The sequence below is a fragment of the Eschrichtius robustus genome, chromosome 20 (assembly GCF_028021215.1).
Source record: "Eschrichtius robustus isolate mEscRob2 chromosome 20, mEscRob2.pri, whole genome shotgun sequence".
Classification (NCBI taxonomy): Eukaryota; Metazoa; Chordata; class Mammalia; order Artiodactyla; family Eschrichtiidae; genus Eschrichtius; species Eschrichtius robustus.
This window is the reverse complement of record NC_090843.1, coordinates 58,547,071-58,790,863: the sequence shown is the minus strand read 5'-3', so window position 1 is coordinate 58,790,863 and position 243,793 is coordinate 58,547,071. Positions and strand designations below refer to the sequence as shown.

The 243,793-nt window shown below is 44.6% G+C and overlaps 4 protein-coding genes, 1 long non-coding RNA gene and 2 pseudogenes across 8 annotated transcripts; 6 read left to right on the top strand and 1 right to left on the bottom strand.

Annotated features, from left to right (window-relative positions):
- The first annotated feature begins 3,359 nt into the window (after positions 1–3,359).
- Positions 3,360–140,767, top strand: MYH10 (myosin heavy chain 10). Of its 2 annotated transcripts, XM_068531572.1 has the most exons (42): positions 3,360–3,718; positions 10,360–10,735; positions 24,337–24,493; positions 37,864–37,891; positions 53,253–53,355; positions 60,026–60,118; positions 76,276–76,339; positions 78,064–78,162; positions 79,947–80,090; positions 80,347–80,442; positions 84,648–84,766; positions 85,396–85,548; positions 89,571–89,744; positions 92,190–92,363; positions 92,868–92,982; positions 97,384–97,446; positions 106,462–106,655; positions 106,748–106,869; positions 108,777–108,846; positions 108,935–109,095; positions 110,107–110,215; positions 110,296–110,427; positions 111,314–111,520; positions 115,653–115,790; positions 116,592–116,715; positions 118,016–118,187; positions 119,263–119,475; positions 121,941–122,085; positions 122,685–122,891; positions 124,033–124,137; positions 125,227–125,379; positions 125,722–125,970; positions 126,253–126,465; positions 128,051–128,263; positions 129,323–129,484; positions 133,431–133,559; positions 133,923–134,011; positions 134,934–135,057; positions 135,128–135,336; positions 136,651–136,759; positions 138,143–138,315; positions 139,116–140,767. In XM_068531572.1, exons 1-42 carry the CDS (start codon positions 3,660–3,662, stop codon positions 139,258–139,260), a joined length of 6,084 nt encoding a protein of 2,027 aa, XP_068387673.1. In that variant the 5' UTR covers positions 3,360–3,659; the 3' UTR covers positions 139,261–140,767. The 2 variants fall into 2 exon arrangements, with proteins under 2 accessions (XP_068387673.1, XP_068387674.1); XM_068531573.1 differs by lacking the exon at positions 97,384–97,446 and having other exon boundaries at positions 3,362–3,718.
- A 7,100-nt stretch (positions 140,768–147,867) lies between these two features.
- NDEL1 (nudE neurodevelopment protein 1 like 1) lies at positions 147,868–180,899 on the bottom strand. 3 transcript variants are annotated; one of them, XM_068530480.1, is made up of 10 exons: positions 180,756–180,841; positions 172,700–172,797; positions 171,130–171,283; positions 170,071–170,219; positions 167,989–168,125; positions 164,923–165,096; positions 160,787–160,878; positions 155,903–156,054; positions 152,501–152,535; positions 147,868–149,100 (listed from the first exon to the last, which is right to left on the bottom strand). In XM_068530480.1, the coding sequence occupies exons 2-10, from the start codon at positions 172,783–172,785 to the stop codon at positions 149,093–149,095; spliced, it is 987 nt and encodes a 328-aa protein (XP_068386581.1). In that variant the 5' UTR covers positions 172,786–172,797; positions 180,756–180,841; the 3' UTR covers positions 147,868–149,092. The 3 variants fall into 3 exon arrangements, with proteins under 3 accessions (XP_068386581.1, XP_068386583.1, XP_068386582.1); XM_068530481.1 differs by having other exon boundaries at positions 149,022–149,100; positions 152,459–152,535; XM_068530482.1 differs by lacking the exon at positions 152,501–152,535 and having other exon boundaries at positions 180,756–180,899.
- Positions 180,900–191,981: 11,082 nt separating this feature from the next.
- On the top strand, positions 191,982–192,467 carry LOC137754651 (large ribosomal subunit protein uL23 pseudogene; annotated as a pseudogene).
- A 5,740-nt stretch (positions 192,468–198,207) lies between these two features.
- LOC137754652 (ubiquitin-conjugating enzyme E2 B pseudogene) lies at positions 198,208–198,723 on the top strand (annotated as a pseudogene).
- Positions 198,724–215,842: 17,119 nt separating this feature from the next.
- On the top strand, positions 215,843–216,487 carry RNF222 (ring finger protein 222). The gene has a single exon (XM_068529599.1). The coding sequence runs from the start codon at positions 215,843–215,845 to the stop codon at positions 216,485–216,487; it is 645 nt and encodes a 214-aa protein (XP_068385700.1).
- A 7,554-nt stretch (positions 216,488–224,041) lies between these two features.
- Positions 224,042–229,605, top strand: RPL26 (ribosomal protein L26). The gene is made up of 4 exons (XM_068531220.1): positions 224,042–224,125; positions 224,944–225,116; positions 226,257–226,397; positions 229,434–229,605. The coding sequence occupies exons 2-4, from the start codon at positions 224,949–224,951 to the stop codon at positions 229,560–229,562; spliced, it is 438 nt and encodes a 145-aa protein (XP_068387321.1). The 5' UTR covers positions 224,042–224,125; positions 224,944–224,948; the 3' UTR covers positions 229,563–229,605.
- Positions 229,606–230,817: 1,212 nt separating this feature from the next.
- On the top strand, positions 230,818–238,654 carry LOC137755419 (uncharacterized). Its single transcript, XR_011072013.1, has 3 exons — positions 230,818–231,570; positions 233,083–233,898; positions 234,881–238,654. It is a non-coding gene; the product is annotated as an uncharacterized lncRNA (long non-coding RNA).
- The last annotated feature ends 5,139 nt before the right edge of the window (positions 238,655–243,793 follow it).

Below are 243,793 nucleotides of genomic sequence, written 5' to 3'. Positions count from 1 at the left end.
CTTACTATTTTTGTTGTTTTTTGGTAGATACTGAAGGATAGAATTGTGAGTTACATGGTACATTCATGTTTAACTTTTAAGAAACTGGCAAACTATTTTCCAGAGTGACTACACCATTTTCCTGCCAGAAATGACTGAGGGTTCCTGTTTCTCTACATCCTCGCCAACATTTGTTATTGTCTGCCTTTTTGATTATAGTCATCTTAGTGGGTGTGAAGTGGTATCTCATTATGGTTTCGATTTGCATTTCCCTAATGGCTAATGATGTTGGATAGCTCTTGACTTTTAAATGTTGGAATTCACTCAAATTTATTAAAAAAAAATGCTTCATATCAGCTCTGTACAGACGGAACAAAACAGCTTAGAACAAAACAGGTTCATGGGCTGGAACTGCCCTGAGGGAATGAGTTTGGACTTGTGAACTAGACTCTGCAAAACAGTGGTCTGTGACCTTTTTCTTCTGGGGGTAAAAGCAGCCTAGACTGCCAGCAAAAATTACTATGGAGAGAGGACAAAGATTTCTCACTCTTTTGTAATGAAATTGTAGATTAGGAAAAAAAGGACAATTTTCAATCTGTATATTCATAATGCCATTTTTTCCCCCAGTAAATCATCCTGTTACATATTTGTTGAATGAGTCCTTCAGGTGTATATTTGTATCCTCTTTTTTTTTTTTAATTTATTTAATTTTGGCTGCCTTTGGTCTTCCTTGCTGTGGGCGGGCTTGCTCTAGTTGCGGCGAGGGGGGCTGCTCTTTGTTGCGGTGCGCAGGCTTCTCACTGCAGTGGCTTCTCTTGTTGCGGAGCATGGACTCTAGGTGCGCGGGTTTCAGTAGTTGTGGCATGCGGGCTCAGTAGTTGTGGCACACGGGCTTAGTTGCTCTGCGGCACGTGGGATCTTCCTGGAGCAGGGATTGAACCTGTGTCCCCTGCATTGGCAGGTGGATTCTTAACCACTGAGCCACCAGGGAAGTCCTGTATCCTCTTTTTAGAGATGAGGTTAAGGAATCTGTCAAAGATTAAAGCTCTAGTAAGTGGCAGAGATGGATTCAAAGCCAGGTCTATGTGGTCCTAAATCCTGCGTTTTCCTGATCAAAATGGCAAGAGGTTCAGGGATGGAGCTACATGGGGTGAGACTGGAGTCAGAATTCTGAGCCTGGCTGGCTAGATGACTGAGGTGGAGGGGGACATGATGTGGGAGCAAGGGAGAGGAAGGAATCAAAGAGGTTTCAAGGCTGGTTTCATTAACAGACAAAGGGAAGTTGGGAAGGAAGAGTTTGGGTGGAGGGATTAAGTGGAAGTGGGAAGAAAATAGGTTTGGGACTTCCTGCCTTTGCAGTTGTCCTCCCATCCAGGTTGGAACCTCTAGCAGACAGTTGAAAATGTAGGGCCCAAGGGCTGCAGAGATGCCATGGCTAGAGATGCATTTGGGGACAGTTTCTCTATTTCTGGGGCCACGCCACACAGCTTGCGGGATCTAAGTTACCCGGACCAGGGATCGAACCTGGGCCTCCGCAGTGAAAGCGCCAGAGTCCTAACCACTGGACTGCCAGGGAATTCCTGGGGACAGTCTCTTTATTATTGATTTCTCTTCAGGACTGACATCTTTGTGATGTGGAATTCTGGTGAGCTTCCTGCCCTCCTCTTCTGATGGTCCACTGAGTTTGTTTTAAAATTATGGGAAACCACAGACTTGGTGGCTGATGGGGCTGTTAGTGCGTGAATGCGCTAAGCATTCAGAAATGACTTCAGTGGCTGGCAAAGCTGAGACTCAGGCGTTAGAGATGGAGTGTTTGGTGTTCTCTAAGAAGTTTTGTTTTTGTTTTTGTTTTTTTTTAATTCAGAAGAGGAATACTGTTCACATGCTATGTACAGTTTAACTTGTACTCCATGTGCAGGCTGCATTAAGAAGGACAGACTTCATGGAGCCAAGTCACGAGACACCTGGACAAGGGGCAGCTTACTCCAGGAGGCTGGTGGGGGTGGGGGGCAAGATGCACTAGGACAAAGGACAGTACAGGACCTGATTCGGACTTCCCCAGGAGGGACTCTGCACTCAGCTGCCTTGAAATCTTCTCTGAATTGCACCACCCCCTCCTTATCATTTCCTGCCTTGTTTTGTTTTCTGCTTTATTCACATTTTACCAGACCAGAAGTTTCCTAGGCCTAGCCACTTACATCATAAATAATAAAATGCACCCATATTCAACATGAAATAACTACATCTTGCTGTAAAATTTTTTTGAAAAGATTTGGATAAACTTCAGTTTTTGTAAGAATAAATCATTTTATTCTTGTGACTTAAACTTTATTATATTTATATATAATTAATTAGGGGTCATGTTGCAGTTGACTAGATATTGCAGACGTTTCATTAAATACTGATTAACTTTGATTTTTTGGTTCCCTTTCCTTACTTTGGAGCTTTTTTTTTCTTCTTCTTCTTCTTCAGGTCTCAAACGTTTTCTAAGGCCTTTGAAAAGTTCATAGGCCCTGGGGGATAAGACAGCTCTACAGGGCTTCCCTGGTGGTGCAGTGGATGAGAATCTGCCTGCCAATGCAAGGGACACGGGTTCGAGCCCTGGTCTGGGAAGATCCCACATGCCGCGGAGCAACTATGCCCGTGAGCCACAATTACTGAGCCTGCGCGTCTGGAGCCTGTGCTCCGCAACAAGAGAGGCCGCGATAGTGAGAGGCCCGCGCACCGCGATGAAGAGTGGCCCCCACTTGCCGCAACTAGAGAAAGCCCTCGCACAGAATCGAAGACCCAACACAGCCATAAATAAATAAATAAATAATAATAATAATAAAAAGATGTCCACTAAAAAAAAAAAAAAAAAAAGCTCTACAGAAACTCCTCAGAGCCCCTCTCAAGTAGGGAGCTCTATTGAATGAATTAATGAATGAACGAACGAATGAATGAGGTTAAGTCCTCTTCCCAAGTCTTCTCTCCAAGGGGGGTTCGCTTCTCAATCTTCTGGAATCTCAGCCCAGCCAGGAGTCTGGGTAGGGAGGCGTCTCCCCTTTCAAACATCAAAACCGCAGCAGCGGAGGAAGCTGTCCGGCGGCCGCCGGTCAGCGGGCCTGGGCAGGGTCAGCCCGGAGCCGGGAGTCGCGACAGTGGCGGGAGCGCGGACCGCCAACTGAAGCCGGGGCCCCAGCTGCAGGGCCGGAGCGCATGGGAAGAGCAGCAGCCCGAGACTTGCCTCCCCTCCCCCACTGCAGGTGAGCCGCCGAGCCGCGGCCCCCACCCCCACAGCTGCCCCGGGAGTGACGTAAGGCCTCTGGACCGCGCTCCGGCCCCGCCCCTGCAGGCAGCGCCCGCGGCCCGAGGCCCGCGACTCCGCGGTGGAAGCCGGTCCCGCTGCGGGACACGCCGGCTGCGACAGGCAGAGGAGGCGGCGAGGCACTTGACTGGGCTGACCCTGCAGCCCGACGCCAGGGCGAGGCGCGTCCAGGCGGAGCTCGGGGTTCCGGCCGTGGCACACCTGGCCCGCGGTCCGCACGGCCGAGGCCGCTGCGGGGTTCGCACCCTCTGCCCCGCGGAATCGCGGGTCGCCCAGCCAGCCGCAGCTGTCCATCTCCGCCCGAGCCAGCCAATCGCCCGCGACTGCCCCGGCCGCACCTCCCGGAATCTCTGACGGGCGTGCGGCTCAGCCTATGAGATGGGGGCCTCGGCGGCCTGGGCTGGGAGCGGGAGCCAATGAGCATCATTTCAGGTGGGTGGAGAGAGCGGACCTCGGGAAGGTAGCTTCTTTCGGGTTGCTAACGTTTTCCCTTGGAGATGGGCGCGCAAACGGACCAGTGGGTCTGGGGGCGGTGGTGACGGGCGTGGAGCTGGCCCAATGAGGGTGGGAGGGGGTGGGGCAGCCCGGAGTAGCAGTGCTAAAGGAGCCCGGCGGAGGCAGCGGTGGGTTTTGGACTGAGGCGCCGGATCTGTGGTCGGGGCTGGGGACGTGCGCCGGCGCCACCATCTTCGGCTGAAGGTGAGAGGTGCGGCTTCCCGGGTCCGAGTGCGGCGGCCGGGGACCGGGGGACGGTTTGTGGGGGAGGAGAGGATCCCCGGCTGGGGGCCCGGGCGGCTCTGTAGGGTAGGAACGGAGCCGAAGCGGGAGCTGGGGAAGACAGAAGGGGTTCCGGGCGGAGGGTTTGTGCTGCAGGGGCCGTAGATTCGTGCAAGGAAGGACCTTAGGGGTGGGTAACGGGACCCCGGTGGGTGGAGAGACCCCTGGAGGGGCGGGGAATGAGGTCCTTGAGAGTGAGACCCCTGCAGGGATTAGGGCCTGGGTGTGCGGGAGGACGACCCCTGGGGGGTTGGGGATGGAGATCTGCGGGTGGGCATGTGCTGACCTGGTACTAGGCGTGCGGGGTCTGTGGGGCGCGGGGTTGGGGGGGCCTCGTGCCCTGGTGGGTGTCCCCGGGGGTCCCGCGAGCCTGTGCTTGCCTCCCGGGAGGGGAGGGAGTCCTGGGGCGGGCTGGAAAGCGCCATCCGGGTTGGGGGTGGGGGAGCGCTGGACGGGAAGGGCCACTGGGTGGGTTAGGCCGGGTCCGGCATCCCGAGTGCGGTGAGGGGTTCGCCGAGGGCTCGGAAGGCGGGCGGCGCGCCGGGACCTGCGGGGTGAAGGGACCGGAGGGCAGGGCTGCGCACGGCCCGGGAGGCGCGCGGCGGCGGGTGAGGGTCTCTGCAGCCGGCCGCCGGCTTGGGGAGGGTCGGGCTCCGCTGGTCCCGGGGGAGCTGGGCGGGAGAGCGGGGGGGGGGGGCGTCTTCCCAGGCGCTCTGGGGACGGCGGGGGCCGGGGGTGGACGCCCGGCCAGGCCCGGGAGGTTTGGGGGGGCGAGGCGGGAAATGTGGCGGGGGCGCGCTGCAGCAGGGCGGTCGCGGGGGGGAGGGTCAGCCCTCGCCTCGGGATCCCTTTATTGTGTAAGTGATCTGGGCACGGCTCGGCGCGGAGTCTCTTCCTGGCCTTCTGCAGTGGGGGTCACACCCTGATCCCATAAAATCGGCCTGGAATGGGGTCGGAGGGAAGTTGAAGGCGCGGAGTCCCGTCGTCCGCGGGGGCTTTGTGGGCCTGCGGTGGGCGGATGCGGCCCGGGGACCGGTGAGGCCCCCAGCCTGGCCTGCCTGGGAACTAGGGCCTTGGGAAGGAGGTTGGCGACTCTGGTCTGAGCTCGGCTGGTGAGTTTTGGGTAACGTGGCCTCTGCCTATGACCGTTATCTCTGTTCCTTGGGGCCTCTGCAGTTCCCTTCGAGATCACTGCGGTGGATGGAAGGGGGTGGGGTGGGGTGGGGTAGGGGAAAGCAGGCAGGGTAGATCCCGACTGCAAATGAAACAAAGACTGCTGTTTTCGCTGAATAATATAATACCAAATATAATACTTCGGCTTTGCTGAGATTTTTGTTTTTTAACGTTGAAGCTGAGGATTCTTTGAGTCAGGTTTAATTATTCTTGATAGTATCTCACTCTGGAAAACTTTAATGTATTTATTGTTTCATTTCCTTCATCAATCCATCTTTAATTACTCTTTCAGTTCCATGCTTTTGATGTTTAAGTATGCCCTGTCTGTCACGGACTCTGGAAAAGTGGCCATTTTATGCAGCTCCTTACTTCTGCATCTTAAATTCAGTTCTTCCTCGTCCTTATCTGGAGAAAGCATATGGTGTAATTGTGTGATATAGCATTAGCTTTTGCTGCAAAGGGATGTGACCCGAGAGGTTGGCTTTTTATTTGGGCTGCTTAGGGTAATCATTTCAATGAAGACAGGCTGGATGGAAGGTGAGATGGAGAAAATTTTTAAGGGCACGTTGTATGGTGAAAGACTATAGGCTTCAGCGGATGATGTACTTACTTGTCATATAGGAAGAATAAAAATTCCTGGTGTCGTCTCCACGTTTCAGAAACATTTAACACGGTGTAAAGATATTCACAGAGGTGGCTTGGGCCATGAATAGCGATAGTGTCCTTTTGCACTTAGTTTGTATTTCTGCTCATTTGGTTAAACAGAATTCTGATAAATGAACAGACTTGCAGGGCTCTGTAATGTAAGTGACCTCTGTGGTAGCGTTACACAAATTGCGACAATTCTGTTTTAGCTTATCCGTCTTAGAGAGATGCGCTATCATATGGATCCCTTAGCCATCATTTTTGTTTGGCTTTTTATATGCAAGATATTCATAAAACTGTTTTCCTGTGCCTGTACCTATAGTAGGTGCTGGGAGGCAGTCGAGAAGTTTCCTGGGTGATATTTCATTGAGAGTCTAAAATGGTCTTGGAGATGGAGCGCAGGGGTGTGTGTGTCTAAAAGCAAATGAAGGGGATGGGGCTTTGACTCTGTAGGGAGCTAATTTGTGCACAGATAAATGATTCAGCTGTAATTAGGCAGTTATTTCGGTTGACACCAAGAACCTTCAGATTCTGTCTGTTGCAAAGATGTTCCTATTTATTCCTTTTTTTCCCCAATATAGGTATTTTTTTTATATAAAATACAAAGCCTTTGCTAGATTGTGCTAGTGCGTTCATTGGCTGAGCCTGTCTTCTTTTTTTTTTTTTTTCTGGCGGCTTGTGGGATCTTAGTTCCCAGACCAGGGATCGAACCCCGGCCCCCGGCAGTGGAAGCGCAGAGTCCTGACCACTGGACCGCCAGGGAATTCCCTGAGCCTGTACTCTTGAAGCCATGATTGATAATTGATCGAGAGGCAGCATGTAGTGTACTACATGCCCTTCAAAGTTTTCTCCTTCTCCCCTTCCATCCTTGTAGCATGTGCTCTGGAGCTGAACTGAGTTTACTCCCAGCTCTGCTCCTCGTTAGCTCTGTGACCTTCAGCCAGTTATTGGCTTTCTCTGAACCTTGGGTTCCTCATCTGTAAAATGGAGATATTAATAGTACCTACCACGTAGGGCTGTTGTGAGGATTAAGAGTTAATACATACATAAACTGCTTAGAATAGTGCCTGGCCGTGATTAGTGGTATATAACAACAGTATCTGCTGTTTTCCAAATTCTAGTATTATCCTTTCCGAAAGGCAAAGCATTTGGGAGAGGGTTCCCTATTAAATACCAGCATTATCAAGATTAGGTACCAAATGTACGATGGAATGAAAAAAATACAACATATTTGGCAACCACAAGTGAAGAGTTAAGATGAACAAAACATCTTCACTGGCCTCAGGGACTCTGTCAACTAAACAAGGATTTGAGCACCTACTACCTGAGTCCTCTGGTACAAAGGCAAGGGAGGGAAGAAGAATGCCAGGAGAGCGGTACAAAATGTTAGGAGAAGGAGAAGGATTAAATTGCCAGGTTGACCTGAAGAGAACTTCTGAAAGGGTGGCGTTGGGTTAGGATCTGAAGGAATGGTTAGCCTTTGGTGGTGGAGGAGAAGCTGAAACTTACAGTGAGGGTTGGGACCATTCATGTAGTATTGATCAATAGGTATACAGAGGCCCTCCCGTGGACCAGGGGGTAAGCTCACCGTACGGCAAAGACAGGAAACCATCCTCATAGTGTTTAGTTAGTTGTAGAAAACTCTGGAAAAGTACAAATTAAAAGTAGTTTGTGATCCCACTACCCAGTGAGAAGACCCAATGACTATTTGTTTCTTTTAAAACAAAAAGAAAAAAAAGTGTTTATGTAATTTCCCCCCCCACACGCAAAATCGGAAGCATATTGTAATCACACTATTGTGATCTATTGTGGTTTTTTTCCCTTATATGAAATTATAGGTGGTTCCCCACCTAGAAAAAGTACATACTGATAAATTTAAAATGTGTTGATTTGATCGAATAATTTTTAAATCCATGATTTACTTTAAAAAAAAGAAAAAGACCTGCCCTAGAAATGATGTGTTAAGTTACTGTGATTTATAGTCATTTGCTAAATCTAAGCATATAATTACATGTCCAGTGTAAAAGTAAAGAAATGTGTGTATACATACAGGCAGCAAGGCAGTTTCTGAAGTGTTGTATGGGGTATACAGTTTATACCTAATAAGAATAAGAGTAACTTGTTATCGTGTTTTGTTCTAGTTGGATATTTTCTCTTTTAAGAGACTGTCCTTCCTAAGGCAGAGTGTGTGTCCTATTGTCTGTATCCACAGTCATCCAGGCTGATTCCCATTTCAGAGCCATCCTCTTCCTAGCAGTGGGTAGTGAGTGTACAAGTTGGGAAGACAGAAAACTTGTTAATAATCTTATTAGTGCAGTCCGGAGAGGTGATGGGTTTTTGAAACCGTTCTTCAGAATGTACATGTGTGCATGAATATTTTCTCTATTGCCCTCTCCCACATGGATGCCTAAGAAGGCAACTGCAAGTATAGTTAGAGAGCATATTAGCAATTCTATCGGTAGAAGTCTTAATGTTACATGTTTTGTGATTTTTTGTTTGTTTTAGTCTGTTTTGTGATTTTTGTTTTATCCAAGTGTATACTCCTTAAAACGTTAGCATATCCTTTAAATCAGGTTATGAATTAGTCTAAAACATTGGTTTTCAACCTTTTTTTCTACTCCAACATACCTGGTAGTAACAGTGGTTCACCATGGCAACCAGAGAACTGTGCAGGAATGGTTCTTAAAGTGTGGTCCAGCATTATCAGCAGCATCTGGGAGTTTTTGTTAGAAATGCAAATTATCAGGCCCTCCACCCCAGACCTACTGAATCAGAAATTCTGGGAATAGGGCCCAACTATCTGTATTTTAATAAGCCCTTTAGTTGTTGCTGATGCCCTTGCCAAAGTTTGAGAACCATGACCCAGGGCATGAGTGTTTGTAATCCTTTACATTGTAACAACCAGTTTCTGAAGAATCTTAGCTATTTGATTCTAGTACCTTCTTACTGGGACTGAAAGGGCTAGTATCTTGTACCCACTATCAGTGTTTAATCTTTTAGGACAAAGATAAATAGATCCCTTTAAGAATCTCAAGAAAGTTATACGTGTTCTCCTCAGAAAAGCACAGATATACAAAAAAGTTGTACAACGTTTTTAGACCATTTCAGTGATTTCATGGAGCTTGAACTTTGTCTACAGACTCGAGGTTAAGAACCTCTTAACAACTTTGGATGACTTTATGATTTCCCTTGCAGCCTTCCGTTCTCTTGCCTACCAAGAATCCCCATCATTTTGGGGAGAGGGAAAAGTTGGGAGGGTTTGATGGTTACTCACTTGTCTTCTTGCATTGATTTGGTTGAGATCTGTAATAACCTGGAATTCGGAGTAATAACATTAGTATTTAATGATGGTGTTGGATTCCAGAAAGATACTGTCAGGCAGGAATGATGAGTCACATCAGAAAGGTCAGTGATGAATGTAAAATCCTGTCCTTTGATCCAAAAAGTCAATCCCACAAATGTAAGAGGAGAAGTAGCTTCAAGGACCATGAGTGGAGCTTTCGCTGACAGCTCCTTGTGAACCAACCGTAAATGAGCGCTCAATAAACCACTTAGGTCTTGAGATACTGTTCGTTGTAAAAGTCACAGAAGCAGTGCTTTCCCCAGTGTGGCCTGAGGCTGTGAACAGTTCCTTTTCTTCTGCACTGGTCAGACTGTGTCTGGAATATTCTGTTTGCTTCCAGTCTCCACACTCGAAAGGGGCATGGAGTCTGGGTAGAGGCGAGAGACCAGAGTGGAAGAGTGAGTCCTGATGAAGGACGGGGATGCAGTAGAGGAACCGGCGGGGAGCAGCTGCAGGCCTGGGAGTGGAGACCTGAACAGCCCCCATCACATACCTGAAAGGCTGGGTGTGATGCCAACTTACGCTCATCCCCTGTGGTCTCGTGATCACCCTGAGGCCACATGGGCCATAGCGAAGCTGCAGGGGGCTGGCTTGGGGTAATTGTAAGGAAGAACGTTGAGTCTGTTGTCTGAAGGTAGGATGGGAGGCACATTCTGGACCTGAGGGTTGGTCTGCTGGCAGCCATCCTGCGTTTCTGTAGCCATCCATACATCCTGGTGGTCCAGCAGCACTCCATGGGCCTTTTGCCATGAAACTTTGCTTTCTTTTTCTTCCTTTTCCTTTCCCTTCTTAAGTCCCTGTTTAATTTGTGGTGAGGGTGAAATAGGAGATGGAGAGGGAAAAAGGGGTGAAACTGGAACTTTGCTTTTCCCTCCTGCTTGTTTTCCAGCCGTCAGTGACAGGCTACATCTTGAGTGGTCCTCAGAGGACCCGAGTCATCATTTGTGGTCACCCCTGAAATTTACCTTGGAAACCCAGTTAGTACGGCCATGGAGAGGGCTACCCCAGCTCCTTCACTCAAAGTTCACGCTTTCTGTTTACCAAAGCGTTTGTTTTAAATTTCTTAGAAGAGTAAAATTTGTGAACCATAGTATATGTTGAAATATCTGACTTTGTCCTCCTCCTCTTCTCGCAGAGGCGATCGCTCTTGGATCCTCCTGTTCACAATGGCACAGAGAACTGGACTTGAAGATCCAGAGAGGTATCTCTTTGTGGACAGGGCAGTCATCTACAACCCTGCCACTCAGGCTGATTGGACGGCTAAAAAGCTAGTGTGGATTCCATCAGAACGCCATGGTTTCGAGGCAGCTAGTATCAAAGAAGAGCGGGGAGATGAAGTTATGGTGGAGTTGGCGGAGAATGGAAAGAAAGCAATGGTCAACAAAGATGATATTCAGAAGATGAACCCACCTAAGTTTTCCAAGGTGGAGGATATGGCAGAATTGACGTGCTTAAATGAAGCTTCTGTTTTGCATAATCTGAAGGATCGTTACTATTCAGGACTCATCTATGTAAGTATGCCCTCTAAATAATCATGTGAAGTGGTGACTGGGAATTAATGGAAATTATACATACTGTCCTAATCAATGTGGAATACTCACACAATCTCTGTTTCACATGTCTATTTCTATTAAAGGTAGAAAGATTGTCCCTTGCTTACCCAAGTCTTGCTTTGCTTTAAATCTTAACACATAATTTTAAATAATCCAATCTGCAATTAAATATACTAAAATGGTATTTGAGACTTGTGTAGTGGTGCTCTGGAGCCTAATAAGATGGGGGAGAGCGTGTGGCAGAAAGATAAGGGAACTTAATATGGTAATAAGAGTTGCATTAGTGGTAGGATACAGACGGCAGATTGGTAGGAAATCCAGTGTATATCCAGGGGGTATAACGTGGCGGGGCTGCAAGCTTAGAGGTTTCAGTGAGAAGCAAGACCAAGGTCATTGGGTACAGGGAAGTGGGAAAGCTGAATGCTGAGGTTTTTAAGAGGAAACCGTTCAGGGTGAGATTGAGGCTGGGGTTGTCCTGTGGTTAGCAGTTGACACATATGTCACAGTCACTGATGGTGTTGTGACCATATAGAAGTTCCTGAAAGCAATAAGGGATCGGGTTGAGAGGAAAATGCAAGCCAGATACTGAAGGAATCTCGAATGCCAAAAGAGGCTTGAAGGGATGGTAGACACGGGTGGCAATGATTTAAAGAAGGCAGGGTAATTAGCAGCAACATGGATGGACCTAGAGATTATCATACTGAGTGAAGCAGGTCAGAAAGAGAAAGACAAATACCATATGATATCGCTTATATGTGGAATCCTAAATATGACACAAATGAATTTATCTACAAAACAGAAACAGACTCCCATACGTAGAGAACAGACTTGTGGTTGCCAGGGGAAGTGGGGGGGAGGGATGGATTGGGAGTTTGGGATTAGTAGATGCAAACTATTATATATAAAATGGATAAACAACAGGGTGCTACTGTATAGCACAGGGAACTATATTCAATGTCCTGTGATAAACCGTAATGAAAAAGAATATGAAAAAGAATGTGTGTGTGTGTGTGTGTGTGTGTGTATAACTGAATCACTTTGCTATACAGTAGAAATTAACACAACATTGTAAATCAACTATACTTCAATAAAATAAATTTTAAAAAATAAAGAAGGCAGGGTAGATAGAATGTAGATTTAGAATGAAGAGAAGTAGAGGGAAAGGTTGACATTGTAATGGTCTGAATTCGGAAAAGAGAAGTTGAATTTTATGCAGAGTGTGGTACTAACGTCCATGTATAATTCAGAACTTCAGCAAAGCAGAAGTCGTTTTCCCATAGAATTAGTTTATTTAGTGGCTGTTTACTGAGCACCTGCTATGTTCTAGGTGCTGGAGAGAGTGTGGTGAACAGGCCAGGCCAAATCCCTGCCTTTGTGGTACATCCTGTACGGAAATAAAACAGGACTATGGGATGGCTTTCCCCAGCGGGTCAGGGAAGGGCTCTTTGAGAAGGTAGCATCTGAGCTGGAATCTGCCTGATAGCAGGGAGCTAGCCATGGGAACATCTGAGAATGAGTAGTTCATTCATGACCTTTGCCAGAGTAGTCTGAATCAAGCCTGGTGGCCTCTTTTATTTTATTTTTTCTCTATGAGTTAGGATGCAAAGGAAGGGTAAGAGGCACCAGGGTCGGGAAGGTGGCTTGAGGAGAATGAGTAAGGTTTGGAAAGGGGAGGAAGCCAAGGATAAGAAAACAATTGGAGAGCAGCATTGGGAATCCAGCTGAGACTGAAAAACAGAATGTGTAAGGTGGCCACATTTTTGTCTGGAGAGGAAGGAGTGGAGAGAGGGAGTGAGAAAACTGGGAAATTAAGAGATTGTGGTCAGATCATTATGTTGACATCTGAGATTTGAGAGGTGGATCAATTTTGGATGATACCTGGTGCGGTGAATTGCGAAGGGCTGGAAATGCAGGGACTAACCAAAAAGCTGTGGAGTGCTGTGCTGTGGAAAGGAGCCTGTCTGCCCCCTGACCCCACCCTGCCCTCGAAGGCTGCTTCAGGGAGGAGAGAGGAGGGAAAGAGAAAGGGGAAGGAAGTTGTGGGTAAAAGGGAAGGAGGAAGGCAAAAGACAATTTAGTTTATTTGTAGCCAATCCTCATGATAATTCTCAGACTTTGCAAGTATCTTTTATTGAGTTTGATTTTTTTCTGGCTTAATTCAGGGACAACAGGAGTGAATTTCTGGGTTTCTTTTCAAAGCATGGCCCCCTGGGCTTTACAGAAGGAGAATCTGAGTTTTTTCTTTTTCTTTTTTTTTAAATTTATTTATTTTAGGCTGCGTTGGGTCTTCGTTGTTGCGCGCAGGCTTTCTCTAGTTGCAAAGAGCGGGGGCTACTCTTCATTGCAGTGCGCGGGCCTCTCATTGCAGTGGCTTCTCTCGTTGCAGAGCACGGGCTCTAGCCGCATGGCCTTCAGTAGCTGCAGCACGCGGGCTCAGTAGTTGTGGCTCGGGGGCTCTGGAGCGCAGGCTCAGTAGTTGTGACTCATGGGCTTAGTTGCTCTGCGGCATGTGGGATCTTTCTGGACCAGGGCTTGAACCTGTGTCCCCTGCATTGACAGGCGGATTCTTAACCACTGCACCACCAGGGAAATCCCTGAGTTTTGTCTTCAAGTACTAAGGTCACAGCAGAGGTGAGGGTTTGGGAGGATCATGCCTTCAATTAGTGGGGTGGAGAAAGGGTTCCTATGGAAGATTCACGTTGGAGCGCTTGACTCTAAAGAAACCTACTAAGAGAATGGGGCTGTGGGCGGCTGTGGCTGCTGAACATTGAGTGAAGGGTGTAGTATTGGGCTTTGGAATTTACCCAGCACTTGAAATTGATCAATTGAGGTACCATGGTATAGACACTATAATAATTTGGATAGGACCTTTGGGACATATTTCTTTTTTTTTTTTTTTTTTAAATAAATCTATTTATTTTTATTTATTTATTTTTGGCTGTGTTGGGTCTTTGTTGCTGCACATGGGCTTTCTCTAGTTGCGGCAACCAGGGGCTACTCTTCGTCGCGGTGCACCGGCTTCTCATTGTGGTGGCTTGTCTTGTTGTGGCTCGCGGGCTCTACAGCGCAGGCTCAGTAGTTGTGGCTCACAGGCTTCAGAGCGCAGGCTCAGTAGTTGTGGCTCACGGGCCCAGTTGCTCCACGGCATGTGGGATCTTCCTGGACCAGGGCTCGAACCTGTGTCCCTTGCATTGGCAGGCGGATTCTTAACCACTGTGCCACCAGGGAAGTCCATTGGGACATATTTCTGTAGATAAGACATAACATATGTTCATTTAGGTAAGTTACTAACAGGTTTGGTTATGTTATTTCCTTATATTTTCTTTGGATTTATTCTCCCCAACTTCCATCTTCTCAGGTCATTAATTTTCATCTTCTTTCTTAATAAAACTACTTAAAAACTCCAGATGTCTTCTCTACTACGTTTTAGCTTACTTCACACATTTTGACATGTAGTATTTTTAGTGTTCAGTTCTAAATATTTTCTAACTTCTATTATTTCTTATTTAACCTATGAACCATTTAAAAATATACTTTTAAAATTCCTAAATGTTGTTTTTTAAGTTATCTTTGTGTTATTGATTTTTAAATTAATTGCATTAATATAGTCCATATAATAACACTCCTTGTTTTTGTGAGACTTGCTTCGTGTAGCATATTGTCAGTTTTTATGAGTGTTCTGTATGTTTGTTAAGAATGTGTTTTCTGTTATTGTTGGGTGTGGAGTTCTATATGTGGCCATTAGACTAAGTTTTTTAATTGTGTTTAAACTTTACTAATTTTTGTCTTCTTGGTCTGTTGATTATTGAGAAGTGTCTTAAAATCTCCCAGTGTGTTTTCTCAAACTAAGTATGCATTCCTTAAAAATATAGTTTAGTTTTGCCTGTTGATGAATTTTTATATGAATGCATCTCTTAATACATACCTTTTTGTGTCAGTATTTTTGCTCAGCATTACAATTTTTTTTTTTTTAATTTATTTATTTATCTATCTATTTATTTATTTATTTATGGCTGTGTTGGGTCTTCGTTTCTGTGCGAGGGCCTTCTCCAGTTGCGGCAAGTTGGGGCCATTCTTCATCGCGGTGCGCGGGCCTCTCACTATCGCGGCCTCTCTTGTTGCGGAGCTCAGGCTCCAGACGCGCAGGCTCAGTAATTGTGGCTCACGGGCCTAGTTGCTCCGCAGCACGTGGGATCTTCCCAGACCAGGGCTCGAACCCGTGTCTCCTGCATTGGCAGGCAGACTCTCAACCACTGCGCCACCAGGGAAGCCCCAGCATTACAATTTTAAGATTCACCCATATTACTTTGTGCTGATGTAATTCAGTTGTTCTCAGAGGGTGCTCTACAGACTCCTAGGGTTTCTTTAAGACCCTTTCATGGGATCCTTGAGGTCAAAACTATTTTCATGATTATCGAAGACTTTATTTGCCCTTTTATTGTTGACATTGGTACTGATGGTGTAAAAGCAATGGTGAGGAAAACTGCTGACACCTTATCGTGGGTAAAAGCAGTGACCCCAAACTGTACTGGTGGTCATACTAATCCAGTTTCACTCCAGAATGTCCTTGGTAAAGCAGGAGGAATGATTGAATTTATTTCAGCTCTTGAGAACACATCTTTTAATATTCTGTGTGATGAAATGATAAGTATGCATAAAGCGCTTCTGCTGCATATTGAACTAGGATGGTTGCTTTGAAAAAAAGCACGTGTGTAGCTATTTGAGTTGCACACTAAACTTGCTACTTTTTTTTATAGAATACCATTTTTATTTGATAGAATGGCTGATAGATAAGCTATGATTAATTCACACTGGGGTATCTGGCAGACATTTTCTTGAAAATGAACAAAGTGAGCCTGTCATTTTAAAGGAAACAATTGAATGTATTTGTTGACAATGATAAAATTTGAGTTTTCACATGAAAATTAGAATTTGTATCTGCCGCTGTGAACTTGACAGCTTGTCAACACTTAAAACCTTCCTGATGAGATAGATGGCGATATTAATGAATGTGATTTTTTTTTTAATGTCATACAGTGTGAAATGTCATCATTTGGAAGACTTGCACAATTCATTGAACCAGAGTTTTCCAAATGATGTGTACATGATGTTACAAAATCATGCCTGGGTAAAAGATTCATTCACCTGTGCAAGCTTAGCCAATGGATTTGGTGTATGTAACAGGGTATGAAAAGTTCATTGACAGGGTGTCAGATGCTGCATTGCATCTAATCTTTAAGAAATTCTTACTTGTCGAGTTTTGGTGTAGTATCAAAGAGGAATATCTATAATTACATGAAAATGCTGTTAAACTACTCCTCCCTTTTCCAGTTAAATATCAGTGTAAGGCTAATTTCATGTGTTTCAGTCAAAACAACAATAGACTGAATGCTGAAACAGAGTGTTGAGTGTTTTCTATTAAGAAAATTGAGTGTTTTCTATTAAGCCAGACAATAAAAGATTTGCAAATATAAAACTGTACCACTCTTCTCACTTGTATTTTGGAAAACAGAAGGTTATTTTTCATAAGAAATGTTATTTATTGTTATTTTTAAATGAATAAATACACATTTAAAAACTATGTATGTACGTATATTTGTATAAAAACATATAAAACAAAAGATCTTTAGGATCTTTAACAATTTCTAAGAGTGGTAAAGGGCCCTGAACTGTAAAAGTTTGAGTATTTTGTTCCTTTTTGTGGAATGTAATGTTCCATTGTGAGATTTTTGACCCAATTTATTTATCCTCTCACCTGTCTTTGGACATTTTTTTTTTCCAGTTTGTGGCTATTATTGTACAAACAGTGCTTCAGTGAACAGTTTCGGACATGTCCTGGGGCACGTAAGCATGGCTTTCTGTAAGGTATATAACTAGGAGTGGTTTCTGGGTGATATAGGACATGCATATCTTTAACTCATATCTTCAGCTTTTCTAGATGATGCCTAGGTTAGTCCGATTCCAGCAGGAAACAGAAGGCCCTCTAACTAGGTATTCTGTGAATTTAATAAGGGGACGATTTACAAACATGTGAATAGAGTTTAGAAAACAGATGCAGAAATGCTGCAGTATCCCAGCACTAGTGATGGCCGAGAGCCCCGGACCCATCTTCATCTTTAAAGGAACAAAGAGCTGTTACCTCAGCTGGGAGAGCATGCTGTGTGCAGAGGGCTTTCCTGGTAGGAATTGTGGCCGCCTGTAGAGGGAAGCGGACAACTAGCAGGGAGGGGCCTGGGGGATAAACATCCTGACTTCATTCTCCCCCCACCCTCAATCTCCTGCTGCCTGACTCAGTTTGAAGGCAGAGGAGAAGGGAATTTGGTGATATATTTCTTAGGGTCAGCCTCAGTTCCATTTGGAATTTAATTTTGTGTATGGCATAAGGTAGGGGCAAGGTTAATTTTGTTTTCCCCAACTTGCTCTTCAGTTGACCCAGTGCCATTTACTGAAACATAGCCCTCTCTCCACTGCTCTGAAGTGCCACCTTTGTTGTAAATCAGATGCTCATAAATGTGTGCTTGACTACCTGTTCTGTTTCATGGGTCTTTGTGCCTATCCTTTGGCTGATACCACATTGTCTTGATTATTACAGCCTTATACTATGGCTTGGTATCCAGTATGTGTTCTCTCATTTGTGTTCTTTAGGATTGTTCTGGTTGTTAGGTCCTTTGCATTTCAGTATAATTTTAGAACCCACTTGTCAGTTTTTCATACACACACACACACACACACAACCTTATTGGAATTTTTATTGGGTTTTTGCTGACTCTATAGATCATTTTGGAGGAGAGATGAGATCTTTACAATATCTGTTCATCTAGTTCATTTATTTAGTTCTTAATTTTTCTCAATATGTTTCAGGGTTTTTTTTGTAGAGGCCATGTATATCCTTTGTTGGATTTATTTTTAGGTGTTTGATTTTTTTAATGCTATGTAAGTGGTTTAAGTGGTGTTTTAATTTTTATTTTTTTAATAAATTTATTTATTTATTTATTTTTGGCTGTGTTGGGTCTTCGTTGCTGTGCTCGGGCTTTCTCTAGTTGTGTCAAGCAGGGGCTACTCTTCACTGCGGTGCGCGGGCTTCTCATTGCGGTGGCTTCTCTTGTTGTGGAGCACGGGCTCTAGGCTCGCAGGCTCAGTAGTTGTGGCTCGCGGGCTCTAGAGCGCAGGCTCAGTAGTTGTGGCGCACGGGCTTAGTTGCTGCACGGCATGTAGCATCTTCCGGGACCAGGGCTGGAACCTGTGTCCCCTGCATTGGCAGGCGGATTCTCTACCACTGTGCCACCAGGGGAGCCCTAAGTGTTGTTTTTAAATTGTTACCATTAGGTAGAAATACAGTTGCCATGTTTTTTTACAGTTAAATTTTGTATATTGACTTTATATTCACCAACCTTACTAAGTTTATTTATTGATTATAATAGTTTAGCTGAAGATTCTTTCGGATGTTGTGTGGAACACACTCATGTTGTCTGCAGATAATGACAGTTTTATTGTTTCCTTTCTAATTCTTGTACATTGCTTTATTGCATTGTCTAAGCAGTTTGGTAAATGTTTGGTGAATAGTAGTGGTTATTGGAGGCATCTTTGTATCATTCCTGATGTCAGAGGGAAAGTTTTCAATATTTCACTATTAAGAATGACTTGTTTTGTTTTGAATATTTTTTTATTAGATTCAGGGAAGTTTCCTTCTGTTCCTAGTTTTTATCCTGCATGGATGAATTTTTAAAAATACTGATTGGTTGTTAATTTATCACATGTTTTTCCAGTTTCTGATCAGATGATAGTGTGATTTTCTGGTTATTTTGTTATTGTGGTGAATTATATACTATAGTTTTTAGTGTTAAGACTAAACTGGCAAGGACCAAGTATTCTTTTTATGTATTACTGGATTCCTAGATTTTGTTTGCTGATATTTTGTTTAGAGTTTTTGCATCTATATTCATAAATGAGATTGACTTAAAAATTTCCTTTCTTATGATGTCCTTGTCATATTTTGCTATCAGGATTATGCTGGCTTTATAAAATGAATCATGGAATATTTTATCTTTGTATTTTCTCTGGGAGAGTTTGGATAAGATTGATATTATTTCATTTTACAATAATGATATAGTTTCCTTTGTGGGGAAGTTTTTCTTTAATAGATATAGAATTTTTCAGATTAAAAATTTTGGGTATCAGTTTTGATATTGAGTTTTTCTGGAAATTTGTCTATTTCGTGTAAATTTTCAAATTTATTGGCATAGTGTTGTTCATAATACCCTCTTTTTTCCTGTAGGATTTGTAGTGATGTTCTCTCTCACCCCTGATACTGATAATCTGCTCTACCCTTTTTAAAATGAACCTCACCAGAGGTTTATCAATTTTACTAATCTCAATCATGTCTTTTAATTACTTGAGCATATTATTGTCCAAGATAACAATACAAGGCAATAAAAGTAGACTCACAGGGAACCCACATATTATCTTGGATTTTAGTCACAACTGTTGCCTTACGTGCCACTTACTGTATATAAGAAATTGTGAAGTTAATTTGAGGCTCTGCATGACATCAAGCTAGTTCTAGAGTTTTGCTCTGGGCAGGCAGTTAGATGAAGGGGATGGAGCACGTGTAGATCAGTCAGGGATTTACATCCTTCCCAACTGGGCTTTGGGCTGGTCTATTTCTGGTATACTCTAAACTCTCAGGGTGTAGCAGTTAGGGTCCTAGCTGAATGCCTGGGGTATTTACCCTCCTCCGGAGTGGCTTTTTTTTTTTTTTTTTTTTTTTTTTAAATACCAAGATCTTTTGTGCTGTTGAATTTCCCATAGTCTGGATTTTGTTGATTGCGTACCTGTGGTGCCTTCTGTAAACTGGTAGTTGGATGCAGCGGCTTGATCTGATTCAGATTCAGGACGCACAGGATGCCAGCTGTCTCTCAGTTTACAATGTTGAGATGGATCAGTGACTCAGTTTGGGCTTCGTCAGCCTGATTTGTGCTTTAGGAGTGCCTGCCTTCACCTAAGGGGTTTTTTTTTTTTTTTTAATCAGTCATCAGTTTTATACACATCAGTGTATACATGTCAATCCCAATTGCCCAATTCAGCACACCACCATCTCCACCCCACCGCGGTTTTCCCCCCTTGGTGTCCATACGTTTGTTCTCTACATCTGTGTCTCAACCTCTGCTCACCTAAGGGTTTTAGTGCCGGTGGTGGGCACTGTCCTGATACATCATTTCATTAGGAAGCAAAATGGTGATAGTCTAATGTCATCATTCCTTCTGTTATTATTAGCTTGATGAATTTTTTTTTAACTCAATGTGTATTACAGCACCTCCCCGCCCCAACCAGGCACAGACTGTTTTCTTCAAGTTTATTTTTGATTACTGTTCTTTTTAGAGATTTTTGACCTTTTTTCCTCCCTAAGGAGCAATGATTAATATTTTAGTTATCCTTTCTTTGCTCTCCATGTTCATCTTTCCTCTGTGTATTTTTTAAATTGGTTTTATCTTTGTACCTTCTTTTTCTTTTATTATTTACCTTTGTTTTGTCTTTCTTTAAGAGTCCATGTTGTATTACATTCTGTTGCAGCCATAAATCTGTTCCCTAAAATTTTCTTTTAGCTTATTTTGTGGAGAATGTCCAGAGGTCATTTCTCTCTCTGAATATTCTGGAAGATGATCTTTTCCTTATTACATAGGGTTGTTGTTGTTTTTTTAAATACACATGTGAATTTTATCTAGTTGTGGTGTTTGCAAATGGTGTGAGCGACCTATTCTTTCTTCTCTTCCTTTCCTTTTTGGGCGGAGGTCTGATTTCTTCTGAGAGCTGCGGTCGGGGTGTAGGTTGGGGTGATGCTCCCAGTTCAATCCCCTGTTCCTAATAAGAGGCTGTTGTGTCTGCTCTGTTGCACTGATATCTGTACCTGCCTCTGTTTCCTGGTTCTCTAATCCTTCAAAGCTATGAAGTAATAATGTATATGCATATCCCTGTTTTCTTAGACTGGGGCCTGACCCTAAAGGATGAGTAACATTTCCCAATACTGGATAGGAGATGGGCATTCCGGGCAGAGTGATCAGCGTGTGTAGAAGCCTGGAGGCATAAAGCAGCACAGACTGTTGGGAAAATGTCAAGGTGGTTTTGGTGCTAGTATTTTTGTATAATAACTGTTACTTGGTGTCTTAAAGCCTTTGCAGACTTCTTCAAGGCTTTGCAGTTCTTCAGAATGTTCTCATGGCTTTAGGATTCCAGTGTTTCCAACTGTTCAGTAGGCATTCATTCTCCTGGGCTCCCTTATTGTAATGAATTTCCTTTTAACGTGCCACAATCTCAATATGTTAAAAGGGGATTCAGTATCTTTCCCCACAAACAATTCCAATGATTTTTCCCGTCCACTCATTACTTTTCCATCTCTAAAGCTTGACAACCTTGGAGTCATCTTTACCTTGAGTCTTGAATGGTTTTCTCTATTCAGAGTCCTGACTGCTGTTGAATCTCCAGCCCGCTTTCTTCATGACTCATCCCTGCTCCGTTTTTGTCTTGTTTTTCTCTCCTGCAGGCCTGTTACTGTGCCTGGAGAGGTCTCCACCTCCTGCTTCCCACCTCTTGCCCCTTCAGTCTCTTTTCCATATGGCTGCCAGGTTTATGCTGTTTCAGGAATGCCTCTTTCCTTCCAACACTCTTCTCTCCTGAACCTCTGATACCTGATCACCTAGAGTGGACAAAATCTGCCTGTCTGGGCTCTTTTCTCTCACCTTCCACAGAGCAAACTATTGTCAGCTAGACTGCGCTTCACTCTGCCATGGATATACCCTGCCACCAAGTTTTACGTTCTTACTATTTTATTTTATTTTTTAAAATTTTAAAATATTTATTGATTTGGCTGCTCCAGGTCTTAGTTGCGGCATGCAGGACCTTCGTTGTGGCCTGCGGGCTCTAGTTCCCTGACCAGGGATCGAACCTGGGCCCCCTGCATTGGGAGCACTTAACCGCTGGAGCACCAGGGAAGCCCCACATTCTTACTATTTTAATAGGAATTCCTTTATCCCTCCTTTTGACCTAAGAGTCTTTAAAAAGAACATCAAAGGCCCTCTAGGTCTGGACTTAGTACCTAGTTGTACGGTTTCTGACAAGATGGCCATGACCTTCAGTGGGGTTTGTCGTGTGTTCCACTCCAGAGTTTCTCTGTTTAAAAGGCTTGTTCATCTTTCTTTTTTTTGTACCACTCTCTTTTTAGTGCCTTATATTATGTCTTGTTTGCTTAGTGTATCTTTATTGTCTTCATCCCCTAGAGAGTATAAGAAGTTGCTTAGTATCTTCTGCATGTATTCAAATGCTTAATAATGACATTTACTTTGAACTTAAGGCCTCCAGAGAAATTAACAACACATCGCCCTCCTTCCATGTGACTTGGGGAGGACAAAAGTGGTACAGTACTGGTTCAGTGCAGGAGCCCAACATTTGAGCTAATTTTCAAGATAGAAGCTTAGCTTTTTAAGCACTTCAATTTAGTATTTCCACTTAAACCTCTATTACTGCTCCTCTTTGGCAAGCATAGGACACTGATGATTATTCAACCTTGTTTTTTGATGACTTACTCATATTTGTGAGATTTACTCATCTCTGTAATCTTAGTCCTCAGAAAAGTCCCCAACACATGATAGACACACATGTTGGAATGATTTCTGATTACAAATGTCATCATTAGGATCTGTTACCATGCCGTACATGCTATGGGGTGTTAAACTGCATTGGCGTATTTTAACTTCCTTGGAGGTTTTGGGGTTTTTTGTTTTGTTTTGTTTTGGCAGTCTGTAATTATTTTTCTCTTACAAAAGAAAGTGAAATGCAGAATTTGTAGCTTCATGATAGACTATTATCTCATTTTTGAAGAAAAAGTGGAGGTTGTATATATAACAATTCATTGAGATGTGTAGTTATGATTTGTCAAATTTCCTGTGTATAAATTAAACTCAATAAAAAATTAAAATGTTGAGATTGCCTCTCCTTAGTTTTCTCACCCTTAATAAAATCTCTGTTTTTATTGTCTCTCGTTGCCTTTCTCTCCTGTGGGTGGCAGAGAGAGGCTGGCCTACTTAGACTAGAGACTCGGTAGAAGGTGCCAGGCTGCTGGGTGGGTGGCCTGAGAGCCAGCCCGGGTTCTTGGAGGTGTGATGCCGGACATGAGAAAGCCAACGGCTTCAGGCCCAGCAGTCACCCAGGGAGGGGCAAGTAATTACTGTGGCCTCAGGGAAACAGGGACGCTCAGTGCAGAAATCAGGCAAACAGCCCAAATCAGTGAGCTCAGGGCAGGGCCCTTGCTTGCCTTTGTCTTATTCCCAAGCGCTGATCTAGGTAGGAAGTGCATTCCACATCCGAGCCTCCGGTTGGGAGGGAAGCAAAGATAAAGGAGAACAGCTACTGAGGTGGTTCTGATCACTTAAACTTTTTTTGGCCACCTTTCTTCTTCCAGCATCATTAACTGCAGCGCTCAGAATAGAGTGGGCTGGACAGTGCCTCCTGGTGGCCACTGCCAGGGGTTTCAGCCTTTCTGAACACAGCTTGTTGGTTAGAAGCCCCTCAGTACTTCCTGGGGGGAGCTGAGCACCACTGGTCCTCGGCCTTTTCTAGGATCCTCTTGCCTTTAGATTTAGAATCACCCGAAGTAAAGGGTCTGCTTCCCGGTGCAGCTGAGGTGCCTTCAGCCCCGCCAGGACCAGAGCATCTGGCAGCAATCCTAACCGCTCTTGATTTTCCATAATTCCCAGAGTCAGTTCTCAGAAATCATTCCATGTGAATTAAAAAAACCCCAAAGGCAAAAGTGCTCCTAGTATTAATTCTGAGTAATGATTACCCTACTGATGAGGAAGGTTTTTATCTTCTAGACTAGTGGCTCTTAAAAATTTTTGAGGGCCCCCAAAGAGCTTTTGTTTATATTTCATGATATTTACTGTGTTTAGAAAGTAAAACAAAAATTTTAAATATTTATCAACTCATTTAAAAATAAACCTATAACAAGTCGACATAAATTATTTTTATGAAAAAAACCCCTATATTTTCCAAAGCAAAAAAAATTAGAAGAGTAAAAATGTTTTACACTTAAAAAAAAAAAAACTCTTTAATAATAACCTTTCCAGATAATTGTGGATATTCTCCTTTGATACTGTACCCAAACTTGGCCACCGGTATCTCCTTAAAGATGAGTTGCAACGTGGAATCTGAAACTACCTTAATGAACTTTTCATACCTCGTACACTCATGAGAGAATGAGTGTGAAAAAGCAAATGACATGTTTGAATAATGACCCTGTGAAGCCATGAAGCATATATTATTGTTTCCATTTGACAGATGAGGGAATTGAATCTAGGAAGTACCACTTAATAGGCTCTCTGTGGGAGAACTACTTGTGGTTTAGAATTGCCCATTATAGGCGAGATTTAATTTTAGGGATAGATTAATTGTGCAAATGATAAAGGTCCTCTGTTCAAATTACTGTGTGGTTTGTCTCCTGATTGGATCCTGTGGATATATGCAGTTTGTTTGTTTTTTTTAACACTGTATTTTATTTTTATCTATTCTAGACCTATTCTGGACTCTTCTGTGTAGTCATAAATCCTTACAAGAACCTTCCCATTTACTCTGAGAATATTATTGAAATGTACAGAGGGAAGAAACGTCACGAGATGCCTCCACACATCTATGCCATATCTGAATCTGCTTACAGATGCATGCTTCAAGGTAACTGGAAATGTTAGAATACTACTCAGAATTTCTTAAATGTAATTCGGTTTTTTTTAGAATGTCTTCAATCTTTTCTACAGAGGGCTTTACTTTTTTTTTTTTTAAGATTAAAAAGAAAAGTGATAGATGTTTATTGTAGAAAAATTATGAATTCTTAAGATTAGACTAGGCAATATGGCCATTTTCTATAGGCATCCGGTAAGTATGCTTGGTGCTTCATAAATACTTCATGTTAATTTTTCTGTTAAGAAGCATCTAGTTTTTATATATATTTGATCTCTCCACCACAAGCCAGTATAATCAAAGCTGTACTGCATTAGTTTTTAAAACCAACAGGAAGAATAAAAGAAAAGGTGGATGCATCATTGGGGAAAGAAAGATTACAAAATATTTTTTATTTAAATGCATGAAAAAGGACACACCAAAAGTTAAACAGCATGTGTGGAGTTGGTGGATTTCGATTGTTTTCTTTTTGGATCTTGAATGAAATATAAATTTGAAGAGTCCTTAATTGGAATTATGGCTTCAGACGCAATGATTTATGGAGGAATTTTTTTTGAAAACTAGAATGGAGCAGTTTTTAATGCATTTAACATTATTGTGTAACAAGACTACATTTATTTTTTTTTCCTTTTAAATTTTTTAAAATTTTGATTTTCTTGAAGTATAGTTTGATTTACAACGTTGTGTTAATTTCTGGTGTACAACAAAGTGATTCAGTTTTACATATACGTGTTCTTTTTCTTTTTTTTTTTTTCTTTTGGTCACGCCACGTGGCTTGTGGAATCTCAGTTCCCTGACCAGGGATTGAACCTGGGCCCCGGCAGTGACCCCGGTGGCCCCTAGCTACTAGACCACCAGGGAACTCCCTTATATATTCTTTTTCCTATTCTTTTCCCTTATGGTTTATCACAGGATATTGAATATAGTTCTCTGTGTTATACAGTAGGACCTGTCAACAAGACTGCATTTAAACGTGGGACTTCCTAGCACTATGTGAAATCTTCTATAGTAACTCTCCCTCTCTCTCCTTTTATTTTTTTAAAAATGAATTCTGTAAAGTAAAATAAAATCTACGAGGTCTTCAGGAAGCAGAGTATGCTGCATCCACCTGTCATCAAATCTCAGGTCCTGGAAAGGCTGCCTGGGTGCTGGGTCTAAAGGGTAGTTTGAGGGAGTTAATACCCATTTCCTACTCAGGTATCATTTGGATGCTTCTTCCATACCAGGTCCTCAGAGGCAAACAGGAAGTGCTTTAGGACTAGAATAGTGGCATAGATGGGTAAGAAGAGGTTCAGAATCCAAAATGAGCTTAGGCTTAAAAAAGATTCAATTTAATAACCCTTTCTTAGGTTCAGAGCCAAGAATGTTAAGAAATGGCCATGACTGTGATAAATTGCAGTCAGGTGATGGAGAAGGAAAATCTTCAGCTTTTCGTTTTGTGTCTCATTCTGTGTCTCCCTTAAGAAGAATGATCTTTACGTGCAGAAAAGTATTTGTATGAATGAGCAAACTGCCTTATATGGGAGAAGAAATTGGCCAAAGTACACTCTGCCTCTGATTGAATCCATATTTTCTCTTCTAAACAAATACATTCTCACAACTGAGATTACCAAACCCCTGTTCTTTGAAGTGTTATATAGAACAGGAGTTTCCAGAAGGCTGGGATGGTCTCACATTATATAATTCTAATTTTTAAAAAGAGGAAGAACCTCCCCTTTATATTAAGCTCAGGAGCTCCCACTCTTGAGCTTACTATACCTGCCAGGAAAGATTCTAGAATCTACTGTTAATAGTCTAGAAACAGCATGAAAATATTCCTCACATTACTTTACACTGAGTAGGAAGGGAAATATAGCAGACAGTGTTATCAGAGAATTAGGACTTCTCCATGGCGTTCCATGGTCCCTGTGATCTCCTCGTGGTTGGATGCTGCAAAGTTGTGCCTGAGATGCTGATTAATGATAGAGGTTGGCCAGGCGTCAGGATGTGCACCAAGGGGTTTGTGCCCTTTCCAACATTCTAATCAATATACTTGAAGACGTAGGATGCATGCCTGTAAAATTTATAGATGACATGAAACTGGGAGGAAAAAGAAATAACATTTGATGAAAAGAAACAGAGTTTTTAAAAGCTCTTGACAGGTTGAATGGTGACTTGACTCTAGTTAAGAGGGATAAATGTTAATGCCCCACTACTGGGTTTCCAAACCAACTATATGAATACAGAGTGAAGAAGATGTGGCTTACCAGTATATGGTATTATTAATATCATCACTAATGCTAGAATGAACCTGTATTGAATATTATTATGTGCCAGGCACTGGGCTAACTGCTTTATGTGTATCATTTAATCCACAACAATCCTATAAAGTAAATAGAATTACTGTCCCTATTTTCCTGAGGCACAAAAAGTTAAATAACTTGACCAAGAAAATGTAAATAGAAGAGGTATAAACGAGGATTCAAAACCAAGGCAACGTGACACATTATTATCCACAATCATAAACTGCCACGTGAAAGGTAAAAGAATTAGTTGATAGTTTTGATTATGTAATAATTTAAAACAGACAATAAAAAACAAAAAAACCTCACTCTAACCAATTCCACTATTTTTTTCTATAAGTAGGGGGCTACCTGTGGATATAGGATACAACACAGTCGGGTGGGACGTCTGCTAGAGCAGTCAGACAAGAGCCAACAACTTGCAACTGCTCATGAAGCTCAGACCAGCTACCAATGCTCATCCATCTAGGTGTTCAATTACAAACGTGAGCAAATAGCTAGACGTCAGTGGGCCTACGAAGAGGACCTGTAGCTTGACAGGGGACCATGTGGAGGATTCAGAGCAGATGGTCCTACTGAACAGAGTTTGTTTTTTTAACACAAAAAACAGAAGAGAGCTTAATTTTTTCTCTTAACTTTAGATTCTAGGGGATATTGCGTCAATAAAATGCAGAGGGACTTCCCTGGTGGTCCAGTGGTTAAGACTCCGTGTTCCCAATGCAGGGAGCATACGTTCGATCCCTGGTTAGGGAATGAAGATCACAACATGCCGCATGGCGCGGCCCCCCAAAAAAAACAACCAGTGGGACTTAAAAAAAAAAAAAAAATGCAGAGTGTGCCTGGCACATAGTAGTTGTTCAAGAAATATGCTTTGACTGCATGAATGAAAGTAGAGTTCTTGGACATAAACTTGCTCGCAAAAATCACAAACTCTGAAAGCATGGGATAGCAGAATTGACATAATTGGACTAAAGCAATGAATTAGAAGACCGACTCAAGGAGTTCTTCCAGAATACACAACAAAAAGAAACTGATGGAAATTATGACAGAAAGAGTAGGAAACATGGTGTACACTCCGCATATCTGTAGACATGGTATAGACTCTCAGGAGCCATGAGAGAAGTGATATTTTTGAAAAAGTTCACCAGAGCTGAAGAAGGACTTGAGTCTTGAAACTGAGAGGGTTCACTAAGTGCCAGGCAGGAATCTTGAAAGGAGACACATGCCTGGTCTAACACAGCGTGGTGTGGATAGGGCAAGATCAGGTGATCTCGGTGGAGAGGGCGTCAGTGGGCTCAGACTTCTCATTTGCAGTCCTGCGCGTTAGAAACTGAACGCAGCACACTGAGACCTGTGCCCGGTAGGTAATCATGCGAGGGGACCTAAGACTATTAATATTCCAGGCTCCCCCAGCACCCCGTGTGCTCCTCCTCCTCTGCCCCTCCCTGTGGCCGTCCACCCCAGCCAGCTTCCACTCAGTAGCAGCCAACACTGCCACCCACCTTCTGTTGACCTAGACAGAGGTAAAGGCAAATTTTGCTGTTAACAGTAGTTCCAGGGGCCCCCATGCATATCTAAGACCTGAGAGTCTACCTTCTTCCTGGAGTCTTAGAATGAAATCCACATCTCCTTGTTCTTTTGTTTCCCGGTCACATCTTCATTTCCGTAATGCTCTCTTTTCATTTCTGCCTTAGGTTAACTCCCACTCTGTGATGTGCAAACTTCCCTATGTGTTCAGTGTCTTTGTCAAGTGTTTTCTTTTCCTCCAGGCTTTAACTGAAACTTGGCTTTCCCCTGAGTGTGGGCCCTCCACTCCGATCCTGTGCGCTAGGAGATGGGGTCAGTGTCCTTACTCTCAGTGCATCTGCTGGGCTATTAATACTCTTTACCCCTTGAAAACACTGCCCCTCCTCTGCCTGCCCCTCATCGCTTGTAGCAGCTTTCTTCTGGGTTCCCCTCCTCCCTCCTCCTCCCCTCCCTCCTTAGTGGGTCTGGCCCCCAACACGGCGTCGTTTCCTCCCTGCCTCAAGCCCTGCCATAACCCTGTGTTACTTCCTAGTTTTTCGTGAACAGCCAGCCCCCGGTCTCTTAATCATCTCTTAATCTTCTTCTCTTCTGACTTATGCTGCTGACACCCTAGACTGTGCCACCTTCTGAAATGATCTTATTTTTCAAATATTTCAGAAATTCTATTGTAAAATCCTTCCGTCCTGGCAGTTCAGTCAGCAAGTCTCCTGACCGTGTTCTTTGACTCCGTTTAGATCTCGGGTCCAGACGCTGTTCTCCTTTTCCCCTGCGTATTATCAGTACTGCCTTGACTTTCTTCCTTGTGTAGTTTAGATTTTATAGTCTGTCATTTCAGCGTCTTCTGTCAGTATCCTACGCCCCCTGTCCCTTTGTTCTTTTGTTATACTTATTTGGCAAAATTCTCACCCTGGGTCAATCAAGATATTTGTCTTTTTTTTTTTTTTTTTTTAATTTTATTTATTTATTTATTTATGGCTGTGTTGGGTCTTCGTTTCTGTGCGAGGGCTTTCTCCAGTTGTGGCAAGCAGGGGCCACTCTTCATCGCGGTGCGCAGGCCTCTCACTATCACAGCCTCTCTTGTTGCGGAGCACAGGCTCCAGATGCGCAGGCTCAGCAATTGTGGCTCATGGGCCCAGCTGCACCGCGGCATGTGGGATCTTCCCAGACCAGGGCTCGAACCCGTGTCCCCTGCATTGGCAGGCAGATTCTCAACCACTGCGCCACCAGGGAAGCGCCTGTCTTTTTTTAAGGCTCTTACTTGGGTTGCTGATGTCTCTGGAGTCTTCTCTTCATACAGCTGAACAGATCAATGCTCCTGTTAATTTCGTGACCACAAGCCCAGATTCCACGCAGAACACTGCTTGCTAATCCTTCCTTGATTGTCTATTAAGATTATAACCTCACTCTCCCTAATGATTGTCTCAAGCCCCTGCCCACTTCAGCTCCCTAGGTCCCTGCGTCCCCTTCTCCTCCCCAGCTGGTGGCTTCTTCCCCTGATCCACGGAGAAATTAGAAGCCACCAGAGAGGAGCTGCCGCAGCTTCCTGAGCCACATTTACAAACCATCCCGTCCTGCGCGCACTCCTGTGAAGGCAGTCTTCCCAGCTCCTTCACCTCTGATGCCTGTCCCACCTCTCCTAGGAATCCGTCTCAGGAAGCTCACGGTGTTGACTGTCTTCTGCTTCCCTTTTTAGAGGCTCCTAATGTTAGCATTAAATTTGCTGAAGTTTTCCCCGTTACTTTAAAAAAGAAAATTCTCTCTTCCATCCTCTCCTTCCCTTCACGGCCAGGTTTCTTGAAAGCATCTGCCGGTTGGTGGGTAGATATGGTTGGTGGTAGGAACTTGTGAAAAACGCTCCTGTTTTCTCAGGGAAAGGCGAAGCAGGGTATCAGCTGAGAGTGAGGAGGAGGGAGCAGAGATGGGAGATTTAAGAGAGGAACAGTGTGACATAATTCTCTAGAAGACTCAGATAATACTTACATTTATACCATTCACATTGCATCACATATTTAAAACAACAGCTATTGGAAATACAGGGGAAATGTGACCCACAATTATAGAGGGAGCTTTAATGTGTTTCTCTCAGAATTTGAGATAAGTAGGGAAAAGAAAACATAAAGAATGTGATCACAATTTAGCAAGCTTGAATTGGAAAGTGTATATACAATACTACTGCCCGTATATACAATACTACTGCCCATCAAGCAGAAAGAACATTTACAACCTTGGCTTGTAATTTTAATGCTAAGTCACCAATAAAAATCTCAGATCAGGCCACATTCTCTGACCACAGTGCCGTTAAGACAAGGTATTAACAGATTTCCACCTGGGTTTGTTTTGTGGGAGTGTTGTTTAATGAGTTCTTCTTACTGTTTTTGCTGTTAGCCATTCATCTATATGGCTTTTTTGGTAAAAGAAGAAATCAAAACTGCTATTACAGATTCTTTAGAAGTTAACCACAACAAAATATCACATGTAAAAAATTGATGGCTTAAGGCAAAAACTGCTTTAAGAAAGAATTCATAGCTATAAATACTTTTATTAGTAAATAAAAATTTACATACAAGCCTTTTACTCACAAGGTACATAAAAGACAACTTTATGATAATTTATTAAGCTGTATTGTCTCATGAGCTTTTCTGTGTGTCATTTCACACACACAAAAGAAGTTCTTTAAAAGTACAGCCTGGATGGTAACTTAAGACTTCTTGTGGTGATCATTTCGCAGTATATACAAATATTGAATGATTGTGTTGTACACCTGAAACTAATATAACGTTACATGTCAGGTATACCTCAATTTTTTAAAAAGTACAACATGAAATGAACCTAAACTAGAGGAAAAACATAAAATTGTTAAGTAAAACTTGAACTGGTTCCACGAAAAGACCGTAAAATAGACAAACATTTGGCAAGTGTGACTAAGAGAGAACCACCGGAAAGAATAAATGTTTTATAACACTATAAACAGAGACAAAATTGACTCAAAATAAGGTGGAAAACTTAGAACAATGCCAGTGGGAGAAATGGTAAAGATTGTCAGAGATTTTACCTTTATGTCTCAAAGACACAAGGCCCAGACAATTTTAGTGGTGAAGTCTATCAGATCTCAAGGACTAGATAATTCCTGTGTTATCTAAATGGTTTTAGACCATTAAACAATGCAGAATAGTCTGGATAACATCAAGATCAGAAATTGTCAAAGAACTTTGAATGCTTAAATTACTTTTTACTTTTTGTTAAAAAGTAATACGTGAAGATAGTTGAAACAAGCAAACACACTGTACAGCAAGGCTTACATTATTGAAAAAGAAACAAGAGATACCTGTCCTACCCCTGCCCGTTCTGGATTTCCTCTTTAGAGGAAATCATATTTTAATCTGTTTCTTCTTGTGTATGTATATATTTCTAAGTAACAGGCTTGTGATAGTCTTTCTTTTTTTTTTTTTTTTAACTTCCGGTGTTTTCTATAGACTTCCTATTATGAAAGAAGAGTTTTTAACTGCCCGCCCCCATCTTCCTGATAGAAGTCAAATCAACATTTTTTGGCATTTTAGTATTCAACATTTAAACTATTTCTCCTATGATCACATTTCCTTTCTTACACAATTTGCTGTTTTCCCTGGGGTTAGTAATTTTCCTGTTTTGGGGGAACAGAGTAGTTCTGCAATTACTGCATTGATTTGACAGAACTACAAGTCTTCTTTCAATACGTAGACATATATCACGTAATTTATCAGTGTCTTTCCTCCCTTGGAGACATACCTCCGGGGACCCTTTATCCTCCAGTCTGTACTTAGTGGTCTTCAGACTTGCCTTCTTCGCCTGCACTCTGGAAATTCCTTGCTTCTTTCTGTGGACTGCTGGATCAAAGGGTATGTGTGTTTTAAGGGTATGTGTGTTTTGTGTGTGTGCGTGGGTTTTATTTTTGGCCTCGCCTTGCGGCACTTGGGAGCTTAGTTCCCCGACCAGGGATCGAACCCGTGCCCCCTGCAGTGGAAGCACGGGGTCCTAACCACTGGACCACCAGGGAATTCCTCCTTGTTTCTTTCCGTGGTTGTATTTCTTAATTTATGGATCCCATATGCTGTTATTTTGGATGGAGAATAACCTCCAGTAGCTTCCTGAGAAACACTGGAAATAACCAATTGTTCTACGAGTAAGTAATTACTTAAAAAGATGGCTCACTTATATAGTGGAATCCTGAGCAGCAGTCTTAAAATGACGTCTGACACACCAAGGGATGTCCTAGTATAATAAGCACATATACTACCCCTCTCTTGTTTTAAGAATAAGTCTTTTAAGACTAGGATTGATATACATCAAAATGTGAACCTTTAAAATGTAGGTTAAAGGATTCTTTTTGAAAAATGTTGAAACTGGATACAAGTTTCTTACATCAGGAGAAAGAAAAGCAAGGAAAACAAACCATCTTTTAAAAGGAACATCAAGGAAGGCTTCAAAAGGTCAGAAAACAGGTAACACCAAATACAGCAGTAAATAGAAATACTTTTAACCCCCTATAAATAACAGAGCCTAATATAATCATATGCCCCTTACAAGAGAGACATCTCAAAGTAGAAAAATAATAGCAGTACAACGATGGACATTTCCTCGGCCAAATGGGTACAAAAAGGGAGCACCAATTAAAGTCATCTCAAGTCTAAAGTAGACGTCACAGCAGAAACAGGGACAAAGGGCATTATTTTATGCCAGGAAAAGGAATGTTTTATAATGAATTACAGTTGCCTTGAATCTATGTATTGAATCTTATAATGTGGGAATACAGACAGTGGGAGACAGTAACACTCCTTACCCTGAGAAGCTGTCAAATGTAGGAAAACCCTTCTAGTGATTGTGTTAGAGAACTGTTACCTCATTGAGGATACAGGAAAATAAATAAAGACAATATCATAGTGATAAGTGCTATGAAGAAAACTAAGAGGGTACAGGCATCACAGTGAAAGGGTTAGTGAGGGGATGAAACAGTGATTTCACTGGGTGATAAGTTTAAAGATGTACTTATTCTTTAGCCAAAAATATATATGGTAGCAGTAAACAAAAATAGGCAGAACCTGAATAAGAAATTGCAGAACTTTTTTAAAGTCTTAAATGTAGAGGCACAGCATGTTGCTGGATGGGAAAACTAAATATATACAATTTTAGTAAGGTATCATTTGCATACAGTAATATTCAGCCTTTTTAGTGCATAGTTTTTTGACTTTTGACAAATGCATATAGTTGTGTAACTACAATCAAGATATAGAACAGCTCTATCTTCCCCCAAATTTCTACACTCTCCTTATAGTCATTCCCTCCCCTCTAGACCATGGCAACCACTGATTTTTTTTTTTTCTTTGTCACTATAGTTTTGGCTTTTCCAGAACATCATGTAATCATACACAAGTTAGCCTTTTGAGGGTGGCTTCTTTCACTAACATAGTGCATTTGAGCGTCATCCACCAATAGTTCACTCCTTTTTAGTTCTGAGTAGTATTCCATTGGATGCATGTTCCACAGTTTATTTATTCACTTACCATTCGAAGGGCATTTAGATAGTTTCCAGTTGTTGGCAGTAAAGACACTAGAAACATTTGTATACAGGTTTTTTGAGTGTAAGTTTTAATTTCATTTGGCTCAATACCTAGGAGTAGGATTGCTCGGTCACATGGTAGGAGTATGTTTAACTTTATAAGAAATTACCAAGCTTTTTCCAAATGGCTATGCCATTTTTCAACCTTACTAGCAATGGATGAGAGTTCCAGTTCTGCATCCTGTCAGCACTTGGTATTGTCAGTTTTTTATTAAATTGTAGTCTCTCTGATAAGTGTGTAGTGATATTTCATTGTGGTCTTAAATTGCATTTCCCTAGTGACTAATGATATTAAGCATCTTTTGATGTGCTTATGCCACCTGTATGCCTTCTTTGGTGAAGTGTCCAAATCTTTTGACCATTTAAAAAAATTGGGTGGTTTGTTTTCTTATTACTCATTTTTGAGAATTCTTTGTCCTTTTTAGTAACAAGTCCTTTATTGGGTAAGTGATTTGCAGTTTTTTCCCACTCAATGTGTGATCCATCTTGAGTTAATTTTCATGTATGGTGCAAGGTATGGATTGAAGATCATCGTTTTGCATGTGGATATCCAGTTGATCTTGGCACCATTTGTTGAGAAGACAATTTTTTTCTCCAGTGAATTGCCTTTGTCAGGATTCTCAATTCCTTTGATCTGTATGTCTGTCCTTTTGCAGATATCGTACGTCTTGGTTACAATAGCCATACAGTAAATCTTGAAATCAAATAGTGTATTTTCCACCATCATTCTTTAAAAATTATTTTCTCTATTCTAGTTGCTTTGTCTTTCAACATAAATTATAGAAATTAGCTTGTCATTTTCTAAAAAAGGTCCCACTCTTCACATTTTGATTGGATTGCATTGACTCTATAGAACAATTAGAGCAGAATTGACAATAGTTTTGAGTCTTCCAATCCGTGAACATGGTTTATCTCTCTATTTATGTAGGTCTTTAATTTATTTCATCAGTATTTTATAGTCTTTAGTATATAGGTCTTGCACGATACTTTGTTAGATTTATATCTAAGTGTAACATATCCCTTAGTATAACTAAGCATTTCCTGTTTTTAGTAGTGTTAAATGGAACTTTAAAATTTTTAATTTCCAATTGTTCACTATTAATATATAGAAATATTATTTTTAAAATATATATTGACATTTTGCAACCTTGCAAAAGTCACTTATTCTGAAAGGTTTTTTGGTAGATTCTTTGGGATTATCTCTATAGACAATTATGTCCTCTACAAATAGAAATATTGTTATTTCTTCCTTTTCAAGTCTTTGCTTTTAATTATTTTTCTTCTTTGTGATGTTGAATAGGTGTGAGAACAGACATCCTTGTCTTATGCCTGGTCTCAGGGGGACAGCATTCAGTTTTTCACCATTAAGGATGATGTTAACTGTCTGTAGGTGTTTTGTAGATGCCCTTTATCAAGTTGTTGAAGTTCCCTTGTATTCCTAGTTTGCTGAGTTTTTTGTTTTTGTTTTTACTCATGAATGGATGTTGTTTTATTGTATGTCTTTTCTACATCTATTTAGGTTATTGTTTCTTTTTGAGTGAACTTTAGTAGTTTATGTCTTTTAAAGAAATTATCCCATTCATCCTAATTGTCAAATTTTTTGGCAGAAAGTGGTTCCTAATATTTCCTTATTATCCTTTCAGTATTTCTGGGATCTATAGTGGTTTTCCCTTTCTTATTCCAGATATTGGTAATTTGTGTCTTATACCTGATCATTTTGTCTAGAGATTTATCAATTTCATTGATCTCAAAGAACCAGCATTTGGTCACTTGTTTTTTATTTATTTATTTTTCCTGTTTCCCATTTCATTGATTTCTGTTCCTTATCATTTTTTCTTCTACTTATTTTGCGTTTAATTTGTGCTTTTCTAGTTTTTTATGGTAGGAGCTGAGGTGACTGATTTGAAACCTTTTTCACTGTTGAAATATAATTTAATTCAACATGGATTTATTGAGTACCTCCGTATGTGTTTTTCGAAAGGTGCTTTGGAAAATAACTGAGCTATCAAATGAGTCTCTACTCTTTAGAAGGCTAGTTGCATTTTTGAACATGAAGTTATTTCCCTTAAATGTCACTATAAGGCTGTGTCTGGTTATATTTATAGGTTTTTAGCATATAAAGTTCATTGTAAACTATGAAGTGGAGTTCTATAGACGTTGCTCAGACCAGGAGAATTTGGGGTGTGAGGGTTCATGTTTAGAGTGAATAATACGCAAAAACTTGGTAAAATCCTAGTTTTATAGGTGAAGAACCCGAGACCAGCAAGGAATCAATGCCTCATTTATAGATCTGTGGGCAGTTTATGGTGGGGCTGGAACTAGGACAGAAGATTCCAGTTCCCAGTGTCTTGCCAGTGCCTGGCCTGGCTCCTTGTACTGGGTTGTCTCAGTGGACGGAAGGCTGACTGTTAATTCTGGGAATAAAGGAGCAAGACAGTCTGTGATCTCAGGCAGCACATGCTGGTGGGGCAGGCAGTTGGCGGTATCGTTTGTCTAACTCCAGAATACTGTGGTCAAAAGAAGGAAACAGGGAGAAGCCTGAGGAAGAGGGTCTGGGGAGGCTCCTCAGAGGAGATACAGCTGAGCTGAGCACGAAGGGCAGGTGGAGGTAATCCAAGTGGTCATGGATCCGGGAAGGACATGCCACAGAAAGGAGATGGCACATCCCTGGGAAAGTGAACCAATAAAGGGGCAGACATCAACTATGTTGCCCATGGCGGCCAGAAAGAAGGAGAAAACAGTGGTTAGGAGCTATTATTAGGAATTAAAATTAGACTCAAGGGGCCGGGCAGTAATATGGTCTTGCTATAAATCAGTTTATACACAGAGTATATGAATGGATTTGTTTCTTTTAATAATATTATATGAAAAGAGTATGACGTAGTGAAGGAACTCTTCATTTCTCTTTGATGGAGGTTATCTGTGCCTGAACTACTGTGAGACCTTCATTGGGCACGTGATGGCTCTTCTGATGGGAAAGCAAGCACAGAGTAGGGAGCGACGGAAATGCTACCTGGGCCGGGCCCTCGTGACCGCAGTTGCTTTTGAGGCAGTGACAGTCTTGGTCGGGAGTGTTGAGGACACAGGCACTGGAGGCAGACAGACCTGGGTTCTCACCTGCATCCTTGTCCCCCAGTAGCTATGTGACTGGAGGATTAACTTCCTCAAAGAACATTCTCGTCTGTAAAATAGAGATAATGATGCTCATAAGTGATTGGAAGTCATACATCCTACACAGGTGGTTTTGTCCTTGGACTACACGTGGGTTTGCATTTCACCTTTTCAGTTGAAAAATTGAGCTGAATATGAATACTTAAATCATTCATCACTTTAAAATCATGTTAGATATTTTTCATCATACGTCCTTTCGTTATTTTTGGTGTATCTAACATTCTGACTTGAGACAGTGGTTAAACCTCATATAGATGTTTATCCTCCTTCAATCTTCTCTTCCACTCAGTGTTTGATACTTTTTGGGGTTTTTTCTCCTTTAAGGTCAAATTAATAATGATTCCTCTCTGGTGGTGGGTTTTCTTGAAAGGCAGTGGTTTCCAAACCTGGCCCTGCATCAGAATCACCTGGGGAACCTACTTAAAAAGGGGTTTTCAATCCCTGCCCCTGAAGGTGGAGGTGGAGCTCTGCGGAGTTCATTTTTATAAAACTTCCCAGTTGACTCTGATGGGCAGCCGGGCTGGAGAGTCCAGGTTGATTAGACATGTACAGTCATCTGAGCCTGGGTTGTTATCTACCCCAGAGAATCTGGCAGTAGAATGATGAACTTGACTGGATTTAGGACTGTATAATATATAATAGGGTTGGGAAGAGTTAACTTGACCTGAGAGCAGCAGAGTTACTAGTATTTTAGAGGCTATCACTGCAACTTTATTATTATATCAAATTTTTTAAAAACCAGGCAAATGGTCACTTTCTTTTTTTTTTGTTTGTTTTGTTTTGTTTTGTAGATCGTGAGGACCAGTCAATTCTTTGCACGTAAGTAAATGTTGAACATTCAGACTTCTTTTCGATTCTGTTGGAAAGTAAAAGCCATTATTTTTTTGTATGGGGGGAGGGGGAAGGGAGAGCAGTCACTTAAGAGTTTGATGTAAACCTTGCAGTTGTTGTTTTAAGACTACAGTATATAAGTTGCTTAAATTTGGTGTTACTCTTTGGTTGTCAAACTGGGCTTTTCACACATTTCATAACGTTAATCTGTGAAACTTACATCTTTAGTTTGTTTGTCCAAGTGTTGACCTCTTAGACATTTTGGGAATTTACCCATACCACCCAGGAAGCATTATTATGCGCCTGTGTGCTGTGTGTGAAGTGCTGGAGAGTCAGGATAGAACAGAACCCGTGGCAGGAAGCGGTCAGATTTGCACGTTAGGAAGGTCACGCTGGCTACGGTGGGGAGGGTGCACGGGGAAGCGTGAACACGCGAAGACCAGGTGGGAGGCTGTTGAGTTAGCTCCGCGAGGGAGGGAAGTGACTTCAGGTGGAGAGGTGGTGGTGGAGCCAGAGGAAAGTGGGTGGATCTCGGGTGGAGTTTAGTTTAGGAGACAGGCCCAGCGGGACTCGGTGATTTACACGCCCGAGAAAGGGGAGCTCGGAGAGGCTGGAGTTGTGCCAGTTTCAGGATGTAAGGAGTTCGGTGGAGGAACAGGCTCGGGGTGGAAGGCAAGGAGTTTGGGAGGACACTGACTTTGAGGTGCCTGTGGCTCTCCAGAGTGGGGCTGTCACTAGGCCGCTGGCCCCGTGAACGTGGAGTCGGAGCTGTGCCCGGAATGCAGAGCCGGCGGCCTGGGTGACGGCAGCCACGCGGTGAGTGAGGTCGCCTCTGAGTGTGGGATCCCCGGGAGGGGCGACCTTCAAGGGTGGGGGAAGAGGGTGAGACGCCGCAGAGACGCCCAGAGACGCCCAAACCGTGGGTCACAGAATGCGTCAGACGCCCTTGAGATTGAGTGAAATATACAGAACCACGGGCGTGGGATTTAGCGCTAGAGCAGGAGGCTGGCGGTGGTCGACTGAGGTGCACTGGGGGTGGGGAGGGAGGTCGAAGCCAGATGGCAGCTGAGGAATGACGGGGGCGGGGTGTGTGTGTGTGAAAACGTTTAAAAAAGAATCAAAAAGCCAAGTGTAGGCCTGCTACTTCCCCAGGGCTTGAGAAAGTGAAAATTGCAGCAGTGGATTAGTGGTGAGAAATCGACTTTTGTTGTTTTTGATGGTGAGTTTAATGTGGGAGAGGTTAAATGCTGTAGAGGGAGATGGGGGCAGGGCAGAGAGAACTGAGGGGCGCGGAGGGCACGGGGTGGGCGTCGGGCCGGGACCTGGGGGGGACGTGAGGCCTCTAGAGTGACAGGGAGGCTGGGAATTGAGAAAGTTCCCATCTCGTGGCTTCTCCTTCCCATGAAGAGAGACTTTGGTGTTAATAAGGAGGAGGGGAGAAGCAGAAATAGCTGACACTAGTCTCTCTGTTGTGTAAATTTTCTTCCAGCATTGTTTAGCCTCTGAGTTATACGAATCAATATAAATTTATTTATTTTTTTAATAAATTTATTTATTTTATTTATTTTTGGCTGCGTTGGGTCTTCGTTGCTGCACATGGGCTTTCTCTAGTTGCGGCGAGCGGGGGCTACTCTTCGTTGAGGTGCGTGGGCTTCTCATTGCGGTGGCTTCTCTTGTTGAGGAGCACGGGCTCTGGGCGCGCAGGCTCAGTAGTTGTGGCACATGGGCTTAGTTGCTCCGCGGCATGTGGGATCTTCCTGGACCAGGTCTCGAACCCGTGTCCCCTGCATTGGCAGTCGGATTCTCAACCACTGTGCCACCAGGGAAGCCCCTGAATTAGCTTTTCTTAAAAAACAAACCACCCTGACACTTAATGACTTAAAGCAGTTTTCCCAGCAATTGGGTTGGGCTCAGCTGGGCCTTTCTGCTGAGCGGGGCCAGGCTGACCTGTCTCACCTGGGACGGGGGGTGGGGAAGGGGGGAGTTGCTGGCTGGCTGGCTGGCTGGCTGTTGGCCGGGGTGCCTTGCCTGTAGGCCCTTTAATTCTCTAGCAGGCCAGCCCTGGTTTTAACATGGTGACAGGTGCCAAGAGCAGCAGGAGAGCGAGCTCCAGTGCATAAGGGTTGTGCACACTTGCTGCACTTGCTGCCGCCCCATTCCCAAGCCAGATGTGTGGCCAAGGCCAAGGTCACTGTGTGATACACTAGCCAAGGGGGTAGGTACAGCAGGATGTGAAACAGTTGGGGCCGTTGCTGTGGACCTTGCCCCACGAGGGTGTTGGAATGGAACCAGATTCAGTCCAACAGAAGCTGGGACAGTTTTTGTAAGTGGGTGCAGATGGGCGGTCACTGAAATGAGAGAACTAAGGACATTGGCCAGAGAAACTGTCATGATGGACCCTGCCTGGGATATGGGCAAACGAGGGGGGATTGATAGGGAGGAAGGAGTTGGGTCAGAGAACTAGAGGACAGGTCCTCCTGGGGACACCGGCGCAGAAGGAGCAGGAAGAGTAGGCACTGTGGCCGCAGGTGATGAGATGGGAACACCTCGGTGTGGCCACAGGAGTGGGCAGCCGAAGCAGAGAGAGAGCAGGGGGTCATCGGGGTTGAAGGTATCAAGGAGCCAAGGGGCCTGGGTTGGGGGTGTGTCACTCACATGAGGAGAGGAGAGGCTTGACCACACACACACACACACACACACACACACACACACACACGAGTGATAGTGTGAGGATGGTGGCCTCTAGTGAGCCCTTCAAAAAGCTAAACTATTTCACTTAGAGGAATGTCCTTTATTCCAAGGTAAGACACTTCCCTTTTTTGGGGGGGATAAAAAGTGCTTTCTTTTTTGAAACGGGAATGGAGGTTTTTGTTTGTGTTTAATGATCTTACTAGACAAAATAAATCCAAGTGTCAGAACAACCGTTATGGCTGTATGTGACCTCAGAGAGGCGGGGGTGAGGGGTCGAGGCTTTGTAACACGAGGGTCTGGAAGTGACATGAGGGAGAGGGAGAAGGATGCCCCTTTCTTCCTGATCATGTGTGTGTGCAGGTGTGTGACGTGGAGCGGGGCCAGCGGAGGAGGGAGTGTTCAGTGAGGACACTGAGAACGTGGGTGCCTTTGCACACTGTGGAATGGGGGGCCCAGAGAGTACGGAGGAAAAGAGGGGGGCAGGAGCAGGAAATAATGGGGTTTGGGATCAGGAGAAAGAAAACACAATATGAGAGCAGAGGAGCGACATTTGAGGCAGTGAACAAGGCTGGCAGGGGTGTGAGTCTGAAGGCTCCCCTACAGAGTTCATCTCTGCGCCCTGGTGCGTTGGGGAAGGGCGTGGGGCGGGGGGACGGACTTGGGCCTTTGGGAGGCAGCAGCCTTGGCTGGTCCTTACTGGCTTCTAGGGGGTTTCTAGCTCAGATGGGCAGCCGTGCAGCCAGGTGAGTTTCTAGACCCTCATCCTTGTCACAATCCCTCGGGACTTCTTAAAGAATCAGTGAACCTTCCGGGCACAGGGGACAGCGTGTGAGAAATGATGTCAGGCAATTCCAGGTAATTTGGTCTTGCGTGGAGCCCAGGGTGTGAAGTAGGGAATAAATGCCAGTTTAAACTCAACATGCCTAAAAATTAACCTTTATTCCTACACAGACAAGATGTGTCTCCCATTATCCTTCTTTCCGACATCAACACTGTGTGTTTCCAAACTCAAGGTTTAAATCTTGCCCTGTGTTTGGACTCCCCGCTCTCTTTCATATCCCTCTTTCTGGTTGTCACCTCGTTTCATATTTCTCCTGTCTTTCCTAGCCCTGCCCAGCACCTACTATCTGGCCCATCTTGGTGGATCCTGGCTGACTTCCTTGCCTTTTAGCCTCTTTCTCCCCCCAGGGAGGAAATATGCCCATCGATACAGCCAGTTCCAGCCCACACTGATTTCCCCTTATCAGCCCTTTTTTTTTTTTTTTAATAGACAGCAGTTCATTACCTATTTAGGTCGTGTGGGTCTTGTCTTATAACTAGACAGTAAGGTAGGAACTGTGACTTACCTTCATTGCTTTTTAATTATCCCCTGAGAACCTAGCACACTGTTCTGAACATACTTAGGAAATGGATAAAAATGCAAACAAAAGAATGCATCTCTTAATTAAGTAGGAACCAAGGAAACAGGCTTAAGTACAGATTAGGAAGTTTAGAAACTAGTGAATACTGTATGTGTCTTCAAAGGGTAGAACCTTTCTGATAGCATTTTATAAAGGCATTTTATTTTGAAACTTCAAACCTACACAAAAATAGAATAGTTGGTGACCCCCATATACCCATCCCCTACTTCAGTGATTTTTAAATTTTTACGTTTTCTTTACTTCATTTTTTTCCTTTTTTTAACCTTTGCTTGTGCATTTCCCCAAGTTTTTATTTTAAAAAATTCAAACCTGAATTTTACTGAAAAGTTGAAAGAATGGTACTTTGTGCCCGTATACCCTTCACTTAAATGTCAGTTCTCTTTGTACACACACAGCACTTTTTTTTTTTTTAAACCATTTGCAAGTTTGCAGGCATCCTGACACTTTACCCCTAGATACACAGCAGGCGTTTTCTAAGAGCAAGGCATTCCCACATAACCACAGACCATTGTCACACTTGAGAAGATTGACAGTGATTCAGTAATGTCATCTCATGTACAACCCATATTCTGTAACAGTCCTCACCATGTTTCTAATAACTTTTAAATCCTGTCAGGCTCTCACTCCTTGTATTCCTTACATCTCTTCATTTTAATTCTATATTCTAGAATAGTCTGTTTACTTTTTTGCTTTACTTACTTACTTATTTATTTAATTCCATTGGCTGTATTCTTCCAAAAAGTCAGTTATTTAGAACGTGATCTGCAGATGTCTTTTTAAAAGTATCTGTTTCAAAGCACTTCTGACCCTGACTTCCCGGGCACGCTCCTCTACGTGGGCCTGCTTGGCAGACACCAGCCACCAGCTCTGGGGTTCCCAGGCCACCTGTGCTCCTGACTAAATAAATAGCTACACGTTTGGGGGTTGCCACTACCCGCTCAGGTTCAATACTTTGCTAGAATGACAAGTCAGAGCCAGGCAAAAGAAGAGACACAGAGGGTGAGGTCTGGGGATTCCCAAAGGCACAGATGCCATAGCCTCTGGTCACTTCCCTTCCCAGTGCATCAGTGTATGTTACCAACCAAGAAACTTATCTAAGCTTCAAAGTCCAGAGTTTTTATTGGGCTTTGTTATGTAGGCGTGATTGATTGAGTCAATGTCCACCCCCTCTCCCCTCCCAAGAGGTGAGGCTCATGTCACATGGTTTAAAGCCCAAACCTCTAATCACCCGTTTGGGCTCTCAGCTTGGCCAGTCCCCATCCTGAAGCTTTTGAAGTGCCCACCATGAATAACAAAGACATTCCAGGTACTTAGAGGCTCCCTCCCAGGAATCAGAAACAAAGACCAGCAATTCTTTATTATACAGCACTGGTTAATATAAAGTCGCCACAAGAATCTAGTCACTGAAGCGTCATGAAATGAGCGTAATAAGTGAGCTACCTTCTTCTGCTCAGGAGCGAGAGAGGACTAGAACTTGTGTGTCACCTGTCTGCAGTGTCACAGTAACAGTGACCCTGCACACAATACGCAGGGGACCAGGTGCAGGACATGGAGCTCTCCTCTTTGGGTGGTTTGGGAGCTTGGGTGACCATTTTGGATAAGGACTGTTTGCAATGTCTGGAAGCAGGAAACACTTGGGGGAGGGGATGACTGCTGTTTGACAGAACCAAAGGTTAGTGAGCACTGATTTACTCTTGTCACCAAAAGTGCCCATCACAGGCATGCAATTAGATGGTCATTGTCATTTTAGACTGACATTTGCATCCATGGATAGGCTTGAATTTATGAGGTAAGTCTCCTAGCAGCTGGTTATCTCTTTGTGGACACAAAGTAGCAGTCATCAAGTACCATGTTTGTTTTCTTTTCTTTCTTTTTTTTAAAATTGAATTTTCTGAACATTTTATTATAAATATTTTCAAACATAAAGCAAAGTTGAAAGAATTTTGCAGTCAGGACCCATATATCTACCACCTAGATTTTACCATTAATATTTTACTATACTTGCTTTATTATATATTGATCTGTTCATCGCTCTATCCATCTATCAATGCATTTTATTGTTTGTGTTGGGAGGAGAACTTTTCCAGCTTGGGTCATGTGGTTGGGTGTCTGCAAATCGACAACAGACCGACTAACAGGAGAAAAGACAAGGTGTATTCATGCATGCGTGTGGGAGTGCTCATGAGTAACTTGCTGAAAACCAGAAATAAAAGGCTTAAATACTAAATTTAACAAAAGGAGGAGTGCTGTAGGAGAATTAGGACTTCTGGGGGAAAGTATGGAGGGTTCTATCGGGCTTTATGATGCCAGTGGACAGCTGAATTTGCACTTCCTGGTACTAAGGGTCAGACTTCTCCCAATCCAGAAACTCCCTGGGATGGGGGTCCGTGGCAGCTGTATTTTCAGGAGGCTCTGCTTAAGGTTAGATGGCATTCCTTTCTGTGGCCGCTGATTGTTTAGATTGTTTTCAGTTTAAACTGAAAACCACTTTGATGGACTATTAATCCCTTCATCTGATGCATTTGTAAACGTCAGCACACTTCCCCCTAAATACTTCATACATAACGTTAACTAAAGTCCAATATTTACATCTTTATCTTTTGAGATAAATTTTACATATAATGAAATGCACAGATCTTAAGTATATATGTGCTGAGTTATTTGTGTAACGTAAACCGCAAAAAGTTCCCTCCTGTATCCAGCCAATTCCTACCCTTACTTCTTTTAGCCTCACCATATTTTAATTCTTAGTAATTCTATAATAATCTACCGGTTATGATATTTAATAACAAATAGCTTTTCATGCTTATATCTATTACACGCTACATTGTGACTTGAGAAATATGAAAATGTTAAACAAGGTATCCCAGACTTAAGAAAATATGATATGTTCCCTGGTACCTTTGAGGATCCACCAAATAAAGAACTCCAGGGGTATGTAACTGGGGTCTTCTTAAGTTTAGTACACAGCTGAGCTAATTAAGATTTCTGTATGAGAATAACTAGTCAGTTTTATTTAGTAGTTATTTTATATTAAGTACCTATGTTTGCAAAGGTATCACAAAGAGAAAATACAGTTGGAAGCACCATTTTTTTAAAAAATCGATACTTAAGTAGTTTGACAGCTCCTGTTTAAGCTCTGCTTTTTTAGTCATTTACTCTCTAATTTACTTTTCCCCCAAAAGGATGAACTTGTAAATTACCCTCTGGCCTCATCTGCGTACAGCTCCCCAACTAGCCTTTATTTCTGCAGACTCAGGCCAGGCAGTGTGAGCCCTCCCATTTATGACCAAGCAGGTGGCTTGGATCCTTTATTCCAGTATCCCGGCAAGGACTTCCTTGATCATGGGAGAGCACCCAATGTAATTGGAAGTGAAATCCTGTTAAGAGTGTAATCCTCATGTTGACTTTCCTTCTCATTATAATTAAAATTCACAGTCACCCTTGGTGAAGAAGTTACTCTGTTCTCTAAGCCCCCTTTTAAAGAATACTCTGCTTACATTTTATGACTCTAACTGCTGGTTAACTCTAGTTTTTCTCCTTTTAAGTGCGTTTGTATATAATGTAACAATTGTATTATAAAACAATGGTTGCTCCATATCAGTCTTCTATCAGGATGTGACAATAGATTTTTGTTGTTGTTAAGGAATTTTATGTCCTATACAAATATTGCATTAAGTGATAATGATAAGCCATCCTGGATTTCAAACAGTTAGTTGATTCTTGCTATAAGTAACATACCTTAAAAGTTTTAAGTTAACCAAATTGATAGAATTGATTAAATAGCTAAGGCAACCTTGAAATAGACCCCATAAATGTAGTCATCTGATCTTGACAAAGGATCAAAGGCAATACAATGGAGCAAAGATTGTCTCTTTAACAAATGGTGCTGGAACAACTGGACATCCACATGCAAAAAGAAAAAAAAGAACCTAGACACAGATCTTACACCCTTCACAAAAATGAACTCAAAATGGATCAGAGGCCTAAGTGTAAAATGAAAAACCATAAAACTTCTAGAAGATAACATAAGAGAAAACCTAGATGACCTTGGGTATGGTAATGCCTTTTGTGGTACAAAACCAAAGACATCCATGAAGGAAATAATTGATAAGCTAGACTTCATTAAAATTAAAAACATCTGCTCTGCAAAAGACAACGTCAAGAGATCAAGAAGATAAGCCACAGACTGGGAGAAAATATTTACGACAGACACGACTGATAAAGGACTGTTATCCAAAATATGCAGAGAACTCTTAAAAGACTCAACTGTAGGAAAACAACCCAATTAAAAAATGGTCCAAAGACCATTTTAGCAGACACCAAAGACACCAAAGAAGATACACAGATGGCAAAGGAGCACCTGAAGAGATGTTCCACATCATGTCACCACTACACACCTGCTAGACTGGCCAAAATCTGGAACACTGTCAACATCAAATGCTGCTGAAGATGTGAAGCAACAGGAACTCTCACTAGCTGCTGGTGGGAATGCAGAATGGTGCAGCCACTTTTGAAGACAGTTTGGCGGTTTCTTACAAAACTGAACATACTCTTACAATATGATCCAGCAATCAGACTCCTTGGTATTTTCCCAAAGGATTAAAAACTTGTATCTACACCAAAACCTGCACTTGAAAGTTTTTTTTTTTTTTTAATTTATTTTATTTATTTATTTTTGGCTGCATTGGGTCTTTGTTGCTGTGCATGGGCTTTCTCTAGTTGCAGCGAGCGGGGGCTACTCTTCATTGTGGTGCACGGGCTTCTCGTTGTGGTGGCCTCTCTTGTTGCCGAGCGCGGGCTCTAGGTGCGCGGGCTTCAGTAGTTGTGGCTCATGGGCTCTAGAGCGCAGGCTCAGCAGTTGTGGCACACGGGCTTAGTTGCTCTGCGGCATGTGGGATCTTCCCAGACCAGGGCTCGAACCCGTGTCCCCTGCATTGGCAGGCAGATTCTTAACCACTGCACCACCAGGGAAGCCCTGCACTTGAAAGTTTATAGCAGCTTCGTTCATAATTGTCAAAACTCGGAAGCAACCAGGATGTCCTTCAGTAGGTGAATGGATAAATAAACTGTGGTACATCCAGACAATGGAGTATTATTCAGTGCTAAAAAGAAATGAGCTATCAAGCTATGAAAAGACATGGAGGAGCCTTAAGTGCACATTACTAAGTGAAAGAAGCCAATCTGAGAAGGCTACATACTGTATGATTCCAGCTAGATGACATTCTTCTGGAAAAGGCAAAACTATGAAGGTAATAAGTATCAATAGATCGGTGGTTGCCAGGGGAGTGGGGGGCGGAGGGGAGTTGAATAGGCAGAGCACAGAAGATTTTTAGGGAAGTGAAAATATTCTGTGTGATACTATAATAGTGGATACAAGGCATTATACATTTGTCCAGACCCCATAGAACACCCAGAGTGAACCCTAATGTAAACTATGAACTCAGGGCTCATCCTGTGTAAAAAATGTACCATTCTGGTGACTGATGTTGATCACAGAGGAGGCTGTGTGTGTCAGTGCAGGGGTTACAAGGGAAATCTCTGTACCTTCCTCTCAATTGTGCTGTAAACCTAAAATTGCTCTAAAAAAATAGTCTTAAAAAAAAATAGTGAAGGCAACAAAAAGTGTGTTGTAGTTAAAAAACCATTGTGTTGTTGGATAGGTTTTTTTGTTTTGTTTTTTGTTTTTGTCCCAGCTCTACCATGACCCTAGGTCAGACAGTGAGCTTCTCTAGACCTCAGTTTGCTTTTCTAATGACTCTTTGCTTTATGTGTCCTCAAGTCTTAAAACGTGGGGATTTTTAGATTACTGTGTCTGCATCTCAGTGATAGCTATATTATGGGGAACGAGTATGCAAATCAACTTGTAAATAGGAGTTTAAAATGTTCCAGGCAAATCTTCCAGAAAAAGGAACTAACATCTTTGCAAATGTTATCTCCATGAATCTTTGCAATACCCCTGTTATCTCCATTTACATACCACGGCTGACACTAGCTGGTATTAGTGTTTAATAGAAGACTTGAACCCAAGTCTATCTTGATCTTCCTAGTAAGCTGCTTTCTAATAGAACAGAGTTTTGAAACTGTAGGAAGTCATTGAGTAATGCTATTTATATATATTTGTATATTTATATGTTTTATGTAAAATATATGTGTTGTTTTTCAAATTGAGGTTATCGAAAGCAAGAACTTCAGGCAAAGGGTGGTTTTGAAGCTAGACTGAATTTGATGTTACAAATATCCAGAGAGAATAAAAACAAAACCAATTAAGATCTGGGAAAGGAGGGTTCTCTTTGGGGAAATACCCACAGTCCAGAAGGGATTCGGAGAAAGATCTCGGAACTGATCATGCATTAATTATCTGCATCACTGCTTCTCACCACTGTTGTTTTTTATGTTATTGTTTGGATTGCGCATTGCTTTGAGAAGCCAGTGAAAGCCACAGATCTCTCTAGAAAACACAAATACCTTCAGGTTAGAAACTCCTGATCTTTTACATCCATATGTGCTGCAACAGACACAGGGCACCCCACCCAGCAGGCTGCTTGCTCTGTTCTCCCGTTAACCTTGCACTTGTGCCCCAGAGACCAGCAATGAAACAAGCAGTCCTTTACAGTATAGAACTACTGCATTGGTAGATCTTGTCTCGCTGGTGGAAATGAGGTCAGATTCCCTTTGTCTTCTTCACTCTTTGAGGGCTTGGCCTGTTGTTACCTTTGAGGATTCTCCTAATTTTCTTCGAGAGGAGTCTGCTGAGCTTTCTTTGTGGTTCCCTTGCCCATTTACTTTTTTTTGGTATTATTAATTAATTAATTAATTTATTTATTTATGGCTGCGTTGGGTCTTCGTTGCCACGCACGGGCTTTCTCTAGTTGCGGTGAGCGGGGGCTACTCTTCATTGCGGTGCACGGGCTTCTCATGGCGGTGGCTTCTCTTGTTGCGGAGCATGGGCTCTAGGTGCGTGGGCTTCGGTAGTTGTGGCGCACGGGCTTAGTTGCTCCGTGGCACGTGGGATCTTCCTGGACCAGGGATCGAACCCGTGTCCCCTGCATTGGCAGGCGGATTCTTAACCACTGCGCCACCAGGGAAGCTCTGCCCATTTACTTTTGTTCAAGCTGCTTTATTTCCCCCTTTTCCATCTGGGACAGATGTGCCATTTCCCCTTAAAAAAACTTTTTTCTAAGAATTATATTCCTTTGATCCTGCCACGTCTTTCATAGTCAAATAAGAGGTTATCACCTTTTTACTTCTGTCAATTTCTTTATCATCACTGTTGACCATTGTCATAGTTGTTACCGCTACTGACATTTGTGGAGAAACTTCTGGCTGGGTGCCATGCTGTGCTGTTTGCATGCATTATCTCAGTCCTTTGAAGTAACCGGATCTCATTTTAAAGGAGTATAAACCGAGGCTCAGAGAGCCCACTAACTTGCCCAAAGGCCCATAAGCTAGGAAGTGGTAGATGGGACTTGAATCTAAGTAGGTCACCAGGACACCATGGCCCACTTCTTAACCACTTTACTAACACTATAGAGAGTTTAGTAATTCAAATTCCCTCCTATATGGTGTCATCCAGCTGACACCAGCTGAGTGGACAATAATGGGTAATGTTTACTGACTACTAATTATAAGCTGTAGACGGACTATATTTTTTTCCTTCACAATAACCTTACGTGTCAGAAGCTATTATCCCCATTTTGAGGTGAGAGTATAAAGCTGTCTCCCCTCTTGGGACCTCAACCGTAAGGTACTGGAATACATCTGTCTTTGAAGCAATATTTTCTATTAGCAGAGGTACCTTAGACCTGAAATATGGAAAATGTAGCAGAGTTCATAGGTGGTTGTCAAGTACAGCCAAGTAAGTGTGACAGATGGGGGCAAAAAATGCTTTCAGGACACACTGAAGCATGTCCAGTTGAGAGGGGTTAGCTGAGAAACCTCAGAGGCAAACCAAGCTGACGAGTACCAATCACAACTGTTTTCAAGACAAGTCATCACCAGGCTATATGAGGCTCATTTCTTAACGTAATGAAAAATTATCTGTTTGAAACCAACAACCAACATCACGCTTAGCTTGAAACACTAGGTGTTTTGAATAAAGTTAAGAACAAAACAAAGAAAACCGAAATCATAGCTCTTAACGAAATTACACATAAATAAAATCCAGATTCTTTCCCGTGGCTCCAGGGTACGTCACATCCACCCCTTCCCACCTCGGCAGTACCTCCTGCCGCTGTCTGCCTTGCTAGTTATTTATATCAAATCCTGCACTCCGGCCGCCAGTTCCTGGGATATACCGAGCTTTTTTCTGCTTTGAGGCCTTTGCATTTGTCTTTCCATCCCACTGGATGCTCTGCCCCAGGCCCTCTCTTGCCTGGTCCTGCTCACCTTTCAGGAGGCTTCTCCCCGCCATGGCATCTCCAGGGAGTTGTCCTTTGCTTTTCTGCCTTTTCCCTTTCAGCCGCCTCCTTGTTTCCTTCGTCGCCTCCCTCACATGTAATTATCCCATTTGTCTTTCTTGTTTACTTTAAGTCTCTGCTGATCTTGAGCTGCACAAGGACCCTGTCCACAGCTCTACCTCTAGCACTTAAAAGGATGCCCGACACATAGAAGATGATTTGCAAATATGTGTTGAATAAATAAATGAACGAAAATCATTATCTGTGTACCAGTGGTAGCCAGGTAGAAAATATAATGGTGGTGAAATTAATAACAGGAACAAAAAATTATCAAATAGAGCCTAGAAATAAATTTGTGTATGACGTATATTCATTTATTCAACAGAATTCAGCAAGTACCTGCTATGCTAGGCACTGTGATTTAAAAGATGAATAAGACAAACATGGTCCTTGCCTGTTTTGAACTTAGAGAAATACAGAATTTAACTGAGACAGAGATGAAGCCATCATTTCTCTTAAAAATAGCAGGTGTATTATTTAACTCAAAATTCTGTCTGACTATTTTTATGGGGGTGGCGGGTGGGAGGAGATGGGAGAGGGATATAGCAGAACAAAATTATTTGAAGTTTATCTGAAAATAATTAACCTCAGAGACTACTTGATTTATTTTTTAAAGACAGTGATGGGTGCTCTGGTTAGTCATACTTCCGAACTACTGCAGTGTGGCACTGGCTTTGGAATAAGTCATAAGTGTAAGGTAAAGATAACATTTCAGATTGCTGGGTAATCAATGTCTTGGTCAGCCATTGATGTTGGGATGTGGACTGAATCATTTGAGGGGAAAATGAGATTCAATCTTGACCTCAGACCATACTTTTTTTTTTTTTTTTCAAATTACTTAAAGACTTAGTTGTAAAAAGTGAAACCATCAAAGTCTTGGAAGAAAACATAGATGGTTTTAATAATAGATGATATAGAAATGAAAATATAGATGGATATAATGTTAGTGCAGGAAAGGCCTTTTTTTTTTTAATTTTTATTTATTTATTTATGGCTGTGTTGGGTCTTCGTCTCTGTGCGAGGGCTTTCTCTAGTTGCGGTGAGCGGGGGCCACTCTTCATCGCAGTGCGCGGGCCTCTCACTATCGCGGCCTCTCTTGTTGCAGAGCACAGGCTCCAGATGCGCAGGCTCAGTAATTGTGGCTCACGGGCCTAGTTGCTCCGCGGCATGTGGGATCTTCCCAGACCAGGGCTCGAACCCGTGTCCCCTGCATTCGCAGGCAGATTCTCAACCACTGCGCCACCAGGGAAGCCAGGAAAGGCCTTTTTAAGCCTGAATAGCAGGCAGAAACATTAATAGAAGGTTTGGTGGATTGGAGTACGTGAGACTAGACTTAGATGGCAAAACAAAGAAGGGGGCAGTTTTTAATACAACAGTAGATGGTGGTTAATAAGCTTAATATGTAAAATATTCTTAGACACCAGTAAGTGGGTTGTATCTAGAATCATGAAATCTTGGAGCTGGAAAGGGTCTAATCCTATTCCTACATTTTACCAATGATGATGTCCATTTCCAGAGAAGTTAATTTCCTTACTCAAAGCCATACCACTAGGTGATCAATAGGACCCTTTTGCCCAACCCCTCGGTGGTGTTTGGGTGCAGAGAGTTAGGGAGGTAATGCAACCAGGAAACCTAAAGAACTCATGTTGGGGACAGTTCAGATAGTACAATTCCAAGTACAATTTCAAGAAAGGGTCAGAGTTCGAAAAAATAGATTTTCACGCCTTAAATAGAAGAGGCGTAGAGGATCACTAGTTGGCCGTGTGTATAATAACATTTTTGAGTTCCTGGGGTGTTTTTGTTGTTGTTTTTTAGAAAATTAATTATATATTACAGTTTTTTATTTTAATCCAAATTGAGATTTTATTCATTTTGCTTTGCCTGGGTCTTGGGGAACCTCAAGTATTTGATCAGAGAGGCCATAATTCAAGTATCACACTGTATGCTAGCAGCTTGCCTGAATTTCAAGCTTAGTACTGAGTAGAAATAAAAAGCAACCTTTGAAATGTGCCAGCCTCGTTTGAAAATAGAAATCATAGGAAGTGATAGCATTTGTCCCAGTTCATAACAAAATTCGTAGTATCCCTTCATTCTCTCTACAAATTACGTCCTGGCTGTGTGTCGACACTGCACAAGGTTACGTGGATTAAAAAGAAACTACACAAACATACAAATCAGCAAACGCATGGGGCCTTATCCTTCCTCGGGTGAGGCTGGTGATCAGTGTGAAGGTTTGTGTACGAGGCATGTACAAGGTGCCACGTGGGTCTAGGGGAGAGAACCACCGTCAGCCTGGTCTGAGGGATGAGCCGAGAAGGCGTCTAGTGTCCTTGAAGATGCTGTCGGTAATCAGCGGACATCCCAGAGTTCATTCAGCTCCTTCAGATTAAATTACCTTAATTTAACTGTTTTAGGAATTCTCTTTCCAGTGCTAGATATGTTTCTGGTGCTGAGGCATTGCTTTACAAACATTCTAATAAACTCCACTTCTCTGGCAGAGCCCCCAATTCCAAGGGGGGAAAAAAATCGTTGTGAACATTTTCCTCTGTCCTCTTAGCGGCATCTACCAAAAAAATATTTGGGTTAATTTATGCCATTTAAAAATAATAATTTTCCAACTACTGGTGATAGTTTTTTTTTTTTCTTTTTCTTCCCTACTTATTCTCTTTTTACTTCCTACTAATTCTTGTTCCAACTCAGTTTAATTGTGTCGATTATAGTTTGGGAATGTGTATGCTGTGCTTTTTGTGAAGCAGCCTATGTTAATATTTCTTCCAGGGGTGAATCGGGTGCCGGGAAGACAGAAAATACTAAGAAAGTCATTCAGTACCTTGCTCATGTCGCTTCTTCACACAAAGGACGAAAGGACCATAATATTCCTGTAAGTGTTTGTTCTGCTGTTGTTTTTTTAAAACCCTTAGATTTATTCTTTTGTAATTTCAGAAACAAGAATAAGGAAGCAAGCGGACTCAGTGTGCTGCTGTAATTGACAGCTCCCTGTCTCCGCCACTCCCCACCCAGCAAGGAGGGAGCTAGGGCATCAGGAAAATGTTAGTAACTAGCGATTCCACCAGGGCAAACTGGAATTACGGTTGTAACTCGAAGCCTAATTTCTTACAAGGCTGTGGTGGGGATTGTTAAACATCCATGAGCAGTGCTTAGGAAGACTTCTTCGTTTCCACCAAGAGAAGATCCTCAGATATTTTCAGCACTTCTTCCTGAACTTACAGAGCTACCACCCACAGCAGCCTGAGGGGAGGATAGAAATTTGGGGAGAATTGGTGATAGAAAAGGGGTGAGAATATAAACATCAGTTATCCTTAATCTGTAGATACGAGAAGTAGTAGTTAATACTCCCTGAGAGATGCCAGGCAAACCAGCTTTCACGGTTCTAAACCGCACACTGACTTGGTGCTTTGGATGTGGCTTACCGCTAGGAAAAGACCCAGACTTGCTAACGTTTGCATTTATCTGTTTGTAACGAGCAGCAGGAATCACCTAAACCAGTGAAACACCAGGCAAGTGCTTTTCTTTATGCTTCTTAGTCTTGAGTGTTTGCACTAATTTCTGTCTTTGGATTGAATCTCTACTAGAAACAAATACCATTAGTTCTGAGCAAAATCTACTATGAACAAAATATTTAGTTTTGAAATTATGTTGCTTTGAGGCTTATTCTTTCCGGAGAAGCAGCATGCCATTTTGCTTTACCTTTGTTTTGTAGAGGAATTTTAATATTTATTTACCCGTTCATCATGACATTGAATCATATGTTTATGAAGCCTGTAAACTTAGGGTTTCACGTGTCAATTACCAGGTGGAACTACTTTAATACTTCTTAAATAGGTGGAAACCTGACTTTATGCCATACATTAAATTTTGAATTTGGGGCTGCAGCTTTAAAAGCTGCAACTTAAAAAAAAAAAAAAAAAAAAAAAAAAAAAAAAAAAAAAATAAAAAAAAAAAAAAAAAGCTGCAACTTAAAAAATTTCTAATCTGTTAACATTGTAGGGCCTGGTAAGTGTTTTAACCCAAAAGCTTCATTGTATTTAATACATAAATTTAGAATTTCCTTTATCCAGGGCAAGTAGCAGAGGAATGTTATTCTCCCTAATTATCAGATGCCCGCCTTTAACTCCACAGAGCATAGCAATGAACAAACCATGGACCGGAGCATTTCCTGCTACTTGGCAAGAGAGGGAGGGCAGAGCTGAGCCAGATGCCTTGGATAGAATGGGACGTCTGTACTTGGACATCCCATTCCCTCGCACTGGAACCGTTTTGGTTTGTCTGTCTTCCACAAGCATAGTGGTGCAAAGCTAGCATAAAGCAAGAAATGATAGTGTTATGAAAACAATCTCTTAATATAAAGAAACGATCAGAAACATCTAAAGGAATAGTCCCAGATACTGAGATTTTCAGATATCTTTTTTAGAATTCTTAAGAAATTCTCAGACACTAAAGCTGTACTATACCTATGAAGGCCCAGGATGTCCTTTTGCTTTTAGCTGTAGACCAGACCAGTGATACGCATTGGGAGGATGAATGAAATAATCATTATCCTATATGATATTTAAAGGCTTCTTTGCCAGTTAAAGAAGGAATCTCTAGACCAGCAACCAGCTTTTCTTTGTGTTTTAGAGTACATGCTAAATGACCTTTTAATATGTACTTAGATCACTAGCAAAATAGTGTTAAATAGTTAACGTACAGATTTGGGTTTTCCAAATCCTCTGTGGATTACATAAATCATTAGTGTTAACATTTTGTTTCGATGTCATCTTAAACTACAGAGTGGATCCCTGTTGTGTGTGAGTAGCATGCCTACCCCTAGATTTTACTTTGGGTCAAATCAAGCCCTGTAAGCAGGTATCCTCCAGGAAGGCGAGGCGACAGCTTCTCTGGGCCGTGCTGCACTGTCATTACTGATTTGCATGTCTTGTTGCATGTTTGCACTCCGCACAGAATCTTCCATGCTGCTTTCCCCAAGGTTATGTTAATACTAGTCAAGTAGTAGCTATGCCGTGTTTTTAGAAACATGAGAAGACTCCTGGTTCTCAATTAATTTTTCTTCCCCAGCACACCTGAGGAATATGAGATACTCCTGAGCATAGGGACTGGTCACACCCTGGGGAGGGTTGAATCAAGAACTTACTTCTCTCCCCACCACCCCCTCCCCTTCCCGGGCACCCCTAGGCATGACTTCCTCACCCCATTTTGAGGATGACTACCGTAAAGTAATGGTTATACTTTGCAAAGGCAGTGTTTCTCTTGGTTTAATATCACTGGTTTCCAAATTTATGTTGAACTTTATTGGCAAAACTTAGATTCCCAGGAACCATTTGTGTCAGTTGCTAGCATTTTATCACTAAACAGCAGTATAAATTGTAAAAACAAAGTGGAAGGCATTTGTAGGCTCCGGATTTTGTGAGTCTTTGTCTCTTTGCTCATTCTTCTTTTTAAATAACTTTATTAAGGTTTAAATTCATGTCCCATAAAATTCACTCCTTTAAAGTGTACAGGTCAGTGGTTTTTTTTTTTTTTTTTTTTCGGTATATTCCCAGAGTTATGCAATTATTAATACAGTCAATTTTAGAACATTTTCATCACCCCAAAAAGAAACCTTATACCTATTATGAATCACCTTCCATGTTCTCCCGGCCCCTGGAAATCACTCATCTACTTCCTGTCTCTCTGACTCTGCCTATTCTGGGTATTTTATATGAACAGAATCATATAATATGTGGTTCTCACTGTGCATAGTGTTTTCAAGGTTCATCCATGCTGGAGCATGTGTAAGTGCTCCATTCCTTTTTATGGCCAAATAATAACCTGTTATATTAAATTTGTCACGTTCTGTTTATCCCTTCACCAGTTGATGGCCATTTGGATTGTTTCCACTTTGGCACCAATATGAATAATGCTGCAATATATAAGTTTTCACGTAGGCACACATTTTCAGTTCTCTTGGGTGTATACCTAGGAGTGGAATTGCTGGATTGTGGTAATTTTCTGTTTAACATTTTGAGGAACTGCCACACTTTTCCATAGAGGCTGCACCACTTTACATTCCCCGCAATGTTTGAGGGTGCTAGTTTCTCCATATCCTGGGCAACACTTGTCTTTTTATTAAGGCCACCCTAGCGGTGTGAAGTGATCGATATTTTTATGTTTACCTTATAACTTCATCTTCATTATAGAAATATGAACAAATGTAAGAAATAAATTTTCAAAATTAAGGTCACAAAATATTTAAGAAGTAAAACATTTACCTGTCAACTCTTACTTACTATAACAAAAGAGTCCTCGTTTGGCTTAATGCCCCGGCCAACAGCAAGTACAGCTCCAGTGCCCATATTCCCTCATCGCAGGTCACTGTTACAGACCCTCGATGTCTGGCACAGTGTTCAGGGCCGCTCCAAAGCCTGGACATGGTACGATTTCAGAGCAGATTTGAGGATGACTAATTTCTTAAACTGGACCATCCCCTGGGAATGACCCCTTCAAGCCAGCCCACCTCCCCACTGACTCCTGAGTCATCCACCTCTAGATGGCAGCTTCCGGGTGATTCTGTACCTACTGATCTAAACTGCCTTGAACTAAGACAAAAAGGTGATAGATAGCAAGTAACAAGCACAGAAATTAGAGCCTGCCACTCGAGATTAGAGTCTGGTTCTAAGCATGACGATTGATTGCTGCTGCCAGCTTCCAACCCTACTCTGTGGTCAGTGGGACACCTGCAGCTTTGCCCCTCAGGCCTACAAGGGGCAGCAAGAGTCCAGCCCGAGTCCCCTTGCTGGCTGAACTGGAGTTTTGAAAGGGGTGTATGTATACATATATATATAATTTTTTTTAACCACTTTAAAACTCATCCTATATCTATCATATAGCAAGTATATATAATACATTATGTAATAAACACAAGGGTATAGTTTTCATCACGATTGGTAAACCTTTAAAGCATCATATAATTCTAAATACTTAGAACTTTAAAAATAAATAGCTAATGCTGATTTCTTTTCCCCACATTCCCAAGTGACATTTCTCGTTACTATATAGAATAGAAAAGGGACATTGCCCATCCAAGTTCCAGCAGAAAGGTTAGCACTTAGCCACTGTCCCCTGATGGTTTGAAATGGCTTCATAATTTGGTTGAGAGCTGTTAGCCCGGTTTAGCTAAATGTGAAATTATTCAATGCAGAAATGGTCAAATTTTAGTGGTAATTTCTTAAAGATCATTTTTGTGTGTTTTATAATATTAGCCCTGTGTCAAGCTCTTTGTGATTCATTTATGAGTTTTTGAGATCTTTACTTGGTCTCAGCGATGTCAAAAATCCATTGGAAGGAAGTACCACCACATTCCTGTTAATGTAGTGGCCTCCAAAGCAGGGACCCAAGCCTGCGGTTACCACAGTGATTATGAGGACCCTTAACCCAAAACTTCCTGCCACCTCTGGCTCACCACCATCCCCTCCCCAGATACTACTAGAGTGTCTTCGGACCGCTGATTACCCATCCATTCAGCAAACATTCACAGAGCATCGTTTCGGCGTGATACTCACTAACCTCATGCAGGGGATACAGCCGGTGCCTTTAAGCCAAGAGAAAACAGAATGGAATCAGGATCAGTGGATCACATGCACACATGTGCGTGTACACACACACACACACACGCATACACACGCGAAGGAGAAAAGAAAAGAATCTGTAAACTTGGCCCAAAGAATTCTTGAAGCCATGTCTAGGGAATATTAAAATGAGGTATACAATATTTGTTTTACCTCCAAGTTAGGAAAATATTTTAAGGATAGATTATTATTGAAAGTATTTTTATTATGATTTGGTAGGATAGTGTGTAATTTTAAGGAATCTGTATTCTAACTCCTTGATCTAACCGTAGGAGTGTCAGGTAAAGGCAGTGCCCCACTTATCAAGTCCGGGTTTTTCTGACAGTTTCTACGCCCTGATCACACAGATTGAGTGAGGTTAAGGGATTCTAGAGCCGAAATCATTATTGCGGTGCCAGCGTACCGAGAGCTTTGCGAGATGTTGGCACAGACTCAGTGATGGCTGTGGCCGCTAACCTCCAGGGGAAAGGCACTTGTGCATCACAGCACGATGGCTGCTATTCTTAGTGATGACTCTCAGCCATTAACATTGGTTCAGGACACCATGTTTAAGAAACTTTGATAGCATGTAGTGTTTAGAAAGATTTACATCAGAAGTAGTCTGGTGTCTTGAAGTCCAGAAACGGGAAGATCCCCTGTACAGGGAGCATATTATCTAAAGCCAGGAATGTGAGTTGATGCCGTGTCACGACATTCACATGGCAGGACTGGTTCCTGACTGGTTTCAGTTGAACACAATAGTAGACTATAGATGAAACCTGGGAAGATAATCCAGACAATCAGACAATCCGGATAAATGCTCTAGCGTAGACGTGTAACACTGCAGCGCCTCACTGTGTCACGTGCTTCAGGAGCATTTCCTACCCTTTCATTGGAGGGAACCACACCACCTAAACATCCAACCACACGTGGGTTAGATGCCGAGACTGCGTGTATGGCATAGATTTGTTCCTGATTTTGGAGTCGATGATAGCGTAATACATCACAGAGCAAGTGGCCATTAATTTTAAAATCTTATGTGAGCTTCCTTGTACTCTTTTTTTGCTTAGAGAATCACAGTAGCTAGCAGTTTTTATTCTTTCTTGAGGTCTAGTATACTGTGGGTATTTTAAAATATAGGGGTAAGATTTGTATTTGGAAAGAGCAGATTTATTTAAGTCCTACAGTATAATTCTGAAATTACATTCCAGGGATACAGAAATGCCTCATGCTTCCCCATACAGCCTTCTGTTGTGTTTCATGATTAAAGCATATATTAATATACTTACATATTTTGTTCGTAAAATCTGTTTTAAAGCTTAATTTGCATAGAAGTAATGACCATTATATCAAATACAGTATACTTTTTAAATATGTGCAAGAATTCAGTAGTATTGCCATCTTTGTCATCTCTGAAACTGGAGATGAGGACATTGCCCTGTCTACATCGTTAAGATATTATGCGAAACCCTTGGAAAAATGGCAAGTCTTATTACCAGTACAGTGGAAGTTATTAGAATTTGCTGCCTGAAATCTTTGGAACAAGGCAAAGTAGAAATAAGCAGAAGTATAAGTATTAATATGTTCTTAATTGAAGTATCATGCTAAATTTCGTTTCATGAAAACCAGTTTGCTTTATTTTAAAAATTCTCCACTTAATTTATGTGCCCGTCCTTAAATTTACCATCACTGTTCAATGTGACGTTTTCTTCTCCTTGTGAGCACATGATAGATGCTAATTTTTTCCTTTAGCAGAGCCCATAAGACCGAGATATGAAGCCAACAGCAAAGTTTGCTGGATGGCAAATAAGATGAAAACACTGAGCAAAAGACGCAGTGTTTGGTTTTGCTTTGTTTTTTTTCCCTGAGGACTGGAGTAGACGTGTTAGATTAACATATATTTGCTTTTATTTGTGTGTGTGTGTGTGTGTGTGTAATGTCTTTTAGGGGGAACTTGAACGGCAGCTTTTGCAAGCAAATCCAATCCTGGAATCATTTGGAAACGCAAAGACTGTGAAAAATGATAACTCATCTCGTTTTGTAAGTTTAAAAGCACCAGAAACTTTTCATTCCTCAGACTTCTAGTTGAATGTCTACTATGATTAAGCAAATCAAGTACCTTCCTTCCTAACAGATGTAGTACGGAACAGGGCTGTCCAATAGACATACAATGCAAGTCACGTGTAATGAAAATTTTCCTAGTAGTCACGTTTTAAAAAGCAAAACAAATGGGAAAAAACAAATGGGAAAGTAATTTTAATCATGTTTATTATATATAGTTATGTATATAGATAGTTATGTATTATTCTATGGGTGTATAATTATATAACCTCTGTGAACTTATTTCTTCGTTTTTGATTGGGGATGATATATAATTATGAGGTTGGCGTGGAGATAAAATGAGATGCGTGCTGAGTACTTAACACGGAACCAGGCACAGTAAACACTCAACAAGCAAAGTTGGAATTTGATGTGGTAAATTGTTCTTTTCATACATTACCATTTCTATGGGATGTGGACCTCAGAAGAATTTGTCCCTCACATTTTGTCTCCTCAAAAATTTCCTCCTCAGCTGTTCGACTCTCTTAATTCGCTGAAAGCTTTACTTTCTTCCTCAGCCCAGCCGGCTTGCACACCTAGTCTGGGGACATTATCCTGAGTGACAGCCAGATCAGTGTGACTTACAGGACACAGCCCTCCCCTTTCCAGCTGCTCAGAGTCGACACTTTCTTAGCAAATCATTCAACTTCTGTTATTTCTCCTTAAGTCATTCGAGTTAATTCTATGGTTTTCCTCCCTCCTCTGACATTAGACATCTTAGTTAAAGTTAAGAAGGCCAGAATCAGAGACTTCAATTCTAACAATCCCTTGATGGGCAGTTTCTGGAAATCGGGTTCACTGTGACATTCTTTACTCTGGGTCCGCACGTTAATCTCCTGATGATGTGGTCTCTGTGATCAGGAGAAGAAGCCACCAGATCACAGAGGCCCCAGGAAATACAAAGGTAGCTAGATAACCCTCTCTATGCCTTTGCCCGGGCTGCCAAAACAGAGCACCACAGACTGGGTGGCTTAAGCAATAGGCATGTATTTTCTCACATTTGGAGGAAGTCTGGGATCAAGGTGTTGGCAGGGTTGGTTTCTTCCGAGGCCTCTCTCCTTGGCTTGTTAATGGCTGTCTGCTGTGAATTCACGTGGTCCTCTCTGCATGTCTGTGTCTGTTCTTCTCTCATAAGACCCCAGTCATATTGGATCCGGCCCACCCTAGTGACCTCATTTTAGCTTAATTACGTCTGTGAAGACCCTTTCGTTAAACATAGTCATGCTCTGAGCTACTAGAGATTAGGACTTCAACGTATGAATTTGGGGGTGGGGGACGATTCAGCCCATAACACCCTCGGGTAGTTTAAGTGCAAGAGACTTTCCAAGTTACGTAAGAAGTATGGGACTATTTGCTTGGAATATTGTTTATTCCCAGTAAGATAAAATCTGAAGATTTGCTTAATCCAAGTTCATTTAGTAATTATTTTAGCTTTTTCTGTACAAAGTGGGATAACAAATGTGCCTGTGCCGGTGGGAAGCATGGCTGTGACTTTTGGATCTGGGGAAACTGAGCTGCTTTTTGAGTTTCTGTCATTCTGTGGGTCATCAGCACTGAGCTGGAGCCACAATTAAATCTGAAATTCTTCCTCCTGAAAGCCCTGTGTTTAGTGGCTGTGTCGTGGGCTGGGGGAGACAGTGAGCTACCAGCTTTGGCATGTGAATCTCCGTGAAGATTTTCAAGGACTTCGTAGTGGAAAATGTTTTATTTTACCACATAAATCAAGTTACCAGTCTATTCTGATTTCTACCCTCCCCCCAAACCACACTCTAAATTCAAGAAAAACACTTTTGTACCCATTTGTCTCATTTTTGCCTAGAAAAGATAAATTGCTACTAACCAGTCATGTATGTCCGTTGGTAAAGAATGTAGTGATTCCGTTACTAAGTGGTAAAGAGTCATCTACTGAGGTTTTTGTGTTTGGGACAGATAGACGTGTTGCTATGTAACAAATTCCCCTAAGACCTAGTGACATAAAACGTTTATCGTCTCAGCGTTTCTGAGTGCTGCTTCTGGCCTGTGGTCTCCCACGAGGTTGTCATTACTGTGTGATTGGCTAATGCCGAGGCATCTGAAGGCCTGCTGAGGCTGGAGGAGCTTTACTTGGGTAGCTTTTGGCAAGAAGCCTCAGTTGCACACCTCAGTGGCCTCTCTGCAGGGACGCTTGCTCACGGCATGGCAGCCGGCATCCCCCAGAGCAGGTGACCCGAGTACCAGAAGGTGGGAGGGTTATTGAGGCCATCTTGGAAGTTGGCTACCAGAGATCATTAGATTTCCATATTGACGTATGTAGGTTATAATCCATAATTTGCGTTACTCTAGATCAGTGGTTCTCAATTTGGGGTCCCCTGGGGATCCCACATGTGACGTCTCGTGGGTGGAGGCCAGGGTGTTGCTAAACATCCTACAATGTACGGGACAGGCCCCACAACAGAAGTATCCCCAAATGTCAGTTATATGGAGGTTGAGAAGCTCTGTTCTAGTTTGTTCCTTTAAATTGTAGTCTAAATTAAGCTGATCACTTTTTGAAATTCATTTGCAGAGCAATTACTATACTTAAGTCTCCTTAATGCTTGTTATTGACGCCTCCTGTTCCAAAGGTTGATAAAATAATTCTGGTGGGAACTTCTTTTACATTCTACTGGTGGGAAGAATTTCTTAGATTGTTTCCTAGCAAGATTGATTCTAGCAAGAATCACCCATTCAGTGTGAATTCTCAACAAACCCTGATTCAGCTGAGGTTCCACCTTCCAAAGTGCTTGTACTACTGAATAATCATCATTAAGTATGCTCAATCTAATATAGTAAGAGCTGGTCTTTTTTTTGGACTATAATTGCTTCACAATGCTGTGTTAGTTCCTGCTGCACGACGAAGTGAATCAGCCATAGGCATACATATATCCCATCCCTCTTGGACCTCCCTCCCACCTCCACCCCCACCCCACCCATCTAGGTCATTGCAGAGCACTGAGCTGAGCTCCCTGTGCTATACAGCAGGTTCCCACTAGCTATCTATTTTACACATGGGTAGTGTATATATGTCAGTCCTAATCTCCCAATTCGTCCCACCCTCCCCTTACGCCCCTGTGTCCACATGTCTGTTCTCTACATCTGTGTCTCTATTCCTGCCCTGCAAATAGGTACATCTGTACCATTTTTCTAGATTCCACATATATGCGTTAATATACGATATTTGCTTTTCTCTTTCTGACTTACTTCACTCTGTATGACAGACTCTAGGACCATCCACATCTCTACAAATGACCCAATTTCGTTCCTTTTTATGGCTGAGTAATATTCCATTGTATATATGTACCACATCTTCTTTATCCATTCCTCTGTCGATGGACATTTAGGTTGTTTCAATGTCCTAGCTATTGTAAATACTGCTGCAATGAACATTGGGGTGCATGTGTCTTTTTGAATTATGGTTTTCTCAGGGTATATGCCCAGTAGTGGGATTGCTGGGTCATATAGTAGTTCTATTTTTAGTCTTTTAAGGAACCTCCATACTGTTCTCCACAGTGGCTGTATCAATTTACATTCCCACCAACAGTGCAAGAGGGTTCCCTTTTCTCCACACCCTCGCCAGCATTTATCGTTTGTGGATTTTTTGATGATGGCCATTTTGACAGGTGTGAGGTGATACCTCACTGTAGTTTTGATTTGCATTTCTCTAGTAATTAGTGATGTTGAGCATCTTTTCATGTGCCTCTTGGCCATGTGTATGTCTTCTTTGGAGAAATGTCTGTTTAGGTCTTCTGCCCATTTTTGGATTGGGTTTTTTGTTTTTTGGATATTGAGCTGCATGAGCTGTTTGTATATTTTGGGGATCAATCCTTTGTCAGTTGCTTCGTTTGTGAAATTTTCTCCCATTCTGAATGTTGTCTTTTTGTCTTGTTTATGTTTTCCTTTGCCATGCAAAAGCTTTTAAGTTTAATTAGGTCCCACTTGTTTATTTTTTTTTTTTATTTTCATTACTCTAGGAAGTGGGTCAAAAAAGATCTTGCTGTGATTTATGTCAAAGAGTATTTTTCCTATGTTTTCCTGTAAGAGTTTTATAGTATCCGGTGTTACATTTAAGTCTTTAATCCATTTCGAGTTTATTTTTGTGTATGGTGTTAGGGAGTGTTCTAATTTCATTCTTTTACATGTAGCTGTTCAGTTTTCCACTGCACTGCTTATTGAAGAGACTGTCTTTTCTCCATTGTATATTCTTGCCTCCTTTGTCATAGATTAGGTGACCATAGGTGCATGGGTTTATCTCTGGCCTTTCTATCCTGTACCATTGATCTATATTTCTGTTTTTGTGCCAGTACCATACTGTCTTGATTACTGTAGCTTTGTAGTATAAAAGCTAATCTTTTTAGAAAAGATTTTTGATTAAGGCAGTGTTCTTAGCTATTCATTCAACCAAGAAACAAGTATCTTTAATATTGACTTTGGGCTTTAATTCTTAGAAAGTCAACTTTATATTGATACGTACAGTATTTTTTTAAAGAGTTTAGTAGCTAGCTACTATTATAAGGCTTTAACTGCACAATACAACAAGAAGTTGATTTTAGCAGGTCCATAAAAAATAGCGAAGTAATTAGTTCCATTGACTGACTCACGTTCAGTTAAAACACCCTTTAGCAGTTTCCTGTGGGTGTTGCCGACACTGGTTCTCAGGGGGTTAGAGAGTAGCCAGTGTAGACTCATTTTTAAATTAAATTTTATTAATTTAGATTTTTTGTTGTGCATTTCAGTTAACTGTTAAGCACCTATTCTTTGCCAGGCACTGTGCTGCTTACGTGTTATCTCCATTGGATGTCTAATGGATTTCTTGAATTAACAAATGGAACTTTTTTTTTTTCGTTCAAAATTTCTTTTTTTAAGTCTGATGTCAATAAATGGTACCATCAAGTCACCCGGTTGCTTAAACTTAAAATAAAAACAACGAAACCTAGAAAAACAAAATGCCTAGGAATCATCCTTGCTTGAGCCTTTTTCTCATGGCCCATGTCCAAGCCAGGAGTGAATTTTGTGGTTCTGCCTCCAGAACGTGTTTCACATCTGTCCACGTTTCTCCTTCTCCCTTCCCTAAACTCCTTGTTCGTCTCAAACCTGGTCTGAGGAGGTTTCCTCTATATCCTCTCTCCCAGTGTCCTGCTGATTTCCCTTGTAGCACTTACCACAGTCTGTAGTCGGCGCTCTGCTTATCTGTGATCTCTCCCCTGCTAGCACGTAAGATCTCTGGTGGTAGGGACCCCATCCACCTTGCTCTCTGGATCCTTAGTTGCCTCTGCCTCCCACGTGTAAGTACATAGTAGGTGTATGTATTTATGGAATCCATTGTTACAGTGTGGTTGCCTACTAAGCGCTTGACACTCTTCTATGCCCTGGGAATATATCAGTGCACAAAACAAAGGTCTGCAGCCTCACAGAGCTCACCTTCAGTTGGGTTTTACCTTTAACGTGTTTTTGATGACTTGCCGTCGTGTACAGTTGAGCTCAGGGAGTGTTGCACGTGCCAGGCTCTCTGAGAATATGCATGCCCCAGTTTTTTGGGTTTTTTTTTTTAATTGAAGCATAGTTGATTTACAATATCGTGTTAGTTTCAGGTGTACAGCAAAGTGATTCAGTTATACATTTTTTTTCATATTCTTTTCCATTATAGGTTATTACAAGATATTGAATATCGTTCCCTGTGCTATACAGTAAATCCTTGTTGCTTATCTGTTTTATGTGTAGTAGTGTGTATCTGTTAGTCCCATACTCCTAATTTATCCCTCCCCACCCTTCCCCTTTGGTAACCGTAAGTTTGTTTTCTATGTCTGTGAGTCTGTTTCTGTTTTGTAAATAAATTCATTTGTATTATTTTTTACATTCTGCATATAAGCAACATCGTGTAATGTGTCTTTCTCTGTCTGACTTACTTCACTCAGTATGATAATCTCTAGGTCCATCCATGTTGCTGCAAATGGCAATGTTTCATTCTTTTTTATGGATGAGTAGTATTCTGTTGTATAAATATGTACCACATCTTTTTATCCATTCATCTGTTGCTGGACACTTAGGTTGCTTCCATGTCTTGGCTATTGTAAATAGTGTTGCTATGAACATTGGGGTGCACGTATCTTTTCAAACTAGAGTTTTCGTCTTTCCCGGATATATGCCCAGGAGTGGGATTGCTGGATCATATGGTAACTATTTTTACCTTTTTGAGGAATATCCACCCTGTTTTCCATAGTGTGTATGCCCCAGTTTTAGAAGTGTGGGCAGAAGGTACGTGGGAGTTGCTGGCCCCACAGCCAGGCCAGCCTGGGGTTGGGGCTGGGATTGGGGTTGGACATCAGACGGAAAGAGTGACGTGACGTTAAAAGATGAGTTGTGCGTACAGTGGAATTCCGTGTAGTCATTATTTACAAGCCACATGCCTGCAGTGAAAATATTAGAAACTATAAACTCCGTAAATTTTAGAATCCACTTGTTTCCATTTCTTTGATCTGATATAGACAAGTAATTTCCTGAAGAATATCTTTTCTTTCAAAGGTGAGTAGCGCATGGTTTGTATTGAAGGGGATTCTTTAGGAGAGCATTGCCCTTATGAAAATAATCGTTCACAGTTAGTCCAGCTCTCTGTTTATGGACAAGTGAAATGCGTTCCAGATGGAGGAGATTTATGTAAAATGAATGTCTTGTAATGAAACTGTAGAAACAGGGAGTTCAATTTCAAAATGATTGTATCAGCAGATAAGTCTCCTCTTAGAAAGTTTTAGTAGGGATCACTTTCCATATCTGCACAAATCTTTTCCTTTTTTTCTTCTTCTTTTTTTTTTCTCCTTTGCAAAGATTTAAGCCAATTTGGCAATTCCGTTTTATGTACCTTGTGGTAGCTAATTAGCTTCTAATCATTGAAGCTAGATAAAGCCTCCAGGTGCCTCCTTACCCCTCGGCCACCAGGTTACAATGAAAGTGAGTCAGAATTCTGCACCCTCACGTGTATTATCGAGCAGGCACCAAAATCAATTTTGTGGGTAAATTGAACACAGTTGCTGCTCTGTCTTGTTTCATCTCACCGAGCCTTTCTGTAAAGATTTACCGAGGCAAATGTGACAGTATTAGAGACAGAACGTGGTCTGCACCACACAACCCCCATCCTCCAAACCCGCAGCTGCCCTCCCAACCCTGCAGCCCCTGGGGCTCGCTGCAGCCTTGACACCTGGCCCGCACCAGACTGGCTGGTGGACGTCTGAGTATTTCCAATCAGTCCATGGCTATTAATGTCACTCATTTTTCCCCAGGAATTTCTAACATCCTTTACACTAAGTAACAGGGCCACTTAGTTCACAAGAAAACTTATTTTACTAATTAACAAAGCTTCTGGTGTAATCTGGAGATTAAGATAGCTGAAGCATTTAAAATAGCCATCTGGCCTTGGGATTAAATCCTAACTAATTACTTCCCGAATGGGTTTTCCCATTTAGGGCAAATAGCTGCCTCCAGAATGGAGATTTTTCCTGGAGCAAACTAATACACATCCATAGCACGCTATCTATACTAACATGTTTTCAGGTAAATTACAGATCTTATAACAACTTTAAATTCCAAATTAGGAAGGGGGAAAGTATTTTCAGAGCATGAAACAAACCTGCATTGTCCCTGTAGTAAGTTACTAACAATCTAGGTTTAATAACTATGGATATGTCATAACCACCCACCGAAAAAGTTCCAGGAAGTCAATGTTGATTCAGAAAGAATAAAATTCTTTAAGTAAGATAATTTTCTTCTTATTTTCTTGATAGTATCAAAATATCCAAGTTGTCCTATTGCACCTTTTGAGTGAAATTCTTTACAGTTTCTGTTTTACATAAGAGAGAGGATTCTAGCCATCTTTGCTGTTCAGACTCTTGCAGTAACGTGCTGTCTTACTTGTCCTTGGATTGGGAAGCAATGTGCATGGCATCAAAATGCATCCTCTATCATTAACACATAATGTACTTGTCCTGTTATTTGCTTTTCCTTTGTTTTTGTTTTTATTGGCGAAATCCTGGTTGAATATTCTGAGTACCATAATCTGACCTATATAGGAATCAAATACAGTGTGGGCATCTTCACAAGTTTCTTCACATCATGTCTAAAAGATGAGAGGACCCAACCCATTTAAAAGTAAAACTCTGCTTGTTTTCCACTTTAGATTTGTATGTTAATAAAAATGTTAATTCTGAAAGAGTATTTATTATGTATGTGATGGAAAAGCTTTTCAACCTATATATTTTATTTTCTCCCCTGACCCCACCCCAAGACTAACACTGAAGTGAGTTCACATCCCCTGGCCTGCCTCTTACCTAATTTGCCAGGATGTTCAACATTAAGGGGAATATTTAAATCCTAGACCATTTGGAGGATATTCAGTAAAGTATTTCTTTTTGGTTCAGAAATTTTGCTTTTTTCTGTTGTCAAAGTATCGATACTTGGGTAGATTTCGTAAAATAGCTGAACATGAGTTATCACTTAGCATAGAGAGTTGATAATTTTCAACTTTATAAGGTTTTTTTGTTAAAGGGTTTTAAAAATAGAACCAAGATTTATTAGTTACTAAGTAGGTTGTTTTCAGAGTTACTGGTTTCTTTTGGGGTCAGGACAGGGCCAGAGGGACACCCCCAGTCCACTCTGCCTTCTTCCACGTGTAGGCTTTCTCATTCCATCCTCTTTTTTCATTCGTTTTTTTGCCTGGCCCTTTTCCTTTAGCCAAAAGATATTTCTCTGGCACTAGCTGTAATGGTTAGAGCAACTACGGATGCCAGTTATAAAAAGGAAAGGGAACCGATTTGGCTAGGGAACTGATGAGCAAATTAGATGTTGTATGTTGGTGACTTTGTTTATCCAGGTAAGTGGTCACATGTCTAAATTATTTGGGGACATTTCTTTTTAGGTTACCTGTTCAGAAGCCCGTGTTTTTAGTTCAGAAGAACTAAAAAACTTTGTTTTGTTTTGTTTTCTCCTTTGAATCTAACTTCTTTTTAGTTTATATTTTCTCATGAAGTAAAGGAAAAATAAGTTCACCAAATATAAAATGGACAGTGTTCAATTTAAAATTTTAAAGTTATTACAGTTCAACATTACCAGTGTGATAACTTTGTCCTTTTGCCCAAATAAAGAATTTCTTTTGTTTAATGAATTTTGAACTTCTAATGTAGAGTGGTAAAGAAAAGGGGATAGGAAATAGTATAAGAAGTTGAAAGCTTAAACAGCATGTAGATAAATACATAATAAATTAGACAAGTTATTGAAAGCTGAACGTTTGTATTACTGTATAATGAATTTTTAAGTGAAATACTCAGTAAGAATTAGGTGATATATGATTTTGATTAACATTTCTGCAGGGTTAAAATGAGAAGTTTGAAAAAGTATCTATTTGAGCAGTTGTGTTGGCAGTGTAATCTTTGCAGCTTTGAAGTAATAACATTGTCTTGACTACTGTCTTAAAATAGTAATTTTTTTATTAACTCAATGAAGTAGTGTATAGATGATACAGCTGTTTAAAATTTGTAAAGAATTTTACTCCTCATTATAACATCAGGACCTGATTTTAGTTTTTGAGTTTCTTTTTTGAGCAGTTCTAACGATTTGTAAGGACTGATAGTTTTTGAACTTTATTGTTTCTTAAGGGTCTTCCACAAAACAAGAACAGAAATGATTTATTTTAAAAATAGCATAAAACTCATATTCTCTCATAATTACCATATGAGTCCTTTGGGCCATTTTATAAATCTAAGAAAAATTAAGGGTTTTAGTGATCTTATTTTTTTCTGTATTTTGTAACATTTTGCTATTTCATCATCCTTGGAATTGATTCATCATTACTCATCAGTTATTCCCAACAATGTTTAAAAAGACTAAAATAGGGGCTTCCCTGGTGGCACAGTGGTTAAGAATCCGCCTACCAATGCAGGGGGCACGGGTTCGAGCCCTGGTCTGGGAGGATCCCACATGCCGCGGAGCAGCTAAGCCTGTGTGCCACAGCTACTGAGCCTGTGCTGTAGAGCCCGCACACCACAACTACTGAGCCCACGTGCCACAACTCCTGAGCCCATGGGCGCACCTAGAGCCCATGCTCCGCAGCAAGAGAAGCCACCGCAATGAGAAGCCCATGCACTGCAACAAAGAGTAACCCCCACTCGCTGCAACCAGAGAAAGCCCATGCGCAGCAATGAAGACCCAACGCAGCCAATAAATAAATAAATTTATTTATTTATTTATTTATTTAAAAAAGACTAAAATAATAAGACTAATGGAATTGCCTAGAAGGATGCTGTAACAGTGACTGTTGCATCATCCTTTCGTTTGCTTATTGTATTGCCCAAAGAATTGCATTATCTTTCAAGAAGGTATGAAAGAATGCTACAGACAGCATTTTTGTAGTCTGCTTTTAGATTTCAGTGAACATAGTTGAAAAAATCAGAAGTTTTCACCTTAATGACAAAGAGAAGTAAAGTGACGGAGGAACACATTTCACAAATATTAGATGAATCAGAAGATGAATGCAAAGAGACAGGCAGCGTTGTAGACTCTGATGATGGTGAAATTGGTTCTGTAAGTCTCAGGTTGAGTCTTCAAATGCGGTAGCCTAGAATTTTCTCAAACTCAAGAACAATCTATTCCTAAAGACAAAAAGGAGGTACGTCATTGGCATCCAGTTAGTCATTCAGCAGGAAGGATTTCCTAACTCAGAATTTTGTAATAAGAATCTGGACCGCTGGTTTTACTAAACGGCCGTGTGACAGTGTTCTTTCATCTTGTGTAATGTTTGTGGACCAGCATTTATGCAGTATGGTTTGTAAGGGGACAAGTGCTGAAGGCAGAATTGTATATGAAAGTGATTGGAAGGAAGTAGACGGTGTAGAAATGAAGAGATTCATTGGATTGACCATTCTCATCGGTGCTTGTAAATCTAAAAATGAAAATGTTTTACAATTACAGAGCCAAAAAGGACTTCCTCTCATAAACAAAATTATGGGCTGTCAGAGGCTTTAGGTATTCTTCCAGTATTGCATTCTGACAATGCAAGGGCAATGATAAGTGAGAACCTGTTGGTGGAAGGGAATAAAGGTGTTGATAGTTGCCACTCTGAACAGCTGTTACCCCAGGATGTTGTATCTCTTGAAGATAAGGGAGTAGTTTTGCTTACAACTTAGAGGTTGAAATCAGATTGCAGTGTATCGTGGACTACTGCTCTCTGTAGTAGTTTTATTTTACGAGAACGTAAACACAGATCCTCCCTTTAAATTACCGTTTAGCTTGAAGCTAACGGATCTACTTGATAAACTGTAAGACTACTCAGCTCCACTGGGCTGTTTCTGGGAATCCTTCTGTTCCCATAGCACCGACTCTCAGTCCTTTGGATGTGCCCGGACCACGTTCTTCAAGTTCTGAAAAAACACCGCCTTGGTTCTCCTGAAGTTGGGGGCCACTGGTCAACATCTCTCAATGCCACAACCATATTATTTGTGTAAACTGGTTGTTTGTATAAAAGTAATACTTATATCACAAGAGCCCGTCTGAAAAGGAGGAGAAGTTTTTTCTCACGTTAAAAAAACAAAACAAAACTTTCTCTCCCGCCATAAAATAAAACTAACCAAACAAGCAAATTGTGATTTTTATTTTGTGACGCTTAAGTAATTAACAAGTTCTCTATGGAAGAAATTGTTCAATGCTCACCAGCAGCCTCTTAAAAGATTTGCTTGGTAGTCTGATGGAATTTAAATTGTTACCTCATTAAGTTCGGTGATACAAGATCAGCTTTTAAGCTAGAGGGCGTCGCTGGTATTTGTGTCACCATCCTCATTTCCAATTTCATGTTCTACTCTGTTGTCTGCATATACTCAGTTACAAATGTTAGACCCGTGTCCAGAGTTGTTTTGGTTTAGCCAGTGTTTTGATAATTTATAAATGTGGTGAGTGACTTTATACATGACTGTGTGAGGGGTGCTAAGAGGCTGTTTTTCACAGAATGCCTTTGCTTCCTCCAGGACTCATGTTTTTCACCTCCCTCTTGAACCCTTTGGGGTTTAGTGGCATCTGAGGCAGACCCTTAATGGAATGCATATCTGTTATGACGCCACGATACCTTAGCCATACCAAACTAGCCATGCATTTCCTGTGCAGAGCAAGGCTTTTAGAAAATATGAGATAGCATATTTACATTTTGGTGGCCGGGTTGGGGGGGTGTTTGAAGGACACTTTGGAAATGGTGAAGGGGAGAACTGGGGTGGGGAGGCAGCTCCTCGGTGTGTACATGAGGGAGACTTCACTGCCGGAAATCAGCATTAGGAACTTTCTCCCCAGCTTCCCCACGTGCGACCTCTTTTCACCTTGTTTTCCTAGTTTAGTTTGAGTTTATTAAAATTGGAAAACTGGGTGAGTTCTTACTGAGTGCTCATAATATTGAGCAAAAAATACGAGTTCTTTTTTAAAATTTAATTTATTTTTGGCTGTGTTGGGTCTTTGTTGCTGCGCAGGGCTTTCTCTAAGTTGTGGCGAGCGGGGGCTACTCTTCATTGTGGTGCGCGGGCTTCTCATTGCGGTGGCTTGTTGTGGAGCACAGGCTCTGGGTGCACAGGCTTCAGTGATTCTGGTTTGCAGGCTCAGTAGTTGTGGCACACGGGCTTAGTTGCTCTGTGGCATGTGGGATCTTCCCGGACCAGGGCTCAAACCCCTGTGCACTGCACTGGCAGGCAGATTCTCAGCCACTGCGCCACCAGGGAAGCCCCAAAATATGAGTTCTTGATTTTAGTAAGTTACCCCTTTTTTCAGTTTTGAAAATCAACATTATTAAGATATAATTTACCTGCAATAAATCACAGTTCAAAAACTCTGTGGTAGCATCCGAATACTGACTACTCATTTTTTTCTACTTAAAGTAAATATTTATACACTGAAAAAAATAACATTGGAAAGGTGAGAAGAGTCCTGAAGTCATGGGTAAAAGAATGGGCAAGTGAAGAGTGTAAATCAGCATTTCATGAGGAAGTAACGTTTAATTTAACATGTTTATTGTAAATCTAAGGAATAGATGTTTAATTATATTTTTTTAAATGATGTTTATCTAAGGAGGCCTAAGATATCTCCCTTGTTTGTTTGTTTTTTTGTTTTTTAAATAACAATTTTATTTATTTTTATTTTTGGCTGTGTTGGGTCTTCGTTTCTATGCGTGGGCTTTCTCTAGTTGCGGCGAGCGGGGGCCGCTCTTCATTGCGGTGCACGGGCCTCTCACTGTCGCGGCCTCTCTTGTTGTGGAGCACAAGCTCCAGAAGCGCAGGCTCAGTAGTTGTGGCTCACGGGCCTAGTTGCTCCGCGGCATGTGGGATCTTCCCAGACCAGGGCTCGAACCCGTGTCCCCTGCATTGGCAGGCAGATTCTCAACCACTGCGCCACCAGGGAAGCCCTCCCTTGATTTTTTTTTTTTTTTTAAAGGTTTTTTTGTTTTGTTTTTAATTTTTTTTTTTTTAATTTATTTTTGGCTGTGTTGGGTCTTCGTTCTGTGCGAGGGCTTTCTCTAGTTGCGGCAAGCAGGGGCCACTCTTCATCGCGGTGCGCGGGCCTCTCACTATCGCGGCCTCTCTTGTTGCGGAGCACAGGCTCCAGACGCGCAGGCTCAGTAGTTGTGGCTCACGGGCCTAGTTGCTCCACGGCATGTGGGATCTTCCCAGACCAGGGCTTGGACTCGTGTCCCCTGCATTGGCAGGCAGACTCTCAACCACTGCGCCACCAAGGAAGCCCCCTTGGTTATTTTTTAAAATTAGTTTATTTAGTTACATTTTGCGTACAGTAAAATTCACCCCTTTCAAGTGTACAGTTCGATGGATTTAGACGAATGTAAATAGTAGTGTAACTGGCACCGTGATCCAGAGATAGAATATTCCCATCCTCCAAAAAGTTTCCCTCCTGCCTTGACATCGTCAGTCCCCTCCTCCTAACTGTAGCTCTGATAACCACTGGTCTATTTCGTCTCTATAGTTTTGTTTTCTTTAGAATGTCAAGTAAATGGAATCATGGCGTAAGTGTAGTGTTCTCCGTGCAGCTTCTTTCACACAACATAAAGCTTCTTTAGATCCATCCGTGTTGTTGGGTGTATCACTGGCTTGTTCATTTTTATTGCTCCGCGGTGTTCCATTGTGTGAATATACCACTATTTTTTTATCCATTCACTCTTGACGGACATTTGGATTGTTTCTTTTGGGGGACTATCAAGAAGAAAGTGGCTGTGGACGTTCACGTGCAACACTTCGTGTCATGTGGTAACTTATGTTTAACTTTATAAGAAACTGGCAAACTGTTTTCCAAAGTGGCTGTACCAGTTTGCATTCGATCCAGGGTTGTATGAGAGCCCTAATGGTTCTATATCCTTGCTGGTCTTTCTTAAAAATTCTACAGAGTGGATATGTAGTTCTATCTCATTGTGCCAGTTTTAGTTTGCGTTTCCCTAATAACTAATGATATTGAGTATCTTTTCATATACTTACTGACCATTTATATATCTTCTTTGATGAAGTATCTGTTTAAATCTTGTGTCCAATTTTTTTTTATTGGATTGTTTGTCTTGTTACTGGTTGTAAGAGTTCTTTATATATTCTGGGAACAAAATCCTTTATCAGATACATGTTTTGCAAATTTTTTCTGCCAGTCTGGTTTCTCTCTCTCTTTTATTTTTTTTTAAATCTTCTCTACAGCGTTTTTTCAGTATATGTGCTTCCGAAACGAGTACTGCAGTGTCTTTTAAAGAACAGAAGTTTTAAATTTTGATGAAATCCATTTATCAGTTTTTTATTGTATGGTTTATGCTTTTTGCATTCTATCTAAGAAATCTTTGTCATAAAGATTTTCTCCTGTTTTCTTTAGCAAGTTCTTTTAGAAAGTTTTCTTTTATAGCTTTAGCCCATGTGTTTAGGTCTATGGTCTATTTTGAGTTAATTTTTGTATATGGTGTGGGGTAAGGGTCTAGGTTCTTTTTGTTTCACTTTGCATATTTTTCAAGCGCCCCTTGTTGAAAAGAGTGGTCCTTTCCCTGTTAAATTACCTCGGCACCTTTGTCAAAGATGAACTGACCGAATGTGCGTGCTCTATTTCTGGACTCTACTCTGCTCCGTTGATCTGTATCTCTGTCCTTTAATCAATACCACACTGTCTTCATCATTTTATAGCTTCTTGAAATCCGGTAGTGCAAGTCCTCAAGCTCTGGTCCTCTTTCTCAGAATTGTTGTGACTTTTCTGGATCTTTTTCATTTCCCTTAAATTTTAGAATCTGCCTGTCCACTTCTATAAAGAAAGCCTTCCAATCCCATGCCTTTTCATTTGCTGAATAATAGTAGTGTGTTTACCAGTATCAGTCCTTAGCAGTCCTGGAATTCTTGATCATTATTATGTTCCTTTATTTTGCAAAGGATTTAATTTGGCCTTTTATATCAGTATTTATAAGTAAGATATTTGCTTTTATTTTGCTTTCCCTTTTTTATGATATCTTTACCGGTTTGGGTATTCAGTGTTATGATAACTTTATAAAATGAATTATGAAAGAATCACTGTTTTCTGTTTCCCTGAAACAGTTATGTAGTGAAGCAATCAAATATTCCCTAGGAATTTGCAAAACTATTTAAGACCAATCCATCATTTTTAAAGGAGTAATTATATTTTATTATTTTCTATGATTATGGTCTGTTCAAGTTTTCTCTTGTTGTTTTCCTGAATGGATTTCTGTTTTCTTAGGAAGTCATCTATATTATTTACTTTTTTCAAGTCTAGCATTATAGGGCTGGGCGTAGTGTTCCTTTAAAGCTATTAAAATCTTTCAGATTATTTAGAAGAGCTTTTAAAAAGTTCTAAATGGTTAGGATTTCATTTTTATTATGCCAAGGAAAGTAACCTATCCTAGCCCTACATTTAAAAAAAAATTTATTGAGGCCTTTTCTTTTTATTTGGGGCAATATATAAGATCCGCTTTTGTAAGCAATTCATGGATACATGATAGGGTACTTTGGCTTATTGTTTTATTATAGTGTTCAGATCTCCTATGTCCTTAATTTATTTTCAATTTTCTCTTTGTGATTTATTTTCAGGGCAAGTTTATTCGGATCAACTTTGACGTAACTGGGTATATCGTTGGGGCCAACATTGAAACATGTATCCTTTTTCATAATCGCATTTTTCAAAATAGAGAATGATTTAATCTTCCTATGGCCTCGTGGCAACCCTCTGTGGTACCTCTTCCATTATCCAGATGATAAAACTTTAGCCCAGAGAGATTGTGACTTGTTCAAATACCTTCAACTTCGGAATATGAACTCCAAAGTGGTATTTTGTTGTTGTTCGTTTTTAACACCAGGTCATGATCTGGTCACATGGCTGGGGAAGTGGAGGGTCCCACTGAGGTGAGGGTACCTGTACATCGACCCAGGAAGTGTCTGTGTGCTGTAAGGACGTTTAGGTGAATACCGATATGTTGAAAACATCTTCAGTTACTGCTGTGTTAGCCCATTTTTTACCATCTACTTCTGATACTAGTGGGGTGAACATGTCCCGTCAAAACAAACCTTATTAATGTACAGAGCTGAAGTAGTTTCAGTTAGTGTTAAGCAGAATAAAACTAGAGGCAAAAAAAGTCAAATACATAGACTAGTCTTAAGAAATGTCACATGCATAGAATGGCCTTAAAGAATGATAGGTATATAAAGAATTAATTTGATTTAAGAGATAATAAATTAGAAATGATTCTGAATGATAATGTGCCAGTTAGCAAAGACACAGGTGACAATCCTCTGATACTTGTTAAATACTCTTCAGTGATAGAAATACACTGCTTCTATCCCTCAGGTGAGGGATAAATCAAACTTTTCCTGTTAATTCAGAACTGTGTTTTATGTCTCTAAATATGCTCAGAGCCAGAAAACACAAGAAGCACTTGAAAATGACAGGTGAATGGAGCTAGAGTTTCTTCATACTGGGGAGCATCGTTCATGTGAGTGTACTTTTTGCCGAATGTGGAGGATGTGTTTGGGATAGTCTGATTTAAAATCAGGCTGTATGGCACACACATAAAATTCACTTTGGTGGCCCCTGGGAAGGTTTACTTCAGAGGAGGCAATCCTCTCCCAAAGCAGTGAAACTGAGACTCTGAGAGCCCAGTGTGGCTGTCGACCCAGAGACACGCCGGGAGCATCAAGGCCCCGTGGACAGAGAACCCAAACAGGCCCCAGATGTGCGTCCTGATGCCCAGGCGGAGGCGCGGTGTTATGACGTGCAGGCGCTGAGTGGGGACTCGCAGGGGTAGGACAGGAGGTACACACATGTATTCTGGAGTTCAACAAAGTTTTGATTTGTACCTCTACCACTTATTAGCTGTTTTTTTTTTTTTTAATCTTTTCTACATACAATGCTTTGCATTTTTATTATTTATTTATTTGTTTATTTATTTATTTATTTTGGGCTGCGTTGGGTCTTCGTTGCTGCACGCGGGCGTTCTCTAGTTGTGGCGAGCGGGGGCTGCTCTTTGTTGCGGTGCGCGGGCTTCTCATTGCGGTGGCTTCTCTTGCTGCGGAGCACGGGCTCTAGGCACGCGGGCTTCAGTAGTTGTGGCACGTGGGCTCTAGAGCACAGGCTCAGTAGTTGTGGCACATGGGCTTAGCTACTCTGCGGCATGTGGAATCTTCCTGGACCAGGGCTTGAACCTGTGTCCCCTGCACTGGCAGGCGGATTCTTAACCACTGCGCCACCAGGGAAGTCCCAGCTGTGTTATTTTGAGTAATTTCTTTGTGCCTTGGTTTCCTTATTTGTGAAGTTGCGATAGTAATTCTGATGTCAAAAGGTTTTTCCTGCCTTCAGTGTCACCCTTAACCTCCTTTGCTCAGACCTTCTGGAAAAATCTCGTGCTGTTCGTCAAGCAAAAGATGAACGTACTTTTCATATCTTTTACCAATTGTTATCTGGAGCAGGAGAACATCTGAAGTGTAAGTTACAAAGTTTTTTACTATTTTATATTCAGTTGAGTATCTTTTTTAATATTAAAAAAATTTTTTGAGAAAGAGAACAGTTTTGGGGAAACAGATTTATACACATACACCAGAATTCTAGCTGGTTAAATTACGAAAATGATATTGAACTTCCAAGCCATGGGATCAGTACTTTAAGTGGCAAGCATATGGGTGGTGTTATATTACCTTTTGTACTTTTGTTTCTTTTCTTTTAAAATAATTTTAAATTAGAAGACAAATGATGTGTTTTTATACACATTCCATTTCAAAGTTTATAAATACAAAAGTAAGAAAAAATAAATTTATTTAATAAAGTTAACTTGAATAAATATGTGTATTCCTAGATTTACAACTGAATATGTGTTATGCTTCCAGTAGTACTAGAAAGAGCCTGTGTGGATTTTTATTTATTTATTTTGTGAATCACAAGTTTAGGGTTGGACAGGGTAAAAAGTAAATTCTGTTCTTGGTCAGAGTTTTGCTGGGTCAGGAGGGAGAGGAGAAGGTACACAACTTTCCAGTTTCTTCTGAGTTTCAAAGTCCATGCTGCTTCTCTAGAATTAGTATGTATATTATTTAGATATCAAAACAGACATATAAAACCCAGTAATACTTTTCTCATCTGGGGTCTAGGCTTTTGTTAACCATAGGTCATCTCTGGAAGCATTAAACCCAGAAATCAGTTAAAGAAAGACCTGCAAGGAAAAAAATAATAATAATAAGCAGCAAGTAAATAGAGTAATTGCCAGTGAGAGACTAAAAATTCAAGATTACACATTAGGTAACGCTGAAGGGAAGAAAACCCTCAGGCTTTCAGACTGGCAGGCCTTCTGAAGTAGTAATGAATCAAAAAAAAAAAAAAGACAAAACTGTTAAAAGAAGGAGATTTTTTTAAAAAAAGAAAGAAAAGCAAGCAATACCCAGTAGAAGCTAAATGTGATGTAAATAAGAATTAAGGGATGGGGGTGATCGGGAGAAATTCTCTGCAGCAGAGCCAGTTACACAGAAAACTAGGAGCACGTGATAACATCTCCTAAAGGGATAACTATCTGTTTTACTATTTTGAGCGCTCCTGAGAACGTTCTTCTGCTCTTAAGAACACGTTTCTTGAAGGAGTCATTTAAGTTCTCTCTAACTCCTGGCCCCTGAAGTATAGAGTCAGTGGGAGTGTCTGTTATAATACCCCGTCAGACTATTACTATGTCAGACATCACTCTCAGAGGCAATGTACCACTAAACAGACTGACTCGGAGAAAGAGTTTCAAGGCATTGTCTGGGCTCAGGATTTACCTGGTCCATATTCTACACCTTCCATATCCAAGTCTTTATCTAAGCCCATGCAGTCTTCACATTGACCTCATAGTGTTTGCTATAAACTCCTTGCTAATATAGGAACGTAGAATATGGGTTTGAAAGCTTTCCCTCAAAAGATGCCTAAAATATTTAAATCTGAAAGTAAAGTTTAGTTATCTGGAAGATTATCATACCCCAGCTTTCTGATTTCAAATATATTATACAAACCGCTGTTCCCAAAAGCCCCTGTTTAGATGTTGTTTACATCATCGTTTTCCTTCATTGTACAGATAATGGAAAACTGTCTTATGTTTGTGTATTTAACATGAGCATATAAAGAAAGAAGTGTACGTGGTGGTGATGGGTTAGGTGTTCTTCTGCCATGTGGGTGCAGCTTGAAGGTGGGGATGTGCTTTAGTCTGTTGTTGACTATTTATTATGTTGTATTCTATTATGTTTTCTTTCAGCTGATTTGCTCCTTGAAGGATTTAATAACTACAGATTTCTCTCCAATGGCTATATTCCTATTCCGGGACAGCAAGACAAAGATAACTTTCAGGAGACAATGGAAGCAATGCATATAATGGGCTTCTCCCACGAAGAGATTCTGTGTATGTGTGATTTCTCTAATAAGATTCTGATGCTCAATTTTCATAAGACTTACAAATTGGGGGTAAATAACCTAAACTAGAAAATGATTGAGAAACTAATGGGAACTGCCTGTAATTTTACGAAATTTTTTTTTACGAAATTTGTCTTACTGAAAAATTTTGTGTAGCTAATTTTTAGCACAAAATAAGTTAGAATATGTCTCTGCTACATTTTGATGCAGTATCTTAATTTTTTTCTTTTTATATCAACGTAAAGCAATGCTTAAAGTGGTATCTTCAGTGCTACAGTTCGGAAATATTTCTTTCAAAAAGGAGCGAAACACTGATCAAGCTTCCATGCCGGAGAATACAGGTAAATTGATGACTACTGATTTTATTTCTATTTCCATGGTCTGTTGTTGTGTTCTCCAAAAACATGTTACAACGCAAGCATAAAAGCCCTCCTGAAGTGTTTCCTATGAGACTCCACGTGCCTAGGAGTAAGGGTCACTCTGATTCCATAAAGGAGGCAAGAGAATGGGGTGCAGGGTGAGACGCGGCAGTGGAGACTCTGCCTTAGCCATGGGGCGTTAGGACTAGGGGGTGGGAGGGGGCACAGGCTGCAGAGACCACAGCGTTCATCTGAAAGGAAGCTGCAGCTGCCGGGTTCTATAGCCAGTTTTCTCCTTGCCAGAAACATAGGCCCAGGGCTGCCAGCTAGAATTGATTTTTCAAAGAAAGGTGGAAACCTAGATTTTAATATGAAATCTTCAAGCTTTTAAATATCGAAAATGGATTGAAATTCACACCGGTCGAGGACAGAAGTTTGTGAACCATGAAGTGTGTTTGCAAGCCTTGTGAGGTCTGCTTCCGAAGGTCTGGAGACAAAAAGAAAACTGAGGAATCAGTGTATTGACTCCAGTGCTTGATCACCCAAGGCCGTTATCCTGCCTCACAGGATCCACCGTGGCCAGTGAAGGCTGACATACACCACAGTCTCTGACCTGGAAGTCAGCCTTCTTTGTTGTAACCAATATTAATTTAATTCTGTGTAACCCTTTTAAGGGACCTGTCCGTCTCCTGATACCTCATCATCACCTTTTCCTGACAAAGCCTTTGCACCTCATCTTAAATCTTTAGAGTTCCAGGATCATGAAATGTATCATTCAGTCAAAGTATTTTGATTGACCTTTGGGCCAACTTCTTCCATATAGCTTTCACGTGGTTAAGTAAGACTTAAAATCGAGCAATTTAAGATTTAGAGCGAGAAATGTATTAGTGTAACTTTGCTTGGAAATCTTGACCTAGAGATAGAAGACAATCAGGTCACCCTTCCGAAAGACAAGGCAGCCAAGTGTGTTTCTACTTTTTAAAATATAATGTGATAGGTTTTCTACTTGTTATTTTTTTTTACCTTTAAAAAATATTTGTTTATTTATTTGTTTATTTGGCTGCGTTGGGTCTTCGTTGCTGCACGCAGGCTTTCTCGAGTTGCAGTGAGCAGGGGCTACTCTTCGTTGTGGTGCATGGGCTTCTCCTTGCAGTGGCTTCTCTTGTTGTGGAGCATGGGCTCTAGGCGCACAGGCTTCAGTAGTTGTGGCACGTGGGCTCAGTAGTTGTGGCTCACGGGCTCTAGAGTGCAGGCTCCATAGTTGTGGCACACAGGCTTAGTTGCTTCACAGCGTGTGGGATCTTCCCGGACTAGGGCTCGAACCCGTGTCCCCCGCATTGGCAGGCAGATTCTTAACCAATGCGCCACCAGGGAAGTCCTCTACTTGTTATTTTAAGATAACTTCTGGTTTATAATGGTTGGTTTTGTTTTTCTTCTTTTTTTAATGCCCTTGATTTGTTACTTTTTCATACGATTTTATAGACTATGGCATTTGAAAATTTCCCTGAAAATCTGGAAATGTCTCATAATGGCAAGGCTTTCCCCGTCTTTTTGTTCTTTCTCTATTCTTTTCCTTCTTTCTTTTCTTCCTTTCTTCTCTCCTTTATCTCTTTCTAACTTTATTTTTCTTTCTTTCCATCTTTCCCTACTTTTTTCTTTTTTCCTGCTTCATTTACAGAACAACTGTTTTTTTTAAAAAAAAAAAACAACTAAAATGCCTCCAGTGTCATTGCTTCATTGCTGTTCACTACATCACCAGTAATGAAAGTAAAATAAATCTCTTTCTAATCGTATGAGAAGCTTTAAAAAATTACAACTCTATAAATAATTTTTCTCAAATTATTACCTATATTAGGTAGTGGTGGTTAATTAACACTTGCTCTGTTGCAGTGTGTAAGAGTTTGTACTTTTTAATTACAGTAAAATGTAAACATGTAAGAGGAGAGAGAAGAGTGTAAGGAACTCCCCACATTCTCGTCACCTGGCGTAGACAGTCACCAACTCATGGCCTGTCATGTTTCATTCATACCGCCTCTCACTTCCCCTTTTCTGGATTATTTCAAAGCAAATCCCAGTTATTTCATTTGTAAATATTTCAGTCTGATGCTTGACTCAGGATCAAAAAATAAGGGCCTGAAGTGAGCATATACACTTGGACTTCTTTTAGTATTGGTGATATTTCTACTTTCTCTTACTGGAGTTTTTCAGGTTATCAGTATTTTTAAAATTTTTAATTGTGATAAAATTGCACATAACAAAATTTATTTTGACCATTTTTAAAGTGTACAGTTCAGTAATGTATATTCACATCATTATGCGATCAGTCTCCAGAATTCATCTTGCAAACTTAAACTCTAAAACAACTCCCCATTTCCCCCTCCCCCAGGCCCTGACAACCACCATTCTAGTTTGTTTCTATGAATTTGACTAGTCTAGGTACCTCATAGAAGTGGAATCATTCAGTATTTGTCTTTTGTGACTGGCTTAGTTCATCAGGTTATTAATATGTTATTATACATTAATTTCCCATGGCATTTTTACATGTTGGTAGCAAAGTGGCATTTCTTTAAAAAGACTTATTCCCTACTGTTGTCTATAGTACTAAAAGTAAAATTATCTTTATTAACATACCAATCTCTACAGCCCATTCCTCCTTATCCACTCCCCGCCCCATGCATAAGGTAAATATAGCAAATAGCTGTTAACCAGTAGTACCAGAGCACCACAAATTCGAAAGAAAAAAATACATTTAGTCACAGAAATTTATCACAAACATAATAATGAACCAAAAGGAAGAGGACGTTTTGATTATTGGGCTTTGGATATAAGGCAGTTTGAAACTAGATAAAATCTGAAAAAACAATCACAAACAGACCAAGCGAGAGCTGGGAAATTAGGGTCATTATTGCTGCTTCAAAAACAAAAACGAAAACCAATAAAAGACTGCCAGATCTAACCACCTATCTGCAGGAGAACAGAGGCTGGAGGCACGTGTTAAATGACCACGGGCTACAATCAGGATGAATGGTTCCGTTTCCAGTGATACTGAAACATTTACAGGCGCCTCCCTGGAGTTGCCTTCAGAGAGATATTGGCAAATTATTAGCTTTTAGATTGAATATGACTCTTTTAAAAAAGCATAAATGGCAAATAAGAGGATAGTAAGGCTTAGAAGTAGAAAATGTGATGCAGTTGTAAGGGAACTTGTTTTCCTGGTAGAGGAAAGTAAGCCAAGATATAACCACACTATAAAGTCTATTTTTTCGCTGCTAAAATGATGTTTATCGTGATAAAGCAAGAGAGTGTAGGCAATTTGCTTTTGCTTCTTTGTATTTTTCAACTTCCCATACAATACGTACACACAAGCATACCTATGTAGGTTAACTAAAAGGAGCCAGGACGTAGGGGTTGAGGAGGGCAGTTGGTAAAAGCTGGTGAGAAGAGTCACAAACCAAAGGAAGTGCTCCCTGAGGCACGGCCTGCCCTGCCCACCCAGGGTGCTGCTAGGTTGCCAACGATTCACCTGGATCAGAGGGGGGTAGGATGCAGTGCATCTTTGAGAAAGAACTTGGTTATGCTTCTAACGTGATTCAAAATGTACTTACCCTTATAGAATTTTATTGTTGTTTTAACACTTAATCAGACACTTATTGTAATAATTGGAACACTTGTTGGACCTTAGTGACATTAGACAGTGAACTTCTGCTGAGGTAGGTGCCCTAATGCTGGTGAGAATCAACAGTAACAAAATTAGCAGCTTTTTATGTGAGCCGAGAAATCAAATAATTTTAATAACCTTTAGGTTTCTTGCCTACTAAAATATTATTAGGATCGCTATATGGGCATGATAAGTTGTCTTGGTAACATGATGATTTAAACTATTTTAAGCACCATTTTTCTCATTCTGTGCATTATCCATGGGTTCTAAGACTTAGTAACTTGCATTAAATTACCCAGAATAAGTAATTGCTGACTAATCTTCTCTTATGTAGCCTAAGGATGAGTATTATTAATTTGAAAGGATGAAGGTAGTTTTCATCAGCCCTAAAACTTGCCCAACCTTATGCCTTATATTTAATTTCTTAATACAATCTGATAACTACTAAGGTGTTTCAAGTGTTTACTAAATATATTGTGACTAGATCGTAAGTAGAAACCTAGTATTGAGGAGACCTTTTACCCTCTAGTTGCCCAGAAACTCTGCCATCTTCTTGGCATGAATGTGATGGAGTTCACTCGGGCTATTCTCACCCCCCGGATCAAGGTCGGCCGAGACTACGTGCAGAAAGCGCAGACCAAAGAACAAGTAAGTTTAACATCAGTTGCTATCACACATTTGTTTGAATGATAACCGTGGCCGTTAGACCTTCTGATGGGCATGTAACAAACTGAATCAACAGAAGCCCTATTATATGGATGTTTCTTGGTACGAATTGAGTACTTTCTCTCAGAACAGTTTTAGAGGTGACTTGCAAAAAAGGAGATCTGAACTATCACCTTGAGTTTTCCCCAGGTAGATGGATCGTCCATGTTCCCCAGGACATGTACCTCGGGATCCCGCCCAACAGGGGGGTGCCCTGCTTGCTCCCTTGTCCCTGCTGGGGGGAGGGGAGACAGCGCCAAGAATGCAGGAGTCGGATTCACCCGTTTCCTGGTGGACTCTGGGCAGATTCGCTGCCTAGAACCCCAGGGGCAGAGGGAAGAGTTTATTTTTACTGGGCACCTTCACCCATTTCCTACATTGATTATCTCCAGTTTACATGTAATTGTACTAATACCCTCTGCTGATGTATAAAATTCAGAGAGGATTGAGCAGTGAGTGCTCTTTTAGGGTTCTGGGGGCGCTGTAGATCATTAAACTCCCTCCACCAAGCAGCTGTTAGTGTTTTGTTGCGATTATTTCCGGAATAAAAGGTTGATGTTGTCTAATTGCAGGCAGATTTTGCAGTAGAAGCTTTGGCAAAAGCTACCTATGAGCGGCTCTTCCGCTGGCTCGTTCACCGCATCAACAAAGCTCTGGATAGGACCAAACGGCAAGGGGCATCTTTCATCGGAATCCTGGATATCGCTGGATTTGAGATTTTTGAGGTATATCTTTCTCCCTCCTGCCCTTCCTTCCTTCTGTTTATTCTTTTAACAAATAACACTTAAGGCTCCCTCGGTACCAGCTGCAGTACCAGCCACCAGGGATATGATGGTAGATAAGTAGGTACAGTCCCTGCCATTCTGTTGATAGTAGAGAGTCAAACATTAAGTGACAGAAACCCAAAATTCTCAGAATTTTGGATAATGAAGTGAGGGGGGGGCTGTGATAGAAGGAATTGGGGGGGGGCCCACTGTGGAAGATGTGTCTGCAGCAGTAAGAGTGGAGCACGAGAAGCCCCCGGCCTCAGGAAGAAGCCCCAGCATAATGAGAGTAGGTCCAGTGGTCCTGTATGGGAGAGAATTTGTCAGATGTGAGAAACTGCTAGAAAGCCAGTGGGACTAGATGTAGCTGACCAGAGGGGCAGAGGAGCTGGAGACATGGAGTGTGAGATGGAAAAGCAGAAGCGGGGAGACCGTGGAGGATGGCGTTGCCGTAGCCTGGCGGCCAGATGACACTGGCTTGGGCGGGAGTCAGGAGCAGCTGTGTGAGATCAAGAGATGAGGAAACATAGTGGACTCCGTTCTGAAGATACACCCACAGGATTTGGTGATGCACCTCAGTATATTTCATTACTAATCTGACTAGATTTCTCCAAACACTCACCATCAATCCATCAAAGCTTTGTAGTCACATACCTGCTGTGGTTTTGCTAAACGTTGATAAAATTTTGGTCTCCTAAAAATGTGTATCTTTCTCTCTCCTTTGATAGACACTATATAGCAAGGCACAAATACTAAATTAAATACTTCTTGGGATCAGTGGGCTGCTTTGACCAGTTGGGTACTGAATTGTCCTGTTTTATTTTTATTTATTTTATTTTATTTATTTATTTATTTATTTATTTTTTGTTGTGTTAGGTCTTCGTTTCTGTGCGAGGGCTTTCTCTACTTGCTGCAAGCGGGGGCCACTCTTCATCGCGGTGCGTGGGCCTCTCACTATCGCGGCCTCTCTTGTTGCGGAGCACAGGCTCCAGACGCGCAGGCTCAGTAGTTGTGGCTCACGGGCCTAGTTGCTCCGCGGCATGTGGGATCTTCCCAGACCGGGGCTGGAACCTGTGTCCCCTGCATTGGCAGGCAGATTCTCAACCACTGCGCCACCAGGGAAGCCCAAATTGTCCTGTTTCAAAATGAACCCCTTTGGACTATAAGTCTGTGCTCATAAAATCTGAACTGTTACTGGTATAAGCAGTTTTATCCCCCAAACTGCCACTGCCACTATAAAAGATTGCTTTAATACGTTTTTTGTTTTTTAATTTATTTTTGGCTGCGTCGGTTCTTCGTTGCTGCACTCCGGCGCTCTCTAGTTGCGGTGAGCAGGGGCCCCTCTTTGTTGTGGTGCACAGGCTTCTCATTGCGGTGGCTTCTCTTGTTGTGGAGCACAGGCTCTAGGTGAGCGGGCTTCAGTAGTGGCTCGAGGGCTCTAGCGCTCAGGCTCAGTAGTTGTGGCGCACGGGCTTAGTTGCTCCGCGGCATGTGGGATCTTCCTGGACCAGGGCTCGAACCCGTGTCCCCTGCATTGGCAGGCAGATTCTTAAGCACTAGCACCACCAGGGAAGCCCCAAGATTGCTTTAATATGTACTGATTTGTGAATAACTGAAAAACCATGAAAGGTGGCTGCCTGCAAATTGCATGTCTGTTGCCTTCCTGTATGTAAACAATCAGAAGATACAGTGAAAGAAAAGACCCCCACTTCCAGCTGCCAACAAGAACAGATGAAATACCTAAGAAGAAATGGGCAAGATTTAGTTGAAGACAACTTTACAGTGCGACTGTGAAAAAATGAAAGACTTAAAGAAATTTAAAAATATAGCTTGTCCTTGGATGAGAAAATTCAGCATTGTAAAGGTGTAAATCTTCCCCAAATTTATCTTTTTTTTTTTTTAAATATGTTTTTAACATCAAGAAAGAAGAACATAGATTTTATTTTATTTACTTATCTTTATTTTTGGCTGCGTTGGGTCTTTGTTGCTGTGCTTGGGCTTTCTCTAGTTGCAGCGAGCGGGGGCTACTCTTCGTTGTGGTTCATGGGCTTCCCATTGCGGTGGCTTCTCTTGTTGTGGAGCACGGACTCTAGGTGCACGGTCTTCAGTAGTTGTGGCACGCGGGCTCTAGAGCACAGGCTCAGTAGTTGTGGTGCATGGGCTCGGTAGTTGTGGCGCACGGGCTTAGTTGCTCTGCAGCACGTGGGATCTTCCCGGACCAGGGCTTGAACCTGTTTCCCCTGAATTGGCAGGCCGATTCTTAACCACTGTGCCACCAGGGAAGTCCCCCAAATGTATCTTTAAAGTGATCATACTTGTTTAAAACCTATTTCAAGGGGTAGAGGAGGACTAGGCAACCTGCTTCTAAAACTAATTTGAAAAATAAGTTAATTAAAGTATAGATAGTAAAATTCTGAAAAAGAAATGAAAAGAGGATATTAAGAGATAAAACATTATAAAGCTGTAGAACTTTAGAAGTATGGTTTTGACATACGAATATACACAGACAGTAAAAAAATAAAAATGTTTTAGATGCTAAAAATGCAGGATTGTTTAGTGAGTGTTATTTGTCACGGAAAAGAATGGAAAATGTCCACTGTTAGGAGATTTATGCTCACCGTAGGAGATTGGTTTGATTAATTATGATATATATTCATGTAGTAGAGAACTATGCACCCATTATAAAGAATGAGGTGGCTTTATATTGCAGACTCCCAGATGCGTTGTTAAGTTTTTTTAAAAATCAGGGTAAGTAACACACATTTATGAGTGCACAGACTATTTCTGGAAGGGTCACAAGAAATAGGTGACAGTGGTTGCTTATAGGAGAGCGAGTGGGTGACTGGAGTGAGACTTCTCAGTGCAACTCTCTGTACACTTTTAATTTTATACCTTGTGTTATCAATTTAAAAATCGATTATTTTAAAATACAGTTGGTAGCTTAAATACGAAGACAAGTAGAAATCCATTAAAGAAAAATACCATCACATGTAGTAGCTCAGGCTAAATAGAGCACTAAGATCTCATGATCTTAAGGCAGAGCAAAATCCATTCACATAAACATAACCAAGCACCATCGGGCAGTCTGCAGGTGTTGATGTGGGTCACGAGAAATACGGCGTTGAACAAGGCAGACTCTGCCCTGGCCCTCCTAGCGTGACCTCGTTCTAAGACGCTGAGTGTGACACCTCCCAGGGAAGATTGGAGTGGCTTTTTCAGACTATAAATCTATTCCTTGGGGCTTGATTTAAACCTTCCCTAGTTACAGATCACTTTATAATGAAAGAGGTTGTTTATGGGCCCATGGTACTTGTGTGGACAGCATGGAAGCAGAAGGAAAGGCTGAGTACTTCTCATATAAGGCGACTGCTTTAAGAAAACTATCCCTGTTACTTCATCCATCCGTGTTTCATCCCATCAGCAGCACAATAGAGAAATGGGCAGATTTCACAGAGAGGGAAAAAGAAATGTCTGTAACAGATGAAAAGGTTATTATTATTTTTTATTATTGTTTGCCTTAACTCACTCTGGAGCCGGTGGCCTAAGTAAGGAGCAGAGGAGACAGCCGCCCATCTGTCCTCTGGACCCTCAAAACTCACAGAGACGCGCTTGCCTCCTTGGCCTCTGGCCTCCCCAAGTCTCTTTGTTTCTCTTCTTTTTCTCACTTTCTTTCTCATTTATTCATTTCTCTTCATTAACCGTTCGCTAATCAAAATGGTTTTATTTGTAGATACTCAGCACACTAAGTTTATCATTTTCTCATTTTAGCTTCGCAGTAATGTGATCTGGGGGGGGGGGCTGTGTGTGTGAGACAGAGATTAAGAGAGACCCCCCTCGCTTTAGTCACTGTCATCTGATGGACTCAGTAGGGTAGTCAAGACCTGATGAATAACTCTTCGAGAACTTTCTGGGAACTAGCTGACTCATTATCCCTCCCCCATCCCCACCCCACGTTTGGAACATGGCTCTCCTGGCACCCGCAGCTGAACTCCTTCGAGCAGCTGTGCATCAACTACACCAACGAGAAGCTGCAGCAGCTCTTCAACCACACCATGTTCATCCTGGAGCAGGAGGAGTACCAGCGCGAGGGCATCGAGTGGAACTTCATCGACTTCGGGCTGGACCTGCAGCCGTGCATCGACCTCATCGAGAGACCCGTAAGATCCTCTCCCCGCCGTCTGGCTCTCGGCCCCTGCTCAGGCGGGGCCTTCAGTTTTTGCTTGCCATCAGCTGAGACGGGAATTATCATGTCTCATGAGTGCTAAGATAATTTTCTAGTCTAAATTTCCTAGGAAAGTGATGCCCATTTGAAATATCCATTTGAAAAGTGAGTAGCGTGCCAGTAAGACCCTCCTTGAGCTGTCCTTTCTCACGGCCGTGTCCTGTCCTTGCGTGGGTCCGTGTGCTGGCCGATGTGGTCCTTGGCTGCCCGCAGGTGCCACGGTGGTGGCGGCAGCTGCCCTCACTCCAGCCCTCGACACGTGTCAAGGGTGTGGGGCTCTCCTGAGCACACGTCCGAGGTGATAAAGGGGCGTCGTGTCTAGCTGGGAATAAGACAGGTCGTGCAAATCCATTTTGGGGGGTAACTAAAGCTTATCCTCATAAGTACAAAGATGCTTTTTTATAAGGTTTTTCAAAACCTTGTAAGAGTTTATAATCATAGGGAATTTAACTATAGCATGTAGAATGATATGGCATCATGATTCCATTGTGGGTCCTTTCAAAATGGAGAGTGAGGACAACTTTTTCCAGAAGGAAAATACCTAAAACGACTCTGTCGGGGCACCTGCCTGTCCCGGGCGTCTGTCCTCATCTCTCACAAACCCAGGCCCCGCCTGCCTTCTTACGGTACTCTGACTACGAGACAAAACATGGTCTCCCAAACTTAAAGCTCTTTAGAAATCCCCAGTGAAAAGGAAAAGGGATGAGAGATCTTGACATTGAAAGATGAAGTAGGAAAAATAAAAAGGAGACAAAATTATGGATCTTGTGAATCATGCTGTCACTTAGTCCTTTAGAAAAGATTAAATTATATTTGGGCTCCTCTTTCAGAATTTAGAAATATTTTCGTTGAAACAGATTAAAAATGTGAAAATTATGGCAGAAAGATGGGTGTTTCACTTATCTTAATCTAGAACTTCATTTCTCAAAGTTGTCAGATGAGTGGGGTAAATTGGGTTAAATGCCATCCTGGACCCTAGGATCACCGAAGCCTAGTTGCCTTTGATTATAGTGTTCTTTTAGCAGCTCTGAACCCTGCAAATCCTTTCAGGTAGAGGGGCCACAAACTAGACAGCCAGGGAGTAAGGGTCTCAGAGACGTCCTGGGCTCCTGGAGGGGGGGATTCCCTCAGCTGCTTCTACCTGCTCTGTTCTGTTAACCTCTGCCTTCCTGTGACCACATGATTACACTGTTTCATTCATGTTTAACTAGAACCTCCAGTTACTTTTTAAGCAATATTTGCACAGAGCCAGCTCTTCTGCAGTAAACGTAAAGGCCTTGTGCGTTGAGGGAAAACTGGTCTTAAGAGATTTATTCCAAAAGCTGATTTCATCGTTGTGCCCTAGAATTGGTACGCTCAGTCTTGTATCAGAAACTTGCCATATTTGCAGTATGGCAATAAACGATGACCCCCGAAGCACTATAAAATAGGCCATCATTGTTTGAATATTTCATTTAGCTTTCATGTGTACCCCACTTTCCTCCAAAAAAGAAGTCGTTCCATTGATTTCCGAGCTCCCAGAGAATGTCAAGCTCTGGGCATTTTTTTTTAAATTTGAGACATAATTCACTATCCTAATATTCACCCTTTGAAAGTATGTAATTCCGTGAATTTCAGCATATTCACAGAGTTGTACAACCATTACCACTGTCTAATTCCAGAACATTTTCATCATCCCAGAGGGAAACTTCCTGCCCTTGGCAGTCACTCCTGTTCCCCTCCCCCAGCCCCTGGGCCACTAATCTATCTTGTGTCTCTGTGTCTTTAAGTCTCTAAGGCTTTTTTCAGTGAACTAGTTGAGTGAAATAAAGGCTCTATTTTATTTGTTGATAAAACAAACCAATGAAGTAATTGATAAATTACTTCATCACCTTCCATATAGTCTACTTAACAATAGTTTTAAATATTTCACCAAGTGTGAAGTGCTTGTTTTATTTAATCAAACTTAAATAATAGAAACTTAAATTGACTAGGGTATAAAATGTCTGAAGCATTCCCGCTAGTTGAGGGTTTATAACAATTTATCCAGCCAGTCATTGAATATAAAGATTCAGTTTTGTCTCTACACCTTTCAGTTCCTTTCTGGTGTCTTTTATTTGCTACTTTTGGGGGAGTTATCTACTTGGAATTAGTTTTTTATAAGTTTGTGAGATACAGTACTCATCCATTTTCTTACCAGTACTTCTTGAGCAGTTTGAGATCTCAGCGTTTGCATGATAGTTACGATTTGGCATTGCCTGCTACCCTAGCAGTTTGATTTGCATAGATCTTCACGAAGCTCTAACTGTTTTGGAAGTTAAACTGCCAAACCCAGTGGAAAACATCCTTGTATGTACAGTGACGTGCAAAACGTGTCAGTTCTTCTTGCCTCTGTTATCAGGCTAACCCTCCTGGCGTGCTGGCCCTTTTGGATGAAGAGTGCTGGTTCCCTAAAGCCACAGATAAGACCTTTGTTGAAAAACTAGTTCAAGAGCAAGGGTCCCACTCCAAGTTTCAGAAACCTCGTCAACTGAAAGACAAAGCTGACTTTTGCATTATACATTATGCAGGGAAGGTAAGAGTGAAAGAACTCCATTAAAAGTGCTGTGTTTGAGATTTTGCTGCATTTGATGAAGGTTGTAACAAATGTGCTGATATACACTTATAAACCCTTAAATATAGTACATACTACAAATGCACTTCCTTCGGGACAACCCATTTTTTGGGTGGTTCTGTGAACTTATTTGGGGGGTGGAACGGGGGAAGTATAGAGAAAGGTTTGTTGCAGGGCCAAGCGAGGAGCACAGGTGGCTCATGCGCAAAACCCCTGAGCCCCCGATAGTTTGGGGGGAAGGTTTTCACAGGTAAAACTTGGGGTGAGGGCTGCAGGGTGTATGACTTTCTTCTGATTGGCTGTTGGGGAGGGAACAGGGCGGGGCTCCGGGAGTCTTGGGTTCAGCCTGCAGTTGCCATCCTCCAACTGGGTGGGGGGGTCCTGTGAACGTTTTCGGTTAAGGCTGGAAATGTTTCTTGGTTTTTTTTTTTTTTCCCTCTTGCGCACCCGGCTCTGGCCCGGCAGGTGGACTATAAGGCGGACGAGTGGCTGATGAAGAATATGGACCCCCTAAACGACAACGTGGCCACCCTCCTGCATCAGTCCTCTGACAGATTTGTGGCGGAGCTCTGGAAGGATGGTGAGAACGTGCTTGCGTTTGTAATCAAACTTGGCCGAATCTTTTACAGTTAAGGCTTATATATGGTTCTTTTACTTACAGATGTGTGTAGACTTTTTTTAACTTTAAAGCTCTTTATCTTCCCTAGAGCAGGGCTGCCATTATATCGGAATTTACCCACTTTAAGGAAACTTGGGTAATAAGACATCTGCCTTCTTGGTCAGGTGCTGTAGGAACATTCTAGTAGCAGAGCCATAGAGAACTACACATTTGCCTCAGGCCACCCTGGTCCCAGTGCAGTTGTAATCCAAGGGTGTCGGGATACAAAACCTGAGAAGCCTTGTGCGTCTTCGCTGTGTTGCGTCCAGGTCAGCCGAGCTGCGTCCTCCCCCAGTGCCCTACCCTCCACACGCACGCAGAGTGGCTGGTGAATAAGCTCAGACCATCTGCATATAGATAGGTTGTTTTTATTTCCGTCAGTCCTCATAGTTCTTTGGTTTACATGAACCTCAGGTGAAGGTTTTGGTGACTTTATCATAGACTAGAGATTTTGCTGGTACCAGAAGAACAAAGCAGCTCTGTGTCTGTATGTATAGTGGGACCAGCGTCTTCTGGCGTTTAGCTCTCTCTAAACTTTCATCCTGGTTGTCCCCACCGCTTCGCTTGGCCTCAGGTCATGCAGGACCTTAGCTCTGGATCTGCCCCTGCCTAGGCTTTGACCCTGAGGCCAGGCCTGTCAGTTACCTGGCTCACTTCTGCTCTTTCTATAGCATCTCAAGACCTTGCCATCTAGCTGTCTTCTCAGGTAGGGAGAAAGAAACCCAGAAGGCATATCAGAGGGCTTAGGGCAATCAGGACAAAAGGAAAGAGACAGAAAGAGAAGAACGACCACAGAGAAAGTGAGCAGGGGGGTGATGACCCTACCAAAGACAGCCTAGTCAAGGTCACGTACATCGGCTCCAACAAGTGCGAGGGAGCCTGCAGGGATGGGCACACCGCACACGTGCACGCACGTGTCCTGGGGAGAGATCGTGTGCATGAGACTGTGTACAGGGAGGGACTGGGGGAAGGGTTAGGTTTCCAGCAAGTTAAACAGAAGCTTTTAATCGCTGTCCCATTGGATGGAGGTCTTCACCTGGCTGCTGCCTGCTCGCTGTCACTTGCGGTGACCTGGTCAGCCTAGGGGGCCCCGTGAGGACTGAGGCGAGAGCAGGACCCTAAGGTGGTGTCTGCGGTGCCCACGCGGCCAAGGGACTCTTGGCCCTGTTCTGGGAAGTGTGAGAGTGGGTCTGAGAAATGGATCTAGCGTGGAAAAAGGGACCCTGAGCTCTGATGGCCACCGGGTCCACAGGGCTGGGAAGACCAGCACAGGTCAGTGGGAAAGGTGCACAGGAAACGTCACAAAAAGAGGAGGAAGGAGTAACGCTGCCCGTCAGAAATGCTGTGTTCAATCCGGAGTCGATTCCATTGTGCTGCCCCGGGCAGTGTGGCCCACGGAGCCCACCATGCCCACCCCGCCTCCTGGCTCCGCTCAGATCTCAGAGCAAAGGAAGTGAGACGTGTGGACAGACTGCTGAGTGTCGCAGACCCCTGAGATGAATGCCGCGGGGACAGCTGAGCAGGGACTGCCTTGTTCCTGGGGTGCTAACGTCAAATGTCATGAAGGATGAGGCAGTTTTCCTTGTCCTCGAAAAGTAATGCTTTGTTGAAGAAACAAAGAAAGCCAGCATTTCCTGAGCACGTGCTGAGGGCCGGGCAGTCTCCCAGCACCCACCGACGAACATTCACATCCTGTTGGGGCCTTAACCGTGGAGGGTGAGTAGGCTTCTGCGAGCCCACTCGTCTAGGGGTGGGTGGCATTTTTAGGAGTGATGTTGGTGTGGAAGAAGCAGGGGTGAAGCCGGTAGAAGGAGCGATCACAGGGTGGAAGTGGACAATCCCAGCCTGGGGTGAGTGTCCCGTTGGGGCGTTAGGGCAGGGTTGGGGCCAGGAGGCAGAGCGAGCAGGAAAGGAGGCCGGTGATGGATGAGGCCGGAGCACGGAGGAACGCGGTGGCCAGTCTCAGGTGACTTTGACTTCACTGACTGAATGGCATCAGTAGTTTTACGGGCCAGGGTAGGGACACAGTGTGAACTTGAAGAAGCAAAGCAGGCAGTGGTTTGTTGGATGGATCGGGGTGAAAGACCCCGGAAGCGGGCAGTTCAGCGCGAGGTGACCGTGGAAGGAAAGCCAAGGAGAAGAGGAACAGAGGAAACCAGCATTTTACCGTTGAAGTCTCAAAAACAGATTTTTCTCTCTTCATTTTGAATGAAAAGAGAAGCAGGTGTTTGGGGAATCATGATAGCAGGTCCCGGGCGTACACACTGGTTCTGACATTGTGAACCACTTTTGACTCTTGTCTTTTCACTTCTTAACCGAAAACGATATTGTGGGGAACACCTTTGGACCCCCTGACCTGTTCCTGTGACCCTGCACGTCCAGCCACGCTGGACAAGCTCACCGCCCGCGCTTGTCAGCAGTGAGGTGGATTCGGGAACCGTGACCGGCATGTTCCCTGCCGCCCAGGGCCTTCCTCTGGATGGAAACTCAGGACACGCACACAGGCGGGAACGGGACCGAGGAGCCTCTGCCTCGGCTTCCTCCTTCCAGGCTCCTCCTTTAACTCCCCGCCTCGCCCTCCAGGTACGGGAGGGCCTCTGGCGGCAGCGGGTCACAGGTGTCAGGAATGTGAGATCCGGCAGGTGAGGGTGGAGATGGGGGCTGCAGCTGCAGTGATGATATGATGCGCATTCCGTGTCACAGGTGCGGGTGACGTGTCTCACAGGTAGGACCCCGTCTGCAGAGCCCTGACCTGCCTTTCTGTGCTTTTCATGGACTAGCTACAGACAGGTTACTCACTTGACGGCAGAAGCTCTGAGAGGAGAGGCGTGTGGCCTGCGGGGCCCTCCCATCCTGGCTCAAGCCCTGAACAGCTGTCCTTGGCCCACAGCTCAGGCCCTGCCGGGGCCCTCACCTTTCTCCACGTGGACAGCTTGGGAGCACGTGTGGCCACTTTTGTCCAAATGGGCTGAGCGGAATCCTCTCCCCATTGTGACCTGGCTCTGCCAGCATCCACTCCGGACTCATCCTGTGTGTTTGCTCTCCTGATATCGCTTCTCTTAGTGGGAAGTCCTGCCATCCATCAGCTCAGGTGGACGGTTACTCAGTTTAATCTGAGTGACAGGCTCTCAGAGGTGACCCAGCATCAGGGAGAGGGGCAGGCAGAGCCTGATGCCAGGCTCCTCTGATTTCGAGGACCGTGTGTTTCACGCATGAGGTCAGCGGCAGGCACAGGAGTTTGAAGACGGTCGTAGGGTGGAGAACTCATCATGCTCACTCTGGACGTAGAGATGTCTTGGGAAAAGGGGAGCTTCTTCTCTAGGAAAAGAAAATAGCCCTGGAAAAACATGTGATTATTTTTCTCTTTTTACAGCCACATCAATGCAAAGGCAGAAAATGACAAGTTGACTGAATGTATGAGTATATGATGTATGAATATAGTTTGCCTGTGAAGGTGCAGTGCCTTGAGTATAAAACATTTCATGTTAAAATAAACTTTGTATTAGAGTTTTCTCCAGGCCAAACCAGGAGAGAGAAGATTTATTGGTGGCAGCCCTGCCCTAGAGATTTATAGTGCCCTACTTTTTGCTGAAAGATGTTTTGCGATCTCTCTACCAGCTGCACACGATTTCTTGCCACTTCTCGGGGCTAACATACAAGCAAGAAAAGACCTAAAAATCACATTTTCATGTAAATGTACCTCCTATGATATTTTCATAATGGTAACGGTATGATCAATAGGTATCATCTTAGTTATGATTTGAAGTTGCTTTAACATTTTGTACAATAGAACCTGCTACAATAGAATTTTGTTTTCCTTAGTGGTAGTTACCTATTCGTAGTTTGTATTTGAAGTAAATTATATTTCCAAAATCTGGATTGGAGATAAAATTACACAGCAGTGTGAATTTTTGACAGTAAATGCCACTAATATTTACCTTTTCCAGAGTAATCTAACTTACTGCAGTCTTGTCCCAATTTGCTAATTGGAAGATAATTTTATGAAAGACAATGCAAATAGTACCTTATTACTCTTAAATTTCATCCTGCGTTTACATGGGGTAACCATTTGACATTAATATGATATAATGCTCACACCTGGAGTTGGGAATGATTCGGCTATATACATTTATTTTATGCAGAACTTTGTCCAGATGTGCAAATTCTCTAAACAGTAATGTTTGCATGGGGTCTGCCCTGGACTAGCTGCTTTTGTAGCCCAATTGCAAAGTTGACTTGTGATGTCGAATGTCTTTCACACTAACTGAAGTGTTTGTGTATTTGCCCTTCTGTCCTCCTGTTTTTGCTGTTTCTCTGCTTTAGAGATTCAGAATATTCAGAGAGCTTCTTTCTATGACAGTGTTTCTGGTCTTCATGAGCCACCAGGTGAATGGATAAAGCCTGTAGGTCTTCCAAACACAAGGGGTTTCAGCCCAGAGGAAGAACTTGCGGGGTGGGGGGCCTGGCAGGGTGGCCGGGGAGGACGGGGGCTTGGTTTCTGGGTTTCTGTTTTTGTTTTGCTCATAGACCTGCATGAACCTTCATTTCATGCTCAGTTTTATTATCCTTCAAGGCAACTGTTTGAGCGCATAAACAATTCAGTCGCTACTGCCTACACATTGCTTCTTTTATGCGTAGCCCGTAAGCACCGCAGAGCAAAAGGTCTGTCACTACCTTTTCCAGTAGTGCCGTTTGATACACAGTCCTCTAAGGGAATTGTTAGGAATCGATGTCCCCAGTAATACCTCCTTTGTCTTTGAGTTACCTTTAAATTTTCAACTCTAAGGAACTCCAAGGAGGAGTCGGGTTTTTTTTTCTTTTTTCAAGTCATTAACATTTTGTGAACAAATAATTACGTAATTATTTCACGTATGTTGGTCTCATCATTATGCCTTTTATTTGTGCATATCTGGCTACTTAGGCCTTTTATTTGGAATTTATGTGCATATCTGGCTACTTGCCCTTTTCTTTTGAACTGAAAACCATGAAACTATCTACAAGGCTTGTTATGTGCACGTTGATACGAAACGTGGAGTGTTAGAACCTGAACCTTGAACCTGAAATTGAGCTTCACAAGTTTGGGCCTTATGGTTTGAATCCTTAGCCCTCTTTAAAATACAGCCTAACCTGTAAATCGACTGTACTTTAAAAATAGATAGATAGATAGATGGAAGGAAGGAAAGAATACAGCCGAACCATGGCGAAGAGGCCCTCCAAAAGCCTAATATAAATGCAGGTCACCTAACCTTCCAATTGTTTAGTGAAATTGTCAAGTAGTAAAAACTCAAAAGGTAAAGTCAAATTCATCTTATAAAATTTCCTTCACGATTTTTGGAACATAATGCCGAGACCCAAACCCATCTCAAAAGTGTTTTTAAAATATGTTAAAGAAACATGCCCGTTTTAATCCAAGATTCCTGGGGTCAATTCTGGCTCACATACTGTGAAAGACGTAGGTTGCAAGCAAGGGGGCGGAGGGAGGGAGAGATTATGCCGAAGGTTGCTCCGTGAGCTGGGATGACTTGTCCACAGGAGAAATCTTCAAGGTCGGTCGTCTTTGGCCTTGGGGGTTCTGAGAGAGTTGAGGAAGTGGGGAGAGAAAGAGCTAGATGGTAGTTTGAAGCTTATGGTCTGCCTGGGACTTGTGCTTTGTTGAAAGGTCAGCGCTCGATCTTTTGGACTTTCTCCCCCAGTAGAGCTCCCTCTTTAAATTCATTCCTCTAACTCTTGGATTTCTAACCATTTAAGAGACTTCCAGCCCGCGAGCCCCCATCACTCCCCCGCTGCTGGCACCAAACGGGCGCACCGTGAAGTCCGTGGGTGGGTGTCCCACACCCAGCAGCAAGGGGCAGCAGCCTCGCCCAGCCCTCCCACCATGGCCTTCCCTCTCCTGCAGCACAGATGCTCTTTCCTGTGGGACCATGATCTTCGGGGTCTGTGGACCAGGTGCTTTTCTGTACCTGCAGGATCAGGTACAGGGCCACCCTAGACAAAACCATTCCCTCAGGGAGCCGGCTCGCTCCTCCCCGTCTGCTTGCCTGGGCACTGGAAACGTGCCTGGTCCGTCTCTCTCATGAGGTGGCCTCTGGTTGAGTCAGCCAGCTGACCCAAGTATCGGGGTCTCAGTCTCTCCCCACCCCGGAGGACCTTCCATCCACTATGGCCACAGGTGGTCTTTGAACTTGTAGGTAGTATTGATATTTCTACAGCAGAAATGTTCTCCTCAACATGTGCTCATGGATTCAAACCTCAGGGAGGGGTAACGGGTTTTAAATGAAAACACGGGCTTTAGTATTTTCAGTGATTTCTCGGAAGACGGTGGATGAAGGGGATCCTCAGGATCAAGTCCAGATGGCCTTTGACACACTGAGGTGGGCGGTGCCTCTCAATGAGATGACAAAGAGCTGCCGCGGGCCCTGTGCTTCTAAGTACAGTCATAACGTTAGGAAAACAGCATTAGAAGAATGCGTGGACTTTGGAGGAGAAAGATGAGAGATGGGGGTAAAGAGAGGTTTCCAAAACCATCAAAGAACAAGTGCAGGAGAGAAAGGAACAATTACTAGAGGCAGAATAAGGAGATCATACCAGTTTCTGCTAGAAACCAAAGGACTGTGTTCTTCCAGATATATTTTGAAAATGTAGACTCCTGGGATAAACTAGTAATGGAGGATGCAATGAATTAGCAAAGCGGGTTCCTAACCTCAAAGTGGTAGGCGGGGTTTTTAGACTAAAAGGGCCTGTGATGACAGGGGTGGCAGTTTGTGGCTTTGGTCCTGATGCGAACTGTGTTGGAGGGACAGTTGTGTGTGATCTGCCCTAACGCTAGCGGACACCTGCCATGTCCTTCACAGGGTAGTAAGGACCCTTAGGTTCTCTGACCCCCCACGAGTGCTGGGCAGCAGCTGACGGGTCTGGAAGGGTGACCACCGGAGACATGGTGAGAAGTACAGGAAGCAAGTTTTAGTCGTCGATAGAGAACTCCCTCCACCCTTTTCAATCTCTCGTAGAAGCAGCACTTGAAACATGGTGGCAGCAGTTCACTTGGGGCTGGGAATCAGCAGGGAGAGCTCGGTCCCGGCCTGCGGGAGGGCTGCCCCACTGGGGTCTACCTTCATCTCCTAGTGGCCCCGGAATTCTTCCCTTCCTTTTTGGCATAACAGAAATGACGATGTTCTGACTTCGAAGACTTTGAACCAGCCTTTTTTTTCCTTGAGTGAGTCGTTAGAATCCAGTAGCACGACTGATAAAAATGGTCGTCATTGGATCTCCGTGTAGATTATATCCACTGGTCCTAACCCCTATTTTTAGTGCCTTTTAGACTCTCTGGTTTAGGTCTGATCCGGTTTCTGTACGCAGATTCATTGTCTTCGTGTTCAGTGGATGGAGGTTTTATATGTCATTGCATATTCTACTCTTTCCTATTTCTTTATCTTGAGTTCTAACCAGAGTTGGGAGCTCGAGGAGAAGCAGCACCTCCAGCTCCCGAGGTCCAGTGGGGACAGTGACACTTGGTTCTCAGGGTTATCGCGAGTATCAGACGAGGCGGCGCGAGCCTGACCTGGCCCAGGAAGTGCCCGAGTGCACGCCGCCTGCCTGGCCTTGCACTTGCCGAGGCTGCCTCTGCAGCTGCCGTAATTGCTCTTGTACCCTCGTTGCTGCTGCTGTACTAATTATAAAAAACAGAGAAAGTCAGTAAATGCTTATTTCCTTGGCCATCGTCTCACGCAGGTCCTCTTTTCTTCACAGTGCCCCGAGGCCCCGCGGACAGGCAGTCATGCTGTGCTGCCCGGGGTGGGCATGAATTATATTCATGGGACCTGCCTGCGGGAGAAAGCAGGAGTAGCCGAGCCGGAGGCGCTGGCGGGAGGGGTGGGGCTCCCTGTGTGCCCAAACTTTGGCTTCTGCAGGGGCAGAAAGTACAGATGGGGAGGGTGGGTAAGGGAGACAAATTTCAGGTCACCTTAACGCTGGTGCTTACGGGAAGGCAGATTGCTTTCTCCCTGAATCACACGCTCCCCGTCAACTGCTGAACTTCCTGGAAGTTTTCTAAAACTTCCCAGACACTCTAGAACATTTAACAGATTGGTTCTACAACCCAGTTATGTAACCCCTGTAAATTTGTTATTACTGTGTAATAGCCGTACCCTGGAGATAGACTATTCGATGTTAAGATTGTTTCTGGGAATTCATAGCAGTTAAATATTTGTTTGGGAATCATTTTCAACTGTTAGTAACATTCTAGTGTACCTTAGGAGTAGAACAGTCTTAGTCTATGTAAATGAGCACTGAGAATCCACCATGAGCCTGGCACAGCGCTGGGCGCTAGAGGCTTCTCTAGGATAGGAGTGTGTGATGTGGATCCTAATCGTTGTGTCTGGGTATTAAAGTTAACATTAAGACAGTTTTCTCCCCCCGCCCCCCTTTTTGGTTTCCAGCTCTATTATCTAGAGAGAGTTTCTGAAGAACTGGCTTAAATACTTCAAATGAAATAATAGCACTAGTATTTTGGCCCATGCACAGATTTAAAGAACACAAAAATCTCATGTATTCCTCTTGTCTCCTGAGACTGTCCGCTAGAAGAAGGGCCAGTTAAGCATTCCGGCTGTAGACAATACCATTCCTTACGTAAAACTGTTGATGGCAGTTTTATGAGATAGAGGATTACTGTTGCTTTTTTTTTTTTTTTTTTGCCTCTTAAACTATGAACATGGCCTTAGAGATCGCAGGTCTGTGGAGCTCATCTCATTTCTAACTGTCCACGTAGGGTTTATTGATTAATAAGTTGTTAGTATAAAATACTTGGAACTCTTTTCAGGCCACTGGGCAACCAAGTAATGAATTGCAGTGCCCACCAGCAGCCTAACCAGCCTTTCCTGGATGGAGGAGGAGGAGAAGGATAAACAAAGCCATTCTTCTGCCTTGAAACCCTGGCCAGTAGACACTTTGAGGTTTTAGTAGTGATATTAAGGCTTAGAAGAGGCAGTGCTGCTCATTTCAGGGGGCTGCTAGCATCTTGCCTGCATTTTTCACCTTTGTCTGGTTCCTGCTACAACAGTTTTCAACAAGAAAATATTCTTTTAAAACAGAGGTTTTTCTAGGTCTTGATTTTTGAGTGAAATCGTATATGATTAGTGTGGCCCAAATCATTTAATGAAGTTCCCAAAGTGTTTCTCTTTTACCCAATAATTTTACTCATTGGTAGAAACTAACCCTGAGTTTAAGTTTTTGAATTAAAAAAAAACCAAAAACTGAAAGTCTGAAGCATTCATTTTTTAAAAATCTGGATATTTAGCTTTGGATTACCCTTACTAAAGTTAAATTTGAAAATCAGGCTCATTATGATTATATTTTTTGTTTATTACTTAAAAAAAAAAAAAAGTGGTCCTTGCCCAGGGCTGCATCGTGGGTCCCCGCCATCCTGCACTGTGGAGGAGGACCTGCCCCTTCAGGGAAAGAGCTGCAGACCGGTGCGGCTGAATCCCCCCAAAGTCAGCGTGGTGCCTCCTTCTCTTTTGTTATGGGCGTGACTTGTTCTTGTGGGTAATTTTGTGTTCATTCAGTGGATATTTGTTAAAAAAAAAAAAAAAATTACTGTGTGCCAGGGACCACGCTCAGGCCAACATCAGGACGTGGGGAAGGCAGAAGAAGCCATTTGAGCTGGTGATCAGAGGGGTCCAGGGACACCAGGGATCTGCTCTCAGGACCCCGTGTGTGTTCGATGCTGGAGAGAGACGTCGCCGGAAGCTGAGTCCAGCAGGAATATACAGGGATCAGAGTGGAAGTGTCATGCCAGGGCCTGACTTACGTGATTTGAAGCTTCGAGGAGGGAGTGGCCTGTTTAGCCTGGAGGCAGGCGGACAGGAAGAGGTGGTAGGGAAAGGGATGGAGATCTAAAAGCCGCTATGAGGTCGCAAGGAGGCGGGGTTCCTGGCAGAGAGAAAAGGATGGAGACTTGAGAGCTTTGGGTCTTTGAGAAAATGCAGCTGGTTTGTAGAGTTGGCGTCTAGGGAAGGTGACAGGAGGTCCCTTCACCGAGCACTTCATGCTTTCTAGGCACCTCGGTTCTGTAAGGTGGGTCACCTTGGCTCCATTTCACAGAGGAACAAACTGAGGCTGGGAGAAGATGGGTAATTAGACCCAAGTTGGCAGGTGTTTCTGACTCTCTGGGTAGAGTTCTTCATCCCTGTGCTCTGCTGCTGGGCTGTTATTTGGACCGTTTCCTACAAGCTGTAGGAGAAATGGAAGGATTTTAAGTCTAGGAGCAAGGAACTGGCTTAGTTTTAGACACAGCTGTTAATCGTGACACTGGGACCAGAGGTGTAGCTGGAAAGCACATTGTGGCTGCAGGGGTGGAGGATGAAACGGGAGAGTGAGGCTGGAGGAGGGAACCGGTAGGGCAGTGTCGCACAGACCAGGGCAGCGGAGAGGAGGGAGGGACTGAAGACTCTGGAAGTTTGTCCTGACTGGTTCTGGTAAATCAGCAGCTGCATGTGGGAGGGGCATGGAGGCCGACTCCCGGTTTCTGGCTTGAGTAACCCGTGGCCACGTCTGCACTAGATGTACAGGAGGAGGGGCAGGGAGAATGTGCTTCAGTTTAGGACGTTGACCTTGGGCCCCCCTACTTCCAGCCCCTTCTCATCTTCCTTATCCAGCTCCTCCTCCTGCCCCAGCTCCTTGGGGCTTGCCCCACGCCCCCATCTCTGGTCATTCGCCCTTTAGGGGGCTCATCCAGTCCCGTAACTTTAAATCCTATCTGCAAGTCAGCAACTCCCAAATCTACCTTTTCTCCTTCAGACCTCTTTTCTCAGCAGCAGACTGTCCGCTGTCCGCTTGACATCTCCGCCTCAGTGTCTCACGGGCGCCCCAAACTTACATAGAGTTTGGATCCATCTTGCTACCCACAGAGCCCCCTTCTCTCCCCATCTTCCCATTGGTGCCACCAGCCACTTGCCTGCCCAAGCCCAAATCCCAGAAGTTCTTGCCCTCTGCCTTATTCTCCATACCAAGTTCATCCTAAGAGCAAGTCAGTCCTGCCACCAAAACACATCTGGAATCTTCCTTCTCCACCATCTCCTCTGTGATCTTACAGGTTCAGCCTGCCATCATCTGTCTTAGAGCCTGGACTACAACATGGGTCACCCCTTGCTCCCTGACCCCTCCCCCAGTGCATTCTCTATGGCGTGCGTGTCCTCGCCTCCTCGCTCCTGAGGCCCCACTGGCACCAGCTTCTTGCACTTCTTCCTGCCTCTGGCGCTTCACACCTGCTGTTCGCGCTGTTCGCACTGCCCGCAGGGATCTCTCCACTGGCTCATCCTTACCCTTAAGGCATGAAACGTAATTTCTCCAGAGAGGTCTCTAACCGCCCATCCTTCTCATAGCATCCTGTTCTTTTCTTTCAGTGCATTTCTCACTGTTTGTAATTGTGAAAGCATTTAATGTTTACTTCATTTATTTGCTAACATATATGTGTCAAGCACGTTATATGCCAGACGTCGCACTAGGTTAGAGGGAGGTGATATTGAGAAAAGCAGACGTGAGAGGCACTCTGTGGAAGGCAGAGGCAGCTTTGTGACCTCTGGGTGGACAGGAGAATATAGGTGTTTGGTGACTGGTGCTGGGAGGTCAGGTATAACGTGATCGCCCAGGATGAGACGGGCTTGAGGAAGGCGGAATTCTGGTCAAGTGCTGTCTGCCCGCACTTGTGTCCTGTCTTATTCTAGAAAGGATTTTAGGTGAGCTGAGTTTGGGCCCTTCGTGAGCGTCGTGATGTACAGAAAACGCAAAAGAGAAGTCATCAAGGAGAGCGTGGTGGTTAGAGAGGTGGGTCGAGGGCCAGGAGAAGGTGGGGTTCATGGTCCACAAGAGAAGCCAGGCATGGAGAGTTTCTAGAATGCTGCTGTGATGGTCAACAGGTAAACGGACCAGGGTCAAGTTAAATAAGGCCCGGGCCTGTCATGGCCTGAGTGGAGTCGGGTGTGGGGGGAGGGTGCCCTGGAAGCCAGTTGGCTGCACAATGAGAAATTGGCGGGAAGGATGAGGAATAGCAAGTGTGGGAACCGCCCTAGAAAGAGGCCTGGCTCTGAGGAGACAGAAGTGGGCTGGCTTACGGAAGTTCATTGTCATGGCGCGTGCAGGGGCAGGCTTGGTGAGGAGAGACGGGCTGAAGGCACAGGAGAGAGTGGTGGTCTCCATGGGGCACAAGCAGGAGTAGCTTTGACCTAAACCCTCGAGTCTGGCGGCTTCCCGAGGAGAAAGTGTAGCTAGTGTGCAGGCCTCATCCACCCTTCTCGCAGCTTCCACGGAAGGCCTGCATGACTTGGACAGTTCCCTTACCTCCTGGGCCATGGTTGCCTCTTCCCTAAAAACCTCACTGGAAATCAAGGATTGGAATCAAGACTGAGGTTTCGCTGAGAGAGCACTTCACGTGGTGCCAGGTCCCCACGTGCTTTCTGCCCTGGGGAGCAAACGGAAGAAACGGAGGGGACTGCTAGGGTCGAAGAGAGCGTTGATGGGGTAGTTCAGTTGACATTTTGATTCTTTTTAAAAATATTTCAGTTGTGTGTTTCATTCATTCATCAGGTTTTTTTAAATGAGAGCATATTAGGCACCGAATGCTTGGCTGGCGGCTGGTGCACTTGCCGGGCTTCTGCGTGTGACTCCATCACTGGAAGCGTTAGGTGTGTGGGCAGGGGAAACTGTCAGCTGCTTTAATAAGAGCGTAGCGTCCGAGGGGTTTAGCCATCGTTGAACTCAGCTCAGGCACTGATTACTTTTCAGAAGACTCCTTCCGATGGAGTGTTCTTGCCCTTTCATGAGTGCCATCCATGCTTTGAGGAGAGAGTTGAAGTTCACTCCTTCCTAAAAACCTGAGCTGATGTGATCTAATCTTCCTGCATTTGTTGGCCTTTCTCTTTGGAAATCTAATGACCAATAAGAAATGACTCTGGTCCCTAATTGCTGAGCATATTCACTTAAGTGGATTTGCTTTGTACAAATGTATATCTTAATGTACATTTTTAGAAGCCATTTCCTATCTTGAGACTTGTCACAGTGTCGGTTTGTGTATCAATGCCAGCCAATAATCCTTCACTTACCAAATAGCTGTATATGTAACAGGCAAGTGTTACCAGGCAGTGAGTTCCTGAAACTAGTGCAGCAGAAGGCACCTGCTGGTGTGTGGTACGAAGTTGTCAAAGCACTACAGTATCCTGCCCTAGAAGTGTGTGGCTTTTAGTTCCACGGCTTGTGCAGTGTCTAAATATGCTGACTGCCTTACCTCTACGGCATCTCTTATCATTTGTCCCACAAAGCTTGTGCTGCTGCACTCTCACTCTGTCTTTTCTTTCCCTGCTAAAGAGTTAGAATTGGCTTATTTTCCCTTGTCTTTTTTATTTCCACCAGTGGACCGGATCGTGGGTCTGGATCAAGTCACGGGGATGACGGAGACAGCTTTTGGCTCTGCCTATAAAACCAAGAAGGGCATGTTTCGTACAGTCGGGCAGCTCTACAAAGAATCTCTCACCAAGCTGATGGCCACGCTCCGCAACACCAACCCTAACTTTGTGCGCTGCATCATTCCGAATCACGAGAAGCGGGTACGTGCTTAGCAAAACGGGTGCGGGTGTTGAAGACTGATCGAGGTCCAGTCGCAGAGATGAAGCTCTGAAACCGTCCTCTGCTTGATTAGGCTGGAAAACTGGACCCGCACCTAGTGCTGGACCAGCTTCGCTGCAATGGTGTCCTGGAAGGGATCAGAATCTGTCGCCAGGGATTCCCCAACCGGATTGTTTTCCAGGAATTCAGACAGAGGTATTGCTCACCTTTACCTGGGTTCTGTGTGTATCAAAGCTTATCTGAACATGAATCAAACAGCGAGATGATGAGAAAGGACTCTTCCTTGTTCCCTGGAGGGCTTCCGTTCTCTTTTCACGTTAGGAGGGCGGTCATCGTTATTACCGTTATCGTTGGTCGGGAATATTGAGTGCCTACTGTACAAAGAGGCAGGGCGCTCCTGACTTCTGGGTGCAGCAAAGACTGCTTCCTGGCCTTGGGGCCCTGAGGCTGTTGTGAGGAAACACGGAGAGCTGAGAACTTACAGTTCACTCATTCAGACAGTTCTACCTGGGATTTAAACATAACTCTTTTTTTAAACTGATTTTTTAAAATATAGGAATAACGTATGTTCCTTTTAGGAAAAATTTTAAATACGTTAAAAGTAAATAAAAATTATTCAGGTGTGACTCCTAAAAGCACTTTGGGACATTTCTTTCCATCTTTTTTTCAATAAGTATGTCTGTGTATGTGTGTATGTATGTATTTTTCCCACTGTGTGTGCCCGTGTGTGTGTTCTTACAATCCTTTTACTAAAGTAGGGTCGGAAATACAAAAGGTTAGAAAAGAATTAGGAAAAAAACGAGGGAGAAGATCAGTGTGCAAAAGAAATGGATGAAAACATATGATGGGCAACAGGTTTTTTAAAAGTGTATTATGTAATTTTCTTTAACAGTTAGTCTAGTTTGCCTTTTTCCTCTTTGCTCCTGGAAATCAAGTTTCCAAATATGAAGCATTTGTTTTTCCATAAAATAAACAGTGCTGCAGGTCGAAGAGTAGCCCTTTCTCCCAGAGGGAATCCAGTTGAAAAACTGTTCCAATCCCGACAGGTTTTCAGGGGAACCCTTATTATGGCCCCACTATATGATAAAGGAGCTGGTAGATTTTCACTTTTTATTTGATAGGAGAAAATGGAACATAGCTGGCATCCAAAATACAAAGTTGGTTGAAGTAGCCAGGATTCATCTTTTAATACAGCCACTGTCTTTGTGCTAAAATTTATTTTCTTGGGGTATAACCCACATATAGTAAATGCACAAACCTCAGGTGTGCAGGTCGGTGAACATATGTGCACCCAGCCCAGCGCTGTTTTGAGTCACCCTGATACTTCCTCCTGTTCTCTTTTTTTTTTTTTTTTTTAATTTATTTATTTATTTTTGGCTGTGTTGGGTCTTCGTTGCTGTGCACAGGCTTTCTCTAGTTGCAGTGAGCGGGGACTACTCTTTGTTGCGGTGCGTGGGCTTCTCATCCCGGTGGCTTCTCTTGTTGCAGAGCACAGGCTCTAGGCGCGCAGGCTTCAGTAGTTGCGCCACACAGGCTCAGTAGTTGTGGCTCACAGGCTTAGTTACTGCGTGGCACGTGGGATCTTCCCAGGCCAGGGCTGAAACCCGTGTCCCCTGCACTGGCAGGTGTATTCTCAACCACTGCGCCACCAGGGAAGTCCCCTTCCTCCTGTTCTAAACAGAGGCCTCCAGGCATTGCTCTTAACAGCCTTTTCTGTTATCTAATAAATGCCTACAAGTTGACGGTGACTCAACACGCAAAGAGCCAGATTCTCCTTGCATCTTAAGGATGTGGACATTTTGTGGGAAATAAAAACAAAAAGTTTCTAAAATCACCATGCTTTTGATTCCTCTCCACCACAACTTCTTAAACATGGTCTCTGACTTGGGAGAATTGACTGCATTTTCATTTTGCTGCTTCTTTTAAGAAATAGAAACTAGATCTGCAGAAAACCTCAGATTATCAGCTGGTCATTTCTTTACTCTTAACTCAACATGATTGCCCATTATATTCTTGCCTCTTAGAGAAAACAAAACTCATAGTTAGTAGGTAAACATTTCCACAAATTTTTACAAAAGGCTTTTTGGCTGCTTTTCTTACAGATATGAGATCCTAACTCCAAATGCTATTCCTAAGGGTTTTATGGATGGCAAACAGGCTTGTGAGCGCATGGTAAGCTCTTCTGGATTTTTCTGGTTCGTGGGCTATTGACACAACCTTTCCTGTGGCAAAAATAATAAACAGACTCTTTCTCTCTCAGATCCGGGCTTTAGAATTGGACCCAAACTTGTACAGGATTGGACAGAGCAAGATATTTTTCAGAGCTGGAGTTTTGGCACACTTAGAGGAAGAAAGAGATTTAAAAATTACCGATATCATTATCTTCTTTCAGGCTGTTTGCAGAGGTTATTTAGCCAGAAAGTAAGTGGGAAATCATGCATTAAATGCTTAGAGTGTGTGCTTGTGCTAATAAGCATGTGTTTTGTGCTAGAAATACAAGCGCGTGTGAGACTTGAGGTCCCTGTTCTGTGGGACCGAGAGCCAGGTAAGCAGACACACGTTCTAAATAAGGACACAAACAAGGGGCCAAGACAGACGATAAAGGGGTCCTGCTTCAGCGTGGGTCCTCGGGGAGGGCTTCTCTGAGCCCGTCTGTAAGTGAGAGGTGTCAGCAAGATGATCTGCAGGTCCAGTCCAGGAGGGAAGGAGGAGAAAGAGTACCTTAGCAAGAAAGAGGGAGGTTTCTCCTGTGACAGATCCAAAAAGAAAAGAGTGGCTAACAGAGGATTGATGAAGAGCACAGCAAAGGGAAGGGGAGGGCAGGGCCTTGTTCACACCCGCGTGCACGCGCACACGTGTGTGTCTGGGGGTAGGTGGCAGGGGCCGTTTCCGGCAGCGTCTGTGAACAAAGTGCCAGGTCCCGTGACACGAGTTGAGGTCGGCGGAGCAGGCCCGCCATCCGGCAGGGACGTGGTCATGTCCCCGCTCCGCAGCCCAGCCCACAAAGAACATTTACCTCTAGGCAGTCTCCTATGACAGCAGCCGTCAAAGCACAGTTCGTTCTTATTTGCTGTAGACTGAATGTGTCCCCCAGATTCGTATGCCAGAATCTAATCCCCAGTGGGATGGTGTTTGGAGGTGGGGCCTTTGGGGTGATTAGTGCATGAAGGTGGAGCCCTCATGAATGGGATTAGTGTCCTCATGAGCGAGACCCCACAGAGCTTCCTTGCCCTTCCCCCATGTGAGGTGACAGCAAGAAGAAGCTGTCAGTGAGGAAGTGGGTCCTCGGCAGGCACGGAATCTGCCGGGGCCGTGATCCTGGACTTCCCAGCCTCCAGAACTGTGAGAGAGAAATGTTTGTTGTTTACAAGCAAAACAAAACAAAAACAAAACCACAGTTTCCTTTAACTAGTTTTCCTTCCTCTTCTTCAGGGCCTTCGCCAAGAAGCAGCAGCAGCTGAGCGCCCTGAAGGTGCTGCAGCGCAACTGCGCCGCGTACCTGAAGCTGCGGCACTGGCAGTGGTGGCGTGTCTTCACCAAGGTGGGCGCCCGGGACCAAGAGGAGCCCAGGGGCGGGGAGGTGCAGGGTGTGACGGTCAGTGTTCAATGTCGTGAATGTAGGTGAAGCCACTCCTACAAGTCACTCGCCAGGAGGAGGAGCTCCAGGCCAAAGACGAAGAGCTGCTGAAGGTGAAGGAGAAGCAGACGAAGGTGGAAGGGGAGCTGGAGGAGATGGAGAGGAAGCACCAGCAGGTACAGCTCCCCGGTTCCCGCTCAGCCCTGAGTGAAGATGCGCAACCCCGCGGATAGGGACCCACCCAGTGAATTCCGAAGAAACAGCATCTTGTTTTGTGTGTATTCTTCGCTCCTTTCCAAAGCATAGACGTTTGAGCATAGAGGTAGCAGATGTATTAGGCCAAGCACCGGGGTATATATAAACTGAAATCAGCTTGACCTCCTGCATTTTTGCCTTTGTCGCCCTTTGGACACCCAGATGATCACATTTGCTATCAGGTGTGCGTTTGACACCAGTGAGACTTCTCCTGGTATTAGCACCTTCCTGTGACTGCTCACAGGGGACCTAGAAAAAAGTAAAAGGATGAGACAGTACAAGGCAACCCCCCTGCCTGCTCTCCAGCCGCAGTGGTCTTGAGTCCACACCCCGTTCTCAGGAAGCTGTGCTTCATGGACAAAGCAGAGACTCAGGAAATGTTTGTAGCTGACAGTGATAGGACTGATGTGTTCAGGGCCAAAACGTTTTAACAGTAGAGGCCAGAATATCATTTGATACCAGACGGCCTCAGTCACCATGAACTTCATAGCATTTGCATAATATTTCCCCTCCTATTCTTTGGTCCCTTTGTGAATTACCTTAATAGTAAGGAAGGGGATTCTTTAAAATAGCATGAATTTAATATGTATTATTCAGGATAACATTTTTCGTTGTTTCTGTTGTCTCAAGTTTTCACCCAGCTTATTTTGCTAGAGCCGAAGACATATTTGAAAGTTTTGCGAGTGATGTTATATATTTTTAACTCTGGGTTTCTTGGGTGGCCTGCACTGACCACTGGAGTCCCAGTGACCGTCTCTTGTGCGTAACTGGCCAGTCATAGCACCGGATGCTTTATTGTGATTGCAGCTGCTAGAAGAGAAGAATATCCTGGCAGAGCAGCTACAGGCAGAGACTGAGCTCTTTGCTGAAGCAGAAGAGATGAGGGCAAGACTTGCTGCTAAAAAGCAGGAATTAGAAGAGATTCTCCATGACTTGGAGTCTAGGGTTGAAGAAGAAGAAGAAAGAAACCAAATCCTCCAAAATGAAAAGAAGAAAATGCAAGCACATATTCAGGTATCTGTGATAAGTTTCATTTAGGATTATAGTTTGGGTTTTCCAGATGGATCTGTTGAGTAAATAGATGCTATGGGTTTGGATTCTTGTGTCCATTGAGGAGCAAAAGGAGCCTAAGTAATAAGTCGTTTCTCGCCCCCCCAACCCCTTTAAAAGATCATTTGAAGCACACATATAATAGATTCCTTCAAACGTAGATTTGTTATTTTGAACAGGAATCTTTTTTATGTTCTGATGTGGCATCTCAGAGGATGCAAAGTGACTCAGAGTAGAAACATCCCAGGGTCTGTAGGGACGGAGTTTGTTCTTTGTGTTATCATTAATAATTCCACTGCTCACTCCATTCATTAGAGAGACACCTACGAGGTGGTTTGGTTCATAAGAAATGCTCAGCACTGACGCAGGAGGTGGCCAGGAATCAGAATACAACACTTAGCCCTTCCTGCTGGTAGCTACTTTCTTATGAGATCCAGCTGTCCTCACATGAAGCACAGCTGTCTCTGTGATTGAATACCCAGATGAGTGACCCAGACGACAGTGTGCCTGTACCCTGAGACACGTTCTCCTTGAATCCCACCCCAACCTATCCAGTATGGCCTTGAGTGTCAGGGTGTCTGTATCTGCCACCACTGCTTCATGGGTCCAGTACCAAACTTTCTTTCTTCCAGATCTCTCCCTTAATTTTTTCCCCACCACTTAGTTTATCTTTGCAAAGCACAGACATTTCAGACATTTCTCAAAACCGCAAAAGATATCATATTATTTCTTTGGCAAATACCCCATACAATAAATTGTCCAGGCCCTCTCCACTCTTCAACACAAACAGCTTTCCAGTATCCCATAATAGGTTGGCAAGATATCACAAAAGCTGTAAAAAGTACACATTAATCCAGCAATTCTAGTTCTAGGACTTTAAGCATAAATCAGTGGACGCCTACTAATTATCTAACAATAGGGGATTCTTTTTTTTTTTTTTTTTATAAATTTATTTATTTTTGGCTGTGTTGGGTCTTCGTTGCTGCTCACAGGCTTTCTCTAGTTGCAGCGAGCGGGGGCTACTCTTCGTTGTGGTGCGCGGGCTTCTCATTGCCGTGGCTTCTCTTGTTGCGGAGCACGGGCTCTAGGCTCACGGGCTTCAGTAGTTGTAGCATGCGGGCTCAGTAGTTGTGGCTCGCGGGCTCTAGAGCACAGGCTCAGTAGTTGTGGCGCACGGGCTTAGTTGCTCCGTGGCATGTGGGATCTTCCCGGACCAGGGCTCGAACCCGTGTCCCCTGCATTGGCAGGCGGATTCTTAACCACTGCGCCACCAGGGAAGCCCCAATAGGGGATTCTTAAACTACGGTTATAATATACAGTTATAAATTTAAAAAGGGTTTATTTTTATGGGTATTTATATTAATAAAGAGAGTTGCAAAAGAGTATACACAATAAGCTCTAACTAAAAGTATATAACTTACAAACTATGTATGATTTTTATAAGGGAACGTACAGAAGATCTAGAATAATAGTCACCAATAATAGTGAGCTCTGGTGGTATTATCAACAGTTTCGATTTTCTCTTTTTTTTTTTAACTTTTTATTTTATATTGGAGTATAGTTGATTAACAATGTTGTGATAGTTTCAGGTATACAGCAAAGTAATTCAGTTATACATATACATGTATCCTTTTTCAAATTCTTTTTCCATTTTGATTTTCTCTTTGTTTCACGGCATGTGCTCATTTCAGTGATAATATTTTACTCATACAGGGTAAGGTCACCCAAAGTCATCTCGTCTCCCCAACCTACTGTTTTATGCTCCATGTTTTAACAACTTCACATGAAATGCTTGCATTTCTCTCTTTAGAAAACAAGCATTTCCTTGTAAGAACAGGGTTTTTGTTGTTGTTGTTTTTTGCTTGTTTTGTTTTTCAATACTTTTCATCTTCATAACCTTTACTCTAGACTCTTTCACTGGGTTTTCGCACTGTTATCTTAATATCTCCATTGTAAATTCAAACACATTATAAAATATTTATGGTAATGTTATTATTAAATATTAGTTTTTTCCCCCTTTTATGGAATATCTGAGATTCTATATTAACTGCATGGCCCTTGGGAAAACCCAACCTTGTTGGTCTCGTGTCCTTTTTTTTTTTTTTCCCCCCCACCTGTGAGGCTTTCAGGGATTTCTGATCTGTCTCCTTTTCAAACAAAAACTACTAGAGCTGTTTTTGGTTTTTGTTTTGTTTTCAATATTAATTTCCTGATAATAACACTATATTGTAGAATACCCAGAGAATACAAAATAGCACTTATAAGTCTCCTCCCACCCATCATCCCATTATCCCTATTATTTTTTTGCATATATTTCTGAACAGATATATGTGGATTCATTTATTAATTGAATTACACTGGACCCACTGTTCTGTTTACTGCTTTTGTCACCTTAGGAATGTGCAGTGCAGGGATGCAGTGGACAAAATCCAGACTCTGGGAAACTGTAGGACAAATGACCTGTGAGGTTTTTTGGGGGTTTTTTTTAACAAATAAATGGTGAGAAAAAGGGAGGAGAAAGAAATTTAAGGGAACCTAGAGATTAAAGCAGTCTTAAGGGTCTTATCAGTCAATCACAATGTGTGAACCTTATTTGGACTCCAGTTCAAACAGGTGTATTTTTAAATGGTCTTCATCTTTTAGAGATAGAGCCTGAAGGTTTACAGATGAAATATGATGTCTGGGATTTGCTTCAAAATAATGCACGGGGAGGAGGGAGAAGCTGGAGGTTTAGAAGTGACCACTGACCATTAGCTGATGCTTGTTAAGCTTGGGCTGATGCACTTGTGTCAGGGTCACCGTGCTACTCTGTACTTATATGTGTGTTTGAAGTTTTTCACAAAAAAAGTTAATCCTGTGCAGAGGTTTCATTACAGAATCAACTGTGGTAAATTATTTAGCCAAAGTTACCCTTGAAAGTTTCTTTTTTTTAACCTCTGTGTTTATGAGCTTCTATTTATTATTATTTTTATATATAAGTTTATTTCTTTCTTTATTTTTGGCTGCGTTGGGTCTTCGTTGCTGCACATGGGCTTTCTCTAGTTGCAGCGAACGGGGGGCTACTCTTCGTTGCAGTGCGCGGGCTTCTCATTGCAGTGGCTTCTCTGGTTGCGGAGCACGGGCTCTAGGCTCGTGGGCTTCAGTAGTTGTGGCACGCGGGCTTCAGTAGTTGTGGCTCTTGGGCTCTAGAGCACAGGCTCAGTAGTTGCGGCGCACAGGCTTGGTTGCTCCGCGGCGTGTGGGATCTTCCCGGACCAGGGCTTGAACCCGTGCCCCTTGCACTGGCAGGCAGATTCTTAACCACTGTGCCACCACGGAAGTCCCTTGAAAGTTTTTTAAACTGGCCATATATTGATTTGTACGTACAACTCTGTTCTGTAATGCATATGTTTATTAGCTACAATAACGTAGGGCATGAAATAAAGAGAAGCGTGTTATAGGAAACCCATGTGTAAAACTCTGGAATCCCACCCAGTTTGGTGATGCGCTCATGTTGTGAACGGCACGGCACACCTGACCTGAGACAGCCCTTTCTCACCAACCTGTACTATTTCCATGGTTGTTTCTTAGTCGTCTTTCTCTTCTCTTTTGGCTAAACAGACATAGTAGAATGAATGAAGTATGTGTTTGATGTAGTTGGACTGTATTATTCAATTTCCCTGTGTTACTACTGTTCTAAAGTACGGATTTTAATAACTACACGTTATCCCATTTTACAAATATACCCACTTTTAATCACCAAGACTTTTCTGAAGTATGTTCATAGTTCCTCAGCATGATAAATAACACTTTGCTACAGGTCTCTTAAATATAAATCACATCTGTGCCTTTTCCTGAAATTGCTGGTTTAAAAGAAATGCTCTTTTTCAAAGCTGCTGCATTTTCCCATGTTGGCTTCTAGAAGGACTGACGCACTTTGTACTTAACCTATAGTGGACACAAGTGTCTGTTTCACATAATTACATTTTATATTTTTAAAAATAACCCTGCCATTTTGAGAATCAAGAATTGGCATTTCATTTTGACCTTGCTTGTTAGCATGTGTAGAATCTCGTAGAGAAAGTGTGGAGACTGACCGCGTGTACTTCTCCCCAAGGACCTGGAGGAGCAGCTGGACGAGGAGGAGGGGGCTCGCCAGAAACTGCAGCTGGAGAAGGTGACGGCAGAGGCCAAGATCAAGAAGATGGAAGAGGAGATCCTGCTTCTCGAGGACCAAAATTCCAAATTTATCAAAGTAAGAGACTATTTCCATTTAAGAGCTGATTTTATTTTTATTTTTATTTTTATTTTTTTAATAGGTTTATTTTATTTATTTATTTTTGGCTGCGTTGGGTCTTCGTTGCCGTGTGTGGGCTTTCTCTAGTTGCGGCGAGCGGGGGCTACTCTTCGTTGTGGTGTGTGGGCTACTCATTGCGGTGGCTTCTCTTGTTGCAGAGCACGGGCTCTAGGTGCACAGGCTTCAGTAGTTGTGGCACGCAGGCTCAGTAGTTGTGGTTCGCGGGCTCTAGAGCGCAGGCTCAGTAGTTGTGGCGCACGGGCTTAGTTGCTCCGCGGCATGTGGGATCCTCCCGGACCAGGGCTCGAACCCATGTCCCCTGCATTGGCAGGCGGATTCTCAACCACTGCGCCACCAGGGGAGTCCAAGAGCTGATTTTAGAATATGGAAAATACTTGTGTCAATGCTCTCACTGAAAGTGGCTTCAAACAGGAAATTCTCAAGATTTCAAGTTCATTTATTCAGTTTTCTCTCTAAGTCTCTACAGATATATAGTCGGTATAGATTTCTAAAGACAGAAATTATTTAATTTTTTTAATCCACCAAATATCCTTTTAATCCCTGAGATGATTGAACGTGCACATTTTGTGCCCTTTGGACACTGACCGACGACTTGTTCCCCTCTGGGCGGTAATAAATTCAGCCCCCGCTGCGGGACTGCAGGCCAGGCGGGCGGGCCAACGTTACTTGTTTTCTAAGTAATAACCAAACCCAGTTGTCACTTTGAATGCCTTTTCTGAAGCCGTTTTTCCTATTCAGGAAAAGAAACTCATGGAAGATCGCATTGCTGAGTGTTCCTCTCAGCTGGCTGAAGAGGAAGAAAAGGCAAAAAACCTGGCCAAGATCAGGAATAAGCAAGAAGTGATGATCTCAGATTTAGAAGGTGAGTGTTGGAGGTTAGAGAAATTTAGGGCTAGGACATGTGAGCCTTTAGATTTTACTTAAATCAGAACATGCTGTAATAGAATATGTACATGGGGATTGCTCATCAGTTTGGGTTCAACTATTAAAATAGGCCTCTTATATGGTGGTGTCATTTGCCTAGTCACCAAGTATTTAGTGCCATCAAACGGCACTAAATTATCTTTAAACTTTTACTTTTTAAAGTTAGGTCCTGTAGTAAAATAGATTGCCCTTTGGTGGACACAGTTGGGACCTAAGTTAAGTTTGAGCTGTACGGGCCGTTAAATTTGTGTGTGTTTAATGTAAATGCTGCGTCGAGGTGCCTAGGTTTCCCTTCACAAAGGGACAGCTGCTGACACAGAACCTGGCAGGGACAGGAGACTCTGCAGGGTAGCAGTGTCTCACTCTGGTGGCCCAAGTCATGCCCGCAAATGCTAGGAGTTTTGCAAAATGGACCACTGCCTTCTGCAAAAGACATAAGGAAAGAGGGTGGAAGTTGGAAGGAGCCCAGAAAACCTTCCCTTTGACCCGCGGCTGGAGACTGGCATCGACAGAGGAGGAAGAGCGTGGCTCTTAACACCGTGCTGTCGCGTGGTCGTTTATAACGGGGAGAAAATGAGTGGTCTCTAAAACAGTATTTAGGATTTTGTTGTCCTCGTTGTTGTCAGCCTGAAATTCTCTCCATAAACCGTTCTTACCCGTAGGCGATTCTTCTGGGAAGGGCAGGTAGGCCTGTCCTTTTCTCACCTGATTGATGGGCGGGTGAGGACAGTGTGTGAAGGGAAGCATCCCCGGCCCTAATTAAGGAATCACTGCAGGATTCAGGGCGCGGGCGGGACAGATGCCCACACTCTGCCCTCTCGCCCTCAGGGCTCAGGAACTGCAGTCTGGGTTCAAACCAGGGATTCCCGGTGAAAGGGGAGTGGGGTGACAGGAGTCACACGCCGCCCGGCCTCTGCCAAGCCCTCTGCAATCCCGGGCACAGCACGGGGTCCAGGTCACTTTGGCTCTGATAGCGGGGGCCCGCTCCCTGTGGAAGGACATCCTTAGAATCCTCCCAGTTTCTTCCTGAAAATTCCACCCTCCTACTAACGTATCTTGCCTTCGGTTTGATCTTAACGGGTTTCAGGTGATGGAGCGGTTGGCAGGGTGATATTAAGGCAGCGACATGCTTTAGAATACAATGGCTAATTTTCAACTTTAATCAGTTTATATTTTGAATTTGTCCCTATGGAGTGACATTCAGTGTGTTGAAGGGCTCCTTGTATCTTGCCCTAAAGAGCGCTTAAAGAAGGAGGAGAAGACCCGCCAGGAACTGGAAAAGGCCAAAAGGAAACTGGACGGCGAGACCACGGACCTGCAGGACCAGATCGCTGAGCTCCAGGCGCAGATTGACGAGCTCAAGATCCAGGTGGCCAAGAAGGAGGAGGAGCTGCAGGGCGCCCTGGCCAGGTCTGCACTAGGCATGCGGCTGGAGGGGGGATTCCCGACAGATGAGACCCCGGGACACTGACTTATGGCCTCCTTGTCACTGGGTGTGACACGGGCCTGGGAGACCCAGGAGCATTTGTGTCGGGGCAGCCAGAAAATCTCATCAATCCTTCTTGGTATTTACACTTAAAAATCACGAGTCATATCATGAAATCCTTGGAAATTCACACCTGAACCAACAGTTTTAACCATATCAAATGTTCTGGTTTCTGTACGTTACAGATTAATTTCAATATGATTTAGAAGTCTAGAGGAAATCACTTTTCAGAAATATTCCCCCCTCTTCTAGCATGATTTGCTATTCAGTCCTAAACCATTCAGTTATAGAATGCAAGTCATATATAGTAAATACATTTATACCTAATGTTTCATTTCTTTATAAAGAATAACTATTTGGCTACATGGTCGTAGGACTCAGTTTAATTTATGATTTATTACAATCAAGAAAATCTTATAACAGAAATTCTTCTCTGCCTCCGTCACTGTTAGTCTTTCTTTGGCCACTTACAGACGTGAGGGCTGCAACCCAGAACTCAAATTCTCCATTTGCTCTCATGAGTCAGCTTCCCCTGCCTCACCTCACACCTCCCGCCTATCCCCGGTCAGAACATCCACCCACATTAAACCACACGTGAGCAGAAAGATGCACCAGAGGATAGAGAAAGCGTAGAGTGGAGGGTGTGAAGGTGGCGGGTCTGCTTCCACTTTGTTCCAAGAACTTCTCTGAATTTGCAGATTCGCTGTGGGCTGGAACCAATCTGACGGACAAGACCGCTACCTTGAGCAGTGTTTTAACTAGAAGAACGTTTGCTTGAGAGGGAACTTTTAAATATTATAATCATTAAAGTGAGATGGTCCTCCCTTTTCACGGAGAACTTTATTAGCCTTCTGGACAGGACCCAGACTCCGTCCTGATACCAGCTCTGGGCCTCCAAGCCGTGGGCCGTGGGCTGGGGGTGGTGTCTCAGGGTCTCCTTGTGGGAAGAGCCCCCGGGCGCCGGCTCTGAGCGCTCCCCGTGCCCGGGTGTCTCCGCAGGGGTGACGACGAGACGCTGCACAAGAACAACGCGCTTAAAGTCGTGCGAGAGCTGCAAGCCCAGCTTGCTGAGCTGCAGGAAGACTTTGAATCCGAGAAGGCTTCGCGGAACAAGGCGGAAAAGCAGAAGAGGGACTTGAGTGAGGAGCTGGAAGCCCTGAAGACAGAGCTTGAGGACACGCTGGACACCACGGCAGCTCAGCAGGAGCTGCGGTAAGCGGGGGCAGGGCAGAGATGCCCGTCCTCGGGGAGGGCGGTGTTTTCCTGTATGCTGTCACTTGGAGCACCCTCTCTCCCTCCTGGAAACAGTGGCAGGTGGAACGGTAACAAAATCTCGGTGGTTAGAAACCAACCGGCCTGTAGGTAGAAAGCGCAGGGCAGGTGGATGCACCACAGCCAGGTGCGCAGAGGGAGGTGTGATCAGAAGAGCCCCAGGTGCGCACACGGGGCTGGAGGGAGAGTTACACCTGAACCAAGTAAGGGGGGGGGGGCAGGGGCCAGAGGGCTAGAGGGGACAGACACAGAAACGGGAGGAGTTGGGGGTGTTTGGGCATCTGCTGGCTGCAGCAATTGGTCTGATGAACAGTGGTGCGGAAACAGACGAGAAGGGGGCCCGTGTCCACAGAGACAAAAGGACGGGTGAGTGCAGGTACCCACGTAACAGATGGGCCAGCCGCCGAGGGCAGGCAAGAGGAAAGTGACGCGCGCAGCCAGACTCGACTCACGGGAAGCCCCGGGAGAGCGCGCGCAGCTAGCGGTGGGCAGGTGGGCTGCCTGAGGCCCCTGCTGGCCTCCTCCTGACCGGCTCCTCCCCCCTCAAGACCAAGCTGCCGGCCGCGTGAGGCCAGCCCAGGAATCCCCAGGCTGCCTTGGCGGGTAGACCTGGCCGTGCACATGCTCGCACGCGCGCACACACCCACACCGCTGCCGCCTGTCCCAGGCTGTGAGTGGTGGGAAGGGGAGCCTGCCCCCGAGAAGGGGGCTCAGGGAGAGCCTGCAGTAAGGCGAGCGCAGTAGGGGTCATTTACAGAGGCAGGTGGGTAGGGGGCGCGTGCCCGTCGGGTGCTGGGCCTGGAGAGAAGCCGTGCCGAGCCGCCAGGTGAGGTCAGACGGTGGGTGTCCGGAGCGCTCAGTGCTGAAGAAACGGAGGAGGTGAGCCCGGTAACGTGCCAGGGACTTTGCCCGCGAGCACGCAGGGCCTCCCGGCAACGGAAGGGTGTTTCCCCGCAGAGCCACCTGAGCCGGTGGGGCTAGAGGCTCCTACCCGCCTCCACAGAGCAGCTCTGCTTTTAGCAGTTTTAAGTCCTGGCCTTGTCTTTAAAATACCTGCTTTTTAAATATCTGGAAACCACTGAACTGTGGGCTGGAACCCACAGTCTAATGATTAGACTTGGTTGAAATAGCCATTCTCAGCTGGGCTTTCAACCACGGTAGAAAAAAAGGTTCTGCTCACTTCTTCCCTTCAACTCTTGTTTTAAAAAACAAAAGTACCAATGATATGCGCTTTTTTTTTTTTTTTTTTTTTAATTTTTTTTGCCACACTGCACGGCTTGCAGGATCTTAGTTCCCCGACCAGGGATCAAACCCACCCTCCATGCACTGGAAGCACGGAGTCTTAACCAGCGGACCGCCAGGGAAGTCCAGTATGTGCATATTTGTTAAAACCGTGGATGTGCTCCAACACAGCACTCCCTGCTCCTGCTGGTGAAGGGGTCGGACGGCCTGCAGTTCCGATGCGTCAGGGGAAATGGTGTTGCCATCTGGTAGATGGGGGGTGGACTGAAGTAACCTCGATGGAGCCTGTCTTGCTGGGCTGATGCTTGGATGCTGGTGCCCCTCCTCCACCGCCAGCATCCATCCCTGCCTCTGCACGGAAGCTGGCAGAGGCCAAGGCCAGACCCCCGCACGCCTTTCGCCTCCAGCGAACGTGTGGCCGAGCCCGGCTGCACCACCGCGACGCCGGTGGCTCCCTTCGTCTGGTGACCTGCCACCCCGGAGCTAGCAGCCACCTGGGCCCCTTTTCTCTTTGCTGCAGCTGGTCGCAGCCCCTAGATTTCACTTCCTTGTAAAGAGAGGAAAGTGCGCCCACACAGCGATCAGCATATATGTCACTGTTCTAACTGGCTACGGGTTTTAGAGCAAGTTTGCCAGAGTTGTGCTTCAGGATGATTGGAAAGTTACTGCTCTCTAGGCTCTCCGTGTTACGGCAGCTCTCAGCAGGAGTGGTATTTACCTTAACTGGTTTCAGCATTGAGCTGTGCGCTTAAATTAAAGGTGGTGCTCGGCCCCACTTTTGTCGGGGTGCAGTGTCCTGCCTGATGAGCCTTTACCAGCGCTTTTGGGGATTTACCCTCTTCCGGTTTTATTGAAATGCCAGCTGGTGCTGTGGCAGGCATTTTGGCATCTTGTGTTAAGCAGCGCCTGGCCTGTGATGCACCCAGGCTGCCCCGAACGTCCAAAGACCCTTAGGGACGTTACACCGTGTCTCGACTGTAAGTCGCATGTGGAATGGGGGTCGTGCTGGTTCTGGAAGGTTTCCCGCTACCACAGTAACAGACACGCCAGCCTCCTGGAATCCATGCCATGTTTCAAACAAAAGCAGAACTTTAAAAATGTGCATTTAATTTAGTCATTCAACTAATTCTGAGCTTCTCCCTCTAAAATTAATGTTTCTCTAGCACCAAACGTGAACAAGAAGTGGCAGAGCTGAAGAAGGCTCTTGAGGAGGAAACGAAGAACCACGAGGCTCAGATCCAGGACATGAGGCAGAGGCACGCGACCGCCCTGGAGGAGCTCTCGGAGCAGCTGGAGCAGGCGAAGCGGGTAGGACGCGTCGGTGGGCAGCGCGGGCGGCCAGATGCCCCCGCGGCGGCTGCTCTCTGAAAGCACACTGCTGGCCTGGGAGAGCCAGGCGCCCTTGATGTTATTTTAGAATCACATATTCCTCTCACCGATAACCCTCTTCCTCCTGATGACTTAGCTCTAAACCTTCAGCAGCTGGAAGTCTGCTCTCGCTCACCTGCTGCCCGGAAGTCGCCCGGCCCTTCAAGTGTTCCTGGTGCCCCGCCCCTCCTGCCCCCCCGTCCCTCCTGCCCCCCCGTCCCTCCTGCCCCCCGTCTGCCTCAGGCACCGCACACGTCGTTCTCGCTTCCGTATCTCACGTGCTGGCTCCCCGCACTGCTGCCAGCACCCCGCCCCCCCGCCCAGACTGTATCTGCTGCCCTGAGCGGTGTGTACAGGGGTGCTCCACCCACAGAAGTCTTCACGCTCCGCGAACAGCAGGTGTCTTCCTTCATTTATGCAACAGATGTCGACTGCAGGCTCACCCCGTGTCAGCACGGTTCTCCGGATCCCAAAGCCATGCCCTTTGCGTCCCCTGTTGTAAAACTGCTAGTGAACTCTTTTTCCCTCCTCTCTCCTAGTTCAAAGCAAATCTGGAGAAGAACAAGCAGGGCCTGGAGACGGACAACAAGGAGCTGGCGTGCGAGGTGAAGGTGCTGCAGCAGGTCAAGGCCGAGTCTGAGCACAAGCGGAAGAAGCTGGACGCCCAGGTCCAGGAGCTCCACGCCAAGGTCTCGGAAGGAGACAGACTGAGGGTGGAACTGGCCGAGAAAGCGAACAAGTTACAGGTAGGCCTGGACAGCCTTTCCTGGACGTCGCCCCCAGTGTCTGGCGGGGTTGGGGGGGAGGGGACTGACACTGGGGGCGCCCGGGCTGCCCCAGGTCCACGTGAGGCTCCTTGTGTTGTCCTCCCACTTGAAGCTCACAGCGCCCCCCGGGTGAGTCTGGTGGACGAGGACGTGAGAAGCTCGCCTGCCTCTGGGCTCTGCCGAGTCCACAGCCCTCCTCGCCCCACTGCTGCCAAGACTGATGAAGCAGGGGATCTCTGAAGGGCATTGCTAAAATGAGGAAAAACAAACGCCACCAGCTTGAGTTTCAAGTATAGAAACGTACTCCGTGTGCCTTGCCTTTGCTCATGTGACTAGAGGACAGACTAGGACGAAGGGCGACTCCTGTCCCTCTTGTCTAAGGCCCACTCCTGTCCCTCTTGTCTAAGGCCCACTGTCCCCACAAAAAAACACGGAAGGTCTTACGCCACGGGGGTTTCTGGGGGGAGGTATTTTAGAGCTACCATTAATTAAACACGAAAAAGAAAAAAATGTTTTTACCACGTTATTCATAAAATCCGACCGTAAGAAATGGCTACATATTCATGATAAATATATCATACCAGATTTTCTTTCAGCTTAAAAAGAACTGTGGGCTGTGACTCTTAGAATTTAAACTTCTTTGAATCTGTGTGATAAAGTTTTCAAGTTCTCTAAGAAAATGAATACTTGCGCCCCCTACCCACCTCCCCCCAGCATATGGACAGTGCATCTTCGTGTGAAAAAGGGTTAAAATAAACCACCTGCCGGTCTTGAGCCTCCTCGCATAGGAAAGCAGCCACTCTTTCAGAGGCTTTGGTATAATTTTTGTCTCTTGACGCTGCAACACAAGAGAGCAAGCCAGTTAGGAGAACGCCCTCCACGTGCGGGCTGTGCCGTCCGAAGCATCCCTGGCCGGGTGGTAGGGGAGGCTGTCTGCGGTGGCCGGCTCCGGGCCTGCTCGTGCGGGCGGTAGACTCTCGGCGGTGAGCCCTCCGTAGCTGAGGCCGGCCCCTCCTCCCCGCGACATGCTCGCTCCGTGTGCATTTAGGGTCCAGAGCCACCACTCGTTTCTCTCTGCCTACTGCTGAAGTGAGTCATAACCTTTCACTCCTCCTTGCAGAATGAACTGGATAATGTCTCAACTCTTCTAGAAGAAGCAGAGAAAAAGGGTATTAAGTTTGCCAAGGACGCAGCTGGTCTTGAGTCTCAACTCCAGGACACACAGGTATTCCCCCAGGGGTGGGGCGTTAATAGTAACTTTGCTGTTTCTGTGATCTGTAAGTTGGTGAAACATGCTATTCCCAGAACTGCCCTCTTATCACCTCTGATCTTCTCCTCTACTTTTTTTTCTTTATATAAATTTATTTATTTATTTATTTTTGGCCGTGTTGGATCTTCGTTGCTGCAAGCGGGGGCTACTCATCATGGTGGCTTCTCTTGCCGCGGAGCACGGGCTCTAGGCGCGCGGGCTTCAGTAGTTGTGTCTTGTGGGCTCTAGAGCACAGGCTCAGTAGTTGTGGCGCACGGGCTTAGTTGCTCCGCGGCATGTGGGATCTTCCCGGACCAGGGATCGAACCCGTGTCCCCTGCATTGGCAGGCAGATTCTTAACCACTGCGCCACCAGGGAAGCCATTCTGCTCTACGTTTATTTTCAACCATCTTGCACCAAAACCAGCCCTGATGCTCAGGAACTCACCTTTGAGCTCATATCTAGAGCCTGCGGTTCCTGTGTCTGGCAGGCATGTGGGTGCCTGGGAGGCGGCTCTTGCTGTCTGGCCGGGCGCTGCCTGGGGTGTGGTTCACCAGGCAGCGGTCCTGTTATACATTCGTGCGTTGCTGGCCATTTTAGACATTTTCTCATGGCTTTTGTTCATTAACGCTGACCTGAGAGAAACAGGAGAGGATTCCAGGAGTGATAAAAGATGTGGGAAAGGGAAGCTCGCAGGTCCCTGGCCTGGGCCCCTGGGGGGGGTGACGCTGCCATTGCTCGTGAACAAGTTTGTTTCTGGTTTTTTGGCCACACTGCACGGCTTGCAGGATCTTGGTTCCCCGACCAGGGACTGAACCCGCGCCCTCGTCAGTGAAAGCGCGGAGTCCTAACCATTGGACTGCCAGGGAATTCCCTCGTGAACAACTTTAAAGCAATATTGTATTAAGGGCACTTGTTAAATGATCAGGTGTGTTTTAAAATCGCTTGTTTGTTAACATCACTGGGTATTTCTCACACACTGAGACTCTGTTTTTTTTTAGCAGAGGCATTGTGGTTTGGGTGATTACCATAACCTAAGTACTGACCGTTTATAAAAATAAACAGGAGCTTCTTCAGGAAGAGACACGCCAGAAACTGAACCTGAGCAGTCGGATCCGGCAGCTGGAGGAGGAGAAGAACAGCCTTCAGGAGCAGCAGGAGGAGGAGGAGGAGGCCAGGAAGAACCTGGAAAAGCAGGTGCTGGCCCTGCAGGCCCAGGTGCGTGATCCACTTGGGACGCTGTGTGGCCTCAACGTGTGTGTTTAGCAGCTAACATCCCTGCCCTGCTGGGTGGTTTCAGCTCCACTTGGGACAGTTAATTGGGTCTTGTTGGGAGCAAGGTAAAGACCCTCGGACGGTGTCAACTATGTAAATTCCAATCCAGTCATCCTTTTATAGGTGATCAGTGAAGAAATTTATGGTCTAAGATTCATTTGCTCAGAAACACATAGTATTGCTTTCTATTATTTCTTCTGACAGAATAGTGAAAACAAATTTTATCTTTATTCCTCAAGTGTGAAATCCAGTTGAGTTCTTTAATAGTGATCTTTTTTCCCTCAGTTGACAGATACCAAGAAGAAAGTAGATGATGACCTGGGGACAATTGAAAGTTTGGAAGAAGCCAAGAAGAAGCTCCTTAAAGACGTGGAAGCACTGAGCCAGCGCCTGGAGGAGAAGGCCCTGGCCTACGACAAGCTGGAGAAGACCAAGAACCGCCTGCAGCAGGAGCTCGATGACCTGCTGGTGGACCTGGACCACCAGCGCCAGATCGTCTCCAACTTGGAGAAGAAGCAGAAGAAGTTCGATCAGGTGGGTGCCCAGCGCTCCCCACCCCTGGGCTCCAGGGCCAGCGCCACACGTGTTTCCTCCTGGCAAAGCCCTCGCCTTTGTCATTTCGGCTTAAAATAATCCTTTCTTATTTAAGAGCAATATATATTTATAGCAAAATTGGAAAAAGCAGACCAGCATAAAGAAGGAGACAGGAGAACACCCCTGGTATTCTTAGCAGTAATTCAGGCACGTAGCAAATGAGAGGCGTCTGTGTTGCTTCTGAAATCGATTTTTGCTGTTTCCCAACACCATCCCATGTAGCTGTTAGCAGAAGAGAAGAACGTCTCTGCCCGCTACGCGGAAGAGCGAGACCGGGCCGAAGCAGAGGCCAGAGAGAAGGAAACCAAAGCCCTGTCCCTGGCCCGCGCCCTTGAGGAGGCCCTGGAGGCCAAGGAAGAGTCTGAGCGGCAGAACAAGCAGCTGCGGGCAGACATGGAGGACCTGATGAGCTCCAAGGACGACGTGGGCAAGAACGTGAGTGTCCCGGGGACCGGTGCCTTCAGGGCAGGCAGGCGGCTCTGGGAAGGCCCAGCCCTACAGCGAAGCGGACTGGGAGTGTCTTGGCCGGTATATAAATAGGGGGTTAAAGACTCCCAGGATAAGCCATCAGGTTTTCTGCAGTCTGTTCTCGGTTACCTGTGCCAAAGCCAGGCGGGGAGTTCTTGTCGCTTTCACGGGCCCTCCCCACCCTAAGCTGCATCCTGGCAGGGGTCCTTTTAATGAAGGGTTTCTCTGTTCCTGAGTCTCAGGTGGTTATCAAACGCAAGTACCTGAAGTCCCCTCAGATTGAGGGTAGTGGGATCTGTCTCCTGCACCGAGTGGGGAAGCTGGAGAGGAGGAGCCAGGTGGGACCCCCTTGTCCTCCCACTGCACACGCCTTCCCCAAGAGCTGCTGTGATTTTTATTTACCCTACCTCCCTCCCCTAGTGTACGAGGTGTTGAGGATAGTGACGGGGACCCAGGCCTGGGGGTCAGAACAGGTTCAGGGCTTGACTCTCCCCCAAGCTCCCATTTAACCTGTCTAAGCCTAAGTTTTCCTCTTCTGTCAAATGGACGTGATACTTGCCTGTTTCATGAAGCTGCTGCAGCTGTGCCCTGAAAAGCATAAAGTCCTCTCTAAAGATAAAAGCCCATTTTCCTGGGACACGGCCTCTCTGGCCACATCATAAGGGAGGAAGGACTGTCCTACCTTCCTGCTGAGTCTCCTGCAGCCTGGGGACCGGCCCCGTGGACAAGAAGAGGCCTCCTAGAGTAGAAATGGCCAGGATTACATAGTAAAATGTAGAGAGAGAGATTCCACCACTGATTCCATTTTCTTGTTCCATATTAGTTTTCTTTAGAACAAACGACAGTCCCACATTCATTCCACGAGCATTTCCTTTGTGCCTGTGAAGTGCCGGACACTGAGAGACACAGGCCCTCCTCACGCTGTAAGGCTTCTCCTGCCCGCGTGAGAACTGACATGGCAGTGAACCCCAAAGGGACACATACTAATAGCACCTGCACACACCTGCCTCAGGATTGTCTCCAGGATCAGAGGGGACGTGAAGGGGGAGCACCCAGCACAGCGCTTGGCACCGAGAACTTAGTAAACACGTGTGGTGGGGATCTTTGCGCAGAGAAAGGTCAAACCTCTCTTTTTCACTGTACCCTGCTTTGCGGGCCTCACACACCTAGTATGTAAGTCTCCACATGTGCATTTTCAATACAAATGACCTTTTCCACAGCAAGAGGGATGTACTATGTTAGACACAGACCTCAGGCCAATGGCCAATCAACAGGCAATTCCCCTGACACCATGCTCTTTTTCTATTGTTCACCGCTTTTAAAGATCTCTCGGCTTCAAGGTCATGGGAGAGTAACTGATCGACTCTAGAGCACATGTGAATGAAGAAACCAGGCCTGTCATTCAGGTGGCGCGCTCTGAAATGAGGACTAGCGCAGCTGCAGTGGGAGGGAAGGATGCATGTGGGGGAGGGGTGCCTATAAAACAGGAACTGCTGTCCTCGCTTGTCCCTCCACCAAGGGTCATCCCCTCCCTGTGCTTCCCGTGGTCTAGGTTCATGAACTTGAAAAATCCAAACGGGCCCTAGAGCAGCAGGTGGAGGAAATGAGGACCCAGCTGGAAGAGCTGGAAGATGAGCTTCAGGCTACGGAAGACGCCAAGCTTCGCCTGGAGGTCAACATGCAGGCCATGAAGGCCCAGTTCGAGAGGGACTTGCAGGCCAGAGATGAGCAGAACGAGGAGAAGAAGCGGCTCCTCGTTAAACAGGTGGGTCATGGAAGAGCGGCCCCCGGGACAGGGACCGGTTTGTTCTCAAAGCCCAGTTTTGGGTCAATATCTTATTCATTCACATTGGAACATATTAGCTGGAGGAAATTTATTTGGTCATTTGATAATTCTTTAAAGTGTAATACAACTGGTTTTGATTTCCTGTTTCTCAGATAATATCACTGCTACTTACAAGCCAGGACATCCACTGAAAAGTCCTTAGTGGAATCTCCAGGGATATGTAGTCAGGTTCAAGTTCTGTGAGTCTTATGAGTATCGATAAAGGGAAGAATCAGTATGTACCTGACAAGGTGATTCAGAGTATTCCGAAGGTCAGATCACACGTCCTCGTTAAGCCACTCTTTAAAGGGAAAACTCTAGGTATTTACATTTTTTTAATTTTAAGAAGTTGCTTGGGCACTTATGATTTATATACTTTCCTGAGCGCATGTTAAACTTCTAATTTAAAAGTTTACTTTAAAAATTAATTTTGGATATTTTCTCAGTCCCTTGGAGTTCATGGTTATCAAGTCTTGGATCTGAGATATATTTAATTTTGCTTTGTTATTTGCAGTCCACTAATATTTTATTAGTCATTTATTGCTAGATAACAAATTAACCTCAAACTTAGTGACTTAAAACAACACACATTAACTGAGTTTCTGTGGGTCGGGAATTCAGAATGGACTTAGCAGGGTGTGTCACCTGAAGGCCTGACTGGGGCTGGAGGGTCTGCATCCTGGCTGGCTTGCCCACGGGGTGCTGGCCCACCCGCAAGGTGCTGGCCCGAGACCTCTGCTCCGGGCACGTGGGCCAGTCAGTCTCGTTGCATCACTGAGACCATGAGCTCTGCCTCCTTACGTGCCTTTGCTGTGGTCAGTGGAAATGGTTTGTACCAGTGGTGGTGGTGAAAGATCTCTCTGTACAAATTAACTGCTAATAACAGTAATAACTGCCCAGTGGCAGACGGCACCTCTCCAGAGTAACCCGAGCCCTCATGTGCCGGTTCTCTGGGTGGGGCACCGGGTCTGACCAGCGTAACCCGATGCGGTCCATTAGGTGCGGGAGCTGGAGGCTGAGCTGGAGGATGAGCGGAAACAGCGGGCCCTTGCTGTGGCTTCAAAGAAGAAAATGGAAATAGACCTGAAGGACCTGGAAGCGCAGATCGAGGCTGCAAACAAAGCTAGGGATGAAGTGATCAAGCAGCTCCGCAAACTTCAGGTAAGTGCGGCCAGCCGTCAGTCTTTGGTGGTGGTAGGTGTCATCTGGCCCTACTTAGATCTAGCGCGACATGGCCCGTGAAGCTGGGGAGAAGGGCTCTGGGCAGCACCCAGCCTGCCATCTTGCCCGCAGGCTCAGGGTTGCCAGGTCACCCCTGCAGAGAGCACGGTGCAGCCGTCAGCCTCGGCTGTGGGTTGGGGCCACAGGCCATAAAGATGGCACGTGTTGTGCAGCTCCAGTGTCTACGATGGGCCAGTGCTTGCCCCACTTGGACTGATCGGGGTGGAGTCACCAGCGGGGTGAGCTTTTGGGGCTCTGAACAGCCTCTGATGCTCAACTAAACATGCAGCCACTAAGCCACCGAGAGGAGAGTAGTGTCGACTTCCCTCCGCTGGCGCCGTGAGCTTTAGTGAGCCTTTCCGTCTGATTGAATCATCACTTTTGTATGTATGTAGCTGAAGTGTTATTTATGATGGCAAAAATGGAAATAACCTAAATGTAGGTGGACTGCCAGCCATTCAAATGATGGGGATATGTACGCAGTGACACAGGAAGATACATAGACATGTAGATAGACACATTTAGAAAAAAAGTTTAGAAGGAAAAGTCATCTCTGGATAATAGTTTCATGAGTAACTTATTTGCTTCCTTACACTTTTTTAAAAAGCTAAATACAAAGGTTTTTACTTTGACCAGCTAATTACAAAGAATATAAATTATATTACTATGACTTTAACAGCTTTATGGAGATATATGATTCACACACCATTCAATTTACCCATTTAAAGTGTTTTTGCTGTTTTTCAGAATATTCATAGGGGCTGTTGCGAGCATCACCCGCTGTCTCGTTTTGGACACTTTGGTTCCCTCTAAAAGAGACCCTGTGCCCATTAGCTGTGACTCCACACTATCTCTGCCACATCCAACATTGATCAACCACTAATCTACTTTCTGTCTCTATAGATTTGCCTATGCTGGACATGTCATATAAATGGAATCCTACAACATGTGGCTTTTTGTGACCAGCTTCTTTCACTTAGCATGTTTTCAAGGTTCACCATGTTGTCGCATAAATAAGTACTTCATTCTTTTTATTACCAAATAATATTCCATCGTTTGGACATACCATATTTTTTTATTAATCCATTCATCAGTTGGCGTTTGAGTTACTTTGACTTTTTAGCTACTGTGAATACTGCTGCTATGAACATTCACATATATTTGTGTGGATGTGTGTTTTGCTAGGTTATATGGTAATTCTGTTTAACTTTGAGAACTGCCCATTCTTTCCACAGCAACATTTTACATTCCTACCAGCTATGTATGAGGATTCCAGTTTCTCTACATCCTCACCAACAATTGCTATTGTCTATGTATCTTTTAATTATAGCCATCCCAGTGGGTATGAAGTGGTATCTCGTTGTGGTTTGTTTTTTTTTTATAAATTTATTTATCTATCTTTGGCTGTGTTGGGTCCTCGTTGCTGCGCACGGGCTTTCTCTAGTTGCGGCGAGCGGGGGCTGCTCTTCGTTGCGGTGCGCGGGCTTCTCATTGCGGGTGCCTTCTCTGTTGTGGAGCACAGGCTCTAGGTGCGCGGGCTTCAGTAGTTGTGGCATGCAGGCTCAGTAGTTGTGGCTCGCGGGCTCTAGAGCGCAAGCTCGGTAGCTGGGGCACATGGGCTTAGTTGCTCCGCAGCATGTGGGGTCTTCCCGGACCAGGGCTCGAACCCGTGTCCCCTGCCCTAGCAGGTGGATTCTTAAGCACTGCACCACCAGTAAAAGTCCCTCATTGTGGTTTTGATTTGCATTTCCCTAATGACAAATGATGTTGAAAAGCTTTACATGTGCTTATTAGCCAATATCATATGTGGGAAAAAATGTCTTTCAGTCCTCTGCTAAGCTTTTGAGTTGTCTTCAGTAATTGAGTTGTAACATTTCTGTATATATTCTGGATGTTTCCTAGGAGATACACAGTTTCCAAATATTTTCTTTCATTGTCTAGATTATCTATTCACTCCCTCAAAGGTATTGTTTACAGCACAAAAGTTAATTTTGATGGAGTCCAATTTATCTTTTGTTTCTTCTGTTTTTGTTACGTCTGTGAAACCACTGCCTAATCCAAGGTCCTGAAGATTCAGTCCTATGTTTTCTCCTAAGAGTTTTATATTTTTAGCTCTTTTTCTAAATCCATTTTGAGTTAAGTTTTGTTATATGGTTTGATACATGAACCCAATTTCATTCTTTCGGAGATGGATATCCAGTTGTCCCAGCACCATTTGTTAAGAAGACTAGTCTTTCCCCCCTTGAATTGTCTTGGCAGTCTTGTCAAAAATCAGCTGACCAGAGACTTGTGTTTATTTCTGGACTCTCAGTTCTATTCCATTGATCTCTATGTCTGTCCTTCCACCAGTACCACACAGTCTTGATTACTGTAGCTCTGTAGCTCTGTTGACTTCTCCAACATTGTTCTTCTTTTTCATGACTGTATTCTGGGTTCCTTGCAATTCCATTTAGGATCAACTTGTCAATTTCTGCCTCTCATTCCATTTATTTCGCTATTCTTTTTTTTAACAATGCTTTATTTTATAGTTTCTGGTGTACAAGTCTTATACTTTAGCTAAATTTTATCCTTTTTGACACTAAGTGTAATTGCTTTGTTAATATTTAGAATGTTTATAGTTAGCATATAGAAATATTAATTGATTTTTGTACAGTTGTCCTTTGGTATCCGAGGGGGATTGGTTCCAGGACCCCCCTACTCCATGGATACCAAAATCCTCAGATGCTCAAGTCCCTGATGTAAAATGGTGTATTGGGACTTCCCTGGCATCCGCGCTTCCACTGCAGGGGGCACAGGTTTGATCCCTGGTCAGGGAACTAAGATCCCACATGCCGTACAGCACAGCCAAAATAAGGGGGGGAAAAGAAAAAAAGGTCTCTCCTTCCCATCCTAAGTACCCTGCTAAAATGGTGTATTATTTGCATATAACCTATGCATATCCTCTTGTATACTTTAAATCGTCCCTAGATTACTTATAATACTACCTAATACAAGGTGAACGATATATAAATAGCTGCCCATGTGGCAAATTCAAGTTTTGCTTTTAGGAACTTTCTGAGAATTTTTTTCCCCTGAATATTTTTGATCCACTGCTGGTTGAATCCACAGATGTGGAACTCAACAGATACGGAGAGCTGACTATATATATCGATCCTGTATGCTGCAGCCTCACTGAACTCGTTTATTAGTTCTAATCGTTTTTTGGTGGATTCCTTAAGATTTTCAATATATAAGGTTATATCGTCTGCAGATTGAGCTAGTTTTATTTCTTCTATTCCAATCTGAATGTCTCTTCTTTCTTTGTCTTGGCCTAACTGCTTTGCCTAGGATCTCCATTACAATGCTACACAGAAGGGGCGAGGTCAGGCATCCCTGTCTCATTGCTTATCTTAGAGAAAGGCATTCAGTCTTTGACCATTAAGTATGATATCAGCTGTTTGTTAGTTTTTCACTGATGCCCTTTATCAGAGTTTCCTTCAGTTTATTGAGTGTTTTTATATTGAAAAGGTATTAGATTTTGTCAAATGCTTCTTCTGCATTTATTGAGATGACCATACAGTTACGTTAATTCATTTTGGGATATCAAATCAACATTGCATTCCTCAGATAAATCCCACTTGGATGGTGGGGTATAATGGTATATAAATATACACAATGTATAATTCTTTTAATATGTTGATGGATTCAGTTGGTTACTATTTTGTTGAGGATTTTTACATCTGTATTCATAAGGGATATTGGCCTGAATGTTTTCTTGTCTTATTTCTGTCACTTCCACATACTTTTATATTTACAATAAATGCATATATTATAATCTGGAGAAAAATATATGTTTAAAAACTAAGAATGGACATTACCCTAAAACTTTCTTCCTATTTAATCTTAGGCTCAGATGAAGGACTACCAACGTGAATTAGAAGAAGCTCGTGCATCCCGGGATGAGATTTTTGCTCAGTCCAAAGAGAGTGAAAAGAAACTGAAGAGTCTGGAAGCAGAAATCCTTCAACTGCAGGAGGTTTGTTTGTTTACTTATTCATCCATTTGTTTAAAAAAATATATCTGCCCTTGAAATTTCTCTTAAGACCAGATAAATATATTTTAGTATCTTTGTAGCCTAGTGTAATTTCACTATCCACGTTTAATATGGTACTGGACCATCTTACTGCTTCAGTTGGGCAGACAAAGTGGTCATACTTTGATACACCGTTCTACCTGGCTAACGTCAGAGAAGTTGATGGGTGATTTCTCAAATCTGACTGCAATTGGAGGCACACTTAGCGCCTTGAGCAAGGTGGCAGCAGCTACAGGCAGTGTCGGATTTCACACTTGAGGAAACTGTTAACAGCCAGAGCTTCAATCACGGTCTCAACTTATTCAGGAACTTGCCTCATCTGAGCGAGCCCGCCGACACGCCGAGCAGGAGAGAGATGAGCTGGCGGATGAGATCGCCAACAGCGCCTCTGGCAAGTGAGTGTCCTTGCAGCAGGTGGGACGGGGCGGGCATCTCACAATCGGTGGTGGCCGCGCGCCCCCCCCCCCCCCCCCCCCCCCGTCCTCGTGGGCGCTGGCCCATTCCCCTGGGGCATGCCCATGGCACTGAGACAGCCATGGGGGTCGTCTGGCATCCAGGAGTCAGTAGTTGGTTTGCTCATCTGTTCCAAGTCTGGAAAGATGAGCACGAGATGCTGAGCCTCTGGGCTGCCACGGCCCCTGGCCGGCTGCATGACCCCGGCAGGTCACACCTCCCTGTGCCAGTCATGCCCACACAGGTGTGCAGGAAAGACATTCAGAACCAACCTGGTTTCCATAGGGTGCCCAGCCTTGCAATGCAAGTCCTCACTTTCAGATTCATTAGGTTTTGACAAGCACATTCCTTAGACTTACCTTACCCTGGATGCATTTTTCATTCAAAGTCCTTTTTTTTTTTTTTTTTCCCCCCAATTAAGAGGTTGCTTTCTCCATTTAATTACTGTACTGAGTATTCATCATGGTCATTTTCTAGCACGCCATCATTTGGACCTGGCATTTGATCTCGGTGCACTAGAAAAGCTAGGGAATGCCAGGATGTTTTGCACTTTTAAAGCTGACACTGGCTGCCGAGAAGAGCTGGAGAAGGGAAGGCAGCAGGGCGGTCAGCGGGAAGGCTACACAGCGGTCCAGACGAGAGCTGATGGGCCTGGCCTGGGTGGTAGGCCTGGGGATGGAGAGCAGTGGGTGGTGTGTTTGGAAGCGTAACCAGCTAGGCATGGCGGATTGGGGTGGGAACAGAGGAAAGGGAAAAGTCAAGAATGCTGCTCGGCTTCTAGCAGCAGGGTGGGTGGAGGCGCCCTCTTGGGAGTTTCCCGTGTCGTCGAGACCGGCTCTGAGCTGTCGCCTCCTCGCCTGGCAGGTCTGCGCTGCTGGATGAGAAGCGGCGTCTGGAGGCACGGATAGCGCAGCTGGAGGAGGAGCTTGAAGAGGAGCAGAGCAACATGGAGTTGCTCAACGACCGCTTCCGCAAGACCACGCTGCAGGTGGGCACGCGGCGGCCGCCCCAGGAAGGGCTGCGCCGTCCCCCGCATGACTGACCCATCTCCTCTCCAGGTGGACACGCTGAACGCAGAGCTGGCGGCCGAGCGCAGCGCCGCCCAGAAGAGCGACAATGCGCGCCAGCAGCTGGAGCGGCAGAACAAGGAGCTGAAGGCCAAGCTGCAGGAGCTGGAGGGCGCTGTCAAGTCCAAGTTCAAGGCCACCATCTCGGCCCTGGAAGCCAAGATTGGGCAGTTGGAGGAGCAGCTTGAGCAGGAGGCCAAGTAAGAGGTTTTTGCTGCCGTAAACCAAAGAAAGGTTTTCACAGCGTCTCTGCTACAGACCAGGTCCAGGTTTAGCCTGTGAGTCGGAGATGACACAGACATGCCCCTTGTCCCATGGGAGCTCCCTTGGCAGGGGAAGAATGACAAGAACACATGTAACCAGAGAGAAGGTGGTGTGAGCCCTCAGGGTACGCTGGACTCACCTGTCAGCTCTTCCCATCACCCTGTGCCCCGTGACTTCCTGGTGCCATAGTTTACATCTATACCCAAAGACGATCGCCCGAGTTGGTGGCATCACGTGAAATGCTACAATTTGTTGGCAGAGAAGAAATGCAATATGACAAAAAGACAAGCTTTTTTTTTTCTCCCTGAGGAAGGGACTGCTCAACAACAGTTTCCATTCTGTTGTCCTAAACTGTTCTGAAAATTTACGAGGAGTTGCACAATACAGCTTTTGGCAGGCATTTACAAATCTATTAGAATACAATCACAGACTGCCAGAACTAGAGCAGCCCTTCCGCTCACCCTCCTGTCGGGGAGCTTGGGGCCCAGAAATGCAGGGTCTGTGCTCAGAGCCTGACATCCTCTCCAACCGGCATCCCAGACTTACCCCCTGCACTCAACTCTTAACAGTTAAGGGTTTGTTTGCCGTTGGTTGTAATTAACATGACTCGCCCTTTCAGCTGACTCCATCACTATCCTTTTTGCATAACATTTGTGGAGGAACAAAAGAACTTTTTCTGTTTTCAGTGGAGTCCTCCAAATAAGCTACCTCTGCTTCATGTGGGACAGTGGAGGCCTGTCTAGAAACATGGTGCTTTGACTCCTACGTGAAGCGTGGAGGGATGGGGGCGTTGTTTCAGTGTCAGCTGCTCTAGCATCTTCGTACGTAGCCAGTAAGTTTTAAATTGAGACACTCGCCTAATATATTGAGTCTCTGTTTTGTTTTCCAGGCTGAAAAGTTAGGGGATTAGAGGAACCAACTAAGGTTTTTGTCTTCAAAAACTCTACACTCAAATAAGTGACAGGTAGCTTGTATGTAACATTTGATCTTTGGTAGATCACTAAATAAAGTGATTAACATCTGTGTGTGAAGGAATAATGCAGTTTTTCTACCTGTCAGCATTAGAATACATTAAAGGTAATCCATAGTTTGACCCGAAGGGAAAAGTTTCTGGGCCACATTGATCACGATGATACAGAGGTCCCGGAAAGCACTCTAACATATGCCATCTTCCAGAGAAAAGGACTTAAAAAAAATATTCATTTCAGGAATTGGGAAAACTAACGTGTTGATCATTTTCATTTTCATAGGGAAAGAGCAGCCGCCAACAAACTAGTCCGTCGTACCGAGAAGAAGCTGAAGGAAATCTTCATGCAGGTTGAGGATGAACGCCGCCATGCCGATCAGTATAAAGAACAGGTAAGGGGAGAAGGCGGGGTAGGAGGAACACGTCTTCCACTCTAAATGCTGTAGCAAGGAGACGGATGCAAAACCAGCCGTGTTATCATTTGACTAGCTGAACGAGGAAGAGCTATTTGAAACTCTCAATTCTAACGTTTCAACAAACATGTGCTGTTCCTTGTTCCTGCCACTCACTCCCAGGTGCTGGGGGATACAGAGGTGATTAGGACCTGGCCCTGCCCCATGAGTCCCCCCAAGTGCCCCAGATACAGGGAAGGGGTGGGCGAGAGTACGTCAGGAAGCTTTGAAGTGCGAGGCCTGGACTGACCTTAAAGTCATCCTGCTTCCTCCACTAGAATGGACGCTACAGGAGTGCAGAGATTTCTGCCTGTTCCACCCACTGTCATCTCTTGAATGCCTAGAATAGTTCTGGGCACAGCTGGCAGTCACTGAATATTGGCCGGATGGAGGGGTGGATACAGGAGATGTTGAATGGAAAGGGAAGAGAAAGCAAATGTACTGCACGTGGGACCCGAGTGGTCCTCCTTGTCTGCGTCCAGGCATCTGTTTTCTCAGTGCCAAGGGCACGTGCTGATAGGGCTTCGGACTGTGGTCAGGTCTGCACTGGCTAAAACCTGGGTGGGGGCTGTGTCCTCCTCTGGTGCTCGGTCCTCTCTGAGACTTGCTGCCGTGGGTGGAGCTGAGGATCCACTGCCTTTGGCCCAGATCCTCCTCCCCTGCTCCAGTCGGGCACCCAGCCTGGCCTTCCCTTCTCACCCCCACGCTCAGGGCCTGGCAACACCGAGGGCAGCTCTGGGTGGGTGTGAGCTGGACCCGCAGGGCGCTGGCCAGTCTCTGTGGCTCAGGAGTGAGGGATCCAGTGGGCAGGCTGAGTTCTCGTGTCAGGTCTTCCAGAGTGGCTTTGTACTTGAATCGAACAGAACGTCGACACACCCGTGTTGCAAAGAGGTGTAAGATGAATGGAGCATTTCCTGGGGTTGGAGACTGTCCACGCTGTTGGCTGTTCTGCGTCTTGCGGGACTAGCCCTTCCCTTTCACAATCCCATAGGGCACTCGTGTGAAGATACTAAACTGTCATTTTTCTGCAGAAAACTCAGGGATGAAAAGCGGGTTTTAAGGGTTTTTTTAAGTTTGCTTTAGCATAATTTGCTGCATAGACATGGTTTTGCTGAGAACGGCAGGCTGGTTGGTCAACAGGCCTTGGGCCAGGCCCCAGTCTCGCGTGTCAGCGCACTCGCACGTGTATATGCCCGCCGTTTGTGTGTGGGTGCACTCGCGTGGCTGGCAGGGCAGGGGCCCGTGGTGACACACTCAGGATGCAGCGATGCCGGATTTGGATTCACCGGTTTGGTGTGACTTGGTTCGTGTGACTTCCCCGAGATGGAGAAGGCCAACGCCAGGATGAAGCAGCTCAAACGGCAGCTGGAGGAAGCAGAGGAAGAAGCTACACGTGCCAACGCGTCTCGGCGCAAACTCCAGCGGGAACTGGATGACGCCACCGAGGCCAATGAGGGCCTGAGCCGCGAGGTCAGCACGCTGAAGAACCGGCTGAGGTGAGCGCCCCGGGCCTCCGTGAGGTCACACGCAGAGCCTGCAAACAGCTGCGTCCGTGGGCTCCGGGTGCAGTGGTTTCTCAGGCTCCTGTCCAGCTCTTCGTTCTTGCCTGTTTACCCGTTCAGGATCCCTGTCCGTCAGTAGTCCTCGAGGATGGAGGAGCAACAGGCCCACTCATTTGCTCCGCGTTTACTGGCGGGCTGTGCGAATACACGGCTCGAGGCTTCAGAGCCAGCCCAGGTGTCTGCTGTCCACGTCCCGGGTGAGGGCAGAACACGGGGAGCCAAGGCTACACCTCCTCCCCCAGAAGGACAGCTTAGCACAGGTGTTGGCAAACCGTGGCCTATGGGCCAGATCCTGTCTGTGCCCTGCTCTCCTGTACAGCCAGGGAGCTAAGAATGGTGTTCACATTTATAAAGGCTGTAAAAAGACAAAACAGATAAGAATGTGCCACAGCGACCTTAGGTGGCCCACAAAGCCTAGATAGAGCATTTACTCTCCACCCTTTGGGGAGAGGCTGGCCCGTGGTGAGCAGGTGGCGCGTTCCTCACTGTGTCCATCACAGAGCGGGGAGCTGAGTCCAGCGCCCCCACCCCGCCAGCGCTCCGGGGCCCTACCCGGATGATGTTCCGCAGGCGGGTGTGGGCGAGGTGGGAAAGCGCGGAGCCGTTCCTGAGCTGCCCACCCCCCCAGCTGGTGCGTCTTGAGGGAGGGCTGGAAGTTGAGTCGTCAGGTGGTCGAACGACTTGCCAGCCACGTGCTGTTGCGGTCGTGCCCACACGTTTTCTGTGCTCTCCAGGCGAGGAGGCCCCATCAGCTTCTCCGCCAGCCGATCTGGCCGGCGCCAGCTGCACATCGAGGGCGCTTCCCTGGAGCTGTCGGATGACGACACAGAAAGTAAGACCAGTGACGTCAATGAGACGCAGCCACCCCAGTCTGAGTAGATCCAAGGAAGCCGGGGGAGGCGATACCGAGGGACACGCAGGAAGTCACCCAGCGCCCCGGCCTCGGGGGCCCCCCCGCAGATCTGGGGGACTGGCGAACTGCACGACTCCTTCCTGAGAGATCAACTGTGTCTTAAGGACTTGCAGCCTACACAACTGTCTCCTGCTTCAGATTTAGGTACAATTGCTCCCCTTTTTATATATATATATATATATATACACAAAACCTACACATATTAAACAGATCGTCTCATCATTGCGTCTATTTTCCATATATCCATCAAGAGACCATTTTATAATACATGTTAAGAAGAGAACCCTTTTTCAAACAAACTCTAGACCCCGTTGCCGGTCGCTGGGGCAGCCCCGGGGTTGCTGCCCAGTCGCTCTGCATGCTCTGTCGTACGGACAGCTACCTTAGTTCTGTGTTCATGTGGCCCCTGCCTCCTCAGCCACGTCAAGTCTCTTTTAGAACGTCGTGGAACCTAAACTGCACTTGTAGCTCTCATTTCCTTCAAATAATGATCAACACTATTTCAGTGAGCAAACTGTGAAAGGGGCCTTGGAGAGATTAGGAGGGGTGGGTTGGATGGGGGGAAGCGGCATCCGTGTGGGGTGGCCATGCCCACCTCCCTCGAGTCGTGGTGTGCCCGTATCTCTTCACGTGAACTGTCCTCGGCCCAGTCTGTGCATAGGAAGAACGGTGGCCACCACCCAGCCGAGGCCCCGGGGCCAGCCATCACAGTGACTTCAGGATGGCCTCCTGAGGCCCCGGCTTCCCCAGTGTGCTCCTCGCTTCTGGAGCGAGCAGCTGCAGGCCCCTGAGCAGAAGCTCGGGGCATACCCTCCCTCGCCAGCCAGGCTCTCATGCTGACCTTGCAAATTCAGCCGCTGCTTTGAGCCCAAAATGGGAATATTGGTTTTGTGTCCGAGACTTGCTCCAAGTTTGTTGGTGAGGTTGACAGAACCTCGAGAACAGATGCCACCTGCCTGAATGTTGACATGCCAGTGGATGTGACTCCTTTTTCATTTCTCCTTTCCCCTCCCCCTTGGGACAGTGTTACAGTGAACACTTAGCATTCTGTTTTTGGTTGATAGTTAATCAAACTGACATTACAGAAAGTGCCTTAGACACTACAGTACTAAGACAATGTTAAATATATTATTTGCCTCTGTAACAATCTAATGTATTAAGTTTTGACTGCTTCATATATCATGTACCTCTCTAGTCAAAGTGGTATTATAAACATTCAGTGACAATGAATCAGTGTTAATTATAAATCCTTGATCCTCTGCAACATGCTTGAAAACACAAACCTTTTGGGTTAAAAGCTTTAACATCTGTTAGGAAGAATTTGTCATGTGGGTTTGGAATCTTTGATTTTCCCCCTTTATGAATTGTACTGGCTGTTGACCACCAGACACCTGACTGCAAATATCTTTTCTTGTATTCCCATATTTCTAGACAATGATTTTTGTAAGACAATAAATTTATTCATTATAGATATTTACGCCTGCTCTATTTACTTGGAGGAAAAAGCACCCGTTGAGAATAAACAGACCTCAATAAACAAGAATAATCATGTGAATGTGAAATCTGTTTTCTCACCTTCTGTTCTCGATTTCCCACCTGTGGTCTGATCGGAGGTTGGAAGCTACAGAGACTTTAAATGCTGACAGCCAGGCTGCTTTTTCTGAGGGCACTGCACTCGCAGAAACTGTCGGATGACAGGCTAATTCTCTGGGCAGTCTTGGCGACAGATCCTGTTCTCACCGATGGCCTCCGTGTGTAGCCGCATCAGGAAGGAAAGGGCTGCTGGAGCTGGAGCCCCAACTGTTAATGGAGAAGGGAGCAATCCAGGGCTGCAGGATGAAGCCTTGAGGAGGGTTTCCAGCCACCAACCAATGAAGCTCATTACTGGATTAAGAGGTCCAAGACGTTTCAGACTACATTTTCAGGCAGGATGCACATTAAAAATGCTTTTGGGAGGATTCAGCGATGAGATCCAAGGGCAGCTGTGAGCCAGTTAGGACAGGCTGGAGAGAAATACTAGGGGAACACAATCATGTAGAGAATGCTGGGGGGGGGGGTTTCCATGATATGCTCAGGTTAGGCTGGTGGTCTGAACTATATTCCTAAGGCTGCTCGGCAGTTGTGGGGATGTGAAAAACGGGCAAAAGTGCTCCCTTTCTCCTGTGTCACTACCATAGGAAAAAAAGGTGATTTGCACTTACCGTGTCTCAGGTGTGTTCTCACCCCTGCATTCAATATCTCAGTCCAGGAGTTTGTGGAATTCAGAGGCTTGTTTTTCTCAAAAAGAATCCTTCCCTGCTGGCTGGTTTAACTGGTGTTAATGTCACACTGTTTCCCAACTACTCAGCCTATCAGGAGAAACATATAATCTACATGAACAGATTCCAATCCCTGATTCCAAAAAGATGCTAACTAGAAAGGACCTTTCTTCACTAAACAGACCGCCACCATCATAGCCTAAGGCAGTTCGTGAAACATTCGCCGGGCACGTAAAGCACAAGGAAGACAGCTGATGGGAGCCGGGCTCTGAGTGTCAAAGACAAAGCAACGGGCCAGCTCCCACCCCACAGGTGTATGGTCCATCGTGAGGAAGGGCTCAGGCAAGACGTGGGAAAGCCTTAGCCTTTTGTGGAAATGAAGTTTAGATGAGCTCTGCTGGGGTTTTAACTCTGTCACGTACACTTTAAATGCTCTGTCTGCCCTTGCCACACCATAGTTGCTGCTCTTTTTAATGCAGACATTCTAGGAGATTCTTTTAAATTACTTTGGTACGGATAACACATCTGTTCCTAGCCTGACCGTCCTGGGTATTCTGACATCAGAAAGACTAGTGCCCTATCACATTTCCTTCTGTCACCAATCTTCCCCATCCCTGGAAACCTCAATGAAGATGAAATGAGCTGGAAGACCGATTTCTTACAACCGGCCCTCCCTATGGCTCTGGGTATCACTGACCCATGGCCCCTTCCTCCTGACGCCAACGTTGCTATGACAGTAGACATGTCTGTCAAGACTGCGGAAGAAAAGAGCTCACAGTTGTCAGACGCTAGGAACCACCACTTCCTGCCCCGCCCCTTAAAAAAAAAAAAATCAAGTCACAACAGGCCATAGGCTGGAATCTTTAGAAAGTGGAGACAATGGCTCCTCTCCCCCTAGTTCAGGCCGGCCTGGGTGAAGCCCGTGGCTGAGACCCGAGGCGAGTCCCCATCCACAAAAGCTTCCCAGTCGCTCTGGGAGGGACAAGATCTTCACTAAGAGCTTTCCCAAATGCTGAGCATTGGCAAGAATGCTACGTCCTGTGCACGGTCAGGACCAACCAGGCAGTCTGCTTCCTTGTGTAGCCACCTGTCATTTGGGAATCTAGCAAATCATACAATTCTTTTCAGAAATCGAATATGAAACACTATAAAGGTATTCTGACATGACGCCAGTCTCCAAAGACAACACTAACTGTAATTACAGTGCCTATGTACCATATGCACAAAGTATGAACACGTCCTTCACCCCTAACACCAAGACTACAAATTCGTGTTTGATGCATTACAGCAGTGAGGTCTGTTTATTTTTTTCAAAGTAGCCCAATAACGGAATCCATCCCCGCTAACTGGATGTCACGAAGCCTTATTCAAGATGTAACGTGACGTAATCAGACTATTAAGCACTGGGTCTGACTGAGACATCCAAGCAGAGCGCTGGCTCCTTCAAAGGACCATACTGCACAGAAGCTAAGATGCTCCTGTTCTCACACGTGTAAGCTCACGCATCTCATAATCACCTTCAGGAGGTGGCAGTTGTCATGTGGGTGTCATTGCCTGACTCCTGGTAAGGTCAATAAAGCCCAGCGTCAGATCTTGTAGAATGAGTATCAGCAGCTTAGAGTAAGATTCTGGGGCCAGCAGAAGAATATGCTTTTCAGAAGTACTGCATCACCAGTGCTCACCGCAGCGCAGAGGATGACATTGCTTGGGAAAACACGGACAAGGACAACTCTGGGTCAAAATGTAGTTCAGAACGTCGGAATCACAATGAAGTTTTAGGAGTATCTCTCACATTTTCCTTTTTGTGTATGAATTAAGTGTGATATGATGAAAATCTGCATAAAGAAGTCTTTTAGACTTTCAATAAATACAAAGTCTAAACGATAGGCGTTTTCATAGTTCCAGTTGGCACATTTTTCTTACTGGTTTACAAAATAAAGGTGTGTCTTATAATTGCTGGCGTTTGAGAGTCCATGAAATACAGAACTCTCCTCACTAGGCCGGTGCTGGGGTGGAACCTGGGGGAATCTGCATTTTAAAATTTCCCCAAGTATGACTCAGCCCGGTCATCTGGCAGGTCAGGGAGCCCCCTGCTTTGTGCTACTTGGTCAACTCTCAGAACTACTCAGCACAAGTCTTCAGGCCAACTGGGGCAGTGAAAGAAAATCAGTCATGTTACTTCAATTTTTAAAAAATTTTAGCAACTTTACAGGAAAATTTAGAACCCACAAACAGTAAACTATTTCCATCTTTTCATTTCACTTGATTTTTTTTTATAAAGCTGCAATTGCATGTTCATCTATTTTGTATCCTCTTCTCATTGATCATTTCCATTCCCACGGATTAGCACGACTGCACACTTATGTTTCAGTGGCTCCGTGGTCTTTTGTTCAGCTGGTAAGTCATCCCAACCACTCCATTCCCCTGCCATCAGACATTTATATTAGTACTATTGAGACTGATTTTGTTTGTTCTTACTACCATAGATGAAGAGCCGTTACAGCTTATCACACTGTTAGACTGAGTCAAGACGTACAGAGGATAATTCAGTGACACCAATATGTAAAAGTGTACCTAGTCCCCTAAATTCTAGGTGACAGCAGGATTTGCTGGGGAGGGTGGGCAGTCAAAGCACTCACTTTTTTTGGAACCAAAAAACAGTGCTTCATAGCTCCATCTACTGACAAGGCCCTGAGCCTCACACAAACGTCGCTGTTGATCCACGCACAGAAAACTGGCCCAGTCCTGCCAGCCCAGCACCCTCATTCCCAGGCCTCCACCTGCATATCATGACCCAGGCAGAGTGTCCATATTTCAATGGGGGCAGCAAACTTGATACCGGATTAGAAAACACCCCACAGGTAAACAAGTGAAACATCTGTTCAGTTTCGAAACACTAACATTAACTCCTGTGGGTGCAGGCGGGCAGCAGGATAAAGCATGACTCCAAATCATAACCCCGTGTGGCACAAACACCAGCACCATAAGCTTTGCTCTGTTTTCAAATTTGCCTCTTCACATGCACTATCTTATAAAAGAAGTCTGTTACATTAATATTTACTAGAGATTGTTTTTCCTTAAAATTAAAAAAGCGCTACTGTATTCCCATATATCATATTTTTAAGTCATGGGACCAGTTGTTAGATAAGATGCTCTAAGTCCTAGGAAGATGATTTGCAAAGATGCCTCCTGCCCCCGCTCCCATTTTTAGAAAAGAATTCAGTAACACATTCAAATTTTAAAGGCCAAGCTAGTGCTCTCAATTTGTTTCAAACTTTGAGGCAAATATAGAGAGAAAAACAACCCATGAAGTAGAAGTCAGAATGTAGAAAAGGCTTATCTTAGCATCCCTCTAGGCAAACACTGTGGACAACTGACAGCCTGGACCCAACCCCCCTCAGGCCCTGTTCCCACCAGCGGCCAGGCTGGCTATTCTCGGTGTCAGCCAGGCAGGAGAGACCTGGCTACAGGCTGCCCCCTAAAGCCACTGCCGCACCCCAGGTCATGTCCCCTTCCCCAGAGGTGCCAGCTTCCACCTTGGCTCTCAGGAGATGCTAATGGCGTCTCCAAGACAGCTTCTGAGAGAAACAGAGTCAACACACGACAGACACAGGATTGGGAGAGGAGGGTGGAGGATGAGCCGCATTCCTCCTGCTGCAAAGGCTGGGCAGCCTCCATGCGCATCACTTCCAAGCATTCCAAATCAGCTCACCTCCGGGGGCATGAGACAGAGTCAAGGCCAGCGAGGCCTCGAGTTCAACAAGGTGGTGAATACAGCAGAAAAACACTGGGCTCCTTCCCAAACCTGGCTCTTCCGTGAAGCAGCTGCGTGAGCTTAGGCCAGTCACCTACACCCTGGGCCCGCTTTCCCGTCTGTAAACCGAGGCAAAACCAGCTCATCCTGGGCCCAGGTCACTGTTATCTAGTTGCCACTTGCCTACTTGTGACTCAACACCCCAGCTGCGGCTTCTGGCTCCTCACTGAGTTGGTGGGGTATCGCTTCTGGCCACTCGGCTGGCTCCTATTTTATGCAGGAAGACGTTTCAGGAGCAAGGGATGGGAATGGGTGGTGAGATGAAAATATCTGGAGACAAGAAGCTGTCCTTTGCCACCTGGAAAATCAGCCCCCTCCACGCAGGGGAGACCATGTGGACCCAGCTCAGGGGCAGCTCATTCCTGAAGGTTTCAGTGTGAGCCACGCAAACCTGGCAATCGAGCAGCCCTAGGAAGAGAACCCACTCAGAGGATCTTTAGCTACACAGGCAAGCAGTTAGTAGAACTTTCATACCAGGAAGCAAATGCTCTATTTGAGCAAGTACAAAGCAGCATCTTGAACCAGATACAGAGGGTCACTGACTTACAACGGTTTAAGATTTTTTTTGACGCTACCGTGATGCAAAAGCGATACACTCAATAGAAACCATGCTTTGAATTTTAGATTTTAATCTTCTCCCAGGCTAACAATACGCAGCCCGACCCTCTCTCACGATGCTGGCCAGGGCAGTTCCCGGTCAGCCACACAATCACGAGAGTCAACAACTGATACAATTACAACCATTCTGCACCCAGACGACCGTTTGGTTTTTCACTTTCAGTACACTATTCAATCAATTAGATGAGATAGTCAACACTTAATTATCAAATAGGCTTTGTGTTAGATGATTTTGCCCAGCTGTTGGCTAATGTCTAAGCGTTCTGAGCATGTTTAAGGTAGGCGAAGCTAAGCTACGACGTTCAGTAGGTTAAGTGTATTAAACGCATTTTCAATTTACAATGAAGGGGTTTACTGGGACGTAATCCCACTGTAAGTGGAGGAAGATCTGGAATCCACAGAAAAAGCTGAAAGAGGCCTGGGGAATCAACCAGCTTCCTCAGGGGGTCATATGCCAAGGGCTGCTGCAGGTATCAAAAACCAAAACTATGTGGGAGTCCCCTCCTGAAGGGGCCGGAAATAAGCCCAGCAGCATACTCTGTACTTTCACGGACCTGGCCTGTGCTCTCCTGGACCCAAAGCAGTGGTGACATCAGTGAATAACACGCTGGCCCCTGCAAGCCAGGGCCCTACTCCCAGCCACTGCCTGAATAACAATTGGTGAGATGATCCCAGGGGTGTGCAGCTGGAGAGGAAGTGAGAAATCGCTGGGGAGCCAAGGAAAAGGACTGAAGCTCCAGAACTCATCCTTACTATAACCAGAGTAGCTCTGTTTGTTATGTTTTAGATTTGGGGTTCCTGCATAAACAAAGAGGTCTGCTAAACGCTGAAACCTCTGATCTAATCCAACCCTTCCAATGATGGCTACGAAAGAAGCTAGGAGTCTGCCCATCAGTAAGAGACCTGGAGTTTTCTTTTCAACTGTTCAGCCAGCAGAGCTGGGCACAGCACACACACACCAGGACAAGCGTCTCTCGTGAGTCAACTTATGACGAAATCTCCAGGAACAACTAATAGAAGCTATTCCTGCCTGCATACTGACAGAGAGAAGAAAAAAATTTTAATGTATCCTACCTTAATGTTTCTTATTCACTTAGGAACTGGATTCATTTACTTTCATTTACATATAGTCTTAAAACTACAAACTACTCCGTTTATGCTCTTTGTTATAAGCAGTGCTCAGAATCTGACACATTCGTACAGATGCCCCAGTTTACTTGTTCCTCAAGTCCAGGCACCCTGTCTCTTGCTACTAAACATCTGGCACCTTCTCTCAAGGGATGAGGAGAGAAGCCCGGATCCAAGTAACCTCTAATCCCAGAACACCAGCACGTGTCATGAACGGCAGCCCAGCAGGAGGACCAGCTCCTGGATCCATCGCGGTTACTCCAAGACTTAGCAAGCTGCCTCCCTCAAAGTGCAGGTCCTTCCGCCCAGATTTCCACACGGGGCCAGGGCTATTCTCAGGCTGCTCCTGGAAATCACAGCTAAGAGCAGAAACCAGCACCAAGAATCAGCATGAGGAATACATAAGCCACAAGGATGTATTGTACAACACAGGGAACGCAGCCGGTACTCTGTAGTAACTATTAATGGGATATAACCTTTAAAAACTGTGAATCGTTATATTGTATACCTGTAACTTGTGTAAAATTGGACATCAACTATACTTCAATTTTATAAAAATAAATAAATAAAAGACAATCAGCATGAGAATGCCTGTTCACACATCCTGAGGCCGCCTGAATTTTCTTTGCCCTATTCCACAGCTGCTGTCCATCCCCATGTCCCATGTCACAGCAGAAGTGACATTTGAACCTGGCTTTGCAACTCCAGCTCCTCTCTCCCAGGATGGCAGAAACCCAATAAAGCAACCTCAAACCTTTTTCTTTTTTTTCTGTGAAATTTATTGTTTCCACATTAAAAGATTTTTTTGAGGGGGAGTATTTTTTCTAACCACATGATGATCCTACACAGCTGCCCAGAGTAGGACACCATCGTAAGTCTTTAACATGCCATATGAGTTCTGAATAAATAAAAGCTACAAAGCCCAAGTTATATACAAATATCTTAGGCAATAATGTTTACAAACCTATGTACAATAAAACAAATGTAAACAGTTAATGCAGCATGAGAGTAATCAAAGGATGCACAGGGACAACCACTTATGGTCAGTCTGCCCCCAGGAGCTGGCACCAGCCGGCCCCTGGAATCAGGCCGCTCAACCCTTCCTAACACAACTGGACAGGCCCTCTGAAAACAAAACAAACACACTCTGAAGGTGTCATTTAACTGAAGGACCAGAGAGCTGGCGAGGAGGATGCCACCACCCCCTACCCCGAGTCTCAGGCACATGGAGGAGGAGGAGACGGCAGGGGCACAGCCCCGCACGTGCCCAGGTCCCAGAAGCTCCTGCCACCTGGGCTCAGACAGGCGTTTCGCTGCTCTGGGAGGCTAGCCTATGGAATGATAACTGCTAAAGTAAAACCAGAGGGTGCAGAAAATGTTCCCTAATTCAGTGACCTTCCTGACTCTTTGCCAGCAACAGGCCCAAACCGTGGGGGGTGGAGGTGGGGGACACATGATCCATGAGCACTGGAGATGCTTGGGTGGGAGCTCAGGAGGAGAGCACACGTCGACCTGATTTGGGGGAGAACCTCTAGAAGATCTGCAATGTCCTAAACATAACTAAATCCTATCAGTACAGCAGGGAGGGGGCTATGAGGCAGGTGTGATGAATGGGTACTTCTGCATCCAGTGACCATCACCTTGTGACCCACAAAAGTGCAATCATGTGAAACCAACGGCACTACGGCGAGAAGAGAAAATAGCCAGTATTGATGTCGCGCGGAGTCCTGGGGCTGGGCAGGGCCCAGCAGCCGCCACTGCATGCAGCCTGCCCTCTGCCAGCCGTGGGGAGGCAGACGGAGGGGCACGAGCTGGGCCCGGGCACCGAGGGGTGAGGCGTGGGTGTCCTGGGTTGTTGCAGGAGGGCGGGAGCCCCGACCTGGAGGCCGGGCACTCACACGCTGAGAGGCAGCATACCCGGTGCCGACGACGGGCGCGAGGAGCCCAGACCGGGAGGAGGAGAAGCCGGGTCAAAGCCGTTTACTGCCCTGTGGGGGTGACCAGAGCAGAGAAGAGAAGGGAAGAGAAAGAGAGACTGTCATTTAAAATCACTCGACACACAGCGAAATTCATTTGCTCTCTACAACTATTCCTCTTCCCGGCCTAGAGCAGAATCCTGATGGCCCAAGGGAGCGAGCTGCCTAGAGAGCATGAGCTGGTGAGAGACTTGTGAAGCCCGTGGTCCTGCGGGTGATGACACTACTGCTCCCTCCTCGGCAACTTTATCACACTGGCCGCGGCAGCCACAGCCCTGATTGATTTCCCAACAGAGCAGGTTAAACGTCTACCAGTAGGGAACTACCTAAATAAATAAGGGTACAAACAAACAATGAAATACCATACAGCCATTAAAAACACATTCCAGAGTTCTTAACAGCATGGAAAATATTCCGAATGTAATTAATGCTAGGTGGAAAAAGCAGCAGGTTACCAAACTGGATATGCTCCATAATATGAAGGCAAAAAAGTGAGTAGCATATATTCTGGACTACAGCCCCTTATACAGCTAGACATTACCATCCACGGAGCTAAGTCTAGAATGTGTGGACACACACACACACTCTCCCACATATACTACAGAAGGAAAACGTAACAATACTCTTCTTCCCTCTGAGTTGTGGGTGAATTTTATTTACTACTTTATACTTTTCTGTTGTTTTCCAAATCTCCTACAATGTACAGGAACATCTTAAATAAGGGGGAGAAAAGTAACTTTTTTAAATTGTTCAGCAGCAAAGCCAGATGGGCAGGCTTCTCTGCCACCTTGTGAGACACCAGCCCCGCCCAGCACAAGCGCCTGCAGCCAGGACCCAGCCCCGCCCCAGCCCCAGCGCCCGGCAGCACAGCCTCAGGAAGCAATGAGGGAGTGAGTGCAAGGCCTGCAGCCCCTCTCAGGACACCACTGCAGCCCTTCCATACTGACAGACGTCCTAGGAAAACGTGTCCCACTCACAACTTGGGAGATGCCGCCAAGTGCAAGGGGCCAGACTGCCCCACACGTGCCCACCCCTGTCCCCACAGGCCTACTCATCAGAGGGGCCCAGGGAGTTGAATATAGACTCATGGACAGAGGTTCTCTTAAAAAAACAAAACACAGACACATATTCCCCACCAAGATCAAGATGACGGTTTCATACACTGAAGAGGTGAGGGCAACCTCCCGGAGAAACAGGCATGCAAAGAGACTTGACTAATGACCCTTGACTACTTTGAAGAACAGTTAACATCTGAAGAAACTAACCTGCGTATAGATTTTGAGTTGGAAATCATGCTACCCACACAGGCCAAGAGCAACAGAAGGGGCTCTGACCAGTGCAATCTCTCCCTGTTGTCCATTTTCCCACCTCAGTGATGCACGCTCAAGATTTTCTCTCTTCCCTTTGGGCTGGGGAGGTCTGATATTTGAGCTTCATCACATTTGAAAACTTTAAATCATCCCTCTCCATCCTCCAAGGCTGTATGCCTTTGCCTCTTCTGGGGACAGAGCCCACATCCTATATGCCATTGTAGCCCTCACATAATAAGCCATTTGTCTGTCATTTGTCTGCCTGGTCCCAGAGCCCTTATGCCTGCCTCTCCTAGAACCTCAGGGAGAACTAACTAGGCAGGTCTCACAAACAGCTTCAGCTTTACACGCGTGAGCATCAGATTCCCAGCTGCACAGAGCATGGCAGCAGGCAGAAAGGGAGCACTGCTGGGTGCCAAGAAGAACCTGGCACCTGTTCCACAGGGTGTGCAAAAGCAGCAAACGTGAGGATGGCTCCACATGCAGGTTTACGACTGAGATTCCTGCATTTTCAGGAATGGACCTTTAAGGAATGTTAAGTTCATCCCCATTGTTATACTGCCAAGGAAACAAAAGCAGGAGAAGGTCCAGCCATTCACCTGAGTGCACCCTGTGAGCCTGTCAATGGGGAGCTGGGCCCACAACCTGCCTCCAGATGCCAAGGCCATTATCCTTTCCCAGTTTCCTCCCGTCCCAGGGACACCTGACAGGCTCCAGTGAGCAAGCACGTTGGTTCTCCCACTGCAGGTTGCTCTAATGGAAAAAATAAGCAGTGCAATCCAAAATATAAAGGGAAAACAAGAAACTAGATAAAGTAGCTTCTCTGTGTGGACAGAAATGGGAATTCTGGATTTGAAAGTTCGATGGAAGAGAGAGAGAATAACAACCCACCAGGGTCTTACCTAGCACCTTCTCTTTGAGTCAAGAACTAGTAAGTAAAAGACCAGGAGGAAGGAGAAAGCTGAACCTAGAGGCAGAATTATCAGTCTGGTGAGCTCCCTTGAGGGAACAGCAAAGCTGTGCAATGAGGAAAGGTTTCCAAGAAAAGAAACACCTCCATACTCACCACATTTGGTTTTAGGGAGCAGCAAAAGAGCCGAAGGGAAATGTCCCAGTGGACAACACAGGACTGAATGGAGAAAGAATGGGCAGGGATGGAGATACAGATTTGGGAATCATCTATGCAAAAAAGGTTCCAGAAGCTATACAATTTCCTGATCATACCACAAAAATCTAGTTTAAGAGTCTGAAAAATAGAGAATCCAGCTAAGACAAGGAACTAAGGTCAGCTGTAAATGGCAACAGAAGAAGGGAAAGAGGGAAAAGAACCAATGCATGTCTAGAAGCTGGTCAGGAGGATAATAAATTTAACACAATATAGATAAAGCATGGGGACTAAATCTGTCAAAGCAAGGACAGGTACACCTGAGAGGGCAGGAAAGAAAAGGAAGAGACTGGGCTAGAGCTAATTCAGGAGAGCAGGCAGACACACTCCAGACCCCCGTCTCCCAGTTCTATGGATAAATGGACGCTCAGCGCAGCGCCAGTCCTCGGCCCAGGCTCTGCAAACTGAAATGTACATTCCTCAAAAGGAAGGCAGCCCTTATACACATGTCCCCATCTACCATTCCAGCGTCCTGAGGGAACACAAGCGTGAGCACAGAGGAGAGTCCCCACACGGCAAGAATCCAATATCATTAGTGCTGCTTTGAGAAAACAGAAGACACTGGGTAACAGGAAGCAACCCAGGCCCGTGGAGGCAGTCAAATGTGGGTCCCAGGGCCTGGCAGTGACCCCCAACCCGCCCCCAGACTGCTGGCATCATCTCTACCACACTCCCACCTGTAACAGGAGTACCATCAGAGCACTTCACAACCGCCCCAGGACCACTACAGCTAACTTGTTTTTGTTTTGCACAGCTGAACCAATAATAATGGTGCACAGTCAAATCAAACAGGAACCTGAAAGCTCACTCATGGGCTGGAAGTTGGTTAAAGCAGTCAGCCCCATGCAGTTAGTAAAACCAGTTTGTTAATGTTAACTTGTCTTCCACCACACACCATGATTAAGAATGAAAGAGCACAGCAAACAAGTTCAGTTACCCATGAACAACGTGGGAAATATGACTTTTTCTTGCCTAGTAAAAGAAAGGAAAAAATATTAAACAGTAATACAAATACTATTTTCACACCATGCCCTAAAATTAGTCTACGTTCACCTACACCCAACCCAAAAGAAATCAGACTGGCTTACAAAATTAGGACAAGTGATACATAAGAAGCTAAATAAAAGCTATGGAGAAAAAAAGGACATCTTTGAGAGAACTCAAGTGACTGCACTGCACGTGAACTGGTGTCCTTTCGGATGAGTGATATGAACGGCTGGCAGTGGTTGGAGGAAACAGCAACAACAGGGAAGTAGGCCCAGCAACCCGCACTTTAGGGACTGAAGTGATCACAGACTAGATAAAATCCTGACTCCAAGAAGCCCTCAACTAACCAGAGCTTACAAAATATTTTCAAATCCCATAAAACAATACATAACAATAAGGCTTTATGTTTACGTGGTAAGGCGTTGCTTCATCTCAAGATTCTGAGGGAAGCAGGAGCACACAGTGTGCACACGTACATTCAATACGTGCACGCGCACGCAAACCAACTTTGGCAAACTCTCCCCAACAGTGACAGTGCTACAGACAGACTCCTTAGGAGTGAGAGGCAGCAGGCAAGTTCTAGAGCCAAAGGCTTTTTTTAAATGGAAAGCTTCTTCTCATGCTGAAACTACAAGCTACACTTCTACAAGAACTATCGTTTATGCTTTTAACCAGCCAGGTCTAATAATGGAGCTGGGAGTGGGGATATTTACCCCTTCCTTTTGCAGCAGGTATATGCCATCATGGTTTTTATCTAGCCACCAGGTGAGCAGGAAGGAAGGCCAGAGGTAAAAAGCCAGGCAGGCCAAAAGGAAGCCAGAATCAAAGCAAAGCAGCAAGGAAGTAAGAACATAGCAAAACCCACACAAGAGTTATCCTCAGGAAGATGGCAACTACAAACGTAACTCGAGCAATAATAGGTTAATATTTGAGTGTGCAAATACAATCCATTTACCATATAAACTAAACACTTGAGAAAAAGCCAACCCACAAAACCATATTTCATTCTTAACAGAAAGAATACAATTAAAAATTTGTACTATCCAAACCAAAACTAAACATTATCTGTAACTAGTTCCACGGAGAAGCATATTTCCAGATTCAGTTCAGGACATAAAGCCTATACCTACACCTAGGATGCTCCTCAAGGGACAGGATCTCCGTCACAGCGCCCAGGGCGCCCTCCTCGTTCCAGGTTACACTGAATCCTCCGCCATCTACCTAAGACTGGGTTCCTCTCTGGGAAATCACTGCCCTGGTGCTCTGCATCAGGGGTCAAGTAGAAGCCAGGCTCTCAGGAAGACAGAGCAGTGAGCCGGAACTGACAATGTTATCCCTCCTTCATCGTGACTGTTCTAAGGACTTTTTATTGCAAAGGCATCTGCCCGACCAATCCATTTATGGTTTGCCTATTCTCACGTCATAAGATTCCCAAGGCCCATGAAGAAATACGATTCCAGATAGACGAATAACTACTCTATTGGAGGGAATTATAAGTTGCAGGAAAAATAATTAGGCACTACTTCCAACACTCATGAAGAACCTCCCCTATAACCTTCCCTACACTGTTTTGGGGAAATGCCATCTCTAATGTAAAAATATCTACCTACTTATTCCACTTATCATTATAGTATAAAAATGACACTCCTCAAAGTTGCCTGGAGCTCCTAAACATGAGGAATATTAATTTTATTCTTACCACCACTGAGGAGCCCCAATGGTTAGAATAAAGTTCTGATTTATATGTTGATATTTTAGAATGTGCTTTTAATGAAATGTGTATAAAGAAAGCCCTGATTTATACATTATTTTAGAATGTGCTCCTTAATGAAATACATATACTTCAAGGTAGAATTCTCTTAAGGGAGAGAGAAAAACCAGAACACTCCACTCCACAAGGATGAACAACAAAAAGCTTTTTACAGTGGACTATGTATCAAATCAGGGCCTCCACAAATGTGCCACCGTCACTGAGGAAAGCAGAAAATACAAGTTCCTTTAAGAAGTTGTGAAAATTTCTATATTGCTTTCACAGAACAAGGACAAGCTGCCTCTATGACTCAAAGCAGAGATGGTGGCAAGGGACTCCTGGTGCCTCAGTTGCTGCTCCACTACCAGCTACCTTAAGTCACACGGTCAGCATCTCAGACCATAGGTCCTAACCAGTTACCTAGACTAAGGCACACCCGTACAAGAGTATACCCATGCAGCATTTTGTTGGGTTTTTTTTTTTTTTAATTGAGTAGAATATGTACTGACACGGAAAGATACTGGCAATATAAGTCACCACAGGCATATTGCAGAGCAGTATTTAAAGTATCCCAGGGACTTCCCTGGTGGCACAGTGGTTAAGAATCCGCCTGCCAATGCAGGGGATATGGGTTCGAGCCCTGGTCCAGGAAGATCCCACGTGCCGCGGAGCAACTAAGCCCATGCGCCACAACTACTGAGCCTGCGCTCTAGAGCCCGCGAGCCACAACTACTGAGCCCGCGTGCCACAACTACTGAAGCCCACGCACCCAGAGCCCATGCTCCGCAACAAGAGAAGCCACCGCAGTGAGAAGCCCGTGCACTGCAACGAAGAGTAGCCCCCGCTCGCCGCAACTAGAGAAAGCCCACGCGCAGCAACGAAGACCCAACACAGCCAAAAATAAATAAATTAATTAAATAAATAAAGTATCCCATAAGTTTTTTAAAGTGTATAGCAGATGCATAAAAATATGAATTTACATGCCTAGGAATAACTATAAGGATGCAAAAACAGTGTGAAAACGGAAAACACTTTTTACTTTATATACTCTGTACCAACTGACATATTTTTTGTATTAAGGATGTACCACTGCTTTAATCTTACAACAATTTCTTTTTAATTCTCAATTCCCCAAAAAACATCTTCACATCATACAAAACTTGTATCTCCTAAACTGTACTTGATCCAGTGGTTTTATATTTTTCTAAAATCTTCAGACAGAACGTTTGTTGAAGAGTTCACACATACATGATCATCATGTTCTCTTCTACTCTTAACAAATATTTGCCAAGAAAGTGTACTAGCCTGCAAGCACCTTGAGCACAAGGACCATATCATAGTCATCTTTAATCCCCAGAGCCTAACACAGCTGCCTTTCAAGAGTCTGCTTCCCAGGACAGAAGCTTCAGAGTCAGGGTTCCCAGGGCAACAGACTCCATGGGGACTAGAAGGCAATAGACTTCATGTCCCCTAAGATCTCAATGATAACGCTTCAGGTAGGTTTATCAAACTGAGTTTATCTTTTCAAAGTTCAACAAGCTCACTTAATAATGGGCAACTTCACTACCCAAAAAATTAACGTTTAGAATTTCCAAGACTTACCCTTTATCGAAGAAAGACGTGTGCCCTGATCGAGAGAACTTCGTGCCGTTGCTATTCATCACCCCACAGTTAACATTCCCTGAAATATAGGATTTTCGTGATGCTTGGTCCTTTGCAAAATTCCTGCAAGCTGCTAATTTGGATTCTAAAGCCTACAAAAGGAAGAAGGAATGATTTGGTTGTCAAAACAGTAGCTGCACATAAAAATTTGCATTTCAAACCATTTCTATTTCAAGACTCAAATCTTATTCTCTCAGCTGATAATGGTGGCTGTTTAAGCCATATCAATCACCTTTTAATAGAAAGAGGGAATATTTATGCTGACTCCCTTTCTAGTGAACTCAGAATATATACTTCTCTCAGTGTTACTGAGGGATACAGATATTATCGTCACCTTACAACTAAGAAAAGTATGGCACAGTATACAGAGATGGATCCCAGGTCTCTTGGCCCTATCCACTGTTTCTTTCTAAGTTGTGGACTGTCAGTTGGCTAGTTGGGTGTGTGCGTGTGTGTGTTTTGGGAGCAAGCATTTTAAAGAATGCAAAAACATCACTTGAAAATTTTTTAAAGCAGCCAATTCTTTCTTTAGGGCTTCAGGTTAGTCGTTTCTACTGTATCAGAATGGATAAGTTCATTTACAACACCTCACATGAAGTTAAATGCTTTTCTACTTCTGAGAGCACACTGTAAAACATCTAATACCCTTCATCTATAGTTAAATAATTCACCTTGAAAATGACACCAGCCCGTTAGCATTTACCTCCAAACTGAGTGCCTGCTTAGCACCTGTCACCACAACACCTGGTCAATGCCAGGCTCTACAAACCAACAGATGACATGAAGAGAACAGAAGTTTCTCATCAATTTCCATCGCTCACAAATATCACCAACTCCCCCTTTCCCGCAAACACTTTACCAAATCAAACCACTCTCCCCGAAAAAAAAAAAAAAACAAAAAATAGTCTAATCCTATTATCCATGACACTAAGGAATGTGGAATACATAGATAAATTAAACCCAGAGGGACTTCCCTGGTGGCACAGTGGTTAAGAATCCGCCTGCCAATGCAGGGGACGTGGGTTTGAGCCCTAGTCAGGGAAGATCCCACATGCCGAGGAGCAACTAAGCCCCTGCGCCACAACTACTGAGCCCGCGTGCCACAACTACTGAAGCCCACGCGCCTAGAGCCCATGCTCCGCAACAAAAGAAGCCACCGCAATGAGAAGCCCGCACACCACAACGAGAAGCCCACGCACCACAATGAAGAGTAACCCCCATCACCACAACTAGAGAAAGCCCTCACGCAGCAACGAAGACCCAACGCAGCCAAAAATAAATACATAAAATAAATGAATTTATTAAAAAAAAATTAAATCCACAGATAACATATTCCACTCTGAGAACCCTCCCCCCATAATTTCAACAACGGCTATTAAGACACAGCAACAAAAACAGACTGAAACTTCTTTCTCTTCTCCTTTCTGAAAACAAAAGTACCATGACCTAGTAAAACAACAACGAAAGAAGGAAGAGAGGTAGTGACCTTGTAGGACAAGCTCTGAATAAGCATTTTTTCAGCATCTTATTAAATAGACACATACACAATAAAAATTGAGAGCCATTAATTTCCTATATTCAAGACACTCATTTATTTGTTCTGATATTTGCTGAGAATCTATCATATAACAGGTACAACTTGTGTTTGAGGTGTCGGTGAGACAGCCTAATGCAAGCACTGGGTCTGGCACTCAAAAACAGTGGCCTAGAAATCAAGATTTAGACCATATCCACACCAAGTAGGAGATGAAACTGTGGTTGTGAAGATCAGAAAGGTAAGGCCAGAACTCCGAGCAAAATCAACACTGAAATGGTGGGCAGATGAAGACCCAACAAGATGACAAACAGGAATGGGCAGGAAGGCGAGCAGGCATGACACAGCGACACAGCATCAGAAAAGCAGAGGAAAGAAGGCCATTTCAAAAAAATAAGTCAGTGCTGAATGTTTCAAGTAAAATTAGGACAGAACAGCATCCCTTGGATTTGACAGCACTGAGATCATCAGTGAGCAATTTGAGTGGCATGAGCAGGAAACAGAGCCCAGACTAGGCTATCTGGGGAGTGAGTATGCCATCAAAAATGCTAACAATAAATGGAGACATGCTTTCAAAAACTTGGCTGGGAAGGGAAAAGAGAAACAGAATGACAGCTAAAGAGAGACGTAGGGTAAAAGGAAAGAATAGCTGCTTTTATTTTTGCTTTTAAGGTTTAAAAATTGTATAATATGTAATATATAAATATTAGCTATAAAGTATAAATAGTAGATATAAAGTATATATATGTAATACATTATACATAAATATTGCATATAAATATTAAAACATATAGTAAAAGTCTGAAGATACAGGAGACATAAAGATGAGAAGGCTGGAAGGAATGAGATCCAAAGCACAGAGGGACAAAATTAGCCATGGGAGGAATGTGATACTTTTACCACTGAGATAAAAAGGAAGAACAGCCACAGAAGTAATAATAGGAGAGTACTAAAAGAAGGTTAAGAGAGGAAAACAAAGTTTAAATAGATGGCCTTGATTTCTCAGTGGAAGAGGATGCAAGAGTGGGAATGGGGCTTCCAGGTGAAGTCAGTGGACAAAGTAGTATGAAGAAGTAGAAAATGAAATATTCATAAAAGTATGCAGGGGCTGGAGGATAACAGCAGACCAAAAACTCTAACGACACCTTAAAAGACAAACTGTCAGCTGAACGTGTAAACAATGCAAGGACTCTAAGTTCAACTTTCGTGCACCATTTCTAAATAAATTACTTAAGGTACTAAAGCAAAACAGGGAACAAAGATGACAACGTGGGGTCCAGGAACAGGCAGAACTAACCCAAGAGTATAACGAAGAGAAATTCAAGGCTGACAGCAGTGCAGCAGCCCTAGAAGCATATCAGAGCACTCAGTAAATAAGAAGCCGGAAGATACAAGATATAGCAAAGCACGTGTTTCTTTGCTCCACAAGAAAACAAAGGTAATCAGAAATGCTAAGACCCATGATAACAAAAATATCCAATGATACACAAATTATATATGCATACAAAGGCTGAATGTAATTTTAAAAAATAAAAATGGTTGAATTCGTTGAAATGACAGGATTTTAGAAGCTTTTTTCTTTTCATTTATTTTATTGTGATCTTGTAAAAATTGTTTTGCGGTGAAAATAATAAAAAAGATGGCCAATTAAAAAAAAGTTAAAAAAAAAAAAGACATACATGTCAACTGTGATACAAATATGAAAAAACCTAATATGGTTTTGAGTAAATAATAGGTAAAGAACAAAATGCTTGAAACACCTGTTGAGCAGCACAAGTAAAAGACCCCTAGAGCCCAGCTCCTCCTCTATGATTATTCAGTAAATAATATACATGTAGGCATAATATTTTAGGTGCTGTTGACTAATTTTCAGAACCAACCAATGGAGAGCTCAAGAAGGGACAGACACACACACACACACAACAGGGAGCTGAGATACAGTCTAATAAATTCAGAAACATAGGTTTAAGCATGTTATTTAAAGTTATAAAAATAACCAACAGAAGAACAAAAAATAAAAAATTAGGAGGATGTAAGTTAAATGCCTCATCTTTTTGCTTAAAGTTGTTAAGATACAGAAAAGCAAGCACATTACTTCAAGTTATAGGTTACAACAAATAGGTTAAACTATTACAATGCAACTCTTACGACAGCTAGGTTAAAGGAAGATTATGTTAGGAGTAAGGGAAGATTACTCTATGTACTGTATGAATGATTTGTGCACATTACTTTTTATAGTAACTTTAAAATGCAGATTTAGAGTTAATCTGACGGTCAGACAATAATTTTATGAGTCAGAAAAGGTAACAATAGGACCTTCTATCTTGGCCTCCCATTTCTTCTTTATGTAAAGTATAATGCAATTTCTGCTCTTCTCAGAAAGAGTCACACACACACAAAAAATAAGTGAAGGGGCGGTGGATAGTGGGAAGTTTCAGGGGTAGATTATTGAAAAGAGAAATAAAAGTCACTGAGGGAAACAGGAAAGAAAACTGACTAATGCTAGAAATGCTAACTTTATAGTGGCTTAAAAATCCACAAGGTCATATAACTGTTTCCTGTGATCTGGATGCAGGAAAGAAATCCAGTTCCTTGACTGATCCAGGCTGCAGGTCTCCTCCATGGCCAAAGAGCCCATGAGTCAACAGTGGCAGAGTAAGCGACCCGTGGATCACAGATGAGTAGGAACAAAGTGAAAGCAAGAGATAACCGAAAAATCAAAACAAGAGTACTGCTCTCGATAAGGTCAAAGAGTAGGTATTACACAGAGTAAAAAACTGAATAAGCACAAAACCAAGTTTAATATTCCAAAAGCCAAAATGTTCTGGAATGCAAGGTTAGAGCCAAGGAGACAGCACTGGAGTTGAGGGGGCCAAGCAGCAAAGACGTGTATGACTAAGAGCAGAAATTCATGTCACGAGCCAATGCGGAAGTCCTATGAAGAAAAAGCCCGGGGATGACCAGGAGGACAGCAGGCAGAGCAAAGAAAAGGATCAGAGGGCGGTATAAGACACACAGCCTTAGAGGAAGTAGGAGGAATCACGATGCTTTAGAAACAGCCAGGGGGAACTTGAAGAAGCTAAGCGCAGGGACCTTCTGCAGAGGCACTGGCAAGGCTGAGCCCTGGAGGTGTTCACAGTCTCAGCTGATCACTGGATGCTCCTGCTTCTCAGCTTAATTACAGACTTTACCACAGGAAGGTATCCTTTTTTCTTCCCTCACTGCAAATTAAGAAATAATTCATCACCTTGGCAGCTGAAACACCTAGTGATAAATAATTAAAGGCTTACCCCTACTTTCCGTAAGAGGTCCCCCACGATGTTTAGTGCTGATATCCTAGCTGAAGGAGTCAGTGGGCTGGTACCAAAACCGTTTGGTATAGCTAGAGAAAGATAAAAGGTGAGTGATTACTCTTGCAGTTCCCTTTACATTTGGGTTTTCATATTACAAAGCAGTATACGCTGAATGAAAAATCAATATAGTATTCCAAACTGTGGATAAAGTATAAAGTGGAGATACCACAAATATCTCCATTGGATGTTTAGATTATATCCAATTTTTCATCACTATAAACAATGCTGAAAGGACATATACCCTTAAAACATCTAGACAAGTATTTCTGGAGAGGAGCTTCCTAAAAATAGAACTGCTGAGTCAGAGGATATGCCCATATTTTCACCTTAATATCCTGCCAAAATGTTCTCTAGGTTGTGCCAATATCAGCAGTCTGAATGGTAATGCCCTCAATAGTATTAGACATCTTTTTTTCCTGCCAATTTGACAGTCACTTTGTTTTAATTTTTGTTTCCCTAATCAAGAGTCATTTGAATATCTTTTTCTGGAAGTCATCTGTTTAATCTCTGCACTTTTTTCTACTGGGTTGTCTTTAATCAATTTGCAAGGGCACTATACACTATAGACACCTTTTCTCTTATATATGTTGTACTTCCCAGTGTGACATTTATCTCTTAAACTTTGTGGTTTGGGGGGAAGCCTTGAGCTTCCTCACTGCAACATAATAAAACTGTTCCCCACATTTTCTCCTAATGTTTTTCTAAAAAACTTTTTACCACTTAGATTAGTAAACTCATCAAATATCTAAATTTTTCCCCTCCAAATGGGTATCTAATTGTTGTAATACCACTTAGTGAAAAAGACTTATCTCATCTGAAATGGCACTAAAACCACACACTGAATTCTCTATACATTTCAAGTTCCATTAAATTATTTGTCTATTTTACCAGAAATATGCTGCTTTAGTTATTATAGTGTTAAAATATATTTCCTAAAGGGCAAAGCCTCTTCTTGTTACTAACCTATTTCAAACTTTTATTGACTATTCTTGCACATTTACTCTTCCAGAGTAACTTTATTAAAAATAAAGTTTTCTTTTTAATTTTTATTTTATATTTGGCTGCATCGGATCTTCGTTGCTGCGCGTGGGCTTTTCTCTGGTTGCGGGGAGCGCGGGCTTCTCATTGAGGTGGCTTCTCTTGTTGTGGAGCACGGGCTCTAGGCACACGGGCTCAGTAGTTGTGGCTCGCGGGCTCTAGAGCGCAGGCTCAGTAGTTGTGGCGCACGGGCTTAGTTGCTCCGCGGCATGTGGGCTCTTCCCGGACCAGGGCTCGAACCCGTGTCCCCTGCACTGGCAGGCGGATTCTTAACCACTGCACCACCAGGGAAGCCCCAGAGTAACCTTAAAATCAACTTCACAACTTTAAAAATCCTATTAGGATTTTTATTAGAAATTTAAACTATTGATTGATTTGGGGAAAATGGATATTGCAACTAAATTAAGTCTTCCTATTCTGAATCATGGTATTTAACATGATATTTATTCACATCTTCTTTCATGCCCCTCAGCAAAGGTTTTCAGTCGTGCACATTTCTTCAATTTATTTTTGAGATATTAAAGCATGGTGGTTAAGAGCTCTGGAGCTAAACTGCTATATACACATCCATCTCTGCCGTTAACTGTGTGACCTTAAGTAGCCAAATGTGAAAGGGGGCTAATAATAGCACTTAAATCATAAAGTTGTTAAGTTTAAATTCATTAATAAATTTTGTTTTTTGGCCGTGCCTCGCAGCAGGCAGGGTCTTAGTTCCCTGACCAGGGACTGAACCCACGCCCCCTGCAGTGGAAGTGCAGAGTCCTAACCACTGGACTGCCAGGGAAGTCCCAAAATTCATTAATAAATTTTTTAAATGCACAGCACATAGTAAGTGCTCAGTAAATGTTACTATTATTTTTATCTGCTTTCTACAGAGTTGTAATCAGCATGTAAAATGCTTTTGTTGCTGCTGCTGTTACTATCCTTGTCCTCTAGAATATAATCACATTGAAGGTAGCAATTTAGTCTTACTAGACCACTATGCTCCCCTGAGGATATCCGCATCCTGAGTAATACATGACATATAACAGGTGCTCAATGCGATACAAATAAACTGCTATACTTCTCTTGGCAGGAATTTCTGGATCTTGTTTTTCCCTATTCCCCTCGAATTTTATATTTTAGGTATTATTAAATCTGTACTTTTATGGTAAGTTGTCTTGAATGCTTTTTGGAAACAGGCATTTTATCAATAAAACACAATTAGAGCTAGACCACTTCATAGAGATCAGCTCTTCAATCTTGCCACTGATTTCTCTAACCTCTGGCTTCTCACTGTGTCTGTGCAGACCTCCTTGTCATGAAACGGCAGCTTTTAGGTCAGTGAAAGCTCATGCTATCAGTTCCAATCGAAAAACCTGTCTGTCTGGACAAATATTACTGCCTTAGGGTTGACATTATCTTAACTGTGCCAGAGCAAGCTCTATGTCCTACTGACACCCCCTTGAGGCTCCAGACTAGTCTGATTAGTGCTCAACTAAAGAATTTTCAGAATTTATCTGCATAATTCTAATCAGTAACATAAAAGCAAAGCTTTGTTAATTCTCAAATGCTAGTTAATTCTAAGGCCCTCAAATACACAAGCAGCCATTGTGAAACACGAGAGCGTCTTACGATTGCTGTGATCTACATACTGCCTGCTCTGTATCCTCAGCAGCGGAGTCAGCACATACCAGTACAATCGATAACGTAACTACACAGAATTTTCACATACCTTACCCTCACCTCATAAAAAGACGAAAATCGGGTGAATTACCTATTCAAGGGCTACTGAGCACTTGAAATGTGGCCAACGCAATTAGAAACTCAATTTTAAATTTTAATTCATTTAAATCAATAAAATTTTAAAATTTAAATAGTCACATTGGAGCAGCTACTATGTTGGGCAGCACAAATATGGAGTGCTAACTGCACTAACCGCCCAGACAGAAACTTTCTCCTATCACTCCGAAAGATAAAGTCCTATATTTTAAAAAAAAGTGTGAAGAAGGACAGCTTCCACTGGGGGAGAAGAAAGTACAGGGGAGTGGAAGTAGCTGAAATATGATCTCCAAGCTGCAAAAACTAAATAAATCTCAACTGAGAGCTTCAGGGTTCCATTCTTAACGTTCTATCTAGTGGCTACTAAATCGTTTTTCTGCTTACCTGGATTTAAAAAAACACCCTGACTGATGGCAAAAGGCATATTCTTTCTGTACTATTCATCAGTTACTCTGAACATCACCTATGAAAATGGCAGCTACTGAGGCATGTTATAGAATGGACATGTCCACCCAAGCCAATCTTAGACAAGTCTGAATGGTAACTCAGTGAGTCTCTGTACTTTCTGTGTATAAAGCATTCTAGTCTCCCATGATATGTCAAGTGGCAAAAGAAATAAAACTGCATTTAAATACAATCCCAAACACAACACCGTTAAGCAACTATACTCAAATAAAAATTAATTAAAAAAAAAAAAAAACGATCCCAAAACTTGTGTGTAACAAGGTGGCACAAACACAAAAAAGCACACACAATAGAAAAAAATTCAAAGTATTAATAAGAGTTGACTTTGAGCCCTAAGATTGCAGATGGATTTTATTTTTTCTCTTGTTTTTAAATTTTTCTACATGAACATGTATTACTGCTACAGTCAAAAAATAAACTTCCCTTAAAAACCTTTATTAAAATTTCAATTTATTAAGCTGCTCTTGTCTTAAATGTAGCCCTCATCTCACTGTTTCCTACGTATGAGTTGGCCTAGGAGACCAATGCCTTCTGCTTCACACAGTGCTAGATTTAACCAACTTTTAAACTAAAATGATTGTTTAGGGACTTGCCTGGTGGTCCAGTGGTTAAGACTCCGTGCTTCCAATGCAGGGGGGCATGGGTTCGATCCCTGGTTGGGGAACTAAGATCCCACATGCCACACAGCATGGCCAAAAAAAAAAAAAAAATTAAAATGATTGCTTAAACCTTAGCAACCCCTGCTTCACCAGCAAAGCCTCTTAAGTGGATAATCAACCACAGGTTCAAAAAGAAAAGACACAACAAACCTTTTGGTGAAGGAAAACTGTTCTCTGTTCCTTTGCCAACAGGAGTAGCTGGCAAAGAAAGTGATGCTTGGACAGCAGAATCCATCTTTTCACAGTCTAGAGTTGGAGAACTGGGAGCCGACTTTCTAGTTACTTCCTGCTGTCTCTCCCGAACAGCTAGTTCTTGTCTTAAATCTGTAAAATGTTGCAAAAGTAGTAATATTCACTAGAGGAAGAAAATACATCAAGCAAAGTCACATCTGAAATGGCATAAAGACACTCTTCCTAAATTACTACTTCTCAAAAATGAATTTCCTATTTAACAATTTTTATTTCCAGGGGAATAAAAATGACAACAACCCTACTGTCTAATGATCTAAATGTAAATCTAAATCTAAAGATCATTTAGACTTTAAAAATGCTATAAACTTAACAGAACAATTATTTATGCCTATATGAAAAAAGAAATAGGGCAGAGTCCAAAGTAGAACTCACAGTGAACATATATGACACAAAAATAAATATTCTTTACCAACTCATTTGCATTTATTTTGAAATGATGATGTAGTCTGGGGATTATTACAAAATCAATGAAGTGCATTTTTGTCATTTTAAATGGGTTGGCTTTTTTTTTTTTTTTTTTTACTAACTAGCCTATGAAATACTTTGTCTTAGAAAGAAAGTAGTCAAAATAGTTGCAAATTGTTTTGTTTTGAAATATTGAATTTTTAACCCAAAATTAATGTTTTCTTTTCCAGTTATGCAATTGACCTACAGAATACTTGCTTATATTAAAAAAAAATACAAAGTTACCATACTCCTGGGTATATATCAAAAAGAATTCAAAGTAGGACACCGAGATATTTGCACATCCATGTTCATTATGGACACATGATAAGTAAAATAAGCCAGTCACAAAAAAGATAAATACTGTATGATTTCACTTACATGAGGTATCAAGAGTGCAGTAGTCCCTCTCTTATCTGAGGAACATATGTTCCAAGACCCTCAGTGGATGATTTACGTCCACTGAGCGTGATGGTGCAAAATTTCATCCTGCTACTCAGAACAGCAATTAGAACAGCAACTCAGAACAGCTACTCAGAACAACAATTTAAAATTTATGAATTGTTGATTTCTGGAACTCTCCACTTAATATTTTCAGACTGCAGCTGACCATGGGTTACTGAAACCATGGAAAGCTAAACCTCGGATAAGGGGGGACTACTGTAGTCATACCTAACAACAGTAAGTAGAACTGCAGGGCTTCCCTGGTGGCACAGTGGTTAAGAATCTGCCTGCCAATGCAGGGGACACGGGTTCAAGCCCTGGCCCGGGAAGATCCCACATGCCTCGAAGCAACAAAACCCGTGTGCCACAACTACTGAGCCTGCACTCTAGAGCCCATGAGCCACAACTACTGAGCCTGCATGCCACAACTACTGAGCCTGCATGCCACAACTACTGAAGCCCGCGCACCTAGAGCCCGTGCTCCGCAACGAGAAGCCACCGCAACGAGAAGCCCGCACACCGCATGGAAGAGTAGCCCCCGCTCGCCGCAACTAGAGAAAGCCCGCGCGCAGCAACGAAGATCCAAGGCAGCCAAAAATAAAAATAAATAAATAAATTCACTTTAAAAAAAAGAGAGAAAGTAAAACTGCGGTTGCCAGGGGCTGGGGAAGGGAGAAATGGGAATTTGCTGTTCAATAGGCAAAGAGCTTCAATTCTGCAATATGAAAAAGTTCTAGAGATATACAAAACAATGTGAACATAGTTTAACATTACTGAACCGTACCCTTAGAAATGGGTAAGATGGTAAATTTTATGTTACGTGGTTTTTTTTAAACCAGAATTGTAAACTTAAAAATAAACAGGATAGAGTTAATATTTTATACATTATATAAATTATGAGGAGTTCTTCAGATGAATAAACCCTCCCCCAAAAAAGGAAAAATCATGAAAAAACAATTTTTAAAAGAGCCAGTAAACATTAGCAAAAAGTTTTCATAAGTAGTAACCAAAGAACTACAAATTAAAAACAATGTGATATCAATTTTCAACTTTCAAATAGATTTTTAAATAATTTTAAAATCTGTTTTTATTATTCACAATACTAGCAAACATTGTGAGAAGGACACTCAGTCACTGCCAGAGTGTAAAGTTACCAACTTTCTAAAAAGTAATTTAGCAGCATCCGTTACAACCATTAAAGATACTTATATCCTTTGCCACTTCTAAGAATCTAAGAAAATCAAAGATACTCCCCAATATTATGTACAAGGACACTATTTACAGAACTATTTACAGCAAAAAATTAACGACCAATAATAAAGGACCCATCAAAAAAAATCATATATAACAGAATATTATACATTTTTAAAAACCTATTTCAAAAGATTTTTTTAATGGCATGGATTACATTCACTATATTAAAGGAGTATAGAAAAAAATATATATGTATATATAACGTGGTTCCAATTATATAAAGGAAAAAAATGTACAGGTATGTTTATGTATAGTCACAGGGAAGAGTGGAAAGAAACACACCAAACTCTTAGTGGGTTCTCTCAAGATAAAGGGATTGACAGAGACTTTTAGTTTCTTCTTTACAATATTCTGCATTCTAACATGCATGAAAGAAAAAAAGAGGGCGGGAAGGAGAATTTTAAAAGTATATATTCTCTACATGTATAATATGTATACAGCAATATGTACACTTATGTAATGCTAATATGTGCATGACAAAATTATTTAGGACAAGCAAAAAGGAAAAAAATCCAAACAAACCAAGCAGTATATATGCACAGTGGTAGCTGTTAAGGCTTTGGGAAACAGACCAGGGTTTGAATCCCTACTGACAACTCAAACTCTCTGTGTCTCAGTTTTCTGACCTATAAAATGGGGATAATAATACCTACCTCCTAGAGTTGATTATGTAGATATTGAATAAACAGATTAAGAGTACTTAGCATAGTGTTTGACAAAAGCATATAAATGTGTAGCTTTAAAAAGTTGATCCTGAAGCTAGCTTAGCACTCTGGCTCAGGGACAGTAAGGTAATAAATATTCTTTAAGTATAAATTTTACCTCTTGCTTCATCCTTTAACCTCTGTACAGAGACCAACAAAGATTCCTTTTCATCAAGTTCACTTTCTAAAAATGCATTTCGTTCAATGGCTTGATTTAGCCTTTGTTCAAAGTCTTCCAGCGAAACTATTGTTGCCCTAAAAAAAAAAAAAAAAAAAAAATTAGAGTCCATGAATTAAATAACGTGCAAATAGCTACTACAAAAGGAAACTGTCAGTTTATCTCATGCCATTTCATGACCTAGAAAGCCTGGCCCAGTTAAAAGAGAATGATCTCGCCCCCTTCTGACCTCTGGTGCATTTAGTGTCTCTACTATCATTTGGGGCCATTCGATGTATTCTTTTCTCTTAAATTCCCATCTAAATTCCTTCAAGTTTCTTAAAGGAAGCCTACTTATCATACAATTTATATCTCCCCATTGGACTTTAAACATGAGTCAATGAAGTTCACATATTTTCAGGAAGAAAACTTTTCAATAGTTTTAGAGTACGTTAAGAATTAACTCAGAATTAGTTTAAAACGCGGTCCCAGGTCCCACTCTATTTACTTTCTTCCTACCAAGCTTTTCTTCTTCCTGCATTTCTCATCTTATTTATTCAGCAAACATTGACAGGTACCTGCTATGTGCCCTCTACCCACTATGTGCTACAGAAATAAAATTTCCTAACCTCAAGTTAGAACTCTCAATGCCAGGGTCCCCAGCAGGAGGTGAGCGGCAGGAGAGCGGGCGAAGCTCCACCTGCCACTCCCCATCGCTCGCATCACCACCTGACCCCCACCTCCACTCCAACCCCACCCCACCCCCGACCCCGTCTCTGTCCATGGAAAAACCATCTTCCACGAAACCGGTCCCTGGTGCCAAAAAGGTTGGGGACCGCTGCTCAATGCCATGTCCAATCTTACCACCTCCTGTCAACTGTCAAAATGCCTCTCAATTCCATTTGCTCTCCTCCAATCTTCTGCCCTTGGCTTAATTCTTCATCCATCACCCGGATTACTCCTCAATGGCCTTCACATCTCCTCCTCCCTACTTTCAATTCCTCAGTATTATCTTCCCAAATCACAATCTGATAATACTCCTTTGTTTAAAAATTCTTAAGGAGCACCTCTTTGCCTACAGAATGACTTTCAAACATAGTTGAGCACAAGGTTCTCCACAACCTGGCCCCAAACATCTTCCAGTCTCATCTTGTTCAGCCATACTGTCTTTACACACTTCAGTCAAAGTGAAATATTAATACCTCATGCACTTTCCTGCCTCTCTGCCTTCGCACCTCTCTCTTCACCGGTTAACATCTACTCCTCCTTGCAGACTCAGCTTCCCCAGTTACCAGAGTACTTTAGCTGTGCCCTTCTCTATGCCCTGGAGCAGTCTGTACATTCCTGTACCAGTGTTTATCACGTGGATTGTCCCTATCCGTCACGCCCAAGGGCAGTGGCTAGCTTATCTTTGTATCCTCAACTCTAGCATCATGCCAAGCATTTAAGTGTCACTCAGATACTAAGGAAAGGAATATCAGACAATAATTGTAAAGTAATAGGAATTAAGTCTGGAATGGTTAAGAAACAACTAATTATAGATATATGCAATCTTGGCAAAGTAATGGCAAGCCACTATAGGCTGTTCAGCAAAATCATAATAAAAGCATTATTTTGAGACAATTCATGATTAGTATTAAAACAGAAGAGAATAAAAAGCAGTGAAAATTTAAAGACAGATCAGCTAGGAATTAACTGCAGGATTCAGGTATAAGATGTGAGGACCTTCAAGAAGTGTGGTAGTACTGAGAACATACAGGGAAAGTGGAGGAATGAATGTTTTAAAGAAAAACCAACAGGATCAACAATGGTACCTGAAAGAAGAAGAAAAAAGGAAAAACAGAAAGAAAAGCCTGGAAGGGCATTATCTGGGGCGATAAGGATTTCTGGTAAGTTTCAATGTGACAAGTTACAGGTGACATGAAATACCAAAAGGAAATGTTCTGGAACTAAGATCTAGGTGACAGGTTGAGCCTAAAAACAAATTTTAATCACTGATTGCCAACTTTGGTTATTCTAACAAAATGCACATCATTCACTTACCTTTTTGCTCGCTCCAGGTCATCATTGGCCTGCTCCAGCTCTCTCACATACTTATGTAACTGCTCCTTAATGGCCCGAGTCTGACTTAAATCATCTTCTAATACTGAGACCTGCTTGTAGCTCTGTGCGTATTGATGCTCCAGTTTCTCCTGAAGGTGTGGGTATAGGAAGGAAAGCATGTGTCATTCACATATAGTTTTCTTTAATAAAGGATGTAACCCAAGTAAGGGGTGGGACGGGGTGGGTGGGATCCAAGAAATTCACCCACAATCTGAGTTGATGGTACCCCTCTCTCCTTTTTACACTATTTAAAAACAATGACACATTCATTCCAAGTGCCTTAACTCATATAAAATTAGTCAATCATTCTCCTCTCAAAGAAATCTAATAATGATCTCTCTGAAAAGAGGTAAAATAGTGAAACTGTTGCCTTAAAAGCCTCAATCTTGGTGGGGGAAACTCCGGGTTCTTAGGCTGAATGCAGCCCAGGGTAAGCACGAAGAAGTTGACTGACAAGAGTTCAAATTCCCTATGCCTCACCTTCCCCAAATCTACCCCACTGCCCAGACACAGGAACACCCCAAGCATCTGGCTTAGGAACGTGAGGAAGAGCAGCAAAAAGGGGTTAATCTTTCACTCCTGAATATTCCTTGTTAGAAGGGAATTTTTAAAAACTAAACTCCAAAACTAAAGGGACTACGAACCATAATGAAATAATTGTGTATTTCATACAAATATAATTTTAAAGTGCCACAGAATGAGGCACTCTGTCAAAACAAATAATCAGGCAGCTTTTGAAAATTATAGGAACTACAACGTAATATTACAGCTAGGAACATTATAGCTAAAAAACTGACAGCTACAGTTTCCAAGTGAACTCCTGAACTCTAAACCACCTTTCCCTTGGTTCCACGAAAGCAAAGTTTTTGTCAAAAATTCACTTTAGGCCTTTTTACATTTTTATGTTGCCTGCTGCTCTTAAGCTCCACCTAAAAGAATGTATTTCTCATTTTAATAAAACCCAGCAAATGAGACACCAGCTTTTAGTGCCACAATTACCTTTAATGCTTCCACTTCATACTTCAGTCTTTGGTTATCAGCTTGCAAGTCTCTATTTCTTTGTTCAGCCTGTACTAACTGTGCCTCCAACTCTGCTTCTAATTCTCTGCTTCCTTCCTGGAATTCAACTAGCTCATCCCGAGCTTCCTGGAAGCTAATCAGAAACAAAGCGGGAAAGATCAGTTATAGTAGGAAGCATAAGGATCATCCTGAAGATGATTATATATCAATTCAATAATTTTTGCCTCAACGTTATGCTACCATAAAATATACTAAACAATAAAGGCCATCTATTTTGCATCTCTTACTCTATATTCAGGGTTCAATGAAAATAAGTTATAAGCCTCAAAAGGATTCATTTTTTATACACTCACCCCTCTTTCTTATTTAACATATTGATAAAGAAGCACATATTACTATCCACAAATTAGTTTAACATTTAGATTTGTTTTTTCAATATAATTGGTTTCCTCTGTAATTCGATTATTTAATTTTATGCGTTTAAAAACGTTATTCTGAGAAGGGGTCCATAGGCTTTCCCCAGCCTATGAAGGCACCTATGGCACAAAAAGACTAAGAACCCCTGCCATAGACGCACACTTTCCATACCCACTAGCACAGTACAGTAACTGGCTTCAGCAATAACAGTGAAATAGCAATAAAAGGTTTGACAGGACTTCCCTGGTGGCGCAGTGGTTAAGAATCCGCCTGCCAATGCAGGGAACAAGGGTTCAAGCCCTGGTCCGGGAAGATCCCACATGCCGCGGAGCAACGAAGCCCATGTGCCACAACTACTGAGCCTGCACTCTAGAGCCCACGAGCCACAACTACTGAAGCCCACGAGCCACAACTACGGAAGACCGTGAGCCTAGAGCCTGTGCTCCGCAACAAGACAAGCCACCACAATGAGAAGCCCGCGCACAGCAATGAAGACCCAATGCAGCCCCCCCAAAAAAAAAGGTTTGATAAGTCTTACTAAACTGTTAACCAAAGTTGGAAGATGTATACATATTTTAGAAAGGTTTCATTTTAAAAAGAAACTTAAGATAAGTTTTGGTACTTAAAAGGTTATCTACAAGTTTTCCCAACTAACTGAAATGATTGAGATTTTATAAAATGCTCCATATACCCCTGAAGCTCTTGTCCCTCCCTCAAAGCTTTGCTGGCTCCAGACACTGATAACACCTGCCTGAAGAAAGTCTACCCTATGAAGCCCTAGAGAGCTTATCAGAATCTCCAAAAGACCAAAATGAGGAGGCAGAATCTGTACACTGAGCAGGCCAAAGATGGCCAAGAGCAGTAATAAGCTTTATAAAAGGAGGTAAACTACCAGGAGAAATCACAAATGACAGTTTTCTTACTATTTTAATAATTCGAGTAATATAAGGATTTATGTCATTTTTATATTGTTTAAATACAAGCAATGCTATGACTATTTCTAGAATCCCAATCCTATATCAGAAACTCTAAATTTAGCTTTGTTAAAAAAAAAAAAAAAAAAAAAAAAGGCACAAACTAGAGATCATGTATTCCAAAGCCCTCTCCTTTTTAGGATGCTTTTCAACATTACCTTTGTTTATACTTCAAGGAAAGTTCCTTCCAGTAAGCAGTTTCCTCCTTTAAACTTGAAAAATCTGGTATATCTTCACCATCCATGATCAAGAAAGCCTGTGAAATATTAAAGACGAAAATAAATTAATAGAGAACACAGGAATCTTAGTAAAAGTATAAAGCCTGGGACAATACTAAATCTGCAGCATTTTGGAGGGAGTCAAACATGAAAGATTCTAAGGGCAGTTAACTCTTTATTACAATAAACTCAGGCTCATAAATCATTTCACTGCCCCACTCACAGGGACCACCAGCACTGTGGACGGGGTCAGCAGAGGAGACGAACAAAGTCACAGAAGCCACGTGAAGTGCTTCTGGTGGCGGCACTAGGTTCTGGGGAGTTGACCCCACAGAATCATCCTGCAGCTGGTTCACAGCGAACTGATCTTCTGGGAATCAGGTGACAGAAAACAAGCTTACTGTCAGAGTTGCTACTGCTGCGTGCCCTTCTCTGTTGTACAATTGCTTCAAAACACCTGCTTGAAACATTTTATGCTAGGTATCCTTTCGAGGAGATCAGGGACCACATTCCCAATAGTTTACTATCATTACATTTCTAAACACTTCCTGTTAACTACCTTTTAAGTCCCAAGCTTCCTCCATAAGTCCACTAATTCTCCAACTTCAATGTTCTTTCACCTCGGTTCTTCTCCCAAGGCTTTCAGAGTGGGTTAAAAAATATCTATTTAGTTAACCTTGCATTTAGACTGACTACCTAAAATTTCCAGTTGACTGTTAGGCCCAATGGAATACCAAAGATGTTGGGCTTGTCCTAGATTCACACCTAAGTGTTTCAGTCTTACCTCCTACAACCCTCTCCCCAAGCATCCGACTTTATATTCCAGCAATACTGTTCAAAATTGTCCTAACGCACCATTCTGCTTCAGGTCTGGATCTTTTCCCTATCTGGAATGGCTCTCCTTCCTTGTGCATTTAGAAAGCTCCTATTTATCCTTTAAAACCTAGCTGTCATCTTTTCCAGAAATCATTTCCTGTCCTCACCCAGACAGCACTAAAATCTCCCAAACTCTTGGCCCCCATGAATATGCTTTCATGCATATATTTACCACATAATAATGCATTTGCTTACACCTCCCCCATTAGGCTGTGTATCATTCTTACTGATTTCAACCCCAGCACATTGCCTGCACAATAGCAGATATTTAATAATATTTATTAAATTAAACCAAAATTGATTCAACCTAATCCATACTGGGTAGCAAGAATTCAAGGCCAGCTTTAAAAGTAAATTAATAGGGACTTCTCTGGTGGCGCAGTGGTTAAGAATCCGCCTGCCAATGCAGGGGACATGGGTTCGAGCCCTGGTCTGGGAAGATCCCACATGCTGCGGAGCAACGAAGCCCGTGAACCACAACTACTGAGCCCGCGCACGCCGCAACTACTGAAGCCTGTGCACCTAGAGCCCGTGCTCCGCAACAAGAGAAGCCATCTCACCGCATCGAAGAGTAGCCCCCTTTCGCCGCAACTAGAGAAAGCCCGCACACAGCAATGAAGACCCAAAGCAGCCAAAAATAAATTTAAAAAGTAAATTAAAACTTGAAGTTGTAGAGAATACGGAATTCATCCAGCAGGACCCACTACTCACGAATGTTTAGAAAAGACATGGACAAGAACAAATACAGAACTTCAGCTTGAGGGTAGGTATACCAAAGAGACACAAGAATAGCTTCCAGTTGAATAAAATTAAAATGTAACTATCAATATACACATTTAGTGTAATGCTTTTGCGGCCTGTGACTTCTGGTTTTAGTCAAGTCTTTCCTGACCACATCGTCTATTATTACTTTTGGCATATTAGTCAATCTTCTAATTAACTTAAATTACCGATCAGCCTAAGAGTTCTCTGAAAAGAGATGGGTCCTTGACATACTTGGCGTCTCCTCCTGGCAGTAAGCACAGCACTTTGCTCAGAGAAAATACATAGTGCTTACAGACGTTTACTGAGCACCTACAATGTGTCAGACATTGTTAAGTGCTGGATAAACATTTAGTGGACCAAATGTACCCTCCTCTAATCTTATTACCCCTACACTGGCACACTTTTGTCTGTTTTTCTACTCTTGAAGAAACCATTATAGCATGACAGCATACTAAAATGTAAAACCCACAGAGTTAGGAGTCCTGCTGAGACTGGGTTCTAGGGTTCCCACTCTGCCATTAAATTCCTTAATGGCAATTAAGCAATCTGCTTAATCTCTTAAAGTCTCAGTTTTTTCATTTAATAAGGGTTTGGACTATACTAGCTGACTTGTTTCTTCAAATATGTATACTGTTTAGTAAATAATACTGATTAATTTTATAATCCTATCCCTTCATCAAAGTTCCCAATTCCTACTCAATTTCCCCAGATGTACGGATAATCTTATTTGTAACTGTAATTTAATTAGTAGTAAGGTGTGAATGAAGATGAGGCTAATCCAGTAGCAAGAGGTTTATTTGTATCTCAGAAGAGTATCCAGAGCAGTTAAGGGCATCACCACGTGGTATCAAAAACCCCTCAGACTCATTGCCTAAGTCTCCTTGACAACCCAGATGAAGATATAATTACAGGACACATGAGAGAAGCGCCTCAGGGTGAGGCAACAATCATTGTGTCCCTTGAATGCTCTACATAAGGTCTTTTCCCAAAATGCAAAAAAAAAAAAAAAAAAAAAAAAAGTTAATTACATTTGAAATCTATGAATCCAGCCCTAAAGAAGCTCCTGGGTGCTGGTCCTCAAATCTGCAGAGACACATTTGCCACTGGAACACTGGCAACCATGTATCAATGTGCAGCTCAAATATTCAGCTTCTCATACACAATCAATAAATTATGGTTTTTCGAAATGTTATGAAGATCTAAGGGATACAAGAAGCAAAGTTCTGCTGCTACTTACTCTATTTTAAACAAGAAATATTTGAAGAGCGATGAAAGGTTGTGGCTCTCCAGGTAGTTTCCAAGGGCAGCACCTGTGTCTTACTTATAAATGCCTTCTGCCTCACCAGGAACATGGAACACCGTAGAAATCTGATATTTGAATCTGACTTATAACCTTTTTTTTTTCCTATTATTCCCTCTTTGCTTTCAAAGTACTGCTTTCCTTTATTAATATTGAAATTCCTGTTTCAGAAATGGTGTAAGCCAAAAGATGTGTGGGCAGTTTATTTCTACCTCACAACACACCACCATGTATTAAATCAGGATTATAAAACCTATCATTCTCAGCTAGACAAAATTATCAGTCTGAGGCAGGCCAAGCCACATTCACAGTCACTTATAAAGCTCAGCAGAAGCCCCACATCACAGAATAGGGAGCTGCTGGGACTTACCGGGGAGAGCCTTGGCGATAACCGCTGCACACTAGCTACCTAAAATAATCACTGTCCAGCCCTTAATTCTTAAATATAAATGGACAACCAAAAACCACCAGACAAATGAGAAAAGCCAGCAGCATGAGTAAGAAAATCCTAGGACCTACTGAACCTAGAGGAAACAGGTAATTCAGGAAATGAGAGAACCCTTCTCATACAAGAACTCAGGAGGGTTACCTCCCACACATCTCCTGAGACAGCTACAAAAGAGAACAACAAGACCTGGATGGCAGAGGCTACAGGAAATAGTGGCTCCAACCCAGGACTGCAAAGAAGGCACATCCCAAGATGAAGCCTAGTCCATCACGCCCCGAGAGTCGCTCAGTCCAGATGGACGCTCCAGGACAAAGGAGGAATCCCATAACAGACACCATGACTGGGAAGCTGGATAAATCTGAGGTTATGATAAAAGGACATCACTCTTGTGTCAACAAGAAAAAAAAAGCAAGTTGGAAACTCCAGAGAAATCAAAACACTGTATAGGGGCTTCCCTGGTGGCGCAGTGGTTGAGAATCTGCCTGCCAATGCAGGGGACACGGGTTCGAGCCCTGGTCTGGGAAGATCCCACATGCCGCGGAGCAACTGGGCCCGTGAGCCACAACTACTGAGCCTGTGCGTCTGGAGCCTGTGCTCCGCAACAAGAGAGGTCGCGATAGTGAGAGGCCCGCGCACCGCGATGAAGAGTGGCCCCCGCTTGCCGCAACTAGAGAAAGCCCTCGCACAGAAACGAAGACCCAACACAGCCAAAAATAAATAAATAAATTTAAAAAAAAAAAACAAAAAAAACACAGTATATTTGGTCTTAAATTTACCATACATTTAGTGTGTTGCTCCCTTTAAAGATTCTAGGATTTGGTAAACAAGTCTGTATTCTTTTTTAGGCCCTAATTCTGTAGACTTTTGATGATAATACCTCTCAGCCTTGGTCTTCTCAAAGTGAATATTTCTTGTCCTTTTAGCTTTATATTCACTTGGCAGCCATCTGGATCCCTTAAATATTTTTGTTGTCTTGCTTTGGAACTTCTCTAGATTACATACATGCCTTTCTGGAGTTGAGTGACTGATGCTACTTCAGCATGTCAACATTTTATTCACAAGTAGGATACTTTTACAGTTTCCAGTACTCCTTCTGTTAATATGCAGTATTTGATGATTCTGGCGATTGGTCCATGGGCCAATGTCCTTATGGAAGTTCATAATGACTACTAGATGCCTCCCTTGGCACCTAACATTTACTTGAATGTATTTGAATGTGGAGCCAACCCTTCTACAAATAGGGTTAGGGTTGTTTTTATCTACAAATGTTATCGTTCACATGCCCAGTTTGAAACTTTTCTGTGTGAGGCTCTTTTTCATTGTTGTTGTTGACCCATTTATACAGTATCAGAGGACCTACAGCTGTTATTACTTTGAAGCGTGCTTAGCTAAGTAGTGTTGCCTGAGGAATCTCACTGTTTACACCTCTGGGTATACTATAAAGAGTCCATTTGTCCCTGTTTTTTGGTTCTTGAATAGGGCCGTACTCTTAATACAACTACCAATTTTTCCATCAGTGTCCCCTGGCGACTCAGGTTTTAAATAGCCTTTCGTGTGAAACTTCTTCAGAATCTAGTTCTATTTCTTGTATTTTCCTTGTCCAACTACTTAGCTCAGTGTCAAATAATTTTAGCCAAATTATTATTATTATTTTTTTTTTTTTTTTTTTTTTTTTTTGGCTGTGTTGGGCCTCCGTTTCTGTGCGAGGGCTTTCTCCAGTTGTGGCAAGCGGGGGCCACTCTTCATCGCAGTACGCAGGCCTCTCACTATCGTGGCCTCTCTTGTTGCGGAGCACAGGCTCCAGACGCGCAGGCTCAGTAGTTGTGGCTCACGGGCCCAGTTGCTCCGCGGCATGTGGGATCTTACCAGACCAGGGCTCGAACCCGTGTCCCCTGCATTGGCAGGCAGATTCTCAACCACTGCGCCACCAGGGAAGCCCAAGCCAAATTATTTTAATATGTGTTTTTATTTCACACTCACTTCTGTTTTCTTGCTGAATCTTATGTGAATTGAACGTAGACTACAATTTTTCTAATTAACAGGCTACTTTTACAAGTCACTTATTGTTCCCTCAAACAGTAAGCTACGCCAGAAGCCTTTTACTAAAATGACCATCAGCTTTTCCAAACAAACCAATTAAAAACACTTAAGAGGGTAACAAGTGGTAGGAGCAGCACAGCATAGCAGTTAAGAGCCCAGACCCTGGAGCCAAACTGCCCAGGTTGGAATCAGAGTCCTCTACTCACTAGTTGACCTTGGGCAAGTTACTTAACCACTCAGTGACCCACTTCCTCACCTGTAAAATGGGGATAATAATTAAAATAGGGTTGTTATGAAGATTAAGTGTGTTAACATTTGAAAGTACTTAGTACGGAGTCTGGCACAGTAAACGCAGCATAAATTTCATTTTTTTATTTGGTTGCACGGGGTCTTAGTTGCGTCGTTAAATTATTTTTAAAAACTGGTCATTCAGTTGCAGACCTCTGAAGTATAACCACAAAATAAATGTGCTTCAGAATTTAAAACATACAAATGATTCCTTAAAATCAATCACTTCTGGAAGCTATGTGCATATTTCAGTGATACCACCATTACTGAAAACATTTCTAAAACCTCTTCTGGAATAGCCTTAGAAGAACCAGATTAAAAAATAAACAAAAAGCTCTTTCTTTGTGGTCATACCTCACTTCTACTGCCTAATTGGTATTATCCAGCTTTATCACTCTAATTTTATTCACAAGACTTAGCCTTGCCAGAAATTGGATTTTTTACAAATAACAAAAATTTGCTACCACTGCAGATATTCAAAAGACCCTCCTCAGGGGCAGACCTTTATTGTCATAAAGACAATCTGTTCATTTTGCTTCAAGTTACAGCAGGAGGATGTGTTCACTGTGTTATTTGAAACTATGTAACTGGAGATATTAGACTAGAGACAGTTAGTCAGTACAGAAAACTATACTGCTACCAAAAAAAAGAAAACGCTTTAATGACACATCTACAATCTTCTGAAGCTGAAATGAAAGTAGACAATTATACACTCTCCTTATTAAGTGCTCAGAAACTTACGTCAGAAGTAATTTTAAACTTTAGTAACCAAATTTATCCCAGTATGACTTAAAATGAGAATAAAAATAAGTTTTGGAGATGTCACAAAAGCAATCTAAGTTTTTACTGAGGTTTCTACTTAAGTGTTCCTCATCCAGTTTCAATTTATTTAATTTAAAAAGCCAAAACAGAACAAAAAACAACTGCTTCATAAGATTTCTATCTGGACCCAGTCAACTTGCAACCAGGGCTAGCCAAAGGTTTTTTGTTGTTGTTGTTCCTTCTGATCTCTGACTTTAAATAATAACTTTAATAAAGATTCAGAGAAGATAACCTTAGCTCCCCTTTATTCTCTTCAACACATGACTTAATGCTGCACTTTACCCGCACCAACTTCATGACTTAGCAAAGCCATTACCCTGTTTCATAAATGGATTAAAAGCAACACAATTTATCAGACAAAATAATTAGCCAGCAATCATGACCAAGTACCAGCGTAGGATTTCTCTTTCAACTGAGTAGCAGTTCTTATCCTAGGTAGGTCTGCTCAGAAATATTTGAACACATCTCCTACTAGCTTCTGGTATATTTTTGGCAAGTCAAATTTTCTACTTTGCTTTCTAGCTGAGAAGGGTATAAAAATCCCACAAAAAGAAACCAGAACTCCAAGCCGGGAGACGTAAGTCCTGGACCAAGCGAAGCCACTCACCGGCTGGTAGAACCCACAGTAGAAATCACTTAAGCCCCCACCCCATCTGGTCTCAATTTCCCCATCCGTCAAATGGCGAGAAGAGACTCAGGCGCAGCCACTAAGCAGGTGATGAGGTTCAAAGGAGATAGCGAGAGTGTTCTGAAACGAGTGAAGGCGCTACAGAAATGTAACGAAATTATCAGGAGTGAAAGAACCCTCAATTCCTTGGCAAAACGTAAAGAGTTACTTCGTTGCTTACCAACAACAAAAAAGAAAGGCCAGCACAAGCAACCCGAACCCGTTTGGGGACACTTTTCTGAACTCCAAGAGGGGTGCTGAGCAGCTCGGGACAGGCAGTCACGGGAATGGCACCGGAGCCCAAGGTGGGCTGCTTCCGCTCTGGCCCCCCGCGGGAGAGAAGCGAGGGGAGTTCAAAATCCAACCCGGCTCCGAACCACCCTCCCAGCTGACGGGATGGGGGAGGGGCGGTGGAGGAGGAGGGCTGAGCTGCCGCCGCCACCTCCAACGGAGCCGCTCCTTGCGCCACCAGCGCCCGGGCCCACGGTGCCACGTCCCGGCCTTCGTCCCCGCCATCCCTCACCCCACCCGCGGACGCAGGCACATCCTAGGGAGACCGCCCGGCTCGCTCCCTTCCAGGCGCCCCGGTGGGCCACACCTCGGACCAGGGCGGGAGGGAGCAGTTAGAGCGGTTGGAACAGTTGCCGCCGGACTGGTCGCCCCGGAACCCGGGCCCGGCCCGGCGGGGCCTCGGACACAGCCCCCGGGCTGGCAGGCTCCCCGGGGACAGGCCTCGGCGCCGCCGGCTCGGCCCGGCGCCCTCGGGAGCGGCCCCGCACCACAGGCTCACCTCCAATGTGTCAAAAGCGCATGTTCGCCGCCGCTCGACCGACGTCTCCTCTCCGCTGGCCTGGCCAGGCCCGCCCAGCCGCTCAGCTCCGCTCCCCTCCGCAGCCTTGAGCTCCACTCCGCGCACCTCCGCGCCCGGCTCCTCCCCGACACGTCAAAGCCTGCCTGGGTGTCCGAGGCCATTCTGTGACGCACGGGGGCGGGGCTCTGAGCATGCGCGCGAGCGCGGGGCGGCCTGAGCGGGGCTGTGGCGAGAATGGTGTCACGGGGGGCGGGGCCGCGCCGGGCCCGGCGCGCTGACGTCAAGCTAGCGGCGGCCTTCTGCGCCGGTGTTCTGGGCCCCACTGCGTGTCGTTTGCGACCTTCGTGGTTCCCTAAAAGGGCTCTACGTTCGGGAAAGTGGCATCACCGTGGATGACAACCTGCCTCCCGGTTTTCAGCCACCAAGTCCTGCAAGTATCTGTTTCAGTGTTCCCGTTTATAAGAAGAACCTCGGCTCAGATTTCACCTCCGAGTCCACCTCGACCACCCAATTCAGGCGTATTCTAGCCCCCTCATCACTCCCTCTCACGAAGACCTCTGTTGTTTCTACGGCAGTCCCACTAGCTGAAATTTTATACTACTTCTTGTCTTCCTCCAGTAAAATGTAAGTTACACGAGAACCGGAGCCTCATTCCTTTTTTATCCCAGCAGATAGCTTGGTCCCAGGCACAAAGTGGGAGCTCAAATATTTACTGAATGAATGACTGGACTCGTTGAGGGCACCGAGGGAATATAAATATTTCCACCTGTATATTTTATATATCTAAGCGTATATTTATTCATGTAAATATGCGTGTGTATGTGTTTTCACTCCCTTGGGCCCCCAACTAATGGAATCCATTTTATTTATACATACATATTCCCCCCCAGGAGACTTGGATAAGGGGGGGCGGGGTGCACTGGCTCAGATAGAGGAGGATGGGCAACTGCTTAGGGAGTGAAAACTTGAAGAAACAGAGCTGTTTTTAAAACAATTTTAGGAACTTTTGCTGTGTAATGTATAACATAATTCTCTCTGATGTCAGTGCTCTTGGGATTGGGTTTGTGAGGTTTCTGGACACAGTGATGTGTAAGGTCTCAAGGTGAGAACAAGGTGAGCCTGGGAGGTCCAGTTATATTTTTGAGGGCATGGACATAAACAGGAGCAGTGCAAGATAGATTCTAAGAGGTGTCCAAATCAATGAAAATCAAAGAAGTTATTAATGGGATTGTGGGAAGGATGGCACCTCGAACTAGACTCTGAAAAGATCATGATAATAATAATAATAATGAGTAGTTCACTTTTGTTGTGCCATTTGTATGTACTGGCAATTGTGCTAAATGCTTGGTTTGCATAATTTAATTCTCACAATGACCCCATGAGATAGGTGCTGTTATTATTCCCGGCCTACCAAAGAGGAGACCAAGACCCAGTAAGATGAGGTTGCCCAAGGTCACTTAACTAGAAAAAAGAGGACTCGAGGTTCAAACCCACCTAGTCTGGATTATCTAACTCGAGAAACCACACTATTAACCACTACTCTACTGCCACTCAAGAAAGGGGACTATTAATAACGACCACTTATTGGGCTAGAGCCCTGTGCTAAGAGCTTTACGTACATTTCCTCATAAGCAGCTTGTGAGGCTAAAATTATTACATGCATTTTATATATTGGAAAACTGAGGCCCGGGGAGCTGAGGTTTAAACCCAAGCAGGTCTTAGTGAAAGCCCAGTGACCTGGGACATCATGGAAGCCTGTGACCTCATCCACCAGGGCACAGCTTCAGCCAGGAAAGCAGAGCCCCAGAGGTGATGAGCAGGGAGGACTTCCTGTGCATCTGATGCCAAGAAAGAACAGTCCCACCCCAAGAGCAAATAAAGGCTGCAGCTCTGGTTCCTGCCAAGTCCTGGGAAACACACTGAGTCACCTAATGGCAGGCCAGGGCCTGCAGAAAATGTGGGCGTCATCTTCCAGGCCACCACCCCTCCCACCCAGCCTGGACCAGAACTGGTATTTGTCAGGACTGGTGTGTTGGCCCCATCTGAATGAATGGCCTTTGCTTGGCAGGGCTCTCAGAGGTATCAAAGCCCTGTACTGAACTCCCTCCTCTGTGTTGGTTGAGTTTTCTCCAAAGTAACAGCAACCTTTGCCCCGCTCCCTGCTTCCAGTTTGTCCATCCCGGGAAAATAAAGTGGAGGTAAAGACGGAAGGCAGCCTCAAAGGGGAACAGAAGTTACAATCAGCTTTGTGAAGGCAGAAAGGTGAGTGAGGGTTGCCCCACCCTCTGCCTTCATAAACCATTAGGCAGGGGTTTGCTGAGGCATGGGTCCCAATCCAAGGTGTTTCTTGGACCAAGCCAAGGTGGTCAACGTCACAGCCCCTGAGAGCATCCCACCTTCCCTACCACAAACTCCGAGACCCGGGAAACAGAGGCCAGCTTCCAACGCTGGAAGAGGAGGGGTTGACCAGCTGCCTTAGGAGAGGTCTGGACACTAACACAGACTCCAGCCAATGAGAATGTGGACTCCAGCCACTTCACACACTCACAAAAGGTGATGTGGTGCACACAGGCCCACCGTGAAAACTCTGAGGAGATGGGGCATGTGAAACTAGTGAATCGGGAGCAGACACCTCCAACTCAAAGGTTTGATTCAGTCTGATCTCCATATCTCTTTGGCCAGCTGTTTTCTGCTAAGCTATAGGCGCATCAATCAGGCTGGGCAAGGGACTCCCAAGGGCCGGCTAGTTACTAATGGCCTGCTGGATACGTCCACGAGATTGCCATCACCACCTCCAGCTCTTCATGTCTAAACCTCAAACAGGTTCTCCATTTGCCACAGCTGAAATTTCCAGAAAGGGTTTCACGTGTCTGCCAATGGTGTCATTACTCCCCTAGTCACGAAGGCACTAAAGCCTCGTCAACTCACCCTTCATTATCCCCTTCCCCAGCTTTCACTTCACTCACGTGAAATGAAATCTGAAAGACTTTCCCTTCATAAACTCTCAAATAAATACATTTCCAGTCTTCTGCCCCTGAATCTCCCGAGTCCAAAGTATCCCTTCCCGAACTTCTCTCCCTCGAATTGCTTGTTCCAGCCCTGCAGTGCACACCGCCATCAGAATAACCTTTCTAAAATCCCACTGTGTACAGAGCATCACAGGCAACAAAACTTGTTTTGGTGTCCTACTGCCTTTGTGATAAAACACGAACTACGAAGTCTGGCATTCAAGGTCCTCCCAAAGCAACTCCAACCCACTTCTCCTGTCTCCATCCTGCAGTTTACCTAGCTGGGTCTAATCAGACCCTCCACTGTGTACCCCAAATGGACAATTCCCTTCCTCTCTGGGCCTTTTATTGACTTCCACTGCCCGATGCGCTACAGCTGCTCCCTAGGGCCAGCCTGCATTCCTCTCTGCCTTTTGAAGTCTTGCTCATTGCTACCTCTTCCAGGAAGCCTTCCCTGATACCTAAAGCCCCAAAGTGAGTGCTCCTTCCTCTCGGGAGGAAGGAACTATGTAGAGGCCTGCATAGTTCACAGGAGACTTACTGAACACGGCCTTTTGGTCATGGAGGTGTCTGACCTCCCCCAAGGAACCAAAGCTCACTGAGCACGGGAATAATGTTGATTGTCCTAATATCTGCCAGCAACAGGCACTTAGCAAACACTCATTTAACATGCTTCAATGAAAGTGAGAGAGGGAATTCCCTGGCGGTCCAATGGTTAGGACTCGGCACTTTCACTGCCAGAGCCTGGGCTCGATCCCTGATGGGGGAACTAAGATCCTGCAAGCCGCGCGGTGCAGCAGGTGAGAGAATGAATCAATGGTTTGGTGGCAATAACTCCAAATGCAAAACTGACAGCACTTTCTGGAAAATGCCCCACATTCTGAGAAAAATTACCATAGAGAGAGAAGATTTTCACTGGTCTGAAAGGCTGAACTTAGGTGATGCTAGGTTACAAAGGAACTGGGATTTGGACCATGAGCAATTATGACTTTTCTGTAGCCCCAAACTTAAAACTCAGTCTATAGGGACTTCCCTGGTGGCGAAGTGGTTAAGGATCTGCCTGTCATTGCAGGGGACATGGGTTCGAGCCTGGGTCTGGGAAGATCCCACAGGCCGCGGAGCAACTCAGCCCGTGCGCCACAACTACTAAGCCCATGTGCCACAACTACTGAGCTCGCATGCCACAACTACTGAAGCCCGTGCGCTTAGAGCCCATGCTCCACAACAAGAGAAGCCACTGCAATGAGAAGCCCACGCACCGCAATGAAGAGTAGCCCCCACTTGCCGCAACTAGAGAAAGCCTGTGCACAGCAACAAAGACCCAATGCAGGCAAAAATAAATAAATAAATAAATACTAAAAAAACCTCAGTCTATAGCATCCACAATCTCCAAAGCAACATCTTTTGCTTTTGTAATTTACAATAACTACTAGTTGTTTTTTTTTAATTTAAAAAAACTATACACTTGGACCTTGAGGTGAGAAGTGATTTGATAAAGTCTTTCACTCATCAGCTATGGGTTTATAGTGCTTGTTCTGTTCTAGGCCCTGGGGCTTCAACCATATAACTATAAAAAGCACACCCCACCCACATGGAGATCATATTCTAATGAAGAAGACAGTAAGCAAATAGACAAATTTATTTCTGTCAGGTCATGACAAGTACTATAAAGAAACACACCAGGATAAGAGGATAAGGTGTGGCAGGGGCTGCTGCTGAGGGAAAATAGGGCTTAATGCTCAGGGGATTCTTCTCCGTAAAACTGTCAAGGCCCTTAAAATAAAGGGCTGCTATATACAATGCAACAGAGATGTGAAATTAAGAACGTAAAAATATGTGCAGATGCCTTAAATAGAGAAGTTTATCTTACTTTCCATCATAGTGCCTGGCAGAGAGTGGCCACTCAGTAAATATTGGTTGAATGAATGATTTGCTAGGTGGTCTACAGAATGCCAGAGCCTTCAACCAGCTGGTAAATTTCCCCTTCCAAGATAAGGAATGATAACCAGTTCATGGCTGATTCAAAAATGCCCACCTCTGTGCACCCCTATGTTCATAGCAGCACTACTCACAATAGCCAAGACATGGAAACTTAAATGTCCATCAACAGATGAAAGGATAAAGAAGGTGAAGTATATGTATATCTATACATATACAATGGAATATTACTCAGCCATAAAAACAATGAAATAATTCCATTTGCAGCAACATGGATGGACCTAGAGGTTGTCATACTAAGTGAAGTAAGTCAGAAAGAGAAAGACAAATACCATATGATATCACTTATATGGGGAATCTAAAATATGACACAAATGAACTTATCTACGAAACAGAAACAGACTCACAGACATAGAGAAGAGACTTGTGGTTGCCAAGGGGGAGGGGAGGTGGGGGAGGGAGGATTGCGTGTTTGGGATTAGCAGATGCAAACTATTACACATAGAATGGATTAACAACAAGGTCCTATTGTATAGCACAGGGAACTGTATTCAATATCCTGTGATAAACCGTAATGGTTTCATGAAGAATATGAAAAAGAATGTGTGTGTGTATATACACACAACTGAATCACTTTTCTGTACAGCAGAAATTAACACAACACTGTAAATCAACTATACTTCAATAAAATAAATTTTTTTTTAAATGCCCACTTCTGGTGGGTCCCTAACCCTTGACCCAGCCAGCCATCAAGAGCTCAGCCTAGGGTATCCCTGTACCGAAGAAGGGAAAAGGAAGTTCCATTTGTTGCCTTTATTGCATCTTCGGTAGCTTCTTGAGCAAACAGTGCTCACCAACTACCCAAAGCAACTCAGCCTCCCAAACCTCAGCTCTTCTATAGAATCTGTCCCCTAAATTTCAAACGCCAGTTGGCTGTAAGTCAACAGAAAGGCAGGAAGTGGGTACGATGACTTTGTTATGAGGGGTTTTAGTTTCCAAACCTTGCTCTTCCTTCCCTTCCTGTGGTGTCTGAAAAATGCAGCCTGCTTCTGGCCCTCGCAGGGTGCTTCGCCCTCTGAGGGCCTCCAGGTGTAGCTCGCTGACCAGTGGCTCTTGCAGGTGAGAAAAATGAGGACAATTTAGGTAAAGCCTGCAACAACAGGCCTTCCTGCCAGGGTCCTGCAGAAACCCTACAGGGTCCTGCAGAAAGGGCCCTCGTCCTCATCTGGGGGGCAAACTGAGGTTGCCAGAGTCTCTTTCCCCTATCGATGGACCCGGATATCCTGCCGCGCCCCCCATGAATCTCTTGGAGCTGCCCCGTTTCTTCCCCAGAAGCCTCCCGGAACTGTGGACTTCCTCCTGTTCTGGAGCTGTCCGCAGCCTTGTGGGCTTCCTGGCCTCAGAGCCTCCACTCCCCCAAGCTTCGGTCTTCATTGTCAGCCCTGGCCCCCACCCCAGCCCCCTCATGGTCACTACCCACACCCCAGAGTGACAGCCACGTCCACAGAATAGGATGGCACAACACTGTTAATTGCTAATTTGGTTAGCACCTGGCAACCCCAAGGGCTGTTGACATCACACCTACATAAACAGTGTGACTGTCCCCAGACAAAAGCCATATCTGCTCATACACCTTTGCACAGACAAGGTGGCACCAGTTTTGCCTACTCCCAAACCATTCTAATGAAATGACAGGGCTTAGAAGAAATGGGATGTTTCTTACCAACCTGAGCTGATTGTCATCAGGCAATTTCAGCCAAATTCCCATTACCAGTAAACCAATGAGTCAAAGTTACCAGGAATGAAAGATGATGAATTCAACCATTAAACAAATATAATTGAGTGCCTGGCACTGTTCTAGGCCCCAGAGATAGGGCAGGCAACAAAACAAGCTTACAGAAAAGAAGGGAAAGAATAGAAACTGAAAAAAGATAAAGAAACATTAGCATGTCAGACAGTTATAAGTACTGAGGAGGAAAAAAGGAGCCAGGACTTTTCAATATTTTATACTTAGGGTGGCATTTAAGGCAGCACCTGGCGTGTGGTAAGCCCTTAACATTTGTTGAGTGAATAAAAAACTTGCAGAGAATGTTAAGTTCTGAGTTATTTTTGTCGCTCTCTTCTGCTGCTCCCTCTTTCTCCTTTTTCTTTCTTTCATCAAAGCACTTTTATCCTTTAGAACTCTACTAAAAAACTCCCCTATTAAAAAATGAGCAATTGACAAAATTGAAAAACACAGGGGGCTAACCAACATATCACATTCCACCGTGCTCCAAATCAAAACCATTCAAAGTAGCACAGCAAAGAAGGGATTCTATATTTCATCCAACAAACATATGAGATTTTTAAAACATCAGACTACAAAGTGGAGACAAGAACACAGAGAAACCAGCACTCTTGTGTACGGTGCGAAGGGGGTGCCCCATGTGTGAGTTTTCCTGGCAGACAGTTTAGTGGCTTGAGCCAGAAACTTACAAATATGCAGCCCTTGCGATCTAGCCTCTCCTAGGAATTTACCTGAAGAGAAATTATCAAGGATGTGTGTAAAGATTTATCCATGAAGATGTTCATCAAAGCACTGTTTAGCAAAAAAATTAGAAATAACCTAGACAAAAAGATCAGTTAAGTGGAATTATGTGATAGCCACACAATATAATAGTAGATAGTAACAATGATGGTATGAAAGAATATTAACAATGAAACAGATGAATAAAGCAGTTAACTCAATATGTATAATAGGGTCCCACTTTTGTAAAACAGAAATACATACATATGTTCTACATGGAAAATGTCTGGAAAGATAGACACCAAAATGATGTTAACAGTGGTCATCTATGGGAGGTGAGATCACAGGTAATTTTCTCTCATCTGTCCTTCCTTTTTTGTTTCTTTTCTGTATTTTTAACCAAAAATAATTAACTGTATAATTTTTTAAGTTTTAAAAAAGTAAGAATGCATCCAAACTTAAAGCTAGATCATTTCCTCAAAATTCTTTCCAAATGATTTTCCTAAGTTTGTGGCTTTAGGACCATTTTAAAATCCAGCCTTTCAGCCAAGTCACTCTAGCAGATACAAGAGTGACATGGCACTCAGGTGTCGGTAAGCTTCAGAAGGAGGGTTCCTAATTCTATAGCACAGATCATAAGAATTAATTCCCTTCCCTGGCGGTCCAGTGGTTAGGACTCTGCACTTCCACTGCCAGGGGCGCAGGTTCAATCCCTGGTCAGGGAACTAAGATCCCGCAAGCCATGTGGCATGGCCAAAAATACCAAAGAATTAATTCCTCCTGCTATGACTCCCTAGTTAGCCCAACCTGATGTTATTCTCTCCTGTAAACATATATATGCTGGTTCCACAGGTGTAAAGTTTCCACCCCACAATCTTTTAAATGTCATATCTTCTACACATCCATTAACTGATGACATAATGATATTTGGGACTTTGATAGAACCATCTGGGATGTCAACTATAGGTAATCTGGAATGTAAGGATTGCTTCTCCAGGGGTCACTTGTCTGGTGACCATTATCTAAATAAGAGGAACAATACCCTGACCATTTATAATTATAACCTAATTGGTAAAATGACAGTCCATGGGACCTCAGAGGCAATTTCACACTAGTTTTCATCTATTCCTGTACAATAACAACACAGGCCTTGATGTCCACTTTGAAAATTACAACAAGTGGGTTTTGGGGGCCTCTACATGGAAAATATCTTCTGCTCAAAATTAGGAGAAAGGGCTTTACTCAGGAGAGTCCTGGCCACAGAAGCCAATTTTGATTCATAAATGCTGAAATGCAGAAATAAAACATCCTACGTTTGCTGTTAATCACAGTAGAAATGTCCCTTCTATGAAAAGAAAAGCATCCCTTTAGAGGATTGCAGCCCAGGCAGAAGAGAAGACATTAATTAAAGTGCTGGGGGCAGGATAAGCGGGGAGCAGAGGAGCCCTTTCTTCAAGCACGTTGCTGTTTCAACAATTTTCGAAAGTCTTCTGTTGACAGGATGGTTGTTAAAACCCTGATAAAAAGATATTAGAGGAAGTACAGGACTTCCCTGGTGGCGCAGTGGTTAGGAATCCGCCTGCCAATGCAGGGGACACGGGTTTGAGCTCTGGTCCGGGAAGATCCCACGTGCCTCGGAGCAACTAAGCCCATGCGCCACAACTACTGAGCCTGCGCTCTAGAGTCCATGGGCCACAACCACTGAGCCCGCGTGCCACAACTACTGAAGCCCACGCGCCTAGAGCCCATGCCCCGCAACAAAAGAAGCCACCGCAATGAGAAGCCCGCGCACGGCAACAAAGTAGCCCCTGCTCGCCGCAACTAGAGAAAGCCCGTGCACAGCAACGAAGACCCAACACAGCCAAAAATAAAGTAAATTAAAAAAAAAAAAAGATATAAAGCAAGAGGCCCAGACACACAGAGGAGGTGATCAAAGGGTGGCAAGCTCCACCCTCCACCCCGAGCCAAAGGTGCAGGCACCAGCCCTTCTCAGGGCTCCCCACCTGGTGTGAGAACCCAGTCCCGCCTGCTCCTCTTCCCTAACCTCCACCTTAGGAATTCAGGTGTTTGCTCCTCTCTGGAGAATCAGCCCCATCATAGGTGATTTTGCTTCCCTTCTCTGAACCTCAGTTTCTTTATCTGTAAAACGTGCAGGTTGGACCAGATGATAACAGTTCCCGCACCCTCCTGGGGGCGCTTAGACCCTGCCTCTCTTTGGCCAGTTTGCCCAGTGTGATGGCAGGGTCAGCCCCGTCCTAGATGGGTGGGGGTAGGTGACCGAGAACAGTCTCATTCCTGCCAGCGTTCCTTTGCTATGCCCCGGGATCGCTGAACTTGCAGAATAAACCGCCTTCAAGTGCATCTAACATCTGGTGTATTCATTTCCTGAAGCTGCTGTAACAAAGTACCACAAGCTTAGCGCTTAAAACAACCCACATTGATTCTCTTACGGTTCTGGAGGTCCGATGTCCAAAATGAGACTTATGGGACTAAAATCAAGGTATTGGCAGGCCTGGTTCCTTCTGGAGTTTCCAGGGAGAACCAGTTCCTTGCCACTTGCAGCTTCTAGGGGCCACAGCGTTTCTGAGCTCATGACCGCATCACTCCAGTGGCTGTTTCTGTTATCACATTGCCTTCTCTGACTCCTCCTGCCTCCCTCTTATAAGGACCTTTCTGATTACATTGGGCCACCCAGATAATCCAGCCCAGCAGGAGGAAGAGGAGGAAGTTTATTCTCTGGGGAAACTAAACCAGAGAAGCTCCAGACCTGGGACACTGGGCATACCGGAGAGCAAGGCTGAATCAGTACAGTATAAAGGGAAGCGGGGGACTTCCCTGGTGGTCCAGTGGTTAAGACTCCGTGCTCCTAATGCAGGGGGCCTGGGTTTGATCCCTGGTCAGGGAACTAAAGATCCCGCACACAGCAACGAAGATCCCGCATGAAGATCTCGCATGCCATACTCAACTAAGACCTGGCACAGCCAAATATTATAAATAAGTAAATAAATAAATGTTTAAAAAAAAGGGGGGAAAGCCGGAGAGGGAGGGGGAATACTTCAAAGGCTGAATATCAATGATAAGACCCCAGCTGCCTTCCCCGATGGTCTCCCAGAATGCCAACAGCCTGTACCCTCCAAGCAGGAGATCGGAGAGCTCTTCTCGACAGGATAATCTCCCCATCGCAAAATCCTTAACTTAAAACCGCAAAGTTCTTTTTTGCCATAAAAGGTAACATACTCACAGGTTCTGGGGATTAGGACCTGGACATCTTTGGGGGCTAGTATTCTGCCTACCACATCTGATGCTCCAATTTTACCACCTTCATGATATTTACCATTTCTGCTTTTCATCTTTGAATTTTTCTTTGAATCAGATCACTTTCTAAGAAAATGAACTTAAAAAATAATCATATCAGGGACTTCCCTGGTAGTCCAGTGGGTAAGACTCCGAGCTCCCAATGTAGGGGGCCCGGGTTCGATCCCTGGTCAGAGAACAAGATCCCACATGCCGGAACTAAGAGTCCACGTGCTGCAACTAAAAGATCCCACATGCCACAACCAAAAAAAGATCCCACATGCCGCAACAATTATCTCGCATGCCAGAACTAAGACCGGGTGCAGCCAAAATAAATAAATAAATATTTTTAAAAAACAATCATATCTATGAAATTATAGAATTGATTGCTAGTCGTATTTTCCCTACTATTTCATAAGTTAAATACATGACTATTAAGATGTCACCCTTTTCACGAAGATGGCGCCGAAGGCAAAGAAGGAAGTCCCTGCCCCTCCCAAAGCCGAAGCCAAAGCAAAGGCTTTGAAGGCCAAGAAAGCAGTGTTGAAAGGCGTACACAGCCACAAAAAAAAGAAGATCCGGATGTCACCCACCTTCCGACGGCCCAAAACACTGCAGCTCAGGAGGCAGCCCAAATATCCTCAGAAGAGCGCCCCTAGGAGAAACAAGCTTGACCACTATGCCATCATCAAGTTCCCCCTCACCACCGAGTCAGCCATGAAGAAAATAGAAGACAACAACACACTGGTGTTCATTGTGGATGTCAAGGCCAACAAGCACCAAATTAAACAGGCTGTGAAGAAGCTCTATGACATTGATGTGGCTAAGGTCAACACCCTGATCAGGCCTGATGGAGAGAAGAAGGCATATGTTCGACCGGCTCCTGACTATGATGCTTTGGATGTTGCCAACAAAATTGGGATCATCTAAACTGAGTCCAGCTGACTAATTCTAAATATAAAAGTTTTCACTATTAAAAAAAAAAAAAAGATGTCAAATGTTCAAGGACCTACTACTGCACAGCACAGGGAACTCTACTCAATATTCTGTAATGGCCTATATGGGAAAAGAATCTAAAAACGAGTGGATATGTGTATATGTATGACAGATTCACTTTGCTGTATACCTGAAACTAACACAACATTGTAAATCAACTATACTCCAATTTTAAAATATATATATATATATACATTAAAAAAGATGTCTGTACACCTGAAAATACCACAACATTGTTAATCAACTATACTCCAATACAAAATAAAAAGTTTAAAAAAAATGTCAAATGTTCATCTCTGCACCACATAACATCACTGTGCGTGCCACCAGTAGTACACACACTGTCCTTCGGGGAAAAAAAATAGAGTCCAGCCTCCTGATTTTACAGAATAGGGTAATTTATCCACGAAGGCACAGCAGCAAAGAGCAAAACTGCAGCTACACCCACGACTTCTTCCTCCCGTCTCGGTGCTCATTAATCACAGCTTGAAAGTATGTCAGCTTTTTCTTAATAGCATCTCGCGTTGGTGATTCACATCATTTAGGGCTCAGTTCCCCTTCGGCTACACTCCCGGATATTTTATATTTGGAAAGTGGGGTTTCCTAGTGCTTCCCCTATGGACCAACATCCATGCATCCTACTTATCTGTGTTGAGCAGAGGGTGTTTACTTGACCCACATCTGGACAGCGTCCAGGTCCCAGGGAAGAATGCACTGCAAAGGGAGGTCCGTAACCAGTGGTGACTTTGTACTGTGCCCCTTGGCATGTGTCCCAGCTGCTGACTGAACCTGGAAACAGCTTTTAAGAAGACAGAGTTCCTTTCCAATACACAGGGTGTGGGATGATATAATTGCCCTCCTTTTACATAACAACTGGCATGCAATAAAAATAGCTTTCAGAAACGAAACTCAGTTATTTGTAGTGAGGTGGATGGACCTAGAGTCTGTCATACAGAGTGAAGTAAGTCAGAAAGAGAAAAACAAATACCGTATGCTAACGCATATATATGGAATCTAAAAAAAAAAAAAAAAAGGTACTGATAAACCTAGTACCTAGTTTCAGGGCAGGAATAAAGAGGTAGACATAGAGACTGGACTTGAGGACATGGGGTGGGAGGGGGAAGCTGGGGCGAAGTGAGAGTAGCATCGACGTATATACGTTACCGAATGTAAAATAGTTGGTTGGTGGGAAGCAGCAGCATAGCACGGGGAGATTGGCTCAGTGATTTGCAAGGACCTAGAGGGGTGGGATAGGGAGGATGGGAGGGAGGCTCAAGAGGGAGGGGATATGGGGACATGTGTATGCATATGGCTGATTCGCTTTGTGCAACAGAAACTAACACAGTATTGTGAAGCAATTATACTCCAATAAATATCTATTAAAAAAATTAAAAATTAAAAAAAAAAGCTTTCATTTATTGGATACTTCATCTGGGACAGGTCCTGTGAAAAGTGCTTTACACACATCCATTCACAACAACCCTATGAAGTAGCTGTTAGTGTTCCCACTTTACAGTTGAGAACACCATGTCTCAGAGAGGTTAAGCAACTTGTCCAGAATCACACAGCTAGTGTGACAAAGTCTATATTCATAGAACCTCAGAAGATAAAAGAAAACTTAGAAATCTACCTGAGATGAGGAATGCCAATGAGGAAACCAGAGAGGTTGAGCAACCTGCCCAAGGACACACAGTTTAGTGGCAGACTCAGGGACAAAATTCAGGTCTTCAACTCTCAGACCATTTTGTTCTTTCAGGTTTTCTCTCTCTTAAGCTATTATTTCTTGGATGATTTTTTCAGATGCCTACCTGATCAGCTTCTCTTTTCTCATTATTGCATACATCTCTCCTCTCTGGTGCTTTTGCCCCTCATCATTTTCTCTCTAATTGAAAGCTGTGGAGGAATCTAATGAGAATCCCAGAGCGACCCTTCCCCATCTCTCCCTCTGACCCACAGAAAAAAAAAGAAAGAAAGTGCTAGAAAATCTCCATGAGTCTGTATACATTAATTTGGAATGAGTAATAATTTAACCAGAAAAGGATTAACGTTTACCTTCATCCTTTCCCCCCAAAAAAGAAATTGCTAAGCAGATACACAGTGGAAAACAAGGTTAGATGGGGATATGATCAAAAGAGGAAATTGTTAATGCAAATTTTAACCTAGTAAGACCCTAAATGTCCATCAAAGGGAACTGACTGAATCAATGATCATATATCCACACAATGGAATACCAGGTAGCCACGAATGATAATGTCATAGAACACTGTGTAATAATATGAGAACAAATTATGATTAGTAAGTCGAAAGCATGAATACAAAATAAAATGACTCCGATTTTTATAAGTATATACCCACAGAAAGAAAAAAGACTGGAAGGATATATTTATAACTGGTGGCTATCTCTAGGTGATTTATATTTTCTTTTTTGTGTTTATCTGTATTTTCCAAATTTCCTACAGTGAACACAGATTACTTTTATAATCCAAGGGAGAAAAAAAATTCATCAAATTCTTGACATAGTCATTAAGAACTGCTGTTTTCTGAAGCCTATGCTCTGAGATCGCATATCCAGGAAAATAAGGGATCGACCACAAACCTCTTTCCTGAGCTGGCCATATGTTAACAATTTAACAATTATTCTACTCCAGTAGAAAGATGAGCAATGAACATAAATAAGTGGTTCACTGAAGAAATACGAACGGCCAATAAACACGTGAGAAGATCCTCAATCGTTTCATTAATAACTTTTAAAATGTAAATTAAAATGACAATGAGACATTTTTTACTTATCAAATTAGCAGAGTTTAAAACAAATGATAGGGACTTCCCTGGCGGTCCAGTGGTTAAGACTTCGCCTTCCAATGCAGGTGGTGCAGGTTTGATCCCTGGACGGGAGCTAAGATCCCACATGACTTGTGGCCAAAAAAAAAAGAAAAAAAAACAAAAAACAAAAAATATAGAGCAGAAGCAATGTTGTAACAAATTCAATAAGGACTTTAAAAAAATAGTCCATCAAAAAACATCTTTACAAAATAAAACAAATGATAATACCCAGTGCTGGTAATAGCGTGAGGAAGCCAACACTCTCAGACAACACTGGTCCAAGTGAAAATGCTACAACTATAGCAGTTACCACAATGGATTGAATACAAGTATCTCCACTTCCTCCTGAAACATCACAAAAAAGACAGGACAAATTTTAAAAGGTAGAAACCCATCAGGACAGAGTACAGGAGAGCAGACAAGATGTCAACAGACTTGGAAGACAGAAAGCAGAACGGTGAATGGCAGCTGATGGATTGCATCAGAGAAGGCTGGAAACTGAATGCCAACCAGAAGCAAGCCGGGTGTGCCTCTGAACCGCAGAAACGCCCAGGAATTGGAGGTACCAGCTATGTCAGAAGGCGGGGTGGGGTGGAGCCAAAAACAGGAAGGGCTGTTGAAAGCACAGTGTGTTTACAAAGCACTCAGACTTCACAGCCCAGGTAACTGACCAGCCAAGGCATTTAGCTCTCCCCCTGCCCAGCAGGAGGAGGCTTCTCCTCTGGAGAAGCTAAACCAGAGAAGCTCCAGACCCAGGGACACTGGGCACACCAGAGGGCAAGGCTGTCACTACACTGGAAAAGGAAGTGGGATAAAGGGAGGGAGGATTCTTCAGAGGCTTCATATCAAACGATGAGACCCCAACTTCCCTCCCCTACTGACCCTCCAAGAATGCTGGCAGCCTGGATTCTACCCTCCAGGCAGGAGATCAGAGAGTCTTTCTCAACAGAACCAGATGGCTTGGGACTTCCCTGGTGGTGTAGTGGTTAAGAATCTGCCTGCTAACGCAGGGGACATGGGTTCAACCCGTGGTCCGGGAAGATCCCACATGCCACAGAGCAACTAAGCCCGTGCGCCACAACTACTGAGCCTGCGCTCTAGAGCCCGCGTGCCACAACTACTGAGCCCACGCACCTGGAGCCCGTGCTCCGCAACGGGAAGCCACTGCAATGAGAAGCCCGCGCACCGCAACGAAGAGTAGCTCCCGCTCCCCTCAACTAGAGAAAGCCCGCGCAGCAACGAAGACCCAACGCAGCCAAAAATAAACACATAAATAAATTTATTTTTTTTTTAAAAAGAAAATGAAATAAAAGTAACCTCAAACCCTGAGAATGCCATCTTATAGTTTACAAAACACTTTCACAATCATTGTCCTGCTCAAGCATCACAAACATCCCACAAAGCAGAGACATTTTACAACTGTGTAGACCAGAAAACAGGTTCAGAGGAAAGTGACTTGCCCATAAGTAAGGCAAGAAGCCAAGACTTAATCACAAGCCCCAACTTGGTCAGCTCGGCAAAATTGCAAGCAACACACCAGCTGTGTCCCAGTCAACCTCAGATAAACCTGTCTGAACCCAAGGGGCTCTCTCTGCAACCCAGAAAAATGCTACCTGGGCAGCTCAGGTAATACACAACCAAATCAAGGTGATGGGATTTCAGGAAACCACCAAACCACCAAAGCCAACCCCTGGTATCACCCCCCCAACAGGGACACCGCCAACTTCACAAACTGACCTCAGCCTCTGACAGTCCCCCGACCACATGGACAGAGAGGGTCCACCAGGAGCCCCCCACCCCAACTCTGGCGTGTTGCCAGCTGGCCCTCACCTGGCCCAGACCTTGTCCAAGCTGACCCCCCACTCCCCGCCATCCCAACGTACCTGGTCCCGTATCCCAGGCCTCGCTGATCAGATCAACAGCAGCACAAAGCAGCCGGAGCTGAAGCCGCTGAAACAAAGTAGAAATCAACAGGAAGCGTGAGAATCACCTTCTGACAAAAGAGGTACAAGGACAGGAAGTGGGTTCAGGCCAGGAAGGCTGGGGCCGGCCTTCTAGAAGTGAGGCAACCCTGCCAGCCTCATCGCTCAGCTGTTGTTGAACAAGACTTCAGGGCTGGGGAAGGGAAAAAAAGAAATTCAAGCCCTAACTCTTTAGCCAGAACCTCAAGCTTCCCCATGTCCACTATATGCATGTATGTCTCCAGCCCTGTATTTGAGGGGAAAGGCGAGGTGAAGAAGAGATGCACAGAGCCCGGCAGAGCACACATGTGGTACTTAAAAGAAAGAACTTGAAATCAGATAGCCTCCACCTACCACTTTTAGCGGCGAGACCTTGAACGGGTTGCCGTGCGTCTCTGCATTTTCCCAAAATGAAATGCCGTACTGACCTCACAGTATTGTTTGGGCTTAAGTGAGATAACGTGGGTAATTGGCTTCATATACATCCAATTAGTCCCTTTAGTGGGTTGTGGCATCCCCCCTCCTTTCTCCCTCTCCAAATCTGACCCACTCCTTTAGTCTTTGTCAGGTCAGACCACCCTGGTCTGAAGAGTCACCCCAAACACCTCTCACCTCCAAAGCGGCTGCAGGTCCCGTGTGTCATTAAGTCCCACCACGTAGGACAAGCACCATTGCTAAGAACTGCTACTGAGGCCCTTCACTGATAATTCCTTCCCACAGTGACGTTTATCTCCCCAAGGTCACCCAGCGAGGGAAAGGGCTGCATGGATTTGTCTCTGTATCCCCAGGAGCATCCAGCAGAGCACCGGAAGTTCGTCCGTAAATGTTCATGGACCTTTAAGATGCTACGGAGCTTTCAGGCTGACGGCGGGGCAGCTGGGGAGCATGCCGACCTGCCCTGGAGGAGGCTTATGCGGGATTTCAAGTGATTGCAAGAGGACCCACCTGTGCGTGTCAGTGGCGCATCATCTGAAAACAACATCATGCACTGGAATGCAGTTATATTTGGACCAGAAGGGACATCCTTTGAAGATGGTACTTTTAAACCAGTAATAGAATTTTCTGAGGAGTATCCAAATATACTGCCAGCTGTTAGGTTTTTATCCAAAATGTTTCATCCGAATGTGTATGCTGATGGTAGCATATGTTTAGATATCCTTCAGGATCAGTGGAGTCCAATATATGAAGTAGCTTCTCTCTTAACATCAATTCAGTCCCTGCTGGATGAACCGAATCCAAATAGTCCAGCCAATAGCCAGGCAGCACAGCTTTATCAGGAAAACAAACGAGGATATGAGAAAAGAGTTTCGGCCATTATTGAACAAAGCTGGAATGATTCATAATACACAACTGGTCTGTTAATCTTTTTCATCACTGTTGTGTATAATTTACCTCGCAGTAGAAAGGCTAACAAATTTTAAGTGCCACAGGTTTTAAGGATTCTGCAGGAAAAAGAAGTCCTTCAGTTTAGAACCTACAAAAGCTAATGTATCTTGATTAATGTACTTTTTATTGCATTGCTTGCATTTATGTAAGCAATAACTAAGTTATTGCTTACATAAATGTGTAATATATCCTGCTTGTATTTTTTCCAAGTGTATAATGCTAGTGTGGAGTTTTCATGACAGAATATGCACATTTTGTAAATCTGTACTTTTTTCAAATATTGAATGCCTTATTTTTGTATTCTTTAGATTTCTTAATTGGAGGAAAGCACTTAAAGTTTTTTATATATGAATATTACATGTAAAGCTGTTAAAATACATAACTTCAGGGCCAAAAAAAAAGATGCTATGGAAACACCGCCCTATTTAAAGCGTTTCGGTAAACTCAGGCATCTGGGCTGAGGTCGCCATAGCAATGGTTTTGCAGGCTGTGGCAGAGCCTTGCAGGAGGGCAGGACCAGGGCGATCCCTGGCTCCTCTAAGCTCTTCTCACAACCCCTAAAGCCCCTAAAGATGTGAAATGGGGGAGTGTGATGAAAGCTGCAGCTCAAGCTGCCTGGAAAAACTGCTTCCCATCCCGCCCCCATCTCCCGAAGGAAGCCTGCGTAGCCTGCAGCCTACTTAAATCTCCCTCAAAAGCAGCCTTACGTTTACAACCTGATCAGGAGACCTGCTCTCCTCCTGGCTCTCTGTCCTCAGCCAGATGACAAAAAGGTCCCCTTTTTTTCAGATGACAGATATCTTGATAGCTAAGACGGCACCTTCTTAAGGATTGCCCCTCACCTCTTGCTCCCTCCAAGGTACCACCCCACCAGGGCTGCCTGTCTCCATACTTCTCATAGTGTAACCCCAAGCCTTGTTGAGGCTTACTAGGCGCCAGGCACTGTGGTGTTTTACATACAATATCCTGCTTTAACCTTCAAATAACTCTCTAAGTAAAGGCCGTCACCATTTCCATTTTACAGATGAGGAAACTGAGACCCCAGGAGGTCACGCAACTGGCCCAACTTTAACTTGCAGACATTTCAGTGGGATTTTACTCCAGGAAGCTGCAAACTCTCCCATCTCCCACATCGCACAGAGAAAAGACCTTAGAGTCAGCATGTTCTAAGTTTCAGAACTACTGAGTGTGAGTCATCACCAGGGAGCTAGTTAGAAACGCAGAACCTCAGGCCCCACCCCAGTCCGACTGAATTAGAATTTGCATTTTCACAAGAGAACCAGGTGATCGGTTTGCTCATCAAGGTTTGAGCCACTGAATTGAAGAGATGATGCAATACAGGCGCGCACAGGCAAAGCAAGCATAGAAAAAGAACCCCACAGGGCTCTAGATCTTGGGGATTTTGCCTCTCGTGCAGGGCTCCCCAACCCCCAGGCCGCGGACGGTACCGGTCCGCAGCCTGTTAGGAACCGGGCCGCACAGCAGGAAGTGAGCAGTGAGCGGCGGGCGAGCCCGCGAATCTTCATCTGCGGCTCCTCATCGCTCCCCGTGACTCGCATTACCGCCTGAACCACCCCCCCTCCCCCACCCCCGTCCGTGGAAAAATTGTCTTCCACAGAAACCCATCCCTGGTGCCAAAAAGGTTGGGGACCGCTGCTCTACAGGAATCACAGAGCCAAAAACTAGGGGTCCGAAGCTCCCGGGGCCTCAGTTTCCACTTCCTAGGTGCTCAAGAAAAATCTCAACTCTGGAAGTCTGGAGAGCAATCGGACGGCTTTAGAGCGCCACCTGTTGGTCTTGATTAGCTATGCATCACACGTCTCTGCTCCAGGCATCCCCTCCCGGAGCGGCAGCTACTTGTGTGCAGCGGCTGAGCCTTCTCTTGGGGCTTTTTGTAGTTCTTCCCAGCCCGGTTTATTTCTCTTCCTTCTTTAGACTTCAACATTCACCATTCGTTATTCCTATCACTGGTTCAGATAACTCCATACTCTCTAAATGACAAGAATGCAGCACCTCATGTTTGCTTGCTCCCTTGACCTCAGTTCAGTTCAATTATTAGGGGTGTAAAGCCTAAGACGTGACCATTTCTCTTTTCACTAACATCAAAGCAAGTGGTGAAACCAGGCCCTTAGTGTTACAACCAAGGCATAAAGATTTAAAACTGATCCCTATAAGAAACTATTTGCAACATTCACATGGACATATTTCTACATACCTATATTTAAATCCATCTAAAATCAATAGCAGAAGGAAAGCATCCAAATAGTATACAGGGCAAAAGATACAGGTAAGCTCAAAGCAGAAGAAATATAATTAGTCAAAGACATTTTTAAGAAATGTCCCTGTTTTAAACCTTTCTTACCTTCTTTTGAATTAGATTTTTTAAATTATTGCCTCTCCCATTATTCAAATTATATACTCTTTCACTATTATTTTAATGGTTATCAAGCAATCCCACTCCCCAGCTAATGCAAGAATCTTAGGATTGATTTAACTCCATATATCCTCCTCCTGCTTTTTGGCTATTATTGTCAAATATTTTAATTTTTCATGCATTTTTAAACTTAAGATATTATCAATATTATTATTCTATACAGTCAATATTCGTGTATTTTTCCCACACATTTACCTCTTGTCATTCATTCATTCCTGCATGTCTTTGCTTCTACTGGGGTCACTTTCATTCTGCCTAAAGAATGTTCTTTAGTAGTACTTTTAGTTCAGCTCTCTCGGCAATGAAGTCTCTGTTTTCGTTTGTAAACCTCTTTGTTCCACCTTCATTTTTTTTTAATTAATTAAGGTCTTTTTTTAATTTTTTTTTTTTTTTGGCTGCGTTGGGTCTTCGTTGCTGCACACGGGCTTTCTCTAGTTGCGGCGAGCAGGGGCCACTCTTCAATGTGGTTCGTGGGCTTCTCATTGCCATGGCTCCTCTTGTTGCGGAGCACAGGCTCTAGGCACACGGGCTTCAGTAGTTGTGGCTTGTGGGCTCTAGAGCGCAGGCTCAGTAGTTGTGGCGCATGGGCTTAGTTGCTCAGCAGCATGTGGGATCTTCCCGGGCCAGGGCTCAAACCCGTGTCCCCTGCATTGGCAGGTGGATTCTTAACCACTGTGCCACCAAGGAAGCCCTCAGTCAATTTTTTAAAATAATCTTTGACTTTGGTTTTCAGAAGTTTTACTACAGTTTGCCCAGGTAGGGATTTTTTGTATTTATTTTGCTTCAGATCTGTAGAGTTTCTTGAATCTGTGTTTTAATGTCTTTCACTAATACTGTAAAATTTGTAATCAGTAACTCTTCACCTATTGCTTCAGAACGACTCACTCACTCTCCTTGAGTCCAATTAAATGTATTTAGACCTTTACATCACATTCCATACTCTCTTATGCTCTTTTCTGTATTTTCCATCTTTTTTTTTTCCCACTCCCATGCTTCAGACTGAATATTTTCTACCCACCTATCTTTCAGTTTACTAATCCTGTCTTCTGTTATATCTAACCAGCTGTTGGGAATTCCCTGGAAGTCAGTCCAGTGGTTAGGACTCGGCCTAACCACTAGTTAGGACTTTCACTGCTGTGGCCTGGGTTCAGTCCCTAGTCAGGGAACTAAGATCCCACAAGCCTCCCAGTGTGGCCCAAAAACAAACAAACAAACAAACGAAAAACTGCTGTTAAACCCATCTATAGAGTTTTTTTGTTTTGGTTTGGTTTTTGGTTTGGGGTGTTTTTTTTTTTCTGTTTTTAAGTAATTGTATTTTTCAATTCTAGAGTTTCCACTTGGTTCTTTTAAAAAAGAACCAAGGTTCTTTTAAAAAAATTGTTTCTAGTTCTCCATCTACTTTCTTGAATGTATTCGAGTCCATGTACAATAATACCAATATCTTTTTCTCCTTCAGGTCTGCTATTTATTTTTTTCTCTTGGTTTTTGTTCATTTGGTCTTGTCTCTTAGTATATCTGTTAACTTTTGTTAAATGTTGGATGCTGTGTAGAATGAAAAACCGTAGAGGCTCTGGATTATGTTATTTCTCCAGAAGAGATGGAAATTTCTGGGTGTTTTTTTTTTGTTTTGGGGGGGTGGTTTTGTTGTTGTTGTTGTTGTTTGTGGGTTTTGTTGTTGTTGTTGTTGTTGTTTCCAGGCAGTTAGAGTAGGGTTAAATCATTTAATACAATCAGGAATTGAGATGTTTCTGGCTTTATATGGGCTGGTATGTTTCTGGATTGCCCTTGCTCCTAGATCATAGCCCTTCAGGGGTCTCAGCTGAAACCCTAAAGTGTTTCTCAGGTCCCTCTTTCTTGTCAGATCCTGAACTCCTGAGCCTTGTGATAATGCCAAAACTTTAGGCCACCATTTTCTGCTCAGCCTCAATGCCTCCCAAGCAAATCAGCAAATTACTGTAAGGAATTTCCTTCAGGAAAGCAGTGGAGATGATCCCCCTCACTTCAAAGGGTTTTCCTTCTGTACAGGATCCTGGTTACTTAAGTTCTGCCCACTTTGGCTACTCTCTAAAGCCTTAAAACAGCTGTGAGTGTGTGTGTGGGGTGGGGGGAAATCTAGTTTTTACGTTGTTCTCTAAAGGAATCCTAGCCTGATACAAGCCACTCTGTCATGACCAGAAGCAAAAATCAACTAATGTACATTTTTTAAAAAGATAGTTCTGGGGACTTCCCTGGTGGCACAGTGGTTAAGAATCTGCCTGCTAACGCAGGGGACACAGGTTTGATCCCTGGTCCGGGAAGATCCCACATGCCACGGAGTAACTAGGCCCATGTGCCACAACTGCTGAGCTTGCGCTCTAGAACCCACAAGCCACAACTACTGAGCCCACGCACCACAACTACTGAAGTCACGTGCCTAGAGCCCATGCTCCGCAGCAAGAGAAGCCACCACAACGCAACGGAGAGCAGCCACCACTCGCCGCAGCTAGAGAAAGCCCGTGCGCAGCAACGAAGGCCCAACGCAGCCAAAAATAAATCAATAAAATGAATAAATTTTTTTAAAACATGAGAGTGTTATGGGAGTACCCTGGTAGTCCAGTGGTTAGGACTCTGAGCTTCCCTTCCACTGCAGGGGGCACAGGTTCAATCCCTGGTGGGGGAGCTGCGATCCGCAAGCTGCAGGGCGTGGCCAAAAAATAATAATAAAATAAATAAAAATCAAAATGAGAGTGTAAAAGAAAATTTATTGGGGATCACAAGATAACAATTGAAAAAAATCAGATCCTGAAAGTATTTATTCAGTGTGATCCCACTTATTTTTAAATCATCACATATTATAATTATATATTATAGAATATACAATTATCTTTAGCATAATCATATATATACATATATAATAATATATATAGGGGCTGGAAGAATAAACACCAAAATAGTTATAATAGTTATGTGTAGAGGTGGTATAGAGCTTATATTTTTCCTTTTCGCGTGTGCTTGTATGAAATTTCCACTTTTTTTCAACACTAGTGCTATTTTTATAATCAGGAAAAATACAAAAAATTTTTTTCACTCCTGACTCTGTCCCTGACCCTGGTCTTACCTGTCTCAAGCGTTGAGGCCTCTCAACGCTTTTTTTTTTTTTTTTTTATTTCAAGATACTTTATTTACTTTAAAACAGGTCACAACACTAAGCTTCTGGCCCATTCTGCCAATGCACAAGCTACAAATGCTTGCTCAGCAGTTGAGGGGCACGCTTTAGTAGCATGTTTGAAAAGTGAATAAAAATCCATATAAAACAAATATTCAAATAGTTTCCATAGGAACACAGATAAGTGTGACCCCATCGCCTAGTCTTCCACATTGCTGCATCTGTCAGGGAGGCTTTCAGTTCTGGGATGGAGTGAAGACTCAGAAAATCCTCCAACAAAGACTGATTGCAAGCAGTCTTTCTCCTGCAGCTGCCACCACCCCCAGGAAGTGGGGAGAGGTTTCCCTTCCACATACCGCCCAGCGAGCAAATCTCTGGGCTTCCCCGCTCTTTAGTTTCCCTTCCCCCACCCGTCTCAGAGCATCTCGGCCCCTGCGGTTGGCGATTTGGGGCCTGTGTGTTTCACGGCGGTGGGAGGGCGTGGGGCGGGGGCGCACGCAGACCAGGTGAGTTGCAGGACGCAGCCCACGGCGGCTCGTGCGCGGCTGCGACGTGACTCAGCCTTCCTGCTCTTCCAGTGCCCCACCCCTGCTGTCCTCTGTCTCCTCCCGCAGCCCGCACCCTCCGGTGACCGTCCGTCCTTGCCAGTTTCATTCTCAAGTCTTTCATTCTCAAGTCTATTTTTCTCCTTTTCTCGGGATTCCTTCGGTTGATCCCACTCTGTGGCTTCCTATCCAATGGGCTCTCAAGCATTGAAAGCCAGCCTCGGGGCCCAGCCTTGAAAAATCCTGAAGTGGCCTCTTTCGGCTCTGAGATCCCGAGCCGCTGTGGCTCCGGACCTTGGGGGTCGTCATCCCCCAGTCGTACGTCTCAGATCAGCGTGCGCCAAGGCCCGTGCGCGCCACGACTTCCGGTGGTACACAAGAGAAACTTTTTTTCTTTTTTTTTACTTAACAGTATGTATTCATTTTGCTGTTTATTAAAAATATAATTAGAGCATCAGACCTCTGATTTCACAGAATGGATGCTCAGAACGAGAGAGAGTAGGTTTTTGTTGCTGTTGTTTAAAGAAAAATCAAGTAAACAATCGTACTTAGATGTGGCAAAAATTACCAAGACAAACCACTAGATTAAGTTTTCCCCGGGGGGATTCCTCCTTTAAAAGCCCCAGATTCGCGCTTCCCTGGTGGTGCAGTGGTTGAGAATCTGCCTGCCAATGCAGGAGACACGGGTTCGAGCCCTGGTCTGGGAAGATCCCACATGCCGCGGAGCAACTAGGCCCGTGAGCCACAACTACTGAGCCTGCGCGTCTGGAGCCTGTGCTCCGCAACGAGAGGCCGCGACAGTGAGAGGCCCGCGCACCGCGATGAAGAGTGGCCCCCGCTTGCCGCAACTAGAGAAAGCCCTCGCACAGAAACGAAGACCCAACACAGCCAAAAATAATAAATAAATAAATAAAAATTAAAAAAAAAAAAAAAAAAAGCCCCAGATTCCGTCACAAGTCCCTCCCTCTTCCCCAGCCCATCTTTCCTCCTCTCCCCAGACTCACCTCCTGGAGAACCTGTCCAAGATCATGCTTTTTCAAAGACAACATTGGTGTACAGTGACTGAGTAAGGCTCTACCCCGGTGGTGGGCTCATCCTGCTGTCTCTAGCCAGACCTGAGGTTCTCAGTCCACTATGACTTTGAGGGGGGAATCTTGGTATGGATTCCAAAGGCGTCTAGAATAGAAAGGAGAATGACTGCATTGTCCAAACTTCCCTTGTGCGCCACCCCTCCACACACACACACACACACACCCCATACACGTGAGCTAGGCTTCAGAAGTTACCTTTATTCATTTAACAAACATTGATAGGGACTTCCCTGGCGGTCCAGTGGTTAGGACCCCGAGCTTTCACTGAGGAGAGCCTGGGTTCAATCCCTGGTTGGGGAACTAAGATCCCGCATGCTGCCTGATGCGGCCCAAAAGAAAAAAACAAAACAAAACAAACCACATCGATTTATTGAGCACTATTGATAGACACCAGGCCCACAAAAGTGGACACAGATGAGTTAGGATCCCCTCCTGCAAGGTCTTAAAAGTTAAAGATGCCAGAGGGGAGGTGATGAGGTAGAAAGGCATTCCAGCCAGGAAAAAAAAAAAATTTTTTTAAAGGCATTTAAAAAAAAAAATCACAGAGCCCCAGAAGCCCGAGGCCTTCAGGTATCTAAATTAAAAGCCAGCACTTTGGCCACACTGTGTGGCATGAGACGGCCAAGGGCAAGGGGATGTCCAGAGACAGTCTGGGAAAGGCAGTGAGGGCCTCATGTGCCGGCTGAGGAGGGTGGGCTTTGTACTGAGGGCAGTGGGGAGCCATGGAAGTCTTCAGAGGGAGGAGAGGGATGCAGGGTAACATCTGTGAAGCTGCTCTTTAGCTGCTGTGTGCTGGGCTGCAGGTTGGACTGAGGGGGGCTGAGGGCCAAGGGGGGCGAGCTGGGAACGAGAGCAGCCCTTGTCCGCCTACCAAGCCAGGTGCCCTGGCAGGGCCTGTGTTCTGTTCAAAGGCCCCAGGTTTCCCCTGTGCTACCAGCAGCCCCAGGCTATGTAATAATGGGGGGAGAGCCCAGGGGACAAAGGGAACAGGTAAGACAGAGTGAGATTTTTCAGGGGTGTGAATGAACTGAAATCCCAAAACAGCCTCTGAGCTGGCTGGAACCAAGCAGGGCCCCCTGCAATTGGATGCAGGCTGGGGAGGGGGGACACTTGATTTGCATTTCCCTGATTGAGGCAGGAGATAGATGGGCTCCAGGCTAGACATTTACAACTAGCCTCCTGTTTACACTTCCTGGGGTGAGAAGAAGATGGGCTCCAGGCCGGACATTCATTACCAGCCCCCTGTTTACATTTCCTGAAGCAAGAGACAAACGAGCTCCAGGACTACGTATTTATGACCGGACTCCTCTCTATATTTCGAGATCTGCACCTCGATATAAAAACCAGCAACAGAAATAGGGTAAATAACCAGACATTGGACATTTTTATGGCAGGAACAGAGTGGGACTAAACCCTGTTAAAAGATCAAGAGGTCAAAAAAAAAAAAAAAAAAAAAGATCAAGAGGTCATACACTTCCCATCCTTGGGGCAAGGGAAACATTGCACATGTGCAGAAACGCTCCTTGGGGGTCAAAAATGAGGGGGCACCACCCCATAATATGTGATGCTAAGGCTATCCCATAGGCCTCTGGGCTGTAATCCATCTTAGAAAAAAGTTGCCCACGCAAGTTGGGGAGGGTCCTAAGGCAGGTCAGGTGTGGAAAAAGAAACCAGATAATTGGCCAAAGGTAAACAAAGATCTGGAAGAACTGCCCTATATAAATGACTTCACTGCCTATTCACTGCACTCTTACTCATTAGGGAGGACGCCCACACGCTTTCTCTCCCGGTGTGCATCTCTGTCTTGCTTCTATCTTAACTAAACAAATCGCTTCTCTGTGTGCTCTCCCACTTGTTGTTGTGCTATGTCTCTAATAATAAACTTTGTACCTGTTTTAACAGTTTTGCCTCCGTGAGAAATGCATTTTTCACTGGGGGCAACAGCCAGGGGGTGTGGTGGCTAGGATTTCTGGTTTTCATCCAGGCTCCCCAGATTCAATTCCTGGGCAGGGAATTAAGATCTAGCTTCACACCACCACTCACTGCTGCCTCTCTGAGATCATGATGATTAGCAGTGTTGAGCATCTTTTCATGTGCCTATTGGCTAGCTGCATTTCCTCTTTGGAAAAATGTCTATTCAGTTTTTCTGCCCATTTTTTAATCAGGTTGTTTGTTTTATTTGATGTTGAGTTGTATGACCTGTTTGTATATGTTAATCCCTTATCAGTCATATCATTTGCAAATATTTTCTCCCATTCAGTAGGTTCAGGCACCTTATTTGTATCCATTCATTTGATCATCACAATCCTATAGAGGAGGTAACATCACCTCCATTTTTCAGATGACGTAACTGAGGGACGAAGGGATTAAGTAACTTACCCCAAGGTACATGCACTTTCTTTTTATATAAACACACAAAGAACCCTTGTGAACGTTCATGCACTGATCTCAATTTCCCCACACTCCCTACTATCAAATCCTATAGTGTGGGTCCTCCTGGCTAATATACCTCTGCTCTCAAGCCTTCCTGATCACTAATCCCCCTCTACCTGTCAAAACTTAACAGCCGGGAGTTCCCTGGTGGTCCAGTGGGTAAGACTCCACGATCCCACTGCAGGGGCCCCAGGTTTGACCCCTGGTCCTGGAACTAAATCCCACATGCATGCCGCAACTAAGAAGCCCGCATGCCACAACTAAGAAGTCTGCATGCCACAACTAAGACCCGGCACAGACAAAATAAATAATAAATAAATAAATAAATATTTTTTAAAAAACTGTCCTATGTCCTACTCTGTTAGGACCTTGCTAGATGGCTAGAGACAACCTGATAAATAAATTCAAGCTAAGGTTTCCCCAGCTGATATACTTACTCTCTCAGGTCAGGGGTGTTTGTGGGTATGTGTGTGTGTGTGTGTGTACGCATACATATACATACATATGTAGATACGATTTTTAAAGTGGAATTCTTATTTTGGAACACAAAACCATGACAGACTATGATAATAAATACTTATATATTCAAAGTAATCCTCAAAGTCAAGCTTCATGGCAGGGCAGGACCAGTGGAAAAGATTTTCCACTATAACCACATCACAATAGACCAGGGGTCCCCAACCCCCGGGCCGCGGACCAGTACCAGCCTGTTAGGAACCGGGCTGCACAGCGGGAGATGAGCGGCCGGTGAGCGAGCGAAGCTTCATCTGCAGCTCCCCATCGCTGGCATTACCGCCTGAACACCCCCCCACCCTCCGGTCCATGGAAAAACTGCCTTCCACGAAACCAGTCCCTGGTGCCAAACAGGTTGGGGACCGCTGCATTAGTCTGAGTCGAAGGACAGCCTGGCCTGGCTCAGTCCCCTCCCTGGGGGACACACACAGCCTTGATGCTGGGTATTTGGGGCTTCTTTTCAGGGACCCCCAGGAAGCCCTGGCAGAGTCAGAAGCCACACTGCTGAAGGTGCCCCTGGAGGTGCTGATAAAAGGAGAAAGAATTTGGCCAGCCCTCTGGGACTAGAGTTGCAAAATGAAATATAGGATGCCTGCTGAAATTTGAGTTTTAGATAAGCCATGGATAATTTATTAGTATAAATAGAGCCTAAGTATTAACTTATTTTGATTTATCATGTAAGTTTCATGCATACATTTTATTTCTACTTCTGTATGCACTCCAGCGTGCTCACCATCAACAGTTTCGTTTCCGTCCGTCACCATACAGTCGATCCCCATTACCCATGAGTAGGTCCCAAATATTGCATTGAGTACCCTTATACTACAAAATTGTTTGTTTATCTGAAATACAAATTCATCTGGGCTGTCTGCTTTTTTGGGGAGGGGCTGAGCCACGCAGCTTGTGGGATCTTAGTTCCCCAACCAGAGATTGAACCCGGGCCCTCGGCAGTGAAAGCGAGGAGTCCTAACCCCTGACCGTCCTCTCCCACCCCAGCCTCAAGGTGGCCATGGAGCCAGGCCAGGGTTGGTTGGGTGAGGGAGGGGCCGTCGTGGGGTGCCCTGGTGGGGGTCACACTCATGCTTGGCTGTGCCTTGGATCCAGGAACCTCCTTTGTCAGAAGAAAACCAATTTCTCATGGACTCCCGTCTTATTCTTTTTTTTTTAGGCCTTGCCACACAGCATGTGGGACCTTAGTTCCCTGACCAGGGATCGAACCTGTGCCCCTGCAGTGGAAGCACAGAGTCTTAACCACTGGACCGCCATGCAAGTCCCTGACTTATTCTTGATTATTTTTTCCTGATCTTGAAAGAAACACACATTCAAATATCACAGGAATGTATGTCAGAAAGTTCCTCCAGGGACTTCCCTGGTGGTCCAGTGGTTAAGACTCTGTGCTCCCAATGCAGGGGGCCCGGGTTTGATCCCTGTTCAGGGAACTAGATCCTGCACGCCAAAACTAAAGATCCTGCATGCTGCAACTAAGACCCCTAGCAGTCAAAATAAAAAAAAAAAAAGTTCCTCCAGAGATAAAACTATCAAGTTGGATGTGTCTTCCAGATTTTTCCTCTATAAAAATGATCATGTATTATCATCCATAAACAGAATCACACAGACTGTTGTGAAACTTACTATATTTCATGTGATATCAGGGACTTCCTTCCATGCAGGTGTGCGTTCCTACTTTGTTGGTTTTTTTTTTTTAATAAATTTATTTATTTATTTTATTGTTTTTGGCTGCGTTGGGTCTTTGTTGCTGCACGCAGGCTAAGCGGCGAGCTGCGGTGCCCGGGCTTTTCATTGGTGGCTTCTCTTATTGCAGAGCAGGGGCTCTAGGCACGCAGGCTTCAGTAGTTGTGGCACTCGGGCTCAGTAGTTGTGGCTCACGGGCTCTAGAGCGCAGGCTCAGTAGTTGTGGCTCACGGGCCTAGTTGCTCCGCGGCACGTGGGATCTTCCCAGACCAGGGCTCGAACCCACGCCCCCTGCATTGGCAGGCAGATTCTTAACCACTGCGCCACCAGGGAAGCCCTACTTTGTTGGTTTTACTCTGCCTCCGTCTTTATCTCCGTGGTGTTTGGTCTTTGGAGCTCTGAGCCCCTTTGAGTGTGAGATGAAGGACAAGTGTACATAAGCACATCACCCAGATATCTGTGTATGACTTTGGGTGGCAAAGCATTACCGACCCCTTCACCCTATCATGGCAGGGGAGCAGGGGGCTGGGGGAGGACCGCTGAAATGGGTCCAGGAGGCTGAAGGACTGTATGACTTTTATTGTTGGGCTGAGGAGACCCATCTCTCTGGGGAGCCTCAGTCAAAGGCGTCCTGGATCACTGCCTCCATCGTGAGACCCTCTGCTTGTCTCCAGCACCCATCCCTGGGCTCCTCCTTAGGCAGGGGCCCCTCCTCTCCTAGCATCCTCATCAAGATCACCTGACTCCAGCAGGGGCCAAACCCCTGGGTAATGCCAAGAGCCTCCCAGCCTCAAACGGGTTGGCCAACATTCACTTCCCGGTGCTGTCCTCCCGACCTGCTCAGTCATTAGGAAATGCCTTGGAGGCAGCGGCTGTCACAGCGACAGCGGCAGGAGGACGTGTCGCCCGCCCAGCACCTCTGGGTGGCTCAGATCTGCTCCATGGAGGCCCCGGGTGGAGAGGCAGATGCTGCGCGCCCTGGTCCCAACTGAAGTGAGTCTGGGGGCCGGGCTGGGGGCAGGGAAGGAGTGGGATCCAGTCGGAGCTTGGCAGGGCTCTGCACTGACACTGGAGTGATGCCAGGGTGTGAGAGTGTGTGTCTGTGTGTCTGTGTGTGTGTGTGTGTGTGTGTGTGTGTGTGTGGTGTCTAGGGGTGAGGAAGTGGTCAACAAAGCCTTGCCTCGGGAATCCAGGAGGGAAACCTGGTGCCCACAAGTCTTACTCTGCCTCACAGGATCACCGTCCCAAGGTGGGGGGCAGGGATGGTCTGGACTGGTGACACCCCCCCACCAGTCCTCGAGGTGGGCTGCTGTGGGTGAAGCTACGCACTGGGGCTTCACGAGGACGGCCCCCCCTGAGCTGGCCCTCGTCCTCCCCTGCCTCCCAGGCGGCTGGAGGGGCAGCCCCGTTTACAGTCACTCTGAGGAGGGAAGTTTGGGGAGTCACTTTCCCATCCAGGCTTCATCTATTCCTTAAAAAAAAAAAACAAACAACTTTACTGAGGTGTGATTGACATACAACAAGCTGTACATATTTAACATATACAACTGGATTCTGGAGCTCTCGTGAGGTATTTTTCATCCCTGGATGTTTGTTAGATCAGTGTTTCTGTAGAGAAACATTCTGTGAGGGCTGGGACCTCCAATTCTGCCATCTTGCTCTCGATTCTTCACCTACTCCTTGGATCAAGGTCTGGGACGCCCTCCATGGAGGCATCCGAACCCTCGCTAGAGGAGGTGGTACGCAGCATGGGCCACGTAACCAGACTGACCTGGCCTCGAATCCTGGGTCTGCCCTGAACTAGCAGCCTGACTTTGAACAAGTGACTTAAGCCTCGCAGTTCCTCATCTGTAAAATGGAAATAACATCCACCTCCCAGAGTCGCTGTCATGATGAAATGAGGAAGGGATGCAAAATGCCAAGCACATAATTAGTGTTCAACAAATAGTCGCTGTTATAATTATTTATTATTAGCTCAACACTAGTCCCATCTCACCTAGGAAGACTTTTCAGCCCTCCTTCCCTGAAATTTCCTGAAGCACCAATGGGGATGCCTTTGGCAGATAACGTCTTGCACTGTTATTTAGCTAGTTTGTGCCCAAATCAGAGCATTATTCCTTGCATTTCTTCTGCTGCCCTCTCCCCTGCCCCAGCACCCAAGACAGAGTCAGGGCCATAAGAGGAACTCAAGGATGGAGAATGAAATGGAATTAAGAGAAAGGGAGGGATGCAAGGAGGGAGGCGTCAGGGAAGCTGAGAAAGGGAGGTGAGAAGGTGGGGATGGAGGGCGGGTGGCATTGTCCAGACATGAGGGACATGCCTCTCCCGAAGTACACAATGGGGAAGGGACTGCACAGAGAAGCCACCAGTGGGGACCTGGGATGTCTTTTGCATCCCCTGCATCCTTTTAATTTTTCCTCAAACTCAGTCCTCCCTGCTCCCCTTCTCATCCCAAGGAGGAAAGTGCTTCCTGATTTGGCTAATATCTACTCACCCACCCAATTTATCAACTGATTCTAATGTTTTCTATACTATCTATGAAATCTCTCTCTCTCTCCCATCTCCCTCTCCATTCTCCTTCCTAGGTGACCTCAGACAAGTCACTTCCCCATCTCTGGACCCGGCTCTGCTCACCTATAAAACTAGATTTTCCTAAATGGCCTCAGAAGTCCTTTCTTTCTCCAGCATTCTCTTATCTATCTGCTTTACTTCTTTTTTTTTAAATTTATTTATTTATTTTTGGCTGCGTTGGGTCCTCATTGCTGTGCGTGGGCTTTCTCTCGTTGTAGAGAGCGGTGGCTTCTCTTGCTGTGGAGCACGGGCTCTAGGCACGCGGGCTTCAGTAGTTGTGGCTCGCAGGCTCTAGAGCACAGGCTCACTAGTTGTGGCGCACGGGCTTAGTTACTCCACGGCATGTGGGATCTTCCCAGACCAGGGCTCGAACCCATGTCCCCTGCATTGGGAGGTGGATTCTTAACCACTGCGCCACCAGGCAAGTCCCTGCTTTACTTCTCTTGCCTGTCTTGATAACTTACTTCTCAGTTACCCAAACAACTTAAGCGATTGATCGTCATTCCTCCTTTTAAAAAAATCTTTTTTCAAGAAAATTTATAAATGTCCCCTAGGCTCTAAAGTTTCATGAAGGGCTTTCTTGAACACTGCTTATCTCCAATGCCTGGCTCAGTACCTAGCCCGCAGCAAGCGCTCAATAAATATTTGTTGAATAATTGGATGGATGGATGGAATTGCCACTATATGCCTGTGGGGAATAATGAAATGCAGGGGGACAGTTGGTTGGCTTAAGGAAATCAAGGTCATCCTGAGACTAACCCCAGTTTAGACATTTTGCAAGTGTGTTATGAAACAAAAAAGTTAAAAAGTCTGAGAAACGCTGGAATCACCATCTTAATGATCTATTGCCCATCACTGACCTAATCTATTGTCATCTTGTTCAGTTATTCTAATTTGAGGGGAGCTGCCCTCTGTCAGGGGTGTGATATTCTTTAGTCACTTACGTAATAAGGAACATCTGGGGAGGAGAGGGAAGGCCAGAAGGCAGATGCCAGGAGGGGAAAGGGCTCTGCCTGCCTTAACAATGACACCTACCGTTTATTGAGCACTTACTGCGTGCCAGGCTCTTCACTCATGCTACCTCACTTAATACTCTGGACAACGCTGAGAGGAAGGTGGTACGATTATCATCAACCCCACCTTAGAGATGGGAAACTGAGGCTCAGATAGGTTATACAGGCGGTAATGGGTATATCAAGGATTTGAAGACAGCTTCAGAGTCTGAGCACTTGAACCCTCACTCCCAGCCTGGAGGCCACACTGACCACTTCAGAGACCAAAGCTCGAAAACCCCTGCAAAGGCTTTGGTGTTGCCACCAGGGTCCCCAGTCCCCTACCCCTCCCTCTACATATTTTTGCTCTTTCTTGGTTATGGGACCAAGTTTTCAACTTGGCAAAATGGACTTGGAACCAAGCCAGGAGGGGGGAGAGATTCCAAAAGATTTGTGATTGAACCAACTCTAGTTTGTCCTTCCTATTAACTAATCTTGTTCTCGCTACGTCATCTCTCAGGTCTGGGGGCTGCTACACAGCTCTAGCTGTCAGTGTGTCCGGGGTCTTTTGTCTATGTCACTGATGGAAGAATATATCAATAACAGGTGATCACGGTCCTTCTAAAGAGGCTGTTCTAGATGAGTTTAAATGACGCAGCTGTGATACTGGGGACACGTAGAAGAATGAGAACACCTGGACCACATCACATACCCAAAGAGGTGTTTCCCATCAAGGTTTACACCTTGGGAAACTGGACTAAACCCAACAATGTTGCCATTGCTGACAGCATCGTTGGAGCCTCTCTTGAGCTCTCAGATAATGTTAGAAACCCACTTGTTACATCAAGGTGACTCCTTATCTTTGATTTAAAACAATCTCATGCCACTTGAGCACTCATTTGCTTTCTCACCAGAATGGGCACCCGGTGACTTCTGGCCATTTCCAAATACCAGACGTATCCTCGAAGGATGAAAATCTGCCTTCACAGAGGTTAATCAGAGGTTCTCTCGCAGCCTCGGGCAGGCCTCTGGGAAGAGTCTGAAGGATGAGTGAGCTGTGACGGGCAAAGGAAGGAGCCCACAGCTCCCTGACGCGACCGCGCGGCCGGCCAGCCGGCATTTGGATGTGTAAGTTCTGAGTTTCGTTTTCAAAACCCTCGTTGCTTCACAGCCACACGTAGCACACAGGGATGCGATCCAGGGGCTGAGCACACTCCAGTGGGTCAGCCAGCCCGAGCGGGGAGACGGAGCAGCGGCAGAGGCTTTTCTGGAAAACGGCCACTCTGGGCACACGCCCACACTGAAGCCTGCACTGAGGCCGCGGGCGCATCCGCTTAGCCACCTGCTTCCCCTGGGAAATGGGTCCTCCGGCCTCCACTTCGGGCATGGAACCAGGAAGGGGGAGGGGGTGACCTCACAGCGAGTGCCCGTCGGGGTGGAGGTGGGAGGCTACACCTTCCCCCGCCACCCACCTCCTTCCAGAGCCCAGCGTGGCTGGGATCTCTCGTTGTCTCCCAATCCCCCTTCCGGAAGCGGCCCCTCATCGCCTCCGGAGGGTCCGGGTTTACTTCCGGTAGACCTTGGAGGAGGAGCAGCGGGAGAGGACCGGGGAGGAGGGCGTGGGGGCAGCGGGGCGGCAGGCGGCCCGGAGGGGTCGGGCAGGGGAGCGGAGGAGGAAAAGGCCCTCATGCTCCGGCCCTTCCCGCCCACAGCCGGGGCCCTGCCCTCCCGTGCGGCCATGTCCGAGGGGGAGAGCAAGGAAAGCTCGGGCGGCGAGTGCCCCGTGTGCTACGACAAGTTCTGCGATCTGGAGGGCGCCGGCCGGACGCTGTGCTGTGGCCACATGTTCTGCCATGACTGCCTGGTCAAGTACCTCCTCTCCACGCGCGTGGACGGGCAGGTCCAGAGGACCGTCGTCTGCCCCGTCTGCCGCTACGTCACCTTCCTCGGCAAGAAGAGCTCCTGCTGGCCCGCCAAGCTGGACAAGAGCTCTCAGACCCTGGCCGTGCCCATGGGCCTGCCGCCCGTGCCACCGCCGGACACCCTAGGCCACGCCAACCCCCTGGCCCTCTCCCAGCCTTTCTGGAGGCCGTCCCCGAATCAGGGCGGCCAGCTGCCCTTGGACCCGCCGCCCGGCCTGCCGCGGGAGCCGCAGATCTTCATCATCAGCCGCTACGGGGTGCCCCTGGGGGAGCAGGACAGCATCCTGCTCGGGCGCAGGATGGCCGAGTTCTCGGAGGCCCCCCGGGGGCCCAGCTCCACCTGGACGTTCTGCAGCCGCTCCCGGGCCCTCCTGCTCATCACCCTCATTGCCGCGGTGGCCGTGGTGGCCGTGGTGGCCGCCATCCTGCCCTGGGTGCTGCTGGTGAGGAAGCGCGCGTGAGTGGGGCACCGGCCCGAGGGCCGCTCTGGAAGCCGCCCGCTCACACAGCCAGGCTGCCTGGGCGGGGCCAGCAGAGCCCTGAGGGGTGGCCTGGGGCAGAGGGGGTGTCAAGGCGGTGCTGGCTGGAGGTCCAGTGGCATCTCCCCACCCCGGGCTCCTCGCTCCCAGTGCGTCTCAGACAGAACAGGGAGGCCAGAGCTGGGCTGAGCAGCCAGGCTCTGGGCTGAATGAAATGGAAACTCCAGGCTCCAGGCCAGGGAGGAAAGCATGATGGACACCCCTGCTCAGAAACAGCAGCAGGGGCATACCCTCAGGGGATACTGGTCCTTCCTCTAGGCTAGAGCCAAGCAAGGCAGGGAGATGGGCAGCTGCTCCGTCCTGTGGGCTCACCAGCCCCGAGGGGTAGTCCTCACCTGCCAGGTGAACTACCTGAGGCCAGCTGGGGTTCTGCGTGGGGTACATCCTGGAGGGGGCCCAAGGGCAGGACTCCTCCAGGTCAGAATTCCCGGCCAGGGTCCTCCAACCTGCTCCGAGCAATAAACAGAAGGGGTGGCGCAGGGGCCAAAGGCACTTGTGTTTCCCGGAGTCTCAGCCCCCATCCGTGACACCCCACAGCTGGGCAAGGGTGCCAGCCTGGAAGGTCTTCCCTGAGGGAGAAGCTGATCTCAGGGAGCTCCTGGAGGAAGGAAGAGAAAAGGGGAGCAGAGACCACAGCAGGAGTCAGAAGTTTGTTGACAGAGGCTGAGGCCAGCAGAATGGCGCACAGAGCCAGAGGTCTCCCCAAGCCTCCCGGGCCCAGGAATGGTCCAAATTTTGAGTCCTGGGGTTTTCAAGGATAGCCTGGAAGGTGGGCAGTGCAGGGGAAGCCTGGTGGCCGGGACTTGAGTCAGCTGAAAACTCTGTGGGCAAACGAACCCCTGGGGGCTCCCTCCCAGCCCAGGTTCTCCTCTTCCTCATGACCAACCACTCATTAGAGGCTGCACCAGCTGGACCAGTTCCCGGGGTGGATTCCCAGGCTGGGCTGGGTGAGGAAGGGTGGGGAAGAAAACAGCTGTGCTTGGCAGGGACGCTTCTGTCTCAGTGAACACTGGAAGCCAGCTGTTGTCGGCTGCTGGCCAAGGTCACATCACCTGGGGACACCGCCTATGCTGGGGGTCCCTGATGAGGACACTAGAAAAAGCTCAGGTTGGGTCTTGTCTGGGGAGCGAGCCATTCGGGGACAGCCTATTTTCTGTTTACTAAGGCCCATAAGTCAGTGGGCCATCATCTTAATTTTAGGGCTAAGAACAGCAAAAACCTCAAGCTGTTTTCTGAAATGGGTGGGTGTTCAGAGCCCAGGTGTGCCAAAGGCCAAGCTCTCCGCAGCCTCTGCCTCTCTCAGCACAGTTCGCTGTCTGTGGGGAAAGAAATAGCGCCCTCTTACCTAGTTCCTAAAAGCCTGTAGTGGTGGTCATTTGGGGACCATTAGGGGATGGGATCCACCTGCAGGGGATATTGGGACACAAGGAGGGTTGATTTAATGCACTTATGGGCTTCTTCTTTTCAAGACTAGAGAACATAGGTGCTATTGGGGGAGGTACAGGTGGATTCATGGGAAAAATGTTTATTATAGGAATTAAAATGTTAAATGTACAAAGACTCTACTGAGTCAGTTTTTATTTTTAATTTTTTTTTTTTAATTTATTTATGGCTGTGTTGGGTCTTCGTTTCTGTGCGAGGGCTTTCTCTAGTTGCGGCAAGTGGGGGCCACTCTTGATTGCGGTGCGCAGGCCTCTCCATTATCGCGGCCTCCCTTGTTGCGGAGCACAGGCTCCAGACGCGCAGGCTCAGTAATTGTGGCTCACGGGCCTAGTTGCTCCGTGGCATGTGGGATCTTCCCAGACCAGGGCTCGAACCCGTGTCCCCTGCATTGGCAGGCAGATTCTCAACCACTGCGCCACCAGGGAAACCCCCTACTGAGTCAGTTTTAACCACAGCCAGGCTGCTTCAAACAGTGTCATGAATTTCTGGGGACCTGCTTTTAGCCTTTTCAGATTCTGTTGTGTTTGCCAAAAGTTAATTTTGAAATACCTGTAGTGTTTCCATATTGTTCAGTCGTGACTTGTAGATGGCACTTCTTTTATTTTCAAAGAATGTCAAAAGCTATATATTTTCTCAAAGATTCCAGACACATTGTAAATGCATGTGGGAAGCGCTGAGCTTGGACTTTTAGGATAACTCATTTAAATGAAAAAGACCGTCCGAAAACACAAATGCAAATGGCTCTTAAACATTTACTCAGACACACTTGTGAAAGGAATGCAAATTACAATTCTGCTGGCATCCCATTTTTCACCTATTAGCTTGTCTAAACTCACCCTGCTGCCAACGTTGAGGGAAGCGAGTGAGGTTGGTAGGAAGGGATACTGATAAAACCCCTAGGAGGGGAAATTTGATATTGTCTATCAAATGTCCACTTTGACCCAGCAGTTCCCATTCTAGAAAGGTATCTGACAGATACACTTGCATATTGCGGTATTGACATATGTAATTGCAGTGTTGTTCCTAGAAACAAAGAATTGGGAAAACCCTACATGCCAGTCAGAAGGCGCTGGTTGTGTAACTTAAGATGCAGGGACTGTCATGCAGCTGTAAAAAGAACAAGGAAGGACCTGCAAACTGACTCTGAAAGTCTCCAAGATCCAATGGCCGATGGGCAGAGGCAAGGTGTGGAACGCTGGGTATCCGATACTACAACCTGTGTAGAAAGTGGGGGAATAAGAATTTACTTTCTGGGACTTCCCTGGTGTCCAGTGGTTAAGAGTGCGCTGAGAATGGACTTGAGGACACGGGGAGGGGGAAGGGTAAGCTAGGACGAAGTGAGAGAGTGGCATGCACTTATAAATACTACCAAATGTAAAATAGCTAGCTAGTGGGAAGCAGCTGCATAGCCCAGGGAGATCAGCTTGGTACTTTGTGACCACCTAGAGGGGTGGGATAGGGAGGGTGGGAGGGAGGTGCAAGAGGGAGGAGATATGGGGATATATGTATACGTATAGCTTATTCACTTCGTTGTACAGCAGAAACTAACACACCATTGTAAAGCAATTATACTCCAATAAAGATGTTAAAAAAAAAAAAAAAAAGACTGTGCTTCCACTACAGGGGGCACGGGTTCGATCCCTGGTCAGCGAACTAGATCCCACATGCCGCGTGGCATGCCCAAAAAAATAAAAAAGAATTTACTTTCTGATTTGTGTGTAAAGCAATTGGGAATATTCGAAAAAAAACTGGTAAGAGTGGTAAACTGTGGCTGGGGATGAGAAAATGATGGAATGGGAAGGGAACTTCTCCCTTTACCTTTGGTATTTTGAGATTTTTGAACCAAATAAATGTAGGTATTATTCAAACATTAAATTGAAACATTATATTAGAAGCTAAAGATATCTGCAGTGTACACACTTGTTGCCTGGTGAGGAGTCGGCCCCAAGAATATCTGCGAGCCGCCAGGCTGCTTGTCCTGTGGTTCCAGAGCGTCAGCTGATGTGTCTCGTTCGAGGTATGACATCTTAGGCTTAACAGGCACCCAGGAAGGAAGGTAAAAGTTTAATATTCTCAGCGTTCCTAAGTTCCTATGGATTTCTTTGGGCCCCACCATTTAATGTGCTCATTTTGATTCCCTCTTTCTTGTTTTTTTTTGGCCACGCTGCGCGGCTTGTGGAATCTTAGCTCTCCAACTTCCCAGGCCCCTGGCAGTGAGAGTGGGGAGTCCTAACCCCTGGACTGCCAGGGAGCTCCCTGTTTTGATTCCCTCTTCTCTATCCTTCCTTTTCTTTCTCAAATAAAATCTTTCGCTTTAAGCAACCACCCTGGGGTCAGGGCACTACAGGAAGATAACATAGATAGACAGATAGGTAGATAGGCAGACGGATGCCCCGAGGTTAAACCTAAACTGTCACTCCTCTCTTTCTCCCCTTGTCCAGAGGCACCCCCCACCCCCCGCCTTTACACTCACACACACTCACTCACTCCCTTTGCCACCTCCCATCACAATAACCTTTTACTCTCATACACAGTCTAGGCCGACCCAGCGTGCTGAAGGATCCATACTTCACTGGCGGGCCCCAGGCCAGGGCTGCCAGGAGCCTGGGCAGGTGCATCAGAGACCTCTCTGCCCCTCGGGCCCGTGACCTCTGCCCTCGGTGAAGCCTGATGACTCGGGCAGCCCTTCTGCAATCACTTGTCTCTCTGACCTCCTTCACAATCCAAATGTCCTTTTTTGACACAAAATAAACAGTCTTGGCCCACCCTCTCAACCTGTCCCTTTCCTTCATCCTCCTCAAACCCAGAACAAAGGAACGCCACAACTAATTCTCAACACAAACTACTGGCAGTTCCTACAAGCAGTGCTGGTGCAGGCCTCTGGGCTCTCGTTTGGGCAGTTCCCTCCACCTGGAACACGCTTCCCCCGTTGTCTACCTGGAAAACTCCTACCTAGCTTTCCAGAAACAGTTCATGGGTTACCTATAAAACCTCCCCCAACCCTTACCTTGGTTAGAATTGGCCACACCTATGCTGTGTCCCCCGCTGCATCCCACCATCTTCCCGAGACACTTTATAATGCATGTTTGTTGACAAGTCCGTCTCCTCCTTCTAGACAATGTGCTCCTTGACGAGAGGCTAGATCTTAACTGATCTTGCTAAGATCATACCAAGTGTCTGGCACAGAATTTAGGAAAGAGTCGAAGCTGGATAAATATTTGAAGAATGCATGAGTGAAGGAATGAATGGATGAACAAATGAACAAGTGAAAACATGCTGGTTTGTGGTCCAGAAAAAAAGTTTAGTCCAGGGATGTAGGCACGAAGTCTGGATAATACCTACTTTGGTGTGTCTTAGGGCTACACAAAGACCACCCTCAAAATGACCCTAAGGAGCCAATTTAAAAGGACTCACGTGGGGACTTCCTTGGAGGTCCAGTGGTTAAGACTCAAAAAAAAAAAAAAAGGAGTCACGTAAGAAGAATGTGGAGAGAGGGCAGCCAGGCGAGGTGGCCAGAGGTTCATGTAGGGTGCAGCCATGACGCCCAACAGACACTTGTGAAGATAAACAGACTGTATAACTAGGCTAGCAGTCATCTGCATCTGTGGGTACAATTTCCAACAATCTTCACACTGTATAAAGTGGTTATGCTTCCACATGGTGGGTGGGCTGGAGTTTAATTTCAATGACTCTGTGTTGGATGGAGGGAGGGAGGCCTGAGAGGCTTGGGTGACAGCAGAGAATGATGGGGAGGCTGAAGAAACAGAGAGGACCTTTGTGGGAAGAGAGAAAGATGATGGGGAGGCCTGAAGAAGAGGCGATTAAGGAAACTAGTAAAGACAATAAGAGGAAAGAGAAGGTGAAGACCAGAAAGGAAGGCAGGAGCCTTCAGCAGCTCCCTACGACTTTTCAGCGTCCAAATCAAACTCAGCTCAACCCCAGAACCCCATGGGCTCCGTCTCTGAATCCCTCTCATGCCAAGCACAGGGACCTGGCACCTGGTGACAGTGTGTCATGGGCTTCACACTTCCACGCCTTCCCTCAAGCTATTCCCTCTGCCTCCTGGAGCTAATTTTAACATTCCTCAAAAGTCACTAAAGGGTGACTTCACCCCAGGTCTTCCCGGACCCCAGAGTTCTCTTCTCTTCCCGAAGCACCCAGGCACCAAGGACAGGCAGGCTCAGCGAGCACTTCTCTGGGGTCCTGTGGTTGTTGATTTTGTTGTTTATCTCATCTCTTAGACAGTGAGCTTCCTGCAGGCAGAAACTTTGACTAATTTCCTTTTGTAGCTCCAGGGTGCAACCTGGCTGGCCCGTGAAAGATGTTCCATAAACATTTGTTGAAAAGAATTGCAGCAGAAGAATTCTGCTCTCACTGAATTTTTGAATAACAAATAAAATCCGGGGCTATATCTTCACAGCATATTTAAGAACACAACTATTTTTAAATCATGAAAACACATGTTCTTGACTGACTCCACTCTGGGCCCTCAAGGATATGGTTTCTCACTCTCTGACTTGACCCCAGTGGGTTCCTACAAATTGGGACCATATAGGGAATTATCAGAAGGGGCTGGGAAGCCAGCCTGCACGGGTTCGTCTATAACCTATGGGTTCTGTATAACCTTGCACGAGCTCCTCTCACTTCTCTGTGGCTCAGGGTCCTCATCTGTAAAACGGGACAACAATACCAGGATGGCAAGGCTATTTGGTGGATTAAAGGAGCTGAAAAGGCAGCGAGTAGAAGAGTGTCCCTAAGACTCTGCAAGCTTACTATGTCTTAAGTATCATGAAACGTGTGTCTTCCCCTAGTATGACACCTGTGTTATTCATTCAACAGAAACCGATCGCTTACTAGGTGCGCGGCCAGGCACGCGGCGGGAGTTCACCCCGCACTGCAATCCTTCTTCAGGAGAGCGCACCCCCTTGCCCTGCTTCCATCAGATCCTGAACTGAATGAGAGCAGGCAGTCAAATTAAGAAAAGGGCACAGTGGGGCTTCCCTGGCGGCACAGTGGTTAAGAATCCGCCTGCCAGTGCAGGGAACACGGGTTCGAGCCCTGATCCGGGAAGATCCCACATGCTGCGGAGCAACTAAGCCCGTGCTCCACAACTACTGAGCCTGCGCTCTAGAGCCCGTGAGCCACAACTACTGAAGAGCGCGCGCCTAGAGCCCGTGCTCCGCAACAAGAGAAGCCACCGCAATGAGAAGCCCGCGCACCGCAACGAAGAGTAGCCCCCGCTCGCTGCAACTAGAGAAAGCCCGCGTGCAGCAATGAAGACCCAACGCAGACAAAAATAAATAAATAAATAAATAAAATTTATTAAAAAAAAAAAAAGAAAAGAAAAGGGCACAGTTCTCTACGTGGAAAGGCTTCCTCACGCCGCGCTCCTTCAAAGTGTGGTCTCGGACCAGCACCCTTGGCATCACCTGGGAGCTCGTTAGAAACGCGGGTTCAGACCTACTTCCGCGGGGTGGGGGGCGGACCCGCGGCCCCAGTCCTCGGAAGGCCCCTCGCCGGCGGGAGCCGAATCTCGGGCGGGCCCCGCGGAGCAGTCAGCACACACAGCGGTGCTGGGGCGGCTGCGGGCGCAGGGCTGTAGCTGGTTACCTGTCAGGCACACTCGACAAGCCCACGCCCTCGGCCCGGGATGTTCAGGTAACCGAGGTGACCGGCCAGCCGGAGTCCCAGCGCCACCTGGCGGTCAAATATAGGACCTGCCCTTTCCCGGCTAAGGGAGTACCCGCTGCCTGCTGTTCGAGAGTGAAGGGACACGGGTCCCTGGGGCCGCTCGCTCCCTCAACACCCGCCGGGGCAGTCAGACCCCAAGCAGCCCCCGCCACCTGCCCGGGAACCACCGTTCCCAGACGACGCAGCTGCAGAACCCAGAGTTCCCACGGGAGGCACCAGGACCTGGAGAAGGGTTTTGCAGTTCCCCTCCGAGCCACGAGATGACGCTAGTTATCAACTTCTTTCCCAGTTTTCCCTCCGCGTTCAAACGCTGCGCCTCTCTCGCTCCAAGAAACATCGGTCTCGCGAGATCTCTCGGAAACTTACAAAACCGGAAGCTGTGTGTAGATCTCTTCCTTTTTGTGGCCATCGCTGGATCGCTAGCGGGTGAGTTTGCCGGGACAACGCGTATAATCCGCAGCCATCCGTTCATGGGCCTGGTGTATCTCGACCCCGGGGGCCCCGATACTGTCCCTGTGGCCGAGTAGCAGCCGGGAAGGGGGGCCAGGATGGTCTCGGCCTGTCTTTCTCCTAGCTCAAGGACCGCCGGGGTGGGGAAGGGAGGAGGAAAGAGGATTTGGGGACTTGGAAACGGGAGCTGAAGGGGAGGCAGCTGAAGGGGAGGGAGCCTGTGGTGATGGAGTCTAGTCTGGACAGTGTAGTTTCCTAAAGAATGGTCTCAAGATAGCTTCTTGGTAAATCTACCGAACTTTCAGACGGCGGTCGCCCATTGTAAGGCTTTTTGGACCCGAGTTCTGTGCATTTTCCAGGTTCGGGATGAGGGCCTGATTTCATTCATTTGGGATGGGGCTAAATGTGTTCACGCTCAAGTTCGTAGCTTAACGTTGGTTGGTCTAAAACGTGATGTGATGTTTGAATTGTCAGTCTGCTTTGCCCTAATGCAGCGGAAATATAAGTCCTGTTTTAGTTTCCTTACGCAGTAGTTATGCAGTTTGAGTGTGTAAACAAAAAGTTTAATTACAACAGCTGCGTTGGTAATGAAACGTTCTTCTGTTCCATAAGCAAATACAGAAAACATCCCAGTAAAGCCATTCACTACAAGCAGTTTTTGATGGAGTTAAAGGATGTGACAGCTTTTGTGAGCATTCTAAACTTTCAAGATGAAATTGTTGCAGTTACTTGTTTGTAAACTGAGTGAGATTTGGTCATTTAAGGGTTTACACCTCTTTTAACTTTTTATTTAGCCGAAATGAAGTTCAATCCCTTTGTGACCTCTGACCGAAGCAAGAACCGGAAAAGGCATTTCAACGCGCCTTCCCACATTCGCAGGAAGATTATGTCTTCCCCTCTTTCTAAAGAGCTGAGACAGAAGTACAATGTCCGATCCATGCCCATCCGGAAGGATGATGAAGTTCAGGTATGTGCCGGGTTCAGGTCATCTTGGCGAATATCCCGCACATTAGGCATAGACGATGGATTGGATTGTATTCTGAGAGTGATACATCTGAGACACTGGCTCCCAGAACAGGACTGCAAAAGGAGTTGAGCTGGGGACTAAACAAAAAGTATGCTGCTTTCTTCACCTTTACACTTTGGTGAAAATCAATTGTCTCAAGCATCAGATGCAGTCTTAATGAAACAGAAGAAAGGGGGTCTGGAACCAGAATCTTAGTTTGGAGTTATCTTTTTCTGGGTATGTTTGGGCATTGGAGAGGCATTTGAGGCCCAGTAAACCATTCTGCGTCTGAATCAAAATCCATATATAAGTTACAACTGAGCTGTAGTTTCATATGATTGTTTGAGAGTACCAGTAAATAATGTATCAAATCTATTTAAGTGAAAATTTCTATTAATGTTTCTTAGCTGTAACTTGCAGCTAGTGATTAAGATTCAAGCAGTCTCTAAAGCAGCTTACATGTTACCAGCATTTCATGACATGAATAGCCATTTGTCGCTCCTGTGCTGGTGCTAAAATTGCCAGTAGGTTTCGGAGGCAGTCTTCTCTGCTTTCTGCGACTGGGAAGAAACATCTGTTCAGAAGCACTTTGGCAAGCTGAGGATGGTTGGGACTCCCGGGTACAGAACGATGTTAGTTAACCTCAGGGAAAGAAGTGGCATGTTCCCTTAAATATTAGTTGCTGCCCACTCTTTGGCACTTAGTTGGGCCCTTTAATGGGTTGTGAATTTAATATTTATGGCCTGTTGCTCCCTTTGAGATGGAGTGACAGTTTCCTTGTCAACTTGGTACAAAAAACCAAGGTGGCCTTGTTCCTCGTTTTTAACCTTTTAACAAGCCCAGCACTGCTGGTGGATCATCAGTTGTAGGACGCCCTGTCCATCACTGTAGATTTATATGGAGCACAGTTTATTTCCAGGTTAATTGAAGCCAGAGATAGAATTATTGGCACATTTCCATTAATGATTAGGTCTTTCAAAATTGGAAGATCCTGTATATCTGATAAAGTGAATGGTGTTTACCTGATTCATAGGTTTCCTGATTGTCAAGTTTAATATTCTTTTAACCACATACATCTTTTATTTTTGAATTTGCATTTAGGTTGTACGAGGGCACTACAAAGGGCAGCAAATTGGCAAAGTAGTCCAGGTTTACAGGAAGAAGTATGTCATCTACATTGAACGAGTGCAGCGGGAGAAGGCTAATGGCACAACTGTCCATGTGGGCATTCACCCCAGCAAGGTGGGTGTTTTTAAGAATGCTTGAGAGGGGAGAAGGAAATTTTAACAGTTATTCTGTACGTGTATTTAATGTACCTTGTCCTTAAAAGCTATTAGTAAGCTGATCGATCAATCTAAAAATGAATAGATCTTAAAATCTAGGAAATTGGGTAATTTTTAGATGATATGGAGCTGATACCCTGTGTATTAAACAGAATTGAGTAAACAGTAAGGCACATTTACAGCCCTGCAAAGTAGGTATTAGGTCATTTGCAGATGGAAAAAATCTAGACCTCAGAGTCTAGATCCCATTGATACTGGTATCTAAGCCAAAATAGAAGATAATGGTCTGATTCTCATGCCCTGGACTTCAATGTGAATTCTCCAATACTGCTGTCTAATTTCTCTCAATTAAAAAAATATGTTTAACATAAAGGTAATAAATGTACTTGGTGCCTATTCAAATAATGAGGTGTTCGTTTTTTAAGATCTTGAGTTGGCACCACAAATCTAATCTTCAAACTACAGGGAAGTCGAAAGACTAGTACAGCTGTTGCATATCTTTCACCTAGAATTCACAACTACTATTTTCTTTGCCCTTTTCCCTACCCACCAGTGGATTACAAACATCGTGGCACTTCACCTCTGATTACTTCAGTATGTATCTCTTAAGAGCGAGGACTTTCCATTCTTTACTACAGTCTTATTTTTGCCCCCAACTAGATCAGCCGTTGTCAAGGTCACCAATCCAGTGACCGATTCTTAGTGTTTTCTGAACTTAATGCAGCATTTGACACAGTTGATCTCCCTCTTCATGGCTCATCTTCATCTCTTATTCCAGACAAACCTCAATATCCAGTTGACTAGTTTGCATGTCAACTTAGATATCTAATCAATATCTCAAACCTGACATGTTTAAACTCCTGGTTTTATCCTTGAACCCTCTTGCAGTTTGTTACCGTCACTGTGTGTGGCAGCTTTGTCCTAATTGCTCAGGCCAAAATATCATTATTATTATATACCCCACATCAGTCGATAAGACCTGTTGACTGCTGTCACATTGTATCCAGATATTGTTACCATCAGAGTGGCCTACAAGACTTTTGGCTGCGTTGGGTCTTCCTTGCAGCATGCAGGCTTTCTCTAGTTGTGGCGAGCGGGGCTACTCTTCGTTGCGGTGTGCGGGCTTCTCATTGTGGTGGCTTCTCTTGTTGCAGAGCATGGGATCTAGGTGCACAGGCTTCAGTAGTTGCAGCACTTGGGCTCAGTAGTTGTGGCTCGTGGGCTCTAGAGCGCAGGCTCAGTAGTTGTGGCGCACGGGCTTAGTTGTTCCACGGCATGTGGGATCTTCCTGGACCAGGGCTTGAACCTGTGTCCCCCACAGTGGGAGGTGGATTCTTAACCACTGCGCTACCAGGGAAGTCCCATCACCAGCTACTTTTTTTTTTTTTTTAATTTTATTTATTTATTTATTTTTGGCTGCGTTGGGTCTTCATTGCTGTGTGCAGGCTTTCTCTAGTTGCGGCGAGCGGGGGCTACTCCTTGTTGTTTCGGTGGCTTCTCTTGTTTTGGAGCACGGGCACTAGGCGCGCAGGATCCAGTAGTTGTGGCTCGTGGGCTCTAGAGCACAGGCTCAGTAGTTGTGGCTCACGGGCCTAGTTGCTCCGTGGCATGTGGGATCTTCCCGGGCCAGGGCTTGAACCCGTGTCCCCTGCATTGGCAGGCAGATTCTCAACCACTGCACCACCAGGGAAGCCCTACCAGCTACTTCTTTTTTTTTAATAAATTTATTTGTTTATTTATTTATTTTTCCCTGTGTTGGGTCTTCGTTTCTGTGCGAGGGCTTTCTCTAGTTGTGGCGAGTGGGGGCCACCCTTAATCGCGGTGCGCGGGCCTCTCACTGCCACGGCCTCTCTTGTCGCGGAGCACAGGCTCCAGACGCGCAGGCTCAGTAGTTGTGGCTCACGGGCCCAGTTGCTCCGCGGCATGTGGGATCCTCCCAGACCAGGGCTCGAACCCGTGTCCCCTGCATTAGCAGGCGGATTCTCAACCACTGCACCACCAGGGAAGCCCCCAGCTACTTCTTGATGTCACCTTATTCCACTCTCCGTGTTCTAGTCCACTGTCCGCTTTACTGTTCTGCAGCCGTGCTCCCCAGTGTGTCTGCTGGTTGGCAGCATCACCTGGCAACTTCACAGAATTGTCCATTCTGTTCCCAGGTCTACTGAAGCAGAATTTGGGGGTGGGACCCAGGGGTCTATTTTAACAAGCCCTCCAGACACACTCAAATTTGAGAAACACACCTGTTAAACTTAGAAGTTCTTCTGCCTCTGGACTTTTGTGCTTGCTGTTCTGTTTGGAATACTCTACCCCCTCTAATCAGGTTCTGTTCAAATATAGACCTTTCCGTGAGGCTTTGCCTGATCTCAATGTGATTTAGCCCCTGTCCTCCAGCGTTCCATCTCATATTAGATATAACCTCCATGGCGGTGGAGATTGTCTTTTGGTCGCTATGCTATATTTCCAGACCTTGGTCAGTGCTGTCTTTGCCTTCCCTCACCTTCCTTCCTAAGACTAAAATTTATCATAATCTGGGTGTCTTTAGTGACAAATCTGTTGGAGTAAGGTCTGTTCTGTGACTTCACTAAAGGTTTTGCAGGTTGAAGCATGTGTGAAGGCTACATTTAATTTCCAACCTTGTGGTATTAACGTTACTATAGAAACAAAAATGTGTATGACTTTGTTAGCTTATAAAACTATGAGAGGAGTGAAATAGTTGAAACGTTTTGCAGTAGAAAAAGAAGCTGATTTTATAATAAAGCACAGAAGAGGATGTGAGAAGAACCACCAGTGCCACATCGCCTTCTCCTTTGTTGGCTGAGCATTAGTGAACATTTAAGCCAGGTTTGGGGGTAAAGAATCAATTTCTGGCACTTCACAGTGCTTAGGTGTCCACTCCCACAGGTGTGGGGAATGGCACTGAATGTTGGGCCTTCCCACGTGTTCTGTGTTGGTAATTGTTTAAAGCTCAGGAGCATTTTTTCTTATTTGTCTGCAGGTGGTTATCACCAGACTAAAACTGGACAAAGACCGCAAAAAGATCCTCGAACGTAAAGCCAAATCTCGCCAAGTAGGAAAAGAAAAGGGCAAATATAAGGAAGAAACAATTGAGAAGATGCAGGAATGAAGTAATCTTGTATACAACTTTCATTAAAAACTGTTAAAATGAAGAGTCTTTGTGTATGTGTGGTGCTTGGAGACGCTGACTAGATTTCGGTGGGTCAGTTTTCAGGGAAGTTCAGGTTATGTTAGCTATCTAGGTAGGGGCAGACTACCCTTATCTTGTGGCTTGATTCCAGTGATGAAAAGTACTGTTTAGAGAGAGTTGTTTTTTTTAACCAACTTTGAGCATCAGTTCTTTTTTTTTTCAATGTATTTATTTTTAGCTGCGTTGGGTCTTCGTTGCTGTGCTTGGGCTTCTCATTGCGGTGGCTTCTCTTGTTGGGGAGCACGGCCTCTAGGCGCGCAGGCTTCACGTGGGCTCTAGACCACAGGCTCAGTAGTTGTGGTGCAGGGCTTAGCTGCTCTGCAGCATGTGGGATCTGCCAGGACCAGAGCTTGAACCCGTGTCCCCTGCATTGGCAGGCGGATTCTTAACCACTGCACGACCAGGGAAGTCCCAAGCATCAGTTCTTTAATGATTGAGATGCTTTCTAACAATATTCTGAAATGGGGACTAATAAAATAGTAATTTTTCTTTACAGCAGGCAGCAGCACTTTGGGGTAAAGCTGAATACCCGAGGACCCCCTTTACCACCTTGTTTTCTGCACTGATGTGTGAGTGCTGTTAGACCAAAATGAATCTTTAGCTTACAATCTGAAGCAGAAAGTGCTCACCTAAAATGCAGTTTCTCCTAGAGGATTAAGCGATACCATGCACAGAGTAATTGTTGGCAACACCTTCCTCACTTTAGACTTAAGCATTTAAACGTGTAGGACGATGAATGCGGTTTACCTTCCAGGCTGGAGGCGAGCATGCATTTATCTTGGAGCCTTTACGACAACGTGGGGAAATAGGTGACCAATTTTGCCGCCGCCGGAGACCTGAGTTAGTGGCTGGCTTAGCCAAGGTCGCACCTGGGCCGGCCCCAGCTATCACCTCAATGATCTCACTCACCGCAGCTTCCGCCGAGCACGTTGCAGGCTGGGCAGGACCCCGGAACACAGCCTCCGTAACCGAGAATAGGAGTAAGCTTCCTTGCCGCCGCGGCGTCTGCAGAGGGCCCCTCGGGAGGGGCGGGGCTTCCGGCCGGCGCGGAGCCGCTTCCGGCCGGCACGGCCGGCCTCCGCCGCCGCGGGCCCACGCGGGCGGGGGGGGGGGACTGGGCGGCGCGGGCGGACGCGGCCGTGGGTGGGGCGGGCTTCCGACCCTGCGGCCCTGGCGTATTCCTTTTACCTTCCGGACCTCCCTCTCCGGCAAAACCACCCGGATCGGCCTCTCTTCCCGCTGGCCTGGCTAATTCATTTCACTCCTCCTCCGGAGTTGGCTGCCCTCGGAGGAGTGGGCGGGCCCGACTAGCAGGCTGAACCCGCGTGGAGCCGGGCGCGGTGGTGCCGAGACCGCGGGACTCAGGACGGCACAAAGGACTTGATGCCCGAACCAGGTTTTCGGGAATAATCGGGAGTTTGTATTGTGGAAGGTGCGGGGACACTGCACTAAGTGCATTATCTGCATTATCACCGAGTCTGCCCAACAACTCGTTGTGATGGAGAGTGGTATTCTCCCCATTTTATAGTTGCGGAAAAGGAAACCTCAGTAACTTTAACCCAGCCTACTCACACAGTAAATGATAGCGTCAGAAATTGACTTACCATGCCTCTGCAGTGCCTCTCTTCTCTATACCTGTAAGCCAAGTGCTTGACAAATGCCCTTTGAACATCTTTCGTCTCAGCTCTGTATTCATCGGCTCTCTGAGGGGATACAGCGAGGCAGAAGCCTCAGCCCCTGCCTTCTAGATTTGTACACTTGAACCAGTCGACTGAAAATGCAAAGCTCTCCATGAGTGGTGCGGGCTGTTCAGAGGCGGGAGAGATGGCAGTCAGCTGGAGTGCATCAGGAAGGATACTGATTTGAGCTGGGTGTGATTTGGAAGAACCTGTTCCAGGTCGGGGACAGCCAAAGCAAAGACTCGCAGGTGGGTGAGGAAGGAAGATCTTTCCAGTTTTCTCTAAACAAGCTCATTTATCAGCCCACCAGCACAGATCACACCAGGAAGTTGGCCATCTTTCTTTGGGGCCTCGTTTCTTTCCTTTTGCTTTAGAACAGGTGTTGCAAACTCAGGTAACTACAGGGGTGGGCAGCTAAGGTGAATAGTTAGTAGCTGGCTTAAAGACTGTGGGAAACAGAGTGTAGACTATCTAAAGGGAGTGGCTGCCTCTCCATTCCAGCCAGTTGTTGCCAAGTAACAAAGCTCCCAGTATGACTGGATCGTTCCATTTTTCATGAAAGCCAGAAATCTAGATTTTTACATGAACTCCCCAGTCTGTAAATATAGGTAAACCATTCAATTTTTAAAGCACAAACACTGGGTAGACTAACCAACATCTGTCTATTAGCCAAATGTGACTCTTGGGCTGTGCTTTAGAATTTCATGGTATAGGGTAAGGACCATTTCTCATATTAAAGACTGAGATTTTTCCATCTTTTGATTGTAAACTATTTCTAGCGTGTCTTCTTCATTCTTTTATAGGATGGAGATGAGGCCTTTCCTTCCCATGTAGTTCCCTGAAGGGCCTCAAATAGCAGCCAGTGCAGCCAATTTCTGAGAGATGCTGGTTTCAGTGAGAAGTCTGGAAGGTGCTTCTCCTGGATCCCATTGAATATCTTGTGGTTTCAAGTTTCTTCTAAGGACTGTGGGATGATAATACATATTCCTTGGGAAACAAAGCCCCATGTCAATGATTATATGGGACTGGTGGATGAAACAGACTGGTTTATTTACTGCAGGACGTCTCAGAGCCTTTAAAAATGTCAGTTTGCACCGAGGGTCTTGAGCTCAGGTTTAAAGAGCATATTATAAACATTCTGTTTCTTCGATCCTGAAATGCCTATCTTTCACCTTTAAAAAAATCTGGATGTGTGGGCAATTCCCTGGCGGTTCAGTGGTTAAGACTCTATACTTCCATTGCAAGGGGCACGGGTTCAATCCCTGGTTGGGGAACTAAGATTCCGCATGCCGCGCAGCGTGGCGCAAAAAAAAAAAATCTGGATATGTTCATTTAATATAGGGCCTCAGTTTTTCCTCTCAAAGGAAAATTGTCATTATGTCAGTGGTTTTACAGTCAGTAGTGTCTTTAGAATCAGGAATGTTCCATGGTTAACCAGTGATGCCAGTCGAGGGAATTCGAAGCCTTTTTAGTGGAGGACATTCAGGATCTGGAAGCAGGCCCAGCTTAACTGAGACTCTTGCTCAGAGCTTTTAATTGTTTGCGTCGGGACTTCCCTGGTGGTCCAGTGGTTAAGACTCCACGCTCCCAATGCGGGGGTCCCGGGTACCATCCCTGGTCAGGGAACCAAATCCCACATGCATGCCACAACCAAGAGCCCGTGTGCCACAACTAAGACCCAGCACGGCCAAACAAATAAATAAATATTTTAAAAAATATGTATTTTTTAAAAAATGTTTCCATCTTTCTCTGCTTCTCAGGATTCTGCCCTACCCCTCAGCTCTTCATCTGATGGTTGGCATCTCGGGGATCTTGTTTTCCTAAGATTATTGGAATTCCTGTGATCATCACATGAACTCTTCCCCTGGCCTCATCACCATCCTGTGTTCCAGAGTTGTTCTAACTAAGGAACCTCGGTTTAGACACCTGAGTATCAAGTTCTCTTCCAGAGGAATTCTCCAATCTTGGTGGAGTGTGGACTCCATTTCGGGTATCTCTTTGGCATGATAATCTCCTGACATATCTCTATGTCCCTAGATGTAATCTTTTCATTTCTGGAAACAGGCCCTGCTGCCTCTATTCAGAACCATCAGGCCTGTACCTGGAAGTGTCTCCCGGCCTTGGAGTGCTCAAGTTCTCTTGGACTCTCTGCTTCATTCTGGAAATATGTGGGCTCCAGCTCAGGCAGTGTCAAAACAGGTCAGGCCTACAGACCTCCCAGGAGGACAAAACCCCTCTTCCTCACCCACGTAGCTGGATTCATCTTGCTAGATATGAGACCTTTCCTCTCCCTCTGTTATCTTTTCTTTGTGTAATACTCACGTGACTGACATTCAGTCATGCATGTGGGCGCGCCTTTGTTCCCAGTACCTCCGCTGTCTCTTTCCCAGTCCTGCTGCAGCTACTCCTTAGCCCAGGACCCGAGACAGAACCGACCCTGTGGCAGCAGCTGGCATCATTTCAGGAGGCTGTGACATTTGAGGATGTGACCAGGGATTGGAAGTGTCAAGAGGCCTCTCAGAAGGATTGCAGCAGGGACACAATGCTGGACAGTTGCAAGAAGCCAGTCCCTCAGGGTAAGGACTTGTCTTCATTTACTAATCCTGTGTACAATCAATGGGGAAAACCACCATTTAAAAATATCCCAGGAATTCCCTGGCCATCCTTTGGTTAGGACTCCACGCTTCCACTGCAGGGGATCCGGGTTCGATCCCTGGTCGGGGAACTAAGATCCCCCCGCCCTCCCTCCCCAACCCCGCTGCAAGCCACGTGGTGCGGCCAAAAAAAACCCAAAAAAATCCCACCACGTTCTCCTTGAGTCTCCTAAAATGAGGACTGACTCTTCAGCCACAGGAAATTAAGTTGATTGTGGGAAAGCTAAAAAGTCCTCTCTGGCGCTAACTTCAAGTTCACAATTTACTATTGTTACGTGGGTTCCTTCTAGCAACGTTCTCCCATTTATATTATTTTAAAAGGAATGGAGGATGAGATATCAGCCTATTATTGCCTTAGGCATTTCCATTTATCCTCTCCTCTTCAGTTAGCAAAGACAAGTTAATTAGGTTTCACTGTTTGAGCTAACAGTTTTATTATTTACTCTGTTTGCCTAAAGTCAAAAATTGCTACATATTTGTATATATATCTTGCTGATTTAAAATTCTGTTGACATGCTCTGGTTTTGAATGGGCCCAGTGGGCCCTCTAGTTATCTTTATTCTTTATTTATTTGCTTGTGCCTGATCTTAGTTGCGGCAGGTGGGCCCCTTAGTTGTGGCATGCGAGCTCTTAGTTGCAGCATGCATGTGGGATCTAGTTCCCTGACCAGGGATTGAACCCGGGGCCCCTGCATTGGGAGCACGGAGTCTTAACCACTGTGCCACCAGGGAAGTCCCTCTAGTTATCTTTATTCTGTTATTGCTTTATACCATTACCTTAGTAATCTTCCTTCCATGTGTTCAAAAATCAGATGAAAGAGTTAATGAGGAACTTTGGAGGGAAGGTCTTCCAGATGGAATATCAGCAAACTTAACCTTGTTCTGTTTCTTTCTGCCTTTCTTAGGATCCTTCTTACAGTTCTCCATGATACCACAGAGAGCTGGAAATGATCCCCTGGTATTTCAAATCCAAGTGAAATGGAAAAGGAGATAAGTAACATGAGAGAAAAGTTTCTCATCAGCGTGACAAAGTTAGTGGAAAGCAAAAGTTAACAACAGCAAGGTATTTTCCAAAGAAAAGTACTTTCAAACAATAAAGGAAGTGAAAGAAGCTAAGGAGAAGGGGAGGAAGTCATCACGTGATTATCGCCGTGCAGCAAAATATGACGTGATCTCTGTACAGGGCACAGAGAAACTAATAGAGGCTACTCACGGAGAACGAGATCAAATACGGTATTACGTACACAAGGAAGAGCTGTTTGATATTCTTCACGACACACATCTCAGTATTGGCCACGGCGGGCGGACACGCATGCTCAAGGAGCTGCAAGGAAAATATGGGAATGTCACCAAAGAAGTCATTGTCTTATATCTGACTCTGTGTAAACAGTGCCACCAGAAGAACCCAGTATCCAAGAGAGGGCTCGCACCCAAGCCCATGCCATTTAAGGACATTGACTCCAGATGCCAAGTTGAAATCCTTGACATGCAGTCAAATGCTGATGGTGAGTTCAAGTTTATTTTATATTACCAGGACCACTTGACCAAGTTTATTATTTTACGGCCATTAAAGGCCAAACAGGCCCATGAGGTGGTCGCTGTCCTGTTGGATATTTTCACAGTTCTTGGTACACCCACCATGTTAGAATCTGACAGTGGCTTGGAGTTCACAAACCAGGTTGTCAATGAGCTCAATGAGGTATGGCCAGACCTAAAGATTGTCCCTGGTAAGTACCACCCTGGCCAAGGCCAAGGCTCCCTGGAGCGAGCAAGCCGTGATGTCAAGAACATGCTAAGTGCCTGGATTCAGAGTAACCATTCACGTCACTGGGCCGAAGGCCTGCGATTCATGCAGATGGGGAGGAATCAGGCCTTTGATGTTTCCTTGCAGCAAAGTCCATATGAGGCGATGTTTGGTTGTAAAGCCAAATTTGGACTCTATTCCTCACACTTACCCCGGGAAACCGTGGCTGTTTTACAAACAGAAGAAGAACTAGAAATTGCTGAAGAACAGCTAGAAAGCAGCCTTTGGATCAGGCAGGAAGAAAGAGCTGAGGTCGGAGCAGACCGATCTGACATGGACGAGGACGTCAATCCCACACCTCCCGAAGCTGCAGAGCCCAGCACCTCCCAAGGGGCCCCAGGTCTCTTCTGCTGCTGAACAGACACCTGCCTCTGGGCACCGTGTAGCCACCTGAGAACTGTTGCCAAGGCCCAATGAAAGGATGAAAGGAATGAAGGCCACACTCTCAGGAAAGCTGTCCATGGTAGTCCTGGCTCACAGGGGGAAAGCAACTTGGGTCTCTGATCTCGGCTGCCATAAAAAATTACCACAAACGTGGAGGCTTAAAACAACAGAACTTTCTTCTCCCATAGTTGTGGAGGCTAGAGGTCTGAAATCAAGGTGTTGGCAGGGTTCGTCCCTTCTGGAGGCTCTGAGGGAGAATCCATTCCATGCCTTTCTCCTTTGGTGGCTGCCGGCAGTCCTTGCATCCCTTGGCTTAGAGTAGCACAAATCCGGTCTCTTGCCTCGTCTGCACGTGGGTCTTCATGTGGCCTTCTCCCTTCTGTCTGTCTGTGTGCTCCTTTTCTGTCTCTTACAAGGACACTGTTGGACACCAAATCTATGTCGTTGGACTTAGGGCCCATCCTAATTGAGGATGATCTCATCTCAAGATCCTTTTTTTTCAATTAATTAATTTATTTACTTTTGGCTGCGTTGGATCTTCGTTGCTGCGAGTGGGCTTTCTCTTAGTTGCGGCGAGCGGGGGCTACTCTTTGTTGCAGTGTGCGGGCTTCTCCTTGCCGTGGCTTCTGTTGTTGCAGAGCACGGTCTCTAGGTGTGTGGGCTTCAGTAGTTGTGGCACACGGGCTCAGTAATTGTGGCGCACGGGCTCAGTAATTGTGGCGCATGGGCTCAGTAGTTGTGGCTCACAGGCTCTAGAGCACAGGCTCAGTAGTTGTGACACACGGGCTTAGTTGCTCCATGGCATGTGGGATCTTCCAGGACCAGGGATCGAACCCGTGTCCCCTGCATTGGCAGGCGGATTCTTAACCACTCTGCCACCAGGGAAGTCCCTCAAGATCCTTGATTTCATCTGTGAAGACCCTTTTTCCAAGTAAGGTCACATTCACGGGTGCTAGGGGTTTGGACTTGGACGTATCTTTTTGAGGGGCTGCAGTTCTACCAATTACAGTCAGTGGAAGAGTATGTTTGCCTGCAGAACATGAACTAATGGGGTCTGAAGCCTGTAGAGCTGGTGGGACTGCCCTGCATATATCTAGGGCCTGTTCCTGCTTCTAGACACGTAACCCAAAAGATGGGGGCATAGAGAAAAAGATGTCGGTGAAGGACAAATAACGAGAAGAAAAGAGGTTGATCTAACATGCCCCAGAGATTGACTGCCCCACCAGGCAATCAAGTTTCCTGCTTCAAGAGGAACCTGATGTACCATGCCCACTCTCAGAATGGCACCCACAGGGATTATTGTGTGATGTGTCTGAAACATATTTTAAAAATAGGTCAAAATTAAGGCATGGCTGGGATTTGGGTCTGAGTCTGCCAGTTTTCTATGCCTCAGGCACAGCACAACATGTATTCTTGGAAAGGGTCAGTGCATTCCAGGAAGTGACCAGTAGCAGGGAAACAACTAAGGACTCCGGAGCAAAATGGAAAAGTTGGCCTGAGGTCACTGCTCCAACCAGAGAAGAATAGAGCAAAGGCCAGTCTGGGTCATAGTTCAGAGTAAAGGGAAGAGTAATACCCAGGATCTGTGCACTGCTGTATTCTCAAGGCCTGGAACAGTACCTAGCCCATCGGCGGTGTTCAGTAAGAATTTGTTGAGTGAGCAAATGATTCTTCAGAGATGGACACTGGGAAGGAGAAGGGGCCTGCAGTCCCTTATTCTCCCGTTCATTCTTCCTGCATATCCTAGAGCCATCTCAAAACCATTCTGATTGCCCCTGGCGCTGGTTTTGTCTTCTGAAAGAGGCAAGAACAGTCCTGATGGCGCCTACCTCACGGGGTCATTGTGAAAGACAGTGAGATAATGCATGTGAAGTTCTAGATGTGAGTTGTCCTTGCTATCAGCAGATCTTATCCTTCTTGTGAGAGTTGGAGATCTCTGTCCGTTGCCATTCCTTTGCTGATTAAACAGTGTTAAGCTGGATATCCAGGAAGGCTGCATTATTATTAGAAAGGAGATGATATCACTTTCCAGCTTGTTTGGGGGGACCAGAATCTTGCTCTATCCTTGGCCAGCACCTCACGTTCCGTCCTTTCTGTATCACTCAGGCTAGCAGGGCCTTGGAGGCCCAACTTGACTGATGGTGCCAGCCCTCCCCCCATGCTGACTTCCTGGTTGCGGAGCAAACCAGGAACCACATCATCAACCCGTGTGGGTGAGAGGTGAGATGAGGCACGACACTACTGCCTTTCCCAGGGTGGCCACAAATAACCTAGGTTTCCGGAGCTGCTGCATCAGTCTTCCTCCTTTGCTCCTTAGGGTTGGCAGTGGAGAGAGCTGGAGTGGACACCTAGACCCAGTCCAGCCTTACTCTGCATTAACACATTTCAGCATCTGGAACAGAACTGACTGCTTTCAATTTGCAAATATATTTTGTCCACCTAATGTTTTTTAAATGTAAAAAAATTAATTGCCATCACTTTCAAAAGAGAAGATTTCATATAAAAATCTGGATGTCCAGTACCTCTTGAAAACTTGGAAGATCTGGCCCCCCGCATTTTTGCAGGGCAGCAGAGGACCAAGTGGTAACCCCCAGGAGGCAGGCCTGCGTTCTACACTTGGCCACCATCTGGGCCATTCCTGTATTTTTGCATATGCATTTCTGTGGCCTGTTGCTAGAGAAAGGCAAGTGAAGTCAGAATGTGAATAAAGGCCAGAAACAGACCCATGCCTCTAGGAATTTATGACAAAAGGGGCATTTCACAACTGGGAGGGGTTGTATTATTCAGTTAATGGTGCTGGTCAGTTATACCTCAATTAAAAAAAAATAACGGTGCTGGATCATATAGCTATCCAACTGGAAAAAAATGAAGTCTGATCCCTAAATATAAAAAACAAAACTAAAAAATATTGGTGAAAAAGGAGATTTGGGGGATCTTGGAATGGAGAAAGCCATAAAAGAAAAGGTTACTATACTTGGCTACATAAAAATTTTAAATATCTATGAAAAATAATACCTTTAAAAAAGTGAGAAAAGGTAAATGACAGGCTGGAAGAAAATATTTGCAACATCTAAAACAGACGTAAGGGACTGTCAACTGAAAAAAAATGCATAACCTAAAAGTTGAGAATTATGGTTTATTCAGCAGACTTACTGAGGACTTAAGTCCGGGATACAGCTTCTCAGATAGCTCTGAGGGACTGGTCCAAAGAGGTAAGGGAGGAGCCAGGATATATAGCAGTTTTTGCAAAAAAAAAGGAAAGAGAAAAGAAAAACCCAAAACAGGTAATCGAACATCAAAAGATTACTGCTAATTTTTTTAAAAAAACAGACATCTCAAGTTAATGAATTTAGCACTTTTCTGTGTATGGGAATATGCAAGAGTCTGGGCTTATTGAAATTATCCCTTTGATATGCATCTTAACTAAGGACCAGTATCCTGTTTTTCTCCATCCTGACTCTCCTCAGGGTGAGCAGTCATGGGCAGCTGCAGGGGCTCATGACTTGATGGTCACAACATCCTTTGTTTACTGATATTGCAGGCGACATTCTTTGTCCACAGAACCTAATTTTTAAAAGAGCACTTACAAATTAATGAGAAGAGCAGCCAATAGGAAAGAGCAGAGGTTAACTGCAGAAGAAAAACAAACAGGTAGCTGTGCCCTGGTGCAGCTGTGGTGGGATGGAAGCATGCTGGGCTTGTTATCAGATCAGGGCTGTCCATTTATATGAAACAGATTCAAGTTATTTGAGGGTTTTTATTTTTTCTGCCATGCATGGGGGAGAGGAGAAAAATGTATAGTGGTACTGTCTTGTTTTAACAGATATCTGACTGATAAGGAACTATAGTAATGGTTATACTCTATTCAGGACAGCAGTTTTCATTTCCTGGGGCTGCTGTAACCAACTGAGTGGCACAAAAATCTATTGTGTCACAGTTCTGGAGGTCATAAGTCTGAGACCAAGATGTCAGCAGCGTTGGTTCCTTCTGAGTGCTGTGAGAAAGAATCTGTTCCGGGCCCCTGTTTTAGCTTCTGGTGGCCTCAGGTGTTCCTTGGCTTGTAGATGACATTCTCCCTACGTCTTCACATCATCTTCCCTCTGTGCGTGTCTGTCTCTGTGTCCAAATTTCCCCTTAGCATAGTGGATTAGGGCCCACCCTTAATGACCTCACTTTAACTTGATCATCTGCAGAGACCCCATTTCCAAATAAGGTCATATTCACAGGTACTGGGCAGGGGATGGGGGTTAGGACTTCAGCATCTTTGGGGTGACACAGTTCAACCCCTATAGCAGGAGCCAATCAGTATGACAGTTTTTTTGTTTTTTTGTTTTTTTTTAAATAAGATATGTGAGGTACATCCTTAACTTTTTTTTTTTTTTATTTATGGCTGTGTTGGGTCTTCGTTTCTGTGCAAGGGCTTTCTCTAGTTGCGGCAAGTGGGGGCCACTCTTCATCGCGGTGTGCGGGCCTCTCACTATCGCGGCCTCTCTTGTTGCGGAGCACAGGCTCCAGACGCGCAGGCTCAGTAATTGTGGCTCACAGGCCCAGTTGCTCTGCGGCATGTGGGATCTTCCCAGACCAGGGCTTGAACCCGTGTCCCCTGCATTGGCAGACAGATTCTCAACCACTTCGCCACCAGGGAAGCCCCAGTATGGCAGTTTTTTAAGAGGTAGTTTTTATGAGGTATGGCGACAATTTCCAAAGTCTTAGAAGACTTACAAAACCCCCCTGTTTAAATGACACTTACAAGGGCAGATTTATTTTAACAGAAAACAGAAGAAATGAGTTACCAGTTACAAACATTTCATACAAATCTCCAATATCAATTCTTGAGAAAGACGTTAATTTAATACCTTGTCCGACTAGATTATTTGGCTTTGTTTTGTTTGTCTTGGCGGGGTCCTAACCACTGTACCGCCAGGGAATTCCCCTTGGCTTGGTTTTAAAATGCAGAACAGTGTCTCTCCCTCCACATCCTCCGCAGGAGAGAGAGAATGTTGCCATATCTTTCTGAGGCTCCTTTTGTTAATTATGAAGACTTAACATTTTTTAAGGCTAATCTCTGGAATTCTGTTATGTGGCCTATGGAACTCAATTTTACTAGGAAAAGTAAATGGAGAATGGGCTAAAGATGATTTGACTTAACAGTGAAGCGAGGATCCTGCAGCATTTTTTTCCCACAGGCTCAAGCTTGTAAACTTGATACGTAACCTTGAACAAATCCCCTGAGCTCAAAGCTCGCCTGTAAAATGGGGACGATGATAATAATAATCCCAATTGTGATAAGGTGTGTGAGAGAGGATGGGCATGGGGGGAGGGGCTTGTTTTCCCTCCAGTTTAGGGAGCTTTCACAGAGCTCCATCTCTACCCAGGATGACCAGCCAAACTAAGGCAAGTCCTTTCCTCCAAAAAAAAAAAAAAAGAGAGATTTGGAGGCAGGAAAGCAGCCAACGTGGGCAAGTCCTATTCGAGTGCATGCCGGACTGGGTCCTCCCTCCTGGCTTCTGCCACTGGCACAAGGTTCAGTGCCCTCTGCCTATTCACACGTCCAGCCACATTCCAAGCCACAGGCCCGTCCTGGAGCCCTGGGTCAGGAAACACTCAGCCCTTCAAGGTTGAATGCACCTCGGTTCTCCATCTGCCCCCGGGGTGGTTCAGGAGTGCAGTGGACAGAGCAACTCTGGTTTTCAAACACACTTCTGCTGTGGTCAGAACACGTCACATGAGATCTACCCCCCTTAACAAACTTGAAGTGTATTGTTGACTATAGGCAGAGTGTTGTATAGCAGATCTCTAGGATTTAATCATCTTGCAGAGCTGAAACTATATACCCCCTTGAATAGCAACTCCCCATTTCCCCCTCCCCGCAGCCCCTGGCAACCACCATTCAGTCTCCGCATCTATGTGTTTGAATGTTTTAAAAAATACTTCACGTGAGTGGGAGTGGAATCACACAGTGACCGGCTTATTTGATCTAGCATAGTGTCCTCAAGGTTCATCCACGTTGTCACATATAGCAGGATTTTTTCTTTTTTAAGCCTGAATAAAATAAACTTCCATTATATGTATACCACATTTTCTTTATCCATTCATCTGTCAGTAAATATTTAGATTGTTTCCACATCTTGGCTATTGTGAATAATGCTGCAGCAAACATGAATGTGCAAATATAGATCCTGATTTCAATTCTTTTGGATAAATATGCAGAAGTGGGGTTGCTGGATTATGTTGTTTTTAATTTCTATTTTTAATTTTCTGAGGAACCTCCATGCTGTTTTAATAGCAGCTGCATCATTTTACATTCCCACCAACACTGTACCAGAGTTCCAGTTTCTCCACATCCTTGCCACCACTTAGCTTTTGTTTGTTTTTAGTAATACCATTCCTAACAGTTGTGAGGTGATATCTGCTGTGTGGTATGTGGGATCTTAGTTCCCCAACCAGGGATCAAACCCGTGCCCCCTGCAGTGGGAGCACAGAGTCTTAACCACTGGACTGCCAAGGAAGTTCCCCTTTGCCTATTCTTTAATTGGTCTATTTGTTTTTTTGCTTTTGAGTTGAAGGAGTTCCTTAAATACTTTGAATATTAACCCCTTATCAGATATATGGTTTGCAAATATTTTGAGAGAAGATGGGAGACTCAGAGATGGATGCTTTAGTGAATATTTTCCACTTACGACTTTATCAAAACTAGCCTAATATTGTGGAATAGAATCTGCTTTTTTGCAGCTGTAGGGGAAGAAAAAACATTTTCTTTTGATATTTCTGAGATTCTATTCCCGGTAGTTTTTTGAGGCTACACATTGGAATGTCATTAGTTAGCTCTGAGACAGGAAGGGGGAGGTGTCTGAGAAGCTCAGACTTAAACTCTTCCAAATTATTCTGCATGCTTTCTGGACATTTGTGCAACAGACCATTTAAAGCATGGTTTGCCAAGGTGAGCTTCAACACTGTGTGGGCCAGTTACCTCTGCACAGTTATTTTAACCTTTTCAGATTTGGTGGCTTTGGGTTGTATCAATAGAATTTTAAGGGGAACCATTTTGGTGGGGAGGGGAGCCCTTTTTAAATATGTGATTTACACATCTTTCCTTTTGTTTTGGAGAAATTTTCCAGAAATTGATTTGAAACCTGAGATACTTTGAAATATAAAAGAGTAAGAACCGTCTGTTGTTCACAAGTTAGCCAATGGCAGAATAAGTTTGTCCCTGGACTCTTCTTCTGAATTTTATCCAAAATTCTATTCCTTTGAATTATTGAAACTTGGTTTCTTTTTTTGGTTCCTGGTTCCACTTTATTATTGTTATCTTGGCACTAATCTTTGTTTACCCAGGCTCTGACATTTTTACCCTAGAATTAATTACCCCAGATGGTCTGCTCTGCTGTGTTTTCCTAGCAAACAAAGTGGACAGGAAATCTGAGCTTCCTGAGCCAATTGGCTTTCCGCTTTAATATGAGGCTTTGCCTTTTACAGAGGCATTTATCTTAATGTCTACTTTTCTTATTTATAATTGATTAAATATATGTAATTTTTGGTTTAGATCGAATTATATTTTCTCTTTTTCCATTTGAAATTTGGTCCTGACATTTTGTCTTTTGCTTCCCCAAGTCTCCTTTGTAGAATCTTC

Bases quoted from the DNA above. Each gene is read 5' to 3' on its own strand.
- MYH10 (XM_068531572.1), top strand. From the start codon at position 3,660: ATGAGATGGGGGCCTCGGCGGCCTGGGCTGGGAGCGGGAGCCAATGAG. The intron at 89,745-92,189 runs GTAAGATCCTCT...CTCTGTTATCAG, and splicing joins TCGACCTCATCGAGAGACCC to GCTAACCCTCCTGGCGTGCT. The intron at 122,892-124,032 runs GTAGGCCTGGAC...TCCTCCTTGCAG, and splicing joins AGAAAGCGAACAAGTTACAG to AATGAACTGGATAATGTCTC.
- NDEL1 (XM_068530482.1), bottom strand. From the start codon at position 172,785: ATGGATGGTGAAGATATACCAGATTTTTCAAGTTTAAAGGAGGAAACT. The intron at 171,284-172,699 runs GTAATGTTGAAA...GTTTCTGATTAG, and splicing joins TCCTTGAAGTATAAACAAAG to CTTCCAGGAAGCTCGGGATG. The intron at 168,126-170,070 runs GTAAGTGAATGA...TTTTTTTTTTAG, and splicing joins GACCTGGAGCGAGCAAAAAG to GGCAACAATAGTTTCGCTGG.
- RNF222 (XM_068529599.1), top strand. From the start codon at position 215,843: ATGTCCGAGGGGGAGAGCAAGGAAAGCTCGGGCGGCGAGTGCCCCGTG.
- RPL26 (XM_068531220.1), top strand. From the start codon at position 224,949: ATGAAGTTCAATCCCTTTGTGACCTCTGACCGAAGCAAGAACCGGAAA. The intron at 225,117-226,256 runs GTATGTGCCGGG...ATTTGCATTTAG, and splicing joins GGAAGGATGATGAAGTTCAG to GTTGTACGAGGGCACTACAA. The intron at 226,398-229,433 runs GTGGGTGTTTTT...ATTTGTCTGCAG, and splicing joins TGGGCATTCACCCCAGCAAG to GTGGTTATCACCAGACTAAA.